Below are 281,150 nucleotides of genomic sequence, written 5' to 3'. Positions count from 1 at the left end.
TCAGTTTATTTATATATAGTAGCGCCAATTTACAACACATATCATCTAAAGGCACTTTCCGCCAGATCATACAGTCAAATTGATTCAAAGTTCTCAATCCCTCACACTAAGCATGCTTTTAGCGACAGTGGAAAGGAAAACCTCCCTTTTAAGCCGGGCATACACTGCGATTTTTTTCAATCGCTCCAAAGAAGAAGAATCCTTGTTTGCACTACACAATGCACGAACAGGCTGAAAGTCGGGCTGATCAGAAAATTCTCAAAGTCGCCCCGGAAAGGGCAAAATAATCAAAAAAACCTCCAGCAGAACCAGACACACAGTGAGTTGCCATCTGCCGAGGCTGACTGGGATTCAAGGGGGCAGAAGGAGACATAGAAAAATATAATTCTAACGGTCCTATTGACATGATATTTTCACCAAATGTAACAATCCATGCAATCAAAACATAAAAGTAATCAAACTATAGACATCCAGAAATTAGATTCAGGGACAGATTTACCATTAGGCAAAACGGGGCAGTTGCATCAGCTCCAAGTTCCTGGGGGGCCGAATAAAACTCAGTTTATATGTATGGTTAAAACAGATATTACTTATTTGTGCACATTAATTATGTTTTCCATAAAAATCCTTTCGTTGAAATGCTTATGCCTATAATATCAAGTGTGTCTTAGGGCCCCCCTTTCAGAGTCCACGACATGCGCATGTGCAGAAAGGTCCAAACAGACAGCAGCAAACCATTTGAAAACAAACTGTGCAAAGAGCAGTGTTGCCAACCAACTTAGCACTTTTGTGGCTATATTTAGCGGCATTTCAGACCCCTCTAGTGCTTTTATTTAAAAACAAAAAAAAAAATTGTCTAGCACCAAATCTAGCAACTTTTTTTCTGTTACTAGAGACCCACCTCCTGCTCTCCTCTTTCGAAATATACAAATTGGGTGATGACATCATCTGGTGCTTTCTAGCGCCTTTTAGGACGGCCAGTAGCAACGTTTCTTGCTGGGAAGTTGGCAACACTGGCCAACAATTAATTTGAAATGGATGTGCCTCATTTATGTAATATTGTAGAAGGATTTATCATTTGCTTTAGATGGTCATGAGACAATGCATTTATTTATTTTTATTTCTCAAGAGTGCTTGGTTCGGAGAGATTTGTGGATTTGATTTGTTGAGACAGTCCCTAAAAGAACCACTTCTGGTAAGAGAAGGGAGTAACAGAGAGCGGCTGACTGAAGTCCGAGCTCTTGAATCGGGTCGACTGTGAGATAGGTGCCACTAACTCAGTCAAGCTTTAATATCCAGCTTCAAACTAACTTCCCCTCCAAAATTCATAGCAGATTTCAGAAGCAGCCTTTGAGTTCAAAAAGTTATTGTTCTCCGCACATCCCATACTGCTGAGTTTGTTCTATATTATGGCATTTTGAAACAACTTTGTCAACAACAACCAGCGCCATTGCAGCCACCCAAAATCCTGCAGGCAACTGTTGAGACAGCTCAGTGACAGAACTAGGGTGCTATTTATTTGTTCGGATATCAAAAAAATATACTTTGAGATATCTTGATTATAATTCTGAATGTGTTACACTTTAAATGATGAATCGGGTGACGTCATTTGAGATATCTCAAAAGGAATTTTGACTCTCAAAAATTTGATTGAAGATATCTTGAATTATTAATTTCACTAGACAGAATTCAATTTCAGATATCTTTATGTATCATTAAGGATAGTCAATTTTTTTGTTTTGTCTATTCTATTAGAATTTCTATATCTGTATAATGGGTCTGTTTTATGTGTTGTCTTCTCAATTCAGAAGGCCCCATGCCTGTCTTTGCCCAGGCCCCAAATTTCCTAAATCCGCCCCTGATTAGGTCATGTGAAATTAAGGGGAATTAAACGGGAGAAAAGTATTGAACACACTTACTAGAATATATACATTTAATTCTTTGTATAAAAGTCTTTGTTAGCAATGACTGCTCCAAGATTCCTCCTGTATGGAGAAATTAGTCAGATTTATTGCTCTGGTATGATTTTGGCCCATTCTTCCACACAAATCTTGAAGTTTTTGTGGGCTTTTTCTATGAACTTTGATCTTTATTTCTTTCCATAGATTTTCTATTTGATTCAAGTCTGGTGATTAGCTGGGGAATTCTAGCAGCCTTATTAATTTCTCTAAAACCAATTGAGAGTTTCCTTGGCTGTGTGTTTGGGTTTATTGTCTTGCTGAAATGTCCACCCATGTTTCATCTTGTTCATCCTGGTAGATGGCAGCACATGTTTATCAAGCATGTCTCTGTAAATCTTTTCCATTCATCCTCCCTTCAATTATTTGAAATTTGCTAGTACCATATGCTGAAAAACAGCCCCACGCCATGATGTTCCCACCTCCAAACTTCACTGTTGGAATGGTGTTTTTTGGGCGATGTGAAGTGCCATTTGAGCTCCAAATATCATGTGTATTATGGCATCCCAATTCTCCCTGTGTTTAACAGGCTTCTCAGAATGTTGTGCAACAAACTTTAAATGAGCTTCAACATGTTTTTTCTTCAGCAATGGAGTCTTGCGTGTTTGACGTGCATACAGGCCATGGCGGTTGAGTGTATTGACTATTGTTTTCTTTGACACAACTTTACCTGCTAATTCCAGGTCTTTCTGACCACAAGTGGTCTTAGCTGTTTGATAACGCTTCAGATAATTATTTTCACCCCGTGTCAGAAATCTTGTGAGGAGCACCTGGTCAAGGTCGGTTTATGGTGAAATTGTTCTTTCCACTTCCGGATTATGGCCCCAGCAGTACTCACTGTAACATGAATGGGAATGTCTAATCTTTTCAGATCTAATGTATAAGAGAATCATGTCAATAATATTGAAAGATAATTTGCATTTGAGACTTGATAAAAATGAAAACAGAGTTAAAAACAAGTAAGAATTATAAATTTTTCATCTAAAAAGAAACCCCCCAAAATAATGTTGGATGATATGCAGGACTCTGAAAAAAAGAGTGTTGTTGTTTCAAGATGTAAAAAAAGAGGATACTTAGGGAAAATAGGTTACATGAGTCACCAGAGGAAAGCCATTACGAAGCAAATGCCACAAAGTATCCTGCTAAATATCCTAAATAGCAGAGAGATGAGCTTTGCATTTCTGGAACAAAGTCATTTGGAATGATGAGAGCAAAATTTGACCTTTTAGCCACAGCCATAAATGTTACATTTAGAGAGATGAAAGAAAAACCATTCTTACTGTGAAGCACGGAAGAGGATTGCTGATGTTTTGGGAATGTGTGGGCTGCAAAGGCACAGGAAACTTTTTCCAATTGAAGGCATGATGCATGTTATGGGAAAATATGAGGAAAATATGTACTCATCAGCTCAAAAGCTGCGCTAAGGACGTAACTGGATGCTCTGGCATGAAAACAATCCAGAAAAAAAGGGACAAGTCAACATGCCATTAGCTACAGCAGAACAAAATAAAGGTTCTGGAGTGGCAACTATTATCAGCAGTGGTGCTGTCAATATCACTGAGCCACTTTTGGTAAATCTCAAACATCCAGTTCAGGCAAGATAGGCTAGATTTTCACATCTATGTTTTGTTTTTGTTTGGGGTTTTTTTTGTCTTGGGTGGCCTTAGCATTATATACTAGCTTCCATCTCACACTCTACATTGACCAGCTTTAGGTCATTATTCATCACTTTGTTAAAGAACTGTCAGTAACTTAAAATAAATTATTCTTAGTGCAAAAACTACAAATAAGTTCTACATTTTCATGTTTACAGTGTGTGTAAAAATATCATATAAGGAAAATATCTTGGAACGCTGGGGAAAACAGGGCCTGGTCTGCCTGCAGTCAATGTGTCTATCTCCTATTGGAAATGTGTTTTGCATCAGGATGAGGAGAATAAAGTTATGCTACCCAGAGACTACTGAAAGGCTGAAATTATGGATTTAGTGAGAATCGACATACATATTTCTCAAGAAAAACGGCAACTCTCAGTGGCACTATTCTTCAAACGATTAAAAGGAAGAATAAACAGAAGAGAGGATTGAATTAAACAGTGAACATGTCTTTCAGTATATTTCCTAAAAAGAAAGGAGTGAAAGCGGAAATGAATTTAAATGAATATTTAAATCAACCTTTTTTAGAAAAACCTAAACTGCACGGCAGGAAACAGGAATAATAGGGAGAAAACTGCAGAACCGAACAAAAGATATAACCTACTACAGTAGCCCGCTTATTGTTCAATAATGGCATTGGCATTGTTTAAAAAGTTTTTGAATACCTGAAGCTACACTATATAACTTTCAATATATGCAGAAAGTATTACTCAAAAACAGAACTGATTCTCAGATAGCTTTATTTAGTAGAGACCTGCTCAGAGATAAAATGTGTAAAAACCTCAGCTAATTGGAAAATAATGTTTTCTGCAGTCCATAGAAAACATGTTTTTGTTAAGGAAACCCCAGAGAGCAGATAAGTGGGCCAAACCTTAATGAAGAAGATCCACAACCCACAGAAAAGGGAAATATTCTATCCATAAAAAGTCTGCAGTTAATGTTTTTAATATGTGTTCAAGCCAAAACAAATTAGAAAGTATGGGGGAGTGTTGGCCTAGTGGTTAGAGCAGTGCGCTTGTGCTCTGAGAAGGTTGCAAGTACCCGGTTTGATCCCCACAGTCTCCACTCTGGGTCTCTGAGCAAGACCCTTAACCACACTGCTCCCCGGGTGCCGCACAATGGCAGCCCACTGCTCCCCAAATCGATGGGTTAAAGGCAGCTGTACATTTCTCCAGTGTGAAATCAACAAGGTTAAATTATTATTTAGTACAGTAATTATATTATATTATTGTTTGAAATTTCAAAAATGTAAAAAGTCCAGTAACATTTCAATCATATCACTTTCATAAAAGCAAAAAAAAACAAAGTTTATATAAAAAAATAGAAATTCTTAGGTCCTACTACATCTGTTGAAATTATTAAACCTGTAAGTTTGGGGTTGTTTAGGAGTTTGATAACGATTTCTACAGTAAGTCAACAGACTGAAGTTAATCTGTTGTGTAAACACCACCAGTCTCCCCCAGTGCCCCCACTCAGTACTGGATAGGGTTATCCCTGACCATAGTTAGACTGAGAGACGACCACATTCCTGGCAGCCTTTAGCAGATAGGTACTAGGGGTCCAGTAGCTAATGTAAAGTCTTGGTGAGAAATATTTCTAGACCATGTGTTATGCAGTGTTATCCTACTACTGGACAGGTCCAATGTTTGCCACATGAACCACACATACTCACAAAAAATATCAACTACTGCCAGACAAACAATCTTTTATCAATTTCAAAACATTAACACAGCTAAAATTAGGTTTTATCCACATTAATTGTTCCTCGTTCATATTAAAATATAACCTAACTATAACTGTAGTATATGAATAGTGTTTAACATGATCCTTCCAGTCAGCCTGAGCCAGTTGCCTCATTCTCATAATTAATAATTTGATGTTAATCAAAAAACGTTTTAATTAATCACAATGAATTAAAGAAGGTAAATATTGTCTTTTTGTCAAGTTGATAAAATCCTACTCACACTGATGAAAAGACTGCGAGTACAAAAATCTGTTGGTTGTTCTTTTATCCCGATGATCAAATCAGCAGAAACAGACAGAGGGTCAATTTGGCTCTAATTATCATACAGGAGGAAACATCAGGGTAGTAAATCATATCTTTAATCTGTTTTGGCGCATATTCATGCATTATTTTAGGGAGAGAAAGCTTCAAAGTCTGCAGAAAATAAATCCTTCTCTGACTTTTAACTAGGACAAAAGTTTTAATATGTGATTCTTATCTAGTGGCACACCATTTTAATCATTTATCACCTCAAAAAAAAGTTTCATCATTTAGTTGCACTTTTATAGCACATGAGATACTGCATTTGAAACTGAAATCGTTTCTGTTTTTCTTTTCCGGAAGAATAAATCTACACTTTTCATATTATCCAGTAAAAGTTAGCATGGAAGTTGTCAGTCATTACCTTGCCCTGCAGGCCCTACTGTCAAGCGTTTTGCTGAGTAGCAGATGAGCAAAGATTAGAGATTGTGAAATTGGCTTTAGATTGAGTTTGCATGAAGTTTATTCATTGCCTGGAGAGCATGCCTTAACAGGACACCAGAGCAGCTTTCAGGAAAAGGAAAATATAAGATTCCCAAGGGAAGATGCTACAGACGCTTTCATTCTGCCAATAAAATGATTTAGGTGTCACAAAAATATCTAAAAAGTTTTATTTTTCATACACTGTGTCCTAAAGAAATTATCTAAACTAGTAAATTACTTAATCAAGCACCCAAACTGTGCTATTTGGATTATAGAAAAACATATGGTTAAAGGGAGATGGTGAGCCAGAAAGCATCTGAGAAGCATGTATTTTAAAGGAAAAATCCTAAATAAAAAGGTTACATGAGCTAACCTGTGACCACAAGCTTATACTTTATCTTAAGTGATTATAATCTTAAAGCATGGCTGTTGCATTGTAAACAATGAAGACATCAAATTATCAAATGGAACCTAAGGTCATGTGAATTAGGAAAACATGAAAGTACACCACCACTTGATCTAATTTGATTAGTTTTGCAACATGTTCAAGTGGTTACATGAACTTTTTTGCTTTGATTGGAGAGTCCATTATGTGGTGACAAGGGATACTGAAACTGCTTTTAGAAATTAAGTTAAAAATCCAATGTTTTAGGACAGTTGTAGTTAAAAAATTGCATTATCTGTTTTCATCTGTCTTTATATTGGGTTTGTGTCGTTCTTTAATGACAACCCATCTCGGTCAGCTGTTTTTGGCTTGTTTCGGAGCTGACAAAATGGGTCTTTGGAGCACATACCAGGATTTCTCTTCTGATCAAAATATTTTACTAAATTAATACATGAAAGTTTAAAGAATGTGTTTATGAAATTATGAAAATTCAAAGAAAGGTTGTGTTTACTTGTGTGGTACCTTTGTTACAGTGTTGTGTTGCCTATTTTGCAAGATCTGGCTGTCTGTATATCTGAAATTCTCCTTCTGCTATGTGTCTGGTTTTCTTCCAAGCTCTGACCCCCAACTACTCTTTCTTTCTCTTTTTTGTTTCTCCTCTATCCTCATGGAGCTTGCATTCCACACCTTGTCTGCAGACTGCACACAAAAGAGCAAAGAGCGTGGCTCCTGAACTATGGCAAACATTCCAGGTCTCAATAGTGCCTCATCCTTTGAGCGGCATCACCTACTATCTCTCTTTTTCATAAACGCTGCCCAGAGATATTATTACCATACTAAGCGAACAAAGAGTCTGACTAAACAGAGAGTCTGATGCTCAAAGCAAATAATGGTTATAATAAGTATTCAACTTGCTTTGTTTACCCAAAACAACATCTCTAATACCGTAACCCATTTTTAATGTTGCCGGGTAAACCCAGATCTGACTTTCCAACTGGAAAAGCATCCTAATAAGCAGCTCACAGGAAATTGATAATTACACTATTGAATAAAGGAGCTATTTGAGAATCATTGTTGGAGAGTTTGAATTTCCAATAAACTTAGAGAAGATTTGAGCTCAAAGCACTGTTGGAATATATTAAGAAGTTCCAGGGCAAATGTGAAAGGTTCTGGGGAAGTTTAGGGAAACTTGAATACATTATACACATCTTGTTGAGAAAAAGGGGGACATGAACCTTAGAGTGGGCTTACAAATACTAAAAGCAAGCACAGGCATGCATTATTCCTCTTTGTTCTGTCTTTCTAATCTCATTTAGTATCTCAAACATGTTAAAATCCCCCATTAATAGCCTGAAGGCTGATGGACACCCATCCCTTTCTGGCCGTTCTTATCTCCTTTCAAGTTCTCTACTTTAACTAGACGCACCTTGCAAAGCATGAGAGGAATGCCCTGAACGTTGTTCCAGTGGACAACACTGCTCCTGTTGCACCCTATCCAGAGCTAGATGATTTTGGAGAAACCTCAGTTTCCTTTATTGTGCAGAATCATTCATCTTATTTTAGTATGTTAATATTAGGCTACAACTCAAGAAAAAGCTTTTCTTCTCTGAAATGTTTCTATGCATGTGACATTCCCTCGGTTTTTCATTTCCAGTTGAAAATAAACATCTAATATTAATGTAGCTTTGCATAAAATATGTACATTTTCACGTCAGTGAAAATACTGCAGTTAAGATAAACTCTGACTTGATGGTTGGTATTTTCAGCGTGGGGGCTGAGAGGGGATAGTGAGGCTAAGGACAGTTTTAATACATGTTGTATAATAAATAAAAATGTATCTTTTTAAATGAAAGTCTGCTGTTTGGAGAGTTTTAACCATCAAATAAAAATAAACAACATGTTTTATGTTTTATTTCCGACTGAAAAAAACAAAACAATCAATGAAAAACACATACTAGATTTTAACAAAATACTTGATGCAAACTAAATTGTTTTAGGTTTAAAAACCCACACTGCATATTAGACTACAGAACTCAGAAGGCATCATATTCAGTGAAAAATAATATAATTTGAAAGTTAGCTTATTTTAGGAGCACAAGTCACTTTTTTTTTAAAGTATAAACTCAATAGGAAGTACTTTTAGAATACCTTCATTAGTTTTTCCTTTACCGTGTTACTGTCCGGTTTAATTACTGTTTTTTTCCTATAGCAACTTGGTCAAATAAAGTGTGTCTTGTTGAAGGAAACCTCTCTAGCCAGGGGTGGAGCTAGATGGGGGGCCAGAGGTGGCCATGGCCGCCCTTAGCCTCTCATTGGCCACCCCTGTGGCCACCCCTACCATTTTTTTCCGCCATCTAATACAGACAGTGGCAGCAGTAATACTATCAAGAGGAATGTTTAAACTTATTAAACATTTAATTTTTTCATATATTAATAGTTACTTGACAACTAAACGCTGTGGTTAATTATGCACATCAAAATACTAACATTAAAGTTTATATATACAGAATTCATGCTCTTTTAAGACCCTAATTTTGTGTTATATGGGGTAAAGAGAAAATTGTGTCTCTGCTAGTCATCAAGGAGTTTTCAGTGAAATCATAGATAAATAACTACTTTAATAATAACTTAATAGTACATGATAATAGTACATGTCATATTAATGCTATGCAGAACAATTTTTGATAAAAGTGGGTAAGTAATGACAGTGGAAAATATGTTTTCCCCAGACATTTTGTCCATTATACCTTTTAGACAGCATGGACATTTAAATATTTGCGTCTATTTGTAATCAAAAAGCTGTAGGAAAGCATAGTTTGACTTTATTTTGAAAATATGGATGTTGTGCTTGTTCCTGTTGGAACAGTGTAGATGGACCCTGATGTTCTGGCGCCTATCTGCTTTTGGCCACCCCTCAGTTCACATTGGTTTTTGACTGGCCACCCCTATTAAAATTTTCTGGCTACACCTCTGTCTCTAGCAGTTACAGAAAAGGATTAGGGGCACTGGAAAAAGAAAAAAAAGTAACTGATTTTTAAATTTTATTTCAGTTTAATACAGGAAAAAAGTCAGAATTCTAATTTTTTTCTCAGAATTCTGACTTTAATCTCATAATTCTGACTTTTCTCAGAATTCTAACTTTAATCTAGGAATTCTGACTTTAATCTTAGAATTTTGGGTCTTAATTTAGATTGGCACCATGAAGGAGGAGATGTAAGAGCACTCAGCTTTACTGACAAAGATGTGAGTTGTTTGAGAAGGCCAGTGACACATTGGTGGAAAATTACAGAATTAGGCTACTTTTTACATGCCCGAGGGGTCCCCTCATTAATGGAGGAGCAGAAGGTCATTAAAACAAGAGAGTTAGTCTCTAAAACAGACATGGCTATGGCTTGATGCTAACATGTTTGTTAGCTGTCAGAATTCTGAGATTAAAGTCAGAATTCTGAGAAAAAAATCAGAATTCTGACTTTTTTTCCATATTAAACTGAAATAAAATGTAAAAATCAGTTAACTTTCTTTTCAGTGGCCCTAATCTTCTTCAGTAAGCAGTAGCTGCACTTCTTCCCCAGTAAATTAGAAAAAAAAAACTAAGTTAAATCATTTTGAAAAACTAACATATGGTATTATTAGAACTAAAATTGTAAAACATGCATAATATCTGGCACCCTGTTCAAATTCAAACAGCCCAGTTTATTAGTACAATTTGAACTACTTAGCCCTACTTATGTATGCGTGTGCTGCAAAGTTCCCTACTGAAAACTCATCTGTCTGACACCAGAAGCTTTATACTGAAGTTTGCAAGCGATTGCATCACTTTTAGCAGCAGGCCAAGACTAGACAGGCTTTTTCAGGGAGCTGCAGGATTCCACAAGAGAAAAGAAAGAATTGGCTGAGTTCATATCTTGGCAAGTTTGACCTCTTATTGCCTACTGCAATTGGAGAAGTTTACTAATCGACTAAACGTGTAGCCTGACTGTACAATTTGTCTTCTTAACGCAAGATGGCAGTACAGCACAGTGAACGAAGCTTCATTTTTAACACCACTTTGAAAACAGGTCAGAGGAGCTGAGTTACAACTAATCCATATAGAACAAAATCCAAAGATAATAGTATTGCTGCTAATACAATTCTAATCAAGAATATGAAAATTGAATGTAAAATAAACAAGTGGATATTTATGCTTAACGTTTACTTCAACTATTTATCCAAATATTAGCTGGAAAACAACAATATAGTATCTGCACTAATAAAATATTGCAGGAATACTGAGTGAACATTACAGTTATGTGTTGGTGGGGTCAACAGCTCACAAATCTAATAAGCTCTGCCCCCTCACAAAAACACGCACTTGCGCGCGTGCACGTCCGCACTTTTCTGCAGGATTAACAGGGCACCGCTTTTTTCCCCCCTAGTCGATAGAAACCCATTAAGATCTAAACTCCAGAAGGTCTTATGTCACGTCGTTTTGGGTTCCAGATTGCGATCAACATGACCATGTGACTGAGCAATCACATGGCCGCAGAGGTTTCATGATCCGCTTTAGTTTTTTAAAAGTGCGGTGATCGGTGGCTCCCGCAGCAGCAGCAGCAGCAGCAGCGCTGGAAAACACAGCGGAACATGGCGAACAGTGGGCAGAAAGTTGTGCTGATCACCGGCTGCTCCTCTGGCATCGGGTTACGAATCGCTGTCACGCTGGCCAAAGATGAAAAGAAGCGTTACCATGGTAAAAAAAAAAAAAGAAATACGCTTTATTCTTCATTGTTTCTTTGATCAGACCTATCAGTTGCAGGGCTGTAAGAAGGGGTCGTTTGAAAGTCTACTTTGTCCGTGTTTACTTTCCTGCAACACTCTGGTGTCGCGACCCCATACAGTTTGTTTTGACTGAACGCGCTCATACTTGATATTTCGTGGAGCCCATTTTAACAGTGTTCATATAGGCTCATCCATTGTCATCCCAAAGGACTGCTTCCACAAGGTTCTGCAAGGATGCCGCTTGCCAGGCAGGATTCAGAAAAGGAGTCTTGTCAGTTCCTCTTTCAAGTGACTTCTCCTGCACAAAGCCCTCTTTTATTGCTGTGAATTGTAGAGGGCCTGCTCCAGTTTAGTGCCGTGTCTAATGTGCCCATAGTCCCTGCACTGGAGCCAGTGTGAAAAGGGGGGACAAAGTTTGAGACCTGTACAAGCATGAGTTCACTCCAGAGCAGGGGCCTTGTTTGAAGTCTCCATTGGTACACAGGGGAGCTGTGGTGTCCCACTCTGACATTGTCTGTCTGAATGTTTCCTCTCAGCTTCCCAGACATCATTAATCTGAGTTTAGAGATTTAGACTGAATTCAAAATCTTCTTTTTGTTTTTTTGTTTTTCTTGCTTTGTGGAACCTCTCAGTGTGTGAGACACCACTGTGGGAGTTTTCCATGAAAGGATTTTTGCATTGGCTGTGAATCTCCACAAAACTGATATTGTTTGTCGTTTCACAATGAATGTGTCAGAAGATAAACCATCCATCACTTCTGTTATAGCCTGTATCCTACAGTTACAGTCACAGGTCAATGAAGCCGTTACTATCAGTGTTGACATTTTTTTTTTTTTTTGCAGCATTTGGTTTAAGATCCCTCTTTCTGCTTTGAACCACTGGGATCTGAAGATATGTATTGCTGTGAAATAGATGAGCAAAACAAAAACAGTTCACTGCTCCCTTTCCCCCCTCCCACCACAGCCTTAGTGTAAATCTCACTGTGAGCTGCTTTCAGTCAAGCGCAGCTGAACAAGAGAGCTGTTCAACCCTGTTGATTAGAGAACCCATCAGTGACCAGATATCGCATTGTGCATTGAGTAACAATTAGTTGCAGTGGCATGAAGTGAGCTTAAAGACGGCTCTAGTAACAGATTTGTTTTTTTCCCCCTCAAATGCAGCTCTTTCTAGAATGTTTGAGCTTCCCAGAAGTATTTCCTTCAGGAACCAGGAGAACAATGGGTCCCTTGTTTACCTCTCTTTCAACATGTAAATCCTTCTGTTGCTTATGTAGACACCAGCTTTGTAAATAGTAATAATAGCTAACTAACAAGGTGTATGCACAACAGCCAATACAAAGACATTTAAAAGATAAAGGTCCTCCTTCATTTCCAAGCTTGATGAAATATTGCCTTAAAGGGGCTGGTCTCGTTTTTAACTTAATTATCAAGCTCTGTTTATGTTCATAGAGGAATTAAATTAGACCTTGCTTTTATCTATGAAGGACAACAGGTAGACTGAATGTAGGATTAAAGGTTGTTTGCTTCTGCTTATTGTCATCGTGCAATAGTGCTGTCACTCATTCACCTGTTAAGCAACATCTAAATACAGGATGAGGAAGAGGCCAACAAAACCCCAGCAGCACTTTGCTGATAGCTGCTGCATGTGATGGATTTCTGCGTTGTATGTAGGTTAGTGCTGTCCTGTGTTTAAAGTTCAGAGGAAATACGATCTGTGTCCTGTTACAGGTGTGTCCTCCTTTTAAGAACTTTGACCTCCCCTCCCCTGGGTTTCACTCACAAACACTATACAAGTGTTTTTCTGCTGATGCTTCCAGTTTGAAAGTTTCAGTTACTTGTGGAGTCCTTTGGTCTCTCTGACCACATTTCAGTGACTCACATATACTGTTGTTTGCGTCAGAAAGTAATTATCTTCTAGTTCAGTGTGTCCTGCACATCTGTTTAGATTAGTTGGCGGCACATGCTGCTGTAAAGCAGCCCTGTAACTGGAGATGAATGAAAAAAATATATTTTGAATAAAAGAAAAGTGAATAAATATGTTTTTTTCAGGGGACTGTATTGTGAGTTTTCTCTCTCTTTTAATTAAAAAATGTATTTGTTTGATTAATCTAAAATAGCCCCAATATTTTTGGTGCTTTAATCAGAAAAACTATTTACTCTAAAATGCAGTCTGCAAATATTTGCTTGGACTAAGGAAGCAAAAGCGACACATTGTTGATCCCACATTATTTCCAAAATTACAATCATGTTAAAAAACTAGCACAGTATGGAAGGATTTTTAAGTGTTGTTAACTGATTTAGAGGATTTTTAAGTTGTTTTATGCCGTTTTTAATTATTCATTACTTTTTGTCTCTATCAACCAGTTATAGCTACCATGCGAGACTTAAAGAAGAAGGATAAACTTCTGGAAGCAGCTGGAGATGCATATGGGAAGACCCTGATGTTGCTCCAATTAGATGTATGCAGCGATGACTCTGTGAAGGAGTGCATTAACAATGTTAAAGACCGCCACATTGATATTCTAAGTAAGTGTTGCACACAAAGGATCACTATAAACTGCTTAAATATCTATTAATCCCTACTGTATTAACTAAACATCTGCATTTTCTTTTGCCATGTAGTCTAAAACAGTTCATAATTATTTTTAGTCATAACTTTAATTAGCAATAGCTTAGATGCTCTTACTTCCCTGTTGCAATATTCAGTGTTTAATACAGCCTTTTTAATAATTTAACTGTTATTAAAGTATGTAAAGGCTTATTACACCAGCGTCTCAGGCTGAAGCGAGGCTGTAGTTTCACTCGCTGTGGTTTTGCAGTTGAGTGGGTGGAAGGAGGGGACTGGAAGTCTTGAAATTCCAGTGGCCAGTTAAATTTTGCACCCAAAGAAAGAGCAAGATCGTATATCATCAGGCATTTCAATAAAAAAAAAAAACACAGCTTCTAAACTTTGTTATTTACAGCACTTTATTTTTCTTATTGGCTCTCTAAAATGGAAAAATAAGAAGGGGAATAATACCAAAACTGAGATTATCTGTTTGGTCAATAGCACACTTTAATGAATTTTAATCTGCAGTGTGTGGCATGTTTTCAGATTAGTGACCCTTGAGCAAGAACCTCTTTTGAGTACTTGTTAAAACCTTTAGTCTGGATAAAGCATCTATTTATAAACCTGCTTCCATCCCGCATTACACCCCCTTCACATAATTACTCAAAACCCAGAGGCCCCTAAGCAAGGACTCCTGTTACATCACACCTCCCCAAAACTGTCACACACTGACATCTGGTGGCATGAGCGGGTCATAGCTTAGGTGATCAATCTGTGTTTATTCTAACAAGAAGAGACTTAACTGATGAAGATTTTTAAAGGCTGACACTGTTATACAGTACCATAGGAGAGGAGTCATCTCTCTGTCTCTGTGCTTCTTTTCAGTCAACAACGCAGGTGTGGGCTTGCTTGGACCCGTGGAAAGCATCAGCATTGATGAAATGAAACGAGTTTTTGACACCAATTTCTTCGGAGTGGTTCGTATGATCAAAGAAGTGATGCCAGACATGAAGAAGAGGCGTTCGGGACACATTGTGGTCATGAGCAGTGTAATGGGTCTCCAAGGTATGAATTCTCAAAATGTCCTTTTAAAAAACTTTTCAAATACGATCCAAGAAAAAGGTGTTAGTTTAGCCTAACACTTGGTACTGATGAAGAAACAATCGCTAATTGTTGATTCTTCAAAACAAAGTCTTATATTAAAACTAATTAAGCTGGCTTAGTAAGCTTCACCTTGTCATGATGGGTTCTCAAATGGAGACCCAATTATGCAGAACACCACTGACGGACACAAGGATGAAAAGTTTAACAGTTTATTATGCACAACACACAGAATGTACAGATGACTGGTTCGGGCCTGGGTTCTGGTTTCACCGGAGTCTGCGTGAGAGACAGAGCGGTTATAGACTGCTGACAGGATTTGGTTTCCAAGTGAACTCTGATTGTACCTTGAGGGTTCTTGAGATTCTCTTTGGGAGAGTCACTGTTGGTTCTGGAGAAGAGTTTGTCAGCAGAGTCCGCTTGCTGCTTCAGCGTCTCACGTCTAGCTTGAACAGACCTTGGCTTTGGTTTCCCAGCCCTAGTCCAGAGCTGCTTGGAGGTTCTCAGAGAATCTTCAGGGTTTGGCTCAGAGGGTCGGCTCGGCAGGTTAGCTCTACCTGAGCTTTCACAGAGGAGACACGGGTTTCCTGGAAACACAGAGAGGGTGGTTAGAATCCAGCCTGGATTCAAAGTCATAGAGATTACACAAAGATCTAGGCTTTAGCGCTGACCAACTGGAACAACACTGCGGCGTTGAGGCAAGGTCTGAAGACAGCTTATATAGTGGATCCTCTGATGATCTAGATGAGCTGCAGCTGTGCAGGAGGCTCCCTCAGAGGATCCACGGCGGACTCTGCTGGAGAAAGATGGGATTTTCTCCAGCTCCCAACACACCTAAGTGAATTTATATAACACCTGTTGATATGCAGTATTTTAAAATAACTTAACACATTGCCTTATTTTGGGACATTATGCAATATGACAGGAAAGCTTGCTGACACCTAAAAGCAACACCTTTATAAGGTAAATTTAAAAATGAATATAAACCCCAATAGTCAGTTCCATTACATGTAGAAATGGAGCTAGGTCTGTGGCCCAGAGAACAATCAATGCGCTCTGGAAAATCTACCTATTAACCCTTGAACAAAGCTAAAGTCCTTGTGACGGAAGAACAAAACTTGATCACTTAATGGCTGAAAGGTCACTTAAAAATGTAAATTCTATTATTCCAAAAGGCAATAAAAGGCCAGATTTGGGCAATAATAGAGTAAAGGCAGATTTTTGGAGACATGTCTGTTGTTGTTCATGGGACTTTTATTATTTCTGTTCACCTCATATCATTTATTTCTCTGGAACAGTTTGGACTCCCACATACATCAAGCTATTCTTTAGATGTATCTGTTTGAATGTGGACGCCTGGGGCAAACGTTCTGGTTAATACACAAAGCAGCATCACCTAATTTCCCCAGTTCTCCAATTTCCTTATTACCACTTTAATGCCTATCTTAAACCTTAATGCCATCATTGCCTCTCATATTTTCATATCATCTCCCACCTCACTGTACGTTATTCCTGGTTCCACCTTAAGAAAAGGCCTTCCATCCGCTATCAGCCAGGGGAAGCTGGAAAACCGGACAACACAAGCTCAACCCTAGATTATTATGGTAGCAGTGTTATGTTGTGGTGTATTGCTGTGGAGGGGACTTATGCTCTTCACATAATAGATGTCATCATGAGAAAACGCTCTTATGTGGAAATAATGAAGCATCATTTTGAAGACATCAGCCAGGATTTTAAAGCTTGGGCACAAATGATTCTTCCTTGTGGAAATGGAACTACAAATTAGTTATAAAGTGGCTTAAGAACAGAAGAGTCTGGGTACTGGAGAGGCCATCACATAGCCATAATCTTAGCCCCCTTGAAAAAAATTGTTGCAGACCTGAAAAGGCATTTGAAAAAAGTTATACCAGTTCTGTCAAGAAGAGTAGGCCACAATTCTAGCAAAATACTACAAGAAGCTTGTAAAAGTATAAATAAAACATTAGAAACCAGTCCTACATTTTAAAGACGATGCAAGATTAAGTATATAGCACATTTCAATGGTAAAACAATTCAAAACGCTATACTTAAAAAAAAAAAAAAGTAAATTTCAGTGGCATAAAGGCAGCAGAAATAATTTAAGGTAATATAAATTATTAATTAAATGACTAAATTAAAAAGGATAAAATGAATAATAAAAAAAAGAAATTAAAGGAAAGTGGGGCTGGTAACTAAAAATGTTTCACTCTTAACAAGTGTGTTTTTAATATTCATTTAAAGCAATTTAGGTTTTCAGCAATTTTTACAGTTTGAGAGTTTATTCCAGATTAGTGAAGCACAAGAACTAAATGCTGCCTCTCTATGTTAGTTTCTGGCTATTTAGAGCTGATTTAAGGCAGATGACCTGAAAGGTCTGGGCGGTTGGTACAGTGACAACAACTAAGCTATATGTTTTGTTACCCGGGATTTACAGATGAACAGAAGCCTTTTAAAGTCTATTGTATTAGATATGGTGAGTCAGTGTAAGGACTCCAGAACTGGAATAATGTTCTCCACTTTCTTAGTTTTAGTGAGGATGTGGGCAGCAGGATTCTGGGTCAACTGTCATGAACCGAGGACAGATGGACCCAGTATTCAAGGAGAGACAGTCAGTAGGAAAGTTCAAACGTTTATTAAATAAAAGAAAACAAAAGCGGAGCTGTGGCTCGCGGAAGCTGCAGGCGGGGGGCGGGGCACCGCCCAATCTCACACACTCTAGGGAGGAAACACAGGTAAGTGACCACGATAAACTGATATAAGATTAACTGTGTTGGTCACTTACCTGGTTTAACAGTCCAGACCACGAATGTCCCCAGTGCGGCAGTCCCAGAGGTGAGGCTGGAAGCCGATCCTGGTGAGGGATCCAGAACAGACAGGAACAGACCGAACAGGCAGAATCCAGATCAGGCAGGAACAGAAACAGGTGGCAGGATCCAGACTTCCAGACATGCACAGGCTTCCAGGAGGGTTCAGAGTCTGACTGGGACCAGAAGCATGACCAGGTGGTCAGGCACAGGAGCAGACAGGATCAGGTGCAGACAGGCAGGCACAGTGGAAGAGGGTAGCCGAGACAGGACGTAGGAACCGGAACTTGAAGCAGGACTTTAAACTGGTCTCCTCCCTGGAGCCAGGCTTACTGGATAAAAGCTGAACCTCCCCCCATAATGAGCCAAAACCCAGAGGACTCCGCAGGGGAGGAACAGTGGACAATCAGGAGACGAGACAAACATTAAAATCCTCTTTGCACTGGCCGCTAGGATCCAGGACATGAACCATAAAATAAAACTGAACAGAAAGACTGACAGAAAGACAAGCAATGATCTGGCCCTGAATGCTCAGGCTGAACTGCATATAAACCAGAGGGAAACAGGTGAGAGGAATAAATTATAATTGAGGCAGGGAGGGAAAACGGCAGGTGAGAGGAATTACTAATTAGGTATAGCAAACAGGCCAGATCATGACATCAACTGCCTGTAAAACAGATATGAATGTCAATTTAAGAATTTAAAGAACAAAGTAAAACATAAAAAGGTTTATCTTTTACTAATTTAACATTTAGTAAATAAAAATAATTTTGCTTATTGCAAATTACCTAAAACATAAATATTTAGTCTGATTTAATGTCAGATTGAAAGGAAATACAAAGGCTGCATTGTTTCATACAGTATACATATCTGGGTTCAGCTATATGTTAACTACCTCTCATATGGTTGCTCAGTGTTCCCCTCTAGATGCGGATTGTCTAGGTACTTCTTATGAAATTGAATATCTGGAAAAAGTTCAGCATTCTTAGTCACTCACTACAAAATGTTTTGGAGATTCATAACACATAGTGAAATATTTCAAGGCCTTTTTTCTTTTCATTTTTTATGATTATAGCTTACAAATAGTGAAATCACTATCTGTCTTATAAAATTAGAATATAAAATCAATAAAAACTAAGCATCTGTGTGAGATTTTATGGAGACAAACAGCCCATGGCTCTGCTGACGTAAAACCAGCAGAGCCATGGGCGGTTGTTTTTTTAATGTTGTTGGTTCTTGCGTACCATGTCTTCCTCTTGACAGTACTCTGAAGATTCTCTATGTGGTTCAGTCAAGCACAGTAACGATCAGCCAGACTGACTTGCAAAGTGTATAAGTCAGTCTTGTAAGGCTTAATACTTTACAGTTTAGAACATACTAGATCAGTATAGTGTGGGAAGAGGGTCCATAATGCAGCAGCCCTTTTCTGGAACCATAACAGTCAAGATCGCAGCTGCAAAGGAGTAATATTTTATTGATACCCTTTGTTATGTCCCAAAAGAGCTCTTTATATTGTTAAATATTAAGCATCTGGCTGCTCTAAGAGCTTTTCTTTTAAAAAAAGATGTTTTTGCTTCACATCAGTGGTTATCTGATTAGTTCTATTTTTTTCCGCTGGCTGTGTTAGTCCCACCTTTGATATCAGGCTCTGCCCGTTCCTTTCCAGACTATAATGCTGTGTACACAGCATAAATTAGTTTGGCTGGCCAGGCTTCATATAACCAGCTTCTGGTAAAGTTAATTAGCACAGGGAAACATGAGGTGTTTTAAAATTTCCTGGTAAAGGGCTCTATTTACTACAGATTTTATAATATGTATTAGACAAATACCAGCAGGTGACATTACAACCCAAATCAGGACTGACTGTGGAAACCTCATATTGAACTTTAATAAAAAAATATTTGGTGTCTGTCCACTCATGATTTCCAAATGAAATGCAAGCATTAAAAAAGACTCTGGACCACTGAGCTTCAGTTCATTTCTGTTTCTTCTTAACTTAAAGGAGACACTTGATTTGTCTTTGCATAGTGACTCTCGATGTACTAATTCCACCCTGAGTTGTAAAATTATTACATTCATGTAAATTGACAATCCTCCCAAGTCTGTGGTCATCCCTGTTTCTGATGCATCATCATTTAGGTAATTTGCAGATGTTTTGAGCAGATTAGACTGTGACCATAGATTTCCAAGATTTCACCTTTTCTCAGTATTCAGATTTTCTAAGGCAATTTATTATCTATAGCTATAATGATTTAAAATAAAAGAAAATTATATACTTCACTCTTTTTAATGCATCTATAGAATAAGTTTGGCTTTCTGTAATGAGAAACAAAAGTATTGATCCTTTTCTGTATTCTATTTTTTTCCAGGCGTTCCTGTAATTTACTGATTTAGTGTTATTGATTCATATCCTTTATTCGGCTGTGTTTTGTTCTTAAACCAGGGGTGGTGTTCAATGATGTTTATACAGCCTCTAAGTTTGCAATGGAAGGCTTCTGTGAAAGTATGGCTGTGCAGCTGATGAAGTTCAATATCCGGTAAACTGACCTCACTCCTTTGGTCAATCTTCTCTTGATCTACTTATATATTTAATCTTTCTTTTCATCAATACCTTTCTGTGTCCACTTGCATTAGGTTGTCGATGATAGAGCCTGGCCCTGTGCACACTGAGTTTGAGACGAAAATGATGGAAGACGTGGCTAAGATGGATTTTCCAGGAGTTGATGCAGACACAGTTCGATATTTTAAAGATGTTTACCTTCCATCGTCCATAGATATATTTGAAGCCATGGGCCAGACTCCAGAGGACATAGCTAAAGTAAGGCAATGGGAGTCTGTTTGACCAACTTGTTCAGGTTTTAAAGTTTGAGTTGTTAAATGATCACAATCCTCATCTCTAATTTACTGTTTTCTTTCTCCAGTGCACTAAAAAGATTATTGAGTCAGAAAGGCCTCGCTTTAGGAATCTGACCAACAGCCTCTACACGCCCATCGTGGCCTTAAAATACGCAGATGAGACCGGCGGCCTCTCTGTGAACACCTTCTACAACTTGCTCTTTAATTTTGGTCCTCTCATGCACATCACCATGAGCATCCTGAAATGCCTGACATGTAGCTGCCTGCGCAGACGCACCATCTCTCCATAAATACAGTGTTTAGTATTACGCTGCCACAAAACCTTAGAGTCTTTATGCAAGGTTCTGGGCTGAGCAGGTAATGTACGACATAAAGCTCAAAGTGAGAGAGCTACTTGTAGTTCTAAGATATTACTGTGATAAGCTTTGACAGACGATAACGCGCAATTGCACATTTTTTCTTCTGAGGAGATGGTATATCCAGGGTTCCCTAATTAGAGAAAAATTTGTCACATGATAGGGATACAAAAATGCTAATATTGTCCTGTTGCATAATGTTATGAAAAAAAACCCCACCATATATCACTCTCTTTTTTTTAAGAGAAGCACAGAGGAATAAACATGATATATAAATCTTATGGACTAGTACAAAAGCACAAACTGAACTCAGTTAACATGTGAAACAAGGAAATTGTAAGAAACGTTGGGTTAGTAACACTTTGTAGCCAAGATAACTTTTTGCTCAGACGTTTATTACAGAGTCAGAATATACAATTCTGCTTTTTATGTGTCTTGATAATTTTATGTCAACTTTTTGTAGTTTACTTGTGGTCATAACTGCTGTTTAATCATATTTTTAATCTTTTGGTTAATGAAATGTTTGTTTGTTTTTTCTTTATTTTAAAAAGTTCAAACAGGTCCAAGCTTGATTTTTGTTTTCATTTTGAAGATTGATTTTAAAATAAAGTTTTTTTGACTTACCACAAGAAAGGTCATCTTTGTCAAAAATGCAAACTAAAAGATAAAGTATCTGCATGACAGATTTTGTACCAATAGGGGGCAGTGTTTTACTGTTTTTGGCTTTGCAACGACTGAAAAACTGTCCATTTTCACGCTTTAATACAAAAATAATGCTTGTTTTTATAATCAATGCTCATCTGTCCTATTGCATTCATCTGTATGTATATGTTTGAGAGTTTTGATATTCCAGCCCATTAGTGTCTCTCCCTGATATTGTCCTTGCAACATTGCCATAGATTTTTTTTATTTAGCTTTTACATGTGATGCTATATATATATATATATATATATATATATATATATATATATATATATATATATTAATGCATATTACCAAATTAATCAGTCTTAAAAAGGTTATGTATGACTGTTGATGTTGCATTATTGCAAGATGAACTGTTAAAAGATGAGTAAATTAATGCAGCCTGACTTTCAGTTCAGCAGTTGCAAACAAAAAGACAGCACCAGTCTATTTTAGAAAACTAAACAGAAGAAAGCATCACATGTAAAAGCTAAAAAAAAAAAAAATATATATATATATATATATTAATGCGTATTCCCAAATTAATCAGTCTTAAAGGTTATGTATGACTGTTGATGTTGCATTATTGCAAGATGAACTGTTAAAAACATATATATATATATATATATATATATATATATATATATATATATATATATATATATATATATATATATATATATATATATATATATATATATTAGCAGGCAAAGACTTTTGGAACATATTTTCATACAACACACATATAAGGCCACCTGCAGAGCCCATTCTAGACCTTGCATATGCATTTTGTGAGTGTGCCTGGGTGTGCACATGCACACATATTAGCATACATTTGCATGCATGATAATATGTGTGTGTGTTTGGGAATGTGTTGCATGAGCATGCCTATGGGCCAACTTGGTGATCAGTTGATGGATATAAAGAGGTCATGGCCTCCCCCACCCCATGGCCTCCCCCACCACCCCATCAGAATCCCTCCCCTGAACCCCCCAACCCTCACACACACATATGTACTGCTTTGTGCCGTGTGAGAGAATGTGACCTGGTTCCCATCCCTGAGGAGGGGTTAAAACTAATGACAACCTCAGACACATTGCACACCCTTGAGACTCCCTCTCCAGCTGGCCCCCATAGCCCATCATACCCGCCTGGTCTTGGGCCGAACTTCTTTGGGCCTACCATAGCGTTGTCTGTTCACCGTAGCATACACTGACTTAACACAAGATACTTCAGTTCATGCCATAGTATTAAACCCTAGCAAGTTGTATTAACTGAGAGTTACTTTACTCATTCTGAGAGGACGGTGCAACTGGTGCTAAACCTGTAGAGTCTGAGTAGAGCACAATAAAATCTACCCCTTAGTTCTGAGTATGTGTCTTCATCAGAGGCGACAGCTCCACACAATGGAACAAAGACACTGTCAATCACAATCAAACGGGTATGTGTGTGTGTGCGGGTTGGTAAGGAAGGAGGATGGGAATTTGAGGCGGGTGGGGGAGGAGTCCTGATATCCAAAATGTTCAGAGGGGTGCCAGGACCCAAAGTGGGACACGGACAGCTATTGGCAGGGGGTGGGCAGAGAATTTTGGTCGGCAAGGGATGGAACGTTTTGGGGGGGGAAAAAAAGGGGATGCTTGGAAATGAATGGGAGACCTATTTCCTAAGGAATTCATACAAAAGTTACAGAAAAGTCTCATTAAACGGGAGGTCTCATCAAGCCATTGTTGTGTACTTTTGTCTTACTATCAGTAATGACATTGGAACAGAATGAGAGTAAAATATAGCTGCATTGTGTAACCTTTTTAATTTTTTAAGCCAATTATCATATATTAGGTCTGTTTACATCCTAATTACTAATGAGCTATTTGCATTTTCAATGTTTTAGAATAATGCATATTCCAAGAAAATATGAGAAAAAAACATGTCTCCATCCTGTTGTTACAACTAATTAGAGACATGTCTGTATTTGTCTGTGTCAGAATATTGTAAAAGCTGAATATTAAAAAGACAGGGGGGGGGGGGGGGGGGGGGGGGGGGGTCATAGTGGATGGTTCCTTAGTGATGAGGGTTTCTAGATAAAAGTGTTAGGCTGATCCCAGGTCAGAAACTGCTACGCAAGGCCCAGCTCATCTGTTCCCATTTTATTTTTGCAGTTTATATAAATCATAATATTAATCAGTAACAGAAATTATGTCAAATAAAAGACAGACAAGACCTGAAAAAAAACTAATTGATCATTAATCATTTAGCATGGCTGCATGTGACTACAAATGTAGCCACATGGGACTTTTTTTTTTACTATCAACAGAGTTGAACCCAGACCTAAGGGGAGCTATTAATCTTTGCACAGTCAAAGTGAGAGAATACCAGGTTGCCCTGTCACAGCAGTCTCCACAGGGATAAACTAAAACAACTTCTTATTTACCCGGTCCTTATAGTCCATTTTCCTTTTTACTCCTCTCTCTTAGGGCCATTTGTCGCCTTCTCATCCATAACTCCACATGCAATAACCTCCCATAGACAGAGCCTGAGTTACTTCTTGTTACTCCACATTTTTGTTTTGTTTTTAAAGCCATTCAGGGGCCAACTTGAACCCAAATAAATCAAAAGTGTCTTGGATCACTCTAGCCAACTAGACACATAATTTTTTTGGACACAGAGGTTGTTTTGTAACAGTCATTAAAACATCATTGCTCTTTCTTTCCACATTGCTATTCCTAAACATTTAAACTCCAACAGGAATTTCCAGACTGGGACTTGGGTTAACCCTCTACCATGTTGTTTCCGCTGATTTCACTCTCTCAAAACTACCTGTTCAATTCAGAGTGAAACTCTGTGATTAAAGGTTTTAGTTTGCATTTTAGATGTTTAAGAAGAGCTTTAGTGGTTCATTGTCCAAGGGTTTAAAGATGATGTAATCTGAGTTGGGGGTAACTTGATGATCTTTTTTTATTCTTGAAAAAAAGAGGCCACCAATGAGGTCAGACGGGTGTAATATTCCACTGAATGAACACTAAAGACGATATCACTTAAAACTTGAAATTCCTGTTTCTTTGCAAGACAAGGCAAGATGTCTGAGTCAACCAATGAATATACAAATATATATTATAAAATAGAAAAAATAAATAAGAAAAAGACTCAGTAGAAGATGCATACAACATTCTCTCTTTGCATGCACCCTAACATTCTTTCTTAAACATATCATTTCTCTCTGGTTTATAATCTCTGCCACCAAGGTTCCGTTGTTTGTCTCTTTCAGTGTTGTAATTAGATGTCTGGGAATATGATGTTTTTTTAATTTAGAGACAAATTACAACATGCTTCCCTTTTGGTTTAACCAACGCCAATGAAGGAGTTCCTTCAACCAGCGGAACATTATCCTTTTTAATTTGCTTCCCCATGATGGCACAGTTTTTTGATCATGCCATTTACTGAGTGAGAGTGATCTATAGGTGCTTGTGTGCATGTGTGTATGGATCATAGGGGACTCAAGGAAAAGACATCAGTATTGTTCTGGGAAATAGCCAGGGTTGCCAGGCAAAGGACCCCTGTCTGTATCACAGCCTCATTTCACTGCCAAGGAGAAAACTTTACTCCTCACAACCTCTGATTTGATCTATTCACTGTTGTCAACTGTAAAGATGAGAAACCAAATGGAGTGCAGGCACACCCATGCCAGGAAGCCTGCCTTAGCCCAAAGAGCCCACATCATTGTTTATTCAGCTTGAGTGCATCCCATCTTGGCAGCCTGGGTGAGAATGGATAGATATGCAGTGTGGAAGTCCATCAGAACAAAATGATAACATAGCTTTTCAGCCAGGTTCAACATATGGAATGAGGTAAATGGTTCTTATGAAAAAAAAACAGAATATTAAATAAAGTCACAAAAAGCAAGATTTCCCTTTTTTTTTTTTTTTTTTTACATTAAAATAGAAATCTAACCGCTTCTAGTGACTGAAAAGATGTTCACAGATTTGTCCCATGTGAAGAGATGCCTTTGTTGGTTGTCTATTGGTGTGCCGCCATTATTTGGCAAAGCCTAATCAGAACACAAACACGCCTCTGTCATTTGGCTGCTCTCCCTATCACCCCCCACATTTCCCCCTCTTTCTCTCTCTGTATTAATCAACACTGCAAACTTAAAGAACCCCCCCCCCCCCCCCACACACACACACACACGCACACACTTCATTTAATTTTTATTTTATTTTTGCCTGTAAAGATGACGTGTTTATGGGCATCTGGGAATGTACAAGTACATTTTCACAATCTAAGTTTATTTTTTCCAACCTTTTCTCACACCCAGGGCTGTAATTAGTTTTTCTCTTGTCACTTATTTTTACTTCCATCTGATGTTCTCAGACATCAACCCCTGAGGTACAAACTGTTGTAAGGCATGACATACATTAACCCTGCTTGTGTGTGTACTGCCTTGTATCTATCGCTCGAGGTAAGAGTTGCTCCTGTATTCTAGGTACAAGCAGTATCGATTCTCCATAAGTCTGTGTGATTTTTGTTTTTGGCAAAAAGAAAATAATCAAATCTGTCTTCATGATTTAATATGAAATTCATGTAAATGTAGTAAATATAGACAAACAAATAGGAAATCGACAGTTCTTAATACAGCAAGAAATTAAAAGAACACTGAATCCATCCATTGTCTCCACCTGCTTTTCCATGCAGAATCAAGATGGGACACTGGTGTCCGTCTTCAGCCATCATCGGGTGAGAAGAAGGGTATACATTGGATTGGCCAACATTTTATCAAAGGTCATGAAAGAGACACACAGAACAAACAATCATGTATGCGCACCCTTATACCTAGAGTGACCATAGAGTCATGGTTTAAGATTGTGGAAGGAAGCCAGACTGCTATGAGAAAACTAATACATTGGAAGAAAATAAATGTTAATTCCATCCAGGAAGATTCTTGTTCAGAATTGAAGTCCAGGACCTTCTTGTTGCAAAGCACCAGTTGGCCGACCAACGCTGATTTTGGTTATTTATATGTGATTAAACAAGAAATTAATCTAAAACAGCATTCCACCTTGAAGTTAAAAGTTTAAGAGTATTCTAACCAAAATCTGAACTTTTTCCCCAAAATAAGATCCCTGATATGAATTTAATGTTGCTCAACTAACTCAAAAATAAACACTAAGAGGTCTGAAATGAAAGTAGTTGACTGGCAAGTGCGGGTCGAAACCGTTTGAAAAAAACAAACAGACATTGATCTACTTGTGCATGTGGTAACATGTGGTTTGGTTTGGCATGACAGAAAAGGTGACTGTGCAGAAAAACACCATGCTTTTTAAATATGGACAAGAACCTATGATGGCAAAGGGCTTCTTCTCTGGAAAAGACCACTGAAGCCTTCCAGTTGTGGCTTTGTAAATAAAAGACATTCTGCAGTATTCTCTTATATATATATATATATATATATTATAACTATAATATATTTATATATATATATATATATATATATATATATATATATATATATATATATATATATATTTTAGCATAATAATGTTCCAAAATATATAGCCCAGTTAACATTGATTGTCTTACAACTCAGCACTTAGATTTAATAACCTGCTAATAAGAATGAACTTAGGACTCATTCTAGAAAGATCAGTGATCGTTTTATCTGTAATATCAAACTGTGTCAAGGTCAGCTGAATACTGTCATGCCAAAAGTAGATTGTACCACGTATTAGCAGCACCGGTACCACTAATAGGGTTCCCAGTAGACTGATTGCATAATACAACAAAATCCAAATGAAAATAAAACAATAATTTCTTGTAATGTTTTCTAGTTTATTGGTTTCATTATCATTTTGTGTTATTTTATTTATTTTACATTTTATTTGAGTACTTTCTTGTTTGCCCTCTTGTGTCAGTCTCTTTTTCCCTATTTTTTTTAAAACCTCCACTAAACCTGACACCTAATCCATTAATACAATTCAAAATTAAATTAACTTAAATTAACTTTTCAATAGACATTTTAAAGAAATTATATCATAAAATGAAACCGACCTGTGACATAGACATTTAGTCAATGATCAATTATATGAGTATGCCTATGCTCAAAGTATAGCTTTGAAACGATTGTTTTTTTTTCTACCAGTATGTATGTATGTATGTATATGTGTGTGGGTTCTTTATATGGTAAAACTCATCATACAGCCCAAATGTTGATATCTCAGGACTTGAAACTGGGTCATAATAACATTTGAAAATGAAAAACTTTAAAATGAAGTAAATACTAAATGTTTTTGTCTCTTTAGCAGCACTTGACCTTTCCTTCTTTCCATATTTCCCCTGACCCATAGAGAATGCCCTTACTGTGTTACTTGCTGAAGGTCAGATCTGCCATGAGTACTGGGCAGGACCCCACTCATGAGCTCGCCCACTCCCTTGGCCATAAACTGGGAAAGAACAGAGTTATGTGTTTGGTTCATGGTGGGAAAACCGTCCCCTGGTATGTGACTTTGAGAAGACTGTGTGGGACCAGGAAGAGGTTCTTCTCTTTCTCAGTAAAAAGCCTCTCCTCCTGAGGCTGTGGGAAGGTCAAGGGTCAGAAGTCCTCTGTGCCCACTCTGTGCAAAACCCACAGATGATGGTGCAATTCCATCCATAGACCCCAAGGGCAGGAGTGGGAATAAGTGAAAGGAAAGCCATACAATTCATTTTGTATTCTACCCAAAAATACTAGCCAAATGTATGTTTGAGAATGTTTCAGCAAAGGTTACCGTAAGTTTATTGCCCCTCATATTGACTGCAATAGTTAGACCGCAGCCATGACTCAAAAAACATTTAAACGGACATTGAAATAGTCAAGGTGGTCAAGGCTCGAATAAAACAGGATCAGTTACGCTCTTGCATGCATATTGTTCTCGGTTTACTCTTGTCGTGGGTTTCTAGCCATTGTCTTTTTACCTAGTTAATTCCAAATGTTCTTGTGTGTAAGGGTTTGATGGTGATCTCTCTCCTTGTAAGTATTGCAAATGTCCAATCACTGGCCACTTCATAAAAACCCTCTTCTCAATATCCAAACCTCTTAGAACAAAAGCCTAACTGTGATAAGAGTTTGACATGTTTCACGGTAGTTTTGTGTTTATTTCTGTAACTCTTTCCAGAGGGATGTGAGGGAATCATGGGGAAATGTTCTCTACATCCTGGTCTCCTCCACCCATGCCCCACTCTCTTTCTCTTCTTACAACACAAGTCCTCACAGGAAAATAATAAACAGATGAGTAGGATGGGAACAGCTCCCAGTGAGAGCATCCATGCAATTAGGCAAGCAAGAATCAGTGCTCTGGTTCCCATGCTCGAAGCAAGGAGGACAGGCCTCAGCTTGACTTCTTATTCACTACCCAGAACCAGAAAAACTTGTCAGAAATCACCGTTACCTGTCACTTTTAAGCCAAGACTTACTATATACCTCCACACCTCTTTACAAGTCTGGACACATAAATGTAGAAATAAGGATTTAAAAAAATCTGAGTTTATGTGGTAAATATTCGCGATTTCTTGGTCAACAGCTGCAAATTAAAGACAAACGTCGTCCAGCTTGTGATGGGTTGTGCTTCACGTCCAGAATAATTTTCAAACAAATACTTGCAGCAACTATGTCTTTCCCCTATACTCCAAAACACCCACAAACCTTTGCACAAAACGTACACAACTCTTTCAAGTACAATACATTCAAAGAGGTGCTAAAAGACTCTAAACACCTCAGCCGCATACCCCTTAGTTGTAGAGCCATGGCCTAATCAGCATTCAGAGGCGCATTCAGATACACAGAAATGTTCTCTCAAACACAAAGGAAAAAGTACTGGCTTCAACCCCTACCCCCTCCACTCTTTCCCTCTTTTTTTATTCTCCCTCAGTATTCTGGCAAAGTCGGCTTTCACAAATTAAACACAGATCTCCCATAGATGGTGGGCTGACAGCTCCAACTACGTGCCAACACTACGAAACGACTGGAGGTCAGAGGGTCTAGGAGCACAGGGTACCCCTTTTGACTCTCTTGGGGATCCTGATATGTTTCTCTGTTGGCTATAACTGTATACACATCTGTAGTCCTTGGATCCATCTGTAGGTCATCAGCTGATAAACATAGCAATCACAGTTGGTTGATTATGTTTGTAAGAAGTTTTGACAGAAATATTAGATGATTGATTGACAAAACTTTATAAAGGTGAATATACACATTAAATGACAAAAGAGAAATAGCACTAAAGGAGGATTTGAATGACTCAAAAAAAGGAAGTCTAAACTTGATATTAGTAAGTTGTTCTCTTTCATTTGCTGTGAAAAAGGTCACCACTGTGGGAGTTTTTGGCTACAGATCTGCTTGAGCAAAATCAAATGACTTCTCAGCTTGCTATTTAAACCCAGACTCCTGTTTTCAAGATATCTGTGGCGTGTCTAACTTGTTGCCATTTGTCTTTCTGACTCACATCTCTTGGTTTCTGTGTTATAAGTTTGCTCCACGGCATGTGCGTGTAGAAACAGGAACGTCTTTCAGCACATCCAGTCTACAAGGAGCCACTTCAGTCAATAGAAACCAGGAACGTACTACAAAACAAAAAAAACGGACGCCCCATCAAATATGGCTTCGTGTGCGCACACAAAGGACAGCGCTCCGAGAACAAAAGCACAAAGAAATTGTGCACAAGCCGCAGCGGTCTGTGGCAGCAGCCTGGTCACTGTGGTGAGGGTGGTGGAGGGTTTCTTCAGGGAAGTGGGTATAGAAAACAGGCCCATGTATGGTGAAAATTTGCAGACCCTCATTCCTCTTGTCTTAGGAAAAGCTATTTTAGGGCATTATGAAGTCTGCCATGCAAACACAACAATTTTGGACTTTTAGTTCATTTATTTATCTTTTTTTTTTTTTCTGTCTAATGAAGCCCAAGGGAGGCTTATAGTTGTTTTTGGCCTTTCAGTCAGAGAAAAAGGGGAGGAGAAGGGGTGTGAGGGTGGATGTACGTCTGGTCTCTGACTACTGCCAAAAAAATGTTACATTTGGAATATTGAAGCATTAACCAAACAAGTTGTGAATCAACTTTGATAACTGTAACCTACTGCCAAGCCTGTCTACACTGAGACAAAACATGGCAGTATGACATGTTTGTCAGAATGGAATTCTAATAAAGCTCTTATTTATGGTTTTTTTATACCTAGAAGAGGAAGAGGGATGGTTTCAGGGGTTTTTACTAGGAAATACTCTCAGGAATAAATCTATTCTCACAACCTCGACAGAGAGGACCAAGGATGACATTATAACATAGTCCTTTTTTAAATTCTACTTTGTCTGGATCTAGGTGTGACAAATAATGCCAGACCCCAAAAAGCACATAAATAAAATGAATAATTCTGTAAAGCTCATTTACTTTCTCTGTAACAAAGCTGTTGAGCTGTCAATACTGGTCTGTACATAAGCGCTATGCTATCATTTTCTAAAACAGGAATATTTGTCTTTTTTAGAATGTTTATGTTCTTCAACTATTTATCTTTTGTTTTGGGAGGAAATCTATAATCTATATCATTTAAAGTTGTCTGCTTTAAGCCCCATCAACATTTGTTTTGTTTTTATGTACCTGATGATGTTTTTGTGGCAGTACTTTATATAATTGGAGTTACAAAGTAGACAAGGTCACCAAGGGTCATTTGGATTGCCAGTAATGGACCCTAACAGACTTTATTGAATATTTCTGTTTGACTAATAGAGTTGCGTGTTTTTAAAGCATTCCCCAGGACGACACAGGGGGCTTTCAACATCAGTGATGTGTGACACACAGCTTTGGGAACTGTTGACAGTAGTACCATGGCTGTAAACTCTCAGCTCTAACAGTATTTAAAATAGGACAAGTTAACTCACATGGCCCATTAATATGCTCAGTTTCCACCTTCAGACATAATTTATGACTCCCAGGAGCTACAGTTTTGCAATATACTTCTACAATTTTCTCAAGGGAAAATATGATGAAACCAACTTTTCTAAAAGGTAATTTGTTGATGATGTTTGTGAGTATTTAAAGTGTGAAAAGTCAAAAGTCAATATTTCATTTTAGACTGTTTAAACTATCATCAGGAATGAACCATATTAAAAGCAACATTTAATGATGTAAATGAGTATTTTTAAGCAACTTTTGGAAATGAAAGTATTTTAGAAGTATGAAGGGATAAATGCTCCACAACTCTTTGGTGGCAGCAAGAAGGTCCTGGGTTCAAATCGTGCCTGGGGACCTTCACCGGGGAATGTACATATTTTCTCGTGCTTGGGTGGCTGTTCCTTTGACCCTCTGGCTTTCTCCCACAGTCAAATCATACAAAATAAAACCATAGCATAGAACACTGAGGAGTTGTTCCAGGAACATTTTGCATTTTACCAAGCTGGGATTATGTCAAATTTTAAGATATTATTTAAAGAAATAATTAACATGGTATGTTTTCCTATATTTTATACATATAAAAATATATATTTTATATTTTTTGTATTTATATCTCTCTGCTTAGACTGATGGATGGATGGATGGATGGATGGATGGATGGATGGATGGATGGATGGATGGATGGATGGATGGATGGATGGATGGATGGATGGATGGATGGATGGATGGATTACTAAATTTTTATGAATTTTCAAATAAGCATACTTTTTATTAGCAGCACCATGGAAAGAGTAAATTAGATGCCTCAGCTCAATTATTATTTTTTTTTTTCAAAAATGGCTTTTATCTGTTTTTGCAAATGAACTCTTCATTTGGTTTCAACAGTAGACACTTGGTCAACAGCTGTTTGAAGATGTAAGCTGAGTATTACTCCATTACAAATATCCAGGTGTTCACTATTCCATCTGACCATGAACACCTCCACCTCCTGTGCTGTGTGGTGTCTACCACTGATGCATTTTCACCCTTCTCTCCTGTCAGAACGATTTTTTGCATGAAAGCCTTTTTAAAAACTCTTCATGAACCCTGATGTGGGTCTACACCATGGTAAAAGTGATGAGTTGGGATGTGGAACATTGCATCTGCTGCAACCTTATTCTGAGGGGACCTTTTATGAATGGGCCTGCATAGTTCTGCTGAAAGTGCAACAATAACATACCTAGCACTCTTGATTCCCCTATTTTCTGTTCTGAAATGAGTGTCAAGGATAAACTGTCAAACTATCTCACAGAGATCAAGTTCCATACTGCACAGTCAGACCTAAAAAAAAATAGGTATTGGAGCAGGATGAAGCTTGCAGTGTAGATACATTTACAAAAAGTCAGAAACTAGATGCACAATTTAGGAGGAAAATAATTTATAACTGCCAGTTAACTCACCTACAAAATAACCCTCTATAATTTTTTATTTATTCACCTCATATGATAAAAGGAACCAAGCTGAAGTTATTGGTCTGAAAAATTGAGACCTCTACCTCTTTTGTGAGTAACCCTACAGCTTCATCCTTTGTTTTAGTGAGTATGCATCTCACAGAACAACACTCCTGGTTTTTCTCAAAGTCTTTCTGTGCTGGGAATGGCTGGTGAAATGGGAAATCCAAGTAATTTACTCACTTGAGATTTGAATTTCCCAAGTGTTTGGACCCCCATCAGGATAGCAAGCATATGTGTGTGGGGGAGGAGGAAAATAGGGGCAACTTATGGTTGCAATTTGGGGATGCTTTTTTTAGTTACTCTTAAATGTGGGAAGTCCAAGTCATTGAGCCTGAGGCGTCTGTGAAAAAGCCAGCTTGAGATCTGGGAAGGAGGGAAATTTAGATGTCCTGATGGAATTCTCCCACTTTCAACCATGAGGGGCTTTGGGGGTTTGGGGTCCATAAGTTTGTTGAAAGTTGGGAATGCTTATTTACATTAGCCTGATGCAGTCTGTCACAGTAAAGAGAGACTCACAAAGTTAATCTACAGGAAACGGAACATGGATCCCACACCACATGCAGCTCTCTGTAATGTGGGAATCTTCAACCACATGACGCTCTAAAATCTGGAAGAAGGCTTGGACCAGAACCACAGATTGCAGTATAACCAGGGGGTAAAAGTAGAAGAAGAAATGGTGTGATCTTGATGTGTGGGGATGTGGGGGGTTTGTATATGTGTGAGTATGATTACAAGAAGAGAGGAGCTGAAGAAAAGACAAAAAAAAAGGAAAGAAATCAGTCGGAAGACAGAGGCCATGCATCTCTGTAATGGCATAAAGTGCATCTTAGCCTTTCTTGCTGGTTCCCAGAGTCTGAGCCAGCTGGATGGTTGCTGTCAGAGTCTTTGCTGCACAGCTGCCCTCCGAACTGATTAGAGCTAGCTGGCTCACCATTGTGCTCTTTTATCCATTCTCTTCTACAGCAGAGACAAAAAAAACAACAAACCTGGTGATGTTTTTCACAATAGTATATTAGTTTAAAGGTTCATGTTAAATCCAGACTAACTCATATCTTCATGATAAAATAAGAAAAAAAAAAAATTTCATACAATTGTACATGTTTCTAAATATTAATTTAGAAACATGTATAATTATACAAATATACAATTATACATGTTTCTAATTTAGAAACATGTATAATTGTATATTTGTCACTTGCGTTTTTATGTAAACAGCAATCTGCCCATCTGTAAAGGCTCAAACACAAATTGGAACACAGCACAGTGAAGAAGAGCTCCAAATCGGCGTGCTAATTCAAAGTAAATCCTCTTAAAAGACCCCGTTCCTTCCTGTCACTCACATGCGCAGAGAGGTCACAACCTCCCCAGTGTATAGCTACAGAAGTTTTAAAAAGCATAACACAATTTTCAAAGACGAGCCACAGACCTCAAGCTGCAGCATTTGAAATCAGATACCCGCAAAAAAAAAAAGACTTTAAAAGAAGAACAAAAAAGAACAGAAGGGCTTCAAATATAGAGGCATGCAGATGAGGGGTCATGTTGAGAGGAGAACTGAGGATCTGCTAATGTAGAGGTCACACTGGCTTTGTCTTAAAGACCAAAACAGAAATCAAGTGGGTGGTAGCAGGTGGTTGTCAGATTCTGTTACCTGGACTGGAGTGGACTTCTGATTTCAAAGTGTAGCTAGAGGAAGCTGTCTCTTGAAAAATAGCACATGATTAAACTTACCACACATTTCCTGTTATCCTGTACTTTTAAATGCACTCAAATATCGGGGTTCTAGAGGTAGTAAAATAAATAAATAAGTAAAATAAATAAAAAACTAAAAATACTGAGATCCCATACAAATGTTTATTACAAATAAGAACTAAAAAGGGAGCAATTCAGAAGGTAGGTGCAGAGAATAGTATTGTATTAATTAATCATTGTGAGCAACGAGTATTCTCGACTTTGTTTTTTTTTGTTAATCAGATTCAGTGTTTCAGTCAAGTTATCTGTGCTGCTACGCTCCACCAGTCGGCCCATTCTGTGAGCTCTTAGTGGGAGTGCAGTTTCCATGCAGTCATGAACTCAAAAGGCAAAGTCGTGTTGTGCCTCTGCAGTACTGTGGGAAAGTGCAGCACTTCCTCTGCTTATTTGGACCAATCTGGTTATAAATGGACATTCACAAGGAGGCAGCCCTTAAAGGACAACCCAGTCACATTAGCCTCTTTAATATTCTCCATCTCAAGAGACCCAAGTTCTGAGAGAGAGGTGCTGGGGGCCACACATTTTTCCATTCAAGAGAGCAGGGGGAGAAAAAAGCATGTGAATGTTTGAGATGTGCACAATGCTGATTTAGGTCTTCGAATAATCATGTAAACTTTAGCTGCCTTCTTTTTCAGTTGTTTAGTAACAACATTTTTAAAAATGTTACATTTCTCACTAATATTTACACTGTACTCAATGAAGGAAAAAAGAACAGAAAAAACAGCTTGAAAAGAACAAGTTGGAATGTTCTGATAAATATTTAGCCTGTTGTTCACTTACAGTCTGAAACTGAAGCTTCATTGGCCTTTTGGAAACCAATTCCTGTTGCGCAAGTACTGAACATTCCAGGGACTACTAGATCAACACGGCCATATTCCATATCATGAGATTACAGGCTTATGAAGTTAAAGCACCCAAAGAAACTCTTCATTGTTGTGCATGCTCAGATCACAGGCCAAAGGGAGGAGAGAAGGCTGGTCCAAAACGATGTTCCTTACTGAGGTTCGAGATTTTGCCAACAGCTGCACGGTTCTGTCGAGGCAAAATCCTGGGTCTGAACTGAGCCCTAACAGGTGCTTCAAAATTTTCTGAAACCCAGGTCTTAAAGTTGATCTTTGCAGAGTCTGGTCTAATGGCACTGTTGCATGCTTTCAGTTAGAATCCAATAACCATCTGTGTCCAGAGTAATGGCTGATCAGGCTTCAACAAGGTCACCAGAGGAAACGGACTGTAAGCTGGGCAAACTAATGCCAGAGCATGCTCTGAGGATGAACTCAGAACTTATTTTGATTTAATCATCGTTTAGATCATCATATAACCATTTCCCTTTGTTTTATCTTTGAATCAGTCCCATACACTTCTTATTACACTTTGTTTCCTTCATGGAAACAAAAAACACAAAGTCCCAAATGCTTTATCTTCCAGGGAGGTGGTTTCTCTGCAAAGTTGAATGTGGCAGCAACAGCTGCCAGTTTCACTCTTTCCAGCCTGGCAGGACCAGCATTAAAGTTTTAATGGGTGATTAGTGTCAAATATCTAGCTGTTGCATTCTGTGTCTCGACTGTGGGAAATAGGCATGCTGTTACGCCGGACCCACAGCTCTCTTTAGAATTTTGTGCTGTTGCACAAAAACAGGACAGCTTTACAAATCAAACTCAGTTCTGAGAGTAATGTAACCCACTAAAGTAAAGTGTCTCACACATGCATAGTACTGTATGCTTTACATCTACATTTTATTCAACTGTCTGTGTAACCGCATCATTTTTTTCTTACATTGGCAGCGGGGAAAAAAATATGTTTTTTAAGTGTACTGTCCAGGAGAACAATGATCAAAGTATCCTGGTTTTAATTATGTCAAATACTGTATCAGATTTACTCAGTCTGGCTTTGTATCTCTATGTATTTTGCAAGACAAACTCATTCCCCCCTTCAGTGTCTCCCACACAGCAAAGGTCTGGTTCAATAGCATGCTCCACTCAGACCAAGTGCAATAGTTCTGGAAAACCATGACAATGTAATCACCTGCATGTTGCACAACAGTTTTTGTGTAAGACCACAGAGAACATCCAGCAGAAACAGAATAACATTTGGCCACATAATGATGCAATACACATGCTGATAGTTTTCTTTTCTTCCAAACTACTCTGTGCTTTTTTTCTCGGCCTTCCCTCTCCAGCTGCCTTTGGCACGGCAGCATGTGAAAGATGCCCTTCACCGCAGCAGAGAGCAATGGGTAGACAGCAGTCTGCGGTGTGCTCTCTAAGACAAAGGCAACTTGGCAGCCTGCTTGGCTGTGGCCGGATCAAACAGGCCCTGCTTATTGGACCTCTTCTTCCTCTTTGAGCTCATCAGTGGCTGTGTGAGACTGCAGTCTGAAGTGTCTGAGGGATCGGCTAACTCCCTGAAGACGGTGCAGCTCAGACCACACACAGGCCCTCTTCAACCACCACAAAGGAGGACCAGAACAGTGGCTAACGAACTTTGCATATGCTATCATTGTGACTTTTATGTTGCTTAGCATGGGCATAACTTAGTATAAAAGAAATGTTATTCCTCTTACTGTTGACATCTTAACTGTTATTGTCTTTCTAAGACAGATGCTCCTTCTCTCTGTTGTGCTCACTCAAAAAACAATGTCCTGATTCTGAAAGGTGCCTCTCAATGTAATACTGGAGTCTGTGCTTGTTTTAGTTGATCTTCAGATATTTTTCCCTTTTGAAAGAAAAAACACAAGGCTGGAAACCAGCATCAATATTCAACTGCTCCTTCTTCATGTTCTCAGATAACATAGTTTCAGACAGTTGAATCCCAGTGGGAGTTTTTAAAAACAACATGACAGCAGCAAAGCACCCAAGGTGAATGATAGTGTCTTTTAAGAACTCAAGTGTAGAAAGTGAGAGATAGTAATCTGTCTGATAGGACTGTGTGGAAAATCACGTATGGACATGTTACCAACTTATCAGTATCATCAACTGTTGAGATCCCAAAGACTTATTAGCCCTGCCGTTGACATACAAGATTTACTGTTTGTTATGATGGTTGGGGAGCGAAAAAAGTTTAGGGTGCCTTCCCCATCTGTGCCCCCTTTTTTAATAAATGTTAGTGTGTTTAAAGAGCAGAGAGTTCTGTTTCTCCCACATTCTCCTATCTGTGCCCTTCATTCCCACGCTGAGCACCAGCGGTGATGGGAAAGTTCCAAAAATACAGGGACACTCAAATTCCAGGACTCTTGTGGTGTTTACGAATTAGTTGTGGCTCTGTGAAGGAAAAAAAAAAAAAAAACACACATACGCACAATTACAAACTGCGAATACAAATTTTCTCTTTCTGAATCTATTTTAATTCATACAGAGAAAGAAAATTGAATGTGGTGCCACTGAATCTTGCAACTACATTAATTTGTTTCATGTACTAGTGCCAGCAACTCTTTAATTTAAAAAGGATTTGCATGTAAAAAGATGAAGAATGGATTTGAACTGCTGTTTAACAACCAATGTACCATACAATTGAAAGATGCTTTTTTATTGTATAATAATAAGGTTTTCGGCCACAGCGTGGTTTAAGTTCCTTCGGGAATATCTTAAATACAGACAGCAAGTGGAATGGTGACGCTGATATAACGAACTGGAAAAGAACAAACTACGTAAAATCTTTAAAATATGTTCTTCTGAATTGTTACCCTTCAGGCAGTGTTAATGGAGGCTTATTACGAGGACTTTACTGAATTATACCATCAGAAAAAATAAAGCAGAATGAGGAAAACTTTTCTCATGCAATACAAGAATTTTTCTCCATGTTGACCCAAGGGCAATGAGGACTCTTATCTCCTCGCCATCGATCCATTTGCAGAAAGCATTTCTTTCCCACATGAAGTCCCTGCACCCAACAGCCTAAACAAACACACACATCCCACCATCTGGATTGTGAGTAGCAAATTCAAAATAAGACACACTGAGAGGTCACCCCCTGAAACAGCTACCAAGACCTCGGTGAAGAAAAGATAGAGGAGCATATAGAAGGGAGGGGAGAGATGGATGATGCTGGTGACTGTATGTTGGAAAATGTTGGAATGTACAGAGTGGCGGACTGAGTCACTTTGCCATGAAGCAAGTATCAGTCCAAACAGGACATGTGTTTCTGTCATCAGCAGGATTGTATGTCCAGTGTTACTGTCAGTTTTTTGTTTTTTGTTGCTTTGAACAAAGCAGTGTTTTGCCACAGCCCTCATCAGTAAAGAAAGATGAAACAGGTTTCAGCCTTGTTAATGTGGGGTTAGAGATCCTGCTTGAGCAACAGATGTGTGCAGACAAGCCCTAATGTCCAAATCCAGTGTGTCTTGCAATGAAAATGCCACCTGTCCAGAGTTTTCACTCATCTAACTCAAGGTCAAACTTCTTTTCTTTTCTCCACACAAACAGTTACTCTCCTTCTTCTGTGTGGGCAAACACTATCACCCAGAAGATTCAACAATCCACTCAGCCCTGCTGGGATAAGACATGACATGATGGAAAATGTACTCTGTGTGGCTTTTGCTACAGAGGAAATCTAGGCATTAGTCACCCAGGCCTCTTCAGTGGTGTCACAGGAAAGACTTTCTGGGTTTTTTTTTTTGTTTTTTTTTGAGGAAATGAAAGGATTCCTGCAGACTTGCTGCATTTTGCTCTTCATTGATGTCTCTGTACAGAGAATCATATGTGATCCTTTTTTAAACTGTGCTTTGCATTCATTCATGCTGCCTTGATTTCAGTAACCACAGGGGTGGCGGTGCCTGATTGTGGTCTGTGAGAAGTGGTTTGTTTTTTTAAGAAATTGGCGCAAACCCAGAAGTCGACTTTTGAGATAGATGTTTTTTTCTTGTGCTTCTGCTTTAGATGGTTAACCCCCCCTGCTTTATCAAGGATACTCTGACTGATTGGATCTGAGATCAAAATAAACCTAAGGAAATCTGAGGTTAAGACCAGTGCACTTAGTAGTGTCAAGGGTTTCATTTCACAAGAGCTTAAAATTGTCTTACAGTGACTGGGGGCCAGTGTGTTAAAGGAGAAAAGAGACCAGACTCTGTGTTAAAGCCTACATGAGGTTGTGAGCTAACAGCTTTTCGTTTTTGCTACTCATTCACTCCTGTGCCTCTAGCACCACTGTGATTCCATTGACACGTTCCGTCCTTGTGCCCCTGAGGCTACTTTCATTGTTGCAATGTTGGCCTTCGGTGTTTCCGCCTCCCTTTTTTTTTCCTAGAGGAGAAATGGGAATTAGAACAAGCTGTTGAAACAGCAGTTTCATGGGAGTGCAAGTCAAAAAGACCCCCTAGGTGGCACTTGTAATATATGTGTGGGAAATCAAACCCCGAAGTCTAGTGCTAGAGAGCACTATGTTTGTATCCCTTACATACGGAAAGATTCTTGAAATAATTATGATACCAGGGAAATGAAACTAAAACAGATAATGTTTAAAGTCACCAAATAAAACTGAATTGTGAATAATTAGAGAGTGTGAACATTAAAATTAAATCATTTGATTAATTTGGAGAAAAAAAAAATTGTTGTAAGCCAAACCTTTTTTGGTATTCAAATATTTTTCAAAACAGTGGAATATAAAGAGTTAAGTTATTATACCATAGCTATCAAAAGCATTCTCTTGGCTTGTTGAAATGTTGTGCGTATTTATAGAATTTAATACCAACGTAGATTTTTAATTTTGGTGAAAAAATGATGACAAACATACATCCTTGTCTTTTAACAACATATTTTGGAAAGAGTCAGTTACATGAATCCCACTAAAATATTCTATAAATTGCTCAGTCTGACATATGTAATTGTGTGGAAAATTAGATTAATGCTTTTCAAGAAACTTCAATTGCCAAGAGAAGTGCTGGGTTCAATGCTAGGCTAGCACTGGAATTTTATTAGGATTGCTAATCTTCAGTAGGAATCACTGAAGTATCAAAAAGTTTGTTGTTGTTCAATCAAAAAAAGAAATCTAAAAAAACAACAACACAAAAATATTTCAAATGGTCAGTTATGTTATTATGCAAAACATTTAGACACAATTCAACGTTTTATCCTGTAGTATTTCAGTCTTGGAAGTAATATATCTAAATGTATGGGTTTGTGGGAAGGTACATCTCTGCATTGGTAGTGAAGATGAAGGAAATAAATCAGTTGGAAGCCACAAGTTTGAATCATAGGCATATTCCTAACAATTATGTCCCATAATGCGCCCAATATTGTAATTAGGGGTTAGTACAAAGCAGAGAGTAGCCCAAAACTGGGATCCCCCGGGCACTTCGTGTCTCTGCATGTTTCCCACAGTGTGAGAACTTAGACTATAAGCACACCTAAACATGATGTTGCTCCAAACACAGGACCTCTTCATGATGGTACATGGCAAGTTTAACTACACATGCTGAAGTTTAATGTGGAAAAACATTACATTTGACTCCAGTTATATTTTCACTTTCAGTACTAAAGTCAGAATTAGATATAAAAGCCTGTCTGTTGACTATTATCTCTTTTTGTTTCTTTTTTTTTTTTTTTTTTACAAAGAAGCACAATACACAGCACAACAATCACATTTATTACCAAAAATGTTTAACCAGGAATGTATCAATGAAAGTAATGTTTGCTTTCATACAATATTCTAGCTAAACCTTTATTAGAAAACAAATTCAACATAATATGATTCAAATGATATAATACACAAGAACTGATATTTCAAATTTTTATCTGCTTCCCTTTCAGTACTGCAGGAATACGATTTAAAACAAAAGTAAAAAGAAATAGAAAACTGCTTTTCTTAGTTATGTGTCTCCTAATCATTGACCTTTAAAGTCTATTGGCAAAGATTTTTATCACTGATAGTCAAAGTTCGAAACAATACAGAAAGTTAATAACATGAAAAGCAAAGATATGGGAAAAAAATGGAAAGCAAAGAAATAATAAGTTACTTTTTATTGCAGAATGCAAAAATACCATTTTGCTACTTTAACCTGTGTTTGGTTTTTATTTTTTATACCAGCAGTCATGCTTCAAATTAAGGACAATGCAAACAATACCTGAATTGATCATTCTTAGCAGTGGGGAGAGGTCATTTGGAACATACAACTTAAGGGTTTTCTTGTTCCACAAAATATCATTTCTTTTTTTCATATTGCCTACTGATCTGCATTTTGATATATAAATATGATCACAAACATCCACTAGTTGTGTTTGAATGTGCCATGAGGTGAATTTGGCTTCAGTGTAAATGATTTTGACTGATTAAATAACTAGAAGTATTTTACATTAATTCAGCCAACTTACCAGTGGTACTCATACTATTAATACTGTTTAATACCAGGTCAGTTTCAGCTATAGTTTGAAGGTGTTACTTAATTGTATGTCTCTTACCATGTCTGTAGGCTGTGCTGTTCTTTTTACATCTCGTTGCAGGTGATGAAGCAGACTGAAAATGTCTTATCATTATCTCCTTTCTATCTTCTCTTTCTTTCATCTTTTATCTTTTTTTTCTTTTTCTGTTTTTTCTCTTCTATTCTATTTACATTGCAGTGTCCATATAATCAGTAAAACTCTCTGTATAATTATAACAAAGCAATTTATATGCATGAAACAAGCGGAACACTATGGCAATAGCCCTACTGCTCCACTTGTGAAAGTAAAATCTGTTGGGCTCTTTTTGGCATCAAGACAATTATTCTTATTGCCACATTGCCAGACTGGACACTGTTAAAAAAAAAAAAAAAATACCAGGTCATCCGTGTGTCTGTTGCAGTGAACGCAATGTGCCTCCGCCCCCGCCGCAGACACTCTGGGGCACCTCTCCAAAATTGTAGGTGACCGCAGACAGTGCCGCAGACAGGAGGCCTCTGATTGGTCAAATCTTCATCCGCTCTACACTATGCTTATTTCCTGTTTGGTACCATAGTGGCTGGTTTTGTTTGTATGACCGCCACTGTGGAAAACGACTCGTGAAGTTGGACCAGCTAGAAGAACGAAGTGCGCAAGAATGCCGGGACCCTTTTTCCACCTGGATCCCCACTCTTTTTCAGCCTCATGTCCCTCCATTGTCACGCAAGCGCCTCGTCGTATCTTGAACCACAGTTAGTTCGTGATTGTCCCTCTTGCGTTGTGGCGTTGAATAACATAGTGCAGACCACACTTCAATATTGGGCATAAATCAAAAATATCTGCGGCAAGCTCACTGTGACACACTGCTGCGGGTTCCCTGACTTCCCTAGCTCATACCCCTCCTTAAGCTCTGCTGGGGAAATCCCAAGGCCCTCCCAGGCCAGCTGAGAGACTTGGTCCCTCTAGTTTTTCCTGGGTTGTCCCCTGGGCTTCCTCCCGACGGGACATGCCTGTAAAGCTCCTGAGGGAGACTTCCAGTGGGCATCTGAAAAAGGTGTCCAACCCGCCTCAGCTGACTCCTTTTGATGTGGAGGAAAAGTGGCTTAACACAGCACCACTCCCAAATAAGTGACCTCCTCACCCTATCTTTAAGGGAGAGCCTAGCCACCCTGCAGAAAAAGCTTATTTCAGGAGTTTGTATCTAGGATCTTGTTCTTTTGGCCACAATCCATATTCTATCACCAAAAGTGAGGGTAGGAACGTAAATTAAGAGCTTTACCGTTTCACTGAGCTCTATCTTCACCAAAACAGATCATTGCAGGGTCTGCAATATAGCAGCAGCCACACTGATCCACCAAGTTATCTCCTTCTCCATTCTACTATAACTCTTACACTTGAGGCAGACACTCTCCTCCCACCTAAAGGAGGCTAGTCACTTTTTTCTGCTGGACAACAATTGTCTCGGACTTGGAAGGACAGGGATGAGATCCTCTGGCCTTTATTTAACAATAAAATCAAAGTCAAAAACCTACACTGCAGGTGGGATCAGGATCTGGACCAGGAAACAGGGAGCAAACAGCATAGAAATAATAGGAGCCAGGGACAAGAAATGAAAACCAGGCAGCTTATATAAAGTACAAGGAATGAGGAGAAAATGCAAACAGAGCAGGTGAGAGTAATCAGGTGCAAATTAGCAACAGCTGAGATCAATGAAGGGAAAAAGAGAGCAGATGGAGAAAAGTGACTGAGCATTATCTGAAAGAAGCAAAGGGAAGAAACATAGATAAAAAAAAATAAACTGAGAAACAAGTAAACAATGAATAAACTAAAACTCCTAGAAATCCAAATAAGAGACACGAAATACATTCAAAACTGGATCACAATCAGACCGATACTTTCATAGTTTAAGAAAAATATGCAAAAATGTGTTCATTCAGAGTGTTTGTTATTGAAGGGTTGATTAAATCCTTTAATATCTAAATGAAAAAAAGCTCCGACTTGAACATGAGGGATTACATATTTATTTAACTATATTGACGTCTCTTTTTAAAGACGTAAATGCAGTGTGCTCTAGTTTAAATTTTAAAAACTATTTTGATGTGATGGAAATAAGGCCGATCAGCAGATTTGTCAAAATTTTGTTTATCCTTATGTTGTGGCAGTAAATAGTGAAAGAACAAGAATTCTTTGAAGTAGTATTATTGCTTTTAGGCAATGTTTTTTGAGAAAATCAATGAAAACCAATAATGCCTATATTATACTGTATTTTCTCTGTAGAATATACGAGTATATTTACTGAACCAGACTTTCCAGCACTTCTTCCTGGTCTAGATATGAGGTAGACCTGGTACCGCTTTACAAAGTGTCAAAATGTTTACAGGGAAAATTTGAAAAAAAATGATCTTGAAGGCTTTATTGTTTGTCGTTGTCAATCATTCTAAATGCCTGAGGGAAAATGTGCTTTAAGAAGAAATGGAAACAATAAACTTTAACATTTGCTACTGACAAGAAGACTGGTAGAAGAATCTACTTAACATAAGAAACTGTTTTTCTTTTTTACTAGCATATTCCACTTGTTATTCTCTCCCAATGCATTTGGCAGATTTTTTCTTGCAAAAATCTCAACAATCTCTACAACTCTATCAAGTTAAAAACAAAGAGTAAGCAAGAATAAAAATGCTAAAAAGTTGTAAATATTCTGGACCTGAGCTTTGTCTTTATTGCTGAAAATACAAAATAAAAAAACTTGAAGTTGGGTTCTGTTATAACCATTATCAGCTATATGACTTCTGTTTTCACTCCTCAGACCTGCAGTGACTGTTTTCTGTCCTGTAATCTACTGTGCATGCTTCTCACTATAGTTGTTCAGTTGGGTGTAAGTGTCACAAGCCAGAGGAGTGTGAAGGGGCATCCACTATGCTTAAAACTCAACCTCCCCACCCAGCTTTGATGGTGTAGGGTCTGCAGGGCCTGACAGCTGCTCTCAAATTAGAGGCTACGAGGGAAGACTACAAGACCGAGGAATGTCTGGATTGTCTGGACTGCCTTTCTCTTCTGCCAAGTCTTGGGAAAATGGCTATACCTAAGTCATACTTTTAACAGGAACCTGAGTAATCCGGTGTATCATATCTCTACATTCCTGAACTCATTGCTTTTATTTAGAGTCTTTAGCTTAGTTGATAGCATCAGTGGCTCATATCCAGGCAATACATAGTACAAAAAAAAAGAACTGAAATGAACAGCAAAAACAGTGATCTGAACAATTCAGTTATTTTGGGGGGGGGGGGGGGGGGGGGGGGGGATACAAAAAATAATCAGGTTATCTAGAAATGTTTTATTTTACGTTATCAGGCTTCCTTCATAAGCTGTCACGGAGAAAGCAGGCCAAGGGTTAATTTTTAATTTAGGTATTGTTATAATATAACCTACTCACTAAGACCAGCCTCAGTAGACCATTTAGGAGAGCCTGACACCCTCTTATGAACGTAACCCTTACCTAAACCTTCAGAAATAATATTTGTGGAGGAGGTTGTACACTGGAAAAAATCTACATCTAGATAAGTCATTTTTTCTTAAAATAAGTGCATTTGTCCTTATATCTTATTTTAAGAGTAAAATACTTATTCCATTGGCAAACTATCTAATTTACCTACTCAAATTAAGGGTAAATAAACTTAATTTAAGGCATTTTTACTTATTTCTAGATCGTGTTTCCAGTGTAGGTGGCAAATGTATATCATGTTGATCATAATTACTTTGTCTGTAAAAGATCAAGAGGCAAGGAAGCAGCATGAATGTTAAGGGGTGGGAGGACGGATGGGATACCTTACTGCTGTATATACTAAGTAAGATTGATTCAATTCATTGGCTCATTAGTGTTTGCTGGACTGCTGTTGGAGCAGTTGTTGACCAATGTTCTATGGGAAGATAGGAATTAAAAATAAGAGCTCTAAAATATACTCTACCCCTCACTGAGCCTTGGTGGTGGCGTGTGGAATTTGTGCAAATGCCACCTTTTACTTTTTCCACAAAGAAAAACGTGCTAATATTGTTTATTTTACCTAAATGAATAATTTCATCAGTTTTCTAAAACCGCTAAGTATGACTTAAAATTCCTGCATCTTATGAAAAAAAAATATATATATATATATTATTTAATCTTGAACAGAAAATATTTCTCTTTATGTAGTATAAGAAGCAAGGTTTCAACAGAATCATGGTTAGAAGAAAGTTTCTGACTTAGTTTGCATGAATGTTTGAACTAAGTTACAAATAGCATGCAATAAAAAAGCTCTTCTAAAGTCGCCCAAGGCAAACAAAGCTAAAGCAGTTCTGACCCCCAGTAGTAACCCTGCCCTGTCGAATTTCAGTAGTGCCTTCCTTATCATTGAAGCATGCCCCAAGGCCATACAGAGAATGAGAAAGGAATGTGCATGCACCTTTCAATCTGTGTCCAGTGAGCCTGCCATTTCCCACATTCACCCTTTTATCTGGACATGATCCCTGCTTTCACTCCCTAAAATGACCACAGAGCTCCATCAGCCACTTTTAATGAAGTCCAGCACTCTCTGTGGCATTTCTGTGTACAATAGCATCTTTCAGTAGATCTGGTCCTGTTTCACAGCCACTCTAATGTGATGAAGATGAGGATACCACACATGTAATCACAGGCTGCTTTACTGGCCTTTGATGAAGGGTGCGGGGAGCTCCGTAGGGGATTGAGAGAATGTTTAGCCAAAAACACACAGTAAAACTAATTACTCAGCACCGACTCTTCAGAAATGTGTAAAATATTATTTTGTTTGGTTTAACATAACTCCTGTGCAGAAAGGTGTGGAAATTTAAAATGTTCACTGCTTAATTCACTTTTAGCACTTTGCTTTGTGAAGGTCAGAAATCCTCAGCACAATATCTATTGTTCCCTTTAACACATTTTATATTCTGCTGCTCCAGTTGCCAACGTATCTGCACTGTTTAGTCAACATGAAAGTATCAAGTGATTGCTTTGTGGGTTTAATCTTTGAAAACCATTTAAAGAGAAAAGGCTCAGTCAGTCAGTTTGAAATATCTGGGTTGTCTTAAGTCTTCTTTTTTTATTTTGTATACTTTACTTTTTGCGCTAATGGGAGCCATATTGGAAAGAGACATTTCAATCCTGGACATCAGTTCTTACTGAGGCAAGAGCATACATTTGTTTACAGTGTCTTGGTTTGCTGAGGCACTGTGCTTTTTTACTTGAATAAAGAGGCTGAGCCATATTCCTTTAAGAGAACCCAACACAATGATTCCCTCAATACCAAATTTCAGACTTGATAAAGTGCTCTCAGCAGGGTTACGTTCTCACTGTAACTACTAAATCCTGACTGGTCCATTGGCTTATAAGTGAGAAGAGAGGCATGATTAATCACACCGTCTCCTGGACCTTTGAGTCCAGTAGGGGCATATGTTGCTCTAGTATGCTTTACAAGCAATCTAATGTAATTAAAATAAGGATACACCTTTAATCTCTGGCCAAACAGCCTGGAACTGATGGGTTTGAAGGTTTCTATGGTGTATTAAGAGCTGCTTGGTGAACAAAGTAAATGTGGTCTGTTAAATTTGAAGGATACTTAATTTTCAGTATCAGCACATACAGTAACTGATGGTTCTCTATACAGTCAAAGTGTCATAAAAGTAAATATTTAAACATGCATGAAAAATGTGATCACATCACCAATTTAAATTGGGTGAAAAATAATATAAGTTAGGAGAAAAATTTGTTAAAAGTATTTTAGATTATCTGAGATTCAGGTGCTTTAGCAGGTACCTGTTAATTACCCGACCTTGGCTGCTTGAGAATTATTTACATCTTAGTGGCGAACCTACATTGTTACGCAGTGCTCTGTTTTGATTGAAGGCCGACCACATTTAGTGTCTTTTTCCCCCCTAGCTCTTTACCTAATGACGATCCTGGATCAGGAGGGCTCTGCTGGAACATGAACCGGGACAGGTGGGGCTGTAGGTGCAGCCTCACTCACCTTAGTGTATAAGTGTGGGAACCTCTGAGCCGCCAGTAGTGCATGAATAACAAGGATCCTGAGGGAGTGTGGCGTAATCTCCTCTAACGCTCTTGTCTCTTGTGTTTCTCTCCCACTGGAACTTTTGCATTTAAGCAGAAGATTGAGTACACTCGTGCATTTATCTCACTCAACAGGCATTACAAACAGTAATCATCAAATGAAAGCTCTTTCTGAACCTATACACACAGAGACACACACACGTAAAGACATATTTGTATTGTAAATGTAGTCTCAGCCAGGTACGCATTACCTTGCAGTGATTTCATTATTAAAAAAACAGACCTTTGCTGGGGAAGTTTGCAAAGTAAATCACACTTAATTAGCAGTGACGTAAAGTCAATCAAGAATGAACTTCATGCAGAGGGAAAATGGATTCAGTGAAGTGCATTTGGTAACATTACAGGTTTTCATTAAATTCTTTGTATTTTGTTTTCCTTTTGACCTTGAACAGGTCCTAACCTGACCTTTGTTGGTGAACAGTTTACTGAAAACTACAGAGCAGGTGATCAGCTTTTAATTGTTGTTTGTTTAACCTGCCATACAGCAAGATTTCTTTTCCACAATTTAAACTGCTCTGTTAAAAACCAAGCAGAGACATGACAAAAAAACACTGAGGTTAAAAAAAAATTTTAAAACAGCTGCCCACTGAAAGAGACACTCGCTAAAGTTGTTAATTAGGGGTGTGGATAAATAATATGTAACAACATTGTAGACAAAAAGGTTTCACCAACTCTCTGGTTTATAGGTTGAAGTGAAAAGAAAAGGCTATGAAATGTGATATTTGTGCAGAAATGTGAAAAATAAAATGTGTATCCTAATACACATTTTATAGAGCAGGATTGGGGGGTTTGTGGGGTGCAGCAGGCTGGCAGCTGTTGCTGCTGTGCGGGGGCCCTCAGGTCTTGGCCTACCCCTAATGGCCAGACCAGCTGTCGGAGTTCTGTCTGTAGGGGCGGAGGGCTTCAGGAGGCGGGGAGGGCATGAGAACTTCCACCCCCCTGTCCTGGGGGGCGGGTCCCAGCCTTGTCTGCCCTCCACTGAAAAGGGGTGATTGATGGCGCAGGGTTGACACCATGCTTCACCAACAATTGACTCAGGAGGAATAGAGGATGAACAGAGAGCAGGGGACCCCTCCATGTCTTTCTCCTCTGGTTTTCAGAGGCAAATGTGGGATCAGACTCAGTTATAATTCACTCATTTTTCTCAACGTGTCTTTTATTTGACATTTTTAGTGCAGCATATGCCACCCGGAAGACTATTAAAGGCTGTTAGTGTCATAAACCTGCAAATAAACTCAATTCATAATCTAACAGCAAGATCACATAGATTTGAACATGAATTTCTGAAATAAATCACGTGACCTTCTGCATATCATTAAGATAAGCCTTCTTGTTGCAAATAGGATTCTAGTGCCCTCCTTTTTTGCAAAACTTCAATCAATCTTTACAACAGAGGCTAGTATACACGGCTCAGCTAGGATGGACAGCGTCATGGCCTGAAGTGTGTGTGTCAGGTCATCGGTAGGTAGAAACCCTAAGTCTCGGCACCGGGGCTTGCTAACACAGACCTGACCTTTTGCTCTGAACTCCAGGGTTCTCTATGGATCCCTTTCAGCAAGTCGACAACACCTCTGTTCTTCTTTAAGATTTACAGCTTCATAGAGGGTAAGAGGACCTGGAATATTGTATAGGGCTGGAAGTGGGGGTGCGCTGTCCAGCAGCTGTTTATACTGGTCTTAAGCAGCTATTTCACACGGAAGCAGAGAAATAATGCTTCAAATTCTCCCAGCTGCTAATTCTCCAGCTCGTTCTGAATTACATTCCTTTACACTGATATTGATTGCAGCCTCCTACATGAGTGTAAACACACGCATGCATCACTTCTCTGAGTACTAATCTACTGTCAACCAAATAATCATTTTATTTTTAAGGGATTTAGAGCTCAGTTTAGTTTGCAGATATATCAACATAAACTCTCAAAGAACTTTACCGCCTCCAAGTTGCGTGGTGAGACATCAATTTAGCATGAAACAGAAAGTTGTAAAAACAAAGGACTCCTATAAACAACCCCTTTTTTTTCTACTGTCTGTCCGGGTTTTCAGAACCAAGACCTGTGCACACATCCACAATTTAATAGCCATTTAGAGACCTTGTGTGAAAGTCAAACACTACTTCCCACAATCCAAAGAAAGATCCATCATTCCTGTATGTTTACTTAAAGAAAAAAAAAAAAGGCTAGTTTCTAAGTTACCCTGTGTGTATATCAGAGTGGGTGGAAGGAAAAGAGGAAAGTAAAGAATCACAGCAAAGCAGAATACACAACGTATGAATACAAACAAAGCAGCAGATTTTTTTCCCCTAGTGTCTCATGACAAATTATTCGGTTGAGGGAAAGATTATATTTTGAGCAAGAAAAATGTCATGTGTATTGCAACAAAGCCACAGATATAAAATAAAACTGGCAAAAATAAACTACATTAAGAAAGAAAAGACATTTTTTTAATGGTTAAGATGTCAAAATATATAAATACACCACTGCCATGTACAATGATCTTCTGCGGTGTGGCTCTTTCTCTATGGAAAAAGCTACACCAGTGGGAAAGTCACTGCACAAAGAGCTCTGTCAAATCTTTGGAAAAGCAGAGGTGTTTCTTTCCACTGTAAAAATGCTTGCTTGTCTTTAACGGAGCAGAACCAAAGAGCCCTAATCTAATCACTTTGAGATGCAGTTGGGTGTGTGCTTCAATGGGGGCTGTTCTCAAACATGCAAACACAGAGTCTGCCCTGATTCCTTCACAACTTAGATGGTGACCGAGCTGGAGACATAACAGCCAACATGCCCTGATGATAATGTTTTTAAATCAAGTTAATCTTATAAATGTTTAAATAAAAGGTGATTTCCTCTTAATGTGTTAATAGAAGAGTGCAACTCGGAAGTATAAACCTATATATTCCTATTTTTTTTCCAGTTGATAAACTTATAGTTGAAAACAATATTTGGGTTTCTTATTGCAATATACCTTAATAAAATGGAGTTTGATTTAATGTAACATAATACTGTATTTCAACTGCAATATCCGTTCATTTCCTTTTTTAAGTTTCCTAGCATGTGTTGTTTGTGTATTATCTAAACTGATTTGTTTTATTTTCTTAGCATTAAACCCATCAGACGGTGCCTTGATTTTGTTCCTTAAAGGTAAGTCCATGCTTATTTAATGACTGCATATTGAGCCCTTTGGAGAGCAAAATTAGCCCTGGCACATGTCTACAACCAATTTCACTTTATGGTAGACCTGAAATGCCAAGACAGGTGAAAAAAATCAAAAACAAAAAAAAAAAACAACAACACAGGCTGATCCTTTTTTTTTATTCTGGGTAATTTATGTATGGCTTTGAATAATATTTGTGCTGTAAATAGAAAAAGGAAAATATGTAATTAATGAAAAAAATGAATAAATGAAAGAAAAGACAAACAGTTAAAAAGAAATGAAAAAATATATATATCTTTTAAAATATCCTAGAAATTGCCACATATACAACATGCCTTTTAACAGGCTCCATCCTCGTCTGCAATTGGGCCCCAACGTCTTTTTTGCAGGGGGTCTTGGCTGCTGATTGGCCGTGACCTGTTTTGCAGAGGGTCTTCTAATCCTCTCCACACGCTCTGTGGGTGCTTCTCGGGCTTTTCCCACATAAATCAGTCTGGTCTGGGTGGTAAAGTCATCAGGTCCACTGTGTCCACACACACTGCCCGTTACTGCCCACATCACTTAGAAGACTTTAGGTCTGAAAGACCAACAAGCCTAAAGAGAGGGCAATGGCCACTTCCTCTCGATTTGGTTTTAAAATGCTATATTTTCTATGCATTATATGTACCCAGTGATTAATGACATAAAAAGAATTGCTGAACCCTTCAGTTAAACACTTGGTCATTTGGACAAATACCCTTAAATAGGCACTATGGGTAGATATAAAGAAAGATGATAGACAAATAGATACTTTATTGTCCCCATGGGGAAATTTGGACATTAAACTCTAAGCAAAGCTGCTTCAATAATTAAATACATAACAAACAATTAAAAATAAGATATTTTAAAGCTACTAAACGTTTTTATAGCAATAAGTATGATATGAGTATCAGCCCTCTAAATGCCCCCGACCAAAACTGTAAAGTTGATGGCTTAAACGAATGTACTCGTTTTCATGAAAAATAACTTACAAACTTAAATAAACACTTAAGGCAAAGAGGGAAAAGACGACCCCAAGTGTGGCTGACTATTTTGTCAAAATGTGCTTTTTGAAAGCCTCTTCAACTTGCAGAATAATTTCAGCATAATAAATATTAAATAAAAAAATCTGATGCTAACTTACATCATAGGTCTTTCTGTGCATACCCAGCATGCCAGTTTGGCTACTATTAATACATTTTGTTTTCTGTGATAACACTCTATATTTGCATTACTTAATATAAAAAGGAAAATAGAAAAACTGCTTTAAGAGATAGCGTCAAATGTAAATGTTTGTGACTTCAATGAGGAATTGAACATGTGATCTCAAATGAGTTCATTTAAGAACATAATGCATCTAAAAGCACATACCTGCTGCCAAAAAAGCCAAGCTGGGTTAAGAAATGAGGTGTCAGTATAAATGTATTTATACCATTTCCCACAATGGGTGGTCCTCCTTTGACAGGCTTTAGTCATATTTATTCTTAACACCAAACACCAACCTTTAAGAGCAGCCTTTTCATTTCCCTTTCCCTTACATTAATGTCTGATACAGCTGGATCTAGAAATCTAAGGTGCTACAAAAGAAAAAAACTGGTTCTACATTAAAAGCCTTCAAGAATATATATCCCAGTTAAAATTCAGAATAGCTGTTTCCTCTTTGTGTTTATGATCTAAGGACAGTGCTAACACCGATCAAAGGAAGGTACAGATCTGCTTTCAGGAAAGAAGAGAGTTGTAAATTCTGGCCTGTCTCTTCTTTGTTTTTGCGACCAGAGATTTCCCCTGAGTCCTGCGTGAGAACTTTGTCACCCAGACTTTCTCTCTCAGGTTCTTTCCAGCAAAAACAAATAGCCTTATTTGTTCATTTAATGTGTGTTTGTCTTAAGGTGTGACACATAGGAGATAACAAAACTAATTCTAATAACTCATATGGTCAAAAAATATTGCATCTAATTAAATGAAATACTGTATGAATGTGTAATAGGTTAAAATTTATAAAATTATAGGTATACAAACAATGGAACCAATAAGAAAACAAACTAAAGACCAAAAATAATTACTGGGTGTCCTGGAATACCAACAAGATCAGGTTTAAGCTTTTCTTTCATTCCCTAAACAATGACAGTGATCATATTTCTTGAAGAGAAGTTTCGAATATCAAATTGCGAGGATGAAATCAGAGAATGCCAAGGCAGAGTTTCATTATTATTTTTGCTTTGTTTTTAATAATCTCCTGCTTCTTTATTTTGTGAACATTTAAGCAATCCTTTAGCTGTGTTAGTCGTTTTTTTTTATTTATTTTTTTATTCCTACACCAAGGCATTAAGGATTGCAGGGACTACACACATGAAATCGTTGAATTGTTTGTGTACAAACAGTAAAGTTTGTATAAATGTGACTGGCTTGTTTTGAGTGTGATTCAAAACAAGTGTGATTCACTGACTCTTGGATTTCCTCCAACTGGAAGCCTGTCAAAATACTGCAGACACCTGCGAGAGTTTAGAATGAGTAACTTTCATCCTTAGGGTGAAACATATCTTCACACCCAGATTAAAACAAGAAAGCACCTGTTGCACACTAAAACAATATTACATCTTTCTCAATGCAACTTGTTTGCACTTGCTGCTACGTTGTTACTTACTTTATGTGGATAATTATTGCATGATCTGGAGACAGTGTAAAAATATTTTCTCAATTTCAGTATTGTTAAAGAATTAGAAAATAGACAGGACAAAATGATTTGCACAAGTTAAATGCAGCTATTAAAATCATACTAAGTTAAACATTTATCACACAGTGAGTGCATAATGAAGCAGGTGTCTTTGATGCCTAACAAGCCCTTCTAGATGAGGTCACAGGCACTAACGAAGCTGTCTCCAAACAGGCCTACTGCATTCATCGCCCAACTCCTCCCTGTAATTTATGCAAGGCCAGGTCCAGGAACAGGGTACCAGAGGGGGAGGCAGTGGCATAGAGGCAGTGCACTTGAATATTAGCGTGCAACCCTCCCCTGCAGAGCAAAACTGTGTCATAATGCCGCATTGCTTTTATGATTCAAATCAAGGCTATTGTCTCTGGAAGTGAACGGCTCTGCACTGTGCAGCAGAACAACTGAGGCACTATGTGCCGGCTGCAGAAAATGAGTTCATTGGAGGCTTCTGGCTGAATTGAGATTGAGATGAAGTAATAATATAGGACTCAGATTCAGCACACTGGCTAAGGGGGCAACAGAGCTGCCCACAGACTGTGTGTCTGCAACCATGTAAACACAATTCACTCCCTTATCAGCAATTATTCAGCTCTAAACACACAAACAAACAAGCTTACATGGTATTGGACACAGTCCAGTATGCTGCAGTGCTATAGAAACAGCTCAGCATGGATTTTATTTTTCATTTTCAGCATTGAAATTTGATTTCATATGATTAAAATTCAGGTGATAGGCTTAGTTAAAAACGCTTCAGTCAAATTTTTTAACTATGAAGAACAAATTGACATTTTCTAGGGGATTAAAAGTGCTTGTTTAGTTTCCAGATTTTTTTCTTTTTGTGTTTTTATTTTTTTCCTTTTGTGTATTGTGTGCCAAGGCATTGCGACTGCACGCATGAATGTTTACGTGCGCGTGCGCGTGTTGATGCACTAGAGAGAGAGAGAGAGAGAGAGAGAGAGAGAGAGAGAGAGAGAGAGAGAGAGAGAGAGAGAGAGAGAGAGGAGGGGGAAGATGAGGAGGAGGCGGAGTAAGACCAGACGCTGGAAATCAGAAAAGAAGCAAAAGTTTTTCAAAGTTTCAGGAGGTGAGAGGAGAATCACAGCACCCGTGGCCGTGCTACGGAGGATATTACGGGATTGGGACGACGCTTCGCTTCCCGGCTGACTTACCGAAACATTTTGGAGGCTTACTTTTTTTTCTTGTAAATCAAACAGAGGATGTATTTCTAATAAAAGCGCTCTTCGAAACTTTGGAAAGTTTTCCACAGAAATGGAAGGGAATATGCAATGGATTATTTTGTTCTTTTTATTGTGCATGCATATTGGTGAAGGTGAGTAAAACTCTTTAATTAGCAGCACTCATTGTCTAAATCCACAGGTACCCTGGGCATGTTAGGGCAGCTGCCCGGTGGCCCCCATTATAGGATACATCCATTATTCTTTATCTAACTGATTTAAAAAAATATATTAATTATTATTAATTAATATAGTTTAGGGACTATTTATAAAATCTGTGCGTTTCATTAACATTTAATTTACTTAATTATGCTTTTCCTTTAATCACTTGAAATAAACAGAATTGCAAAAGGGAATAGCATGGGGATTGTTCATGCCAAAATCTTTTTAATTGCACTCTAACGGATCTTAAAGCCTTAAAGAAAAGTACTTTTTTTTCTGTAGTAAATCAAGGCATTAGTCTATTATCCATGCTGCGCCTCTAAACCCTAATTGTACAGGAGGTGGGTTTAACAGGCCATTTAAATAGATTTTATAGCTCTAAGTAATGCCTGTTAAACATGAATAATTATATGTTTAAAGAACTCAAACTTTTATTGTTAGTCTGTAGTGCTGTCAAGTAACAGTAAAGTTTTATGTGTTTTGAAGAAATGTCTCAATTTGAAATCATATGTGATCTGAATCTTTGGCTCCATCATTTTTTTCTTTGATGAAAGAAAAAAAACATCTGTGTTTTTCTTTTTATTAGATTTAGCTTGGAAAGAGGTTTTATTGAAAGCTGAGCTGGATGGAATGAAGTTTTATTAGTTTGGTGTCTTTTTTTTTTATAACAAATTTCCTGAAATTCCACAGGGTTCCGCTGTGTGGATAAATACAAGCCCTGTGAAAATGGAGGAACATGCATAGATTCCCCATCTCGATGCATGTAAGTAACATATAACACAGACACCATCACATAATAGATGATAAGCCCCCAAAATTACAGGTTGTGATTGTGTGAGAATGGAGTCAGTTTTTGTCAGGCAGTTTAAAAAACCTACTAATTTTGTTTTATTCTGGGTTTTTTTTTCTGTCTTTATGGTCCAAATAATCTATTAGGATTTACTAATTAGCATCAAGATTCATCTTTTGCACCTGTTAAAAGGGCTTAGGGGAAAAAACAAATTACAAGTTCTTTTTTTCTCCTCCCTCCCAGTTTTTCTTGGATGATGGTGTTTTTATTGTCTGCTATTATAATGAGTTTGCTTGAAAGCTTTTTGAACTTTTTGTTGAATTGTCTTCGTTTCCCGCTCCATGCTCTGGTGAGCTCTTGGATCTCCTGACAATGATAAGGCTTTTGTTTTTTCAGATGGGGAGGGTGGGGGTGTTTGTGAGCCTCTTACAATAGTTAAGTGAAATAGCCTACAGTGTTTTGCCAGGGGGTCATTGGCCCTTCTTTTTTGCTCCTTAGTTTAGGAAGTATTGAATGTTTCAGATGGAGATACAGTGGTAGAAAATAATTCCTGGGTCTCCCTGCTGCTTCCCTCCATCAATGAATGTATTTTTTGGTTAGTATTTACTTGTTTATCCAGTAAGAGGGGTCATAGTTGCTCAAAGCCATGTATTTTATTGCAGTCTATAGTTTTGACAAGTTTTTATCTTGCCTATAGTAGTCATTCAATACTGGCCAATGTATAACCTGGCTGCATGTGAACAACTAACCACTACCCTCATTTTATCAATCATTACCCATAGCTGAGAGAATTTAGTATAATTTAGTTGCTGTGCAATTTTATCTTAACAGATTTTTTTCTTGAGTACATTCACAAATGTCAACTCATTGAATGATTAACACTCAAAGTGATTGTGCTGTGTTAAAGAGTGAAATTTAGGGCAAAGAATTTCTAATGGAGCGAGACATTAAATATCGGACTCTAGAAAACTCCCTTAGCTGTGCAGAGCAGTGGAGCAGAGCATGGACACATGAGATTGGTCAGACCAGTCCTATGAGTGGGGGAGACACCCCACCCCTTCCCATGGGAGCCTACTGTAAGGGGAGATGCAGATCAACAGAAAAGATCCTTTCTTCCCCCAGATACCTGACTGTAACCTGGCACTGCAGCACAGGGTGAAGGGATAGAAGAAGAAAGGCCACAGCAAAAACTAGAGCAATCTGAAGTTAAATGAAAACATAAAGCAGATTCAGCCTTCAGCTTTTTGCAAACAATAGAATATCAACAGATACAAGTATACAACTACAACAGAACTTCACACATTACTGCAGGTGCCATTGTTGTTGTCTCAGACACATCCACCGTTTAGATGCCAACAAATACTTTAATAAGATAATTATCTTTGTGTAAAATGATTTTCTTTCAGTTACCCTGTTTTTTGTTGTTGTTGTTTTGTTTTTTTTGTTTGTTTTTTTTTGTCCTTTCCAATCCCATGTTATAGTGTTTGGCAGTGAAAGCCAATGTGGATATAATATGATGACCCTTTATACTGATCTAAACTACAGAAAGGTCTGCAGGTCAAAACAGACTGATAGTTTGGAGTGTCCACCTAAGGTCAAATTAGCTGAGAAATAATCTTAAACCAATGTTCTTCTGTTTGTATGTAAGTATGTATGTAAGTAAACTTCATAGCTCAACTTACAAACACTGAAATAAAAGATAGTAAGACTTACTTTGCTTACAAATGCATAACCCCCCACCCCGACCCCACGTTTCCTCATTATTCGATCCTTCAGTATCTTATATTGTTGAACTTGACAGTGAAAGGCTAGTGGTGTCATGTGTGGCCTTCAAGGTGAGCGGTCAGAAAGTCGGACTGAAGAGCCATTGGCCCTCAACTCTACTGGGAAGGCTGTTTAAAGAGGGCCACTGTGGCATTGCAGAAGGAGTAATAATTAGGCAGATCGAGAGGGTGTCATTCAGAGAGGATCCAGCTGGAGGGATTGAACTGGGGGGGTGGCTAGAGGAAGGCTGAGTGGGATGGAGGAGGTAGTGGGCGGGTGGGGCTGCATATAGGACAGCTGGTGGATGTTGTGATGGTAATCCAGTGGAGTCAGATCTTGACAAAGGGAAAGCACAGGGCCAGGTGCTACCATTGAGCAGTCAGTCGCCCCCATACTGTGAGAGACAAGCTTGTGGAGGAATGATGCTGGTAGTCTACAGACCCTGTAGCACATGTTGCCTCTCCCACAATTTCTTTCTAACTGCACGTTGGACCACAAAGTACTTCTCATCTCCTGGCTTTGGGCGCAGACTCAGATCACAGCTTTCCTCACAAATCTACAAAACTGACTTAAAATCCATTTCTTCCAGCTCTGCCCCATAGATACCACTGACCTCTTGATTTTACAAATTTTTTTACCCTTGGCGTCAGAAGCAGAGACAGCAAATAATTAGTCAGTGCTTTGTCATGGCCCCATAGCAACTCCCACCCACTTAAAGCATGATACAAGAGGACTTTTGATTTTGATAAGGAACAGACTGGCTAGACAATTTTAAGTGCTGTTTCTCTTTTAAAACATCTAAAACTTTTTTTTGTTCTGTATTTATCTTCCTTGAAAATAAGCATCAGAATGTAAACTTAAAGTTTACATTGAAGAGTATAAATGTAACAATAAAAAGCCTTATTTTTTCTAACAATACAGTTAAAAGGCATTTTTCATCAATCAATAGAATTAAACTAACATGCCAGGGCTTGTATTTAGAAAAAGACTATAGCAACGAGACAGATTATATTGTTAGCTTAGTTCACGGCACCTCAGGGCTAGTGTTTTCTTTGCCATCTTTATGGTGGATTAGAAAGGAATGCTTAGTGAGGAAGATTCCTCCTCTCCCTCTGGTGCTTTCAGGTTATTGTCTCTATCTCCCCCTCCTTTTACCCTGTTTGCCCCTTCAGGAATGCCTTTAACAATACCGGTAGCCTGGGCTCTTTGAAAATTAGATGTTTTGGTATAAGTTGTTTGATTTGCAATTAGTTACTTGGCAATTTTGTAAAGCAATTCAATGTTCCCACCGCTAATAGAGCCCTGGTAGGCAGATGGATCCATTGTAATGCCATTACCCAAGAAAAATGATTTATTGCAGACTGAAAAGATTGAAATGGCATCATCCTTCAGATGAGTTCTGTCCCAGCCTCTTAACATGTCTTCTCTCTGAGTTGTGTTTGAAGATGGGGAGCTTTGGTTCCCAGGCCCTGTCAAGGAAGTGGTGACTTCTGACCTCCCTGCGACACACATCCTGTCTTATCTCAGAAGCCTAAGCAGCTTACTCAGTGAACTAAGTTCTTTTTTATTTAATTTTGCTCGGTTTCATCTCTTTCTTTTTCTTATGTTGTAGCAAGACACTGTAGGTCTGTCCGCATCCTCTTTTATGATAGAGGTAATAAGAAAACATGATTAATCCTACATCTGCTGAAACTAATACTTGTTACGCTAATTCTATTTTCCATTACGTTGTACTTGTTTGAGAAGACCCAGTGACGATCTATGTAATATTCCCAATTGTGTCAATATGTGGGACTTCTTGCCTATATATGAATAAGCCTACATAGGAAGTCTGATCCACTAGGTCTTTGTTCTTTTCTGAAATAAAAACAATTCTTTAAAGAAACTCAGACAGCTTTGATTAGAATTAGTCTATCTATCCAGTCTTCCCCTCCCTTAAGGGAGAGGTCCACCTCTTTATGTTTCAGGAAAAAGGCATTCAGTGTTAAACAAGCAGAGGTTCTACTAACAGTTCTAATTTTTGGAGCTGCACAGTGAAGAAAACCCTTACTATTCTGCTCTAATCTGTTCCATTTTTATAAAACTTGTCTCCCTTTATTGACACGCACATACACACATCACCAGAACTTCTTTGGGTGACAGCTCTTGAGATAGTAAACATTCTCTGGCTGATTTCTTTAGCTTATCATTAAGAACCTTTGCCAGTGCCCCATAACCCAACTTCATGTCTTTCAAGACTATAAGCATGTGAGAGGCTGTGCTGGCCTCAGTCAATCAGCAGGACCGTTTCTGTCAACAGGTTTAAGACTGGAGTGTGGCTTATCAGATGTTGTTGTGTCTCTATTTATTCCTCTTTGAATGTGTAGAAGGTTTTCTTGTAAAGTGAGAAAAAAATAAGAGCTTTAATACATCTACATTTGTATTTCAGTTGTTATGGTAAAACTAATATAATTTCAAAAGGCTTTAATGCAGGCATGGGGTCCTCCAAGTTTCAAAGTAGAACAAAAATCTGTTTTGGTTTAGGTGGGTGGGGTTGTGTAGATGATTCCAGTGGAGAACGCTTGAAAGGACCTCAACTCTAGGATTCATGCAATGTGGTTATGGGCAAATACATTGCTATTTGAAAAATGTGATGATGGACTCTTCCAAATTGACTTTGGCTTCACATTTTTAAAGATGGTGCAGTAAGGTAATGAAATTGCAACCATGTGTTGGATCTTTACATAGCAGTTGTGTTGAGCACTCAACAGTACAGTGTTTTACTTTACTTTGATGGATAAATCCTTAGTGTTCGCCAAACTTTCTGGCATCTGCTTAGAATTTTTTAACCCTCATACATGTTGAGTGGTCTATAAGGATACAAAAAGAAGGAAAAGTTCTTGTAGCCACATGTGCTACACTCGTATTCTTTGGATTAATTAGAGTCTCTCTAGGGATCACTTCAGTGTGCATGTAAACACAAGTGTTTAAACAAATATAGTTATCTTTTCTGTAAAACACAAACAGACGGGCTTTTGGATATGACTGCTTTATTATAATACAAAACTGTCTCAGATATTCTGCAGAGGGGCTACCTGCATATAGCCATGGACCACTCCTCTTAACAGCTCCAACTGTCCTTATAAAACCCTGCCTCTCATCACCCCCTTTTTTTAATTCTGGCCCTGTCTCACCATGGGTTACTGTTGCCAGGCTACGGCTGAGGCCTTTAAAGACTAGCTGTTTGGGTCACTGCACCCCCCTTGCACAGCGACGGCCCCCAACACTTTTATACAAAGGGTTTCTGACTACTTTGGGTCTTTTATTTGGGCCACAAAACATTCCCAACCCCCAATCTGGATCTATGCTGAAGAAGAGAGAGTTAAGCTGAGAGGAGGCAAGCAGAGGAGACTGCTGGAGGGAGGGGGTAGCCATGGGTTCTTGTTGGCAGTGTGGTGTCAGTATGGACTCTTATAAAGGAGAGCAGCCAGTTCCTGCTTGCTTGTGGAAAGAATGGTGGGAAAGAAGGCTGCTTTGGGAAAATGAGACAGACTGCCGCTTCTTTCTAGCACTTGTAGAATGATTTACAAAACATTCATCACTTCCACTCATCCAGTGGACAACTTGAAACATTGCTCTAAGTCAAAACATAGTTTTGTTGCTTCTTTTTCACCTTTATACATTTTACCTTGTGGAGCATGACTGTGTGTATGAAGCATGTAGAAGATTACTGCCTCTTTGTTCACAGGTGAGCCACCCTCTGACCTCTTGGAGAACAGCTACTATTGTTTGAAAGAGGATGAGCTCAGGTTGCTCTGCTCAAGTGAACCAGAAAGCAGGAAAATTAGCATTGTATTACACATACAGAGGTGATAGAAGTCATTCACATAAACCAAAGCCTTATGGATGGATGGTGTCTATGTTTGAAAAACAAAAAACAAATTGAAGAATTGCTGCAAACATGTTGCCAGACTAGATAACATTGTCTCATCCTTTTTTAAAATCTTTCTTCTTCCATAATTTTCTCAGAGGGTCATCTCTTTTAAGCATTCGTGTTCCTCAGGGGCCGAGCCTTGTAAGTTTCCTCCTCTTTGTGTTTGAGTGTGTATTGCGTGTTGCATGTTTTTACCGTGTTGCAGTGCAATTTTATTTGTGAGTCTTAAAAATGTCAAAATTCTAGAACAGCCATTGCATGTAAATGTGAAGAAAGACCATATTTCCTGCGTTTGCAGCTATGTGTATGAGTTAATGCTCTAGTCCCATGGGCAAAATAGCCCAGTTGTTTTGGCTTAACGTTAGGCCAGAGATGTAAATATCAGACACCCAGAGGTGCTCTGACAGATGTGGACAGATGGCAGGATTGCAGCTGGCAAGAGCAATCATATTCCTTGACACGGAGAGATTACCCATCCTGGCCATCACCACACTGCACTTAGTGACCCCCATCTGCTGTATTTGCTTCCTCAAAGGTCAGATGTTGGCAAGTCGAAAGTATGACTAAATGGCCTGTTGCACAATAGCAGTCCTGCACCTGTTGCAAAGATCTGGTTCAAAAATGTAGAAAGACAAAAGCTTCGATCCAGGGCTGCTGTTTTCATTACCATGGAATCCACAAGGTTAAGGGGGCTTGAATGGCGTATTTGTTATAGCGGTATAAACATAAATGAGAGGGAAGTAGCATGTCTTACATTCTGGGCTCTGATAACACTGTTGTGTTATGGGAGTACCGTGTTGGCATTGAATCAGGTCTAGACAAAAGAATGTGTGTTTTGGCTGCATCTTTAAGGGAGGACAAATAATTTATCGGGCGTGACTGCTGTCTTTATTTTTGTAGACCCACACGCACAAATTCATGCAATCATGTCACCTAGAGTAGACACAAATACATACCGATGCACTTCATTCTCACAGTACAGAGATTTTCCTTTAACCCACCTAACCTAATATTTTCAAGTTTATCAGTGTGCATTGACATTCTGAGTTCTTCTGGGGTCAGTTGTTGAGTTTTTGTGCCCAGAGGTCCTTCATGGTTACTTAAGACTGGGAACAACAAATTGATCATTTTTAAGCTGCATTGTTTTAATTTTATGTACATCCAACTAGAGGCCATCCAATTAAGTTTTTTTTAAAGACTGATGCTAATTCCAATAATTTTGACATTAGTCTAACCAATCCTCAAAAAAGGCTGCCACTTTTTGAGGCCAGTTCTTGGAGCCGATATTGTTTTTTTTTTCCCCCTTGTAAAAATGATGCAATGATGATAAATATTATGCAAGTACAGTTAAAACATTTAACTATAAATAACACAAAACATTAACTATGGACAGAAAAAGGATGAGCCTTAATATTGACCCAAAGTATCAGCTGGCTGATGTATTGTCTATGTCTTTATCTAACAATCTATACCGCATAAAGATTTTAGAGGAACATCACAGTCTTTATTGTTTTGGATCTTTAAGTAGCTTTCCTGTTTGGTACTTCCGAGGCTCTCTTTATGATACATTTATGCTTCATTTTTGTAAAATTCCAGATTCCAGACATAGTTAATTTGCCTTCAAATAAACCCAGCCAAGCCATGACAAATAGCCATGGGGACGAAGGGTGGGGAGAAAGAGATTGGTTGCGTATCAGGCTCACTTGTTCGTCTGTGTGGTTGCTAGGGCAACAGCAATTGTGCACTCAGAGTGAGTGCCATGTTTTCCGAACAAGGAACCAGGGATTACAGGAAATATGACATGACATTCCTGCTGGACCAGACCACTCTCTTTTCCTCTAAGTCTTTCTTACCACCAATTGCATCTTATAAAAGGCAATTTCTCCTGCCTAACAGAACCACGCCACACTCTGCAGCTTGAGTGACATTATCATCACAATGAGACAGAGGCCCTCTGACATTTGACCTCTCAGCGCGTGAGAGGAGGGAGTTGTGGAAAGGAAAGTCAAGCTGGTGTTCAGAGGGAATTCACAGGAGGGAAGAGACGCTGTGGTGTCTGTGCAGACCCTTTTTCTAAGCCAGAATACTTGTGTGCAGCTTCATTTTAACTGCCCAACTAAATATCAACGCTTTACTGCTTGCCTGGGAAGATCCTTGTTGAATGCTTTTAATTTCCAAGGCATTTGTTTATCTTAGAATAAATTCACACTCAAATTTTCACTGCTGATTTCTTGCATAATTGATTGATTGTCGACAGTTATTTCCATTAAAGGCCATGTGCTCTTCAGAACAACTTTAAAGAATTTCAGTCTACCCACGTTAGATAACAGCATTTTACTTATTTAGTACTTACAAATTTATAGCAACATACAGAAATTAAAGGTTACTAGTTTAGTAATGCAGGTAATATGGCTGTACAATTTAAAAAATGGAGCTGTCATCACATTTGTCAGAGTGAGCAATATCACAATCCTTTATTCTGTAATATTTTGTACAATTTTGTATCTCAGGCAGAGTGCATTTGACTGCCATTAATGTTTCAATGTATTTCAGTGGAGGATTTGCTGAAACACGGAAGGTGAAAAAATAAGTTATTGTAATGGTAATTGTTAACATTGAAGCTGTTTTAAGCAATATTATGGCATTTACATCATTTTTCGATTCAATTCAACCGTAGCTCACCCTATAAAAGAGTAAGAAAAATGTTTGTTCGACAAACCGCGTCCAGTCAGAATATTATAGATGACGATAGAGTTGGGATGCAAAATATTTGCCAGATGATAGTACTGCTAAATAATGTTTTGAAGATATTGTTTAAAGCAAATAACTTTTGTTTTGCTGATCGTTTATGTCTTTACTATGATACAATGTCCACTCTAGTGTACATTGATATCAGAAACTCAGCCAATAAAAAAATAACAATAGGTGTTGTCATCAAGTGAAGTTGGAGTGCTTTCAACTGGTCAAATATGGTATAGATATGCAGAGTGTGAGTGCATGGCACTCACTATTTAGAGTCCCACAGAATAATCAATGCTTGTAGTTCCTAGCAATTTAAATATTTTACTGATATTGTGATGACTGAGATTGAGTATTCATGCAGCTCTCCCATAAGATAAAGAAAATCATGCCTCCCAAATATAATGTTCCTGTTTCAGTTTTACTAAATTTACCTACTCAAGGAGCAGCTTTTCCAATTTGTCCATGCAGAGTTTGTGCAGAATAAGAATTGCCTAGCCATGTTTGGCGTGATCAAATCCTTTTTTAGGCAATAGCACGGCTATCAAAACCAATAAAATGTTTATACAAAACCTCTTTAGATGTTTGCCATTAATTAAAAGCATTTGGTCAAGTAGATGCAGATGTAATGAGGAAATTTGACAGATATAGCTCACTTACCTACAGTGTTTCAAATGGGCATCACTTGGTACTGGATATGATTCATCAATATTTATGTAGACTTTATTTAGCTTTCTAGGCTGCTGTTTCAGCGTGTGTGTGTCAGTTTATGGGTGTTTGTTCTTTCCGTCTGGGAAAATGTAAAAGCTATAATCTGGAAAACATGACACAGTGGAGGAACACTGGATGTTGTAGAGAAAATGAATCCCTCTCTTTTGGAGTAACAGATTTATCCTAAAAAACTCACTAATACCGCCAGAAATTCTCCTTTCCATTTAAGTGTTTTATTTTGATTTAGGTGGTCATTTAGGGGTAATGTATGGCATGTTGTGTATTTGTGTAGTAAATGGAAAATTATTCCTGCACTGTGGGTCATTGCTGAGTGTGTGAAAAAAGTATTAAACCTCTCCAAGGCTTCAAAGAGGCAGAATTACCTGATCTTCAGCATATTTTAAATCAAGATTATATTTGTTTAAATTTATTTGTACAGCTGTCGCCCTGGATTCATCGGTCCTTTCTGTAAGCAACTGGATCCCTGTCATCGATCACCATGTCTGAACGGGGCAGCTTGCAAGAGTGATGTGGTTAATGGTATCCCGCAGTACAAATGTGTGTGCCAAAGAGGGTTTAGAGGTAAGAGTCATCGTTAGAACAATTTAATATAAGAAATGTATGTTTGTTTGACTGAATCCTTTTCTATGACCCTCAGGTCAAGACTGCTCCCTAATCGATGCTTGTGCCACAAGTCCATGTGCAAATGGAGCCCGTTGTGTCAATTGGAATAACCATTACAACTGTTCCTGCCCCCCTGGTTTCCAGGGAAAGAACTGTCGCAATGACATTGACGAGTGTCGCAAACCTGGTGTTTGTCTCAATGGGGGTCTCTGTCACAACACGGTTGGGTCCTTCCGATGCCAGTGTCCGCCAGGGTACAGCGGCCGTACGTGTGAGGTGTCCACCCTGCCCTGTGCCCCGTCTCAGTGTCTCAATGGTGGCACATGTCGCCAGATAGGCGATCATTCCTATGAATGTGCTTGCCTTCCAGGTACAACATACAAAATCACTCAGGTTATATCTGTTTTGCTTTGTTTGTTTGTTTTTTCACTTTTGCAGGGTGCTAGACTTAAAAAATTCTATATACTTGTAATCTTGTTAGTAGAACTGTTGCACAGTACTTTATACCATGTCTCATGCATGCTTCCCTTCAGCAAATAATAACTTCTGAAGGTAGATGGGGTAATGGGGAGTGGAAGAGGCAACATGTCTGCACTCTTCTCCACTCAACCCTTTTCAAAACAGAAGGAATTTACTTTATGAGCTTTCTGGTTTCCCACTGGGGACTTGACAGGAAATGTCTCCTGCCAGAGAGGAAGTCATTGAAACTGTGAGAGATTACAAAACAAGCAAACATGGAGGGGAGGGCAGACCTCTGAAGGAGCAAGGCATTACTCCTGTAGCTGCCATTGTGTGGGAAAAATCCAATTTTAATGTAAACATTCATTCACCTTCTGAACTCTTTTATTACCAACAATTTCTTTTACCTTCTCTTCTGTGGGAAATTTAACTTTCGGCCAATAGTAGAATTGCTCAGTATATTTATAACCTGACACACAATACTAGATAAACTCTTAGCTGCAGTGTTTCGCCGTGTCTGTGCCCTAATTTGGTTCTGTGCATTCTGTTTTAGGCTTTGAGGGACACAACTGTGAGAATAATGTGGACGACTGTCCAGGTCACAAGTGTATGAACGGAGGGAAATGTGTGGACGGCGTGAATACATACAACTGCCAGTGCCCACCAGAATGGACAGGTACATCTTTATGAGATAATACACTTAAAAAGTATTGCTTACAAACTATGAAGATATTGGAACTAATGTGTTACTTTTCCTCTGTAGGACAATATTGTGCTGAAGATGTCAATGAGTGTCTCATGCAACCCAATGCATGCCACAATGGAGGCACTTGCTTCAACACTATAGGTGGTCATACCTGTGTCTGTGTCAATGGTTGGACTGGAGATGACTGTAGTGAGAACATTGATGACTGTGCAATAGCTGTTTGTTTCAATGGTGCCACATGCCATGACCGTGTGGCATCCTTTTTCTGCGAGTGTCCAGTTGGGAAGACAGGTATGCTGCGCTACAGAATGTTGTACCTGCTTTTGTTGTAATAGTGGGAGCCGAATAAATCAACAACTTGTCTAATTTTGCTGTTTGCAAAGGACTGCTTTGTCATCTGGATGATGCATGTGTGAGTAACCCTTGCAACGAGGGGGCCGTGTGTGACACCAACCCCCTTAATGGCCGTGCCATTTGCACCTGTCCTGCTGGCTTTGTCGGCGGTGCCTGCAACCAGGACATGGATGAATGTTCTATTGGTAAGTGCTGCTAAATCTTTTTTATTGTTTGTTCGTTTTTCAAGCTTTAGCTTTGTGGTTGCACAAAATGTGTTTAAGTTACTGATCCTCAGCCTTCTGATAACAGGTGCAAACCCATGTGAGCATTTTGGAAAATGTGTAAACACTGAGGGATCTTTCCAGTGTCAGTGTGGTCGCGGCTATGCTGGCCCACGTTGTGAAATCGACATCAATGAATGCCTTTCCATGCCCTGTCAGAATGATGCCACCTGTTTGGACCGCATTGGAGAGTTCACATGCATTTGCATGCCAGGTAGAATAATAAACTTTATGTTTATTGAGATGTTATTTGTATACTGCCCTTTATTGATATACTAACTTTTTCTTTGTTTACCCACAGCCGTCATTTTTGCTAACTCTTTTATTTTGTCATTATTTATTTGATAAAACTTACCAGTTTTAGAAATCTGACCAAAAATATTTTTGATTGACAATTAGTATATGTCAATTTAGTGGAACAATGTTGTTAAACTTGACCTTAAACATCATCTGTAGTTCTGCCATATAAGGTTCAACCATAGACTGCTATGTAACACAGTTCCTTGGAAAGACATCAAGGTTTCAGTTGCTTCTCTGCTCTATGTACCATACTCTAATCCCATTGGGAATGAGTTTGTATGAAGTTTTCATTTGTACCCCAAAACACAGTCAAGATTACACTCACAGTCCTACATGTATGTCCTGGGGTCTTTGGTGCTATACAAATTAGAGTTGGGAGTTTGGTCTATAGGACTGGATGTGAGAGAGGGCAAACAGTTAGGGGGAGGAGTGTGCTGTGAATACTAATGAGAGGTAGAGTGGTGGGAATGGAGTGGAACAATAGGGCCCCTCTGTGCTCCACTTTGCGCCCCTCATAGACACGGTGAGGGAAAGAGGCTTTTTCCCAGAGCCCACCCCCTACCCCCACCTTCATTTCCAGAGACAGGACCTTCCTCATCACCGTTCTCATCGTCAGCCTGGCAAAGCTCATGTGGAGCTTCTGATTATTTCTGATTCCACGCTAGCCTCTCCCCAGGGGCAACACTTTCACTGGCATTCTGTTTCATCTCAAAGGAGTTGCCCTCCATAGTTAGCCAACATAAAATCTATAACATGTATCTGACATTGAACCACAGAGGGGGCTTTTTTATAGCTAGCAGGGTGTGATGATTCATGGTTAGTGAAGTGGCACCAAACAGAATGGTTGCGAGATATTTTGCTTTATCTTATGATTCAAGAGACGTGTAATAAAGATTCCCCAAAAAGGTTTCTCTGAGATCGTACCTCAAGTTCAAATCAGGAAGCATCCGTTACTTTCTTACTAAGACCTACTTTTACGTTTGTGCGGAATTTGTGGCAATAATAAGTAATACAGTTGAACTTTCTTTCAGGCTACATGGGGACTTTCTGTGAAATTGATATTGATGACTGTGAGAGCAACCCATGTGTAAATGATGGCATCTGTCGGGACATGGTCAATGGCTTCACATGCACCTGCCAGCCAGGTAGGATTTGCTCAATTGCTTTGAGTTGCTTCTCTTTAGGTTTGTGTAGGTTTTTTTTTTTTTTTTCTAATTCAGATTAAAGCAAATAGTGAAACTGGAATATATGTAAAAACAAATTACCAATCGGCTATACACTACTGTCTGCTGGTATACACAGCCACGACTCATATAAAAAGGCTGGTTCTAAAGACTGCCGATCCTCCTGCCTGAACAAAGGGACTATTGTGACCCCTGCTTCCCTCCTCTGTGGAATTTGGAAGGGACAGCTCTCCCTCATCCTGCCCTGGTAGTGCTGCTAAGGGGGGACAGCAGTTCTGCTAATGAGATTCTTTTCCAGGTCCGCAATTTACATCTGGGACAGACGTCCCCCCCCCTTTCACCCCCTATCTAGCTATTGAGACAGTGGAGCTGAAGCAAGAAGTAAAGGAGGAGGTTTTGGGGTCCCAAAACGAAAAAAAAAAACAACAATCCCACTGTCTCCTCTAAACACCCCTTTAGTAACTCATGCACCAAAACACAGAAACCATTTTGACACTGTTAATCTATGGGACAACGGTGTTACCAATGCACCAATTCACTTATTAATTGCCAATGTGCTCAAAGATTTCAAGCTTGTCCAGTTCTCTAAAAGAAGACCCTTTAATTGTTACATGTTGTATTCTTGTTATTGTTCTTCTTATTATTCTTGTTGTTCTTCTTCTTCTGATTATTACATTATTTCAATAGTGTCATTGTTGTTATCATTATATTTATATTATCTTTATCATTATTATTAAATGTGTATTGTTCCTGTAATCATATTAAAATGATAGCTCAATGGATAGATCATTGAAACTATATTGATTTGACTGTTATTTTAGAACTGTCCTTAACCAAAAATAAGCATTTAAACCTCCCTTAGCCAGACATGACCAATTTAACTACAGGCCTCTATCAACTGCCCTCTAACCTATGCATGGACCCTTTCACTGGACCGTCTGTCTGACCCTTAACCTTTGTGTTTGCATGTCCCAGGGTTTACTGGCACCATGTGTCAAATTGACATAGATGAGTGTGCTAGCACTCCCTGCCAGAATGGAGCAAAATGCTATGACCGGCCTAATGGGTTTGAGTGCCGATGCGCTGAAGGTAAGCACTTTTATACCTAATATTTGTCAGTAGATTGGTGTTAGCGCTACACAAACCACTGTCTTGGCAGACGGTGGAGCAGATGATCCTTAACCAGTTATTTGGTGTTTAATAAGCATTCATTGTTTGCGGGGTGAATTATCTCTTTGGGTGTCTGCTGGCCAAGTGGCCCCTAATCCCCATTTTTCCCTCATTGGCTGTCAGCATCATGGGGTCACAGTGGACTAGCAGTTTCTAAGAAAAGAGACTTGGTCATCACCCCGACATCTGTTCATTCCTTAGAATCCCTTACACCTTATGTTGCATTTTAACATTAAACCCTTTGCAATTGGTCATATCTATGGTTTAAGACACAAAACTATAACGCAGTACAGTAACAAATATATTTAGTCAGAAAATTTGTCTGTGTAAGCTGACTGACTATGTCTGGATATTAAATATGTTTGTTTGTACCTATGCCAATGAAGGAGCCTGCTTCATTGTTTCAGTGGCCAGCTGCTTGGTATTCTCTGTGTTTGTGGGCCCCTTCTGTTGAGTGAAGTGGCTCTGTTTGACATGGTGCTGTCTATTGTTCTCTGGACCACCGAGAACAAAGCCAGAGGGACTGAGAGGCCCTTTTTTTATTGCTTTGGTCAACTTAACATTTTACTCCATACACATTTACAAACCAACAGTTGGGTGGTGTGAAAACAAAAAACATGGTAAATTGTACACCATAGCAGTGAGATAACAAGATTCAGGCTTTAAAAAGTAAAAAGAAAGAGAAATAAATAAATAAATATGAAAAATTTCTACGAACTGGTTGATAAATGTTAAAGGAGGAGGGAAAAAAAGACAACAATGGTAATTATTGACATTCAGAACTAATGATTTTTTGTGTATGCATCTTTCCCGTTTAGGTTATGAAGGGAGACTCTGTGAGAGTAATATCAACAACTGTCAACCTGACCCCTGCCACCATGGTACCTGCATTGATGGCATTGCTAGCTACACGTGTAATTGTGATCCTGGATACACAGGCTATCGCTGTGAGAACCAGCTTAATGAGTGCCACAGCAATCCTTGTCAGAATGGGGGCAAGTGTGTGGACAGGGTCAATAAGTACATCTGTCAGTGCCAGCATGGAACTTCAGGTAGAGCAAACGACTTTATAAACAAACAATCTATTCGACAAGTTCTACAAATGATCATGGAATGTTCTAATACATACATTATTGCTTTGTTTAAATATTGATTTCTCTCATAGAATAATGTAAAACCCCTTTGTACTTCCAGGTCCCAACTGCGAGATTAACTTTGATGATTGTGCCAGCAACCCATGTGATTATGGGATCTGCAAAGATGGAATCAACCGTTATGACTGTGTTTGCAAACCTGGCTTTACAGGTAAGTCTGTCGCGACCTAAAGCCACACATTTCATTTAAAAAAAAAAAAGCTTGAAAAATTATTTTATACTGGAGATACTAACTGCGTCTGATGTCTCTAAATCCAGGTCCTAAATGTGATGTGGAGATTGATGAGTGTGCATCTAGCCCCTGTAGAAATGGGGGAACGTGTGTTGATGAAGAAAATGGATTTCACTGCCAGTGTCCTGAAGGCTTTAAGCCCCCTTACTGTTACTCCCAGGTGGATGAGTGTGGCAGCAGCCCATGTGTCCACGGCTCCTGTAGAGAGGACATAAATGGGTATGAACAGTTTGTCACACTTTACTTTTTAAGCGCGTACAACAGAGTTGTTTTGGGACGTCTGGGGGTGTGTTTAGGTAATCTGAATGGTCTGAACGTGAAAATGCTTATGAAGTCAGCAAGAAAAGCCACCTTTAAAAAAAACAAAAACCAATAGGCATTTATTTTGAAAAATCTGATTACCAGTCACAGTTATGGTACTAGAGCTACAAATTTACAATCAAATGTGTGAATCATTAGACCTAAAAAATATAATAATGTTAATATTTAAAGCTGAATAAACAAGATTCATGGAAAAGACAAAAAACAGGCTCGCAAAATTTTTATATAAATTTGGTATTTGAAAAATGTATTGTTTCACTTGGCTTTTTATATATGTTAATCCTTTTATTATGAAAAGTAATTTATCAGTAAGTTCCCCATTCTCTTAGCTCTCTTTTTATAAACTTGTATCATAGCCTTTCTGATTGTATGACTGTGCTTTCAGATACCGTTGTGACTGTGAACCTGGTTGGGTTGGAAAGAACTGTGACTTAGACAGAAATGACTGTTTACCAAGTCCTTGTCAAAATGCTGGAACATGCATTGATCAGCTCAATGGATTTACCTGCAAGTGTCGTCAAGGGTTCAAAGGTGAGAGCCAAGCAAGCCTAAAGGCCTATACATACCTCACGTTTGGCCTGCACGTCCGTATTTCTGTCCGTACGTTCTATCCGTTGACTCCTTCATACCTCCGTCCGTTGAGGTGCGCAATAACCCGTATTTCCTCTAGGTGGCAGTGCTGGGCGCCAATGATTCGTCATTGATCAAAACATGGCGATGGTCCAAGACCTGATTCTGTTGCATTCTAACCTTCTTTGTGATTTTGTTGACATTTTGTACTAAAAACTCAATAGCGCCCCCACCGTTTCCGGTAGTATTGCTCCGCATTGATCCATTTCGTCCGTAAGCGTAAGCTCCCAATTTTCGTGTCAAAGTACGGGCGAAATCGACGGTTAGAACGTATGAAACACTCCACACGTATCCGTATCCGTCTTTTACGTGAGGTATGAATGGGCCTTTAAACAAACTATCCAGTTGTGGTTGACTGGCTCCCCCTAGTGGTTAAAAAAATATGCAGATACATCTAGCACAAGAAGTTCTATACCCTGTTACTATTTTGTCGATTCTGTTTACAGGTAATCTCTGCCAGGTTAACATCAATGAATGTGCTTCCAGTCCATGCCTGAATAAGGGAACTTGTGTGGATGGTGTCGCAAGTTTCACATGTCTGTGTGAGCTTCCCTATAGCGGACCTACTTGTGCTGAGGTCCTCACACCTTGCTTCCCTAACCCCTGTGCCAATCATGCAGTGTGCACCCACACCCCAGACTACCTGGGTTATCAGTGCAACTGTCAACCAGGCTGGCAAGGTAAGAAAACCCATTTCAATGACATCGCTTCTTACAATTTACCAAGATATAATCTGTGTGTAGTATTTGAGGAAAATCTAATTGCATTGATTCTTTGCATCTACAGGCCAGTTGTGTAACATAGATGTCAATGAATGCATGTCAAACCCCTGCAAAAACCGTGGGACCTGCACTAACACGCTTGGAGGCTTTGTGTGTTCCTGTAGAGCAGGATTTACTGGGCTCACTTGTGAGACAGATATCAATGACTGTATTCCCAGTAAGTGACATTATAAACATACAGTGTAGATCTAATATCATTCGGCAACTGTCTGTCACATTACTGGTGCATTTACTCCATTTAACTAAATAAAATTTCTTCTGTTCCCCTTTTAGACCCATGTTTAAATGGAGGTTCCTGTACAGATGATGTGAACTCCTTCCATTGTAGTTGCTTGCCAGGCTTCACAGGGCCCCGATGTGCTGTAGAGATCAATGAATGTCAAAGTTCCCCCTGTAAAAATGGAGGAACTTGTACAGACTATGTTAACTCTTACACATGCACCTGCCCACCTGGCTTCACTGGCATCTACTGTGAAACCAACATCCCTGATTGTACTGAAAGGTAAGTGTGTGCTTAAAATAACAATGTTATATTTCTTTCTAATAAAAGCAATACACTGAACTCATAATTTTTTTTATCTCTATAGCTCTTGCTTCAATGGAGGGACCTGCACAGACAAAATCAATGGTTATACATGCACTTGTCGCTCTGGCTTCACTGGCTCCCACTGCCAGTATGAAGTGAATGAGTGTGACTCTCAGCCCTGCCTAAATGGAGGCATCTGTCAAGATGCCTTAGAGTCTTTTCGCTGCTCCTGCCCTAAGGGATTTACAGGCAACAGGTGTCAGGTACAAGAACTTAAATACAGTTGAAATGTAGTGTTAGAACCTTGAGTTGTAAGATGCATTTGCTTGGCTCAATATTCAGATTTTTAAAAGTCCCTGTTTTCTGTCTCTTGGCTTACCAGACACCAGTTGACAGGTGCCGACGCTCGTCTCTGTGCCAGAATGGAGGACGCTGTCGTCAAAAAGATTCGTCTTTTATCTGTGATTGTCCTAGTGGTTGGTCTGGGCGATACTGCGATGTTCCAAGAGTCTCCTGTGAAAGAGCAGCTCGCCAGCGGGGTATTTTACCTTTCTATATTTCTGATGTCCCAGAGTTTGCGTGATGCAGTCAACTAATATTTTTACCTTTATAATTTTCAATAGGAATCCAAACAGATGAGCTCTGCCACCACGGTGGTCACTGTGTTAACACTGGGAACACACACTTTTGTAAATGCCCTGCTGACTACACTGGGAGCTATTGTGAAATTCAAGTCGACCAATGTGAAGACAAACCTTGTCTCAATGGTGCCACCTGCAGGTCATATGTCGGCGGGTACCAGTGCGATGTAAGTCAGATTCTTCTTCAACTCTTCCACTAATACATTTTTCTACGTTAGGATTTAACTAAGATAATTTTTGTTGAGAATTTAGATTTGATTTCTGCTTTGTATTTCCTCACATTTAAAGATCACGTGCTTGTCATGTCATTACAGTGCATGCCGGGCTATACTGGACAGAACTGTGAGATAGAAATCAATGAGTGCCAGTCCCATCCTTGCCAGAATGGAGGCACTTGCATTGATCTAGTAGGACATTATATCTGCTCCTGTCCCCCCGGCACACTGGGTATGCAAGCACAAATGCCACAGAAACCTTTGCTTAATACAAAAAAAAATATTTTTAATGTTGAATAGAAAACACTTTTATTGAATAATGAATGTGTGACACTCTTCTGTTTTAAAGGTGTTCTGTGTGAAATTAATGAGGACGACTGTGCTCCACCGCTGAGGTTGCGTGGTGCTCCCCCAAAGTGCCTCAACAACGGAACCTGTGTGGACAGAGTTGGTGGTTATCGCTGTAATTGTCCTCCTGGTTTCACAGGAGACAGATGTGAAGGAGACATAAATGAGTGTCTCTCAAACCCCTGTAGTCCCAGCAACAGTCTTGACTGCATCCAGTTACCCAATGACTACCTGTGCGTCTGCAAGCCTGGATTCACAGGTTAGATAACCGTCCCTTCCAATGCATTCTATTTGTGTAGGATAAAACCTAACCAATAATGGACCGTTTTTAGGTCGCAGGTGTCAAAACAGGTTCGGTGTGTGTGAATCTCAGCCTTGTCACAACGGGGGTGCCTGTTCTGTAACCAGCAGCTCTCCTCTGGGATACACCTGTACATGTCAACTTGTAAGTTTCTTTTTCTTTTAAATTTTCAGATCTCATTTTCTTCTAATGATATTTGCTAATACCAGGATAAAATGTAAAGGTTGTAATCATATTTTACTTGAATTTTTTTTCTGTCTAGGGTTATACTGGCCCAAATTGTGAGAGGAGCATGTCCTGTCGTGAGCTGTCCTGCTACAACGGCGGAAGCTGTGCTCTTACCACAAGGGGGGCGCGCTGCACATGCTTACCAGGCTTTGGTGGGCCACAGTGTCAGCATCACAGTAATGATGGGTGTTCCTCTAAGCCATGTCGGAATGGAGGCCTCTGTACTGAAGAGACCAGTTTCCCATTTTTCCACTGCCAGTGTCCAAGTGGATTTATGGGGAAACGTTGTGAGCAAAGCACTAAATCTGAGCTTCCTGCTCTCTCCTGTCCAAGAGCAGACTGCCAAGGCAAAGCCAATGATGGTGTTTGTGACAAGGAATGTAACACACTCCCTTGTCGTTGGGATGGTGGCGACTGTTCCCTGGCAATGAATCCCTGGGCTCATTGCACAGATCCTCGCTGTTGGCGTGCCTTTAACAATAGCCAATGTGATGAATTCTGTAACAACGCTGAATGTCTGTATGACAACTTCGACTGCAGAAGCAAAGAGAAAGTCTGCAAGTGAGTTTTAACTGATTGAGTTGATCACTTTCACTTTTACCTAATATGGAATACTTAAGCTGAGTCATGTGTTTGTTTTTTCTCCAGTCCAATATATGCCAACTACTGCTATGACCATTATGCTGACGGTCGGTGCGATCAGGGTTGCAACACAGAGGAGTGTGGTTGGGATGGCTTAGACTGTGCACAGAAGGTTCCAGAAGATCTTGCCGATGGTGTTTTGGTTTTGGTTGTCCTGCTTCCTCCGGACAAGCTTCTCCGCACCGGGAAAACATTTTTGCAGAAATTGAGTGCCATCCTGCACACTTCAGTACGCTTCAGGTTGGACCAAAACGGAGATGCAATGATCCGTCCCTACACCCGTCGAGAGGCACGCCTTAAGAGAGAACTCGAACATCAACATGAAGTTGTTGGGTTAGTAAAACATAGTGTTAATATCAGAGCTAAATCTTGAGAATTTTCTATACACAAGACACCTTATTTTATGTCTCTTTGCAGGTCCATAGTCTATCTGGAGATAGACAACCGTTTGTGTTCTCAGGATGTAGAGGACTGTTTCCCTTCAGCAGACAGCGCAGCAGAGTATTTGGGTGCCCTATCAGTGACAGATATGCTGGATTTCCCTTATCCCCTTCGAGAAGTTCGAGGTAAATGGGAACTTTAAGTCAGTATAAAAATAAGGGGTTACCCTCATGAGAAGTATATATGAAAATCCAAGCTTTCCTGTTCCACAACAGGGGAAAAGATTCCTGTACCACCAACTTGGGACAAGTTGATGCCTGCATGGGCAGGACTAGCGGCTATTATCGTTTTGGTCATCATTATTATCGGCATGTTAATAACTCGTCGAAAGCGTGAACACAGCACCCTCTGGTTCCCTGAAGGCTTCTTTCTCAAGAAGGAACCAAGCAGTAACAAAAACCGCAGGGAACCTGTGGGTCAGGATGCTCTTGGATTAAAGTAAGTTATTTTTTACTAGAGCTTACACTATTTTTGAGTTTGCTTTTAATGCAATAAGCTTTGCTTGATCCCAGAGGAATTATTTTTAAATATTTGTGGTTTGCCTTTGATTTATACTTCAAATATTTTTGATTTTTATTCAGACACATGCCAAAAACTGTTGAGGAATCTCTCCTTGGAGATCACAGTGATCCATGGATGGACTCAGATTGCCCAGAGGCAAAACGGCTTAAGGTGTGTAACACAGGTTCCCAACAGTATCAAGATCTTTTACATCACTTCAAGTTGACACTAAAATTTATACTACCAAATGTCTCTATGAATCCAGGTTGAGGAGCCAAGTGTGCTCTCAGACAGTGAAGATGCAGTTGACTGTAGACAGTGGACACAGCACCATCTTGCAGCTGCAGACATTCGTGTACCGCCCACTATGGCCCTCACACCACCTCAAGGAGAATTTGAAAGTGACTGCATGGATGTTAATGTTCGAGGCCCAGGTTGGAATAGAACTTGCTTTTTAGAGCACATGCTGTATTTTTTTAAATACACAGTACAGTTTCCTCACACATTGTGTCTTGAACTAAACTAATTAGGTCTCATTTTGACTTGTTCACATCCCAGATGGTTTCACACCTCTGATGCTGGCATCGTTTTGTGGAGGCGGCCTAGAACCTGAGGTGACAGAAGAGGAGGAAAGTGAAGAGTGTTCTGCCAACATTATCTCAGACTTAATCTACCAGGGTGCATCACTGGCTGCACAAACAGACCGCACCGGTGAGACAGCACTCCACTTGGCTGCTCGCTATGCACGCGCCGATGCTGCTAAGCGTCTGCTGGATGCCGGGGCAGACGCTAATGCTCAAGACAACACAGGGCGCACACCACTTCATGCTGCTGTGGCTGCAGATGCGCAGGGCGTCTTTCAGGTAAGCAGTTGAAAACATTGTATTCAGCTGTAGTAAGGTCTAAAACTTTTTCTCAAACTGAATGCACCAGTATAAACAATGGTTCTTTCCACTTATCTAGATTCTGATCAGAAATCGAGCCACTGATCTGGACTCCCGTATGTACGATGGCTCTACTGCACTGATCCTGGCTGCACGGTTGGCAGTGGAGGGGATGGTTGAGGAGCTTATTACTTGTCATGCAGATGTAAATGCAGTTGATGAACTGGGTAAGTGCACAATCTTCAAAATTTTTGCATAAAATGTATTTTATCACAAAAATATTTGGCCTAATGGTTTATGTCTCTCTAGGTAAATCTGCTCTGCACTGGGCTGCAGCTGTCAACAATGTTGATGCAACTATTGCTCTGCTGAAAAATGGAGCCAACAAAGATATGCAAGATCTTAAGGTAGTTTTTGACAAAACATGCTGCAAATGTTTGTATTTGACAACATTATTAATTCAAAGTGCTTGTTGTCTGTTTCTGCAGGAGGAGACCCCTCTGTTCCTTGCCGCCCGCGAAGGCAGCTGTGAGGCTGTCAAGGTGTTGCTCGCTCACTTTGCCAACAGGGAAATCACAGATCACATGGACAGATTGCCCAGAGACATTGCTCTTGAGCGTATGCATCACGACATTGTACAGCTTCTTGATGAATACAACACAGTAAGGAGTCCACAGAGCCATGGAGCAGCTGGTCACCAACTCACAGGGGGACACACTCTGTCCCCACTCATGTGTCCTCCAAGCGCCTTCCTCCCCAGTCTGAAGAACACCCCGCAGGGAAAGAAGAATCGCCGACCTGGGGCCAAAGGTTCTGGCCTGGGAGGCCAGCATGCTGCAAGTCTGAAGGAGTCTGTAAAGGCTCGCAACAAGAAGCTGACCCTGGACATGCAGAGTGCTTTATTAGATAGCTCCGTTACTCTGTCCCCGGTGGACTCTCTGGACTCACCCCACGGGGGAGCTAGCAATGCTGGCTACATTACCAATCCGACGTCACCTGTGGCCATGCAGTCACCAGCTCTTTTCCATTCCTCAATGTCTGTCCCAAACACTCCAATGGTACACAGTAGCATGTTGGAAGGAGGGGGCCCGTTTGCAGTATCGCTTGCCCAAATTAATGACATTGGAGCTGGAGGAATGTCATTGCAGGGTCGTGTCTCTATGGCTTCAGATGTCAACCATAGCTATGTGCTGAGCTCTGGCCAGCTTGGGGTCAATATGGGTATGGTCAGTCCTGTCAGTGTGCCATTCGATTGGCACAGCCATATGCCTCCATCCTCTCAGTGCAGTCAGCAGGTTGTGAATATCGTGCAGAGTAGCCAAGCAGGTATGCATGTCCAGAGCCCTGCCATGCAGCAGCAGAACATGCTGATGCACCAACAGCAGCTCTACCGCAGTCCAATGCTGCAGCCCACACCTGTTACCTCCACACCCACCATCAGCCCAGTAAAGCTGCCTTCCATTGCAGAACAACAGCAGCTTATTAATCACAACATCACCAACCAGCCAAGCATGGCTCCCATGGGCACCTCCACTCCACCAACACCACAGACCTCGCAGCCTCCACCATCATTCTTCCAGCAGCAACAGCAGCAGCTGCCCCAGCAGTCCTCTCAGCCTCCTCCTCAGCCCACCCAAGGAGCAGCGCCACCAGCCCAGCCAGCTCAGGCCCTTTCCTCCCAGCCAAGTGGCAGCGCTGCAGGAAATGAGGATTATCCAACCCCTCCTTCCCAACACAGCTATTCATCCACGTTAGATGCAACACCCAAGCATTTCCACAATTTGCCCAGTGAACACCCTTATCTCACCCCTTCTCCAGAGTCTCCAGAGCACTGGTCCAGTCCTTCTCCCCACTGTGTCTCTGATTGGTCCGATTCCACACCAAGTCCAGCCGTTGCTGTCCCTAACCAGACCCAAATTACTCAAATCCCAGAGGCCAATGGCAAGATGCAGGTGTTTGCATGAAGATCATTTGGACATGACCTGAAAAGGGACCTGGGTTACAAAGAGTTTTTAGACTGACTTTTGGGTCTGTCTGTGTTTTATCTGTCAGCATGTTTCCAAGATTTTCTTTGGATTTGTGCAGACAATGTGTATAAGAGGACCGTCTGCTGCTGAACACGGCAGAGAAAAAATAAGTAAAGGGAAATGTGTGTTGTCTGAAAAAACTGCAGACAATTTAATGAAGTAATTCTGTCACAGATGGACTATTTTTTATTATAAAAAAAAATATATGAAGAAAACCAAGCCTTTAATTATAAAGACTTGGGAAAACTCTCCGGAAAACTAACAAACATTTAAAAAGTAGAACAGAGAAAAGTGAAATGTTGAAGGGAATTTGTTTATTTTTATTTATTGTTTTTATCTATCTGAACTGCCCTTTAGTTTTAATTCTGTTCTAGCCTCTTATATAAACTGCCATCATAATGGTTCTAGCAACTACTTTCCATAAATTGCTCTGCAGTAGTTATGTTCAAGTTATGGTAAATATTTACTTTCTATATGAGTGTTGTGAACAAGAATGTAGATAAGTGTCTTTAAAGCACTTCAACTGACCAGCCTTAAAGGGCAAGTCTTTGTCAAATACAACATTTGGCATCATTGGATATTTATAATATAAAGGGCATTTAATCGCTGTGAATTTTACATATAATCTTTAAAAAGAAAATCTGAGAAAATATTAAGTGTGATGCATCTATTTTATATAACTATTCACTGATGCTAGAGTATTTGCTGACAGTTTTACTGCCGAATTTATTACTTTTAGTTTTTAAGTGTTTGTTTTTATTTATGTTTCACAAAAAAAAAAAGTTTGGCCTTTAAAAATCAGCTTTTCACTGCCCTTACATTATATTTTTTTATTGTTTTATACTCTTGTTTGTGGAAAAGCATAATTACCTTTTTCTTTGTTAAACATCACTTCAGATGTATTAAGCTATGCTTATATCCGCTGCTATTTTTTTATCACTCTTCCCTGCAAACATTCCTCCATTGTTCTTGTCTTGTCTTTTTAGAATGGCTGCCTTAAAATGACACCGAACTAGACAAAACACCCGTTGAAATGGCTGACCCGGTAACCTAAATTGGACTGTTGCAGCTGAGATCTGAGAAATTGGGAGTGGTGATTTGTGTGAGGGTGGGGCTGCTGGACTGTGACTGCTGATGCCTTGTCACTCCTCAGGGAGGCATTATTATGGCATGCAGAGGAATGATCCCCTTGCATCTACAGTAGATACCACATCCAGGGCCCATGAAGTTGTGTGGTAGTACAATATGAATGACAGTGGGAATAAAACACTACTATGTAGTGTTTTTGTCTTTGCATAGTTCTAAGAGGAAACTCAGAGTCACTTAGTTAACACTTGTATTATGTCTGAATGAGTATTTTGTTTTTATGTAACCTGGGCATGTAGAATGTGGGGGGGCACCTTCCTATAACATACTATGTTCATTTCAGACTTCTTTAATGATAGCATTCTCAAACAAACATGTTTTCCTTTTCATTTCATGCTTATGAGCAGAGAAGAATTAGCCCACCACTTCTAGTTATCAGTTTACAGTAACATTGCCTAAAAACTGCCTTTAGTTGAATTATCCACCGAGTTTATCTGGGTTTTCTTTTGTTGCCTTGTTCATTATGGGACCGGGTTCTGTTCCCTCAGACCTGGGAAAGAGTGGCCCAGTTTGAATCGCATTTGGAGGTGAAAAGGTTTATTTTTCTTTGCTCTAATTTGTTTTTACCACTGGTCTTAAACTTTCTCTGCCAGGTCGCACTAAGTGTTTTGTACATTCACCATTTCAGTCACAGAATTTCATTTACAAACTGTAAATATGTTTTGGGTAGATCGTTGCTTAAGAAGTCTTATTTTCCTAAAGTGATTGTTATGTACTAAAAAGAGAAATAAAGTGTATTTCATTTAGCATTATTTGAATGTGAGACTAATTCATATTTTTTTTTTTTTGCAAACTTGTTACATCAGCACATGTATGGTTTCCTTTTGACAAACTTAAACCTGTAGTAGTTTGTAGATATAAAGGCTGTCCTTACAAAACAATGTTAAGGTGTGGTGAGCAGAATTTATAAGCAGTCCGTTATCAGCTGGTTTAATCTTCAGAGGTAATTGTCCAACCTTTCTTTGTGCCTCAGATAGCTTCAGATAAGCGGCTTAAACCTGTTTTCTTTCAATTTTATAATAGATGTAACAGATAAAGATTTGCCTCCTTCAACAGACTGTGAAATACAGTGAATTTATTTTTTGTGAGAAAAACGGCAGGTAGCGAAAACAAGAAATTATAGAAACTGGTCTATATTTAAGCTCAGATTGAAAATAGTCCAAATGAAAATAAAAATCATGTTTTAACACATTTAGGACTGACTGTGTGGATCCAACATTGCAAACGAAAATGTTCTTTCTGTACAAGAAGAATAAATGTTTGGTAATGAAAAGAATTTGTTTTTTTAGAAACAGATGGGGTTATCAATAGTGCATTTAATCATATTTATTTATCTTTATTTTAATAATTTGAAATAACATCTGATTTTAATTTACAAGATTTCCCCCTGGGAATTTGATCATATGGTATAACAGTTGTTCCTTATGACGGAGTAATAGAGCCAGGCTAGTATTTAAAAAAAATAAAAATAGATAAAGTCATTATGAGACATTATGAGAGTAATGTAACATTATAAAGTCATACTCTTATTAGAATAAAGTGATAATAATAATAAAGTCACAATATCAGAATAAAGTAATAAAATGATGAGAATAAAGTTGCAACATATATGACGGTCAACCAGCACCATCAAAAAACAGCAACCTAAATCCACTTTGCCTTCATATTTCCTTATTTGTGAAACCGATGCCAAAGTATAACTTCACAAGATGCTTGACATTCCTCATTTTAGGGAGGACTGACTTCTTGTAAGAGTTGTCATAAAATATAACTTTATTCTCATAATTGTATGACTTTGTTCTCGTAATTTTATGACTTTATTGTCGGAATTTTATGACTTTCTTGTAATGTTACCATTTTATTCTTGTAATATTATGACTTTATTCTCATAATATTTTGACTTTATGATAATTTTGCAACTTAATTCTCCTAATATTATGAATTTAATCTCATAATATTACGACTTTATAATGTTACATTATTCTCATAATGTTATGACTACTCTCGTGTATATATATAAAAAAAAGAAAATCTCTAGCCTGTATTTAGATGTTAAATACTCAAGTACATAGCAAACATTTATACTTCCATAAATGATAAGCTGATGTTAATATATAATTAATTAATATAAAAACAAAGCCTCTAACAGTTCAGGTTTTTAAAAGGATAGAAGTTCTTGCATTTTATGCATCAGGCCCTTAAGAAAAAAATGAGCTATGTCTGTCACAACTAAAGTCAAAATAATTTACTAAGGGGGAAAAAACGAGCACAAAAAATGCCTTTTATAAAAGATAAATAAATCCTTATTTAAGAAGCAGTAGTGCTATTAATGCTTTTCATGGTTTATGAGAGACAAAGTTTTAAATTTGCAAAAAGATGTCGAACGAAAAAAAAAATCTGAGTAACCACAGTTGAAATAAATAGCTTTTTGATCCCTCCCCTCCTATGCAACATTTGCCAGCTGGGTCTGCACGCTTCACTGCAGTCATGGGCATCTAAAGCCGGTTGGTCTGGTGGAGCAGAGGAGGCTCCTTGGCTGTATTTGCTTTATGCATTTGCTAAACAGAGCAAAAAGAATATTTGATATCAGTAGGTCTTTTCTTAATACATTTAAGCTAAAAAGTATGTTTGTCATTTCTAAAACTAACGATTTAAACAAAACGTTGCCTCAGTCACTTCCCTGAGGCATCTGGCCTAATGCTGTGAAGACCTTTTAAGAGTACAGCAGATAGATGTCATGGAAGATCTCAGCAGTCCCACATATCTATGTTCTTGTCTTTCATTTTTCTTTCATATTTAGTCATCACAGGACCAGGTTCCACCAGCGTAGTGCTTGGGAAAAAAAATATGTAAATCCACTACCAGGAATTATGTTAAACTGAAAAAAGACTATTTGATAACTGAAGGTTTACTTGTGCCTGGCTGCAGTGTTTTAAGATGCTTTATTGTTCACTTGATGTTACATTTCAATGCTCTTGCAACCAGACTTTCACAAAATCCTTCCACAGCAAAGTTGGACGCAGAGTAGACATCACTGAACAGAGGTCCTTTGTGGAAACATTAGGCGAGTTAATAACAGCAGAAGAAGTGTTTTTTTAACTACTATGTCTGAAATTCTATTCAGTCAAACAAAACAAACCTTGTATTCCCACGACACTGCTCATCACCACAGTATGGCCGTCCTGCCTTTGCTTCATGTCTGGCAGCACCTCTTTCACCAACCGCATTAGGCTAAAAAGGTTGACGTCAAAGAGCTCCTTCATTGCAGCAACTTTGGCACTTGAAGGGTCCAAACCTGCCGATGCCAGCTTTGCTCACTACAGCTGCACAATGGTCTCTTTCAATCATCTGTTCTTGTGAATTCAAATGTACTTTGAACATGGTGCAAAGAAAACAGATCAGGGATATCCACTTGGCTGTTGGGGAGACAGTTGATGCACTCTTTGATGAATTCCTCACAGTAGACATCAAACTTTTGGATCACTGGGATTTTAGTAAATGCAGAACCTGCAGCCTTTTTAGTGGGTTACGTTTCTCAAGATCCCTCATTGTGGAAACTACTGGCTCAGAGAAAGACAAATAAACAGGATGTCATTAATATCTAATTTTATATTCTTATTACTGTAGTGGATATTTTAGGTGCAGTGAGGACAACTTCAAGTTCTGACCTTTAAAGTGTTTGGTCACATTGTTGGCCAAGCGTACTGCCACAGCCAAGCCAATACCAGAGGAGCAACCTGCCACCAACACTCTGCTGGTCCCCATGGTGCAAGTGTTGAACCTTAATTATCTGATTAAAGTTGGGTGAAATATAAAAGCACTAACATCAGCCCAGTGCAAGACATGCATATTTACAATATGCATTTGTTTAAAGATTTAATGGGAAAAGCACGAGAAAACCATAAGAACCATAAAGTTTAGGTGCTTGTAAAAAGGAGAATCAGTAACACTCTTGGTTCTTAAGTAAAAAAAGTCCAAATAATAATAAAAGTGAAAACTGCTTATATCTGAATACTGCTCTTCCACACTGATCCAAGCATTCTGGGTCATGATAGTTTCAGATTAGTGGGGCAATTCCAAATGACCTACCAAAACCTCGTTATTAAAGCTAACCATTTTATAAATAAATCAGACTTTCAATATTCTGTATTATTTTCAAACTGATCTTAATTTGGAGAAGGCATGTACGTTTATTTATATAGCACATTTCAGTGGCAAGACAATACTAAGGGCTCCTCATGAGGAAAAAGAAAAATAATTTTCTGTGGCAGTGATCAAATACAAATAATTGAAGAGCATAAGAATAAATAACTTAAATAAGATGATTATAATATATGAGGATCTGTAAAGGTGGAGTATGCTTCCCCTTGACCTTGGCAGCAGAATACGGACAATAAAAGTAAATGTTCTCCCTAGATTATTATATGTCTTTGCAGCACTCCCAGTAGAGGTCCCAGCAAAACAATTTAGGGAGTGGGATAAGCATATATCCAGATTTATATGGCGTAATAAAAAACCAAGAGAATAATATTCAACCCTTCAGCTGCCAATGGAGCAGGGGGTATAGCCCTGCCTTGCTTAGTGGACTATTGCATGTCATCCCAGATTAGACCCTTAGTGCTGCTGGTGTAATCCAAACTACTATTCTAAATGGAAGAACATCGATCTTTTTCTATATTGCACTTGCCTATATAATCTGTGCTTGGTTGCTTAAACAGGCTTCCTCAAGTATACCAATTCTCTTCATGCTTTCTCTTGGTTTGTCTTGACCATGGATACAGGCTGTGGGCAAAACAGGGAATCACTTCCTTCTGTAAAATAATAAAAAAGGGCATTTAATAAATTACTGGGATTTATGCCAAATTTATGAGATTGGAAGAGGTGATCATTTTCGCTGTCTGCAGGTGCAATTTTTTGAGGGGAAGGGAAATCATGACCCCTGAATTAGTGTTAAATCCAGGGATAAAGCAGCTGTTACTAATACAAAAGGCATCATTGGCAAGCTTTACCGAAATTTCACAACTATGAATAAGAGGTTGACAGATTACATCAGACAGAGGTGGGAAAAGGAAGCCAACATTACAAACTCAGAGGAAGCTTGGTCTCAACTGTGGAAAAACATCTTTTCAACTACTATCTCTTCAGAATGGCAGGATTTTGGCTGGAAGAACCTTTGTTTTTTTACTACACCAAAGCAGAAATCAAGGTTAAGTGGTGCACAGTTGCCCTGCTGGAGAGGGTGACGGATGGTTTCTGCAGATTATGTTCATATTTATTGGTCCTGTCCTAAATTGAAGATCTTTTGGCTCAAAGTTAAGCAAATAAGCTCTGAAACTCTGGATAAAGTATTGGACTTTTCTTTCATCTCCTTGTACCTTGGAAAAATCCCTGAAGGACTCAGTTCAAGTGACACATATTTACTCTGGATTTTCTTTATTGCAAGCAAGAAGGGAATCACCAAATGCTGGCTCCAGTCAGGCCCACCTAACTTGAGGGTCTTCATAAGTATTATAAACTGAATCCACAAAATAGAAACATTGACTGTTTCCATACATATCAAGAAGGAGAAAGGAGAGATACTCTGGGAAAAATTACTTAAAAATTCATAACAATTTATTTTTGTGAATTGGAAAAAACATCTGCCTCCCTGACTGTTGGGTGTATACCCTGCTTCTATGTGGGTTTATATAAAGTTTAAAAATATAGTTTAAAAAAAATGATTATGTTAAAAATGATGATTATGTTAAAAATATTTCTAAATAGCACAATCAAAGGTCACTCTAAACAAATGTAATTATAATCTTGATTTCGGAGCTAAGAACAATAAGCTGTTTTTCCCATGTTTAATTCTGAGTACTCAGAAGTAGGCTTCACCCAGAAGACCTGGGAGATTTGGATCATTGATACACTAGCAACAAGTCTGTAATGTATTTTGGGTGATAAGCTATTCAGTGACACAGATTAAAAGAAGTTTATTAAAGTCTTTTTTGCTGAGAAATGGGTAATGAACAGTGTAAGGATGTTAGAATAGGGGGTGTGCTTGGTTTTGGTGAGGATGCAGGCAGCAGCATTCTGGACCAACTGCAGCTTTCTGACCTCTGAAGGCAACATTGCAGTGATTATATTAGATGAAAGCATTAATTATTTTACCAAGGTCTCAACCAGACATTAGTCTTTTAATCCTGTATATGTTTTTTAGATAGCCTAACGTATTACTGTCTTTCTGCACATAGGTCTGAGTCAATCATTATGCCTCGATTTCAGGTCTGATCGGTGCAATGGTGCAAGAATAAAGAGCTTTTTCTGAATGAGATGCTTATTCGCCACATGTCACTGTATCTGCAACTAGTCACACATCACTAGTATCTGCAAAAATCCTTACACAGCACAGGATGGATATGTAGTAGGTTGTTTGGTTTACTGTAGCCACTTACCTGCAGAGCCTACTGAGCAAACAAAACTGAGTCCAAAATGTTGGGACAGGAAGCTCTGGGATTACACAATCTGGTCATGTCAAGTCCCTTTGGAATTGTAGTTTTTTAGTAGAAAACTACACAAACAAACATTAAGAAACTTAATTCTTTTGTGTTTGTTTTTGTGGCTTTTTTTTATGCAGGAGCTATTTATCTTATTTCTATTATTTTCACCTTATTCAAAATATAAAATTGAGGCTCTGAACCCAACATTAAAACAATAAATACGAATCTATGCCCTCAAAACAATTCTAACTATTTAAGACCATTCCAAATGGGCCTATCTAAATGTATTTAGGAAAATGTATTCAGTGTTGCAACTTTCTGTTTCGCCACTGGGGGGCAGACTTATCTAACTACTTAGCTCTGCAATCACCATGATTGACAGAGTTTAATTAGAGCAGAACGTTTTTATCTGTAACAATTTCCAAATGTTCCAAAGTTTTTCTTACTATCTTAAAAATGCAGATGTTTTATTTTAAGAGCTGCATACAGCTTGAATACAAATGATTTATTGCAGGTATAAAACATTTGGAGTTGCTTGCTTACTACAGAAATTCAATAAAAGTCTTTAAAAACAGCGTACAAATACTGCTATTCATACCGATATATATTTAAATACTTGTTAAATGCTTTAGTAGTTAAGCAACATTTTTATATCAAGTGTAAAGTTTGAAAAATACAAAAACAGCAAAAATCATTGCTCAGTTTAATAGTTAAGCGAATTGTAATTTTTATTGTTGATATCAAAATTAAACCAGGAAAGAAACTAAACTGACTATGCTGCCATATCTAGATGTTTCAAGGTTAATAATAATTAGTTTAAAAATGTGACACCCTCCTCTGTAACCTGATTAAATGATAACAGCCTACTGATTCTTCATGAAGAATTAATATTTACGCCAAATAATAGAATGTGTCAATATATAACAATTTTGAAATGAACAGTGGCTGGCTCCTATCATCATCAATAATTTGAACATACATTATGCTAATCATATCCAAGCATGCTAAAAACATGGTGACTGTTTAGTTTAGTTCATTGTAGCTGACATTATGGACAGTTGTGTAGAAACCAAAATTATATAATTAGATTAGATTAGATTCAACTTTATTGTCATTACACATGTACAGGTACAAGGCAACAAAATGCAGTTTAGGTCTAACCAGAAGTGCAATAGCAACAAGTGCAGGATAAATAATGGTTCCATAAATACAGGACATGGGTATTTCTACTGAATGAGTATAGAGATGAATACTATTATATGGCAACGATTATTGGAGCTTCCTCTTTATCTTGAATAAAAATTGTTCATCATTTGTGTTTAAAAATGTTCTTTTTTGTAATTTTAGGTTTGAATTGTTTTCATATCATATTTGAAAAAAAATGAATAGGTTAACTGTCAGAAATTTCTAAAGAAAACTCTTTTGCATGATCCTACCACCACCTTGTTTGATTGCTGTGCTGTTGAGCTATGAATGCCTTACTTTGAATCCTCAGAACATGCTCCTTTTTGCGTTGGTGTGAGGGATTGCTTTCGAGTCAATAAGTCGATGCAATCAGCAGGTTTTCCTTGGATAGAGAACTTTGAACAGATCTGACTGTTTGATCTGGCTGAATTGTCCCAGTAGAGTGCCTTGAGATGACATGTGTTGCAAGTTGGAGCTATATAAATAAACTAAATTGAATTGAATTGTGGCCAAATAGTACTGCAGAGTAACACAGTGGGTAGAACTGCTGCCTTGCAGCAAGAAGTTACTGGTTTTAATTCCCAGCCTGGGGTCTTTCTGTATAGAGTTTGCATGTTCCCCCTGAGCATGAGTGGGTTCTCTCTGGCTACTCCGGCTTCTTTGCACAGTCCAAAAACATGACAGTTAGATTGATTGGCTTCTCTAAATTCTTCTTAGGTGTGAGTGTGTGTTTGTCTTTGTGTTGCCCTGTGATAGACTGGCGACCTGTCCAGGGTGTACCCCGACACTCACCCATTGACAGCTAGAGATAGGCACCAGCACCCCTCATTGTCCCCCACCAAGGATAAGCATGACAGAAAATGAATGGATGGCCAAAAAGCTTTTTTTTTCTTTTTTTCTTTTTTTTTTTTTACATGGTTTTGGTTTTTAGGTGAGGCTTCTTGGGTTTTGAAAATGTTAAGAATGTTTTTACTGACAGTACCTGTGATGTTTTGTCATTTTCATGATCATGGCAGGCTTCAGTCTTGGTAGTTCCTGAAATGATTCTGAATATTGTAACCAGTTTCCTTTCATCATGAGTTGGTACACTCACGATGATTGTATTTTTTTGTCACACCAATGGGTGACCATGAATAACTAGTAATTCCATTCAATTGTTTGAACTGATCCTTTTATAACCTGTTTTTATTAATGAAAGTGCTCCACAGACCTTCTAGTTTCAATATCAAGTATCTATGCATATTTCTCAAATGATACAAAAATACATACTTTACATGATAATTTTAATCAAAGCAAATTTTTAAGGCTAAATGATTGTTTTGCATTTCATACAAATTAAAAACAAGTGAATTGAGTAATGACTCAGATCTACTGCTCCCTGAAGGCCAGAACAATGTAGTAACTTGCACAACCACTGGACCTTGATGAAACATGTTATGTGACATGATTTATTCTTCTTTGTTTTTGCACTATGAAGATTTCAGCTGTTTCTTGTTTTGAAACACTGGGAGTGTTTCCACTTCTACCCTTTTTCCCAGAGACTGAAGAAAAATCAAACGCGCCTTTGGGGAGGATTATACAACCAATACATATTTAAACCTTAATGCAAATTAAACAGTTTTAAAGACAAATACATCTGTCAGTATAATATTTAGCTTTTTTACTAGAGTCCCACTGAATGCAACGCACTGGTTTGTGCGTCAAAGATTTTAGGTAAGAGTAGTAAAAGTAGCACTCCTTTATTTCTACTCATGTAAAATTAGAAAGTATTCAGCAGTGATGCTCACAAGAAAAAAGATAACGTACAACTACTTTTTTCGAAAATGTTACTCCAGCAAATGTAAGAGTAAATGTATCTAGTTAACACCCAGCTTTGCTTCAAAGTAACAGCAGCAGCTGCTGGTCAATGAATATTGCAGCTTTCTTTGTAGATTCTTTATTCATGATAATTATAAACCTTTTTGTCATTATGTACTTTCTATTATTCTGTTTGTTGCATTATAGTTTTTGTCCACTATACACATGGGCGTAAAAGAACATTCTGTCCGATAGTTAAGATCAGGTGTCCTGCAAAGAATAACAGAGGTATTGAGAGGGTTTTGATGAAAGGTCCTATCAATGTCACTAACTCCCTTGCCTGTTCTATTATTTCTCTTCCAGAACAACGTTTTATTTTCCTTTTGCAAATGAGATTCAAGGAGCTTTTACAACACTTTCAATATAATTAATCACGATGTTAAATGAGAATATCAGAGAACACAAAATGTTCTGTGTTGTTCAGCCAACAGAATTTATTTTTGCCATGGAATAAGGTGTCAAATCCAGCCAGCTATGTCTGCACATTGATGTTTTGACAAAAGGAACAAGAAACAATTTGGTAATAAATAAATTAAGTTGACCATGTACAAAAAAAGAAAACAAAGATCAAATTCAAATATTTTTTTATTGTCTCTCTTTTAAAATTGCCATCCCTATTTCTGAGAAAAAAAAACACAATATATCCGGGAGAATGTAATGTTTTTTTTCCCATTAATCCAAAAAGGCAAGACTTTGCTGCTGAACTGTAACTGGTTTAACTACCTATATCATCCCATGACTGCATAAATGCATATGAAGCAAAGGTCAAAGTTACTGTTGACCTTTATGTCATGTTGCCTGAAGTGAACAAAACACTTTTTTCAATATTAAGAGTTCTTTTGTAATTCACAAACTCTAATAGTAAACTCACATCTGTAAGTTTTTATACCTTTTTTATAGCAATATATATAACATAAAAAACAAGGTTATCTAACATATTAATGAGAAAACAAGTATTCCAACATTCTCCTGTTTCTGGGGAGGTTTCTCATTTGTTTTGCCTCTCTGTTGTCTGGTTTGAACTAAGGGCTTAGGGAGTGGCCTGTTTTCTTTTCATAACCAGAGGAATAAATACTGCCTTTGGGTTACTCTGAGGAGATTCCTGTTTGGGACAGTGATAACTCAACATTGACCCGTCATGTGAGTATACTTTTACCATAGCTTTGTGCATGATGAACTGAAATGTATAAAAGTGGAATTTAGTGAAGAAACAACTCAGCCTTGTGTGTCTCAGGATTTGTCTTACAGGTTTTGTTACTCTAATGTTGATCTTCACAGCTGAGGCTAGAGTTGGGTATGAATATTTCATCCAAATTCTAACTAGTAGATTTATTTCTTTAACTTACCTTATATGTGTATTGGAGTAAAAAAATATAATTTTCGGACTTTACAGAGACTCTTCCCAGCTGAACTTCTGCAGTGAGACAGAACAGTGTCTGCTCTTTGACTCGATTTGCAACTCCACCACATATGAGGTTAGAGGTTTTTTATATATATTTATATAATATTTTTTTATTATTTTTTTATTATTAATTTAGAATTATCCATCCAATACCTATGCAGGTTTATCATTCTACTTGGATTTTAACCACAAATACATTGTTAAATGTATTTAACTGTGTTGTATTGTTTTTTGTTGCTGCTTAAACTAGTTTTTATGTAAAATTTTTACCATTGTTTTCCATATTATAAAGCTTAATTTATCTCTTATGATTGCTGTTGGTACATGGGTACACATGGGGTACACTGGTAACTGCCTCCATTAGTTACTGGAACGGGAACGAAGTGTTTGTGGACTTGACACCAAATAATTGTATTTAATGTTTATATTTTTCAGGTGCGTCATTATGAATCCGTGAAATGGGTTTCAACTGATTACAAAACATTCTCTATGGAGCTCATGATGTTTCCATCCTTCTGGCGACTGTATGGGTACATCACGGGTGAAAACGAGGAAGGTTCGTATGAATATATGAATCTTATTGTTAATTTCTTATGGATACTTTTTTTAAATTAAACTCAGACCAAAACAAAATCATTCTAACAATAAAGGTCCTCACATGACTCATAAACAACAATAAATGGGATAAGATAAATGTAATGTAAAGTGCCCACTTTGATTTCAGTGTCTTTCTCTTAAAAGTTGATTTCCATCTAAAAAAAAAACTATTTGGTAAAGGTTTTTTTTTTTAAACTGAAGAATGATTATAGCTCAATCTAAATCTGTATTTTTGTCAACCCAAATGTCTTTTAGCTATCAGTGATTTCGTACATTTTTTGGTACATCAATTCTGTTTAAGAGTTTGTTTGTCATTTATGCAGGCAAAAAAATCGACATGACTGCACCTGTTCTGATAAAAATCCCTGAAAAGAAAATGTATAAGCAAGGTGTCTTCACGATGAGTTTCTTGCTGCCGGCCGAATATCAGAATAACCCCCCACAACCTACCAACAAAGATGTAAACTTTGTTATGAAATTTGAATATTTTATTTCAGATCTACTTTTAGGACTAATAAATAATGATTAAAAAAAAAAAAAAACTTCTGACTTGCAGGTTTATATCCAAGAGATGCCGGCTATGAATGTATATGTGCGCAGCCATGGAGACATGATGCATACCTTTGCTGATAATAAGCACTGTGAGGAACTCTCCTCTGCTCTTCGCCCAGTGAATGCAAAATATGAAAAGGGGTTCCATTATGGGGCTGGATATAACAGGTAATGAAATAACAAAAAAATAGAAGCCATGTTAGTGTATAACAACTCATAATCGAATATGTCTGTATGGGTTTCCTTGTTTTCTTGCAGACCAAGTTGGAATAAAAAGTGCCACAGTGAAGTCTGGTACGTTGTTGAGGGGGATCCAGTCTGCAACAACAGTGAGGCAGATGATCAAAACCCTGAACCCTAGGAGACATCCTTTGCATAGGCTACTGCAGACAATGCCTCTGTTATAGCTGAGCTTTGCCAAATGTTTAATGTAACCCAAATGTTAAAAAAACAACAAATGCATGTTTTTTGATGATTTTTAATTTAGTGTTTGCCTTTATTTTGGTTGGCAAATAAAGTAGTGTTGTGCAGAAGCTATTCTGTTTATTTATGGGTTTTTGAGTAATTAATCTTTTTAGACATACTACAAAAGAAAACGGGGAAGGTAAAGTGAAGTAGAGCTTTGCACATTCAAACCAGGAGATGGCACTAATTAGGTTAAATGAGTGAACTGAATACCATGAAACAGTTGAAACAGTTTTTTATATAAGCAGGCTATTTCATGCTAAATATTTAGTTTAAGAAATACAAACTGAAAACTTAGTTTGCAATGTTATATAATATTTAAAAGTTGGCCAACTATCAAGACATCAAGAAGGATTTGGCAAGATGAATGGCCATTGGTCGGCAGCTTAACACAAGAGTAGAGACAATTAAAATAAATATTTTACCACAGTTGTTATACTTGTTCCAATCATGGCCAGTGATGGTGTCACAAAAACAATTCATAGAATGGGATAGAGGCATATCAAGGTTTATGGTATATGGAAAGGAAAGAAAATTAAGGTGAGATATTAAACACTTCAGCTCCCAAAGGACAGAGGGGGTTTGGGTTTAGCAGGCCTAAAATAATATTTTTATGCTGCACGGATAAGACCTCTGATCTGCTGGTTAAATGATGAACATGTTTCTAAATGATGGAAACATCTGGAAATGGGCAGAAAAGATATAAGAATAAGAAATTTGATACGACCATTGAAAGAACTAAGTAATCAGTTAGATTAAATAAGTAGAACTAGAATTGAAATATGGAATACAGTAATTGAAAATGAAAAACTAGACAAAGATATAAGAAGCCTGAGTTGGTTTGCTTGGGACTCTGTGTTTAGACCAGGTGTTTATGATGAAGGGTTCAAGCAGTAGGGCAGTAAAGGTATTGCAGCAATGTGTAAAATGGAAGAAAAATGTAAGTTGCTAAGTTTCAATAAGTTAAAGACAAAATTTGGATTAGATTATCAGTATCAGTATCGGTATCTACAAATAAAAGATTAATATGACAAGAGATAAAAATTAACACCAGTAAAATAAATTAGATTTTTTTTAAATCCTACGAGGGGAAAAAAAAAGTTTAATAATCTCAGTGTAGTACCAGGGACTGATGGCAGGCAAAAAAAAAAAAAAAAAAAACATCTACAAAACATATTAAAGATAAATGGGAAAAGGAACTGAAGGACCATATAAGCGAGGAAGAGTGGTTTAGAATATGTAATACATATATTCTGATCCTGTCAACAGATAAATGGTTATTGGAAATAATATCTGCTGGAATTTGAAAACAATATATAGGATGTGGAATACCTAGATCATGTAAGACACTCTATCTGGAAGATAATTTTCAAGTAAATGTATTACTTTCATCAAATAAAAAGCCATTACAATTTTGTGGTATAAAAAAGAACCACCAACTGTGCAGCAGTGGCTGAACATTGTGGAGGAGATATCTGTGATGGATAAACACATATATATTTTGAGATGGGAAGCCAGGCAGTTTGTGGAAAATTGGGAAAAATTGAATGAATACAGAAAGAAAAAATGCACCACTCCCATAATATGGACATTGATAATGGACAATTGTATATGGATTTAAACATGCTGGAATCTCCCTACTGTTACAATTCAGAGAAAAGTTCAATAAAAAATAAGTTAAAAAAAAGTTGGGCAGGTAACCATTCACATTAAGCTGGTCCACTGCTTTGACGTCACTGGACCAGTTTGTGTTAATCCTGCTTCAGCACTATCTTATCACCACTAGCACTGTCTGGAAGGTTAAGATAACATATTCAAATTTTGTTACATAACCTGTTTTAATTTGCAGCTTTAATAAAACTCACCCAATAAAAAATATTTCTTGCTTAAATCAGGAAACATAATTTTTTTTATTTACTTCAATACTAGAAGGAAGCATAACTTCCTTGCCACCATGTCACCACTTAAGGTAAAGGATATCCTGTTGTTTCATTCACAGCTGCAAATACTTGCAATCCTAAAGTGTTACGTGAATGCTTACTATTAAGGCACATTACAGTAGATTTCAACAGCTGCCACAATGCACTTTTAACCGGCATCTCTCCTGGAAAATAAATGTTTAATTAAAGAAAAAAATATTTACAGCTGGTAGTGTAATAAAACAGTTAATACCAGATATTGCTACAGGAATAATTTGTTGTGCATGAGATAAAATTAAAGGCTATATAACACATAACTGATAATGGGGCAAAATGTTTTCACTTGAGTCTCTTTTGCAGAATATCACACTCCCTCTCACACTTAAACACACTCATCATTAGTGTTGGTTACATTTAGAAATCAACACAAGCAGTAAACCTAAATGTGCTTTAATGTAAATTTAGAGCTTCTTCACATTTCCATAATAAGGATAGCTGACATAAAATCACAATTTCTGTAGCTTTGCATCAGTCTCATGTTCTTTTTAATGGACTCTTATCTTATTTCCTGGGTTTATGAATGGCTCGGTGATCCAGAAGTGATTTCACTTCAGTAAGATTCCAGCAGGTGGCTATCTGTCTTCCCTACAGGGGCTGGCGGTTAGCTTGCTTGCTGACATACTGACTGGTTAGGAGTGCCAATCAGGAGAGGTTTTATGACACTCACTATGGAACAAAGTCCAAATGTAGGCCTTCAACACTTGTCAGTCCATCAGAGCTGTTGGGCCTGACCACCGCCTGGCTTTTCTCTGGCTCTCCTGCTGTCACTGTCTTGTCTCCTGGTCTTTGCAAAAATGAAGATTAAACTGAGCTGACTGTGAAGTTCATGTCCCCAGAGGATGGACATACCTGGTTATTTCATACAACAGCTTCAGTCTCCTGCCCATTACTCTGGTAACCATCCAGAGGATTTGGTCATGCAGGAGGGCTCAGCAACATGTGAGTACAAGATGGACTTCACCAGCTGCTCTTTATTAGAAATGTGAAAACATATTTTGTTTTATACAGATATTTTCATCAAATCTGCATCTGTTGCTGACAAATCAATTGGTTCTTCTAGAACACCCTATTTGGTGTTGCAAACAAGAAAATAAGAACTTGTAAATATTCTGTTTTAGGGATTTAAATTCATGTTCAGTCCATTTCATTTAGCAAACAGGGTCTGGAAATTATGTAAGGGTCGTGTATGTTATCAAAGGGAAGCAAATCTAGATGACTGATAAGGTACTTTCTGCAGCGAAGGGATGGCCCTGTACTGTTCCATGTTCTCACGACAACTGAGCAATAAACCTTATTTCATGTCGGCGACATTGATCTTGCCACAATTCTTAATTGGTAAATGTGTGTCAAAAATGGATCAAACATTTACTGTTTCTGTTGGATTTTGGCAGCTGAGGAAGAAAAGACTGAGGCAGGCAGCAGGCCAGAGCCAGAGGAGAGCTGTCCGGTTTGTGGTGACAAAGTATCTGGATACCACTATGGACTGCTCACCTGTGAGAGTTGCAAGGTATGACATAACCTGTTGATATGTTGTCCTGCTGTGATGATGAGGACCTGGATTTTTTTTTTTTCACTTGCACAGTAGTTACATTTTAGCAATGCTTCTTCCTCATACAGGGCTTCTTTAAACGCTCGGTGCAGAATAACAAACATTATACGTGTTCAGAGCAACAAAGCTGCCCAATGAACCTTTCCCAAAGGAAACGCTGCCCTTTCTGCCGCTTCCAGAAGTGTTTGGCTGTGGGCATGAGGAGAGAAGGTATTTAAGCTTTCATCGCTTTTTAAGTGAATTTTGCCTCTTTTTGATATGCAGTGCATTGAAAAGGTTACAGATGTTACCTGCTGTGGGTTTCTTGTTAAATTCAAATGCTTCAGAACATCAGTCCATGTAAAAGCATATAAATTTAACCTAAGTATGCAAAAAAAAAACAGCCGAAAGAAAAATATGACTTTTCAGAAACCGATTAGGCAAAATGGAACTTATGTTGGAAAGATCACATCTTCTCTTATTTGACTAAACAAAATATGTACTTATATTAATATTAATTTCAAAATAGTATTATTAGATGTTGCTTCTGACAAAAACATGGTTGTTGTTTAAAGGTCTAATGTAGTAGAAGCACAAGTTCTTCTCCCAAAAAGTCCTGAAAGTGGATTTCCAGCTTTTAGTGTTCACTGTGGACTTAAAAGGATAATTAGAAAAAAAAAAAAAACTTTGTCCAAATACTGCATTTTGAGGACAATAACGTTAACATGGAAACGGGTTGTTCTTGTTACCTTAAAACCAGATTGTGACTCAAAAGCAGTTTTTTGCATTTAACTAATGCTGTATGTGATGTAAAGTTTTAATAATCTGAATCATGCTGTGTCTAAAAAAGAAGGAAAAACATTTTTTTTATACGGTCTACAGCAATGTAGTTGTTCATCTTGCTTAAAATCAGTCATTCTGGGTATGGATAAATGTACATACAGGAAATGTATTTTTGGGGTCTATTATGAACCCTTTTCTTTATTTGCATTTCCACTTTTAGGCAAAACTAATCATTTCAGTCTTTTGCCAAATATGCTTTAAGTCTTTTGGTCAAACATGTTTGAATATGACTTTTTTTTGTGTGCCTCCAGCTGTAAGATCAGATCGTATGAGAGGTGGAAGGAATAAATTTGGGCCCCTGTACAGACGAGACAGGCAGATGAAACAGCAAAAGGCAAACACTGAGCCCTACAGGATTGAGATGGAAACTAGGCAAACATCTGTTCCCCAGTCTCCGAGTGACATTCACCAAATAAGTGGCCCAATAAACAACTCACCCTCTGCTGCTTTTCATCTCCCCCACTTCATGTATCCATCCGAAATGGAACAAAGTTGTCACCCCATGCCTCTGGACTGTACAATGAACAATCATGGAGCGCAAACATCTCCATCCATGCCTTTTCATGGACTCTATTGCACACTCCCTGAGTACTTGCAGGATAAAGGGGAGCCCAGCTTTAGCTACAGCCCAGTTCCTACACACTATCCAGTCCATTCAACCCCAGAGGATTCATTCGGACCAACATCGCCTCCCTGCTCAATACCAAGCTCAGCCCCTGCCATTTCCCAGAATAGGAATCAGGCTTTAAGAACAACTCCATCGACCATTCCTTCTCCTAACTTCCTTCACCAGCTTCTTGAAGGTGAACAAGATGAAGGTCAGCTACGGACCAAGGTCCTCACAAGTCTACAGAAAGAACAGGCCAATCGAGGGAAGCATGACTGTCTAAATACGTTCAGTATCATGTGCAAAATGGCTGACCAGACTCTGTTTGGACTTGTGGAGTGGGCCAGAAACAGCAATCTATTCAAAGAGCTCAAGGTGAGAAAACTTTGCTATATCAGAAAAGTCAAAGCAGCAGGTTAAGAGCTGACAGTTTTTTGGATTCAGAATTTTTCCTGTGCACCAGAATTTAGGGGATGTGGCTCTTTATTTTAAAATACTAAATGATGCCTCTGATAGGTGGACGACCAGATGGTGCTGCTGCAAAGCTGTTGGAGTGAGCTGCTGGTCCTAGATCATCTCTGCAGACAAGTCACCTACGGCAAAGAAGGATGTATTTATCTGGTCACAGGTCAACAGGTAAAGACATTCTGAAATTCCCATGAACTATTTTGAAGTAATGCAACAGAATTTCATCCCAAACTTCAACTACTAACTATAATTTATTCTCATGCAGATTGAAGTGTCAACCATTATTTCTCAGGCCGGAATGACATTAAGTAGCTTAGTAACAAGGACCCAAGACCTCGTGTCCAAACTTAAGGCACTCCAGTTTGACAGACAAGAGTTTGTCTGTCTTAAATACCTCGTCCTATTCAACCCAGGTTTGTGTTTTATTTAAACATCAGTGACTACGGTTAATTTTTTCAAATGTCTATATCATAAATGCAGCAGCTGTTGGCATTCAACCCACTCTCTGTGTTTTTAATGTATCAGATGTGAAGTCAGTGCAAAACCGCAGGCAAGTAGAGCAGACTCAGGAGAGGGTGAACAGGGCTCTCATGGAACATACCCAACAAAGTCACCGGGGACACTCAGACAAGTTTGGGCAGTTGCTTCTCCGGCTCCCTGAAGTACGCAGCATTAGCTTGCAAGTTGAGGACTATTTGGAGCAGCGCCACCTTCTTGGAGATTTACCCTGCAACTCTCTCCTTGCAGAGATGCTGCATGGGAAGCATAGCTAGGACTGTGCAGCAGTTTTGGTACATTACCAACACCTTCAACCATGTTGGACCATGCTATGAAAAAGTTTCTATCAGTGTTACCACAGCCAAACCTTGTAATTTTTTAGCAGAATTTTATAAATTAGGCAAGAATGCTGTTATTTGATGTAAAATGGAAAAACAAAATTGTTTAACAAAAGCAATAAAATACACCGTTAATAAAGCAAAGTAATCTTGTGTATACTTTTTAAGTTTGTTTTCTATTAAATACATAAAAATATTTCAATCTCACAAAAGGTTAAAGATGTATACGAAGATTATAAAAAAAATGTGGGGAATATATATATATAAATATAAAAAAATGGGAGTGATTTAAAAAAGGATTTTATTTTTCTGGTCCAGTTGCCAAGGAATCAGTTAATAAAATAAACATACAAAATGTGCTGGGCACAGAAAAGAAAACAGGAGAAACCAAACAAACATAACTTCTTCTCTGAAATGGCAATTTGACACATAACCTTAACTCAAGAAAGAAAAGATTAGAAAAGAAATGGAGAGAAAAGAACAAAGTGAAACCTTAAACTAAAAAATAAAACTTGTCAACTAAATCAAATGGAAATAAATATACCTCTAGGTGAGGTGGGGAGTTTAAGGGGGAATTGCACAGAATCAATACATGGTATTCACTACCACATATGAAGCATTACAATTACATAAACACAGTCAACCATTTCATTTACATGCAACCCCCCACAAACACTTATTCAATCAACAGTTTATTTCAAATTCATAGTTTTAGCAGTTCATCCACAGGAATCCCAATCAAACACTACATTACATGGAGGCAAACTGTGATTTTAAAAGAATATAGCCGCTCTGTGGCAACTGTAGTAGTGCTGCAAGACTGCAAAAAAAAAAAAGCAAATTTTCAGGATTCGGTGTCAACAATAAATTAATCAAACAATTCTGGTGTCATTTTCTTCTTAACATTGAGAAAAAAAAACTTGGCATTTTACATTCCCCAGTTGTACGTGAAGGAGTCTCAAGAGACTGTGGGGTAGAAGAGGGCTGTTACAGTCCAGAATGATCCTTCATTAATAAACCTACTGTTTATATGTCTGGACATACAAACAGGGAACAATGCATGAGGAAACAAGCTCAGTGACCTGAAGTATTTAACCATCCTAAAACAGTATCTGCAATTTTAGCTGTTGAACAATGCAAACGTCCTTCTCATTCACTCATTATCATCTCAAACATACCATGTCACTAATGCTTAAGCAGCAGGCTAGCTTATTCTTAGCTTACAAAGGTCAACATTTTTATTTTTTTTACAAATCATCAGCAGCAAAAAAGGAATTATTCAGCATATATTAAATCAACATTGATTATCATTCTCTTAAATAGCTTTATCCAGCTATTGATAAACAAGATGAAGCCCTCCTTCATGTTCCCCTCCCCCCAAAACAAAGTACTATTTCCATGATAAAGCAACAAAAGAGGAAACAATCCTGGGAAATTTTTTTTTCCTTCTTTCAGCTCCCAAAGCCCCAATCTGTCGCTAGCAAAAACATGTCAAAAAGTATTAAAAAAAAACATCCAGATGTCAACACCTGAAAAGAGCTGGAGTGGAGTGCAGAAAGTATGGGGCACAAGCAGTTTTAAATGTGAAAAGCAAAATGCAGTAAACCTTGAACATCTGTGGCGTTTTCTGGTCCTGGCTAGGAAAGGTTAAAGTGTGTCCTACATTCATATGGGAGCAGCGTTAACTGCCTACACACTTCAGCCCTGGTTTCCACTCAGAAGTGAGCCATGTGTCTCAGTAGACCGAAGTGAAACCCTGTCTCAGTAAACCCGAAGTGAGCCCTGGAAGAAGAAAAGGCAGCAAAAGGAAAAAAATCAAGCAGAGCCTAGAAGGGTGGGAGCCACATGTGCCCAAAATACTGTTGCGTAGGCAAAGGCAGTGTCATTTTCCCTGTCCCTTTATGAGTAAAAACAACAACAAAAAATAACAAAGAACATGACTCAGACATGATGGGTAAGGCAAGGCATGATGAGGAGATAGGAAACAGTTGTCTATCCAATTGAAAATTTGTCCCATTACACTTTACAATCTGACTGAACATTATTGTTAGATTGGCTGATTCAAGGAGTGGACATATCGTCTAGGCAAATATTGCAGCCTGGACAGATCTCTGGGTCCAACTTTATAATAGGCCAAATACCTGAGCGCTCAAGCCATTTTTCTCCCTACAACAAAACAATCCAACACTCCACAATTGCAATTTGGATTTATTTCCTGAATTACAACATCCTTCCCAACCTTAGGCAGATGTCTATTTTGGGGTGCTAAGCTTCTTAGGAGTTCCCGGCCGCTTCTGCCAGAACTGGTTAGGGATGGTGAAAGCGTCCACACTCATGGACATGGTTTTGGACGGGATGGCGGTGAACTGTTTACGGTCAGAGCTGTACTTATAAATGGACTCGACCATCTCAGGCGTAATGATCCGCGGGCCAATCCCAGTGAGCCGTACCATCTCCTCGGTTTCAGGGTTCATAGTGTATACTGCTCTGAACTGGCAACTGGCATCTCGGAAGAGGATTAGGAAGTGGTTAGCTGTGCTTTTTTCCATTTCCTGAAAAGAAAACACCAACAGAAAGAAAAAAAATCTAAGTAAGAGCCTTGTTAGTATGGCACTCTTAATAGGACTGCTTCATAAAAGTGATGTTTACCTCAACAATCTTGTTTTTTTGTGGTTCATTGACCTTTCCAGCCAGGCAGCAGCGCGTGATAGCATTATGGATGATAAATTTGTTTGACTTAAAGCTAGGTTCCTTGTAAAGCTTTGGTCCTGAAAGACAAATTTCACATATGGCCAGCTGCTTAAAACAGTGTTTTCATATTACACCTCTGACTTATTACTGACCTGTGTATTCTGGGATGGACGCTGGGGAGGAAATGGTGGAACCATTTTCCCAGTCCCCATTCTGGGCACTTCTTCGCCCTGGTGACATTAGCCGTGAGCGGGAGGGAGAGTGTGATCGGCTGGAAACAAGGTTTAGTTTGTTACAGACATTAATTGTCACAATCACCTTTGCACCTGATAATGATAACGACTAGCACAGCAACTGTAGCTAGAGACGGATAAACACAAACAAATAATGAAACCATTTGTGCGTTGTAAAAATCCATTATCCAGGTCCTCTTTCACTGACAGTTAATGCAATGTTCTTTGAACTGTCAATGGCAAATATCCAACGCTCCAAGTTTTAAAGCCCTACATAAATAATTCTAAACCATCATCTCTGTTCAGGTTACCTTGGAGATTTCCTGACAGTCAGACCTCCAGAGTCATTAGCCATAGATGACAGGTTCATCGTTGAGTGGGAGTACACTTTGTTCAGCCTATTTCCTACAGAGAGAACAGCAGCATGTTATGATAAAAACATGCAAAGGGAGAGATAATGTTACTTTATCTGAAAAGCTGTGGTGAGAATGTAAGATGTATGTACCTTTGACAGGACTGCTGGACAAAACTGAGTCATCTCTGAAAACGGTCTTGGGTCTTTGCTTCTTTACGCCGCGTACAGTGGTAGGTTTCTGCTTCAGCACTTTGTCCAGATCTTCCATAATCTTAAGTTGCTGTCGCCTCTCATACTCCTGCCTAGTAAACTCGTCTCTGCGCTTGGGAGTCCCTTCTGCTGGGGTGCTTGATGCTGGAGGGGTGGCCGGGCTCTGGGGTGTTTCTTCATTCTTATTGCCCCAGCCCTCAATGATCATCCACTGAGGCTTGCTAAAAGCAGAGAGAGATATTAAGAACAATATCAAAATGTAATATATATCAGCAAAACGAGAAAGAAATATACATGGATACATGAATTAAAAAAGATATTATCTACAAAATATATGATTAGTCTCTACGGAAATCACTTTGGAATTCTGATTTCCTAAGATGATCATTACTAAGGGTCTAAACCATTCTCAAACCTGTAACTTGTTGATGCCTAATCTGACCCCTTTTCTGTTACAATGAAAGCATAATTACAATGACTCAGCTAAAGAAAATACAAGAGAAAAAGATCAGAGAGGCAATCTGGACACCAATAACAAGTCTTGTACTTAAGTTGTCACCAAATAGAACTAATTTTGTCACAATTTGCAGATTTCACCAAATTAACTACAAACAGAGCTTGCTTCAAGAAAGCTTTGGGTAAAACATTGAGACAGCTGGAAGAAGGGCTTAGCTGCTGTATTATTTTTTTCTGTCTGTCATAACATCTGATTCAAGAGCCAATTGGACAAGCTGCTACCAAAGAACTACAGGCCTATCTCAGATTTCCTCTTCAACAGTAGGGTTTGAATACACTGCTTCTTATAGCTCCTTTCCCATTGGTCTGAAAAACCAGTTTAAACCCAGGACCAATCTGCTTTTAGTGGCAGTGGGAAAAAATGACACGTGTCTATCCAGATCAAACAACTCGTCAAACAACCTGCGTTAAAGTCACCTCGGCTCTGATCGGCATGCAGTGTGAACATCAGACCCAGGTTTACCCGCTAAATTATGTGACACCATTGAGCGCAAAGAATAGACGAGCTAAAAGCCGAATGTTAGCAGGTTAGCCCGGTTTTGAAAAACCCGGGTTTTCAGTGGGAAAGCGGCTTTACAGTTCAACACTTTCCTAAAAAAGACCAGTCTCTTCTAAATCTTCCAGTCAGGGTTCCATGCACACTACTCATTTATTTTTTTCCTGTCATATTAATCACAAAGTGCAAACTTGTAAATCGGACCGTTTAAACTTGAGATGTGAACAAAACTGTCTCAAAAGGGCAAACCTCTTTGTGAAAAGTGAAGCCTCACTCGAGCAAGCAGACGTGACACAGTGGGGACACAGCAGACATGCAGCTGCATTATCTTCCCTGCACAAACCATATTTGCAGCGTTGTCTGCATCAAATACAGGGTGTTTGCTGGTCAGCCCCCATTTGTTAATGTCTTCAATCAACCTATTGGCTATATTTGCAGCTGTGTGGCTTGAAGTAATCTTGAGTGCTGGTTTCCTGCTCATTTGAATGTGAACGTCATGCACGTCACTATAAAACTAATTGATCTCATTCCCTAGACATCGATTTTACAAATATGTAAAGGAATCGCTTCAAAATCAATTAAATCGATTTTTTACCCAGCCCTTACAAAGACAGTAACAAAGTTGGCCTATCACCTAAATAACATCTCCATGATTAAAGTAATGTCTCTGTTACCTGCGTCCTCACCAAAATAAAGTGGAGAGCATCACAACCATTCTAAAGTCCTTCCACTGGCTCCCTGTATTTGAGAGAAAAGCCTTTAAAATACTTGTGTTAGTGGATAAATCACTAAAAGGCTTAGCTCCAAAATACATTACAGACTTATTGTCAGTGCATTTACGGCACAGACCTCCAAGGTCATCTAGGCGACGTGTATTCTGCATAAGGCCTGGGCAATAAACTGAATATATACCGTTACCAACATTCACTACGAATAAAAAAGCGTAATTTTGCAGTTTTGCCTGTGTGACTGGTATTTCCTTCCCTTTTAAGACACTGTAGCATGTATGGAAACACATGAATCCACCAATCCAGTCAGAAGCGTAAACAAAGAATGGCATATAAGCTCAGTGAAGAAGCGTCTAACACAGAGGTAAACAAATTACATCAGTTAATCCTGTGGAGTGAGAGTAGAGATGAAACGGAGCATGCAGAGACGCCAAAAGCTCGTTATCAGTCTGCGTTTTTTAGCGAGGGTGTGTGGGTTTTAACGATGCACATTGTTCTCACTGCACGCTCAGTTTGGTGGCACAAAAATTATGCCATAGACATTGAGGAAAAGAACACGAAATGCAAAGTGTGCCTGAAAACTGTTGGTACTACCGAGCAACACATCCACCACCTACAGCACGGTCACTCCGAGTTTAAAGACGTGCAAAAGGCTCCATTACCTTTGTGCAAAAATATTTACAAGGTAACATTATTCTCCTGTTCAGTGAGACATTGTTGAATTTTTAAACCTGAATGTGATTTATTCAATAAATTTTAAACAGATCCATTGCATTTCCTGCACATGCCTTTGTTTCTGTTAGAGGAGCTGGAGCATTTATCGTACATTTATCGTTAGTGAGGTAAAGCTGCCCAATTCATTGTGATATTGATTTGAAGTCATATCGTCCAGCCCTGCATAACAGAATCAGACCCAAACAAGGAGAAGCAGCTTTTAGTTCCTACGCTCCACTAATCTGGGTAAAGAAAAAAAAAAAAGAATTATAAAAGAGCTGAAAACCATAAATTGCTTTAAATCCAGATTACATTTGTTTAAATTTGTAATCCTGCTTTCTTCTTCATATCAACAATTTAATTATTAAATTTTTATAATGATCCTTTTTTAATTATCCATTGCAATTAAATTTTGCTCTGTGCATTTTCCTACTTTTTTTTTTTTAAATGTAGAGCACTTCAAACTATCCTACTACTAAATACACTATATTAATAAGCTTGCCTTGTCATTTATGCACTGCAAATACTCTCCAAATCTAGTTCGTCATCCAGGTATACAAGAGGAAAAGAAATAATATCATACTTTGATTCTTTTTCCTTCTCTTGCTCAAGTTTGCGTCTCTTCATCTCTTCCGTCCTCTTCTGTTGCTTCTCAAGCAAAGCGGCTCTTCGCTGTGCCATTTCATCCTCTGGTCGATCCTTTTCATCCTACAGATGGCAACAACCAATGGATATGAGTGAACCCGAGTGCGTTTCACTGAAAGCAATGATATGACGTAGTACCGACCCTGAAAAAGAAGCCAACTCCCCCCGTTGTTTCTGTCTCTGTTCGGTCACTCTCCGAATCGAATACAGGCATCTGGTCATCCTCCTCTCTTTCTGCTCCCAATGGGATCTCTATTAGACTGCTGCGTTTGCCATTTGACATTCCAGCAGGGGCTTCACTGTCAAAGGAGCACTCTGAAGGGGCACCAGAGCTGCAGCCTGCACTAGCAAGACCTTCCTTCCTTAACAGAGGACTAGGGGAGTGCCCTGCCTCCATGTCCATGCTAAAAATACTCTGTCCATCATTGGAGCCTGCCTCTGATGGTATAGGAGTCGGTGAAGGAGAGGGGACAGGAGTAGGCCCGATTGAGCGCAGTTCATCCATGCTTTCAGAGTTACCTAAAGAGATGGAGGATGAAGTCTGAACTTGGGACTGCCAAGGATTTACTCGACGCCGATGGGGAATGTTGTCCACATTCTGAGGTGGTGTCAGAACCCTTGACGATGTGGGACACTTAGTGTCCATTTGGCGACTGTGTTTTGGACTTTTTGGGGGTACAGAGTGAGCTCTCCGGTGAACATTAGGAGATTTTGGAGGAGCGGTATTATTAGTCATTCTGCGCGATGGTGAGGGAGAGGAGGATGTCAAGTTTAAACTTCTGGTGGATTCGCGCGAGAGACGAGGACCTGAGCTGGAAGGTTTAGGGTTGGCTGGAATAACCCAGGATTTGTTTGCAGATGCTGCAGGTTTTTTCTTGATGAGTTGATCCTGCTGCTCACTCAGCCTCTGCATGTCAGTTTGCAGGGAGGATAGTGCTGCAGTCAACTTGGAAACAGCATTGTTATAATCCCCTAAAGGAGCTACTGTCTTTTCTCCAGGTGTCCCTAAGCTCTTCTCTCCTGCCATAGCTGCCTTTTCTTTAAGCTGCGTGGAGTCTTTGATGAGCAGGGGTCCTCCTCCAACACTTATGTCACCCTCCACAGAGAGGCGCTGTTGATCTTGTACCTTTTCTTCCTCCTCCTCCATTCGAGCAAGAGTTTCCTCAAATGTCAAATGTTTGGAAGGGGCATTCACTTGACCACTTCCTCCTTTCCCCTCAAAATCAGCCTCATTCTGCTCCTTTTTAAGCTGTTGAAAGGCACTCTTCCCCAGTTTTTGGCGATGCTTTGCAAAAATGGCCTCAATGCGTTTCTTCTGGGCTTCAATGGCTTTTCGTTTTTCTTCAAGTCGAGCTCCCAGTTCAGACATTTCATTATTTAGTTGCGGACTTTTGCTCGGGCTTTCTTCAGACTTCTGCGCCCATGTGGTCATCTGAGGAGATGATGGATCATTAGCTTTAGGAGAATCCAGGTTCTGTCTCTTTTTGCGCTCAGCAAAGCTCGTCATCTTCACTCCGCTGTCAGGTGCCTCCTTATTATAGCCAGCAGAAGTTTTTGCATTGGCAGCTGGTGTGTTTGGAGTCGACTGGGCCTTTGGCAGGTCTTCAAAGGTATCTGAATCCAAACTCCCATCTCTCATTACTGAATCATCATCCTGTGAACATCCTGAGGTGTTTCTGGTGCGAGCTGGCTCTTTAGACTGGTACATCATTCCAGATCGTGATGGGGCAGAGCAACTTATGGGTGCCAGGCTGCCATCATATCTAGAACTAGCAGGATCATCAGGAGAGTGGAGGAAGAAGCCATCTGGAGCACCATCAGGGTGTAACCGAGGTTCCATCTTTCCTTCATTGTGAATTATTTGAAGAGCCTCTTCAATTGTAGGAAGCTCACCAGTTTCATTTGTCTCCAGTCCATTCTCCTCAGCAACCCTTGGGATAACTGGAGTCTGTGTGGCCCATGATGCCCTCTGTGGACCGTTTGGTCCAGGGGATTTACCAACCAAATGGCTGATGTCTTCGGGAGGAGTGTAGGGTTCTTTCATGCTGTGACCTGGTGGGTTTAGCTGATCTGAGCTCATGGAGCGGGTTATTACAGGGTTGCCCATCACTATATCTACATCACTGTCAAGGCCAAAAGGAATGCTGAAGGATACTGCTGACAGGGGACGGCTGAGAGAAAGAATAGAAAGTTTAGTTCAAATTAAACTGGTTGACTTATTAGCTTATTTAATGTTTTGGCACTACCTGAGAGGTTTCTTGCTCCAAGTCTTTCCAACTCCTTCTATATGAGACATGGAGGTAGACTGAGTCAAAGGTCCTGAGTACAGTGGGACACAGACAACCATGTAAAGGCATGCATACACCACAGGGATGCATACAGAAATACTGATGGAATAACATGTATAAAAAAAGGAAATAACACATAAAAATACAAAAACAAACAACACAATGACTGGGGGGGATAGGGAATAAACTGGCTAAATTAATGGCAATCGGTGCCACCTTTGTACCTGATGCAGAAGACGAAATGGGGAGAAAAGGCTTCCTGAAGATGGAGGGAGACGAACTGTCAGGTGAAAAAATACACCTTTAGCTTAAAGATTTAAAAAAAAAAATGCTTAAAAATAGACATTGTATAAAAGAAATGTATACCTGTTACCATCGACGCTACATGTCCTAGATGTGGATCCATCTGGAGAAATAGAGAATTATTTCAGATCTATGTAACATTCATTTAAATTTATACTGCAGGGTAATGCTAGAGACCATTCCCAAAGGAAAACAAACTGGTGCCACTTACCTGAAGCGTGGATCGGCTGAACAAATTCTGGCTTTTCAACTTCAAACCAGTGAAGAAGCTCAGACAGGAAACTCAGAAAATTGAGCTTGAGGAAAAAACACACATTAAGTCAGGCATCAGAGTAAAACGATTTATATTTTGGTGCACAGGTCAAATCATGAAAGATGGTACCTGTAGCTCCTGTGGGGTGTAGAGCATGTCTTCGAGTGTCAAGTGACAGCAGCCCTTCAAACAGCTGTCACAAAATTCATGGATGAACTGCAGGTTGTACAGGCTGTCTGCTGCTGACATGGAGTCCTTCATACAAACATCTAACAGACAGACAGACAAAGCATTAAGAGATATATATATATATATATATATATATATATATATATATATATATATATATATATATATATATATATATATATATATATATATATATATATATATATATAGTCCTCACAAATAAAACCTTGTGAGGACCAGCAAAATGTCTTCACTTGACAAAAAACAGTCCTCAATGTGATGGGGAAATTGGAAAAATGGTCTTTACCACTGGTTCCTATACAGCTACACACACCCATACACATATATAAAGAACACAGCTAGTCTATAAAACAGAATGCATGTACCTGACTTCTTAATGCTGAGTGGACTGATTTCGCATTTACACTTTTATATGTTATACAACATTTGTAGTATAACATATGTGTTTATTTTCCTGATTGTTGTTTAGATTAGATGAAAAAAAAAAACTAATGGTTTGTTTGTACCCATTAAAACCATTAAACATGAAAAATCCTTTTTCAATAAATCCCTGGACTGTTTCTTTATTACAAATTAGGATGATAGTTGGTCTTAATTCAATGCAAATTCAAAAATTCTTCATCAATTCATTTGGAAAATAAAATAATTGTTCTTTGGTGGTACCATCTCCATCTTATTCTGGGTTGTGATTTTAAAATGTAGCATAGCATGCTCTTGTAGAGTTCTCTTTATTTTACTAAATGCTGGACTGGATATGATTGGTTTCAAAAATTGTTAACAGGAGACAAAGTCAAAAAAGAAAACTCTAGAGTGTAATAACACTAAAGTTCTTGGCTGTATTGTACATGTCTGCTTTCGCATGTAGGAAAAAAAAGTGCTCCTTGTTCCAACTGTTAAGTTATCATCTGCATCCTGCTGGAAAACCCTATTCGTTAACCTCTTACACCCTAAGGGGGTATAAATAAATTTCTGCCTGACAAAAACACACCAAAGTAAATAACTTATAGCCTCAAAGCTATTAGATTTAAGAAGAAACTTTTGGTACGTCTGTAAAGGTAAGATGTCATAGAATGGTTTTCTGGTGTCAGCACCATTGTAGCTTTGACCCTGCCTGAAATATAAGGGACAAAATACAAAATATTTTGCATTTTTTGAACCTCGCAAAACACTACCAATATATTATTTATAGCACAAAAAAGTAGTACAGACTTTCAAATCTAAATGTTGTGTAAAAATATACCAAATTTGGACTCAATCAGATAAATCATATTTATTTTACAATGGTATTAGTGAGAAATTTCTTAGGCGGAGAGGCCATTTTGGTCGCATTTATCCATAAATGTCACCAAACTGTGCCAAATATGTTTTTTACATCAATACTGGGGGTTTGGTAAAACTACGAGGTCATGTAGCAGCTGGACCCGCCGGTGGGTCCGTAGGGTTCAAGGGGTTAAACACAGATTCTAAAGTTTGGGAATACCTTCAAGCCTCAATAACCCAGGGCAATAGTAATGTATGACAGCTGCAACAGCACAACCGCTGGAGAGGTCTTTAACTTCATTCACTTCCGGAAATATCGGCTTCACTTTGGACTGTATTTTATCCTTCCTGTAGCGGAGCTACAAAAACACACAAACAAGAAACTCATAAAAAACTGCAAGTTTCTAAATGACCTAATCAGTTTTATGCATTAGCTAAAAGCTTTCATTGTGGACACAAGTCAAAATCTAAGCAGGCAGCAGGTCTTTCTTATACGACAAAGGACAAACAGAAAGTCATGCTAAAGACATGCAACATGAGTTGAGCATATCAACGTTGGTGACAGAGGTATGGACAAAAACCCAACCAATAAAGAGGTCAGAAGGTCAAGATGGTCTCAAGAGGGAGAGAAAGAAAAAATCAAAAGTATAACTGCAGGTTATAAAAACAAAGGCAGGAGCAGCTGGCTAAACTCATCTCTGATAAAATCCATGCAAAGACACAGCACCTAATAAACATTGCAGTTTCAAAATGCAGCTTTTTAAAATCTGATTCATGCACCACTCATGATGCCTTTTGGCCCTGTTCAGCAGTGCTTATTTTATAAATTGAAACTTTTTAATTCAGTTCTGTTAAGTGCAAACAAAGATTGGATGCAAAATGCAAACTCAAACCGGCCCATGGGGATAAAAATAACAGACCTGATGAGAATTTTCAGAAATTTGATGAGAACACTGGATGGATGGGCGGATAGGGAGGATGCAGAGAAAAGGATGGAACTTACAGGAACAAGTTTCCAATACCAGCGTGTAGGACACTGTCAGAGCAAATAACAGAAATAGAAAAGAGAGGAGAATGGAGAACAGGAGCACAGGGACAGCTATTAAGTATGCAGGAGAGGAACGAGACAAACCGGACAGGATTGAGATGAACAAAGTGTCTTGGAATTGCAAAAGAAATTATTATCAAGTGTTTTATATTTAAAGTTGTTTAACTCGATGGGAAGCCTAGCATAGGTTTAATTTGACCATATGAATGAGACCTTTCCCTTGTTGCTTTTTTGGTCTGAAGTATAAAGTATATTAGTGATTCTGCATTGAATCACTTTTTTTTAACACTGGATAAATAAATAAAAATATATTGTGACAAACTTGAATATTTAAATCTTTAAAGGGCTTAAAGGGGCCTTAGTGACATAACAGTGAATGTTGGCTCTATCACTTTAACCTCTTAAGAGTAACAAAGGTGCCAGCACCTCCCATAGAACCAATGACAGATTTGGAGGTGCATGTGCTCAGCAATACTCACAGAGGGCTCAACAGGTTGGGGCTCTGTTGCTGCCTCAGAGTCATTCTGAGCTCCTTCACTTCGTTCTCTGAGCTTCTGGTTTAACTAAGGACAGAATATCAGAACTGTCAGATTGTTCTATAATGGTTCTATAATAAATTATACATTACAAGTCAGTGTTAAATAGGGACGATCAATTTAAAACCTACAACATACCATAAAAATGTACATTTAAAAAAATATTTTTGTTGCCCGATCACTACTTACCACATTAACCCAGTTAAGTAGAGCATCTTCCCAGCTAGCAGCTCCATCCACTAATTCAGCAGATCCATATGTCTTCACTGCAGTTACAGTCTCTATGGCTCCCACTGCCATCAAAGCATCCATCACTGCCAGATGGGCGCTCTGCACAAATTATGAAAGAAAAAGGAAATTAAATAATGATCCTTTCTGTGACAAGATCAACCAGTTTGAAACTATATTATTGTTGGACAATCATTTTTATTGATTTTTAAAATACATGGTTTGCAGTACAGCAGATATCTCAGGACCTGTCACTGTTTACTAGAACTGTCCTCTAGAGGTCACTATAACCAAGCAGTTGACCAGGAAAAACTTCAGAGAAACTTTTTTTCCACCATGCAAACTGACAACAGTAGATGTGGGTGAACTTTGGACCCATGTTTGTGCATTCATTAAATCATTAAATAGGCAGCCAACCTGTAATATAATAACACACAGGACCTGGACCAGTCATTCTTAAGCTACTTTCTCTTTATTTGATTTACCTTCAGCACAGTGAAATATTTCCATATGACTCATGTAAAAAAAAAAAAAACATACAGGAAGTGTCAGATGAAAAAAAGAGGCTGTTACTCGACGGCGACAAAACATAATTGGAAAAGAAGAACATCCATGAGAGCAAAGGTGTCCATATCTGATTGCATTATTTTCAAAATTACAAATACCTAGAAACTGATTTCAGGACATATTTAAAACCCATACCTTTCAAGTATTTCTTCAAGCACAGGAGATCATTACAGAGCCAGTTCAAATGCTCTGAGCTCATTAAAATGTAGAACCAACGTTATCAGCTCAGTCAAAGTGAGAATGTTAATTCTTTAAACCTGTTAACTTCTTAGACCTTGTATGCCTGTTTGCATCACAGCATTGATACTTAAACTTTGCATGTCTAAACCTATTTTTGAAGCATTTAATTTAGGGTTGGACAGCAGACCAAACAGAAAGAAGGATTAAAATGATTTTTATGCAAGCACATTCCTTTAACAATTTTTTTCGTTTGGAAATGATTTGCACAGTTTTGTTTTGTTACTATTATTATATTAATCAGTAACAGTGTCTCCCTCCTAAATGGTTTACCGAGAAACCCATGAGTAATTTTAAATTGGTAGAGAAAAGACTGGTAAAAAAAATAATAAAAATAGCATATTTTCACCGAAATGATTCTCTGTTAATCTAAACATTTGATCTTAATCTGTGAAAAATCAATAACTAGATATTTAACTTTAAAGCAAACCTAATTTTCCAGGGATTCTTAACTAGCCTGTAAAACTTGTCCAAACAAGAGGTAACAGTGGTTTAGCTGTGTGAATGAGCCCCTAAACCCAGCAGTAAAGTGCTGACCAGGGCAGAGCAGGCTTGTCAGATGGTACCGGGGCAAGCTCTGCAGATGCGTCCGTCCAACAGGATTGTAACCCTCGTCAGTAAATACAAACACAGACTCTATGGATGCCCTCCATACATCAGCTAACAATAATGTAAAACAAAAACTATAAAACAAAGGCTTCTAGCTCCCAGCTGGATTTTTTTTAAATCCAGTTGTTAATCCACATTATTATTACATTAGGGCTGAAACAATTAATCTGATCAATTTTGATTAATCAATTATTGAAATAATCGTCAACTAATTTGGTAATCGATTAATCGTTAACTGGAATATAGACTTTAAAACATGCCTTTAGCTGAAAGAGTGACACATTTAAAGCTGTATTTATATCAAAATTGTAAATGTATATACATTTTGCATTTAAGAATAAAAAAAAATGTTTTCATCAGTTAATATGCTCTATCCAGAAGTCCTCAAGTGGAAAAGTTTTAGTTTCACCTGGTTTGATTTCGTAAAAAATCTATAAGGAACCTTTTGTTATCCCATTATTAATTGATTAATTGAAAACATAATCGACTGATTAATTGATTTGCAAAATAATCTTACCTATATTAGATACACACTTATAACACAGTCAATTGTAATCCATGTAACTTTGATAGTGCATGAATAAAAGGAGATCAGGAAAGAAAAGAAACCATGAGTACTGAAGAAGTACAGTTAAACTTCAGTTTTGATTTAGCAGCGTCTACATCAGTTTAACAAACATAAGTAAAAAAAAGTTATAAAAACAAAACAAAACAAAAAATCTACATCTGAGTGGCCAAATCCATCTTTGGCGTGAAGTTCTGTCACATTTAAAGGTCAGTGGAAGGTAATTTATGATAATAAAAGAAACTAAATCAAAACAGGAGGAACGAGTTGTAGCCACTTGCAGATTTGCCACTTATATCAAAATTGTAAATGTATATACATTTTGCATTTAAGAATAAAAAAAATGTTTTCAACAGTTAATATGCTCTATCCAGAAGTCCTCAAGTGGAAAAGTTTTAGTTTCACCTGGTTTGATTTCGTAAAAAATCTATAAGGAACCTTTTGTTATCCCATTATTAATTGATTAATTGAAAACATAATCGACTGATTAATTGATTTGCAAAATAATCTTACCTATATTAGATACACACTTATAACACAGTCAATTGTAATCCATGTAACTTTGATAGTGCATGAATAAAAGGAGATCAGGAAAGAAAAGAAACCATGAGTACTGAAGAAGTACAGTTAAACTTCAGTTTTGATTTAGCAGCGTCTACATCAGTTTAACAAACATAAGTAAAAAAAGTTATAAAAACAAAACAAAACAAAAAATCTACATCTGAGTGGCCAAATCCATCTTTGGCGTGAAGTTCTGTCACATTTAAAGGTCAGTGGAAGGTAATTTATGATAATAAAAGAAAGCTAAATCAAAACAGGAGGAACGAGTTGTAGCCACTTGCAGATTTGCCACTGTAGACCCAGGGGAGCTCGCTAAGCTAAATCACAAGGTTCCCTAATGAGTAGAGAGAGAAACCACTCCAGCACACAGCTCTGAGCCTGCCAGATCACCATAACAACCAACCAGCTGACCCATAATGCATCTGAGTACAGGCCTAACTGCTGTACTGATCTGTGCTCTGGGCTTAGCCCTCGATCTCAGCCCTGAAAACATCCCTCACCTCTGTAATATCCTGTAGAGAGGAAAAATAAATATGAAGCAATCCCCTTAAGATTGAAACATAACAAAACAAGAAAACTACTAAATGATCTTTGTTTAATAAAGTGGGAAAAGGACATTATGTTGATCGCTAGACAAAGTCATGTTGAAGGGATTATGTCTGAAATATGACTTAACCCCATCCCCGCCTTGCTCCTGTTTGACGGGGCGACAAACATGGGGATCAAGCAGGCCGGGGGCCCAGAAAGGGATTTTGGAAATGAGGTTAATACCCGTATGTATGTAATTTATATGACATGAAACGGCTCAAGATGAATTTACACCAATTTTTTTAAGAGGCTCATTTCAAAATTGGAAAATTTATTATATTCTAAGCAACAACTAACTGAAGCAGAAAACACTAATAAAAAAGGTACAGAGATGATGCTCATCGTTTCTCAACGTCAGACTGTTCCTTTATGTTTTGCTGATCAAAAACCTGCAAACACACTAAAATAGCCTTTTAACAACACATCAATTCTTACTAACTTTTTTTTTTTTTACATCTTCTCCATTAATAGCAGTTTGTTAAACTTATTCCAGGTGAGACTCCTGGATTTTTGTTGAAACCTCCTAACCTGGCAAACACACTCTGAATCTGAAGATGAGAAGGAAGAGCTGGCATGGCGGGAGAAGCCAGCTAGACAACAAGGCGGTTGAGTAAGAGGTCACACCTCTCATTTCACAATCCTAGCAAGGCTAACTCCTATTTTACCGCATAGCGCTGCTCAGCTGAGAGTTATTGACGTGAAGGAATCACAGCCAGCATTTAGACAAATCTGTTTGAAAAGCAACTGCAATCATCCACTACATGAGACAAACTGGGGAATGGAAGGGTCTATTGAGCATCTCTAAGATGTCAACCAATCATAAACGAGGACCTTCGGTAGATTATGTCTAATCTTTAAGGATCCTTATCCTCAAATTGAGGAGAAATGGGGGCTGGGCAGATACAACCAGAACAACCCAATTACTATATAAATATAATACTTTAATCAAAACTTTAGAAACAGTCTTTACTTTTAAAGAAACATTTTTCCTATAAAAAAAAAAAAAACGTTCAAACACCCAAATCAAAATAAAACAAAGAATGGCTCCCTAGGATTATTATTCATTCGCACTTCGTTAGAGAAGATCTTTCACCCTTTGTAAAACTACAGTTTATAACATTAATATAAGAATATATATTAGAAAAAAGATGAATAAACATGATCAGATGACCCTAAATAAGTCTTTTTTTTTTTTGCCCTATTGCGACTGAATTTCATAAGAACCTGTTAACAATAATGCAACAACCTTTAGCAACCCAAAACAAATCTACAGTGAGAACGCAGATTACTTGGCAGTAGCACTGGTTGAAAGCATAACCATGCCTCTCATCTGGAAAAATGTGAGGCTTCACAAACGGATAACTAGCCGCAGATTTCCACGGCTGCAAAGCTTTTTTACTGGCCTGGATCCACACTGATGCTCCATCCTTGATACACTGCAGCATGACCCACTTTCTTTGCTTGCCACACAAGCTGCACCGCCAGTCACTGGCAGACAAACTCACATCATTCGCAAATAGCAAGCGCAGCACTGACAGACACACCCAAAGAAGAGCTTCACACCTAGTTTTGAAAACAGAGACCAGCCATTGTTTTAACGGGAAAGTTCTAACCCACAAAAAATTATTATTTTATGCACTAAAGGCAACAGAGATGGCATAAAATACAGATACCTGTGCAGATACATTCAGCTTATTTTGCTTTCCTACTTTGACCATTAATTTTTTTTTTTTTTTTTTAATCACCATATGAATTAAAGATCCAACTGTGCAAACTTGTACAATGCCTAAACTGCTAATCAATGGTATTAACAAAGAGAAAGGTCCTGGAGGATGACGTGGATGTGAAAATATGAGAGTAAATTATTCTGGGCCTTCAAAAATGTTATTCAACTCCCTCCCTCCCTCCAAAAAAAACAACCTACTAAAATAGCATACAAAGCCTTTTACACTTGTTGTGAACAAAATATACAAAGCAACATCTCAGAGAGATCTGCCGTTAGTCTGGTGTCCATACGACAAGTACTAGATGGAATTACTCCTTTTCAGGGAGGTTAGTTGAGTGGTCAACAAGGAAGTTATGTAAATGAGTTTGAATTGGATGGATTCTGTGTGTTGTGTTGCCTTTAATTAGCAATGCATCTCTCAACGAACCCAGGCCCACAGAAACAGAAACTTGGTCATACGTTTTTCTTGGGCCTTCTCCTGCCTTCTTTGCATAGTGTTTGTGCTGTGGCCAGTGGATATAGGGATTAAGTAGAAACTTGTTGAGGACTCTCAGATGAAGATCTGGATCTATAACAGGTGTGTGTCAGTCTCAGAGTTAGTCAGCCATCTGTGTGTTATTGTTTCTCAAAAGGGCAAGTCTCCTTTGTAAAGGGACTTTGGGACTTAAGAAAACCTTTGATGCTCCAACACGTCATAACTCTGCTGTTAAATGCGAAGAACACAACAAAAAAACAACAGAACAGAAAAGAAAGGGCCTACAGGTAAAAAATAAATGAGGATATGACAGTGGCAAAGAAGTAGGAATAGGAAAGCTTAGAACAGAGTAAATAAAATAAGAAAAATCTTTAAAAGGTAGGCAGTATATCAGAAGAGAGAAAACGCATTTAAGAAAGAAAACTGCATTCTTAACAAAAAGAGGTATATCCAGGTAGAAAATGAGAAAAAAGTAAAAGATAAAAAAATAAAAAATCACCAATAAGCACCTTGAATAAGAAAACCATGACTGGGCTGATACTAATAACCTGAATGTGGTAAATGTTTGGATGATACGTTTCTTTGGTCCAATCTATTTCCTAAAACTCTAGACAAATTACCATTTCCCTCAAAACAAAAGAGGATTCAACTTTACAAACCAAAATGGTGAAGAAAAAAAATGGTAAAGAAAAAGAAAAGAAGAAATTAAGACTACCAAGATTTCTCCAAGAGCTGTTTCTGCTGAGAAACAGACTTATTGATCCAATCTCATGATTTAGCTCACAATCAGAACACCAGGTCCTTCCAAACATCGACTCGTATGTCTAACAGCTATTCTTCTCTACAGCAGAAAAAAACCCAAGGTGCTGCATGTGTAAGTAGAGATAGCAGGACTGCACGGTACGCCATCACACTGTCAGTACACAGATTTTTCCATCAGGCCCTTTGTCTTTGGTAAGCACATATAAGCCCCATTTACACTACCCTCTGAAAACCAAACCCTGCTGAGCTCGGATCAGTTAACAGTACCGAGCTTGGTTCCTTACACAGGCTAGCATGCAGCTTTTGGTGAATTTATTTGACAGAGTCAGAGAGTCAGAGTTGGAAAATGGATACGACAAACAATAGTCTAACCAGGGCTTACAGACGCCGGAAATGACAGGACTTGAGTTTTATCAAACTGCTAATCAGAATCATCACTGGAAAACATGTGGCACAGTAGGGAAGCTTGTATTTTTATAAATGTCTGAAATTTCATGATTACAGAGGCTGATTGTTAGGAGATGACGCGGTCTGCTCATGCGCTCTTTGTTTTCCGAGAACCGAGCCAGAACTGAACCGCCCAGAGCCCCACCGATGAACTAATACCGGTTTGGCGCGTTTCGGTTGCGTCTTGCACGGTCTGGTTCAGTTGTGCGTGCCATTTACACTCAACAGTTATCTCGGTTACCGTGCTCGGGCCGATCTCGGTACGGTTTCCAATGGGTAGTGTAAATAGGGCAATAGACACGGCTTTAAGTGATCTGTTAGGATCATTTAAATAAACAGAACTGAACAGATCTACCCTGAACATGATTTAATTGTTGCCATCATGTTGCAACCAATGACAATCAGCTACTTTTTAAGGTGCCTAAACTAAACAGAAGCTTTGAGGGATCATGCTTTCTCTGTGGCAGCCCCAAAAATGAGGAAAGGCCTTCCAATACAGATTAAAAAGTCTCTGAATGATTTTAAATCGATTCTAATAACTCATCTTTTTGCCTTGTCTTTATAGGTCTTTGATGCTTTTATGTATTGTAAGGGCTTTATGTTGTTTCACCATAGAGCACTTTGGTCCCTCAAGAAATATTAAAGTGCTTTATAAATAAAGCTATAAAATCAAAAAAGGTGAATAATACAAACTGCAGTACCAAGCACTCAGCTGCTGTGGAACAAACACTATTCCCCATACAATGTTCCAACAAATCCCAGGAGGCCATCATTAAAAAATTTAGTCTGCAGTTATTCTGTGGGAAGAGGAAAATGTGTGGTTCGAGCAGAAACTTGACTAAATACAAAATATACAGAAATAATGCTTTTTTTTAAGGCTATAATGATTTGATTGGTAATCCTTTCCAGGCTTAAGAGTTCAGAGCAATATAATGTTACAAGAAGGCTGAAAGACATACAGAGCTCTTTTGTCAGTGGCTAAGAGGACAAACCTGTTTCTCTCGATTTAAACTCACCCAGCCAGCTCTGTGTATTTTCTCAACACAGCAGCTAAAGTTTCACTAGAACTCTTTACCTATTGTAATGATCTGGACCATCAATTGTACAAAGTCTACCCCTCACACCCTGAAAGTAAAGTAGCCATGCCTTGTCCTCGCAGCTGGAACCACTCATCTTTTGAGATCTGATGGGGAAGTGAACAGCATGGGGGGAAGGGCTGAATGAGTAAGGGTCTATTTGATGTCCTTTAATCCTCAGAATCAAAGCATAAACATGGCCCAATAACAGCAACCAAGTGAGCCTGACCTCTTGTCCTTTTTCTGCTGGTTTTTATAATAACAGAATTGGTTTCAGTAGATAAAGCTAAGGCACATACAAAAAAAGGAGGAAAATAAACTTACAGTTTACTTATTACCATTCTCTATTTAAACAAATATTATCCCAGTGATGCAGCTGAAGCATCACTTGGGATTTTTAGGGGCAGTAGGGCGAGTTGACTCAAGTTAATCAGAAACTTATATTAAAAAAGGGCACAAACGAGTATTATTTATAATGCATGCCCTGCTTTAAAATAGCATCTTTTTTGTGCACAAAAACTTTTGCGGTTAAATCTAAAACTTTACCATCTTAATTGGTTTATGTCGAAGGTCTGCCTCCGTCACTGTTGCTCCGTGATCTTTGGCGACTACTCCTCGTTGAGAGAGTTGGTGCAGCAGGGTGACGTTGTCTTTGGGCTGCGCCTCAGATCCAGCACTTCCAACTATAATGCTGTAGATGCGACAATATAACTCTGAGGACTGGAGCAGGCGTGTGACTGGTGGTTTTAAATGCTCCTGTTCATATTGATCACAGTAGAAGGGGTCACGCAGTTCTGCAGGGACATTTTCTGTAAACGAAGGAAAACAGATTATGATTAGACTATTAGCATAGTAAAACCATTACTTAGTAACAGTCATTGTTGGTAAAGGTCATGCAAAAATCAAAAAAACAATGATGACACATCACTAGTAAAACAAAAACATTTGGATAACCCAAGTAGTCATTTAACAATTTGCGAAAAATAATTTAAAAAAGCTCAAACCAATGCGACTGCAATGTTAACAGGAAATTGTATAATCTGTGGAGGTGAAGTTATGGAGGAACTGTTGAAAATATAAAACGAAAAAGAGAAAACTGAAGATCCTGTTTGACTGGGAAACACCTTAAGGAAGATTCAACCACACCTGCACACAACGCAGATCCTGAACTCAAAAAAAAAAAAAAAAAAAAAAAAAAAAACACAAGCCAGAGGAATTTTGAAAAAAGCAATTACATTAAAACAGCAAAACTACAATTTGACAAGTGGCAGAAAGAACATTCATTTCAATCAGAAACATACAAAAAAATGCATCAAAAGATATAGGAAAAAATGTAATAAGTGATAAAATATTTATAAAACGGTGTGATCCTGCACACCAAATCATATTGGGAGGCTTTAGCCATGACAATCAAACATCTGAATCAAAAAGCAGCTCACAGATACTCCAAAAATAAAGCAACTTTAGAGAAATACGGGTGGAAAAATGTACCTTCAACCGAAATTAATAACTCTTAATAAAAGCATATCCTAAATATCCAGTAAAATTTTATTGGTTATAACCACTTAGAGAAAAAAAATCCTTCTAAATATAACAGCATCAAAAAGTTAAATTAATTGTGTTAATAATTTTATTTTACTATGATTAGAAACTAAGGAAGAAAATCTAATTATTCCAAAAGATTTTAATCTGAACAGTTAAAAAAAATCTAAAATAAACGCATGCTTGGCATCGTTTTTTTGTTTTTGTTTGTTTGTTTTGTTTTTTTCAGTTTCACTCAATAACAAAACAAAACTTCTAGAAATCTTTTCTTAAAATGAGTCATCAATTGGAAATCTGACGTTTTCAAGAAAAAGAAAATGTGTTGTATCCACTTAAAGTTAAAAAACAGACATTAGCCTGCCGTGCATTCATCTCATCTCTAGTCCACCAAGATGGGCATTACTAAGAGTCTGGCGGTTGTTAAGTGTTTCTCCTTCTGTAACGTTTTACTTATTGGGAGAGAGACCAGGAATCAATGGTAATGGTTAATGTTGCTACTGCTATATTCACATGTGCTCTCATACACAGAAGCAAAATGTTAATGGGTACCCTGGCAAGGTGGCAGGTTTACATTTTTATTTTCTCCTTAGGATGATTAAAAAAATAATTTAATCACAATTTCAGAAGGATTGCATATAGAAAATAAAAGGTTAGGACTCCTTTAAAACACTACTGATATTGTGCCTAATTCTTAATGCCAAGAAGAACACAAAGATGGTAGCTACTTCAGTTTTAAAAGTTGCCTTCTAGCTGGTTAATCCTGTCGTTTATACCCTAGTGGCAGAATGATCTCTAGAATCAGTTCACTTTTTGTTGCAAAAAAAAATTTTAAAATTAAGATACTACTATTCCCAGCAGCTAAGATAATTTAAATTTCTGTTATTTCTAGTGCTAAACATTAAGAGTTATTGTGCGTTTCTGAGATATCTCTTGTCTGCAGGTCAATCCCAGGCAGCTATTGGGATCCATCTTCCAGGCACAATCCTGTCAGACGTACAAAACCTCCCACTGAAATAACATAGAAGAATAGAAAAAAGTAACAATTTATTTCAGTCTCATTCCTGTTTCTGAATATTATTTCAATGCAAAACTGAAATTTTAAATTTCTGATTCACTTGCAAGATACATGTAATGTACCAAGAGTTGGTTTAGTTTTCCCTTCTTAATCTAAAAAAGGTAATATTTTTCTTGATTTTGTGTGGTGAAAGTTTTTTTTTTATTTTTTTATAATCAATGAGTATTATTAAAAAACAACCAACAGAATACTGCAAATAATGCTTTTGAACTGTATGCGGCACACCCACAAAGAAAACCAGTTTTCAAGTGAAACCATCAATGTGTGTCTACATAAATGTCTTGCACTTTAAAAGGGTATTCAGAAAGTAAAACTAAAGCACAAATTAATTTTTAACCTTTAAGCCTAAAACTGATCATCACTTAATATAATCAATAATGCTAAAGCTAAACTTCCATAAGCACTTACATTAAAGCTGTAAATAACAGTAAAATATTAATGAGTTTATACTAAAAAACAAAAACAAAAAAAGTCCCAAAATAATGTGCTAAAAATCTCCCCTGGAAGGCAAAGCAGTTGCAAATGGCACAACTCAGAGATGAGAAAGACTGATATGAGAGTAATTTCCTTATGTGACTTACCATGAACAAAGACTTAGTTCACACATTAAACATAAACCCATGTAGAGCTTTCAAGTAACAGGTCCATACAGAACTGCTCATAAATATATATCTATAAACCAGAAGTAATAGTAACAAAACAAGTGGAAAGTTATGAAAAACTGTTTTGTGTGTCTTATTTTAATGAAAAAGACATGAAACAAAAACATAAAAATTGAATATTACTCCTAATTTATTTGCTGAAATTAAGGCAAGAACCTCTTTTTTTTTTTCTTTTTTTTTTACAGGTCATGGAGTCAGTGCTTTATCAGTTGGTTAGACTGAGGAGTCAAAAGTCAAAACGTGTGCAAAGTTTATTGACTCAGTACCACAGGCGTATCACTCCTAACAAAAATAGATGAGCAACTTTTCATCCGTGAAAGAAACCTCTTATTATCCAGAACAGGAGCTAAAATAAAGCAGCTGAGCAGATATGCAGAACTTTTTTAAAATGCAAAACTGGATAAAGTTATAGGAAATGTAGAGGAACTGACAGTTTACAAGCTACAGTCTTTGCAGTGTTAGTTGGTATTTAACCTGACATGCAGTTAGATAACAGGAGACGTGTCCCCTTTCATTGACTGAGCTACTATAAAGACTGGGTCATAGAACATCAACGCATACCTCAAAGTGGACACAGCACACAGCTAATTGTGCTTTTATAAAATATTGGCACTCAGGAAATGCTTAAAGTAATGTTCCTCAGAATTTAAGTTTTTATAGAACGACCAGCTTTGGCATTTTACCCTAAAAAACTAAAAAATAAAGTTGAGCCTACTGCAAGATAATATCTCTATAAGCGCCAGGAAATCTGCTATTTAGTAAATAATTTAGTGCCATTCAATATATTCCTGCTTGTTGTTTTAAAACGTCTTCATCATGTGGATGAAAAGATCAAACAAATATGATTATCCATTTTCTAGAACAAAGCAGGTACTGTTCTGCTGTCCCAAAAACCTAGCTTTAGGCAAAAGAGTAATGTTAGGAGTCCACACTCCAAGTAACCGATTAAACACCAAAGATAACTTCATTTATTTAATTTCAGAGGGCTTTAGATTATAGTACACACAGGTTTGCACTTCACTATCAATGTGCAACAACTGGGTCTGTCAGTTTTATTTTACCTGTTCTTGGTAAAAGGGTAAAGCAGAGCAGACAGAGATCAAATATTGATCACAATCTGATTGAAAGATAAATCACACGGAATAAAAAAAACAAACATGAGAAGCATGTTGTCTTCACATGCCCACAAAGATCCACTTACCATAAACATGCTATCCCTGAAAGCCCTTTGTATCCTGTAACATTAACACAGGCACTGCTGCACACAAGGCTTAATTGCATTAAAGGGCCGGTGTACACTGAACAACGTCCTATAGAGTGAAAGTGATTACATTACGACTCCTTCTGAAGCAAACAGGACAACACTAGAGAAGTACGTAATTTGAAGAGATGTATGGAGCAAACTAAATGTCTGGACTCACTTATTTAAAGCATACACAGACCTTTAATAAATAGAGCGTTTTTCAGATATAAACAAACCAAAAATACATTTTTACATAAGATCTTTGCAACATTTTTAACACATGTGTCTAGGAGTTAAGAAAATGATTAACAGGAAAAATAAGAGTCTAAAAAGGGTTTAAGTACAAAAGGATTTGCTTTCTATAGTTGATATAATGGTTTTAAAATGGGATTACATCAGAAAAAAATGGCTTTATGAATTGGAAAAGGACGAAAACGACCTGGTGCCACGGAAAAATAAATTACAGTTTAGCAATTGTGTCCAAGGATTTGTCCTAAAAGATATCACCTTGTACACAATTTAAACTGACCGAACACCAACAACAAACTACCCGCATTGTATTTCAACTGGACCATAACAACAACACGGGCTGTTTCTTTGCAGGATTACAAGCAAACTTATGTCCCGTTTTCTCTTTTTAGTAAACCCTGGTTTTATCTAACAGCAGTAAAGGAAAGACATAACACAGACACTGTTTAAAAAAGAAAAATCACAAAACTGAAAACCAAGGATTTCTTTTAAAAACAAGCCTCCTCCTAGCCTAAGCAGGTATATCGTGAGCTTCATTCTGCTTAATGGAATACGGTAGCTTGAGTCACCCTCAGATGACTCAATCTTTTTTTTTTTTTTTTTTTTCATTCCAACTTCCAAGGTGAATCCAGTGTCCTGTTAACCATTTTAAATATAATTGATATACGTTACAATCTTCTATGGAGACAAACCACAACTCTGCTTCTCCCTTTATAAAGTTGGGCTAAGGCAACAATTGGAACTTAAGTTCATTATTTTAGCTTTAGAGTGATTTCCTTCAATGCTATAGACATAAATTATTATTAATGCTGCTTGCTGTCCTATTTCATAAATCTTTATCCTTTTTTTTTCATGCCAATGATAAATACTTTAATTTAGCCCCTTAAGCAGATTATTGTGACTAAACAAGATATTTTTGGGAGCTTATAGATGACATACATTTGATTATATCATGCATAACCTTTCCTATTTTAGGTCTGTGAACACTTTGCTCAATTAAAACTACATAATAATCCTAACCTATTGTTTTAGGTTTTGATTAATTTAACTACCCTTGAAAAGTCAATGCGGCCTAGCCTGGCTCCTCCTGGGCTATCTGTCCTTACCAGCTGAATTCCTGGGAAAGGACTTGATGATGTCATCCTGCATTTGCATGACTCTATCAGCAAGGCCATTGAGTTGATTAAGACAGAAACTAAGCCTGATCAGTGTTTGTTGTCATATCCCTGTGGCTTGGCATTAGTTTAACCATAGGGTGAGGCTGAGGTGCTAAACTGAGTACACAAAGGTGGCAACAGCCTGGAGTCCTAAACCTATGACCTGTGAGGGATTTTGTAACACAAAAGTTCAATTGCTGAAGAAGGAAAACAGAATACTGGCAGAATAAGCAAGATTTGTTATCTGGACAAGCATTTTGTGATTAAATCACCTTGACTAGTGAGAGTTCCTCTTGTAATATTCAGTCAACTAGAACAAACAGGGCACAGAAGACTAGTTTGCATCATAGCAGTACAACATTTCAACATGTCAGTAGAGCTGATCGTATAAATTGTCTAGTTTTACACTGATATAATCCAAGTTATGTGAACCAAATAAGGAAAAAAAAGTATTTTGTATAAACTACTTTAAACTGGACAATTTTTTGCTGTGGTTAGATTGTCAATCATGAATTTATGTTACTAAACAAACTGGAAGGAGGTGTCAAAGTACCATAGAGGAGAGAAGAACATTATTACTAAATGTATTTATCCCATTTCTATCTACTGGTAAAATTTACAGGAGAATTACAGTTAAGTCTGTCTGCTGTTAACCGTTATTGTTGCAGATTAAATAATAATAAAGCTATATATAAGACTATTTTAAGAAATAAATGTTTAGGGTTTATGTGCAGCCTGTCATTTCAGACCTCAGGCTGGTGTTAGGACAGAGGGGTTAGCTTGATAAGGGAGGCCTAAAAGAGGAGGCCCGTTTCTCTGACATACATACCCATAGAGACAGAACAAATTACATGTGTCACTGTCCAGAAATGCACACAGTGCTAGGGTCCTCCTTTCTCATGCGCCTCTTTGTGCTAAAATCTCAGAACAATACAAACACTGCAGCTGCTTTCCGTGCGTGAGGTTTTCAGTAATATAATGTAAACACATTACCAGACGACAAAAGAACAAGGGTCCCGATTCAAGCACGGTTTTAATCCTAACGGTTGGAACAAAAACCCACCTGAGCTCCCGTAGGACTTCGCCAGCAGCCATCCTACACTTGCGCATATTTTGGATCTGCTGCAGTCATACAGATCCAGCGGCTTTATGTCTGGGACCACAAAAGTCTTCCTCTTAGTGGGGGAGTCCACCATAGCGGCACTGTTAAAATAACCCAAAAAATCCCAAGCGATGCTGGCGAAAGGTGAAGGAGACTGGATAAAAATGCTCAGGCAACCATTCTTTTAGTTGAGTTGTATTCCACACGACCGCAGGGCTGGGAATACGGATGTGGTTTCAGGTTTTCCTCGGGAAATATCCGCCCAGGTTTTGCTTCCAAGCGAGCTAACGTCCTCTTCAACGTCCTCTCGAGGACGAAATATCCGCTTCTTTATACTTTACAAGCTATTAAAGCTTAGATACGTTGATATGTTACAGAAAGCCGGACTATTCCCCCCTTGTATCAGCCTCTCTTCGTCCGCATTGCTGTGTTTGTCAGTCCACTGTACACAGCTCCACTTTAGTCCAGTCGATGAGTGACTACCAGGTGCTCCATACTGGTGTCACTCGCGGATACCACAGACCAATAGAAATTGAGCATTCGCAATGAGGGCGGGGCCTGCGCGTGAGAGCAGACAGCAGGTAGAGGTGTGGTAGCAGGTTTGCTACAGGTGCATCTGGCATGTGGATGAATCCCTGAGGGGACAGCATTCAGTTGCTTTAAACTGAAAGCGATTTCTAAACTCAACTTGAGCTATCCGTCTACAACAATATTAATAAAAACTGAATATAAATTTATCATAACATTAAAGTGCAAAAAACATGCTATTAGTAATCAACTTGCAAACACCTTCTTGGGCAAAACTAAATATGGTTGCTGGTTGCACCATGAATGTGATCAGTTTTTTTTTTTTTTTTTGGCAATGTGTTACTCAATGATAGACTTATTCTAGATCTGCAAAATAAATATAGTGATTTAGGTTCAAATTGACTCAACAAAACCTAGGCATACTGCAGTTTATTTTATTTTTAACCAATACTTAAAAATGTATTAAAATTGTAACAGAGATAAAGACTAAAGTAAGTTATATCATCAGCTGTTACCTTCTTTTAGACAAAATATTTAAAAGGCATCCAATTCATATAGAATATCAGAGTAATCTAAGCCTTACAAGAGAAAATTGCACTACTGAAGTCATGAAAACCGGCTCAGAACTTGTTTATCTACAACATTAAGCCCCTTCTCTAAAGCAGCTCCCACTGCCCTATTTGTTTATTTTTCATTCACCTAAAAAAGTACTCCTGGATCAGTTATGTGCTTTTCCTTTTAAATATATGCCTCATCTATTCAAATCCCATTCAATCACTGTCCATACAAAACCTGGTTTCTTCTGACTAAACAACTGTTTTCCTTTTAACTGTCACTACATGCATGGTCAGTGTGAGGGATTGCTGGTAAGTCAATAATGCAATGCAAGGGACTGTTTTCTGTCACTACATTCTACCCAGGAGAAAATTCTGCAAGATAATGATTCATTGCAGTCTGCTAGGTTGCCCTTTTTATAAAGAAAAAAAAACTATCCAATTTGAATAAAAACTAATTGCATAAGGTTTCATCAAAATATGTATACTGAGAATTAGTATGTTGTGTCAATTGAAACATAGATTCCAATTGACAGGTAGTGATAATCGGTGCTGCAAAAATAAAATGAAAATGAAACCTTATGTACTTCTATGTCAGGCAATGCAGGCAAACCTATTCTCTGCTTCTGATTAATTTGATTCTGAAGTGAGGACTAGCGGTTTTCCACAGAAGTGATTTCCTGCATCAACTACAACCTTGGTGAGCAGCACAGTAACTTTGAAAAGGGATCATCTTTGAACTAATTAATTAAAGAAACAATTATTTCAAATAAGTTATCTTTTTGCTGGTTAGTTTTAGCCTGACAATGTATATTACAACCAATATATAAAGCAATTCTGCTTACAAAATATTCACAAGATCATTCTATAGCATTATTACTCTACATCTACATGAAAATGAAAGAAATGACTTAATATATGACACAAGAGAATGTATCTCCATTCCTGAATATACTTACTGTTTGCAATTTTATGCAATTCAAGTACAAATGATTTAATGCACAAAAGAAACTCCGGCTTAAGCTGCACATTTGAGAAGGTAAAACTAATCAAGTTTTTTACTTTTTGGAAATGCTTTAAATTACCAGTTGTACCATTCTAGACAATACAGGTATAGTGAAAGATGTTCTTTTTCTGGGTGGCTCATTAAAATAAGCAGTCCTAACTGTCAATCATTCTTGTGATATGTATTCTTGTGATACGTTTACGCACGACCGTTCTACATGCTCATCCTCATTTTTACATACAGGCGATGAGTCTGACATAGCGGAAAAATTGCAAATTTTCTTTTGCAAAGTAAGCTTGTATGAGCGATGCAAACAGCAACTTTTAAAAAGAGCATGCATGGGGAGAAATGGGTTTGTGCATGCTCTCGCACCCGTTTAATAGGCGTTACTTCTCAGGAGCGGGTACAGGGTTGTGCATGTGCATTCCTTCTAAAAGTGGAGAGGTCTTTTAAAAAAAAATCTGAAAAAAAATCCTCCACTATACCTTTAATTAAAACCTTTAATGATTCACCCAGAAATGTTTCTGTCTGATGAAACAATCCCCCTTCCCTCTTTTGTGACATTACTTCCAGTCATAAAAAGCCAAAATTTTGTTTTGAATATTTATTTTCAAGAATCTTTTTTTACAGAATACAGACTCCATGGATAATATTTAAGTGTAAGCAAACATCCAACCGTAAAAAAGGGTATTTTATGTAAAATGTATCCTAAATGAGTGAATTACTGACATCATGTGATCAAAATAGATCCATCTCTTTAACAAAAAAAACAAAAAACTAAGCTGTAATAGGAAAATACTTATACTAATTCTTAAGGCCGACTGTATCACTCTATAAAACAGTTGACACATCTAAACATTTATCCTAATTAAAATGATGTCACCACTGAAGTGTTACAGAAGTCTGGATCTTTGCAAAATGTAACAAGTTATTTTTCAGTCCTCTTTAAGACCTCCAAAAACTGCGGTTGGAACACTCTTCTGCTCAAGCTGCACTTCTGTAAAGGCAAAAAAAAAAAACAATTGCAATTAAATTATGCAAAACTGTCCTGGAAATGCCTATATATGCAAATGTTTTTCCCTAATTATAACCTATATCACACTAACCGTCCGGTCCTTGGTCTTCATCATCTTCATCATCATCCTCATCGATGTTAATCTCATCAGGATTGGCTTGTTTGGAAAGCTCAGCCAACTCACTTCGTGACGTGTCACTCCTAAGCAAACAGATAAGCAAAACAATGATCTATTGAAAGTAATAGGCTTCATGAAAGTCATAAATAGAATCTGTTCAAGATTTCTAAGTATTCATCAGCAAGAATAGGAACCACAAACCTGACGAAAAGAATTTTCTCTTTTGGTTTGGGTTTGTCCTGCTCAGCCTCTGCAGCAAGTTGCTGAGCTTTTTGCTCCAACATTTTCATATCATCAATTCCCATCTGACCAGGAGCAAGATCTGAAACTGATATGAAATACGAAAAACACAAATGTATCAATTAAAACATTTCCTCTAATTTCCCTAATATGGACGACATAGAATGTAGGCACTAAATTTGAGTTCTATTTCATCCCTACTGACCGCCAGAGGGCGGTGCTGAAAGCACTGAATGTTCCCTTCGGGCATGCGCAGTTCGAGTAATTATACCAACAGAGTCACACCTGTGACACCGGATGACCACTCAGAAGCTATATAGCCTGGTGTCATCCTTTGCTCTGCTCCTTTTTTCTTCTCGCAAGCGGTTCGCTAACTTCCCCGTTGTCTGAAGCCCCTGTCTCTTGACCGGAGTTGCGGTTATTCTCCGCCCTCCTAGGGCTGCAACGGGTCGATTCTGAAGATTACGGAAGGTAAGTGAGTTGTTTGCTGGTGATGGTAGCGTCCGCGCCCCCTCTCCCGGCTCACGACTTTAGCTTTTTACCTACAGCTTCGTGCTGTTTTGTTCCGAACTGGTGACGGCAGCGTTTTCGCCCCTACTCCCAGTGTGAATAACTTCACTGCCGAAGTTATATACGGCTAACGTAGTTAGCTTCTTTAGTTTGTTGGTGTTATACCTGGTGACGGCAGCGGTTTTCGCCCCCTCTCCCAGTATATTCCCTACTTTTGCATCCTTTTTTTCACCGGTCTGCGCTGCTATAATTACTGACGGCCGCGGTTTTCGCCCCCTCTCCCAACCAAGTGTGGTCTACTTCGTTGCCGAAGTTGGAGACGGCTAACGTTGTTAGCCTTTTTTGGTTTGTTTGCAGCCTTCTTCATCGGTCTGCTTAATTATAAATGGTGACGGCAGCGTTTTCGCCCCCTCTCCCAATATCAACCTTTTTTTGCAGCCTTTTCGTTGGTCTGCTCTCTTAATTGGTGACGGCAGCGTTTATCGCTCCTACTCCCTACTTAAGTTGCCATACAGCTAACGTTGTTAGCTTTTTTTGTTTATTGCTTTTATACCTGGTGACGGTAGCGGTTCTCGCCCCCTCTCCCGGTATCGGCCGCCTTGTGTCCGCAGCCTCTCTTGTTTTATCCGCTATAATTGGTGACGGCAGCGTTGTTCGCTCCTACTTCCAACTTAAGTTTCCATACAGCTAACGTTGTTAGCTTTTTTGGTTTATTGGTTTTATAACTGGTGATGGTAGCGGTTCTCGCCCCCTCTCCCAGTATCGGCTGCCTTGTGCTCGCAGCCTCTTTCGTTTCTCTGCTGTAATTGTGACGGCTGCGTTTGCGCCCCCTCTCCCGATTTTCGATAACTTTCTGTTCTTTAAGCCTTGTTGGCCTTCGACATGGATGGCTCTCACAGCTGCATAGATTGTGGGGCTGCCCTGCAGGCAGAGGATGGCCACGACCTGTGCCCTACCTGCCTTGGACATGAGCACCTTTTGGAGGCGCTGTCTGAGAACCCCTGTATGAACTGCAGCTTTATGCCCATGCAGTGAGGGTGGCCCGGTTGGCCCAGTTGTGCCCCCAGGAGGGCTCGGACCTTCCGCCCTCTGGGCAGGTGGTTCCCCCCAAGCGTTCTAAGCGCCGTGGTGGGACCACAGCATCTGTGCCCCTCCCCCGGAGGAAGCGGGCCAAACCTGACCAGGGCCTGTCCACAAGGGTGGAGCAGTTGTCAGCAGAGCTGGCAGAGATGAAGTCCTTGTTGCAGACACGGCAATCTGATCCCTCGCTCCCAGTGGTTGGGCTCTCTTCCCCACCAATGCCCGAGCTGGTTGTAGAGGATGACGTTATCTCTCTGGCTGCCTCCGCTTCTCATTTTAGAGATGAGGAGGAGGCAGGGTCCTCTCAAGCCTCTGAGGCTGGTTCATTTTCATCTCAGAGTGCGGTTGGAGAGGCCGGTGACGGTTCCATGCGGGAGGTCATGTCTATGGCCCTGAAGCAGCTGCAGCTGGAACTCCCACAAGGAGAGGCATCCAGCTCTGGCAGTGCTTTTTTCAGACGTGGAAGGGCTCCTACTCCTTTTTCTGTACCTCCATCAGAGGAGTACCTGAAGGAGTTACACGCCTGTTGGCGGGAACCGAGAGCGCTGTCGCGTCTCTCCTCGGATGGTCGTGTATTAGCTGCCATGCATGAGTCAGTGAAGGCCGGCCTGGACCGTATGCCAGCAATTGAACCAGCTGTTGCTTCACTGATTGTGTCACCAGATGAAGCCCTGCGTCCTGATGTCCGGTGCCCGCGGACTCAATGTCGGGTTACAGATGACCTCCTCTGTAAGGCGTACAATGCAGGAGCGCGTGCTGGCCGCCTTGGCAATTCCCTGGCGCACCTCATGTTTGCCCTGTCTGCATCTGTTCAGGACACTGGTGGTGCAAGTGCGACGATTGGTTATAGTGACGCAGCGCTGCAGGCCTTCGCGCTGATGACCAGAGAGCTTGGACGGGTCATGTCTTTCCTTGTCCAAGCTCGTAGACAGGTCTGGTTGGCACAGTCTCCTCTGACTGAAGCATGCCGTAGGACCCTCAGGGGTGTCCCGGTTGTACCAGGGGAGCTGTTTGGATCAGCTGCCTTGGAGGCGCTGGAACGGACTGCTCAGGCACGTCAGACTAGCCAGCAGCTTTCCGGCCTTCGCAGGAGCATACCTGCCTTTCCCCAGCGTTCGGGCCGCCCTGCCACTACCCCCAGCGTTCAGCCACGACCTCAGACCGGTGGCAGACCTGTTGGTTCCTATCCCCATGATGTGCGGCAGAGACCGAGAAGGGACTTTCGGGAGCCAGTCTGCCGCCCTGTTAGACAGACCCGGGCCTCAAATCCTGGACGCCCTCCCCCCAGAGCCCCCAGGGGCCGTGGGGATAGAAGATGATGCCACCGGGCCAGCCGTCGGACATTTTTCCCATCAGCAGCTGAATTTCTGGGCTGCTCATGCCGTAGATCCATGGGTGGTTGCCACCTTAACCAATGGCTACAGGCTCCAGTTCCGACGGCGGCCCCCCCTCTCACACCGGGTCAAGATGACTGTCATCACAGACCCGGTGAAATCTCAGGCACTAGACCAGGAGCTTTCCGCCCTCCTGGGCAAGGGGGCAATCGAGTCTGTAGATCCTCTGCAGCAACCCAGAGGCTACTACTCCACATACTTCCTTGTGGCCAAGAAGACCGGCGGTTTTCGCCCCATTTTAGATCTAAGGGGACTGAATCGGTACCTGAAGGTCCTTCCCTTCCACGTGCTCACCATAACAGAGGTCCTTCAGACCATTGTGGCGGGAGATTGGTTTACGTCAGTAGATCTGACAGACGCCTACTTTCACGTGCCTATTGCGGCAGAACATCGCCGTTTTCTCAGGTTCGCCTATCGGGGGCGCCATTGGCAATTCCGGGTGCTCCCATTCGGGCTCTCCCTTTCCCCGAGGGTGTTTACTCGATGCGTGAAAGCAGCCCTCTCTCCTCTACAGGCCTCCGGAGTCAGGATTCTGCCATACCTGGACGATTGGCTTCTTTGTGCTCCCTCTCAGGTAGCTGCCTCTCGGGATACGTCCCAGCTTCTACTTCATGTGTCAATGTTAGGCCTCAAAGTCAACTTGGCAAAGAGTTGTCTGGTTCCATCTCAGACAACCACCTTTCTTGGGATGCATCTGGACTCTGCTACCATGATGGCCCGTCCATCTGTTCACAGGGTGGACGACATACTCCAGCTTGTCCGTCGATTCAGACTGGGCAGGGAGTTTCCCTACATCACCTTCCTGCGAATGCTGGGCAAACTGACATCAGTCACTCGTGTCGTGCCCTTAGGGCTGCTCCTTCTGCGTCCTTTGCAGCGATGGCTCAACAGCTTTCGCCTAGACGCCAGGCTGCACAGGCATCGCAGGCTAATGGTGACCAGGAGCTGCCTCCATGCCCTAGCTCCTTGGCGAGACGGGACCCTTTTGTCCAGTGGTGTTCCAATGGGGCTAGTATTGTGTCGAAGGGAGGTGGTCACCACGGATGCCAGCCTCATGTGCTGGGGTGCCGTGTGGCAACACAGAGCTGTTCGGGGTCTCTGGGACCCAAGGGAGCGCACCGAACACATAAATGTGCTGGAGCTGCGGGCTGTGCACATGGCCCTCAGGTGCCTTCTGCCCCACCTAGAGGGAAGGAACGTGCTGATTCGGACAGACAACACCTCTGTTGTTTATCATATAAACCACCAAGGTGGCACCAGGTCAGCACGTCTCTTGAAGGTGTCGAGGGATCTCCTGGAATGGGCGTATCCCCGTCTGTGTACCCTGCGCGCAGCGTATCTGCCAGGACGGCAGAACCAGGTTGCGGACTCTCTATCCCACCAGGCACCTGCTCCGGGAGAGTGGTCTCTTCACCCCGACGTAGTGCGCATAATCTGGAACCTCTTTGGGCAGGCAGAGGTAGATCTGTTCGCCACAGAGGAGTCGACCCATTGCCCCCTATGGTATTCCCTAACCGGGATGGCGGGCGCATTGGGCCAGGATGCACTGGCTCATCCATGGCCGCAGGTTCTCCTGTATGCCTTTCCACCCCTCTCACTGGTTTGGCCGACTCTACGGAGGGTTCTCGAGCAGGGCCACAGAGTGTTGCTGGTAGCTCCGTTCTGGCCAGCGCGGCCGTGGTTCCCGCTGCTTTGGAGTCTGTGTCACGGTACTCCATGGCGTCTTCCAGCAAGGAGGGATCTGCTGTCTCAGTTGGGGGGACAGATATGGCACCCCAACCCTCAACGTCTCCAGCTGTGGGCATGGCCCCTGGGAGGCTGACTGGGTGTTCAGACACCGTGAAACACACCGTATTGAGTGCTAGGGCTTCCTCCACTCGGCTGCAGTATGCTAACAGATGGCGCCTCTTTTCTCAGTGGTGCTCTGCCCACAATGAGAACCCGCTTTCCTGCTCGGTGCCCACTATTTTGGAGTTCCTCCAGTCTCTCCTTGATAAGGGCCGCTCTCCTTCGACCCTTAAAGTGTATGTTGCAGCAATTTCATGTCTTCACCGAACTGTTGACAACCGTACAGTGGGGCGCCATGAACTGGTTTCACTTTTTCTGCGTGGTGCTCGTAGGTTGTGCCAGCGGCCAGCCCCACGAGCCCCAGATTGGGATCTGCCATTGGTTCTCACAGCTCTGTGCCACCCTCCATTCGAGCCTTTGGCACAAGCAGAACTCAAGTGGCTTTCCTGCAAGGCTGCTTTCCTGATGGCTATCGTCTCAGCTAAGAGGGTCAGCGAGCTACATGCTCTTTCTGTCAGCCCTAGGTGTATCAGGTGGAATCCAGATGGCTCTGGTGTTACCCTGTGGCCTAATACTGCGTTTGTGCCTAAGGTGTTGTCTCCTTTTCACCGTAACCAGCCATTGCGGCTCGCTCGGTTTCAGCCTCAATCTGGTACAACTGAGAATGAGTCGGAGTTGTTGTGCCCAGTAAGAGCGTTGGAGGCATACATTGCAGCCACCGCCAATCTGAGACGCTCGGACCAGCTTTTCCTATGCTATGGGGGTCCAAGGTTAGGCTGTCCTCTTTCTAAACAGCGTCTGTCCCATTGGATTGTGAGTGTCATCTGCCACGCCTACGCTGCAGGTCACTGCTCCCTGTCAGTCGGTGTGAGAGCACATTCCACCAGGAGCGTCACCGCTTCCTGGGCTGCTTTGAGAGGGGTTCCGCTGGAAGCTATATGTGCTGCTGCTTCATGGGCTACCCCAACCACCTTCACCAGGTTCTACAGTGTCAATGTGGCTGCCCCTCATCCCCTGGGTCAGGTCCTTTTACAAGGTTCTGCTGGGCCTCCTCTGTGAGGTATGTGCTCAGGATTCCTTGTGACATCGTTGGCATTAGTCATTCAGTGCTTTCAGCACCGCCCTCTGGCGGTCAGTAGGGATGAAATAGAACGAAAGTTACGTATGTAACTACGGTTCTATGAATCCCGGATGACCGCCAGAGCTTCTCTGTCACTCAGAATCCTTGCTTTTGCGAGAAGATTCTGTAGGAGCAGAGCAAAGGATGACACCAGGCTATATAGCTTCTGAGTGGTCATCCGGTGTCACAGGTGTGACTCTGTTGGTATAATTACTCGAACTGCGCATGCCCGAAGGGAACATTCAGTGCTTTCAGCACCGCCCTCTGGCGGTCATCCGGGATTCATAGAACCGTAGTTACATACGTAACTTTCGATTTTCCTTGTAGTTTGCACAGTTCATCAATAGCACTTAAGAAGCAAAGAAAGGAAAACCATCTGCTGCTCCAATGTGCTGCCTGTCTGACCAGATTCCAAACTTGAATCTGATAGAAAATCCATTAAAGAAACTAAACACTAAGGCAATGATATTAAAGCCTTCCACTTAGAGCTCATCACCACAGATATAAAGTCAAAATAAAGGAGAAACATTATTTAATCATTAGCAAATAATATAATCACAACAATAAGTTGATTGGTATATTATCAATAAAGGGGATTCCTGTAAATATGTGTAGGGGCTAAATAATTTCTGCACCAGAGTCTTTTAAAATCAAAATGCAAAAAAAGATAAATCAGCTGTTTAAGATTTTTTTCCTTCCAAAATTAATATTACTTGAAAATTGTTTTGCTTAAGTGTAAATAAATAAGGGGTTTAATACTCCTAGAAGCACTTTTTTTTATATAGTTATTTAATTTCTCCTGAGGTGTGTGTATATCAAATGTATGGGGGAAATCAAAGTGTTAATCCTGCTTTAATTGAAAATAAATAAATGTGTCAAGATTAAACCTTGAGGAACACCTCTATGTTGCTGCTTGTTACTACCCGCTCCGTCCTGGAAGAATGATCCGTACCATCAGCTCATTTGCGCATGTGGAAGCAGATATACATCCGGGTTTCCATAAATAATGTTATTATTGTACTAAAAGTAATTATTTCTATCCTCAACTCACTAAAGAATGCTAATACACAGATTTATAAAATGTTTTATGACTTTTCTGAGACTATTTTGATGCTTTTAAGATTTTTTCTGTTAAAATGCTTGTCTGAGGTCATCATCGGACATGGTCAGAGTAGTCCAGCAAAATATGATTAAACCATGTTTATTTGCATTGTAGTTGTTTCCTTCTTTTGGTTACGCACTATATGCCATAATGTTAACCCGAAAGGAAAACATTAAACTCAAAAAGTGTAGATTTATGTCTAAATTCAAACCCGAAAAAGTTAGCTCCCGGAAGTAGCATAGGATTCCATTTCCAGTTTAGATCGAGTGATAAAACAGAAAGCATTTTAAGGCCTGTATTTTCACAGGATATAAATTATTAACCTTTAACATATTATAGTTTAGTACGATTACTATTTTTGGGGAGGTAAAAAGGTAATTTAGGTCTTTTTTTTAACAAATTAAATTCTCGGTCGGCCGGGATGTATATCTTGTTGTGCACGGGAAAATGAGTTCATGGTACGGATCGCGCTTCCGGGAAGGATCGGGGACAGACCATATTTGAAGCAGAAAGACTGCAGTATTTCAACAATAAAAGCATTACACACCTCCATGAGCTACCCATCTAGAGACTAACAATAGAAACCAAGGGAACACACAAGTCAAAACCAAACAATCAAATGTGCTATTCCTTACCAGTGCCTGTGGAACTTGTTGAAGCCTTCAACATTTGAGAGGACATAAAGTTGACCTGAGTGTTGTATGTAGCCTGGACACTGCGTTTAATTCTTAACATCTCCCTAATTGTATCCTCATTTCCATGTCGGATCTCAAATTCCTTCCAGGTCTGCCAGAAATTCGCAGTCACCTAAAAGGTAATCAATACGCAGCATTAGATTAGGAATATTCTAATACTTTGCAAGAAAAATATTTAAAAAGTTGGCATCTCTCACCCTTGGGTCGCAGATCTGAGAGCAGTAAGAGTAGATCGCTCTGGCACGGTCAATCTCACCTAGTTTACACTCCATGTCCGCAAATCTCATACACATGTCCCTGGCATGCTCATCAGGAAGAACCTGAGAAAACAGAAAAGGGTGTCATCAGCTTACCGGTAAGTTAAAAAAAAGTATATGTAAATTAAATAAAATGTTACTGCTTTAAATTCATTTTATCACTCTAGACAAACTCAGCACAGTAGTTGTGTATCAATAAATACAAAAACTACATAATGAATATGAGATTGGGAAAGTATCAGTTTTAAAAATTCAAAACTCAGATGATCAACATGGATGTAACTAAAATAAATAGGATTAAACTAAAGTAAGTGCACCTACTGTGATGTTAGTTTAAATATTCTTAAAATTGCTTAGTATAATTTATTATTAGACTATTAAATCATTTTTATGTCATTGCACATACAACTTTCTTTGTAAACCTGCCACTTTGATAAAGAACAAGAAAAGAATGAATTGTTTTATATCAATCAAAATGTGCTCCACCTCAATAGCCTTCTGGTAGATAGCTCTGGTGTAAGTCACTCCATAAATTTCCGCCGCTCTCTTGATGTAGATATTAAACATATGGTGTCTCTCATCAGTTTCCACTGCCTGTGTTGCTCTTTCATAGACCGCCATGGCATGTCGCGCCAGTCCATATTCCTCTTCCAGTTTGGCATACAGCAGATAAATAGCTAAAAAAAGAATTTTTTTTTTAGTATTTTACATTTAGTCAAAGAAACATCTTTTGTGCATGCTACAAAAAGTATTTACTCTTTGCAAACTTTGCAGGGCAGCCATCCAAAGCTTGCTCAAATAAATCTCTGGCTCGCTCCAGTTTTTTGCCACCATAACGATCAATGAACTTGGTGAGGTAAGTGTTCCAGATGTCATAAACGTTTGGCCACTTGAAGAGGGCAATCCCTCGCTCATATGCCTTTTAAAAGGAAAGTAACAACAAAAAAGTGTTTAAATCAATAATACAAAAATGCTTATTGATATACATTTATACAATAGTGTGGTCAAATGTATTTACTTTAAAGCTTTCCTCAAAGTAGTTGTGTTCTTCTAGGAACATGGCATAATTGATGACAATTTGAGGAGTGGCAATGCGTAGATCTATAATCCGGTCATACACCGCTTTTGTAGACTGATGATTAAAAGCAGAAAAAAAAAAAAAAAAGAGGTTAACATATCTGTAGCAAACAATGTGGATCTGACTTTGAGTTATGTTTTTATAAACATATTTCTATACATACCTGGAAAGTACCAAGACTCTCCTCAAGGTCTGCCAGCATCGACCACACCTTCAGGGACTTGTAGACTCTGTTTTGGACTGGCTCAGACGAATCAAAGTACTCCGCTTTCTTTGATGGGATTGCTGTAGCTTTCTAATTCAAAATGCAAAAATAGCAAGTTAGTATTTTAGCAGTAGTACGTCTGCTATTTAAATAAAAAAATATTAAATTACATACTTTGGACATTTTTCCTAAGTTTCTGTATACTCTGATGCTTAATGCAAAGATATTCTTTAAAAAGAACATTTGCAAAGAAATTTATTTATATTTTTGCAGTTCCCGAATTTTCCAATAGATGTCACTAGGCATCCACTTAATAGAGCATCAATGAGCTTCTCAAATGTGTTCCATCATGCTGTATTGCATCCCTTTTATGAGTTTGAATATATTTTCTAACAGGAGCAGAACAGGTCACATAATAGAATAAATATATAAGGATTGTTATAAGGGCTGAAACAACTAATCGGATTAATCGATTACTGAAACTGCCCGTTATTTCAATTGTTAACCGGAGTTTAGACTGTAAAATATGTCTTTAGCTGACAGAGCAACCCATTTAGATCAGTAATTATTGGAAATTTGTAACAAAAAAAATGGAAACATTTTGCATTTACAATAAAAAATTCAGAATTCCTCAAGAGGAAAAGTTTTAGTTTCATCTTCTTTATGAAACCCTTTAGCTATCCAATTATTAATCGATTAATCTAAAAAAAATCAATCGACTTGCAAAAGTAATCGTTAGTTGCAGCCCTAATATATATATATATATATATATATATATATATATATATATATATATATATATATATATATATATATAAACACACAATTTTACAACAACTGTAATCATGCTACACACAGCATTTGTAGAACCAAAACATCAAATAGCAGCTGGTTACCCTCAATATTCGCAGTGCCTGATCATAATTCTCATGGCGAAGCTCCATCTCTCCAAATTCACACCAAACTGCAGCAAGGTCATCCACCTGTTTGTAGTTCACTTTAGTTGCCTTCTCAAAGATTGTCCTGGCCTAAGGTAGAAATAAGAGAAATATAAATGAGAAGAAAAAAATAATCTATAGTGTCCATGCAAGCCCTAAGGAAAGACATTAGCTTACATCATCCAGCTGTTCATTCTCCTCATAGAATTTGGCAAAAGAAACCCAGAGAGAATGAGGCTTGCCTGTGGCCTTCATTGGATCCACAGTCTGAACTGCTTCAGTGTACGTGTTGATGATCTGGAGTGAAAAAATTGTTTTTATGAGTACTGCATGAGTCACACATAATGCTAAATGAATGTTTTTGTTGAAAGGGCATGGTGTTATTTGTCTTTTTAAATTTATACACCAGTAGCTCAGTCTGGATGCACAAGGACTCCTGCTAGTGGGCTGTTTATCACCACCACACAGCATAACTAGAGGTAAAATATTTCACATAATTGCAATCGGTAAAATTGTATTGTATTACTTTATTGTATCTTGTTCAAATGGTTTTTGGTCTGATTTATCGCATATAACATGACTATGCCCCTTTAAAATACGGATAAGCTCTTAAACCTACCTGTCGCGGATTTCCTTCATAGAGTTTTACCCGTTTGTGCCACTCATGAACATTATGGGGGTTCTGCCTCAGTAGTACACTGTTAAGTAGAAGTGGCCGCCGTGCAATCAGCTGCTCAAAGCGAGCCAGGCGAAGCTCCAGATCTATGTCATCTGGCAGAAGAAGGGAAAGAATTAAGCCATTTATAACTAAAACTGTAAAGAAAGATGTGTTATCGGTGTTAATGTAAACAAACCTTCTTCCTCTTTTCCCATCTCAGCAGTGGTCTCCATCTTTGCCGCAATCATGCTCTCTTCAAACTGAGCATAGCTATCAAATACTTGTGTGAAATCCCTCACTGTTACCACTGTAAGGATAGCTTCCTCATAAACGTCCCTTGCCTAAAGAAACAAATAAATTGAGACATCAGGCAATGCCTTTTAAACAACCTAATTAAATCAAATACAGGAAAGAATGGAAGGAAAAGAAACAGATTAATTAAAAACTGACTGCATAAAAATAAAAGCTATTAAGCAAAAACCCACTTTTTCAAAGTGGCCACTCCTGATGTAATAGTCAGCCAAAGAACACCAAAGTTTTCCAAGTTGGTCTGTAAAGCGTGTGAGGCCTCCTCGTATGATGGCCCCGACATTCAAAGATGTCACTTTATCGGGGTTCTGAGAGATCAGATCACATAGTTCGTGCCACAGCTGAAAAAAGAAAATGAAAATACATGTCATATGGTATTATGGTCAGCTCATTACAAACAAAAGTGCAAATGAAATCGACATCTTACCTGATAGTTAGATTTGCCCTCTTTGGACACAAAGCTTTCATCATTTACAATTGCTGCTAATCGCATAGCTGCTTCGTCCAAACGACCAACAGACCGCAAGTAGTCTATGTACTCTTCTGCATTCTCTGGAGATAGCTACAATGGATAAAGAGACAACAGTGAACTTTGAATTATGTAGAGGAATATTGCACTTAAATCTCTAGAGCTTTTTATCTACCAAAAATACTGTTTCTATATACAACTTTAACATCAAAGTAAGGCTGAAACAATTAATCAGATTAATCTATTATTTTAAATTATCATAAACTAATTTAGTAATAGATTGATTGTTAAGTGGAGTGTAGAAACTCTAAAATTTGGTATTATTGGATGTGAGTGTTATGTGTGAATGTGTGTCCGCGTTGTTATTTTCTTTATTTATTATTATTATTATTTTATTCAAATTTTTTTTTTTTTTTTTTTCTTCCCTGTGGTATGAGTGGGGGCACTAGGGAGGGAAGGCATGATTGAGATGGTGTGTTTTTTTTTTTTTTTTCTCCCAGGTTGGGGTCTCAACCGCACCCTCTCCCAAATACATCTCAAGTCTCCGCTAAGTGCGGAGCCCATTCCCCCCGTCCTGCTCTCCCTCCGCTGGCTGGCGTCGGGGCTCACCGGTGCACTGGTGGAGCTGGGGGTGGATGCCCGGGGGACTGCTGGCTCATTCCTGGCGGCCTCTCCGCTGGCCCCGGCCGGCCGGGGCTTTGCTGGGGCTCCTGTCTGGGGATCGGGTGCCCTTGGGGCCTCGGATCCCTGGGGCCTGGGACTGGATCCGCTTCGGGGTGGGGCTGGGTGTTGTTCGGGGATTTTCGGGGTCGGTGCCGGTGCCTTCGCTACGATGCCGGTTCCTGGGCGGTGTTTCTTTCCTATGCCGGTTCTGTGGTACCGGTTCGGGGGGGGGGGGAGCTGCACGGCATGGTGGGGTGCGGGTCTTGGGTCCTGTTTTGGGCTCCGGTTTTTCCGCTCGCACTTCTCCTCTTGCCTATTTATTTTAATTGTAATTATTAATTAATTAATTAATTTACCTATTTATTTATGTTTTTTTTTCTCTTCCTCGGTGGGGGGGAGCGGTTGCGGGCGGGTCGGTGTCTGGTGTCCGCTGTCGCATTGTGGGGGCATTGTTTTTTTTTTTTTTTTCCTTCTTCCTTTGGGGGGTTTGGCATGTCTGTTTTCTCGGGGGGCGGGCGGGCCTGCTGGGTGGGGGGCCTGCTGGCGGCGCGCCGCTGGTGTGTGGGGGGCCGGGCGGCTCCGGCGGGGGTAGTGTTGGGGGGCCGGTCTGGGCGGGCTGGCTGCGCTGGCTAGGTATTCGGGTGGGTTTTCCCTCCTGGAGGCATGGCGGGGCTGCTCTGTTCCCGCTGATCGCGGCGGGTGGGGCTGCGGGGCGGGTGGGGGCCTGGAGTGGCTATGGCCGGCGCGTGGTGGGGGGCCGGGGCGGCGGAGCTGCTCTGGCCGCGTGTCAGGGCCTGGTGCGGGCGGCGGGGGGGGACGGCGGGCGTGGGGGGTTGCGCCGGCTGCGGTCTGCTCTTCTTGCGGTTTTGCGCCGGGCGGCTTTTCTGCTCTCGGGCTGATTCTGTGCGCGGTGTGTTTCGTTGCGCGCTGTTGGCATCGGTCTTGGTGGGGTGGGGCTGCGCTTTTGGCCGGGGGGGCGTTTTGGGGGGGTCCCGCGGCGCTCGTGGCGGATGCGCATGGGCCCCGGCCGGGGGCGGGGCCGCCTGAGTGTTTTCCTGGGTGGTGCGGTCGCGGTGGGTGTTGCGGCCGGTCGCCGGGGCTTGGTGCTGGGGGCGGGGCGTGTTTCGGTGCTCTGTGGGGCTGGGGCGTTTCGGTCGGCGCCGTGGGGGGGCTGGTGTTCGGTGCCCGGCTCTACTTCGGGGTGGCCGGCTGCCGGCGGGGCCCGCGGACTCGTCCCCGCGGCTCCGGCATGGCGGTGGCTGGGGGGCTTCTTCGTGGCTGTCTCTCCTCCTGCCTTGGTGGGGTCTGGTTTCCGGGGCTGGCCCCGCCTTGGTGCCTTCGCTTCTGGGGTCCCCTTGGGCGCCTGGGGCTTTGGGTCTCCCGGCGCTGGACTCAGTGCTCTGGGGGGTGTGCCTCTCCGGCTCTCCACAACCACTATTGAGCATTTTTCTATGGTTAAAACTTTACATGCACAAGTTCACCCTCACAAACAACTACAGGTGCTAGGCTTCAGGTACTTAGAGATTCACTTCCAAACAGAAACCCCACATTCATATCTTCAGGTAACACAGAGTACATGTCAGACTTAATAATATTACGTTAGCGATAGTTTCAAGGTGTTTGCTTTATTGTATATCTCGTACCATGTTTTTTGGTTGTGCTGTTCTTTTTTTTTTTTTTTTTTTTTTTTTCCATCTCATTACAGGTGTTGAAGCAGACTGAAAATGTTTTGTCATTGTCTCCTTCCTATCTCCTCTTTCTTTCATCTTTTGTCCTGTTTTTTTCTTTTTCTTTTCCCTTCTTCTTCTTCTGTTTTTCTGCTCTACTTACATTGCAGTGTCCATATGAACTGTAAAACTCCCTGCATAATTATAATAAAGCAATTTATATACATGAAACAAGTGGAGCAGTATGGCAATTGCCATACCGCTACACTTGTGAAAGTAAAATCTGTTGGGCTCCTTTTGGCATCAAGACAATTATTCTTATTGCCACCTTGCCAGACAGGACACTGTAAAAAATAAAATAAAAATAAAAATAAAATTTGTCTTTAGCTGACAAAGCAACCCATCTTGAACAGAAATACCAAAATTGTAAAAAAAAAAAAAATGCTCTATCCAGAACTTCTCAAGTGGAAAAGTTTTATTTTCACTTGGTATAATTTCGTAAAGTGTTTTTTAAGGAACCTTTTGCTCTCTGTGTAAATTCCTTTATTGTCCCACTTTGGGGATATTCGTTCTCTGCATTTGACCCATCCCCTTGGGGAGCAGTGGGCTGCCATTGTGTGGCGCCCGGGGAGAGATCAGGGGTTAAGGGCCTTGCTCGGGGACCCAGAGTGCTGGCTGTGGGGATAAACCTTCTCAGAGCACAAGCACACTGCTCTAACCACTAGGCCAGCACTGTCTATCTGATTATTAATCCCAAAAAAAAGAGATTAATCGACTAGCAAAATAATCATCAGTTGCATCAAAGTAGCTATGCAGTTACTTTTGACATAAAAAATAATAATTCAAAAGCCTTTCACTATACAAATATATATCTCCACAAATCTCTCCAAAACAAATATAAAACCTTAGGCCACACAGAGAAATAACTGAAGTCGATAATTTGATCTTAAATGACAGGTGATGTATGGAAATGGATTGAACACTAAAATCTCACCTTGAGATACCTTCGATACACCCGCAGGGCTGTCTCAGGCAGGGGAAGGTTACGAGCAAAGCGTAGATACAAAGGCCAGATTCGTGGATGCTGGGTTACAGGTAAAGCTCTCAGAGCCCGGTCAAATGTCCTCCGACTTCTTGTGATCTTACATTGCGACACAACAAACTGACAGTAGTCAATCCAAATCCTGGGCATCTAATTCATTAAAAGAAACCTTGGTTAGTTCCAAAAAGCAATACCCAAACTCACTATTGGTACAATATTAATTATTTTTATTTAATGCAGGAATGCTTCATTTTAAGTCAACATTACCTTGTGCATAAACACGAGTGCTCTTTCGTGACAGTTATTAATCTCCTCATAAACTGGATCTGTGATGCATTTCCCTTTCACTTGTTTCCTCCTTTCTCTCAGATAATTGTACCACAATTTATAACTGTAAAAATGAAGGAAAATGTTAAAAAAGAAAGAGAAAGTCACCTTTCTCAAATTCAAAGACTGTAAATATATTTATATCTCAATAATACACAATAGACCTAACCACAGTCTTGCAGTTACCTTCCAGGCAATTCTTTCAGAGCCCGCTCATATATCATGTTCAGGGTGGATTTGGGTCCATTCTGTTTGAATTCAATGTAGCGCATCCAACATTTGACAGAGTATGGATTCCTGATAATCTCCTCTTCATATGGAAGATCATCATCCTCCTAGTATTGCAGCGTAAAAGTAACAATAAAACAGATTACGCTATAAGCGAGCATAAACGAACTAGTGACGTTTGTTATCACTACAATTAAGGAAGATAAGAGAATGTTGCAATAATTAACTTGGTTTTACATTTTTAGACCGCTTATGTCTTAATAAAGAAGCATTAATATTTAGGAAGACGAACGAGTCAACAGACTCTAAATTATTTTCACCAAGCGAGGCTAGATTAGCGGTAACCGGCTAAAACTAATGGTATAAGTCGTTAAACTATAATATAAAATATTATTTTTTTATGTTACTTACAAATATAACGTCAGCTTTTCCATTTAAGGAAGGCATTTCTTCAGAGAGAAAATAACTTATTCAGTTAGACGTAATGCTAACGTTCGAATAGCTAACCTAGCTTGCAAACTCAATGCGTGTAGTCTCCCGTAGTGACTTCCGGCGGGGACGATACCCAATGCGCAAGCGCATTCAAAAGAACTACAAACCTGTTGAAAATATGTAGTTTTTCATTCGTATGGGCGATGTCGAAATGCTCGTTCTTACTCTTCTTTTTGGGAAGTTTTAATATCGCCCTCTACCGGTAACTTCCAGGACCGGGAAGGCCTCTTAATAGACAGCTCTCCTCAAACTAAATACGCGACTAAAAATCATTGAAATAAAATATTTTGTAATGTAATTTAAAAAAAAAAAAGTTTTTTTTTTTATTAATTTCAGGGCCGCCTTATATACTCCTCTATCTTTAAATTCATACAGTTGACATTAAAAGGTATTTTTTTTATCTCAACCCGGTAACATTGCTCATTACTGCCATCAGCTGGTGTTGAGGGAAAATGAGGAAAGGAAGTTGCAAGATAATGGACACACAATCACACATCTATTTCCTCTGTGACTGTGTCGTTTAAATGTTTGTCTTTTTTGCAAACATTTAAACTACATTCTTCTGGACTTTTTCTGTTTTTTTTTTCTGATAAATGTGATTATGTTTTTCCAAATCCATTGAGTTAGTTTCCAGACAGCTGAAGTATTACATTTTTTCATAAACCCATATTTTATTTTGGATTTCCTGCGAAACCAACATTTTAAAATCTATTTTTCATGAACAATTTTCTTTCTGGGCTAACTTTAACTACCTTAATTAGCTTTATTTATTTATTGGGCATCTACAGTAGGTCTTGAGGACTAGACATCCCTTTTTCCAGCACAAAGCACTTTATTCACTTTGAGAGATTTCAAAGTCATGGAGGAAAATAAACTCAGTGGACAGTTTTGCCACCACCATAATTTACAGCATGTACAATATTCTTTCTATTGGTAATATTTGGAGTTGGTAATATACCCTTATAAATACACAGAATATAAAGTTTCATCAAACACTTTCTCATACAGGATTGTGATAAATTGTAGTTCAGTATAGATTTTTATAAAAAACAAAAAAAGAAAAGAAAACTGTCTTGCCACCCTTCCCTTTCCTCTAGACGTAGGGAGAGTAGAAGAGATTGTTGCCACTTGCAGAACAGAAATGGAGACTAGGAATAAAAAAACAAGAGGGGATGTTTGCAAAAAGTATTTTTTTCTCTGATAAGAAACAGCTTTTTTAATTACATTGGTAGTGCACATGCTTAGTTGGGACCTCCTTCCTTCTAATGTAAGTACAAAAATTAAGATCATCTACATTTCTACATGCCTGGTGTATCTTTGCCATCTTGTTCTGACCATTTATATTAGTTAATTACAATTTAGTTTGAATCAACTCACCTCATTTGGATGGGATTAAACTGATCTCAGATAATAAAGTAAAAAATCTTGGTGTTATTTTTGATCAGGATCTTTAATTTAAATCCGATATCATAGAGGTTTTTAGAATGTCCTTCTTTCATCTGCGCAATAATGCAAAAATTTGAAATTTCCTGTCCAGGGGTAATGCTGAGACTGGACTATCGTAAATCTTTACTATCAGGAAGTCCACAAACTCTAGTTAAAAGCCTTCAGCTAATCCAAAATTCTGCAGCCAGAGTTCTGATGAAATTAAAGAGAGAGATCATATCTCTCCTATCCTGGCTTCTCTTGATTGGTTTCCTGTTAAATCCAGAATATAATTTAACATCCTTCTTCTCACATATAAAGCCTTAAATTACCAGGCTCCATATAACAGAGATATGATTGTTCCTTATGTCCCTAACAGAGCACTTTGCTCTCAATCTGCAGGTTTACTAGTGGTTCCTAGAATTTCTAAAAGTAGAATGGGAGGCAGATCTTTTAGTTATAAGGCTCCTCTCCTGTGGAACCAACTACCAGTTTTACTCCATAAGGTAGACACCCTGTCTACATTTAAGCGTAGGCTTAAAACTTTCCTTTTTGATAACACTTATAGTTAGAGTGGCTCAGGTTATCCTGAACTATCTCTATAGTTTTGTTGCTATAGGCTTATACACCTGGAGGACATAGGGACCCCTATTTGATCATTCGGTTTCATTCTTCCTCTTTCCTCTTAGTTCAATCTCTAAGGTCTCTCTGCTTTTTCTCATAGTAGTTTCGCCTCATCTGTTCCTGTTTGGCTATGACACCACCCTGGAGAGAAATATCAGCTGTGCTACTGCCATCAACTCCTTTGTTTATAGATGTTGGAGATCTGCCAGTTTTTCAGTGTAGTCCTGTTTCTCTGACTGTGACTGGCTGGACATGGGAGCTGGCTCGGAGGTCTTCTGTCTGGCTGTGTGTTTCTTGGACGGGGCCACCTTTTACAGTTGCCTTTTGTATCTCTGCTTCTGTCTCCTTGAACCCCAGTCGGCCTCTGCAGATGGCCGCTCACACAGAGCCTGGTTCTGCTGGAGGTTTCTTCCTGTGGAAAGGGAGTTTTTCCTCTCCACTGTCGCTACAAGCATGCTTAGTGTGACGATTGCATCGAGTCAGTGAGTCGATGCAATCAACTGTTTTCCTTAGATAGAAAGCTTTTTAATCAATTTGACTGTATAATCTGGTGAACTGTAAAGTGACTTGAGATGACAAGTTGTGAGTTGACGTTATATAAATAAACTGATCTGAATTGAATTGAATTGAAAACAAAAAGAAAAGAGTAACCTTATTAAAGCTCCTTGCCTGCACATTGACAATATTAGTCTCATCTAAACCATTAAGAATACATTTAACACATGTGATTATATCTTTTCATGATTACTTCATTTAGCATGATTTATCTTCTAAGAGCATGAGGGAGCTGCTGTTCTAACAGAAAGGTACACTTAAACCAAGCAGATCACTCCGGCGATAGCGGTACTGCTCCACTTGTGAAAGTAAAATCTGTTGGGCTCTTTTTGGCATCAAGACAATTACTCTTATTGCCACATAGCTAGACAGGACACTGTAAAAAAAAGAAAAAAAAAGAAAAAGAAATGGGCACTAGATGTAATATACTTGTCAGAATATCTTTCATAGATCTTAACATTTTTGAACACATTAACCTTTTTATATATTCCAGAAACAATGCAATCAAAGACAGCTGTACCTGTTCAGACAACGACAAACCTTATGGTTTTATGGCAGTAATATTTATGTCTGTAGGAAAAAAATAAATCTGATAAGTCATCATATGAAACAGAGTGGTTGTTGCAAAATTGTACTTTTCTATCTAAAGGAAATCTCTAAAGTTAGTAGTTTATCAAAATTGTCAAACAAGAATAAACAAAGAAAACTAATTTGTTGCTCTCTCATATAAAATAATTATAGTAGACTACAGTCTAAAACCGGATGAATGAAAAGTGTAATTGACTGTTAACTGAGATAAATGAAACCTAACAGATTCTGTTCTTACGGCCTAAAAATAGAAACCTCTCCAAGGTCTACTGAATATCAAGGATGCATTGTGTTGAGTACATTGTGGCAGTTGTTTTCATTAACATTTCCTAAGCTTCGGCTAGACAAGATTTAAAATCGGTGTCACATAGTTTTCAAGGACATCAACTGTCCCCACAACAGCAACTACATTAGAATCAAATGTAGCAAGAGGATAAAGATCTTTGATATACGAGTGGTACTTATAATAGATCTTCTCTCCCCTGGGTTGGCAAATGTTCCTTATCTCCTTTTAAGGCAAGGTGTAACACCGCTTGAACTTATGGAAAGAGGGTTAACATTCAGTTTTATTAGAGGAATATGACCTGTGCCAGTGTCCTGCAACCGTATACCAGCACCACTTGGGAGCTTCCCCAAATGAATTTCTGTTCTTGGCCAAAGGCTTGTTTGTTTGCAAGGATAAGAAGGCATGGCTTCGCACTACAGTTAACTAAAGTTTGTCATATTTAAGTTAGTAGAATCTTTGTGATTATTTAGAGATATAAAGCTGAATTATTCAACTAAAGCTACATCTTATAGACTATGTTTATTTCAAAAATCTTAAATGTGGGCAAGCCTGGAAACTTGAGACACATGACATTTACTGAGATTAACTAAGAACCAAAAATGTATGTGTTCAAGAAGGAAGGTCACAATCCTGTCACTTTAAAAGAGCAAATTATTCTTTTTTTGTTCATTACATTAATCAGCCCTGTACATCATACAATTCAGAGAACAATGTTTTGAATGTACAATGTTCACATTCTGACTGTTATATATAAAAAAAATTTTTTCAATTTATGGATTTCATCTGTTCTTTTTTACACATCATCTTAATTATTTTACCAAACCAAAAAAGTTATTCAGTTTTCTTATTTAAAAATCCTTTAGTTTAAAGTCTTGTAAATGTGAAATCAAAAAATAGCAGACTGACCCTGAAATGTCACACGATGGGTCTTAAGATGACAAGGATGCTTGACCAAATTGAGAGGCAGACTGGTGCTGACCAAGCATTTAAGCCTGTATAAAAGCAGCAGCCCCAGACTCCGCTGAGAACTGATAGGCATCCCTCACAGGTCAGTCCTTTATTGTTCACTTTAACATATAGTTGTAAAGCTATAAGTTATCAATTCTGACTGTCTCTTTTTGTTACCTTTATCATTCAATGACAAAAGTAACAGAATGGATGAATTGATTTAAGTTATTTTAAATGAACAACGATGTAATTAGACTAGGATATGTTCATTACAAAGATTTAAACACAAAATATTTGAGTTAATTGAGGAAAGATTTTTAAAAGATCATCATTGGGTTTATTTGTAACAAGATTTAAAACAACAAATGATGTGTGATGCAATGGATTTAAAAATAGGTTAATTCTTTGATAGTTTATATTGTAAGAATGTGATGAAGTTGGGTGTTTGGTTGTATATCAGATTAACTATATACATTTTTCTTTGATAGTATCTTCATAGATCACCATATCTGGTTAACTCAGTCGGGTCGGAGGTAGGAGAAAGAATGAAAATATGATAAATACTTTGAAATAATATTTTAAATATTAAGATTTTTTAACATATATTTTAGCAATTTGTTTGGAATATTACAAGAATTCAATAACTATAAACAACATTTAGCTGATCTAAAAGTTATTTTTGTTGCAGGACTAACAACGTGCCAAAATGAGCACAGATGCTGAAATGGAGCAGTATGGCCCTGCGGCCATATACCTCCGCAAGCCAGAAAGAGAGAGGATTGAGGCTCAGAATACTCCCTTTGATGCAAAAACAGCTTTCTTTGTGGTTGATACTGATGACATGTATTTGAAGTGTAAGCTTGTAAAGAAGGAGGGTGGCAAAGCCACAGTTGAGACAGAGGGAGGAAAGGTAGGTCAAGCTTTGTGCAACTTTGCAATTCTTTTTGTCAATTGTTTATTCTTCTGTATATTATAGGTTAAACTCATTTGGGAAAACTAATTTTCCTTTTAGACTGTAACAGTCAAAGAGGATGACATTCATCCCAGGAACCCCCCAAAGTTTGACAAAATTGAGGACATGGCCATGATGACCCACCTCAATGAGCCCTGTGTGCTGTATAACCTCAAAGATCGTTTTGCATCTTGGATGATCTATGTGAGAATTTAAAATGAATAGTTTATCAAAAAACATAAAAAAGACAAACCTAAATGTTAGCTATTGTATCAAGAAGGAACATCCCTGTTTTTCAGACATACTCTGGGTTGTTCTGCGTGGTGGTGAATCCCTACAAGTGGCTTCCTGTGTATGATGCTGTTGTTGTATCAGGATACAGAGGCAAGAAGAGGATTGAGGCTCCACCTCACATCTTCTCCATCTCTGACAATGCCTATCAGTTCATGCTCACAGGTAAGATAGTAAATAGTCATAGATGTCAGTCAATTTATTTGCATAAGGTATATATTCAAGAATTTTTCTTTCAGATCGTGAGAACCAGTCCATCCTTATCACGTGAGTAATGAAAAAAATTATGTCTCTCTTCATTTGTAGAGCTGTATCAACAAGCAAAATATGAAAAAATTAATGTATCCTCTTTCCCCAGTGGAGAATCCGGTGCTGGAAAGACTGTGAACACCAAGCGTGTCATCCAGTACTTTGCAACAATTGCAGTGACTGGAGGAAAGAAGGCAGAAGCAACGGCTGGAAAAATACAGGTAACCTTTCTTTTAACAGTCAATAGGCCAGAGATTTACCTGTTTATTTAGTATTTTCTACAAATTAAAATGTTTATGTAAACTGTGCAGGGTTCACTGGAGGATCAAATCATTGCAGCAAACCCTCTGCTAGAAGCCTATGGTAATGCCAAAACTGTTAGGAATGACAACTCCTCTCGTTTTGTAAGTATAAGGAGTCCATAAAATATACATATATATAAAATCAATGATTCTGAGTTAAAAATAAGAAATTCTAATAAGCAGTATGTGATGCTTTATAGGGTAAATTCATCAGAATCCATTTTGGGACCAGTGGCAAATTGGCCTCTGCAGATATTGAAACATGTAAGTAATTTTTTAACCCGATATTCTGTCTTATGTGAATAGATTAGGATTTGAATGCTGCTCTGAAAATATTTATAGACAGGTTTTTCTCATGCGTGATAAAAAATATTGCAGAGTATATCATATTCTCACACTGATCTGTATTATTTAGATCTGCTTGAGAAGTCCCGTGTCACCTTCCAGCTGTCTGCTGAGAGGAGCTACCATATCTTCTATCAGCTGATGACAGGCCACAAGCCTGAGCTGCTAGGTATGACAATACATCACTTGTTCAAAGTGTTTGGATGTAAAACACACCATTCATGTTGTGGCTATTTTCTCAAATACTTTTCAGAGGCTTTACTGATCACCACCAATCCCTATGACTATCATATGATCAGTCAAGGTGAGGTTACAGTCAAAAGCATAAATGACGTGGAGGAGTTCATTGCAACAGATGTAAGTTGACAGGTCTAACCAATAAAGATCTAGATTTTTTAATGGATGTTTTTTTGAGTTAAACAACATGCTTTAAATCTATTGTAGACTGCAATTGACATCTTGGGCTTTACTGCTGATGAGAAGTTTAACATCTACAAGCTCACTGGAGCTGTGATGCATCACGGCAACATGAAGTTCAAGCAGAAGCAGAGAGAGGAGCAGGCTGAACCTGATGGCACTGAGGGTAAGAACAAACATTGGACAAATTTAAACTTTGCTTCATGGTGTACTGTCGGCTTTGTGTATAATTGTACAATAACTGTCTTCGTCCAACAGTGGCTGATAAAATCGCCTACCTAATGGGTCTGAACTCAGCTGATATGCTGAAGGCTTTGTGCTACCCAAGAGTCAAGGTCGGAAATGAGATGGTCACCAAAGGTCAGACCGTCCCACAGGTAATGTAAACCAATCTGGAAGGATATGGTTTCATTGTCCAACTATTTAAAAAAGGTTAAATTTAGAACACAAGACTTACTACCATGTCTCCTTCTAGGTCAACAATGCTGTCAGCGCTCTGTGCAAGTCTGTCTATGAGAAAATGTTCTTGTGGATGGTCATCCGTATCAATGAGATGCTGGACACAAAGCAGTCAAGAGCCTTCTTCATTGGAGTCTTGGACATTGCTGGATTTGAGATCTTCGATGTAAGCTAAAAAAAAATAAAAAATAAATCTCCTGGGAAAGTCTTGTAAAAAACTGTTGCATTTGCTGTTAAGTTTAAAATGTATATATAACATATATATATATATATATATATATATACAGGTGCTGGTCATAAAATTAGAATATCATGAAAAAGTAGATTGATTTCAGTAATTCCATTAAAAAAGTGAAACTTGTATATTATATTCATACATTACATACAAACTCATATATTTCAGATGTTTATTTTGTTTAATTTTGATGATTACAAATGACAACAAATGAAAATCTCAAATTCATCATATCAGAAAATTAGAATATTGTGAAAAGGTTCAAAATTGATGGCCCCTGGTGCCACACTCTAATCAGCTAATTAACTCAAACCACCTGCAAAAGCCTTTAAATGGTCTTTCAGTCTAGTTCTATAGGCTACACAATCATGGGGAAGACTGCTGACTTGACAGTTGTCCAAAAGACGACCATCGACACCTTGCACAAGGAGGGCAAGACACAAAAGGTCATCGCTAAAGAGGCTGGCTGTTCACAGAGCTCAGTGTCCAAGCACATTAATAGAGAGGCGAAGGGAAGGAAAAGATGTGGTCGAAAAAAGTGTACAAGCAAGAGAGATAACCACACCCTGGAGAGGATTGTGAAACAAAACCCATTCAAAAATGTGGGGGAGATTCACAAAGAGTGGACTGCAGCTGGAGTGAGTGCTTCAAGAACCACCACACACAGACGTATGAAAGACATGGGTTTCTGCTGTCGCATTCCTTGTGTCAAGCCACTCTTGAACCACAGACAGCGTCAGAAGCGTCTTGCCTGGGCTAAAGAGAAACAGGACTGGACTGCTGGTGAGTGGTCCAAAGTCATGTTCTCTGATGAAAGTAAATTTTGCATTTCCTTTGGAAATCAAGGTCCCAGAGTCTGGAGGAAAAGAAGAGAGGCACTTCATCCACGTTGCTTGAAGTCCAGTGTAAAGTTTCCACAGTCAGTGATGGTTTGGGGTGCCATGTCATCTGCTGGTGTTGGTCCATTGTGTTTTCTGAGGTCCAGGGTCAACGCAGCCACATACCAAGAAGTTTTAGAGCACTTCATGCTTCCTGCAGCTGACCAACTTTTTGGAGATGCAGATTTCATTTTCCAACAGGACTTGGCACCTGCACACAGTGCCAAAGCTACCAGTACCTGGTTGAAGGACCATGGTATCCCTGTTCTTAATTGGCCAGCAAACTCTCCTGACCTTCACCCCATAGAAAATCTATGGGGTATTGTGAAGAAGAAGATGCAATACACCAGACCCAACAATTCAGAAGAGCTAAAAGCCACTATTAGAGCAACCTGGGCTATCATAACACCTGAGCAGTGCCACAGACTGATCGACTCCATGCCACGCCGCATTGCTGCAGTAATACAGGCCAAAGGAGGCCCAACTAAATACTGAGTGCTGTACATGCTCATACTTTTCATGTTCATACTTTTCAGTTGGCCAACATTTCTATAAATCCTTTGTTTTTATTGGTCTTCAGTAAAATTCTAATTTTCTGATATGATGAATTTGAGATTTTCATTTGTTGTCATTTGTAATCATCAAAATTAAACAAAATAAACATCTGAAATATATGAGTTTGTATGTAATGTATGAATATAATATACAAGTTTCACTTTTTAAATGGAATTACTGAAATCAATCTACTTTTTCATGATATTCTAATTTTATGACCAGCACCTGTATATATATATATATATATATATATATATATATATATATATATTAAATATATTTCTATAATTACAGTACAACAGCTTGGAGCAGCTCTGCATCAACTTCACCAATGAGAAACTGCAGCAGTTCTTCAACCACCACATGTTTGTCCTGGAGCAAGAGGAGTACAAGAAGGAAGGCATTGAGTGGGAGTTCATTGACTTTGGTATGGACTTGGCTGCCTGCATTGAGCTTATTGAGAAGGTGTGGAGCTTCATTGATTATTTACCTTTTTAGTAATCAGCTACAAACATTAAAATGAGTGTGATTGAATTTTCATTTTACATTCAGATTCTAACTTGAACTGTCAACTGTTCTTAGCCATTGGGCATCTTCTCCATCCTTGAGGAGGAATGCATGTTCCCCAAAGCCTCTGATACAACTTTCAAGAACAAGCTGATTGATCAGCATCTTGGCAAGAACAGGGCCTTTGAGAAGCCAAAGCCTGGAAAGGGCAAAGCTGAGGCTCACTTCTCCCTGGTTCACTATGCTGGTACAGTGGACTACAACATCACTGGCTGGCTGGACAAGAACAAGGACCCACTGAATGATTCTGTGATTCAGCTCTACCAGAAGTCTGCAAACAAGCTGCTGAGCTCACTTTATGCAACTCATGCTGCAACTGAGGGTAAGATCGCATGCACATAAAGCATACATCAACAAATGAAACACCTTCAGATCTAAATATACATATTTGCAGCTGTATAAGATGAGATATATTCTTTATTGTTCCCTGCAAGGTGGTGAGGTGGGAAGTTTGGTTTGAGAATTACATTGATTATTGCACAAAACAACAATAACTACAATAAAATATGAATAGCAATAACCAATATAAAGATATAATGTAGTTAAAAGTTCTCTTTAATACATAAATACATCTGATACAAAAGGACAACAAATTATTACAAATCAGCTACAAAGAAGCATCAAAATTTTTGTATAAGGTTGGATGTGATGTGGGAGAAGTTTTGATTTAGTCTCTGTCTATCCAGAAGGTTACAGCTTCTTTGTAAAAACCATGAACTGTTTAAATCGTGTTTTTGAATCACTTGGCTTCATTAAATCGAGCTGCATTGCTTTTTATTTCTTCATCCAAACAGATGCCGGTGGTGCAAAGAAGGGTGGCAAGAAGAAGGGTGGTTCCTTCCAGACTGTGTCTGCTCTTTTCAGGGTATGTAGACTTTTTTGTTAAACACTGATAACCAAATAATTCAGCTAAACAAAAATTAATTTAGCCGATCTACAGGAGAACTTGGGCAAGCTGATGACCAACTTGAGGAGCACTCATCCTCACTTTGTGCGTTGCCTGATTCCCAATGAATCAAAGACCCCAGGTAAGAACCCCCCGTTTTTACATTAAAATAATTAGGGACACCGTGGAGTTCAAGTTTCACTGTATACATCTTCAGGTCTTATGGAAAACTTCTTGGTCATCCACCAGCTGAGGTGTAACGGTGTGCTGGAGGGCATCAGAATCTGCAGAAAGGGCTTCCCCAGCAGAATCCTCTATGGTGACTTCAAGCAGAGGTGGCCACTGTAGTCTTTTTGATTATAAACTGATACATTTGTTATCAAAATGGGAAAAAAAGAGCATTAAAATTTTCTCACACAGATACAAAGTATTGAATGCCAGCGTCATCCCTGAGGGACAGTTTATTGACAACAAGAAAGCTTCAGAGAAGCTTCTGGGCTCCATTGATGTGGACCACACCCAGTACAAGTTTGGACACACTAAGGTATGTTTGATAAAGACAATACTGTTTATATTTAGAGTCCATGTGTTCTAAACATTTAGCTGTCTGCTTTCATGTGATAACAGGTGTTCTTCAAAGCTGGCCTTCTGGGTACTCTTGAGGAGATGAGAGATGAGAAACTGGCTGAGCTGGTTACCATGACTCAGGCTCTCTGCAGAGGATATCTCATGAGAAAGGAGTTTGTTAAGATGATGGAGAGGAGGTGGGATTGTTGTTACATGCAAAATACTAGTGGGAATATCTTATACCCAGCTGTCTCTCATGCATTTGCAGCGTTGCATTACCTTTTTAACACAATCTCAGTTCCTAGTAAAGGTAACTTTTTGCTTTAATCCCTATCAGAGAGGCTATCTACTCCATCCAGTACAACATCCGATCATTCATGAATGTGAAGAACTGGCCATGGATGAACCTGTATTTCAAGATCAAGCCTCTGCTGAAGAGCGCTGAGACTGAGAAGGAGTTGATGCAGATGAAGGAGAACTATGAGAAGATGCAATCAGACCTGGCTGCTGCTTTGGCCAAGAAGAAGGAACTAGAGGAGAAAATGGTGTCCTTGCTCCAGGAGAAGAATGACTTGCAGCTCCAAGTGGCTGCGGTACATAAAAAACAAATATGTAATTATGTATGTATATCAGTATTAAAAAGGAATTAGAAAATATATATTTTCCAATCATTGCAACTAAAGGAAATGGAAGGCCTGTCAGATGCTGAGGAAAGGTGTGAAGGGCTGATTAAGAGCAAGATCCAGCTTGAGGCCAAACTCAAAGAGACAACTGAGAGACTGGAGGATGAAGAGGAAATCAATGCTGAGCTGACTGCCAAGAAGAGGAAGCTGGAGGATGAATGCTCTGAGCTGAAGAAGGACATTGATGATCTAGAGCTCACCTTGGCTAAAGTGGAGAAGGAGAAACATGCCACTGAAAACAAGGTTCATATCAAATAGACACTTATACAAATTTAAACACCATTGAAAAACTAATGTGGCATTTTATAGCATTATCTCTATGTAAAACTGTTAATCTACATTTCCACAAACTTTAGGTGAAAAACCTGACAGAAGAGATGGCTACTCAGGATGAGGCCATTGCCAAGCTGACCAAGGAGAAGAAAGCCCTCCAAGAGGCCCATCAGCAAACACTGGATGACCTCCAGGCAGAGGAAGACAAAGTCAACACTCTGACCAAGGCCAAGACAAAGCTGGAACAGCAAGTGGACGATGTAAGAAAACTGTTTATTTGACTTTGTATTTTGGTGAAAGGCATTTATGAATATTTATATCAGTTGTTAAAATTGAATCTAATTTATATTCTATAGCTTGAGGGATCTCTGGAGCAAGAGAAGAAGCTCCGTATGGACCTTGAGAGAGCCAAGAGAAAGCTTGAAGGAGATCTGAAATTGGCTCAGGAATCCATCATGGATCTGGAGAATGACAAGCAGCAGTCTGAGGAGAAGATCAAGAAGTAAATGTTGACTTTCTTTTGTTAGGAAAACTCTTGAAAATGAGCACCCGCTTAAACTTGACATTATTTCATGAATTACAGGAAGGACTTTGAAATCAGTCAACTCCTTAGCAAGATTGAGGATGAACAGTCCCTTGGAGCTCAGCTGCAGAAGAAGATCAAGGAACTTCAGGTGAGAAATATTCTCTTTAATTGCACTTGGCTGAATGGTTTTTCATCTTTTTTATCTAATGATCTTGCTATTACCTCCATTCCCCTTGAATTCTAGGCCCGCATTGAGGAGCTGGAAGAGGAGATTGAGGCTGAGAGAGCTGCTAGGGCTAAAGTAGAGAAGCAGAGAGCTGACCTCTCCAGGGAGCTTGAGGAGATCAGTGAGAGGCTTGAGGAGGCTGGTGGAGCCACAGCTGCTCAGATTGAGATGAACAAGAAGCGTGAGGCTGAGTTCCAGAAGCTGCGCCGTGATCTTGAGGAAGCCACCCTGCAGCATGAAGCTACTGCAGCAGCTCTTCGCAAGAAGCAGGCAGACAGCGTTGCTGAGCTTGGAGAGCAGATCGACAATCTGCAGCGTGTCAAGCAGAAGCTGGAGAAGGAAAAGAGCGAGTACAAGATGGAGATTGATGATCTGTCCAGCAACATGGAGGCTGTTGCCAAGGCAAAGGTCAGAGGCTATTTCCTATTTTGCTATGCTCATACATTCAATTGTTGACTCCTGAGTACATTTAAACCAGTCTCTGATCATTTCAGGGCAACTTGGAGAAAATGTGCAGGACTCTTGAGGACCAGCTGAGTGAAATCAAAGCTAAGAATGATGAGAATGTCCGCCAGCTGAATGACATTAATGCACAGAAAGCAAGACTCCAGACAGAGAATGGTAATGCTCCAAATGTTAAAATTACTGATTTAATCTCTTACTTGTGTTAAGATGTATACAATAAATACATTCTTACATTTCATAGGTGAATTTGGTCGCCAGCTTGAGGAGAAAGAAGCTCTTGTTTCTCAGCTGACAAGAGGCAAGCAGGCTTTCACACAGCAGATTGAGGAGCTCAAGAGACAAATTGAGGAGGAAGTCAAGGTGTGAAAATATTTATCAATTGTTTTCCTTTGAGGATATCAGTTGTTGGCTTAAAATTAATTGTTTTGCTCTTAAGAAATACTTCATTTAGATCTATATTATAAGGAAGTTAACTGAAATACCTTGTGTTTTACAGGCCAAAAACGCCCTGGCCCATGCTGTTCAGTCAGCCCGCCATGACTGTGATCTGCTCAGAGAGCAGTTTGAGGAGGAGCAGGAGGCCAAGGCTGAGCTGCAGAGAGGTATGTCTAAGGCCAACAGTGAGGTGGCTCAGTGGAGATCCAAATATGAGACTGATGCCATCCAGCGCACTGAGGAGCTGGAGGAGGCCAAGTGAGTCAAAATACAGTTTTATTGATGAAGCAACATGTCATCGTTATTTTCTATCTCTACCAATTAACACATTTTCACTACAGGAAAAAGCTTGCCCAGCGCTTGCAAGATGCTGAGGAGTCCATCGAGGCTGTGAACTCCAAATGTGCCTCTTTGGAGAAGACCAAGCAGAGGCTCCAGGGTGAAGTGGAGGACCTGATGATTGATGTGGAGAGAGCCAATTCTGTGGCTGCCAACCTTGACAAGAAGCAGAGGAACTTTGACAAGGTACAGCCGTTCTCTGGTATAAGCATATTTTTGCAAATCAATGTACATGTTTAATACATTTTTATATTTCCAGGTCCTGGCAGAGTGGAAGCAGAAGTATGAGGAGAGTCAGGCTGAGCTGGAAGGAGCCCAGAAGGAGGCTCGCTCTCTGAGCACTGAGCTGTTCAAGATGAAGAACTCCTATGAAGAGGCTCTGGATCAGCTGGAGACCATGAAGAGAGAGAACAAGAATCTGCAGCGTATGCAGTTATACCTTCCTAGAAAATATTAGATTTTAACGTACAAAACTTTGGGTTGCATAACCAACATACCTTTATTTTTATTGATTATTTTAGAGGAGATCTCAGATCTGACTGAACAGATCGGAGAGACTGGAAAGAGCATCCATGAGCTCGAGAAAGCCAAGAAGGCTGTGGAAACAGAAAAAGCAGAAATCCAGACAGCTTTGGAGGAAGCTGAGGTAAACTCATACAAAAACATTTACATATGTATGTAGAATTTTCCACGAACTTCACTTTAACAGCATTTTAATCTATTTAAAGGGCACTCTGGAACATGAAGAGTCCAAGATTCTGCGCGTCCAGCTGGAGCTCAACCAGGTTAAGGGTGAGATTGACAGGAAGCTGGCAGAGAAGGATGAGGAAATGGAGCAGATCAAGAGAAACAGCCAGAGAGTCATTGATTCCATGCAGAGCACTCTGGATGCTGAGGTCAGAAGCAGGAATGATGCCCTGAGAGTCAAGAAGAAGATGGAGGGAGATCTGAACGAGATGGAGATTCAGCTGAGCCATGCCAACAGGCAGGCTGCTGAGGCCCAGAAACAACTGAGGAACGTCCAGGGACAACTCAAGGTGAGTTTGGTGGTAAAGCACAATTTAAACATGAGGAGAAAGACAACCATATTTCTGAAATTAATATTTTTGTTGTTAGGACGCACAACTGCACCTTGATGATGCCCTCAGGGGACAGGAGGACATGAAGGAGCAGGTAGCCATGGTGGAGCGCAGGAACGGTCTGATGATTGCTGAGATTGAGGAGCTGAGAGCTGCTCTGGAGCAGACAGAGAGGGCACGCAAAGTGGCTGAGCAGGAGTTGGTTGATGCCAGTGAGCGTGTCGGATTGCTTCACTCTCAGGTTCAGCTTTTATTAATTTGCAAAACCTTAAGGGTCTAAAGAAACAGAATAAAACAGGTTAACTTACACTTTCTGATTTCTAAAATATACAGAACACCAGCCTTCTGAACACCAAGAAGAAGCTTGAGACTGATCTGGTCCAGGTCCAGGGTGAGGTGGACGATGCTGTTCAGGAAGCCAGAAATGCAGAGGAGAAGGCCAAGAAGGCCATCACTGATGTCAGTTTAAATATAAGAAAACATACAATTTTAATCTGTTTTTTTGTATATATTTTTATTTTTTAGATTTCAACATTTTACCTGAAACTCATGACAAAAATCATTTTAGGCTGCCATGATGGCTGAGGAGCTGAAGAAAGAGCAAGACACCAGTGCTCACCTGGAGAGGATGAAGAAGAACCTGGAGGTCACAGTCAAGGACCTGCAACATCGCCTGGATGAGGCTGAGAACCTCGCCATGAAGGGTGGCAAGAAGCAGCTCCAGAAACTGGAACAGAGGGTATGAACTGACTATTATTTCAATTGAAGAACAAAACATAAATACATTTATGTCTTATCATATCTAACATTGAACCCTTTGTTAAAAGACAATCCTAAATTATCTCACAATAGGTTCGTGAACTTGAGTCTGAAGTTGAGAATGAGCAGAAACGCGGAGCTGATGCTGTTAAGGGAGTCCGCAAATATGAGAGGAGAGTTAAGGAGCTGACCTACCAGGTGTGTAATTTTATTTGTCTTTCCAATTTATATATAAAACAAGTTCTTTTTTATTTTAAAACAACCAATAAGAAAAAAAATCTGTAATATACACAGACTGAAGAGGACAAGAAAAACATTACCAGACTTCAGGATCTGGTGGACAAGCTGCAGCTCAAGGTCAAGGCTTACAAGAGACAGGCTGAGGAAGCTGTAAGTGAAATCCTTGTACAGCCAATGTTATTTGTTGTAAGCCACACAATGTTTCAATATTTTTTTGTGAATTACCTTTATAATTTTAGGAGGAGCAGGCCAACACTCACATGTCCAGGCTCAGGAAGGTCCAGCATGAGATGGAGGAAGCTCAGGAGCGCGCTGACATTGCTGAGTCACAGGTCAACAAGCTCAGAGCCAAGAGCCGTGATGTTGGAAAGGTACATATTTAAACAATTATCTCAACTAATTACATAAAAGAAATGCCTGAATCATTTATCAACCATCATTCTTTTTTTTTAACAGAACAATATAGAATATATCATGACAACTGAACTAATATTCAGCGTACCCATTTGCATTACTGTATGAAGAAATATTCTTTATTGTCTCACTAAGGGGAAATTAAGGTGTAACAGCAATTAAGTAAAAGGCATACACATACACCACGGATGTATACTGTACATACATGCTAGTACATACAGAGGTAAAAATATGAAAACAAGTATAGAAAATCAGATCCTAGATTGAGGAAAATCCTTACATCCAATTAAGTAGAGTAATTTAAAAAATGAAAATGCACATGTACATTTGTATATTAAAACCACAACAAACATTCCCTTAGGGATAGAAATGAATGGACCTAGACATAGTGTCATCTTAATGTGGGAACTTGTGTTATGGCTTTTTGCGAGCCAGTGGATGCCTGGAAAAGTGAGACACTGATCTGGAATGACAATTGGCTTATTGTAATCCAGCAGTCATCACTGGACTTTGGCTACTGCACTTGTAGCTGCTTGTTGGCTCAAGCCCTCTCAGAGTTAAGTACTATGGTGGCTGCAATAACTCAGCGGGAATCTAAACTGTGCTCTAAATTTATGGTAGCCTAAGGTCTTGTTGCAGACAGAGCCCATTTAAACAGTGTTGACTGGTTTATTTGAAAAGTAGCATAGCACAAATCAAAGTTCATGTAAGTCTTGCATACAAGTCATGACCTAAGTTTTCTAAAGTAATATGATTTTTGTCAATTAATTAAAACATTTTTCCTCCCTCTTTTTCAGTCTGATGCTGCTGAGTAAGAAAAAACTCCTGAAAGACCACTCAACAGACTTCATAAAATATGAAAATTCTGTTGTAACCTTTGCTAAATAAATTATTTTATTCAATTTACTCTGGTTTTTGTCTTTTTCTTTTATAAAACCTAATTTATATTTAAAGCCAAATTTGAGAACTGCAATAAAGAATTGTATGCTTAGATAGGAAACAAGTTCTCTTGTATTAATAAACATTCTTTCTACAAATGAAGCATATTTGAATTATGCATAAAAAGATGTTTGGTCATTTATTAATGCCGTAGGGCACAGTTAGAACTACAGTGAAACTTAGATTTAACTTCTTGCAATACATGAATGAAAGTGAAGAATATTCACAATATAAATGAAAAGCATCTAAAATGAGCTTGTGAGTGCTGCAGGATGTAAAAGGAGGCTTGATGCAAATTCCAAAACATGTTCCTTAAACTAAAAACAAAGCAGTCAACGACGGGGCTGGTTTGTATGAGGAATTTCTAACTAGATGTCAAACATCAGGTTTAAAGATATATTAGGTATTGCTTAAGAGGCCTGAAAAAGTGTTGAAGGAACCATCAAGGGTGTCTTATTAAAAACAGCTCCTGCTAAGACACTATCATGTAACTGACTAAAGCAACTACCCTTTCTTCTAGCACCACCTTCTCTGTGCACTCAGTGAAACACTAATTCAATTACCTTGCTAAGGTTGATATTTTTACATGACTGCAAAGGTCATGAGAAATGCCCATAGTGTCCTTTTGCCTAATTAAGTTGGGGTAAATAAACCCTTTCTGTGATCACAAAATCACTTCCTATCCCACAGCATGTATCAACTCATTTTATAAAACATATAAAAGAGAATTTTGTAAAAATGAAACATATTTTTAAATCAACATAAGCAACCTTGGATAAGGAATTTGTCGGGTTTATAAAGAGGCTCCCTCAGGTCCTCATGTTCCTGTCAAAGGGAAATTTAACACCGTTTCTTAGCATCCTCCTCTTTACAAGACACATTACTCATATTTTATCACAGCTTAACAGCTTGAGGCACAGGTTCATCTTCAACTATATATCCTCTGACGAAGGTTACTCAGAACCGCCTGTTCTCATTTATTCCCAGGTCTACTTTAAAAATGAATGCCTGATATTTTGCCACTGTAACCGCTAAAATCCTTCCATTAGTGTTAACTATTAACATTTAGTGGGATTATGGCTCAAACAATAAAACAATAAAAGTATTTAATGAAATACCTTGCTGAACTTAATATTCATTTTTTAGTATGACAGATTTACTGTTTACTTTTACTTACTTCATGACACAAGTGTTTATATAGACAACATTAGTGATATTTGAGATATTTAGGTAAAAATACAAAATCACAAAAGATAAATTTACTATTTTCAAAGCCTTTTCTAAATTCACATCAAATAAAAAATTTTAAGTTTGCTTTTTTAGTTTTTCAAGTTTTTTTTTTTTTTCCTACCCTTACCCTCAATTTGGTCATCATTCCCAACACTGTTACAAATGTAGCTCTTAAAATATTGTGTTTACTGGCACAGGTCTTATTTTGGTAGTCAGTCCAACCTATAAGGCAGCTGCTCTTCCTCTACATTCCAAGATGATACACCATCCTACTTCAACTTGCTTGGAATGGTTAGCAGGTCTATTTTATTTCAGACAGCTGAGAGATTTGAATCCAGTGCAACTGGATAGCTGTGGCATTTGTATGGTCCTTGAAACATTAGCCTGGATAATGGTATATTAAATTAACCTATTACTGCACTGAAGAGGATCACAGTCAAACAACATTTTTTGACTCTGCTTTAATGAAACAACAAAAGCCCATTCATCCGCTTTCTAAACCTGCTTTGTCCTGTCACAGTCACACAGTGGGTGAGCTCGTAACAGCTGTCATTGTGTGAGAGGTCAAAAGTGCATGACAGAAGACATAAAGCCATCCATACTAACTTTCACTCTTAAGGTTAAATAACCACCTACTTAACTTTATAAAGATGTTTGCCCATGTATACACAACACAGAAGTTTTGTTCAAGGTGTTCACGGATACACACTAATCCTAAATACTAAGCTGCAGGAACAGATATATACTGTACCACCCTGAATAATGGAGCCTAAGCGGAAGTTCAACTGAAGAAACTCATTTATTTTCTTCATCCACCCGCGACACAGCCAATCAGCTTTGAACCATACCTCCACTAAAGCCAATCGGCATCCAAAGTTCATCTTAAAAAGCCTCCGATACGCACCTGTCTGGTCCTGTGTGCGGGCGGCGGATGTGCTGTGTGACTTCATTCAGATGACACTGTTTTAACAAGTACCAAGTGGAATGTTATGGCAACAGTCATAGTGATCTGCTATCATCTACCTCTGGGACATCTATTCCGAGATCTATATTGGCAAAACGGGACACAAACCAAGTAAAAATAATTTCAGTAATACGAAAAATATATGAGAGATCAATTTAATTATGATACATACCTAGGACACTAAGAAAAAAGGCTTTTCTGTAAAAACAGTGTCCCTTAATAGCCATATGCAACTTCTTTGGAGTAGATGTGAGTAAAATATACAATAAATTTAGAAAAGAAAATCATAAACAAATGCCAAGTGACAGAAGATACACTATATAAAAAAATGTAAAAGAACACTTTGTAATCAGAGTATAGCATCAAGTTAATTAAACTTATGGGATATTGATTTGGTCAGGTAAGTAGCAGAGGGGGTTGTTAATCAGTTTCAGCTGCTTTGGTGTTATTGAAATTAACAACAGATGCACTAGAGGGGCAATAACGACACGACCATCAAAACAGGAATGGTTTTGCATGTGGCGGCCACTAACATTTTTCCCCCTCCTCATCTTTTCTGACTCTTTTTCACCAGTTTTGCATTTGGCTAGGGTCGGTCACAGTCACTACTGTTAGCATGAGGTGCTACCTGGACCCTACAGAGGTTGCACACGCAGTCCAACTCCTCCAGGATGGCACATCAATACGTGTCATTGCCAGAAGGTTTGCTGTGTCTCCCAGCACAATCTCAAGAGCATGGAGGAGATTCCAGGAGACAGGCAGTTACTCCAGGAGAGCTGGACAGGGCCATAGAAGGTCTACAACCAATCAGCAGGACCGGTATCTGCTCCTTTGTGGAAGAAGGAACAGGAGGAGCACTGCCAGAGCCCTACAAAATGACCTCCAGCAGGCCACTGGTGTGAATCTTTCTGACCAAACAATCAGAAACAAACTTTACGAGGGTGGTCCGATGTCCTCTAGTGGGCCCAGTGCTCACTGCCCGGCACCATGGAGCTCAATTGGCATTTGCCACAGAACACCGGAATTGGCAAGTAAGCCACTGGCACCCTGTGCTTTTCACAGGTGAGAGCAGGTTAACCCTGAGCACATGTGACAGACGTAAAAGGGTCTGGAGAAGCCGTGGAGAACGTTATGCTGCCTGTAACATTATTCAACATGACCGGTTTGCTGGTGGGTCAGTGATGGTCTGGGGGGCATATCCATGGAGGGATGCACAGACCTAAACAGGCTAGACAACGGCACCCTGACTACCATTAGGTATTGGTATGAAATCCTTGCACCCATTGTCAGACCCTTTGCTGGTGCAGTGGGTCCTGGGTTCCTCCTGCTGCACGACAATGCCCGGCCTCATGTGACAAGAGTATGCAGGCAGGTCCTGGAGGATGTAGGAATTGATACCATTGATTACCCCCCTCGCTTGCCTGACCTAAATCCAATAGAACACCCCTGGGACTTTATGTTTCGATCCATCCGACGCCGCCAGGTTGCACCTCAGACTGTCCAAGAGCTCAGTGATGCCCTGGTCCAGATCTGTGAGGATATACCCCAGGAGGCCATCCGTCGTCTCATTAGGAGCATGCCCCGACGTTGTCAGGCATGCATACACGCACGTGGGGGGCATACAAATTACTGAATACCATTTTGAGTTACTACAATGAAATTTCAGCAAAACGGACTAGCCTGCCACATCATTTTTTCACTGTAATTTTTGGGGTGTCTTTGAATTCAGCCCTCTGTGGGTTGATAATTTTCATTTCCATCAAACGATGTGGCATCCGTTTGTTCCTAACACATCACCCAGTCCATATCAGTATAAATAAACATACGTTTTTTTCCCCATTGAGATCCGATGTGTTTTCAAAGTGTTTATTTTTTTTTGAGCAGTGTATTAGATATAGAAATAAACATCCAGGTTTGCAATCAAATATGTAATTTTTTTGCAGACTGAATTTTTTTTCAGTCTGCAAAAGATTAACTCTAATTATGATTTATTCACCTAATAACTGACTACATAACTGACTACCCTATACAACCTTATCACAGGTCATCACATAAAATACTCATCCTATTTAAGGGAGAGGGAAAAAGAGCAGAGCCGACATATGTTACAAACATATACATGATAATTTACAAAGACCACAGCTAAAGAAGTCAAACTTAAACAATATACTTTATACCAATTTTTAATGACATACAACTTGTATTACACCGGAACTTCAGCAGAGTCTATTACACTATTTCAAAACTACAATACATTTTCATTGTCTATCATTTCTCTGACATTTCAAGCTGAACTACAGCTATTTATATAGATAGATAATATACAGACTTATTTATTATCCTTTCTTCCAGCTCCCTTTCCCTTTCCTTGCTCTACTTTATTTTTCCCTTTTTTATGTACACCTTTATATTTTTCTTCCTCCACATCTGTTCCCTTGTGCATCTGGGCTTTTTTGCCTGGGGTAACAGGGCAAGCTAAAGGTTTCTCCATATCATTTAGGCCTGTAGTTAAAGGATCTTCATTCCAGGAGGGGGACGATGGTTGTATTTCGGTTTTCCTGGGACTTGCTTTTCTTGGAGAGTTATGCTCAGATTTAGCGTCTTTTTTGGGCACAAGATTTAAGTCCAAGGAGAGCTGTCTTCCAAATATTGGACTTAGAGGAATCACAACATTGTCCCCTGGAGCTCCAAGTGTGAGAAAGACTTCTGGTATTTGATGGTCATTCTTAAAACCCTACAACAAATGAATAGATAATTGTTCTATGAGCTTGTTTTAACAATACAAATTTCCTCATTTTAAACAGTCACAATCCATGGTATAGCTTACCTGTTGTGGTGTTATGTTGAGTGTTACTTTTAATGTCATCTATTGTGGAAGTAAAAAATAAAAAATGTAAAATCATCAGAGACACATTAGTTTCATTCGCCTGGTCTGTTGTAGACCAGGTCCAGGATTTTACCAAAATCAGAAAACATGTTTAAAAATTATTTCAACAAAGTGGCATATTTCCTCCTTTTTAGAAATAAATAGCTGATAATTATTCTTCAGTACATTCAATGTACTGTATACAATTTACCGTATGTGCAATACTGCGTTAACAATTCATTTTGTATTTAACCCAACGTAAAGGTATAGTGAGGATGTTCTTTTTCCTCATGGATCATCAAAATAAGTGGTCCTCCTAATGTGAATCATTTTGGTGAGATGTTTATGTAAGGCCGTCCTACTTGCTCATCGCCAAATTTCAATGACCGGTGGGGAGTCTGACATTGTGAAAAAATTGCAAATCTTTTAGAAGTTTGTACGAGCGATGCAAACAGGAACTTTTCAACAGAGCGTGCATGAAGAGAAATGGGATAATGCATGCTCCCTCATGTATTTAATAAGCATTCTTTCTGAGGAGCTAGTACAGGATTGTGCATGTGCTTTTTTTAAGTGGATAGGGCGGGTCTTTTCAAAAATTTGCGAAAATCCCCCACTATATTTTTAAGTGACTTTAAAGATGGGTTTTGTCAAGCTAAACTTTAAGATCATTCAAAATGAAGTTGTGTATTTTTTTTACCTGCGTTTTGGGGTTTTGAGTCATCTCGGTTTCAGCCTCAGGGATAGCTGAAGCAGAATTCGATAGGGCCATGGTAGTGCTGGAATATGCATCTGCCATTTGTGGCTGAGAGACACTTCTGCCATAGGACTGTCTTGATGTAATGCGTGTTCCTTCACTCAGAGTAATATATGGGGGTGAGACCTAAGAAAAAGTTGTTATACACTTTACGTAAAAGCATTGGTTGATAAATATCAGTCAAAAATATAAGCACAGCAATTTTCTTTGAATAAAATCTCATAAATAAGTTTCTTTTTTTACATGAATTACATTAATAATTGATTATATAAAAAATCTGAATCCATTCTTAACTTCAAGCCATAAAATGTTGTGAAACAGGGAAATGACAAATTAATCAAGGAACATTTGCTTGTTTCAAAAGGTACCCTTCCAATAATTTATACCAAATATGTAACTTACTGTGAAACCAGAGTTTTTTGCATTTTTCAAAGCTTTTGATTCTCCACTAATCCCTTGCATTGGACTATTTTGAACTTCTTGCCTTGGACCCTGTCCGCGGTTCTCATTATTCGCAAATGTCATAAGTTGAGACCCTGTTGAAAATATTCAGATTATTTCTAATATCTCAACATAAGTAATTTTGCAACATCTTGTCTGGTGTGTTTTTCTAACCCAGTAACCCATTGTTTAAAGGACCTCCATTGTGCACTGGAGTGGAAGCCAGGCTTTGTTGAGGTTGTAAATAGCACCGCTGCTCTTCCATACGTGCACTTTGAGCATGTCTTATCGTCTCAAAAAACTGATCCTGTTCAGCTGATGATAAATCCTACATTTGGAAAAGATTTTGAAAAATATACATATTTTATTTGATCCCTGATATACATCAAGAGGCAAAATACAGAATATAAATTTTTTTCAGCTGCAGAAACTTATCCAACCTGCCAATGTTTATGTGTTCCAAAAGGTAGAGAACTCTGTTCAGGTTTATCCGATGCATCAATTTTAAGATTTTTGTGCTGAGTCGAAGGGGTGCTTAAATTTTTCAGGATTTGGGGTGCACAGCATCTTTGTTCATCCATTCTTGAGCCCTGTAATGGGGGAAAAATATATGGAAATGAATTACATTAATTCAGATTTGACTCCGTATAAGCAAAATGTAAATATATCTGAAAACTATGACTTTATTAGAGCACACTTATGGAGCCAACCTGGACTCTTGAAACCAAATAACATAAATGTCTTGCATCCATTTCAGCTTGAGTTAATGTTGATGTTGAGCCTCCAGTCTGTATTCCTGGTAATGAGGGAAGAAACATACGCTGGTCATCCAGTCGTCTGCCTTGAAAGTTTGTCAGCAAACTGTAGAGCTTTTCGGCATCTAGTAAAGGAAGAAAAATATACCAGATTTTCCAATCAAATTCGAACAGTTAAGTCAAAATATCCGTCTAACAGTGGTTAATAAAATTCCACCAGAGTGCTGCTTCTAACCTTGGGTGTTTAGACTAAGCAAGGGACTGGATGTTCCTTGAGTTAATGCACATTGCTGTTTTTCGGTATCCTTTGCTCGACTTAAATTGTAATTTGTGCTGAAGGAGGCTGAGCGGGCTAGACGTAAAGCAGGCCCCAAATTTCCCTGGTTTGAAGAAATATGTGCATTGGGATCATGAGGCTTAGGCAGAAAGCACCTTTGGTCATCCATCCTTGAGCCCTATGATACAGGAAAAATTCAAAATAAAAGTTTAGTTATTTAGATTAGAGTTCATGCAAATAAGAAAAAAAAGTAAATTGTTCTTATTAATTGTAAAATGATCTTATTAAGCCAACCTGGGCTCTTGAAACCAAATAACATAAATATTTTGCATCCATGTCAACAGGAGTTAATGTCGAGCCTCCGTTCTCTATTCCTGGTAATGAGGGTAGAAACATACGCTGGTCATCCAGTCGTCTGCCTTGAAAGTTTGTCAGCATATTGTAGAGCTTTTCAGCATCTGATAACGAAAAAAAAAGACTTCATGATCAAACCTGTGACACTAAAATATCTGACTTAAAGCAATTTAATCAAGCTAGAACCATGCCTCTAACCTTGGGTATTTAGACTGAATAAGGTATTGGGTGTTCCTTGTGGATTAAGAGTTAATGTAGATCGTTGTTTTTCTTTATTCTTTTCTCGACTTAAATCAGAGTTTGTGCCAAATGAGGCTGAGCGGGTTAGACGCAAAGCAGGCACAGATTTTTCATTGTTTGCAGATATCTGTGCCCCAGGTCCTTGAAGCTGAGGTAGGAAGCACCGTTGGTCCTCCATTCTGGACCCCTGAAATGCATGCGGTGAACAATTGTCTTTTGATGGACATGTAAAACAAGGTCAAAAATTCCTATAGTAAAAAATAAAGTGACAACACTAAATGTTGAATATGTTGGCTGACATTCTGTCCAAACCCTATGAGAATGTGTTGTTTGTTGATCTTAAAAGAGAGAGATTTTTTCCACAAAAATAGCTAACCTGCACTTTTGAGACCAAATGAAAGAAATAGCTTGAATCTTCATTATAGACACCATCTTCATTCTGCAATACTGGTAATGATGAATGAGAAACTTGCTGGTCATCCAGCCGTCCACTTTGGGTCAAAAGGTTAAAAAACAACGCAGGATCTGGAGATAAGATTTAACAAGTTATTGGACATCAGTTTTTACAAATAATTACTACATAAAACAAAAAATAATTGACAGGTTGTGCCCTTGTTTTATTTATTTTAGATATAATTGCAAAACAAATGTGCATTTGAGTGAAAAGAAGCACCTCTGCTGGTATCCAAGGCACAGCGCTGGTCCTCTATACGTCCACGCTGGCCATGGGTGATCATACTGAAAAACCTTTGTTGTTCCTCAGGCGATTCTTCCTTATATTACATGAAAAAGATTGAAACAAGCTCTAGATAAGCATTTTAACATGCAACCATGGAATACATAATGGGGATTTTGAAATATTTAAAGCAACAATTTAATAGAACAGACCCTTAAAGAATTGGAGCGGTGACGCTGAGAAGGAACTTGTAATTGATTGACTGGTGCCAACACAATCTTCCTCTCCATATCTGGTGTACTCTGTGTTATAGTGATCAAAGGCTCTGAGCCAGGGCCATCATTATTGCCCGACACCTACCAAAAAAAAAAAAAAGAGCTGAAATTGATTCAAACAACAAAGGAGATGCATGAATTTACCCCTTGATAACATTTAGACCTAAAACCCAACAAGGGCAAGTGTGCACAAATATTATCATTTGCAATGGGGGTATGCCAGTCGTTAATAATCTGGAGATGCAATTTAATTACAAATTAACACTCATAAATAAGGTATTTTTCTCCCAGCTCCTGAAGTCAATCCAGATCAGAAATGAAGGTTTTGAGTTCAAAGATAAACATTGACAAGCTGCATAAACCGAACATAAAACTATTTCCATTTGTAATTTTATCCTCGTCATAGGAATTTATTTCATTGAAAAGCAGAAATGCAATCCTTTAAGATTACACTTTTGAAAACACTTAATGAAACATTAATCAGATGTATACGTACAGTATTGCTTTAAATGTCTTACCTCCATATCAGTGTCTTCCGATTTTAAATCCACCCCAGACGTCATCTTTTAAAAAACAAAAACGTCCAGAGAACTATGTATAACTTGCACAAAAGCACCTCTGACTGCAAAAATACACTTAAATATGAACTGCTTTTTGAAAATGAGGTTTCAATTGATGCTGCTCCAAGTGCTTGTTGGATGTGACACGGTAAAGTGGTTTTTAATAGTTTAAGTCCTGAGTATTAACCCATCCTTATTAAGACCAAAGCTAGCCCTGCCTTCCTAATATCAATGTTTATAATCCTGGATAAAAACATAATCCTCAAAGAGGGATAATCTCTACATGTGAGATTTACACATTCTTCATTTTGACCCATGACTTTAATTGAACTTTGTGTTTTCTCCTTCAAACTGAGTAAATTCATCATTATGGCCTATGAGATCAAGTAAACTGATGACTTTTTGACATTTGTCTCCCTGTTCATTAAGAAAATAAAAATCACTTAGGAGGACAATGTTAGGAAAAATATAAATTAATGAAAATGCTATAAAATACAAATTAGTTGAAGTGTTTTTATTCACAGAAGTAAAAAGAAGGAAATGACAAATTTAGATCAGGTGAAGGTCCAAAAAAGCTCAAACATTAATTTTATGTATCTTTATTTAATTTAGGAAAAAAGGAAGAAAAAAAAAACACCAACCCCACAAGTTTCCAGCGATATATATTAAGTTGTTCAATATTTCATTACAGCAGTTGAGACTCTCCAAGTTAGTTTCCTACACATAAAAAAAAAAAAAATCCTTTGAGAAAATATTTACTAAGTCTTCATCCATGCTTCAAACCAATATATTCTTTTAATTTAATTGCAATGCCATTAAGTTACATTTCCTCTAAATACACCATTTAATATAGGAGTACATTTCTTGACAAATCAAACCGATTTTGGCTGATAAAAGGTTGATCAAAATACCTCAAATATCTATATAAATATATCATATTTTTAATCAAAGAACATAGAAATCTAATGAATGGGAAAAAATCCCATCAAAAATAAAATAAGCGTTATAGAACAGGTTGTTTCCTTCCATGGTGAAATCTAAAAGGTACCTTCATATTCAAATTAAGTTATTGAAGAATTACAGACAGATTACCAGCAACCAGTCAAATGAAAAACCCTGCTCAAGGACTAACATCTGAAATAGGAAACTTAGTTCAGACCCTTTAAGTCATCAAGGAAGGTGTTTGGAGTCAGGATGTGAGAGGACCCTGTCAAAAGAATAATTGATGATTAGGAAAAGCTTGGAACTTTGTTGCAGAAACAAACTTAAGAATAACTAGATAGCAAAAAAAAACAAAAACAAAAAAAAAACAACAACAAAAAAAGCTCACCAATAAGCACTTCCCATTTTCCTTCAGTGCTTCGAGTGACTTCATAAGCAGAGCGCATCTCTGAGTGAGACACTCCTCCAATCATAAAAACAATCAAGCGAGGGCCGGAGCGATATTCTGTTGGAGACTTATTTTTGTGCCAGTTTCCAAAACGGGCACTACTGTAGATTTAAAAATAAAAAAAGAAGGAAAATTATTTAGCAACAAGTAACATTTCGCATAATGCATGAATTGTTTGTTAGAGGTTAATAAACATGTTTTATAATAAATATTTCCGCATCATACTAAATCTGTTTCATAATGGTCCACATGTCAAATTTAACATAGTTGACCTATCTTGTCTAGTTTTGTGCAACAATACTTTAATGTAGATTTATTCACATTTAATGCTTCAATTTACTTCAAGCTAAACAACGAAAATATTGTGCATTAGGCAGATTATCCATTAAATATGGACCGTAGTTTGTAGAGAAAGCATAATCATGATGAGAATTCCCTAATGGATTGCAGTGCATTTAGAGTAAACCGTCCTTTTTTGGGCTTTCTAACTTAATCCATCAAAAGCTTGACTTAAATTTAGTTACAGGGATAAAAAGCTTTTATTGGGCATTACTGGATACATAGTTTAATTCAAACATAATGACACTTCTCTTTAAAGGAGTTCGCTGGAAAACATGTCAGTTTTTGTCATGCTGTTCTAAACTCTGCTACTCTTATGCCATGTTCACACCGCATGCGCTTTGGGCAGCAAAAAAAAAAATCACCTGTTGCTTAATTTTTGAAGATTGTACATATTAAGACAGACAATTTGTATCGTCATATTGTATACACAGAGTGTATACAAAATGAAATTCCGTTCTGTACAGCTTTCATGACATTTCCATTCCACATAGGGTCAGACGCGTGTCTAGAGCATCCTTGATGCTCTTGATGCGTGTCCAGTAAATTGTGTCCAGATGCGTCTGATACTTCTGCTGTCCCTGTATTCAATGGTAGAGTGCGGCTTTGCTATACTTGCTGTGATAAGCTGGTAAAAAATTGTTTTATTATATTCAGGGTTCGTACACCTTTTCCAAAGTCAAATCAAGCACTTTTCAAGCACTTTCAAGATCCATTTTAAAACTTTTTCCAGCACCCTATGGAACCAGTTTTGTGCGGATGACAGCCGGGGTGGGGGTGGGGGGGGGTGGGGGGGTCAAAATGAATACACAAAACTAAAAACAAGGCGCATCTTTATTTTCTAATACCAGTTTTAATTAACTACATACCTTTCCACACAGGGGCGGATTTACCATTAGGCAAAACTAGGCAGTTGCCTAGGGCCCCGAGTTCCTGTGGGGCCCCCTAAAACTCCTTTTACATGTATGGTTAAAACAGCTATTACTTATTTGTGCACATTAATTATGTTTTTGATAAAAATCCTTTGACTAAAATGCCGTTAGAATGCTTATGTTAAGTGTGTCTCGGGCCCTCCCTACAGTGTCCACTACATTGGTTCAGTTAATTTGCTGCGCATGGGCAGAAAGGTCCAAACACACGGCAGCAAACTATTTGAAAACAAACGGCGCGAAGAGACGATACGAGCAGAGGGGGGGAGAAGAGAAAAGAAAGGAACGAAAGATGAAAAGAAGTTACCCTAGCGGTGCTGAAAAGAGGAAAAAGAAGAATGAAAGTAGGAAGCTGCTTTCAAAGTTACCAAAAATGACTGACTTCCCCCCAGATTCCACATACTCCGTCAGCGCTCCACTCTGCCCCGCTGACGTACGTCATGCGGAGCGCTTGTCTTTCATGTAAATCAATGAGATCTGTTCCACATCCACGATAAACATATTTAATTAATTTTAGAGCCAATTAAGGCCTTGATTTAAAAAAGAAATTATGAATTGTAATTATTTTTAATGATCCGCGGAAACCCTGGTTCATCTCGCGCATGCCCTCTACGATCTCCAAGGAACTCAGAGCGGAGCGGACGGGAGCCACAGCGGCATGTAGGCTTTGCTTTGTGCAGGCGGTCTGGAGCGCAGCGTAGCGGAGTGTGTGTGTTATTGTGTACAGCTGGGGATGTTAAGGGTCACATTAATTATAGATTAAATAATTTACTGTTTTGTAGTTTAAGAAATTGTCATATTTGTAACAACACTAGTCTTTCCTGTGACATGCACCTTTTATTTATTCATATACACACACACATACATTATATATATACACACACACATACATTATATATATACATACACACACATACATTATATATATACACACACACATACATTATATATATACACACACACATACATTATATATATATATATATATATATATATATATACATACATACATACACATATATATTAGTGCTGTTAATCGATTAAATTTTTTTAATCGCATCAATGCCTGAGTTAACTCGCGATTAATCGCATTTTAATCGCAAATTTTTTTTCTGATTGAAAATCATTTAAATACTCTCGATGACATACAAAAAATACATACAGGCTAGGTTTGTGCCAATGTTCTTTTTTTAAAATGAAAACAGGTCACAGACACTGATTTATGCCATAGAAACATATGGCAAGAAGATGGGGAGGCATGTAGCAAAAAATAACAAATATGTAGCCAAAAAAAAAGGCCCTGAAAACAGGCTGATGTAAAAGACAGTCTTTACAGTTAATACAGTCTTTTGAACAAAGACAAGAATTTTACCCTACTGCTATAAAATGTAGTACAGTTAACATTAGATGTTAATTAACCAAGATAATAATGAACAATTTTCAATCAATACATCAAAATCAATAGACGACATCACTAGATGGAGGTAGTCTATGCTCTAGAAAGTTACTTTTCAGCCTCTTAACAAAAATGAGAACACACTAGGGCTGCAACAACGAATCGATAAAATCGATAAAAATCGACTTTTAAAAGCGTTGGCAACGAATTTAATCATCGATTAGTTGTGTCGCGCGATTAATGCGTCATCCGCCGCCGCCGTCATCCGGGGGAAGAAAAAAAAATATGGCGGAGCGAGTCAGCGCCGCAGTTGCAGTGTTGCCAACTCAGCGACTTTTCAGACCCCTCCAGCGACTATTTTTCAAAAAAGCAACTAGCGACAAATCTGGCGACTTTTTACGGTGTCACTGGCGGCTTTTGCCTGCCGTGGGGCGCCTCCCCCATCCCAACGCCTTTCTCCCTCTCCCACAGGAATCCCTCTCAGCGCGGCAGTCAGAGCCGCAGGATTTTAGTGAGGAGTTTACCCTCAGCGTCCAGACTGCAAATGAAGCGCGCATGCGCCGGGATTGACGGCGCAAATTGATCACAATAATTAAAATAGCCTGCGCTTTGTAAAGTGAAAAAAGTGATAACATGCAACTTTTTTCAAAAGAAATTAACATGGCACGGAAGCACCACTGTTATGACGCAGCACCTGAAAAGAAAACACTTTGGAGCCTTCGATGGCAGTGAAGAGAGCTGATCAGCAGGATGAGTAACCATGTTTGTTTGGTTTTAAAGTGGGGAAACGTAACGTTAGTTTCTCAGGTAGCTCATCTGATGCTTTCCTTACCTTGTTAGTAGGTTACAGACAGGGATATGGTTGGCTACTTATTTTACTTTTAATCTCATTTACATTTGTTTAAGCAGCGTTTATATTTTCTTTATAAATAAATTAACTTGCAAATTATGAGGGCAAGGCTTTTAAAGTTTAAATCTTCTGGCAAAGATAAAGAAAAGAAGATCCTGCAATTTATGGAAGTAAAGCAGAACAAAATCCAGCAAGATCAGTAATATGTCAATTAATTATCTGCCACATTCCCATGTAAATATCTGTCTTTGGAGGATGTGTTTTTTTACCACCCCTAGTTCTCTCATTTTTATTCCAAATACAATTTATAATTTGAATCACAGGGCTATTTTTATCTCTATGGTTCAGTATTTTCTCAAGCAGCAACTTTAACTGCTATACTTTCCTGTCTTAAAAGGCAGAACTCTTCTAGTCTAAAAAAAACTCATTTCTTGAAATGGGGGGACCTATTGTTGAACCCCTTAGGGGCTTTAAAAAACAAAAATGCCTGTCTCTTTTTGCGCTTTATGAACCAAAGTAGCCTATATTTTGTGGATGTACAGCTACATTTCTCATGTAAGTTTGCGTAGTGTTTACACAAACATTTATTTTTCATATTGCACCAGTACAGTTAATGAGCAACCTGTACTTGTGTGCTTGTTTGTTCTGTCTAAAATGTTTATTTTGGAATAAAGAGGTTAATATAAAAAATTTTTTTTTGTCCGATTCATCGATTAATCGAAAAAATAATCGGCCGATTCATCGATTTTTAAAATAATCGTTAGTTGCAGCCCTAGAACACACACACACCCACACACAGACACACCCACCCACCCACAGACACACACACACACACGATACCGACCTGTGGCGTACACAGACAGCAATAGTGCCGTAGCAGATTCCATTTCACCTCAGTAATCTGTTTTCTCAGCGTATTCCAGGTTGCTACTAGTTACCAGACACTCAACTTGTTTGTTGGTGGTGGGGCTTAAAGAAAAGGCACTAGCGTCACCCAGTGTATGAGCGTCTTTTTCCCTTGAGGAGCTCTCCGCTCTCGAAGCCTATGAGAAATGCATAGACTGGGGGGAAATAGCCACGCCTTCCAGCAGGCTGCAGCGGGATGTACTTGGAAAATTGTACCACAAAACCACATAGCGTTAATCTCACGTTAAAAAAATTATCGCCGTTAAAATGGCCTCGCGTTAACGCGATAATAACGCGCAAATTTTAACAGCACTAATATATATATATATATATATATATATATATATATATATATATATATATATATATGTGAGAGAGAGATTCTTTCCTCCAAGTTACAGTGACATAGACAAACTTAGATACATGACATCCTCAAATTTCTATTCTATTAAAATTTCTGTATCTGTATAATGGGTCTGTTCTATATGTTGTCTTCTCAATTCAGAGGGCCCCATGCCTGTCTTTGCCTAGGGCCCCAAATTTCCTAAATCCGCCCCTGTTTCCACATATAGTTCACCGATGATGAAGACGACGAACACGTTTTTTTCCCCCCACACGTCTCCTCGGATGATCAAAGAAAATTACTCCTCTGCCTTGGCGTAGTAATATAAGCCGTAGAGTTATCAATGCTGTTTTAAGGTCTGGGCCTGGCAATGAATTAAAACTTCGGGGGTTTTTTTTGTTTGTTTTTTTGGAACGTTGGCGAGGCGGTAGCGTGAGTTTGGCGAGGCGGCCGCCTCGCCAAGATAGTGCTGCGGGAAACACTGTAATACTAACATTACATTATCACACCGTACTCTCAGTCACTATGACTTACCCTTCATGTGACTCGAGAGCGCAGACTCGCCCATTGTGAAAAGCTGCACATCTTTTTTGCAGACTTTACAAGAGGCAACTGGTGGGGTTTGTCCCCGTTTAATCCATAATTTGTATTTTTCATCTTCCAGCCAACGTTCATTGAAACGACAACCTCCCGGCATGGTGCCGTAGTGATTTCATGGGGGCGGAGTCACACATGGAAATAGACTGGCAGTTCGCAGTCACACATAAGCGAGCAGGTTTCATTTTCGGGCTCTGCAACATTTCTCCATTTAATAAACACACGATTCAGTTAGATAGATATTTGTTGCGAAAGAAATAGTCACAATTTCAAGCATTTCATCCAAAATGTAAGTACTTTTCAAACCTTGAAAACACAACGTCAAAATTCAAGCATTTTCAAGGATTGCCAGCACCCGTACGAACCCTGTATATTTTTAGCCGAGAAAGTCCAGCTCAAAAGTTCAAGACTACGATCCTGCCTTCAAATTTTATTCAGATCCCCACATATAAGCGGCGCCGTCATTGAGAATTCCTAAGCCAGGGGGTTTCTGCTACTGTTCGTCGCAGCTGGAAGTAGATGTTAGCATTTTTCAGGTATGTGGTACAAACTGCAGGCACCAGACTAATACAAGCGAACATAATTTCCTGGCAGCTTTTGGCATTCGATGTTAATTTAGGCATTAAACTGTTTCAGGGGAGTGATGATGGCGCTCTGAATCAGCCGTGCTGTGTCTGTCTCCCTGCCAGCTCCCAGATCAGCTGCTTTGATTGGTTGATGTGGTGCATCGAGCAGCAAGTTTCATTTTTTTCAACTCCATCAGCTGCTAATTGTGAAGCACGTCATGCCCGTCACATGTGCATAATGTCATGAGGCGCTGGTTTGGCTGCTCACATGCGTCAAGATGCGCCGCTCTTACTGCTTGAGACGCACGGCAGGACTTTTTGATGCTTCTTAATGTGCGTAAACCATTAACTTTGCATGTACACCAGCTTCTTCAATCGCATATGGTGTGAATGTAGCATTAAACTGGTTTTAAGAGACTCACCTGACTGCAGTCTGGGTTGTGTTGATTGGTGCTGGATTAGCGATGAATGGCCACTGCTTCCTGTCCAGCTTGTCTTCTATAGCATTCTGCAAAACAGAACACCAAAATAAGATAAATATATATATAAAAAAAATAAAAAAATAAAAACTTCAGCACTAATACCTCCATGATGTCCTTAATGATGGGTGTCCATCTAGAGAGTTGGTATGTACTCTCCAGACGCTCCTTGCGTTCTGGCAGCACGTTGGCAGCATTGCGGCCCTAATAGAAAATAATTTGTGTTCAAAAATGAGAGAGAGGTACAATATTATTAACAGCAGAGTGAAAACCTGAAGGTAAAACTTTGGTTGTATTTGGAAATTTACCCCAGCGATAATGTTACAGCCAAGGTTTTGCATGTTGTAGATAATTTTGCTGTCCTCTGCTATATTTGCATGCTGGATGAGCTTGGTAAGGTTCTCCTCCCCAATGCCTAAATACAGTGAGTCAGATGTAAATATGGTTAAAGCCTTCAAAAAAAAAAAAAAAAAATGCAAAGCCCTGGATAAACAAAAACACATGACTTAGCTCATGGAGTTAATTAAAAGGTCATGCCTACTATGTTTTCATCAAAACAATAAGTTTTCCAAAAATAATACATCGATAGAAAGTTTAGAGTGGTGCAGAATAAAATTATTAATTTCACAGAAAAAAAATTAAGTGTTTTAAACATTTTGACAAGTCCAAAATTTATAAATATTTACTTTTGGTTATGATGCCAATCTTAACATAATAGGAATAGACCAATAGGAATACAGGTTGAAGCCACGATACATACAGCTCAGGCTTTGACAGATCCAAATGGATAGAGCTAAGAAATGTCGTAATATTACATTTCACAGATTCAAGCAAAAGAAAAATAGAAATACATAAATAACTGAAAAGAGCCAAAAATGTGGGTGAACATCGGTGAAGCTTTTGAGTATTACTGCCAACTTAAGGCAATGAGGCTTAGAAGCCATGCAGAGATTGCTGCTCTCTGAACAGGCATGTCAAATATTTGCTAATGCTAGCCGTTAGCATTTGCAGGGCTGGCGAACAGTAAAGAACAAGAACAGGCCAGAAGGGGTTAAACTTGTAGCTATCAAACTTTTTTATGAATTAGAATATGCCATGGCATACCTTTTTTCTTGTGGAAAATATACAGCAGTATGATGCGGATTTTGTCATAGGCTCCAATGTCACTGTTGAGCAGAACAGGAACGATGCTCTTCATAGCATCTTTTAGAGGTTCCCCCTCTGCATCTGCTCCCATTGCCAAGTCCTGTAGAATATATTCAGTTAAACACTGCCTACAACTGAAAAAATAAATAAATAAAATCCATCAACTCAATGGTCAACAAAACCACTGATCCCTTTTCTTTAGCTGTCCTAACTAAATAAAGGCTCATTCTAGCATTAAATAATATGAACTTAAAAGAGAATATTATATTTCCATTAAATTGTGTGGCTTTGTAAAAAGAAGGTTGGGACAGACTAGAAATCTCCCTCTAGTAAATATTAGTCTGCAGCAATGCATCAAGGGTTTGTTGGTTTGCCAAACGCTTTAAACAAATGACAGCTGAGAGAACTGTTGGTGTTTGGACCAGGCTGTTCATCTTAAAGCCAAAAACATGCCTGCTGGATTAAATAATCAGCTTTAAGAGATGCTGAAAATCCATTAGCACAGTTGAGCGATGTGGTCATAGGAAAAGCAGCCATTAACACTTGCATCCCATAATACTAAAACTATGCCATGAACTTTGTTTCCTCTGTGCTTGATATTCATCTGGCAAACTAAATCTGGCATGGCACATCCCCTGTGGGTGTATGTCTGGCACATACAAAACACTGTGGTCCAGTATTGGATTGTGGCTTCACTCCCAGCTCCAACAGACAGATAAATTAATAGAGCAGTATGTAGTATGTGAGCACTAAATTCATATCAACTCATTGCTATTATGTAACAGCTTCTTGCATTTCTATAAACATGTGAATGGCTTCTGCTGCTCCCAAGCTTATTATGCAACACACTGATGGTTCTCCATTCATCATAGTACCAGAGTATACCCAGCAACAAAAACAAAGTATGCCGACAAGACAAGCTGAGGTCCAAGAGTTCATGGAATGCTTAAATTCTCTAGCCAATCATTGCCTTTTAGATAAAAAAAAAAACTGCAAAGAAGATTTGGCTCCAATTTTATTTATACATTTGTAAAAAAAAACAACAGGGCTATTGAAATAATACAACAGTGTTAAAGATGTATATAAATGCTCAGTGCCAATTAAACATTCCGTACTAACCTGCTCCACTTCACAGAGTTTATCAAGAGAGGCTTTGAATTTCTGCATACAGGCTTCAGCAAGGTGCAGATGAGTAGAGTACTGTGAAGAAAATAGTGTAAAAATTAGATTCCATGAAGAAAACATCAAAACATAGGGATGCCTTAATATAAAAAACAGATATTATTGCAGTGATGGTCTATGATTTTTCCCTTCCCTTTGGACACAGTGAAAGTTCGAACACAGTGCTGACAATGTCTACATCTGAATCAGTAAGGACACTGAAGTCACGGAAGAACTACTACAGGTGCTGGTCATAAAATTAGAATATCATGAAAAAGTAGATTAATTTCAGTAATTCCATTTAAAAAGTGAAACTTGTATATTATATTCATACATTACATACAAACTCATATATTTCAGATGTTTATTTTGTTTAATTTTGATGATTACAAATGACAACAAATGAAAATCTCAAATTCATCATATCAGAAAATTAGAATATTACTGAAGACCAATAAAAACAAAGGATTTATAGAAATGTTGGCCAACTGAAAAGTATGAACATGAAAAGTATGAGCATGTACAGCACTCAGTATTTAGTTGGGCCTCCTTTGGCCTGTATTACTGCAGCAATGCGGCGTGGCATGGAGTCGATCAGTCTGTGGCACTGCTCAGGTGTTATGATAGCCCAGGTTGCTCTAATAGTGGCTTTTAGCTCTTCTGAATTGTTGGGTCTGGTGTATTGCATCTTCTTCTTCACAATACCCCATAGATTTTCTATGGGGTTAAGGTCAGGAGAGTTTGCTGGCCAATTAAGAACAGGGATACCATGGTCCTTCAACCAGGTACTGGTAGCTTTGGCACTGTGTGCAGGTGCCAAGTCCTGTTGGAAAATGAAATCTGCATCTCCAAAAAGTTGGTCAGCTGCAGGAAGCATGAAGTGCTCTAAAACTTCCTGGTATGTGGCTGCGTTGACCCTGGACCTCAGAAAACACAATGGACCAACACCAGCAGATGACATGGCACCCCAAACCATCACTGACTGTGGAAACTTTACACTGGACTTCAAGCAACGTGGATGAAGTGCCTCTCTTCTTTTCCTCCAGACTCTGGGACCTTGATTTCCAAAGGAAATGCAAAATTTACTTTCATCAGAGAACATGACTTTGGACCACTCACCAGCAGTCCAGTCCTGTTTCTCTTTAGCCCAGGCAAGACGCTTCTGACGCTGTCTGTGGTTCAAGAGTGGCTTGACACAAGGAATGCGACAGCAGAAACCCATGTCTTTCATACGTCTGTGTGTGGTGGTTCTTGAAGCACTCACTCCAGCTGCAGTCCACTCTTTGTGAATCTCCCCCACATTTTTGAATGGGTTTTGTTTCACAATCCTCTCCAGGGTGCGGTTATCTCTCTTGCTTGTACACTTTTTTTGACCACATCTTTTCCTTCCCTTCGCCTCTCTATTAATGTGCTTGGACACTGAGCTCTGTGAACAGCCAGCCTCTTTAGCGATGACCTTTTGTGTCTTGCCCTCCTTGTGCAAGGTGTCGATGGTCGTCTTTTGGACAACTGTCAAGTCAGCAGTCTTCCCCATGATTGTGTAGCCTATAGAACTAGACTGAAAGACCATTTTAAGGCTTTTGCAGGTGGTTTGAGTTAATTAGCTGATTAGAGTGTGGCACCAGGGGCCATCAATTTTGAACCTTTTCACAATATTCTAATTTTCTGATATGATGAATTTGAGATTTTCATTTGTTGTCATTTGTAATCATCAAAATTAAACAAAATAAACATCTGAAATATATGAGTTTGTATGTAATGTATGAATATAATATACAAGTTTCACTTTTTAAATGGAATTACTGAAATCAATCTACTTTTTCATGATATTCTAATTTTATGACCAGCACCTGTATTAGAACAGTGCTGGAAATAAGGAGCAAGAAAGGAAAAAAAATGTGCTGTAAATGCAGTTAGCATAAAAACCTCCTGATGTTCCAAACATATAGATTTCCCACCGTCTATTCCATGGAAGGATGTGTAGGCACATCCCACCTCACAATGTTTAGCAAACACATTGTACCTTGTTTTTTGTGACACATGAATTTATATACACACCTTCAGGTGTTTTGGGGTTTATAACGAATAAGCTCGCTACATTTCTGTAATTTTCATTTTCGTGTAGTAATTTTCCAGAAGGCCAAAATTTTGATATAATGGCTGTCAAGTAACAATGAGTATAATTAATATTTATGGTTGAGGGCTGTGCAGAGCCACCTACATCCCCTGGAATTTGATCTGTTAAAATTGACATGTGAGGGAATAGGAGCCAGGTAGAAGAGGTAGAAGCTACAAAAGTAGCTTCTAGTAAAAAGAAAGTAGAAAGATTCTCACCATGCTGAGCTCCTTTTGGTACTGTGGCATCTTCTTTAGCATCTGAGAAAGATCTTTTATATTGGCCTGAATACAAGAAAAGTAGTAAATATTAAAAACATGTACTACAAAAAAATAATTTTCCCTGAAACCATCAACAAAGTTAGGTATTCACTTACATTATCAGTACTCATTCGCTTGCTTTCACAAAATGTTCGGAGCAGTTCTGTCACTTTCCTGCAATAACGGGTTAGAAGTTAGTCACAAGATTAATAACATGAAATAATATTTCTTGTACTCAAAATTTCCAAGCCATAAATCTATAAATGTATTGTTTAGATTCCTGTCAATTTTTTGGTAATTCTGATATTTTATATGATTTATAATATTGTAGTGGTAGTTTAACACAATAAGGTTTTAAAATTTACCATTTTTATTTCATCAAATGTCAAAATTACAATGGCCTGGAGGTGGAAACACAATTTGCAGAACATACAATGAGTAACAAAGAAAGAGATAGACTAATTTTTCTGTATGCCCAACACACAAACCGCATGCAAAGGAAAAAAAACTAAAAACAAAATTCAACAGAAAGAGTGAAATGCTGCAATCCCAGAAAACAGATCAGCAAACTTAAAACACACCAAATACAAAACCTGCTGCAAAAATAAAACACATGCAAAGTAAAAAACAACTACAAGTGAAGAAAGCAGTGAACTAGCTCTGGATGGCTCTAGTGTGCTCTAAATAACAAGGGGGAAGACAACCTTATTTGGGACTACATTTTTAGTAAATACATAAACTGAATGCACAGAGAAATTAAGTTTTTGAAAATATTCAAAGGAAAACATGCCTTTTATTTCTTAACAACAAATATCCTCTGGGCAATCACTATGTTAATGATTTTGCTATGGTTTGGTCCAGAAACAATTAGTAGTGTCTGTGGTCTGGTCCCATATGTTTAGGTGAATGTCCCCCCCTAGTGGTCTGGAGCACCTCTGGTATGTGGAGCTAATTTGCAGCTTCTGTTGACTTTTAAATATTTTTTGCTACCTACAGCATTTTTCCTCGGCATGTGTTGTGTGTTTTTGCAAACCTTATTAAAATATTATTATTATTATTTTTTTTTTTGCTATTGCAAGATTCATTTTTGTCTTTGCAGCAAATGTGTATCCCTCTACTATATTTTTTTAATAACAAAATCAAGTGGAAGCAAATAATCAGAAGTGTGTGAAAATGTTTCACAGTGGGATCTACATCTAGCTACTACACAAAACAATACTCACTTTGTTACATCTGCAATGTGCATATGTCGAAGCTGAACCCAGAGCTCATCATCTTCATCCAGTAAAACTTCTTTCGGTTTGGAATTCCCAATTCCGGTAGACTGATAACTTGATGACGGTTAAAAACAAACAAATAATGTTAAAATATTTCGGAAATATTCAACTAATGTGAAAAGCAACTTTAGAAAACAAATCTTCAGGGGAAAGACTACAACAGATTTATCAACAAAAAATAAATTGTGGCAAATAGCAGTCAAATGTTGACATACGTATAGATGTCTTGTTTGATATCTAGCGAGTCGTAAGCCATTGCTTGGAAGGTCAGCTCATGCAGAACAGGTGAGATGGGATCAAACCCACGATCAACAATCAGCAATTGAGATCGAGCCTTATCTGGACCCTTTTATATATATAAAAAAAAAAAAAAAAGTAAAAGAAATGTGTCATGCTTTCAAATTCTATAAATCTCAACAACAAGCGGCATTTAAGAAAACATGCAGTTATGATACATGTAAAGAAACCAAATGCTTGGATTGCATGCTTATGAAATTCAGTTTTCATTGTAGAAGCAAATAGAGAAAAGTGCAGAGATACATGCCTGTTAAGATTCATCCTGAAAGAAAGGAAATTTTGAACTAAGAAAGACAGAAAATAGGAGGAAAAAAAGGGAAAGGTTCAGCAAAGCTTGTGAAAAAAATTATATAATGTAAAAATTAAACCCAAAAACCAAAGAAATGTCAAAAAAATAATAAAGGCAAAAATCTACTGAACTTAATATTCACTAACCTCTCCCATTTTCGGGTTATCTGCTTTGTGAGCATCAAGGCGTGCATATATCTCATTAGCCAATTTAGCATTTTCTTCTGGTCCCCTTGGGAGGGAAATGATAAAAAATAATTAACACAATTATCACAAAATCAGCAAGAAAACAGAATAGCGAACCAATTTTAAAATGTATGTACAGTATGGTTTTCATACTTGCGGTATCTGACTGCAGGGTACTCATTAAGTGTGTCACACAATGTTGCAATTTGTTCTGCAACAGTTTCCATCATTTTGTTTCTATCATTGCTTTTTTCTGAGCTGTAGAATGAGGACAAAGATTCTGGATCATCCAGGGAGAAAACCTAAAGGGGTGAAAAAGAAAAATCTTTTTTGTCAAATGTGCATAATTAATACACAGCTGTAGCACAACATGCATTGTATTGTAAACCACCAAATACGCAAGACTATTTATCATCTCTGCTTGAAAAAATGGTTTGCTATCTAATCTCTAATAATAACCCAATAACAGTTAATTTAAGACTTGATCATCCAAAGCCCTGGAAACGTCTACTGTGGGCTTCCTCTCCAACACCAACAGTACAGTTTAAGAGGAACTGAAAAGTATTTAAGAAATAGAATATATGGGTGGAAAAAAAACAAAACAAAAAACTAAATGTTGGAAACTATAAATAATATACAGTCATATGTTAACATTTTATCAATGCTGCTTACTTTTTATCACTGCTGTATTTTAACAATGTAAATGTCTTGAAAGCTGTACTGAACAAAATTTATTTTTGTATACAGTCTGTGAGTACAAAATGACAAAGTCTGTCTAAGAAGAATATTTTTTCTAGGAAATGGAGGAGAAACAAAACAAATAACGATTAATTCAAGAAGAATTTACTAACCTGAGACTCATAGGGCAGGAATGCAACGTTAATCTCTTTTAAAGTCTTAGCAACCTTAGCTACTCTGGATTTCCCAATCTCAGCAAAGAGACCATCAGGACAGGCTATGAAAAACAGGAAACAAACCATCACACCAGATAAAGACAACTTTGTTAAAAGTTAATTTCTTATTTTAATATATTAGCTGTTACTCTAATGCATCTTGAAATAAGAATAAGACTACAGGGCTTCCAGTATTTAGAAATGATTGCTGCTTACTGTCAGTGAAAAAGATGTGAGCTGCTCTGTAAGTAAATGCTGCATCTTTAAAGTCGTTGATTAGAGCACGAACTGACTGTAATTAGGGAGAAAAAAAAAATAGCTTTTTTATTCAAATCAACTTTGAGCAAGAAAAAAATTACTTAAAGGATGGTATCAAATAGAATCCATGATGTCAAAAAGTTTACCTTCTCCACTGGTGTAATCAAATAAATGGCCTCCAAACTTGAGATTGGTTCCCTGCGTTTGTTGATGTCCTCCACAACTAAAAGGAAGACAGAAAACTTCAGTTAATCTAAATGCCAACAACTCAATAACACCCCATACATTTTTTTTTAAAAGAAAATGGTGCATAATCATTCTGCTTGTTTAGTCATCTAGGAAAATGACAGGGAATTTTGTTAAAAAGAATATTATGAGCTCCTTTTATCTAAAAAAGGGTCATTAAATTTTCTTTTTTATAATAAAGTTTAGTAGGATTAATTTATTATAAACAAAGATCTTCAACGTCTGAATTATAAATCAAAGGCAGGCATTAACATAGCATCGCAGGACAAGTCTGCACACTCACTGGTCACACCCTCGGCCAAAATGTCTGACATCTTGCAACATGAGGACAGAATTCTCATGGTCATGTGGTCCACAATTAAAACCTGTAGGAGGACATAGCAAAGGTCAGTGTCACTAAAGTGCTGTGTGGGGAGAAAAAAAATAAATAAAACAGCTATTTTATGGTTACCTTCCATTCTCCGTCTTTCTTTACACTCTTTATGACCCCATTCAAGATTTCTGTAGGACAAAATACATATATTTTATGTATGTGAAAGTGACAAAGTAATGCATCTTTGATAAAGCTTTTTTTCTTTTCACGAGTTTGTTGGTTAATTAAAGGATTTGCTTCGATGCTTACTATTTAAGAAACAGTAAAACATTTCATGTTGATTAAAGTCAATAATACAACAGTGACTGTTTGGACAAATCATGAAAATTAAGTAAAATTGCCTATTAGGAGTTAAAAAATTTGTCATGGGTCCTTGACCATGCTATTAGGTTTAAGGATGTGTTACTATAGAATAACCATCAGTTTTCATAAATAATGATTACAGAAATAGCTTAATAATAGATTTTTTCCACTGGTTACCATTATTACCACCAGATACTAAAATAGTTCTAAAATAGTAGTTCATTGCCTAAGAGTATCAGGAAGTGTAGCCATCTGCTTTTCTGAAATAAAATACAAAATAAAAAAGAAAAATGCAAATTTCATGCCACCTTCATAAACAAAATGATATTTAGAGCAAGGTTTGGCTTCTAATAATCAACATTTTTGAGAATAAAAGAAAACAAAAATAATCCTTACTTGTAAAGTGTAATCGTATGAAGACAAACACCTGATTGAAAATGAAACCCAAGTTTCCTATTGTGCTAAATTGTAAATAATGAACCATAAAATATTTCCACATACTAAAAACCTGACTGTTTTGCCCCGTAACTCAAGACAGACATGACGAAAAAACAGGTGAGAAAATGATGACATTGTGAATGAGTTTTATTAATACAACTATATGTATTTTTTAATGAACTCATTTTAAACAAACTCGACGAACTTCCTATAACCAAAGCTAGCAAGTGTTAGCCTACAACGTCTGCTGTCGCACTTAATTCCCCCCCACACACACAGTACACCTATGTCACAAGAAACAGCCATAAACCTCTCATAAAAATACGAAAAATATATCTCAATATGTACAGCGAGGCCTTTTAAAGTTGTTTTAATACCGCTCCCATGGTTTGTAGAAGGGTTTAATTGAGATTAAAACAGGAAGAGGCATTTGAAATACACGGTTTTATTATGACGTTAAGCTCCTGGGATTTATCTGACACGGGCAAACAATCTAAATCACCTAGTCAATTTAAATTACGCTTTAAAACCTTATAACTTAAAACTAATGTTTTACTTACTGTCGCCAACTACCGCTTTCAAACCACTCGGTGCCATCTTGACAGGAGTGTACTTTTACAAGACCATTCACTTCCTCATGGTTCAAGAGCACAGCTTTGGAAAGCACAATATTGCCACCTAGCGGCAATATTGAGCATTGCGTGAATTAGTCTCCTGGTCTCCACCCCTTCTAAAATTACACGTACCAAATACCTATTTCTCTTCTATCTATCTATCTATCTATCTATCTATCTATCTATCTATCTATCTATCTATAAATAAATATATCGAAAAAAAAAAAAAAATAAGTGCAGTCATTCTAAAAGAAAGTCAGCTGGGCACTTCCCACTGCCAAAATATGTCAAAGGCAGCCATCTACTGAGCTTCAGGAAACACTTGTCAACAGCTATTCATCATCAAATAATCTCAGCTCTTCATAGCTGTAGAGGAACATCCAAAATATTAGGTGGTTTTTACAAGGAATCACAATTCTCTCTATTTTATTTATACTGATCAATGGGTTACTGTAAGTTGGTGCATGATGTAATCTTATTTCTGACAATAGAAAAACTTTAAAGCACCTCATAAGAAAAATAATAAGCAGCCAATATACAGCACATCAATCAAGTATAAATGTTACTGGAAGAAGACTTTAGTTGTAACGTATACAACTATTACAAGTAGTTTTCCTGATCGTAAGAAAACTGATTTTTTTTTAAAAACTTACTCAGCTTCAATCATTTTGATAATAGGTAGAATTTCTCACTCCCAAGACTACTTTAAATTGCAGTTTTAATCAATGAAATAAACTAATTTCTCCCTCAGTGTATGGAATATGTTAATTTAAACCTGTTTTAATTTATATATTTATAATCCCCAAAGTTCCAATGTTTTTTTTACCAAACCTATAATATACCTTTGAATTGTATTTCTAGAAAAATCCTTCAAGCTTTAAACAAATTGCATTAAGCCCATCCATAATGGAACCAATAATCTTTCCAACTGCACACACTGAAGCAAATGCAATAAAATATGAATGAATTACACAAGTTTTTTATGGAATTTTGTTGGTGAATTGCAAGTTCAAAGAAATCAGTCTTAATACTTCTTGTGACAAACCTAACAGAACTATATCACTTCAAATAAATTAATCTTTTAAAGTTAATACCATGCCAAAAATTCTGCCAATTAACTGCTCTTGTGGGTCAGTATACAATTCAGAAAAATAAATAAAGCACATTTTTTCTATTTCTTTCTATTTCCCAGTTTTTATATTTTAACAGCATTACACTTTACAAAATAAACTGCAGTCACAGAAAATAAACCCTAAAGTAATACAGATATTACAAGGGAAAACAATTCAAACATATAAGAAATATTTTATAAAAAAGTATGTCATTAATAAATTTAAGAACATCTGGCATTATGGGTAAGATTAATCCTCAAAAATTGTCAAGTATGCATTCAATCATGTTAGCCTTGCCAATCTTTCGGTTGCACTGTGGTCTGGTTCTGAACTGTAGTGATCCATCTGCCCCCATTATAATAACATACATTTTCCCAAAACACAAAATCTTCAATTTTCATTCATTTTTTTTAATAACTGTTGCTCCTTTCGAACACGCATCCTCTCTTTAAAGTCTTCCAACTCCTTCCTCTGAAAACAAAAGAAAAACAAAACGCATTCAATTATTGTGGTATTCAGTAGTGAATTGAGACAAAATGCAAATAAGCTCCTTATAATCTTGGGGAAACAAAGATGATCAAAAGATTTAAAAAAATAAATACAAATGTTGTGCCTTTAAGAGAGGTATTTGAATTACCTCATTAAAAATATTTACTTCTGATATTAAACATTGTCTTATGTAAAAACTAATCGGTGCATTTTTTTGGTAAAATCGAGTCTTAAACTACAATTTTTTACCATTAAAACAAAAAACTGACAAGAAATGGTTGTATTTTTATTAACTTTATGAAGTGATGGCTTTTCAAACATGATCTACGCATTTCACTCACCTGTGACTCTTCATCAGGCGGGAAGATTTCCCTCTGGAAATTATAAAAGACCAAAATATATGAATATATATATTTTTAATCTTAGAAATACAGCATGATTGGACAGGGTCAAATGCGGTTTCAGACAGAATGGTATATGAACTAAAAACAACACACGGAAAATGGCTTACCTTTCTCTTTACGATATACTCCTCGAAGTACTCTGCCTGGTTTGAGATCCAAAACATGGTCACGGGAAAAGACAAATAGAGCATCATCTGCAAAGGGGTTCAACGTAATGAAAAGTTACACAAAGTGGATATTGTAACTAAGACACGAATAAACACCATCTAACAATATTGAATATCAATTAAGAAAAACATTAAAATATTCTTTATTTGCTTACTCGGAATATCTCTATTTTAACACCCATTTCCACGTCAAATTCTTATCCACAGCCTTTAAGAGTTACCCAAAAACATTACAGAAGACCTTCAGACTATTTTCCGGGTAAAAGCTCCAGATTCTTCTTCTTCTTTCTGTAAATTTAAGTGACATCCGTTTTCTGCTGTATTACCGCCACCAAACGGCCCGGCGGGTTCACGATGTATTAGTGGACAATTCCATTTACCTAGCTTTATTATATATCTTTATTACTGCCATCTTTTGTATAGGTAAATTACTGAATTTTAAAAAGAATTACCAAAATGACAAAAAAATTCCATTTTGCTCTGTTTTTTTTTTTTTTTTTTTTTTTTTTTTTTTTTTTTTTTTTTTGGGGGGGGGGGATTCTTTTACTTCAGAAAACACATAAACCTAAAAACAAACATCTTTATTTTGGGTAGTCGGATCTGAGCAAACGAAGATTTTTGTCTGGACACATATCGTACCAGAACATACATACATATACATATATATATATATATATATATATATATATATATATATATATATATATATATATATATACATATATACATATATACATATATATATATACATACATATATATACATATATATATATATATACATACATATAAATACATATATATATATATATATACATATATATATACATACATATATATACATACATATATATATACATACATATATATACATACATATATATATACATACATATATATATATACATACATACATATATACATACATACATATATACATATATATATATATATATATATATATATATATATATATATATATATATATATATATATATATATATATATATATATATACACGGTGTCAAGAAATCCAACAAAAAAAGATCCTAATTTGTTTTATATATTTACAGTTTTAGCAGCGTTTATATTCCCAGAGGAAGCAATGAGCCAGTTCAATTCTATGAAGGAAATGAAAGCTTTTTATTTCCAGTTTGTGGCACGTTCTTTACGTCCTCGAGTAAGGATTTACGCGTTACGTCATCAATATCGAGAGGTGTTCAGGATCCTCGGAGAGAAAGATCCCGCGCGCCCTGGCAACCTGAGAAACACAGGTAAATGCCGTTGTTTCCAACACTGTTTTGACAGCCATGACACTCCAGAATAACGAGAAACTAATAGACAAGAGACGCAGTAATCGTGATGTCAATGCCTCTGCGGTAATAAAGATGCCCGGCGCCCACAGATATCGCTCTCTTGCATAGCGGCCTGTTGTGAGTAGCTAGCTTGCTAGCTTAAGCTAGTTTGCAGTTGTCTGTCAAAAGACACAATAACCGCACCTAAAACGCGAGTCTACCTGACAACCATTGCCTGTTTCAACCACTGATTGTGACAACTACCCTTCAATTTGTCTAGCGAATGACCGTGTGCGTACATCTTAGAGCAACCTAACGTTTGTTTGCTCATCGACTGTCTTGTGTTATGGGAGACGGTGACGCCGTCACGGTGATGATGGCGCACACTCAGACGAGCCCGTTGGCTAAGGATACGGCCAATTGTTCAGTTAGCTAAGGGGCTATATCTATTTTTCTTAATTGTTTAACGTCAGGCGATTGAACACGGATGCTACTGTTGCTTTCTGTTCTGCCATAGATAACATTGTTTTCTATTACGAAACCTGAGCTGTGGCCAATGCCCTATGGCCTAACATTTGGGACTGGGCTTCTTGACGGTGGTCGCTTGGTACTGTAGCTGTTATTATCTGGTAATTTATCGCGTCGACTCATTTTAATGATTCGCCGTATCCACCGGGACTGGGTTTTGGTCATACCGTAAAAACGACTGGAACAAACACAATGGAATATGTTTTTTTCATCATTTCCAATCATCTAGTCTTGTTGTGGCCAGTTGAAGCAACCTTTCTCCTCCTCTTCATGAATGACTAAAATGTGTATCTGATTTTGCAAAGCCTATGTAAATGGTACAGTTGTAGAGATGCCAAAATATGTAAGCATAGGATTTTAGTGTAGCCAGTAGCTCACCTACAATCACATGTCTGCAATCCTCTTCTTTGTCCGTAGGTACAAGCGACTAATATGTCTGAAGATTAAAATTAAGTGTACACTTTAACTCTCTTGTATGTTACTCATACTTGCATGGCCCTTTGAATGTTAAGTTATATGCTACAACGTTATTACATGGGTATAAATTGTATTAATATGTCTACATATGTTTAATGTATAAAAAAGTTATCATTTGCGTCAACAAATAGCACCATGTTTTTTGCTTAGTTCTATGCATTCAAGACATCTCTTAACTTTATGTCCTGGGAGAAATACATTTAACAACTGTATACACAAACTGAGTATATTACTTAATTGCTTTCTGCTTGCGTTCTTGTTATGTAAGCATTAGTTTTTTCTTTTATATAAAGCAGCAATTTTTACATTTCTGTTCTTTTATCTATCACAACTTGCTGAATATTGTTATTTACATGCCATGTTATTTGGTTTCTCTATTGAACTTTATGTTAGTTGGATTTATTTTTTCTCTCACAAATACTACTCGAGCACGTTTATCATTTTTAGAATCCCACATATTCTGCTCCTGATGATAGCATGTTCAAGGCTAATGCTGACCTTTATTGTCAATGGAATAAATTGGTTTATCTAATCGGGAAAAAAGGAATTTGTTAGTGTTTATGCCTCTCCAGAGGTCGGTTCTTTTCTCATGTGAATGAAATAAGAAAAATAATATAAAAACAGTTTTGGAGACAGCTGTAGGTTCACTACTAGTGTGATCTAGTTTTTTCCTTTATGTTCACTCATTCTTCCCAATGTTTGAGTTTAGGCTTCATTTTCCAAAGGGTTGGCTGAGTTCGCTGTCAAAACATTTTAAGATGTTAATTGTATCCCCTTTGATTAAGCTGTGGAATAGCCTTTTATTTTGTAAAAGGATTCAGTTGGAGCATTAACCATTTATTTTAGACATTTAAATGAAATTACGAGTTTGTTTTTTGGTAAAACCAGCGCATTCAGCTCGGCAAAGAACTCATGCTCTTCCTCAACACTGAAGTCCTCAGACATTTTTCTTTCGTTGTTTCTTTCTTTGCACAGGTAAACAGCACATTTCTTCTTCTACGCTTGCATTATCGGCAGAGCAGACGCTGAATGCGCATTTTCTTCCGGTTTGGTCTGCCGGCTTCCGTAGAATCGTGAGCGCGCATGGGGGCGCTATTAGGAAATCCTATACACTACTGTTTAGGCTCTAAAACGTTCTAAATGACTTCGTTTCGAGTAAATTCTGGATGCTACCCACTCAGGACACTTGGATTACATTGGACGAGCAGTATGGAGGAACATTGACACGTTTTTGTGGACTTTTATGGACCTTTCTGTCTCGGTCACCATAGACCTCCATTATTTGAATGTCAGCAGACAGCAAGAAGCCTCCCAGATCTCCAGATGCATTTGAGATATCAAAAAAGTACTCCAGAGTTTTGTTCAGCATGGGGGTGAGTAGAAAATGAAGGCTAATCATGTTTTGGGTGTACTATTCCTTTAATGCCAACACTTGACGTAATTTTTTTGCGGCTGAGATGCTAAAGCCCATTAAAAGTGATAAGGTACAATAAAGATATATCTCTCCTCAGACTGTATACTACTCCAAATGTTCAAAATCCGTGTCTGTCTTGCATGGCTTTTGACCTTGTTATTGCCAAATTAATAGATATAAATCTGATATACTGTACAGTAAAATGGAGGAAAAAAATCTCTTTTAATCATGTTCAATTTATTTTAACATCAAACATTTCCAGCCATTTTTAGAGGAAGGGTTTGATTACTTATTTCTGGGTTGCTGACATGCTCATGTGGCTGACGGGCATTTCAAATGCATCTTGATTACGGAGTCATTGCTGGGTAAGAATGTAAAACATTTAAATCAGTTGTGGCAAATCAGCAGCTCATAGTTTCTAATTTGATAGTATGTACAAAATTAAATGCATCACAAGTGAGAAAATGTCCAGCATTTTGTTGTTTATAGAATAAAATCATTTACTAAGATAGCAGACAACCCAATATTCCTTATTCGTTACGTGGCCTACTGAGTAATGCCATGACGTCAGTTTATTCAGGAAGTAGTCATTTTACATAGCAAGTCAATATTTATTCACCTTTGTGATGGACTTTTTATCCTTTAACGAGGATAAATATAAAGCAGAGTTTGGTGGTTGAAGAGGGGATCAAGGGATTTGGATTGGTTCCGTAGTGGCTCGGTTTGGTTGGCAGCGTGCTGCTGCAGCGGGGTGTGAAGGCTGGCGGTCAGTGTTGGAGCCCTGTGTGCGGTGTTTGCAGTTCTGCATAGCAGGCTGTGCAGCGCTGCTGTGCCTGGCCCGGGAAGGCGGTCCAAGGATCAGGTTCTTGGACCGCTCGATGCGATTGGGTTACCGATCACAGCGAGCGGTCCTAGAACCTAATCCTTTCTCCTGTCCGAGTTGGAAACATTGCCCTTTGGATTTGATTTTTACCCGGTTCGGGTCATTGCTCCAGGCCAGTGGGGATCGAGCTGTGGGTCTCCGCTTGCGGTAACTGACTGTTATCAATCGCGGTTCTTGTTCTGGAGCCCGGACCATAATGATATGGAAATCCGTCTGGAGCTGCGGCCATACTAAATTGTGCAGCTAGCTAGGGTTGGCTGTTTTATGAGATAAAATATTTCATAAAAAAGTAAACAAAGCTTTGAATCAGCTTTATTGCCATCAGGCACTTTATTAAAGCTATACAACAGAGAGAAAACAAGCCATTGCAACTTTGGTATATTGAATCCAACTGATGCTGTGATAGGACGTATGACTACAATGACGTCACAGCTGGGGATCGCTAGAGGCACCCTGCATACTTTAAAATTCTCTTGATTTTTATTACTTGGAGCATTTATAGCGCAATTTAGACCAGCCACATAGAGAAAAGAAAGGATAATCTACCATCACACATGATAAATCTTAAAAAAAAAAGCCTACCCCACAGGTTCAACATTTTCTGAACTGAAAACTAATTTGTTTTGGATACACTTCTACAGTTAATGTGACATTTTTTATTAATACTTTGTTTGAACCCTTTTAGCTAATGGAACACAACTAGGATAACCAAAATACATTTTGCAAGACTCATAATAGGGACTATTTTTCTATTCTGTTTAAGATTCCTGTTTCCTCTTATAAGCATTCTCTTTTGTTCAACCCCCAGGCTTTGAATATTTTTTTACTTCCTTTCACATTTTGCTCTGGTTTGCTAGGGAAAGTGAGCCTGGGTCCTTGTTTATCTTCTTTGTCACAGGTTTTGCTTTAAACTTTGAAATAATTTCCTTGACTGGGAGACAACAGTGTTCTTTTAGAGCTGGGCAAGTTGGCCAAATAAATATATTTAATTGGCAAAACACCTCGTAACTAGCTCTGAAAATACAAAAAGGTGTCTCCAGATCCTAAAACACTTTATTTTGGATAAACCTTTGTTTATGCTTAAGTCAGCATTTTAGATGGATTTTTTTTCATCCTTTTTTCAAAAGTCTGTATTGGGTCATTTTAATAAAGTTTAGGAAGAAGCCCCTTTTACGTAACCCTTCAGTCATATTACGTCCATAGATAACCAATCAAGGTTTCGTGTTTTTGTTTTGTTTTTGTTCAGTTCAGAGCTTTCATAAATGTTACTGCAGGCTTCCCGCGGGTCCTAAAAAGTCTTAAAAGGCATTGAATTCTTCAAAATAAAACTAAGGCCTTAATTGGTATTAAAATGTCTTAAATCAGTCTTTCGTAGGTCTTAATTTTTAAGACATCATAAATAGGATTATTTTTTATTATGATTTATTTTTGTAATCTAAATAAAAAATTAAAGTTGACCTTTTTTTTTATTTAAAAAAAAAAAATTGCTCGCCATGATTGGTTCCGTCCCGATAGCAGAACCAATAAAAGCATTGTTGCGGCCGTGACATTTGGGAGATGCGCCATTTACTTTTTGTCTGGAAAATATGAGCAAGTGTAAATGTAACCAAAATTGGCCAGCTAGCCAAGCGTTTTCTACATGGCTAAAACCAGTACCAGGGAACATACATGAGGCACAGTGTATTTTGTGTAAGAAGCGATTCAAGCTCGGAACAGTGGGAATTAAGACAGTGGAGTCACAAGCGAAGCGCGAAACACAAAGCATCAAAATGGAGTTACCGAGAAACAGCCGGTATTTCTCGGTTTTGTTCCACCCTTGTCTCTGCAACGCCTCCACTTATCACCAACTCAAACAAGAAAACGATACAAAGAAAAATAGCTGCAAAAAAGACTTAGAACTGGTTATGTTGTGGCTTTAAAACTGATTTGTTTTGTTCCCTGCTAAAACAAAGTTTGTGAATTCAGTTAAATAATTGTTAAAATATATATGTCATTTGTGTGTTTTTAGCTTTCTTCCTGTATGGGAAGCTTTTCAAAATTTGAAACATTAGTGCAGTGGTTTATGTTATATTAAACCTTTGGGTTAAGTTGTCGCAAGCAGGTTTTTCTTGTGAATTTGGTGTTAAATTTTTATTTCAAGTGGCATTAAAAAGTCTTGAATTTAACTTGCCTTATGCTGTAGGAACCCTGTACTGGCAATGTCGATTTACAGAATGTTTGGCCTGGAATTAAAGCAGACTAAATATAGAGCACATGAATTATGTGGTAAATATCTGCTGTAGACCAATCTGTGACATGTAAGATTAGCCTTACTTGCTTATATTATTTTGGATTAAAGGTAGCTACACCAACTTCATCTGGTCCGATCTCTAACTGCTCCTCTGTGATATGGTCTTTGTAGTTTCTTTCAGCACATCCAATGTCTGGTACTGGTAGAAGATAATAAACATCCAATGTGTCCCAGAGTGTTTTGAACTGAAATCATGTGGCTGTCTCATTAACCAGACTTATTTTTTTCATTGTACATTAAACACTCTAGCCACAACGCTCAATAATTAGTATATAAGTTGATCCTACTCAGGTAAAAGTCTTGCCAGGTTTACCTAATCCTACTTTTGGAAAGTAAAAGTAGGGCTTGAGGTGTTTGTGAAAAGGGCTTCTACCTTTTTTTTTTGGTGAACATTCCAGAATTTTTGCTAACATTTTCACCATCTAGCGACAAGTTGAAATAGTATCAGTGTTGTGCACACTTGACAGTAAAGAAAAAGCAACGCAGTGTGCCGCTGCAACACACAGGTTCTTAGTTCAGAGGCTTAATGGCATCTGGGGTAAAAAGGTTATATATTTTGAAGTTATTTTATATTTTATTTTATTGAAGTTTTTCTTTACTTACTTTTGACTTTTACTCTTGTGGATTCTCTGATGGGGATTGTAGTGCATTTTTTACTGGGCCATTGTGATACTTCTTCAAAAAATGCAGTATTGATGTCTCTCTGCTAAATAAATTTACAAATCATCATCATAAGCCATGTTTTGTTCATATGTGGAACGATGACTAGGGATAAGTTATTACATGATAGAGATGTCCCGATCCAGGTTTTTGCACTTCCGATCCGATACCGATATTGTTTTTGGACTTCCGATCCGATACCGATACTGGCCAATACCAGCCTATCCGAGCATGTATTTAAGTTTAAGTTAAAGTATTTAGCCTTAGTTGTAAGACTCATGTTGAAAAGGGTTTTAGTACTCTTGATAACATCTAGCCAGCTAAATTAGGTGAGATTGAATAAAACACAATGCTTGGTAACAACAAACTTACCTGTTTATTAAGAGATAAACACAAACTGGACAAAATTATGAATAGCAATGTGAAATTGCACAGTGAACAGTAAAACCGTAAACAGTTAAAGGTGCAAGTATTACTGTAAGTTTTAATAAAAATGCAAAACAGGGAAACACTGGCGCAAAATAGTGGAATGGATCGTTTCAATCGGCGAAACTGGAAAATACCGGATTTTTTTTTAAAAACTGGATCAGCAGTCTGGATCGGCATTTTACATGCTTTGCCGATACGCATTTTTTTTGCCAATATCGGCGTCCGATCCGATACGTGGATCGGATCGGGACAAGCCTATTACATGATGGGATGTGGCATTTCCTGTCCATTTTGTTTATCAGAATGATGACACCCTCTCAGCTCACTATATTTCTAGGCATAGTGTCCTTAACAAAGAGCAACAGCTACTGTTATTTATTTGATCCTTTTATATTTTGTCACTTGCAACACTGATTCCCACACAAATATTGGACTGCTGTGTTAAACCATAAACTACTAGATGGTAAGAAGTCTTTGCATTGTACTTTTTTATATGTTTACCGAGTTGATGCACCTGGATGCTCTGAGCAGACAGACAGGAGGACACAGCATTATAGCCACTGTCTGCATCACTGACAAATGTGCTTTGGGTGCCTTGTGGAGAAGAATGGATGATGGACACTCTTCTAGCTCATCAAACTTGCTACCATCCATTACTCTTTTTCGTCCTATTTAGAGAAAGTGTGGGAAATGTAGATGATATATGTCACAAGTACAGTTGGAAATTGGTATTATCAATTATTGAGGCAAAAACCTCAGCATACAGTGCGCACAGAGTCCACTTTGCTCGCAGAATTTAGTTCTACAATGTGGGAGTATTCAAGTATCGGTTTTTGCTAAAGCTTGTCGTTTGATCACTACAAACTGATTTTTGTGTTTGCATTTAAAGGAGAAGTTCGGTTTTTTACACTTTAAGCCCATTTTCTGTAGTGTCCAGGATGAAATCGAATGATCGACACCAAAAGTTTGACAATTGCTCCTGTCTCTGCTTTTTGGCTCATTTAGAATCACCCCCTGGCTGCTTTAGAATGGCTAGCATAGAGCATGTCCGATAATGTCCTTAAAACAACCTTAAACGTTCTTTTTTTTAAATATGCTACTCACCAGGTCGTCAGCGCAGTTCAATGACGTTCCAAAAAAAGTTTCGTAAAGAAAAAACGTTCCTGTAGTGTTTTATTTAGCATTTTGTAAATCCCATTGAGTTCTGTAGGAATCGTCAATATTCCGCTGCCACCGGAACCGGAAATGGGGCCTGTTTACACAGTTGTAGTCTTTTCGCTTCACTCTGTGTACTCCGACGTCGAGGTGCTAACGTCTCTGTTAAACACTTTAAAAAACTCTGAAAATGGAATACGAAAGGTGGATTCTTGATTCTCGACGTCGGAGTACACAGAGTGAAGCGAAAAGACTACAACTGTGTAAACAGGCTCCATTTCCGTTTCCGGTGGCAGCGGAATATTGACTATTCCTACAGAACTCAATGGGATTTACAAAATGCTAAATAAAACACTACAGGAACGTTTTTTCTTCACGAAACTTTTTTTTGGAACGTCATCGAACAGCGCTGACGACACGGTGAGTAGCATATTTTAAAAAAAGAACGTTTAAGGTTGTTTTAAGGACATTATCGGACATGCTCTATGCTAGCCATTCTAAAGCAGCCAGGGGTGGATTCTAAATGAGCCAAAAAGCAGAGACAGGACCAATTGTCAAACTTTTGGTGTCGATCATTCGATTTCATCCTGGACACTACAGAAAATGGGCTTAAAGTGTAAAAAACCGAACTTCTCCTTTAAGGAACAATGGAGATCAGTTTGTTTTTGCTACAAGTGCTTGCTATGTTTCGCAGAGTACCTTTGTTTTTTGAACATTGTCTCTGTTGAAACCAAAATGTATCCAAAAGAACAGGTGGGCTGTGTTGTTGTTTTTTTTTTTTAACCATGAATTCTTCATCATCTATATTTTCCTCATTTGTCCACTGTTGGCTCGGTCTTTGAGACTCTCACTAAACTTTCATCTCAGCATCTATGAAGGGAGCTATCTAATGAAAAGTAATCTATCCAATCAGTCCAATACGTGAAAGGTTTCAAATGATTTTGCTGGCGGTTTCTTTCTGTGAAAAAATAAATTCTTCCCCTCCACTGTTGCTACATGCATGCTAAGTGTGTGGGATTGCTGTCAAGTCAATGAGCCGATGCAATCACCTGGTTTCCCTAAGATAGAAACTGAACCAATGTGATTGTATGAACTGTTTGAACTTCCTCTGTAAAGTGCCTTGAGATGATGTGTAATGAATTTGCTATATAAATAAACTCTATTGAACTGAATTAAAATTGAATTGACTGGTCAAATACTTCAATCTTCTGTGTGATTGATAAAACACCGATATACAGCATAGTAGGGCTAAGCAATATTACCTCAAGTCATTATCACTATGAATTGCGCAGTTTTACCTCGATAATAAATGCACAATAAATGCCCTGGCTCCTCTATCAGAAATAAAGGCATGTGCAAGAAATGCAACTGATCTATTTATTATTTATTTATTTAATAAATCACATTACATATTGCTTTCAATTAAATATTAAAGTCTTTTACCCATTCAGGTTAAAACATTCAGCAATGTCTTATTGAACAGGGGTAAAGTGTTACCTCTCTTGCAAAAGCTTTTCTGCAAAGGTATCTGAGCCTTTTGCACATCTTTGAACTCAGCAGAGCGATTGTGCTCTAGGTGATGGAGGTTGGATTTGTTACTTAGGGTAGTCCCGACATTTTTCAGGCAAACTTTGCATTTTGTGTTCTTTTGCTCAATATCTGTGGCGTAATTTTAGTGCCAATGAAATGAGCATGCATTGAGAACAATGTGCATGGTTTAAACTCGCACATCCTCGCTCAAAGCTGGTCTGTCACACGCATGACCGCGCTCTCGACTTTTTCTATGCACACTTAGCTTCATCTCTGCTCTTGCTCGTCTCCACAGGATTAACTGATGTTATTTCGTTTACAGCTGTGTTAGGGGCTCATATGCCATTCTCTTCGTTTATGGTTCTGACTGGTTCCGTGGAGTTACGTGAAGGAAATACCAGCCACTAGAGCACACTGGAAAAATGGCATAATTATTTACCAACATGGGAAATTTGTGCCAGTTATCGTATTGAATGATGGTAACGGTAAAAATCGCCCAGCCCTACAACATATACATTTGTGGTAGCCATTTATAGCAGCTAACCCAGTTTTGTGAGCTGTGCTTATTGCACAGGGTGTTATGAAGATGAAAATACATTTTGGATATATTATGCAGCTATAGCCTTACTAACGCCAAGAGAATATAGACCAAATCGTTCTCTCATAAACTGATTTATGGAGTCTTATGAGGCAGCTGCGGTAAATAAAGGAAAGCTCATTTTACATGTCATATTACTGTAAAGGCATATATAGCCCCATTTACACTACCCTTGAAAAACCGATCCAGGCCGAGACCGGTCCGAGCTTGGATCGGTAACCAGGCCAAGCTCAGTTTTGACGACCGTTCACACGTCACACTCATCTCGGTTATCTCGACGCCTCGACTCCTCGCCTCCTAGTGACGATGTGCGGTATTACTGCTAGGATTGAAGGAGGGACTCAAGCAGCTGTTGGCGGTAATGCACCAAACACTGTTTGTCAACCGCCGTAAAACCCAAGAAGAAGAAGACGAAGGAGGAGGGAATCAAGCAAATCAAAATGGCGGCGCCCGTCACATTCAGAAAGTTATGCTTGATTATTATTGCTGTACTTCCGTGTTTGCGGTGGGTCAGGCGAAGACGGCAACCTTGCGCGGATGTACTTGAGAAAGTCGGCTTTTGGGAAGCCGACTTTCTGGAATGGAGTGTGAATCGGCATGTTCAGCCAGTCGGCGATGACGCGTTCTGCTCATGCGCTCTTGTTATCAGAGAACCGAGCCAGGAAAAAAACCGAGCCGAACCCACCTCAGGAACTGGTCTGCAGTTAGCGCGGTCCGGTTATGTTTATCTCGGTTCAGTTCAGGTTGTTTCCGTTCACACACGACAAGTTATCTCAGTTACTGAGCTCGGACCGGTCTCGGCTCAGTTTTTTAAGGGTAGTGTAAACGGGGTATATGTGAAAGACAGAAAAGTCTTTAGCTTTTAAATTTGTTATCTACCTTTAATGGTGATCATTGAAAATGCCCTGAACTGGAATTAATACATTACTATAGCTGTTTGACTTGCAGTATTTTTTCTCTATTTTCCGCTTTAGCATAGCAGATATAGCTTTATTTCAACTTTGTTGACTAAAATAACTGATATATGTTTTACTTTTTATGGTTTTGTAGTGGAAGTATTAGCATTGCACATAACAGTACAGAGTTAAGAAAGGAAGAAAAAGCAATTTACAGACTGGAAAAATTAGATGCAATGTACAGATGACATAAGAGCATGATAAAATAGCCCTTTACAGATTATAACTTTATTAAACCTCATGAACTGAAAGGAAAACATTTGTTCTTTTGTTTAACATGTCAGTTGCTGATGAGAGTCTATCAGACATATTGGCTGATTTCAATCTTTGGCCAACTGATTTGTGAAATTTAACATACATAGTGTAACATACATAATTTTCTTCTAAAACTACATTGCTATTGAAAGTAAAAAGTGCCAGGGGATATTTTCTTTCATCAGGAGCCATAGAAGGTGAGATAGACAAGAGCTACAATAAATGAAATAATAATACTTGTGTAAAGGACTAGAACTTGAATTTATTAAAATCTATAAAGTACTTTCTTAAAAGGTGTAAAAGGCCTTAGATGAGCTGCTCAAACTGGAAAAAAAATGTAACTTTTACTATACAGAAATTCAGTTTTTGAATGTAGATTAATACTTGCACACCACCTCATTTCAAGAAATAGTTACAGATGTAAGTCAAGTCATGTCTTCTTATTGACAACATGTGTTTTTATAATTATTATTATTTGCATATTCTCAGTAATTGTATGAATATCTCTATTATAATAACTCAGCCGTAGAGGTAGATGTTGGAATGCTGGAGTACAAGGTGGAAGTTATAAACAAAACTTCCAAAGTGTGTTTGGGGGTGGGGCATAATGAAATGGACAGAGAAGACAAGAAGGGGGAGGGGTGTTGAAGGTGTAACTCACAGAAGGAGGGAGAGGAAGAAACTCGAGCTATTGATGGGGAGAGGGGAGGGGTGGAATGAGCGTAGGAGAGAGGGAGGGTGTGTGGGCAGAGGCTGGCTGAATGAGGAAGCGGTAGAGCCATTTTTACTGTTGAGTAACTGCATGCTGGTCTAGCAGTGAGAGAGAGAGCCTGAACATGAGGTAGTGGAATAAAATACGACCTCAGGATCTTTCTGGAGTACTCTTTCGGATCTTATTTTCTGCTTTTCTTCTTTATACACATCTTGCTTTTTGGATGTGTCCACTCTTTTGGGGGAGGCCCCAGAGAGGACACACAATGGAGCGAAGAGCCTGTAGCAACTGGGCTGTTGTACTGCCGAGAGGGGGATGGGGTAGAGAGAGGACCGGTTCACACAGCTAACAGAGCCTGCTGGCTGTAGGTTTCCAACAGCCTCTCCTTCCTGCCTGGCCATACTGTTTCCAGTCTGTGCTTCTTTCCTGGAGCAACCATTTTTACCTCTTACACACTTCCTGGTCTACATAAAGGATTACACACCATGTTTTTTGGGACTTGAGAACAAATCCCTTAGCTTGAGGAATGAATGGGTTTGGAATAACCGAGAAGAAAAAGTAACTTCTCACTAGTTCGTCTGTGGTGTTTTTTTTTTTTTTGGTTTCTGTTTCTGTTTGGTGGAACTGATATCTGACAAGATGCATTCCAAGTCAAATGATTTACTGGATTTTCAAAAACTGGACGCCCTGCTGGAAAAAATTGCACATTCAGTCTCTGTGAAAAGGTAATGTTATGTGGCTGAGGACTCACCAGAAAACATTTCAGATATGTTAAAAACTGATCATAACTGAGCCAAAATATTCTAACTAGGGCTGCAACTAACGATTATTTAAAAAATCGATGAATCGGCCGATTATTTTTTCGATTAATCGATGAATCGGACAAAAAAAAAATTTTTATATTAACCTCTTTATTCCAAAATAAACATTTTAGACAGAACAAACAAGCACACAAGTACAGGTTGCTCATTAACTGTACTGGTGCAATATGAAAAATAAATGTTTGTGTAAAAACTACGCAAACTTACATGAGAAATGTAGCTGTACATCCACAAAATATAGGCTACTTTGGTTCATAAAGCGCAAAAAGAGACAGGCATTTTTGTTTTTTAAAGCCCCTAAGGGGTTCAACAATAGGCCCCCCCATTTCAAGAAATGAGTTTTTTTTAGACTAGAAGAGTTCTGCCTTTTAAGACAGGAAAGTATAGCAGTTAAAGTTGCTGCTTGAGAAAATACTGAACCATAGAGATAAAAATAGCCCTGTGATTCAAATTATAAATTGTATTTGGAATAAAAATGAGAGAACTAGGGGTGGTAAAAAAACACATCCTCCAAAGACAGATATTTACATGGGAATGTGGCAGATAATTAATTGACATATTACTGATCTTGCTGGATTTTGTTCTGCTTTACTTCCATAAATTGCAGGATCTTCTTTTCTTTATCTTTGCCAGAAGATTTAAACTTTAAAAGCCTTGCCCTCATAATTTGCAAGTTAATTTATTTATAAAGAAAATATAAACGCTGCTTAAACAAATGTAAATGAGATTAAAAGTAAAATAAGTAGCCAACCATATCCCTGTCTGTAACCTACTAACAAGGTAAGGAAAGCATCAGATGAGCTACCTGAGAAACTAACGTTACGTTTTCCCACTTTAAAACCAAACAAACATGGTTACTCATCCTGCTGATCAGCTCTCTTCACTGCCATCGAAGGCTCCAAAGTGTTTTCTTTTCAGGTGCTGCGTCATAACAGTGGTGCTTCCGTGCCATGTTAATTTCTTTTGAAAAAAGTTGCATGTTATCACTTTTTTCACTTTACAAAGCGCAGGCTATTTTAATTATTGTGATCAATTTGCGCCGTCAATCCCGGCGCATGCGCGCTTCATTTGCAGTCTGGACGCTGAGGGTAAACTCCTCACTAAAATCCTGCGGCTCTGACTGCCGCGCTGAGAGGGATTCCTGTGGGAGAGGGAGAAAGGCGTTGGGATGGGGGAGGCGCCCCACGGCAGGCAAAAGCCACCAGTGACACCGTAAAAAGTCGCCAGATTTGTCGCTAGTCGCTTTTTTGAAAAATAGTCGCTGGAGGGGTCTGAAAAGTCGCTGAGTTGGCAACACTGCAACTGCGGCGCTGACTCGCTCCGCCATATTTTTTTTTCTTCCCCCGGATGACGGCGGCGGCGGATGACGCATTAATCGCGCGACACAACTAATCGATGATTAAATTCGTTGCCAACGCTTTTAAAAGTCGATTTTTATCGATTTTATCGATTCGTTGTTGCAGCCCTAATTCTAACTGATGATACTTAAAATACTTAAAATAGGGGATACGCTATTCTTTGGAATAATGGGTAGAGGACGGTATTTTGTAATGTATTATATGAACGTGGATCTTAAGCTGAAAGTGGCTTAATCAAAACTTAAAGCCAAAAGCCTACCTCCTGCTTAAGGTTGTTGGTGGTAGTGGTGGGTGAATGGGTTCAGAAGGAGTTGAATTGTGTATGGAAATAGTAGAAATATATTTCTGCTTCATTAAAGGGTTTGGCTTTCTTATCCTAACCTGCTGGGAATTGAATTATAAAGAGGGAACATGAGTCTTGCCTTTTCCTGTTCGTTCTATGACTCATGTTTTGCTTATTTGAGTTGCTGTGACCTCATGGAGTAACACATAAGTGCTTGTAGGCAACACAAGGGGAATTTCTTTCATGTTCACAACAAATACCTTATTTCTTTTTAGATAAAATTATGTTAATATAAAAACACCCAAAGGCATGATACAGGAGATAATACTTGTATTCTTCTGCAGGATGGTTAAAAACTGTAATCACTATTAAGATTTTTTTTAAGTGGAATCATAAAATTAGACATACAATTATCAGAGATTTTGTGGCCAATATTCAGTCACTGTTTTATTTAAGCTCCAAACAGACGATAAATATATTGGGTTATTGTGGTATACTTTTTAAAAGTGAGTTACAAAAAATTTAATTTTTATTTCTTAATGGGTGGAAATTTAATGGTTATAAGTGGTGTGTGGTAAAACAAAACAATCCAAAACAACAATGAGATCCCCAGGGTAATGAAACTTTGTAATAATACAGATCAAATCCAGCTAAAACGAGTTCTGTCGTGTATTCTTCATTCAATTGCAAGACAGATTAAAGCTCATAGTTTCATTATTTTTGTATGAAATTCCTAAGCACCCTCTGGTGTGCCCCGCTGTTTAGTATTATAATTAAAATCCGATACAGTGCCACACTGTTTTATAAGAGATTAATGTATGATACAGATTTTAACTATCGTTAAAGAAATCACATAATTACATAATTTACGTTTATGTCTGAGAGACATAATTTAACATATTATTATGCATTTATCTGAATCAGAATCACAAACATCAGTATCTGTGTATTAAATGTGGAGTTGGGCCTAAACTTCAGTGCGAGTATTCTGAATAACTTCCTAAGCCAAATCAAGTGTCATTAAAATTTTGAGTGTAAGAAAGAAATGTGTTGGTCAAATATTGGAATATTTCTTCTAAATATAGTATAACTCTTGGACCTCCAGCCAATAGTTGGCAGCACACTGCCCTAGACCCTATTACTCAGCTCATCAGCACAAGCTGTGGGAGATAAACATCTAGATCTCATGAAGTTTTTCAGAGCCTAATATTATACAAATTGCAACGTATCATCTTTGTAATGACTTGGGATAAATCGTATCATTACACGTATCATGATCTGTATCACTATTCTTGCCCATTCACAACCCTATAATTAATAGGCAAAATAAAAATGGAGCATCTTTACCTCAATACTTGTGTTTTCCTCTGTTTTACAGTTGGGCTTGTGATATTAAAAATCATAAGGGTTTAGGACGAGTCTCGGTTACAGTTTGATGCTGTAGATGGGGAGAAGAGGATACTGAAAGGAGACGGTAGCAAAACCACTCATGTCTTGCCTATTAAGCATAAATGTCAGACATTGGTCACAGTAGCAATCATACTGCCCATTTTTTTTCTATCTAACATTATATGCTTTTAGTCATGGGTCATATGGAATCCAACTTATGAACAGAATTTTTCTTTTGTTCTTAAAATATTTCTTTCAAAAAGGTCAATAATCTTATGAAACATGCCTCGAATTCCCTTCAAAAGTAGTGGTTGACATACAACTGTAGTAAATGTTTCTTTTCCACAATCCTCTTTTACCTTTAGTGCTGCCCTAAGGTCAATTTTAAATACTTAAGTGATGCTTTACTCCCATACTTTAGTGATTTATTTTTCCCATAGTAACACACACTGTTCCTGTCAGGGTGACCTGATAGTGAATAAAGTGTGCTGCTTTCACTGATGTAAATAGGCTTGTATTTTTTATTTTTGACTGAGCAGACACCAATGTCCATCACTAGTAGATTTCATGTTTCATCTCCACTTTGGATATAAAGTTACCGTACCATATACTGACAATCGGTTAGGTTTTACATAAAACTTGAAAAGCACACTTTTTGTTTTGTTTTTTTCAGTTTTGGCCCCCTTATGAAAATATGTAATAATTGATAATTAAAAAAATAAAATAAAAAATATCTAAAAGTATTGTTTTTTATACATATATATATATATATATATATATATATATATATAGATATAGATATATAGATATATATATATCTATATATATATAGATATATATATATACATATACATACATACATATACAACTGTGTGTTTTACTAAACATAACTTTAGTTAATTAGACATGTTGTGGAACACCTAAGTGATAGTTGCATCAGTAAAGGCGAAATGAATCTAAATTTGTTAACAAATCATTACAAACCCATCAGGTTTAAATTGGGGCGGAAAAAAATCTTGCTGGATAAAGATTGCATGCCCGCCTCCCACATCGTGACCAGGACATAACTAAGGTCCTGGACAGTAAGCCGCAATCTGGTGGCTTGTCATTGACCTAATATTTCTGAGATGTCCTGTTGGAGATATACATACCGTATTTTCACGACCATAAGTCGCACCATACTAAAATGCGCAGTCTCAGTTATGTGTGCCATTTCTGTATTTAACACACACATAAGGCGCACCAGACTATAGGGCGCGTTTTTTATATAGAGGTACATGTCCTCTACTACCTTTAAATACCTCTACTGCGTATTTAAAAATAGAGCGGGAGCAAAACTGAGTATGATTGTTCTTTATTCATGTATTTATTACAAAGTATTCATCAAACCTGGGAGCTGGCCGTGAGACAGACACATCACTGATGACACAGAGCGCTGTGATCACTCCTCTGAAACAGTTTATTGACGCATAAATTAACTTAAAATCCTGAAACCTGCCGACAGAAAATGTTCGCTTTTATTATCCTGGTGCCTGCAGTTTAGATTATTTAGATGAAAAACACCTACCAGCCGCCGCGTGAACCGCGAGGAGGCGACCCGGCCAGAGGCTGCTGTTGAATTAAGTTTTCAGGTGGAAAAATAGAGCGGGAGCAAAACTGAGTAACATTGGGCTTTATTCATGTATTTATTACAAAGTATTAATCAAACCCATCAAAGTCATCATCCTCTGTTTCTGAATTAAACAGCTGCGCTAAATCAGACATGCCAATTTCCCCCTCTTCGCTATCAGAGTCACTTTTCCGTGCCGGGCGGCTCCTTGGAAATGATGCCGGCTTTTGCGAAAGCTCAAACAACAGTGCCAGCAGACACGTAGTCCAAGCATCAACAATCCATCCGCAAACGGTGGCGTAAGTTGCCCGGCGCTGCCTTCCACTTTTCGTGAAACTGGGGTCTCCGTCTGTCATCCATCCCTCCCACGCCAGTTTTCAGCTAAAACTGTACTTAGGGGTGGTGAATAACTTGTTTCAATGCATAGAGCTGTGGTTCGATTAAGCTAGAATGGATGTCTTATTTTCCCAGAAGGGACGGCTTGCTCAGTGATTAAATGCATGACAATTACCACTTCCACTGACTTAATAACAAAGAAACTTTGCTACATCAAACATAAAGACAAAACAAACAAACAGCCGTAGTAGCCCATAGCTTAGGGTGACCAAACGTCCGTATTTCCCGGGACATATCCGTATTTCAAGTCCTGTCCCGGGCGTCCCGGGTTTTTTTTTTAGAAAGTGAGGAAATGTCCTGATTTCACTGCGCACGACGCTCCGTGTGACGTAATCCCTGAGCCGCGTCAGTGCAGGCAGCCCTGTTCTTAATCAGAGGCTCTGTTCGAAAACCTGGGCTGCATCCTCCAAGGACGCGGTCTACCTAGACTGGATCCTTCGAAGTCCTTGAAAATAAGGAGGCCGGAAGAGTTTTGGCTGTCAATTCGACCAGGTCTACCCTTCGGCGGGTTTTACCGCGTATGCTCTGTTGCTTAGCAACCGTGAAAGTTGACACACAAAGCAGAAAAAGAATGAAAACCGAAGTTTTCAAAACTGTTTGTTTATTTAATTTTTTTTTTTTTTTAAGTTAAAGTGAACAAAGACTACACTCACAAGAATCCAGAGTGGAATAAAGGTTCCAACCACCGGGAGCAGGAACAAATCAAATCAAATGTAATGATAGAAACCTTAGTCAGTTAAATAACCTGCTGCTGTCATTCTGCACATCTCTGATGTTGCTGCTATTTTCTAATTACTGTAAAAATGTCCAAAGCTGCATATTGGTTATCAATTCTCCAGTTTTATATTGTTAAAACACTTTACAGAATTTTATTTTTTATATTTTAACTCTTCCCTATTATGTTATTCTTATACATTTTTTCTAAGGTCCACATTTGTGTGACCATTTCAATAATCTTTCTGTTGCTGTAAATCTGCCCATTGTGGGACAATGAAGGGATTTTCTATTCTATTCTATAAAAGGGTTAGAAATATGTAAGTAAATCTAAACAATGTATCTACAAAATATATCTGCCAAATCTCTAATATTCAACAACAAAAAATACTTAGTTAAGCATATTGTGCAAAACAACAATAAAAAAATGAAACTCCTATCAGATTTATTGTTCCCACTCTGCAGATATATTAGAATCTGTCCTTAAATTACAGCCAAACTCATTTACACAGTAACAGATAAAAACCTTTGGATAAACCAAACATTACCGCCACATATCTGACTCTATAACCATTAAAACAACTATTTTCATTCATTTCAGACGGAACTATTCACAGACTGGATTATATTAAACTGAACTTCCAATTTTCACCACTGTTCTGCGCCAAGTAACATTTCCTCTGATCACGGAGCAAATCCCGATGATGAGACATTAGTTCTTTCAATCAAGTTTCCACTGAGATATAAAGGAAAAGCAGCCATTCCCACCCAACCAGAGACAAAAACAAGCAAATTATATCAAAACTCAGAATGGGTAAATTTAAACATCAAAAGCAAATTCTGCTCTGAATCATTTATAATCTCTGAGAGCCATGACCCAAAGAATCAAGTTCTCAGCATTCAGCAATCACCAGATCACAACCACAGTAAAGCAAAGTCAATAAAGTATGTTGTTTAGCTCTAAAATTTGATTTGTTAACCGGCATTGGCATGGAATATTCCTCATGTATTTTTGATTGGTGACACCTAGCATCACATGTATGCTATCATGGAGCAGTGACGTCACATGAGTGCAATTATGAATGAACTGTAAAATAATGTAGCAGAGAAATTACAGATCATCTAAAAGATATATACTTTGTTTGTTTTTGTTACTGATTAGGCAGATCTTGAACTGGGTGCTTACTTTCAAGTAGGTTACCAAATAGTCCATCAGTTCACAAGCCTTTTTGTTTTCAGAACTGTTTTTTCAGATTTTAATTGATCTATCGGTTTAATCTTGTTAAACTTTATTTCCCTGTTACTTGTTGATTTCATTATCTGACTATTGTTAGGAGAATGCTTTCGTGTTGAGTCAGCTTGTAATGTGTTTTTTGGAGGCTGGTAAGGATTGCACCGTGTGGAGTTGGTCGTTGACTTATGATCACATGGTAGCATTCTGTTATATAATTAAAACATGAAATGGAAAAATATCCTTACCACTTTATCTGTATTTTTTCATCATGACATTTTTTGATCTCTCTCTTGATATATACATATATATAAACAGTATTTTTTTTTCGTGCACAATTTTAAGTATCGTATTGGAATATGTTGAAATGACAAATTCCAATCAACTTGCTAAATTTTGCAAAACAATGTTTTCATCTAGGCTTGAAGTAATTATTAACTTTTTTGAAAATAAAACATTGATTAGGAGAACAGATCTGTCTGACATACTGAGCATTTACCTTAAATGACCTATCAGCTGTTTCTATAGCCAGTCTCCTACCCTAAATACAAGCATTAGAATTACTTTTCTCTGATAGTATGTATTATTGCCAATAATAGCTGGCATGATAAAGTAAAGTAAGTAAAACTTGCAAAGTAGGTAGAACTTGCCTGATTGCAACACATTCATTAGAACCTCACTCCGTTGCTGATTTGTGGTCGACACTAGTTTGCTAGATCTACTTCCTGTTTATTACAGCCAGGCATAACATCAAAGTATGACATTACATTTTGCGTCGCCTGGTTAATTTACTCCAAACCAGATGCAAGCATACAGATTCATGTGCTTGAATGAATAATTGTTTGCTTTTAATCCCAATATCCTAACAGAATGGCAGCTCCAACAACCAACTTAGCCATTCCAAAGCTTTGATTTGCTCCTTTCTTATCATGTGTCACCGTGTCAGACACATTTTGCAACCCCATCCGCTCCCAAATCCATGTTTGGATGATAATATGATCAAAACACTTGAAGATCTACTACTGATCATTTATTGAAAGTATGACATGTAAGAGCTTATAGCCTATTGAATTGAGAGGTTTTTGTCTAGCCTCTGCAAACTGGCTGTAATCAGATTCACCTGTCTGAAATAATTATTTGGTATCTTTATTTTTTATTTATCATTTTTATCATCAATTTTTAGCTGTCAACACATTTTTCTTTCACTTCTTCACACTAGACTAAATGGTTTACGTGTTCAAACCCTGACTAGTGAATGTAATATTCTAACTATTTTTGACATCTGCTCAAATTTAATATAGACGTTTTTAAGACCTTATGAGGTACAAATTCCTACTTTCTTCTGTACTGCTTTCTTAAATTGGAGCCTGCAGGAGTACAGTTGAGATTTGAAGTTATTTAAAGCAAACATTATCAATAGCATTTGTTGTGGGTTATTTTTTTTTTGCATATTGGCTTGATATAATTTAAAATTTTGTTCTTTATGCTTACAATAATTGGAAAAAAGTCAAACCTACAAGTTGTAAGCTTACATATTACCACTGGACATGAATCTTCCTGATCTTGTTAGCCTAAATGTATTATAAAGTTCTTACCGTCTACTGCAAACTACATGTCAGGACTTTTAATTTGCAACTGATTGTGAGCTTCAGATTCTTTTACCATATTCAAAAAATCTAGATCTTTCAAAATGGAAGTTTACTCCCAAAATTAAATCTAAATTTCACAGGTTTTACACTTGTGACAGTGTTGTAATGTGACTCAGAATGAGTCTTGTTCTTTACCTGTTACAGTTGAGCCTTGGTTTATCATTTTCTTTTCTGACCCTTTCTTTTGAAAAGATTGGTGACAATCATTTATATATAGTCCATAGGTGGGCTAAAATTGCATGGCCATTTTGGATTCGATTCAAGAACAAGTTCCTAATTTTGTTGTAAAAATATTCATTTAATTTTAGATCATGCAGCTTGTGTCCAAGTTTTCAGTAGGAAAAATAGCTATAAGAGAAGTATAGGATCTCTTACATTCCCGAACGTTTCCTGATGATTTCAAAACTTTCATCAAATGAAAATTGGGTGTCCAGATAATGAAGTGACCTCTCATGTAAATCGCCACAAACATGATTGAGCTCCTTCTCAATGTTGAACACTTCTTTTCTTTTTCTTGAAATCGGAAATAAACAAACACAGCTCTTTTAACCGGAAACACATTTGGAATACAGGATATGTTGGAATAAGTTTCTAATTACAGCATAGCTTTTCTAATTACAGCATAGCTTTTCAAAATACAGCTTTTCTATACATTAAACATTTTACAACCTATGTTGAATCTGTTCTCGTTTCGAGTTACCATTCCTCTACAAAGCTAAATTGGCTTTGTAGAGTTTAATTAGACGCACCTTAAAGTAAATATGTGAGTAATGGTCTCTGATAATTGTTTCTGCTTGTGCATCTGTGTTTATCTAGATATCAGATTTATGCTGTGTTGTTAATTGAGTATTTTGATGGCTAAGACATGTGAATGACAGTCCAATGCCTTATTATTTTTATTTTTTTTCCAGAGATTCCAGTGAGGAGTGCAATGGGATCAGTAATGCTCTGTCAGTGGAATCTGTGCCGGGGCCAAGACTAAATTGGTGTTCAGCCAACACCACCACCCTTGCCCCTACTTTTGCTCCAGTTCCCGCTCCGGGACCTGAGCCTACGCCTAACCCCGTCAGAATGGGAGACGGTCTGGAAACTGCACAGATGTCAGGCAGCAGCCAGGGGCAGACTCAGCAAATGGGCAATCCCCCGCCCCCGGAGTACTTCAATCCCAACAGGCCAAAGCGCCAGACCAATCAGCTGCAGTACCTACTTAAAGCGGTGGTAAAAACCCTGTGGAAGCACCAGTATGCCTGGCCTTTTCATTCACCGGTGGATGCCGTTAAACTCAACCTGCCTGTGAGTACGACCTGCTCTTTTATGTGTGCATTTTATCTCACTGACCCAAAATTTTTCCAATGCAGGCTCCCATGAGACTCTTAGTATGTTCTTACTTCTGCACTGTAACTGCAAATTATTTTACTGTTTTGTTTCATTTGCTGATGAATGCAGATCATGGTCAGTATTCTTGTTAATATTTAAAAATGTTTTAGTGTTTGTTGAATTAAACAGTTTGTACCATTGGACGCATGTTACAAACGTCAATATTGCCAGCTGTAGAGATGTCCTGATTACAGTTTATCCCCGTTCTAATGTAAAATTTAGGAACACATTTTTCTTTAAAAACACCACATAGTACAAAAAAATACATTTCAGAAACCTTTGCTTTTATCATGCAAAAGTACTATTTTGTTTGTCATGTTTAACACAATAAATATAAAATATGTTGCTCATATTTTTCTGCAGATTAGGTATTAGTAATTATTTTTAGCACTTTTAAAAGTTGAACTTAGATTGTTGTTAACTTAAGGGTCCAATTCTATTTTTTTAAGCATAAGGCATTTATCATTATGTAATTGAAATTATATACTTACTGATATTAAAAAGTATTTTTCCTTGAAACATTTGATTTAATTTACATAGTCGCATGTCACAGGTCATCTCTGTATTAAAAGCAGGACAATATGTCATTTGTTAATTGCAGCGCGTACCATGTCCTTTCAGGTGTTGTGCGACTCTTTACATGGTTTGATCATTTTCACTTATAGATGTAGAAAATGTAAGACAGGTTAAAGGTATGGCTTTCAATCATTTAAAGCCTGGTCTTTGGATAATATAGATGATTCTTATTTTCCCAATCCCTATTTTATTGTAGCTCGGATTGAGCCTTTAAACATTAGCAAGTATTGTAATGTAAAACTATTGCTAATTACTTACTTTAAAACTTCCTATAATACATGTTTAAAAAATGTAAATCATAAAGAAATATTCTAAACATCAGTTTCATTGTGCAAATGGGTCATCATCTAAAAAGTATACACGGTGTGTTTTGTAAACTTATAAAAATGTGAAAAATGTGAACTTTTGGCATTTAATGACTTATACTTAAATGTAATGAATAAATAAATCCATTAGTTAAGTCCTACAATTCTTAAGTTCAATTTTAGTTTAAAACCCAATAATACCAGCTTTGTTGTATCAAGTGCAGAACGTTGCCCTTTAGAGCTTCTTGTTGACACACTGATTTTTTGTTTTGTTTGTTTTTTTAGGATTACTACACTATAATTAAAACACCTATGGACATGGGAACAATCAAAAAAAGACTTGAGAACAGCTACTACTGGAATGCCCAAGAATGTGTTCAGGACTTCAACACGATGTTTACCAACTGCTATATATACAACAAGGTAACTTAGTTTCACACAAGAGCAATTGTTGCTATAACTTTAAAAACCATTATTTTGATGTCACTGCAATTTGATGAGAATGTTTTATTTTTTTCTGTTCAACAGCCTGGAGATGATATTGTTTTAATGGCTGAGGCTCTAGAAAAGGCTTTCCTTCAAAAGGTGGCAGAAATGCCTCAGGAAGAAATAGAGATTCCGGTCATGACAGGAAAGGGACGTGGCCGAGGCCGGAGAGACGGTGGTATGTGGTTAGCTTGTTTATACTGAACTGCTAGTATGCAATATTCTATGAAACAAGATAACAAAGCAAGCCCCTTGTTTTCTCACCAAGGTATAAACTTGAAACCAGGCGCCATCATTGATTCTTCATCCCCGACCCCACAAACACGTGGCCTGTCAAGCCTCCCAGCTACTCCGCAGGCCAGAGGACCAATGCAGGCACCACCTTTGCTACCTCCCCATCCTTCAATGCAGGCTCTGCCTTCCCTTGTGCCCCAGACGTTACCCAGCCTTGCACCACAGCTCCAACCACCGTACACGATGGTTCAGTCAGACTGTGTTCCTCAAGTTCCCATCATGACTTCTGTGCCTCTCCCTACTCAGACCTCTCTTCCTCCGGTATCGATTCAGAACACTGCCCCTATTCTGCAGAGCCCTATAACTATGACCAAAGTGAGTTTTCAGACTATTTGTTTTGAATAGTATTTTCTATTATTGCCCAAACCTTGATTTTCTTTCTTTATTTTCACCACTGCAGCCAAAAAAGAGCCAAAAACGGAAAGCGGACACTACAACACCCACAGCTAATGACCAGCTAAGTGAGTCTTCACCTGCAGAATCGAAGTCTGGGAAGACGTTACCCAGGCGAGAGAGTAACCGACCACCGAAACTGTTAAAGAAAGAGGCTCCAGACTCCCAGCATCACATAGGCTTGGTAACAGGACTGGGTGGTCCGAGTGGAGGTCTTAGCCCCAAACCACAGGATCAGCTAGGTTATTGTTCTGGTCTAGTTAGAGAGATGTTATCCAAGAAACACGCTGCTTATGCTTGGCCATTTTATAAACCTGTTGACGTGGATGCACTGGGATTACACGATTATCATGATATCATCAAGCATCCAATGGACCTAAGTACCATCAAGGTTTGTTTAATGCAGGGTTATAAAGAATCTCAGAACTACGAATGATTTCATTATGTAAAATACTAAGTGAAATACTTGCTGTGTTGTGGTAGGCCAAATTGGAGGCAAAGCAATACCGAGATCCCCAGGAGTTTGCTGCTGATGTAAGGTTAATGTTTTCCAACTGCTACAAATACAACCCACCGGACCACGAAGTAGTATCCATGGCACGAAAGCTGCAGGTATACAAACATTATTAGACTGAAATAAAAAGATGGCTTGAGTCCGCTCTTACAGAATGTTGCCATAAACTAGTTTTATAGTTCTAATGCGTTTTTTTCCCCTGTCTTTTGTTGTTTTTAATTTTTAAATTTCATGTTTAACTGCCAATATTACTCTTTTCCTTTTTTATAGGATGTGTTTGAGATGCGCTTTGCGAAAATGCCAGATGAACCTGAACCCAAGCCAGTGGTTTCTGCCCCAACTCCTACACTTCACCACCCTGCCCCTGTGAAGCCCCAGCCCCCTGTGGCACACATCCCCTCGTCTTCAGACAGCTCCAGTGACTCATCCTCTGAGTCTGAGTCTTCCACTGATGACTCTGAAGAGGAAAGAGCCCAGCGGTTAGCAGAACTCCAGGAGCAGGTCAGGGATCAAAGAACATTTTAGATGAAGTCACAGTTGTTCTTCAGGTCTTGTAAAACTTTGTTTAAAAATGGTTCAATTTTTCCACAAACAGCTGAAGGCTGTCCACGAGCAGCTGGCTGCCCTGTCCCAACCTCAAGCCAGCAAACCAAAGAGAAAAGAAAAGGAAAAGAAGGAGAAGAAAAAAGATAAGCATAAGAAGAAGGGCAGCATTCCAAGCCTTGTAGATGAGATCCACGATGCCACACCAGTTTCACAGCTGCCCAAGAAAACAAAGAACATGAACAGCAACAAAGATGTTACTAAGAAGAAATCCAGGTTGGTTTAAAAATACCCTTAGTATCAGTCTATCTGGGGACTGACCAAGATGTTTTACTTCTCCTACCATAAAGCATATTATATATAGTTTTTTTTATTATTCTTTAGTTTATATTTTCCAAAGGTAAGCCTTATGAAAAAGTCTTATTATATTGATCTTGAGCTGTATGTTAGTGAACCTGATTACTTCTGTTTTTGATTTAACCAAGATTTAAGCACCTTCAAGCAGCTTAGATCACGTTATATCCTCATATTTATATAAAAGCTTAGTTTCACCATTAGTCTCCCTTTTTATACATCTTTTTGAATTCCTTCTAAACATGGTATAAACATTCTGATAGAAACACAATTTATATATGCACTTTTAGATCATTAAAACTTCTGTTTAAGTTAATATTGCCTTTTGTTTCTCCCACAAAGTAAAAAAGACGGATTGAAAAATAATCACCCACCAAGTCTGCAGCTTGTGCCCAGCATGGAGGACGATCTCGGGACAACTGGGCCGTCTGTTCCGGGGGAGAAATGCAAGCCTATGACTTACGAAGAGAAGAGGCAGCTAAGCCTGGACATTAACAAGCTTCCTGGTGACAAGCTTGGCCGTGTAGTACATATTATTCAGTCCAGAGAGCCTTCGCTCAAAAACTCAAACCCTGATGAGATTGAGATCGACTTTGAGACCCTGAAGCCTTCAACTCTGCGTGAACTAGAAAGATATGTGTCATCCTGCCTCAAGAAAAAAAAGAAGGTTCCAGGTGAGACACTGCATGAAAATCATTTAGCAGAGCAATGTCTTAATACATACTCAATAAACTGTGAGTGTACTTTCTTATGCAAAATCTATTAACATTAAGTTGCTTCTATAGCTGAGAAAACCATTGAGTCGGTGGCTTCTTCCAAAAAGACGGTATCTTCTTCTGAAAGCAGTGGCTCGAGCTCAGACAGTGATGCTGATGGATCAGGTAGATTTAAGCTCAGTCTTCTTTTTAAGTACCCACAATACATACCACTGTCTTCTGTGGAAAAAGACAACCTACTTGTTTTTCTTTCTAGGAATGATCAAACAGCCAAAGAAGAAGAGCCAATCTGTGAAAGAGGCAAAGAAGACGCATCTTGTGGTTCAGACAGGCTCTGCACAGGTTGCGTTTCAGTCCCAACCTGTCATCTCTCAGGCCACCAGTCAGATGAAGCAACAGCAGCATCAACCGTCTCCTGCAGGCTTTATGGCTCCTCAACCTGTAGCTGCTCTGGAGTCGTCCCACTTACTGGAAAGCTACGATTCCTTGCCTCCTTTCAGCCAGTCAATCATGCATATGCCTCACCACACAGGCAACACTTCCCCTGCACCTCAAAATACGAATGCTCATTCTGCCGAATCAGTGTCTCCTGAAACGCACCCCTTCCTCAACCAGCATCCAGTCCTCCCTTCTCCAGGTAATGTTGTGTGTTGGTGCTGTGGTTTGTTTTCTTTGCTATCATAAAGGCCTTTTAATAGTGGTGGTGCATTGCAACCGAATGTGTTTTGAGGGCCAGGGGCGTCCGGGTTACATGCAAAGTCTATGGTGGACGTCCATTAAGGGACGTTCAGAGGTCTTTGACACAATTCCACTGCATTTTCAAGCAATTCTGTCAAGCGTGTCCAGGGCGTCAGACGCCTGAGGTGGAAAACTTGACGCAATGTGTCAACCAATCAGAGAAGCTGATCTGGGAGCTAGCTGGGAGAAAGTCACCTCATCCATCTTGGAAAATGAACAAGAATATTTTTAAAGCAGTTATACTGAACCAATATTTATATAAAAAGTCATTTACAAGGAGAAGAGTGTGTGCTCCGAACACTCCACTAAAATGTTTGAACTCGGAGAAAATAATATCTATATTGACTTAAAATGTCGAAACCTTCCAGGACAAATAAAATCTATTTTAAATACTGTCTTGGAGAAAAGTGATACTCTTCTAGGAAGGTTTGCCACTGCTGTATGTTTTTTTCAAGTTGTGGACAATGGCTCTCTCCTTTGTTTGCTGCCACCCAAACTCTTAGAAATGGCCCTTTCCAGACCTTCAGAGAGGATCTATTTAAATGTATTATTTTTTGCAGGTCAGCCTAAAATTATTCCTGGGTTTGATTTGTGGAATTAAGCAAAATTTTCAATAACACATAATTTGTGTTTTAGAAGTTGTGGTATTTCGTATTTCCCATATGGGGCCTAGTTAGTTTGGTTTTTCCCCTAATGCTTAAAACAATCATCTGAAAACAGCTTTTTGTTTTAGATGATGGGTCATCTTTAACTGATACTGAATAGTTAAAGGGTTTAAAACATAAAACTTTGACATAAAGCATAATAATTAAATCTGTAAATAGGCAACACTTTTTCACAGCACCAATGGGGGAAAAATACTAATTAATAGTTACATGAATGTTTTGTGTTTTGCAAACTTGGATCATTCTCGATGATTGCATTACATAAATAAATAAAAATTCAAGCATTAGAAGAAAACTGGATGAGGACAGTTATAACTTATGCATTAAATTAATTCAAAAATGCAAATTTTTATGGTTAAAATGTATTTTTTTTTTTCTTTTAAGTAACATGAATCTGTTATCTCCATGCCAGCTCTACACAGTTCTATGCCTCAGCAGCCGTCTCGGCCGAGTCACAAGGCAGCGCCTCTTCATCCAAAACCCCCTCAGCAACAACCAGCCCCACCTCAGCAGCAGCCCGCTCTTCAGCAGCAGCTCCAGCCTCAGGCAGCTCCCCCACCACAGCACCAACTTCCCTCTCAGATTCTTCACACTCATCAACCGCTGCACCAAAGGCCATTGTCACCACCCACCCTCACCCCTCAAGGTTTGATATCTTCCCAGCCACCCCAGATGCTGTTGGAAGATGACGAAGAGCCTGGGTCAACAACACCTATGAACCAAGTGCAGTTATTCCTAGAGCAGTTCCAGCCGGCTCGTCAGCCCCAGCAGTCCATTCCGCCTCACCAGGCACCGGTTCGGCAGCAGCAGCTGGGACAGACTTCTCTATTGCAGTCTGGGACGATCCAGGGACAACCCCAGCTCTCCACACAGACTTTGCTCCCTCCTCCACAGCTTTCTGTTCCATCTCAAGCCCAGCCCGCTCCGTCACATCAACCCCCACCTCCACAGATACCCATTCACCAGGCCCGCCACTTGCAAAACACTCAACATCTACAGCAGCTGAACTATCAGCAGGGTTCTGGACTCACTGCTCAGTCCCAGGCTTCACAACACAATATTGCAATCCCCACCAACAAAGCGCCACAGATTATTCAGCGGCAGCAAGAGCAGCCCTCCCCTCGTCCATCCAAACCCGACCCCTACAACACTGGTAGGTGTCAGAAACGATACAAATAGTGATTGTTCAACTGTTCTTAGATGCAAACTTAGATGTGTGAACTTTTTTTTTTCTGGACAGGACAAATCAGAGATAACCCATCTCCTCTCATGATGCATTCCCCACATATGTCCCAGTTTCCAAGCGTTCCTCACTCATCCCCACCTCAAAACATCCAACCCAAGAAGGTAAGAAGTTCAAAAGAAAACATTAGCCCCATTTACACTACCCTTGAAAAACCGATCCAGGCCCAGACCGGTCCGAGCTTGGATCGGTAACCAGGCCAAGCTCAGTTTTGACGACCGTTCACACGTCACACTTATCTCGGTTCTCGACTCCTCGCCTCCTAGTGACGATGTGCGGTATTACTGCTAGGATTGAAGGAGGGACTCAAGCAGCTGGTGGCGGTAATGCACCAAACGCTGTTTGTCAACCGCCGTAAAACCCAAGAAGAAGAAGACGAAGGAGGAGGGAATCAAGCAAATCAATGCGCGGATGTACTTGAGAAAGTCGGCTTTTGTGAATCGGCATGTTCAGCCAGTCGGCGATGACGCGTTCTGCTCATGCGCTCTTGTTATCAGAGAACCGAGCCAGGAAAAAACCGAGCCGAACCCACCTCGGGAACTGGTCTGCAGTTAGCGCGGTCCGGTTATGTCTATCTCGGTTCAGTTCAGGTTGTTTCCGTTCACACACGACAAGTTATCTCAGTTACTGAGCTCGGACCGGTCTCGGCTCAGTTTTTTAAGGGTAGTGTAAACGGGGTAATAGTTTCTTAGGATGGTTAATTTGCAAAGCAAATGTGTTGACTGTGAATCAATGGCTTGTCATGCAGCAGAGAGCATCTGGAAGCAAAGGTGCCATTAAGGAGGAAAAGCTTCCTTCATCACCAGTCATGAGAGGAGAGCAGTTTAATCCTGCCATGAGAACAGACCATCACAAACATCCTGATATCAAACCCAGTCAGACCGGTCAAGGTCAACAGAGTGAGAACATCAAAGCTTTATTTTCCTCTGTATTTAAAACACTTGAAAGGATGCACTACCAAAGTTACTGACTGAGTTCATGTCCATGTTTTGGGCAGATGTGAAGTCCGTGGATATTTCACGGCCGGTCAGTCGCTCGTCTGAGCCCTCTGGGCCGCCCCCCACACTGCAGGAAAAGGAGAAATTCAAGCAGGAGCCTAAGACCCCTATTGCTCCAAAAAAGGTACAGGTGGGTAAAGGCATCCAGTTTTAGACTTGCTACTTGCTCTCTTTGCATGAATAAAGCGTTGAGTATTATTCCTATGAATTCTTCTCATTGTTTTTTTTTTTGTGTGTTTGTGTTAGGATGTGAAACTCAAAAATATGGGCTCATGGGCAAGTCTGGCGCATAAGTCAACCTCTACAACCCAGTCTGCGGTAAAGTCATCGAGTGACAGTTTTGAGCAGTTCCGCCGTGCGGCCCGGGAGAAAGAGGAGCGGGAGAAAGCCCTGAAAGCCCAGGCAGAGGCAGAAAAGGACCGGCTGCGCAGAGAGCAGGATAAGCATCGGTAAGGCTCCGACAAGAAAACACTGAAGGCATTTACATTAGAAGAAAAGAAATATACTAAGCTGTGAATCGGGATAACAGGAAAGTGAAAAAATCACAAAGATCAATAAGTTTGATGGGAGACATGAAAGACATTCTCTTTCATGTGGACTGATTACTTCACCTGCTCTTAAATTTGAAATATAGATCTCAGTCATCATTCTGAGTTATTTAAATGTTGATGTGACATACCGTTTATTTCTTCCTGGTAACAAATTTCTTTCTGCTTGAATCGCATCATGTAGTAGTATAGAGATACACCTGATTCTCTAATAATGCTTATTTCAATCAGTTGTTTTTCGAAAAATCTTAGAATCCTTTTAAAAGCTGCATAACTCTTGTTTTATGTCATGCAAGATATTCGGTTTCAAAGATGTTTATGTAAGAGCATCTTTCATTGTCGTGGTAAACTTCCAGCAGAGATCTATAAAGAGGGCTAAATGTTATATCTGAATCCCTTCCAGGGGGCGGGATGAAGAGGATGTCATTGAGGCTCCACCCAGAAGAGTGCATGAGGAGTCTCGTGGTCGCCTTGAGCAGCAGCACGTTCCAGCCCCTCCTCAACAACAGCCGCAGGTGCAGCAGGAATCCCAGCCAGCTGCCATTCAGCAACCTCCTCAACCACCTACACCGCCTCAGCCCAGCTCACAGAACTCACTAGATCAGCAGAGGGAAATAGCACGCCGTAGGGAACAGGAGAGGAGGAGGAGGGAGGTGGTAAGTTGGATATACCTAACCTGCAACAAGTACCGATTTCATTTATTCTGTTACATAGGCTACGTTCACACTGCAACCTGAAGTGACCCAAATCTGTTCTTTTTTTGCCCATATGCAACCTATATCTGATCTTTTCATGGCAGTCTGAACAACACAATGCGACCCAGGCCACTTTGCTATGTGGTCTTAAATCCGATACGAGTCTGATCTTTTCAAACCTGTGTCTGAATGATCCGGTCGCATTCATCTGATCTGAACGTCATTAAAACTCAACAAAGGTCACTAGTCTGCATCTTGCTACGCAAAAACGGGAAGAAAAACAACAACCATGATAGGCGATAATGCGGAGAGCAGTTTTTTATTTATTTATTTGTTTTTATCATGTTGAAAAGATTGAGTTTACTTCCGTAAAACACAAAGCACTCTTGCTTGTGACGTCATTGCGTCCTCTACTGCGCATGCGGGACTTTAATGTTGTATGAATGCAGTTCACACAGGAGATCACATACAAGTCGGATATATTTGGAAATATGAGCGGCAACACAAAAAAAACCAAACAGATTTCACAAGAATATCAGAATTGAGCATCAGGGCCTGCAGTGTGATCGATCCTAAGTCATTTGTGCAAACTTAAGTAATCCCTGTTTTTCTTTTCTTTCAACAGCAGGCCGCAGTTATTGACATGAATTTTCAAAGTGACATAATGGCCATCTTTGAGGAGAACTTGTTTTGAGGAGAGAAGGACTAGAGATGAACTGCAAGGAAGAGGGAAGGGGGAGTGAATGATGAAAGCATCCTCATGAATTTAAAAACCCTGGCATCCATGCAGCGCAGACTTTATGCATACATAACCATCCCTGCTGAGACTGAAAACAAACGCTGGCTGGAGAAGTGGTTACGGCTCACTTTGGCCTCATCGGGTGAACTCATGGAGGGGTCTCCCATTGTGTTGGATGTCATTTTGTTGGAATCCAGCACTGCTTTGCCTGATCTCTAGTTGAGGAAGAAAAAGGACCCTTTTTTTGGCACAGTAGCCTTTATCAGACTCGATTCTCTCACTGTGTGTTGGCACAACAATACCACAGGAGTAAAGACATCCCGGTTCTGGAGATTCTAAAATGCTCTGAAATACTGACAGACTGCGCAGAAGTATTTTAAAACTGCCAGATGTCTAAAATAGTGAAGAAATTGTCTTTTATGTTGTTAATTTTGTTGTTAGTGAACACTTTTTTTTTTTCTTTTTATATATGGTGGGGAGGGGTGGGGGCAACTTCCATACTGTAAATCATGTATATTTCTCAGCAGAGAAGGTACAGTTTGCCTTACATCTTTTTCCTAAATAGACAATTATGTTGTATGGCCTGCACACATGGACGAACCAATAACATTTACATACAGAACCACAAGCCGTGCAGATGTGGTTTTTTTTTTTTCTTTGTTCACCATCTAGGATCTACTGTAAAAAGAATATTTTCTTATGCTTCAATAACTTTTTATTTTGGATCTTGTCTGCTTTTCCACATCGGTTCTTTTTATCTTTGCACCAACACACTCCCACCACCTATGCCAAACAACTCGTATGCTAAATTACTTCTTCTAGAGCATCATAGATAGAGGGCAAGAACAGAATATATGCATTATCATAGCTCCATGGCGTATTTATCACAGATAAGATCAGTTTTCATCTTGTATTTGTCTTTTAAAAAACTACAAACAACAATATATCAGAGGAGTTAAAGAGCCAGTTGTTTCTGAGCTTTAGTTGGATTTCACTACAAGTGTCGTTATAATTGTTTTACTATCAGGTTTGACATTCAGCTGTTCACAGCAGTGACTTCTGGATTGGATAAGCCCCTTTTGCCTTTTATGATTCTGTTGTGGCAAAAACCTCTGCTTAAAGTAACAAAAATGCAATTAATTAAAGACATTTACATCTTTGTAGCTGATATGTGAAACACATAATGAGTTGAGAACAGAGTTCACACTTTGAATCCTATCTGGATTCACAACAGGAACTCTAGACATAAAAGAAACAACCACAACTCAAAACAAAAAATGCAAAAAAAGGTTTGAATTTCTATCTGTTCTTGTTTTATAATAGTGGATGTAAGTTCTAATACTGTTCCTGGAGATATTGTTGGAGCTGGGCTAGAATCTGAACACATGTTGTTCTCTCTATTTGTCTCCTAAAAAATTTTTTTTTTTTTTTTTTTTTTTTTCTCCAGTGCCTGTATTGTATTGCAATTCTTGTTGGCTTCTATTACACTTCGAGGGGACTTAGAAAGTGGCACATTATGACTGGGAGGTGTAATATTTAAAAAGGGGAGGGAGATTTTTGACAGAGTTTGTGTTTAAAAAAAAAAAAAAAAAAGGTAAAGACAGCATTTTATATTTTACCCGTTGTCAATATTCTGGTTTTAAATTTAGTTTTTAGCTGGGCTTCTTTAAGTGTAAACATCTGAAAAACTACTTTCTCATTTTGTTCTCTCAGCAGAGTTTAGCTAGATGTGTTTCAACGTTTTTCCACATTAGCGTTTTCACTCTGGTCTCCAAGTTTGATTGTGTACATTTGGGCGGCAGTGTGAATGTGTGAGTGTTTTCTTTGTTCTTTTTCACTGTGTGGTGCAGAGAGGCATGTTCCCAGATGTAGATAAACGTTCTGTTGACAAAGACTAAAAAGATGAGCAGGAGAGGTTTAGTGCTTAATTCACTTTTATAAATTTCTTTGAAGTCCACCATGTATGAATATATAATGTTATTATTAGACCTGTTTCAAAAGTGTTAAGAAAACTTTTCATTCCTTTCTATCTTTTCCTTCCCTCATTAACTGTTGGACATGATGTGCCATGGGTTCTACAGAGAATGTGCTGACAAGCAGCTCAGCCCACATTTTGCTTTATTCAGGTATTTTATTTTTGTGTTGCATTTGTTCTGTTTTTTGGGGGGGTTATTATAACATTTCCTCAGTTTTGGTATGTGAGTGGTCTCTTGAGGTCTCTGAATCGTATGTTATGATCATTGAATAAACTCATCTGTTTTATAGAAAATAAAAACATTGACTGCTTTTTTGTGTTGGTTTGAAACTTTCTTGTATGAACGTTGATCTGCAGGTGTAGAAATTTTCCTTTTTGTCACTTTAAAAACACAAACTTTTTGTAATACACTAACACAAAGTAGTACAGAAATTGGAGGAAAATAAATTTTATATTTCATTTACAAATAAAGCTCAAGCTGTATCTGTTTACAAGATAATTATCAGATAATCTATCTTTATTAAGTATAATTTTCTCTCCAGTTCAGTTATTTGCTACTTTTTGTTGGTTTCCCTTATACAATAACTGATACTAGTGCATCATACACCCAAAACAACTTTTAGATTTTAGCTCAAGGGGTAAGAATTAGGACTGAACAATATTCCAATATTAGTATATCGCAATATAATTTTATTTGGTATTGGTGATATGACTCTTTAACATATTTCGGTAATTCAATATTTATTTGTCTATTATTGCACCTTTTGTCACTGACTGATGCTCCAGGTTTATGTAGTTTTATGTGTTAATATCTGAAGACAAATATTTCTTAAATTGGATTTTGGAGTTTTATAGATATGGCAAGACATTTGTCATACATTTGCACAGGCATCTGTTGTTGGCAGTCTTCAGTCTTTCAAGGCTTTTATTGTTTTTAATATACCAAAAATATATAGTTATCAGCAGAAATCAGCCCTAGTATGTATACTTCTGTATATCTACAATCTAGAGCTCAGATTTAACCTTCCTATTTGAAATACAAATCACATAAGTTATTGAGAATAAAGGTCACTGTCTGAATACAAAACATGATTTTTGTAAGTGGTTGGTTGTCTTTCCTAACAGTTTCATCACAGATATACCTTTGTTATTATTTAGCTGTTTTGACTACGATAAAGGGCTGTGATTAAAACAGCATTTTAAACCGCTTAAACAAAACAAGGACCAAATTATTTTTGGAAAATAAAGCTAGGTGTTTCAGTTACTCTTCAAATGTCCAAACAAGAACAATATAGTATAACCTTCATATTTGGCTGTACAGTACATGCAATTTAAATTTAAAATAGTAAAATTATTTCCTTAATAATAGTTGAGCAAGTTCCAGTAGTTTTATTATGATAGCCTACCAACCGGAAAACGCACCCTACTTATTCTCATGCACTTTACAGTTTAATATATTGTTGACACGTCGCCCTCTGGTGGTCATTGTTAAGAACTACAAATGTAACAAACGCTGTTTTTTTCTCAAGTTTCTTAGTTTAACTTGATCTGCATACGTTTTTGTGTCTCTGATTCAGTTCTCTAACCATGATTCTTAAATTGTTGATTCAAACGTTCGAGCAACTTTAATGTTCGTAGGGAAACACTCAACCATTTCTATAGCACCAAAAAGGAGGACATTGTGCGGCATATCAATAAATTACTACGGTGTACATAAGAATCGGGTAAAGTCACATTTATAGTACAATTCTTAGTAGTTTAAAGATGATGCTGGTGTAGTTGAATAGAACAAAATATTAAAGAGATGTAAAAAAAGAATTGGTTCCCAGCATTTGTATTTATTTAATACATTGTGGTGTTTAAAAAGTGACTATTTTTTGACACGATTAATTTGAGCAGAACTGCTGCAATTGATCATAAAGCAGTTGTTTGGAAAATAAGCTTGAGGCGGAGAGAGAGCTAGAGAATAGGACAATAAAAATGTCAAAAAGTGGCTGGAAAAGAGGAATTCGTGACATGGCTGCAGCCTGTCGAGAGTAAAGATGATTTCACCATGTTATCTATCTATATATATATCTATATATATATATAGATATATATACACAAACTTGAGTCATGGAACTGTGATTACAGCTCCTTATTTCATGTATACTAATAACTTGTGTACATGATACTTGTTGATGAAATTAAAATTATTTCTAATAGCATTAAAAGAGCATTAAATTAGAGTTCCTCATTATAAACCCTGTGAACGTTTAATTTAATATGACATATTAAAAAAAATCCCCATCATCATCCAGCAGATGTTCCGTTTCTGCCCAAATATTTTCTTTCTGTTGTGGATTTTTGTAACAGGAATAAACAGAATCATCCATAGTTTGTATGAACTATGTTTGTTCTCCGCTTCCAAACTCATCATCTCTTCATCCATTCCTGCAATAAGAATTTTTTGGTCTGTTGAAGCACCAATAGTCTGCATCCAGTTATTTAATTAATTGCTCTTAATTTTGGGAATATATACGAACTATGATCTAATTTCTAGTAACCGACCTGTTTTTACTATAATTTAATTTGACAAACCGGATCTTCTCTACATTCTTTATCCTGTTTGGTGCGATTGCAATTGCGGGTCTTGATCTGGACTGACGGGAGCGGAGCCAAAAAGAGCTCAGTTCCGTATTTTAACGGTGAAGGACGGAGAAGACGTACGTGGACAGAGACGTGCGGAGGAGTAGTGGAGGATGTGGAACAGCTCTAATTGATTTACATGACAGACAAGTACTCCGCACGACGTACTTGAGCGGAGCGGAGCACTGACGGAGTATGTGGAATCTGTGGGTAAAGGAGGGCAAATACACGTCCGGCTGGATGCGGCGCCGGACGCCGGACAGTGCAATGAAAATCCGGACTGTCCGCCCTAAAGCCGGACATCTGGCCACCCTAACCTACTCAGTTGCATTGGTAGCCGGGAGGGGGGCTTTTTTCTAGCGTTTACGGAAGAGGGAGACGGACAGCCGCCTCAATAGGCCCTCATGTGGTCAATCTGTGTAATTACGAGTCTTTTAACATCATGAACTTTTTTCTGATATTAACCCTTTTGATTGAGAAAACCACACATGAGATGAAATATTCTACAAAAGGAAAATATATAGATACAGACGTCAACTTTATGCCTACCGAACAAGACTGAAAATATATTGCAACAGAAATACAAGTAGGTATAAAATCACAAATTGTGTAGTTCCACAGACTGTGTAAAAATAAGATAAAAAAAAAATTAGATAACAGAGTTACTAGGGGGTTGTAATAATCAATGTTAACGAGAAACGTTCGGTTGCAGTAGCTGTATTAACATTTATATTATTTTATATTTTAGATATTTTAGAGATTATTAAAGTTTTATGAAACGTTTGTGTTTCCTCCACTGTTTCGCACTCAACCAAGGGTTCAATTTGACAACTGCCCTCTTGTGGCCAACGGGGTGTACTGCAGCGTATTGATACTGTTAAGTCTGCCGTTAAAAACTTCAAAATAAAGATTCAAAACACGTTAGAAAACATTTCATCAGCTGCCTGAATGTTTTCACTCACTGAAATTCTTATGATAAACATTAAGAAAAAAAAATAGTACTGTACGTCATTTAAATACCATTCTAAATTTCTAAGCCTGCTTGTGCGGTTCCCTCCAAAATAAAGCTCTGTTTAGACTGGCATGGAGAAACGTCCTTTATTTGTATTGTCTATGCATCTGTTCTAAATGAAAACAGATCCTGTGCATATATAACTACAGCGTGTAACTACACTGTTTACTGGGAATAAATATATCTATTGAATGTGAGAGAGATTTATCAGAGACGTGAAAAACCTGACAAGGCTGATGAGTGACTTTTCTGTCAATTATGCATATAGCTGTAAAACTAGCCAAGATAAACCTATGCAGTTAGAGGTGACAGAACAAATCCCTGCATTTCCATCCACTGGCCTAAACATTTTGAACCCATTTGAACACATGACATTAGATAATACTCTTATGTGACTATGTACTGATAGGAAATTATGCAAACTCAATGCTGCTCAATACAGACTGAACCTCCCGGGGCTGAGTGTGTTGTTTCTGCTCTGGATGGAGGTCAGCTGTTTGTTGTCCATGAGTGTTTGGGAGGGGAACTGGGGTCAAGCAGTGGGTCAATCGAACCGATTGCTTGGTCTGCTGTTGTATGTTTTTTGTGACTATTTTTATTTATTGTTTTATTCCTCTGTACAGCTAACCCTGTTTGTTGTAAATGTGGCTTATAGCCAGCTCATGTAATGAAAGGTGTTTCTCAGTTAGCAGAATAACTCAGCTACTGAACAGATTTAGATATAATTTTTGGGGAATGATGGTAAATATAAGGGTTACTTAAATTTTTTTTTTGTTGATCTGGATTACTGTTTGGATACAGGAAATATTTCAAGGATTCCGTGACATTAAAATTTATATTTTATGTGTGTCTCCAGTGGATTTAACTTATTACCATTTAAATTTATATTAGAATCAGAATTACATTTATTCTCATTATACGATTCCAATACAAGTCCAATGTTTGGGAGCCTTTGTGGTTCTCCTGTCTTCTGTTCTTGCTGCTCCTGTTGTTACCTCTGAGCCAACAGGAACTGGAACTTTAAATTCTTACTGTTATCATGATCAGGATGAAGTTACACAGCTCTTTATATACTCTATCCTTATTGAATCCTGTTTTACTGTTATCTATTCAGACTATATGATATCTACTTTAGTGAATAACATTAAAACTTTAATGGCACATTACTTAATTAGGCAAAAAAAAAAAAAAAAACTGGCTGAAAATTCTGTCAGCTGCAGAAATACATTTAATAGGCCTACAGTAAAAATAGATAATAATAAAACACCAAAGCACTCAGTTAAAAACGTAAACACAACAAATATATTCATCAGAAACTGGTTTATTAATTAAAAAAAATACATCAGTTTATGTTTGTTATTTTTCCAGATATATGCTTAAATATCAGTAGTATATTATTTCATGTCATTCAGGTTCAAACTTTTTAGGCCACTGGATGGAAAGGTAGGGATTTGTTTTGTCACATCACCGCTAACTGTGTATGTTTATCTTTTGTCCAGATATATGCCTAAATAATTGACAGAAAGAGCATTTCCCCATAGAAATAAAGTTCCACACACAACCCTCTGTCATAAATGTCCCATTTATTGAAGAACAAGGTTGTATAATATTTTGGCCTGATGGGGCGATTTAAAGTCACATTAACGCACGGCGACACCTGCTGGTCATTTCAGGTACCTGTCCTCAGTGTGACTCATCAGACTTGTCATGTTTGTCTTGTCTCTGACAAATTTCTCTCATACTCAGTAGATTGATTTATTCCCAGTAAAATCTGTCTATTTAAAGATGCATAGGCGACGATTAGGGCAGGAAATACAATGAAAGGAAGTTTCTCCATGGCATCCTGAGCAGGGGCTTATTTTGGAGGGAATCGCAAGGTGGGCTTGGTCCTTACCAGTTGGTGGCGGTGATGCTCATCCCTAAGGTTTTTGCCAACCGCCATAAAAGTATCAAGAAGAAGAGGTGGAGGAGGAAGAGGAGGAGAAGAAGAAGTTGCATAAAAAGAAGAAAAAAAAACGTTTCTCCATTTTTTCGTTGTTTTTTTTTTTTTTTTTTTTTGCACAAAACTGAAAACAACTATTTTTTGTCTCCTGCTTGTGTATTATACCCAGGAAATGGACTGATAAAAAGCAAACTGTTCATTACATCCCGTAAGCACTGGTTGTGCAATAAGCCTTAACCAGCAGACATACCAAAGATACCGATGACTATGTCTACGGGTACGACACTGCCCTCTTCTGGTCAATATTTGAAATTACTGCTTAAAAAATCTCTTAAACTCTCAAAACAAAAATAAAGTTATTCCTTTTCTATTAAAGGCGGGTGCATTTTTGTTCCATGGGTTTATTCATTTGTCATACATATTTTGTTAGAAGAAAAATATCGTTTTCCAATGATAACTATGTGAGGTAGGATATTTTGTTCTTTCCGATTTTCCAGGCCGTGCATGAAGGCAGCAGCGCCTACCTGTAGTTCAGGTCCAGCTGATCTGAGTGACAATGATTCAGAGAGGCGTCGACTTGAAACGTGTTCCCACACTTCTACGAACAGCATTAAAATTAAATAAAAATTTCTCCATCTTTTGATTAGAGATTGTCTCTGTTCTCATAAAGGAAATGTCCGGATGGAGGAGACCCTGAAATGAGAGGTAGGTTTATATTGTTTTTAGATTTTTTTTTTTTAGAAATTATCAGTTTCACTATCAACACAAGTGAATCTGTTTGAGAAAGTTTGGAAAATATAAGGAAAATATTGTTAATTTTCCTATTTATAAATGTTAGAATAAGATGCAAGCATACACTGAAGAACAAGGCAGTTTCCGGCCAGAATTTTATTAAACCGGATAATCTAGAGTCGTTTTATGGGACTAATCACACTATAAAGCTTGTAACGAAGTGGATTCACACGCGTACACTTTTAATTGATAGTTGGTTTCAAATATGACACACATGGCTGATTAACTAAAGAAGCAGTCACCTTTATGCTTAATGTCAAAATTCTACAACTATTAGACTTTAACTGGAAGTTGATCCTAAACTCATGCAAATTTCAATAACGCTTTACATGCTCAATAAGGGGGGGCTGTTTATAAATACTAAGCATTTGAAAGTAAAACTTAGTGGTGAGTGGAATGAGGACATTATGGTTGCAAGTTTCTTTTCTCTCTTTTTTACCACAATGTCCACAGGCATGTTATTTGAGTAGAGAATATTACAGCTTCTATTCTACACCATACCACTATTAAATGAGAGTAGTATGATTAATAATAAACTGTGTCTATAGTTCTTCAAATGAATGAATTGTATAAACTACAAATAATCTTGAAGTCTTTCCTTAAATGCTTTATTTATTGTTTCTGATTTATTTTATTTTTTTCTTATTTGGGACCTGTAAAAAATGATTCCAGGCTAGAATTGAAATGTTTTTCATTTACCAGTATTTCTTAGCTCATAAACCAGATATTTGCTACAAATTTTTAATGCTTTTTTTAAACTTCTATTTTGCTTACCTTGAGGTATTGAACCACTGTCCTTTTTTTCTATTCTGGTGTCATTTTCTGTTTTGACACAACCTTAAGTTTCCTCTTTTATAGAGGAAATAAAAAAAAGAACCGGCAGTCTGGTGCTGGTTCTTTTTTTTTCTCCCCTGCACATAATACTACTTTTCTTCTTAATTCCTTCTTTCTAATAATAAATTAGATGCATAGAAACATCAGCACCCCTCATTAAGGTTTATGTTAAAAATATGTCTATTAGTAAATTATATGCTGGGAGAAATAACATTTCTACCGAATGAGTACAAATAATATAAACAAGCTTTTTGAACAGAACTGAGTCTTCAGTAGAGATGGGCAACTATTGATATTTAAAGTTTAGAAATAAAGTAACTTTTCATACTGGCTATACAGGACATAATTACAACTGAAACAGCATGAGTGTCATGCTTAATATAATCAACAAGGATTTATTTTGTAATTCTAAGAGATTATTTTGAACCGAAACTGCGATTGCGAATTTCATTTTGATTTTCTTTAGCACTAACCACCAGCTTGTAGATATTTCACCCCAGAGTCCTTTTTTTTTTTTTTGCAGGACTTAACTGTAAACTTTGTTTGAAAAAAAAAAATGCTTAACTCTACTTGCATGTGCGGATTTTAGCTGCAGCTCTCTCAATCTTTCAGTGTGGCAACATGCCCTCTTCAAACATTTTACCCCCACATAGAGAGCTGGAGTGAGAAATTTAGAGTGTTTTGTCACCTTAAATATAGTGCGATAAAAACTGAGTTCCACTGCTATTCTAGATTGCAAATATATTGCAAACGCAAGTAATTGAAAGGCCTAATTTAAAAGTATTAATAATTTTTCTGTGTTGTTTTAGATTGATCTCTAGAAAACATCTTAACATCTTTTTCTTCAAGTAAGTCTTGTTAAGTATTAAACACATTTTTATGGAGATATATAACACTTTACAGAAGTTATATATCACTTTAGGAAAAGATGGTACAGCAAATTTTTAAAGATGCCGATTAATGCATGGGGGCCTAATACTGATCTAGACATCACCACATTGTGAAATCTATAGAATCTAACCTTAAATCAACAAAACCATACACAGTGTCCCAAAAGTTTATATATTAAATAAAAGTAAAGCCAAAATAAAAGCATGGAATTTACACCCTGCCATTAAACTACTTGTAAAATGACATATATTGCAGAAATGTTGGTCTTCACAACTTTTTTTTTTAACTTATTGGAGTTTTGCAGTTCTGGCCTCAGTCATTATACCGCCCCCAATATGCCTGACAGTTTACGGAGGTGCGAGTGCTGCATTTAGTTATTACCAAATATGACCCTGTGCAATAGGACCAAAATTGCTGCTCTAAAAGACATTTCTTCAGAAGGCGTGTGGTTTGTTGAAATGTAACTGAGCAGTGTCAAAGGAAGCAAAAGCCATGTTATAATTTTAGCGGGAAGACTATTTTGTCTGCATTTGAAATACAGCATCAAGGTTCAGCTTTATCTAACCGCATTAAGACTTAAACCTGGAGAGTCGCTGTTGGGCATTTTGTCCATTTTTCTAAGCTTTTACAATCAGATGGTGGGATAAACTGAAAAAAATCAGCATTGTTAAATGTTTTCTACTTTTGAATAATTTCACTGCTGATTAGGAGACTTGAAATAGTTTAGAAATGGCTTCTTCCTTCCCAGACAATAATTATCATTTAAGGGGATTTTATTTGCAGCATTTGCCTTTCTTAAACGACGAAGTTGCGTGTTTTTAGACACACTCCTCTTTTATAGCCTTATCTTTCTGATAATGAGGTGAACCTGCTGTGTGGTCTGCTACTTGTCAGTATAGATCTAAAATGATAGAATCTGGTACAGAGCAGATCACTTTTGATCCCTGATGTTTAAATTCTTATATAAAGAATATACTTTTCTCACTCAGCATATATTTTTTTAAATTTCCCTTTGTCTACTGTTTTTTTTTTTTTTTTTTTTGTCCTTCACAGTTTTGTTCATAGAGAACAACATGTCATCTCAATGCAATTCCAGCCATAATGTGACCTTCTTCTACAAACTAGTAGAAAAGGAGATCAGAGAAAACTGGACTACACGGGACTCCTTATTACTCGGACTAGGTTTGCCATTTTCTTTGATAGTGGTGCTGGCCAACCTGTTGGTGATGGTGGCCATCGTCTTAAACCACCGCTTCCACCTCCCCATATATTACTTGCTGGGCAACATGGCAGCAGCGGACCTGTTTGCAGGTTTGGCCTACGCTAACCTCATTCTGAACACTGGCCCCTGGACTCGGAGGCTTTCTAAGACCCAGTGGTACATCCGTTCCGCTTTGGTTGACATCAGCTTGACATCCTCTGTAGCCAACCTTCTGGCTGTAGCCTTTGAACGCCACCAGACCATCATCACCATGCAGCTGCACAGCACCATGTCTAAGAGACGTGTGCTGCTGCTCATCGTCTCCATCTGGGTTGCTGGAATCATCATGGGTCTGGTGCCATCGCTGTTCTGGAACTGTGAATGCGATCACGACGACTGCTCTACCATCGCCCCACTCTACAGCAGACGCTTCTTGATTTTCTGGGCAGGTCTCAACCTACTGACTTTTTTCATTATGGTGATCATGTACTCCCGCATATTCTTCTATGTGAAGTGTCAGAGTAGGAATGTGTCCCCTCACACCATGGAGGAACGACAGCAGACCGTCATCAACCTGATGAAAACCATTTCTATGGTTCTGGGTAAGAACAGATACTACTTTTAGGAATGTTTCATGTTGACCATTTTAAGCACAAACACTTTTTTTTTCAAACTATATGCATACCTTGTTATTTAATCACAAATCTCAGTGCCTTTATCTCCATCTGTCTTTTTTTCTATCTTTGTTTGTTGGTTTAAAGTTGGAAATGTATCCGGATTTTTCCAGTGAATTTATCTTATGAGTTCAGCTACTCGGGTGACTCAGGTGGCTGCTATTGAGCAACCATTACATAGCTGAGACATGACTATAATCCGGGCTCATTCTGCAATAAAAGTTCACTGGAAAAACCACAAGAATGAATTCATGTTTCAGCAAACAATCCATATCTCTGCAGGTGCTTTTGTGATCTGCTGGACACCTGGCCTCATTACTCTCCTCGTGGATGGGCTGATGGGTAAAAATAGCAACGCTAAGAAGTATGAGAAGTACTGTTTGGTGATAGCAGAGTGCAATTCTTTGGTCAACCCAATCATTTATTCCTTGCGGGACGTTGAGATGAGAAAAACTTTTAAATGGATCCTTTCCTGCTTGTGTCGGAAAGGAGACTGTCAGCAGAGGGAGTCTTTGCCAACAGATACTGGATCTCAATTGACAGAGGTAAATATTACTTGTTTTGCCTTTTTTTTTAAAGCAACCTATAGAGCAGCGATCCCCAAAGTCAGTCCTGGGGGGGGGGGGGGGGGGGGGGGCACTGTCCTGCAGGTTTTAGAGGTTTCTCTGCTTTAGCAGAGCTGATTCTGATGACTGCAGTTCAGCAAAAGCCTGTTAATCAACCATCAATGTAGATCAGCTGTGCTTGAGCAGAGAAACCTCTAAAACCTGCAGGACAGCAGCCCTCAAGGTCCTATAAAGTCTAAACGCCTCTGGGTTAGAACTTTTGCTTCAATAGCTGCTGTTCAGTTTTTTCATTTCTTCGTCATGCATCTGATTACTGAGCCGTAAGGTTTCATTTCCTACTAAGAACAGATTTCCAAAAATAAGCGTGTTCATACCTGTCGGCTTATGCAAGGGCCGTTAACAGGAAAACTAACTCCATTTTAAGTATTTGTTTTCCACCTTATTGTTTTGAAAAATCTCATGGCTTTCTTGCAAAGGAAATGACTCAAACAACTTTGTTTTGTTCACAGAAAACTCTTACAACTCTTCATACGTACATGTTAGAAGATCAAGTGTTGTTGGAACCAGAGGATACAAAGAGATAACATGTGGACGGCGCCTGGGGTATAATGGAGGAAAAAGCCAGCAGTTGTAACTCGAATGTATATTTTTGAAATTAAACAGAAAAATACATATTTTTGCAATAGACAAGTTTTCCTGTCTGAATGTTTCTTGGTGGAGCTAAGAAATTCCCCTTAATCAACAGATGGTGCAATCTCTCCTTTTATTACATTAGACTATCACAAGAGCATTTGTGACAACTTAGAAAATTAAACACTTCTAAAATGAAATACTGAAGAAAAAAAAAAAGCACACTAAATTGTTTTATTAATTTTTCTAATAAGAATACTACAATTTTGTCATATTCTTCCGTTTTTGTTTTTACTCTTTCTAGATCAATTCTAAAGTTGAGGTATAAAAGGAGTTCATACAGACTCACAGGTCTGAAAACAGTGGGGTTATATACAAGAGAAATGGAAAGACAGGTAGAGAGAGGGGTAAATACAACGGAAAGAGGGAGATACAAATATACTAATAAAAACAAATGAAGGTTTACAAAGACATTTGGTGCTGTGGAACTAAACCAAATGTTTTAAAATGTTAGTTTACCACAATATAATTTTTAGAGGTTAAATCTCTGCTGCAAAATGCATGAGTGCACAACGTTTATATATTGACATCAAGTATTTAGGCATTGATGTTCCTGCTGTAATAACGGTCCACAGTGACAAATCATCACTGAGGCAACAAAGGGGAAAATTATAATCCGATTAATTAAAAAGGGATGTTTAAGGTCCAAACAGGAGAAAAAAACAATAGTCCCACAGCACCACATTACATTTGTTCATCCTACACTGCAACTTGGTTATGTAACAAAAAAAACTAAAGATTATTCAAAGTCAATACAGAGTTATCATGAAGCCTGTGAAACGGTAGATATCAACCGAACAAAGTTTATAAAAGAAAAAAAGAAAATGTAGTGAAACATTACACAAACTGTACAGTGACATCCATTACAACAAGTAGAAAACAAAAAGGAGGGGTGTGTGATAATTTGGTGCGGCGGCGCCTTTACTCAGGACGCAGCCACAACAAGCTGCTGTGAGTAACAGGAAAAACAGGAAATATGGGATCAAACCTGAGCGCTTTTAAAGCTCAGGTTTTGTTCTGTAACATGTTTCAACACTCTTAAGGCTTTCCCTTACTATCAAAATGCTTCATTATTCACAGAGGTTTTATTGTATAAAACGGTTTTGAGAATGGAAAATCACCAAAATGATGCAGGCTTGTCCTAGATAAAGAGTTTCACTACACCCAGTGCTGCCTCTTTTTTTGGTAACAGAGGAGAGAGAAAAGCCCTTGCCCAATTGGCCATGAGACAAAGAGACAGGGCAGAGCACTTGCTTTCATGCTCATAACAAAAATACAGGTGTTATTACGGAGTTCGCTCCATCCATCGTTTATGAAGCCCCATTGAAAAAACAAAAAAGCGTCCAAAAGAGAAACCAACTTGAGGCACAACGACACCAAGAAGACACACGTACAAACAGAATTCCCTCCTCAGGTGTAAAAGGCGACTGCGCACAAATATAAAAAAAAAAAAACAACAAAAAAAACATTATTACATTTCTGAACTTTGTATATTTGGTTTTGGTACAACAATAGGTTGTTAAACATGTTGCCTCAGGCTCACAAGCTTAAATGTTTCAAGACGGGGATGAAAATCTAAGTTGAACCCCCGTCTTGTGTGTCATTAGCAGGTGGAAGCACCCAGTCTACATAATGCTAAAGTTCAAAGGAGCAGCAGCCCATTGGCTGGGATATCCCAGGAACCTTTTACGTCCACACAGACATCAACATGTGATGCACTTTTTTTTTTTTTTTGGTTTTGGTCTGACTGTAATAGTTTTTTTACCTCTTATTTAACTTTTTTTGTTAATACAAATGAAACTAAAAAAGGAAAAGAAAACAGTATAACACATAGAAGTCCTACATGCATGGAAGACAGTCACATTTCTAAAGTTCATGTCACATTTGTTCCAGTAATACATCGATGCCTCACGATCTTTCCACCCTTTTTGTCATAAAGATGTCATATTGAGCTCGTTTTTGGTGGCGGCTGGTGCATTCTTGGTGAAACAGCATTAGATAATAAAACTACAATCAAACTAGTGGACAGAAAGAAAGAAGAAAAGTCTACAAGCCTTCTACCAACACCCCCTATTGATTAGCAATGGAAAGAGCTATCGGTTACATACGCTCAACCAAAGAGATTTTCCCTTCTCTGACCTTTTCTCTTCACACCAGCCCTACCGTCTTTTATCCTGCCTGTTTTTGAGCAGTGATCCCCTTTGCCATCTTCCTCGAAAGATAGAAATCCATAACAAGGATGCTAACATTTGTGCTTGACACATCTTTTTTCGTCAGCTCACAATGAAAAATAGCTGTTACTTTTGGGGATAACTGCTCGCACATTTGTGCGAACATCGGTTGCTCTTTTTAAAATCCTAACGGAAGGACACACTGATGCAACAGTGTATTGTGTTAATTAGGCAGAGGGTAATCTCAGAGGAACACTGGGGCAGCACTTTGGTACAAGCAAGGTGAGCAGAGCTCCCTGGTGGTCCGTAACCACAGTTTGGCTGTCAAATGCCAAGGCTTCAGCAGATACGGGCAATTACACACAGTTTCCCAAAGCAAAGAGTTGAGTGTAAAGGTTAAAACAGCACATGAACAAGCTGTGGGAGTACTGTGTAAAGTTAACGTGCATATACACATAATGTACAGACATCATGATAATCTACACAGCTGGATGTGTTTCTCAAAGTCCTTGACAATAAGGATGTTTTCTTAATGTCTCTGAGCTCCATTCCTCTTTTAACTTTTAAAGAGTAGAGAATTGGAATGAAGGTGAAAGGAGAATTTCCTCCCAACTGCTGTACAGCTGTCCTGTGGTCCAGAACAACGTGTGTGAATGAAATGTGTATACAAATTTATGTGGCCCGTGAACAGGAGGTAATGGTTTTTTTTTTTAAAATTCAGACCACAGTAGGAATGAGAAGGCAGCAGAGAAAGCCGCCACATCAGTTGGAGGTGTCGGAGTGGACGCTGCCAGGTGGACCAGGAGGGGAGGTTACCAAGGGCGGGTTGGTGGTGTCCTGCCAGCTGTTAGCCTGCAATCCGACAGGGAGAGAGGCAGAACAGAAAGGAAGAGTGATGATTATTATTTCAGCATCTAATTGCTATTATTTTCTTTTTCTGTTTTCACCGACATGCACTTAGGGCAGCAACTAACAATCATTTTGAAAATCGATTATCTTTTCGCTTAATCGATTAATAAGTTAGCCAAAGGTTTCTTTAAGAAGATTTTTTTACAGAATTAAACCAGGTGAAACTGAAACTTTTTCCACTTGAGCAGTTCTGGATAGAGCATATGAACAGACAAAAAAGTTTTTTTTTAACTTAAATGCAAAATGCTTTTTTCAATTACAATTTTAGTATAATTGCTGCTATGTCAGCTAAATGCATTTTTAGAGTCTCTATACTCCAGTTAATGATAAATTGATCGCTACATTAGTTGATTATTTCAATAATTGATTTCTCCGATTAATTGTTTCAGCTCTAAATGCAGCTATAATATTTATGCAGGGTTGGCATCAGAAATAAAAATGTAAGACTATCATAGAAATTTAGGACCTAAATTAATATTGCAACGCCTACAAGAGGATGACTTTAAGCTATTTGTTTCCAATGTCAACAAAAACAACTGTAAGAAAACATAAATCTTGTCAAAATCTTATTAAAATAAATTTCAGCTGCATAACAGCAGCTATAAGACTAATTAGACCAGGACAGAAACTTTAAGTACTAACATCCAGGCGATGAGGGGTAAAGAGGCCACTACTTGACAACTCCTCATAGCCGCCCGTCAGGTGTGTAGCACGGTGCAGGGTATCCACCTGTCAAACACAAACAATTTATAAATAAACTAACATTTTAATGACTGACATTTTATTCTGTAATTTCAACAAAATGCAGACGTCATCCACAAACTTCTGCAGAATGCAGAAATAGCAGTCTACATTACCCACGCCCCCTTTGGATCATACTTTCAACCAGCAATTTTCTACCGTTCCTTTATGGAAGGTCCTATTAAGGGTTTGTTTAAGTTGACCCATCAAAATTACCCCTCTGATCAGCCTCGAGACATGATCACAGACCTATAGTGAACTACTACAAACTAGTAGTCTTTGATTCTCCAGCCTGTATAAAAGCATTACAGCAGAAATCTGTGGATTTTCAACACAGCAAAAAACACTCCAACTTGCAATAAATAATCACCAATTACAGAAACATTTTAACCCTTACTACACAGATAAGGGGGTAATACACAATGTTTGGATCTGCACAGGAACACGAGGACTCGCATGGACAGAAATGTTTGATACCGTTGGAAATAGAGGACAACCAAAAGGCAAAGAAACTGACCATTGATCAAAGAGATTATTGGTTTGAGCTCCATGTCTGACGCGGTTAAGAACTCTGATAGCCTTTGATAGCTTTTGACATAAATTCAAATCAAATGCAAGATAAAAAAAAATAAAAAAATCCAACTGTCCAATATTCCAATGCTCTCAACAGAAAGAATGGTCAGTTTGCACTATGGGGGGGGCAGGAACAGGTGGTAATAAAGTCAGGACAGGATCTGACAAAATGTCCAAAAGGGGAGTTACGCTACAAGGAAAAATTACAAGGATGCTCTATGGACGGTTTACACCACGGGGATCAATTCTATTCACTCTGCAGTCGTCCACTTTTCATACCTGCAGATGTAGAGAGGGGGTAAAGTTGAGACCCTCACCATTGAGGGAGCGTTGGCCAAGGTAGGTATCACCTGCACGAGAAAAGCTTTTTGACCCTGGTGACCCTTAAGGAAATATATGCGCATGTGTAGCTGGCTTGACCTGCACTATTCATCCATGCACACTTGAAACCGGATTGATTAACACACCATATGCATGTTTCCTGTTTTTGGTCAACTTGGACTACAAAAAGAAAAAAATTATTTATTTATTTATTTTAAATGTCCTAACTGCCAGAGATTTTCATTGAAAGATAAAAACAGATAAGACAAGATATCATGAAGAAAAGGAAATCAGCATATCTGGTTCATGCTTGGCTGTAATTTTCAGATTCCTGACTGTGTCCTGACTGGCTGTTTGACAATCATATGCAGGTATAGATTGTATGGGCATGCCCTGCTAAGGTAGCATAGAGGAAGTTTCGGATTTTTGCTGACCTAATAATAGAGTAGAATAAGTCCTGAATGGTCAGTCTGAAGAAACTCATTACTAAAAGCGATATAATAAACCAGATTTCCATTTCAAAATAGTACATGAACAAAGTGCTTACTTTTTAGGGACATGCTATGTAGTTTGAATAAACTAAATATTTATGTGCTTGGTTTTAAGGACCATTTCTATGCAGGCAGAGGGGAGGGGATTACTGGTTGTGCAGCTCTTTTTTCTCTGCGTGAGTTGTTGGTGCAATCCAAAAACCAGATGCCATCATGAGGAAGGGACCATGTGGAAATGTTCAGGCAACACCTTAAGACATAACCACTAAGTTGAAGCTTAGGTGACTAATAATGCTGCCAAGTTAGTGAAAAGACAACACAGTATACATTTTGGAGAAGCCCGGATCCATCTATGAAATAAATAGTCAGCACAGCTTAAAAGGTGGTGTACAAATACCATTACTGTAAATTTAGCAAAGTCCTATGAGACTGCTTGTGGAAAAATACCAAATGCATTTGACCATAGCGGTGTAGTTGTAAAGATGTTGTAAACATTTTGAATTGGAGGAGCTTATCTGGTTCATTGGTCAGATAAGGTCAGTAAACCACCACCTTACCACAATGGTTTGTTTACTGGATGTTGCAAGAGGAGATATTGTGAGACTTTTCACATTGAGAGGGTTTGAGGGTTAAAGCATGCCGCCAAAACATTCCTGTTCAGTTTGCAGCAAGTGCTGTAATCAGATTTTACTAGATTTTAATCAGTTCCATCAGAAAGGAAGTCTTGTTGTGACTCATGTTGGAAAAACTATTACCAAAACATCTGTGATAAATACCCTGATCCTCCATGGAAACCATGTCCATCTTTACAACTCAACCTGAACAGAAGTATGCTGAACATAAAAAAACAGCTAGAACATTAAATTACATTAATCCCTGTAAAGATCCACCAACTGAGCGAGATACATTACTAGTTGGAAATGGTGTAAACAGAAATTGAAGCAAAATGTCAGGACTTGGGTATTTCATCAGAGACACAAAACGGTTGAAAACGAAAGCAAACTTCAGGTCAGCTTTAAACAAAAGTTAAAAAGCTAGAAAAGTCTCAATGGGTCATTTATAAGCACATCTAGAAATTAGTAGAGATTAGGTCAATACCTGAGTTGGGTGTTGCTGGAGAGTTGGCCTGACTGGCTTGCGCTGACACATTTGCAGCATCCACCGCCGTTTTAACTGCGTACAGGTTCGCTTCTTCTTGGAACTTACCGATGTTCTTCTTATAGCGTATTCTCTTGTTGCCAAACCAATTAGACACCTGAAGAAAAGATGGATTTAATACTGAATAAACATTTATTAAGCCTCAGCATCCCTCTGAGGTTGAGGACAAATAGCATATTTAACTGAATATGGCAATAATGAAGCTAATAGTTTTAGCTTCTTAAGAACTATTTTCTTTCCCTTTAACATTTTGAACATTAGCTAACCAAGCCATTCACCTGAGATACAGTGATCCCACACTTTTTGGCCAGTTCCTCCTTTGCTTCCTCACTAGGGTAGGGGTTAGACAAGTGGGAGTAGAAATACTCGTTCAGCACTTCTGTTGCTTGCTTGTTGAAGTTGCGCCTCTTACGTCTGAAACGCACAAAAGATGTAATGAACAGGCTGGAGTAGGTATTTGCAGTGCATTGATTCATTGACAAAGTATCTTTGCATATGAATACAGTAAAAGTATTGCCAACACACAAAGACAGACCTGGCATCGAGGAAGCGTGAGCGTAAAATCATAACCGCCTCACAGGTGCTCTGTTTGAGCTGCATCTGAATGGAGCTAAATTTACGGTGGATTATGGCCACCATGCGTTCAATCTCCTTGGGAGAGATGGGCCGTGTGCGAGACTGCTCCCTCAGCAGGTTCATTACATGGTTGGTGAACTCGCTGCAGGCCTGGGGAAAAAAAAGACAGGAGTTAAGTGCTGCTGTTAAAAGATGGGATATATGTGGTACCATGTGTTGCTAAACAGTGCTGATTTGCTGATTAGAGTTGCACTCATCAGATGGCTTCATTTCATTAGTAAGTTTCTAGTAACATTTCGGCAGCAATAATATTGGGTGCTGCTATGGCATGGAGGTAGAACGCATGACCATCGTAGTTTCGGGTCCCGGTCCTGCTGATCTTTGCTGAATGTGACCTTCTAACCCACTTACCTGTCTCCATACTTTCCTAAATGACAAAATAAAGGCCACCAAGGGCTTAAAAAAAAAAAGAAGTAACAATAATATCTGTTGTTTTAAATCTTTAACTGGGCTTAGAAAGGGAATTTATTTTTTCTATCTTGAGGAAAACACTGAAGATTGATTTGTATATAAAACAGAGACAATATGGATGCTATTAATGCAAAGGAAGCAGTTATTTTTCTCTTTTTTACTAAAGCAGCGATCTGAGCCAATCAAACCACAGTGGCCAACTCCTGCTTCTGATTATTTCAACGATGCCTCTAGTTAGGGCTGGGCAATAAGATGATACATATCGTACAGAAAAGTCTCTATAGTGCTAAATCTATTCTATCCTTTCTAACACCATTTTATTTTGTATTCAAGCAAATATACTTTTTTTTGTCCACAAAGAAGTGCTGGCTTGCGTTTTTGTAACAGGCCGAAGCTTTATGGCTTCTGACTAAGCTACAGGTTTGTAACATCCTTTACATTACTTAACTCATGAGAGATGATAGATGCAGACGCAGGAGGCTGAAGTTTTAAACCAATGGATGCAACAAACAGAAACAGCTATGCAGGCAGACCAAGATGAAGGACTTTTACCAAAAAGAGGGGTACGTCTGATTTGGTTACATTTAGGAGTCAAGAAGTCGGACACAGAGCAGAAAAAGGTAATTTGCAAACTATGCTACAAGACTGTTCCCTCACCTAAAGAAGAACCACGAGGTTCAAAAGTGCGAGGTTGAGCAAGTTGTGAAATAGTGGGAGGAAGTTGCAAAAATAAAATCTATAGCCTGTCGAGGATAATGGAGTCGTTAGCCCGATGCACCACGTATGAGAAAACTTCTCAGCGCCGTAAAAAAATTACAGTTGCCATCGCACATTACATGTGTAAAGACGAGCTTCCAAGAACTTATTAAAGTCCTTGACCCGAGGTACTGTATACCCAGTCATAAGCACTTCAGTCTCACTTTAATTTATTCATTTTGGTAATTCCATTTAAATACATATAGTATTTTGAAAAAGAATGTGAAGGCTACGGTAGCGCCACCACCGCCTCATCTTTTGGCATCTGATGCATAGATATCGCAGCAATACACTTTATTTTGCTCATTTGTGAGAGTTCTTTAAATGTCATTTCAAAATAAAGTAAAAAAAAAAAGTAAGCAATTATATTGTTGTGTCATATTTTTCAGAGATCAGCTGAAAAAGTACTTAATTGGGGCATATCTCAATATATAAAGTTATTGTGATATAAAATAGTCCATATCATGGACATGTCATGTCATTAGGGCTGGGTATTGTTCAAAAATTTTCGGTTCCGGTACCAATACTGATACCTTCACTTCGATACCGGTTCCTGAACGATAGTTTTTTCGATACCAGTTTTATAATATCAATTCGAGAAAAAAAAAGAAAATTACACAACATAAAAAAGTACAAATCTTGAGTTTTATTTTAAGCTCTGTTTTTCCATTTACATTTTTCCTCTTACATAAAAAAAAAAATTCAGTGTCTAATATTCACTGTTACATTGTGAGGACCTTTTTACTTTGCAGTTTTCCTTTAGAAAAATTACCATGTCTGACAAACAAGCCCATTGAATGGGATCCTACTGACAGCGCACCGCTGGTATGTGGGGGTCCGAGCGGCTCCCACAGAAATATTGGAAGGCAGGATGAACTGACTGCACTGATTAAGTTTTCAGGTGGACTTTCCCACTTAAAAACATATTAAAACTACTTTATTCCCACTGATCACAGCAAATATAGCTGCAAGGTAAATAAAGGATAGAGTAGCTCCGCCCAACGCGCGTCAAAGCCACTTTTGCACCGCGCAGCCAGAGCAGCAAAGCTTCTTCAGCCGCGCGTCAGAAGCTGGTACAAGCAGCAAAAAAGAAGCAGCAGACGTGATTTTGCTGCTCTTGCTGCGTCCAGTTTGAAAGCAGCATTCTCCAAGAGTGTCTCGCATTATTCACTCCGCTCTGGCTTTGCTCTGCCCACGGGCTGCTGAGAGGAGGATGGTCGCGCCGGCTGCGGTCCGCTCTTCTTGCAGTCAAACACAGAGCAACTTTCTGCTCTTAAATTATTTCCGTGCACGATGTATTGCATTGCGCACTATTGGCATCAGTCTTAATAAAGTGAAGCCGCACTTTTGACCTGGGGGGCATTTTAAAGGGGTTCCGCGACGCTCACAACCAGTTCACATGAACCCTGGCTGTAGGCGTGACCACCTGTGTATTTTTCCTGGATGACGCAATCACGTTAAGTGTTAGAGCCAATCACCGAAACTTGGTACCGAAAGACGAGGCATGTTTCGATACTCTGTAGAACCGAAGCATTTCGGTCGGTACCATAAAAGTACAGAAGTTCGGTACCCAGCCCTACATGTCATATATGATTTTTTTTCCATATCACCAAGCAATACCTCTAGTAATAGCTATAAACAACAGAAATTGCAGTAGTTAAGATTCCTGAAAAATAATAACCATCCATGTGATAGAAAAGTATCTAAGATTTTTTTTGTTTCCCATTATAAAACTTATTTCTTTCCTATTAATATCTTTATTTTGTTCAGTATTTACCAAATGAGGATTAAGATAAGTCCAATGTCAACATTTAATTTTGATCAGAACAAACCTGTTCATATTTCTCCAGCTCTGAATGATATATCTGACGGATTTGGGCAAGTTTGGCTCTGTAGTCGGAGTGTTCAATGCTGCTGTCGGTAGGTGAGCCCCCTGCTGCGGCTGCAGCTGCGGCTGCTGCAGCCGATCCTCCGCCTTTCTCTGGGCCTGATACTCCCTCTGCAAGCAACATGTTGTCCAACCTCATAATTTGGGGGTCTGGAGGGTCTTCTTCCTGCACACCTCGTATACTCAGGACTGGTGGAAAAAAAGAAGAAAGGACAAACAAGTCAGCTATAAATCTAAGGAAATACTCTTAACAGTGTATCTACTAAAGCTTCATCATTAAGAAAAAACAGCAAAACTCATCATCCAAGTCCATTTTCTGTTTAAGGTGAATTTCTTCTAAATGAACAGCAGAGGGCAGTATGGTCTCTCCGTGGCAGGCTGCCAGAGATAAGGGCATGAGGCATGAGGCCAGTAATAGAGGTGCATGTGCTGTCACTATGAGCCCCAGTGGCCATAAGTATAGTTATCAGTTGCTGCTCTCCACCACTGTATTATACCAGGACCTCTGTCAGCATACAGCCTCGCTCTCATCTCTCTCTCTCACACACATACATTTACAGACACATACACACTCACCCTTCTAGACACCACTCTGTTACTCAGGTTTTAACTTCAGACAACCCTTTCTCAGGACCTGCAGCCTTTTACACTTCACTAAATTTCCCTTCGCCTCTATTGCTTTTCTATCATTCAACTTCAGAAAGTAAAAGAAGCTTCTAACACAGCTCAAGTCCCTCACCTTAAAACAAAAGTTTAGAGAATTAGAACATGGAAAATTATAAAGGATCCTTGATTATATGTTTGGATCCCTTTTAAAAAATTGTACGTTGGCTGTTTAAAGTATTCACGAGTTTAGTAATTTTTCTTTTTCAATATTTTGGTCCAACTGGCATAAATACAAAATAATGTTTGTAACATATTTTGTTTTATAGGATAAATACAGGTTCAACATGTGTTCACAGACTTTATTTCCTTTAACAGGACACTAGATTCAGGAGACTAAGCGAGAACCAGAGCAAGACAGATCCAAACAGTATGGATTAAAATAACGGCCATGAATAATCCAGCTACAATGGTTGTTGTATAAGGCAAACTTCCCCTTTAAGGTTATTCACATTTGTCACTTCTCAGTGATTTCTAAACTTATGAGTTCACTTTAGAGTGAAATTAGTATCTCTTTCAAAATGTCTGCTGCATTGTAGAGTTTAATGGTTGCATTTCTTCAAAGTTATTTAAAATCATATGTCACGTGAAGCGATCAAGGAGGGCCCATAGGAACAGTGGGTTTTAGTGCAACATTTTCTTTTTTCTCCAAGTTATTTTAGTAAGTCTTTTCCAGCATGGTACCAGGCTCACCTTAGCCTCTTTCCTCCTGTTTTTTTATTGTTTCTGCTTGCCTTTCTCTCTACCTTATGTTTCTTCTCCACCAAAGGCACATTCCTGCTGTGCTGTGTTGCTCCCCCATCTCAGGGCTTAGGAATGCAGCAGACCAAGTTGCCTGAACTAATGACCCTGATTCGCCCATCTCTTTCCCTCCTTTTTGCTCTCTCTCCCCCTTTTTAAAAAAAACACAAATGATCTCTGCACTCTTTAGATAGAAAACCAACAGCCTTTTAAATTTGACTGTCAAAGACCAATAATACTCGTCTACTTAAAACTTTGTTGTGGTTGAAGTTTGAAGAAAACTGACGAGGTTTGTCAAGTAGTTTATATTTTTAATTTTACTGCCAATCCACTGAGAAATACAATGACCCACCGACAAGAGGGCAACTGCTGCTCTTGGAGCTTCTCACCTCAACCCCCCCCACCTCCTTTTTACTGTGACTCATTATGGCCCCCAGCTGTAGCCTAATGCCCCAACATTCCCCTAATTACTCCAATTAAGCCGTGATTACCCAGAATTGCACTCATGAACAATCTAGTGGCCTAGTGATATCACAGCAGCTGTTGAGATGAGTAAAAATAGAGCCCAAATCAAACCCATGAGATTTACGTAAAAAACTCCACTGTCACCAAAAAGCAAAATGACTATTTCCACAAGCTGAAAATATCATTAGAACTAAATATTTCTAATAATGTTTTTGTCCCTAAAACCGAAGAGCTGAAAGCACCAACATGTTAATATTTTCTGATACAACAGGACAGGCAACAGCCAACATCCATAGCTTTTAGAAATAACCATTATGCATATGTTACAAGCCTAGCTGGGCGGTGTGGCATTGGAAGACTAAGCGAGCAACACATACTATGAAATATTCAGGGTATCCAGCTGGGCTCTCTCTGCATACATAATCATTCTCATTTCTGCACAGCCAAAGTAGAAATATTGTGCCATGCAGATACAACACACAAAATAATAATACAAAAAAAGTGGTGCAGGTAAAGGTGAACAACTCTGCCAACAGTGGTAGTGCTGTACATTAACTGCAATGCTTTCCCTACATAGGCATAGATAAGGCTTAAACGCTGTCAGTATATCATTGCTCAGCTCAGAGCACAAGCTTTATCCTTGTCTGTCTTTTACCTCGCTAGCATCCCCTTTTTCACTCCGTCTCCCCCAACACACATCCCCTCCCCCTTCTCCCTTTCAACGCAGCCCTACTACACAAGCACACACACACACACCTCCCCCTGTGCCCCCCACCCCCACCCCCTGTTCTCCATTTCAGTCGAGTTCTCCATGTGAGCCGCAATCCCTCATGCTGTCAGCCCCCCCTTTCCCTCTCTCTGTAGACAGACAGGATTAGCATTTTAATTGCATCAGCTCCCTTGGGTATTCTCAGCCTTTCACTGGGAGAGAGCAAGGGATCTAGAGAGAGAGAAGTAAAAAAAAAAAAAGGGGGAAAAAGGTAAGGAGAGGGAGGGTAGAAGGAGAACCAAGGAGAATTGAAAAAGGAGTCACAGAAGAAGATATGTGTTCAGGGAAGAAAGGGACTGAGAAAGAGGGGCAACAGAACTACGCTAAATCTGGAGTACAGATGCACCAGAGAGCAGAACTGGTGAAAAAGAAACCATAGTGAACACCTCGGGTTGTCCCATGCACTACAAACAACTTGGATACAAGAAAACGTATAATTACTGTTAAACTATTAAATATATGCAACTCAAATAAGCAAATAAATTCTTAGAAACTGAAGAAATTACAACATATGAATATATTTTCAAGGAATAAATAGCGCTTCATAAAAAAAAAAACAGGGTTAGATTCGAAAACAAGTTCCAGAGTGGAAGTATTCAAAAACCTTCCTGGCTCATTTTTACACAGTAAAAACAATCTGCCGTAGGGGGGGAGCACCTGCACATGTATGTGCAGTATGACTCATTAATGAGGCATTTTTAAGCAGGGAGTGTTGGTAAATATGGGGATGTTGAAGAGTTTCAAAAATATACTGCCAACTAGTGGTGTGGTTTACTAGTTGAGTAAATTCAGTTTGCAAGTAAAATGATCTAATGTTAATGCACTAACAAAAATAATCCTATTTCAAATGTATTGTTGCTTTGTGCATTGGTACTAAAATACCCTTTTAACCATCTCCATGCTTTTTGTTAAGAGAGGTGATGCAATGAGGGGGGTTGAAGTCTGCCTGCCCTGCAGGCTCAGTTAAAGCCACATTTCCGGATATCTTGCAGGACTCTGATTTGGTGCAAGCCTGAACTAGAGCTGTACGTGTTTATATTTGAAGCTGCTACAGTACTTTTTCAAAAGCACAGGAAAAATGTACCAAAAAGATAAACGCATTACACAAAACCCGGCTTTAGAAACATATATTTTATTTATTCTGCAAAGACAATTTGTAAAAAGCACCATGATCTAAAATGTCTTCTTTATCTGGAGTATTTAGCGGCATTTTAAGTGTAAACAAAGCTTAGCAATACCATATACAGCGCAACAGAATTGGTACAAGTTTGTCTGGAATTATTTTTAAAAAATAAATGGTATGCAACTTTGGACCAGATGCTGCATCCCACCGACTATCGTTTTGAGCTGTGGATTTTATTTCTTAAAGCCCAGAGATGTTAAGAATACGGCCATCACCACTTAGAATTCACGCATAGCCGAAAACAGCATAAAGTTGGCGAATTTGTTTAATACTTTGGAAGGAAAGCTTGTTTTTGAAACAGGCTTAACTGAGTCAAACTTTTATTCATATCATTTTTGTGCAGATGTTTATATATCTTATGCTAATATCTGAATGTAAGCAAACATACAAACATGTTAAAATAGTAAAGAATCTCTGACTGTTAACACATAAAAATGGTACAAGAGTAGCCTTCTTATCCGAATTTCCTGCTACTTTGTTTCCTCTCCAAAAAGGCAGTATTTTTGTTAAGTACTGTCAACTTAATGAGCCCAATCCATATGCTCGTTCCTGCTTTAAGCAGCTCACACTAATCAGCATCTGTTTGGGTAGTTCACCAGAGTCCTGTTGCACACAGCCCCCCACTATGACATACACACACCCACACAAACACAGAGAGAGGTACGGATTGAGAGTAAACACTGTGTGGTCTGACTGAAGTGTAAATGGGAGAAGTCACACCTTAGGCAAACACAACACTTCAATCCAGCACATCATTAGTAAGCCATTAATTAACCAAAGTGAGCGTGGGACACTTAGGCATTATTAAAAAACACAAACAAACACAAGGTGGGAAAAACAACAACTATTTAAATGAAACAGAAAAAAAAAAAACTATCAAACTTTCCGGTTACCTTCTCCTTGCAAACAACATTTTCTCATAGAATTACGAAGCATATTTGTTTAGGATTCACAAACATTCTTTAAAAAACACAAATAATAAGCCGGTAGGATCTAATATCATTTCTTTTGCATACAATTAAAATCATGACATAACCCTACGTGTTCAAGTGAAAGGAAGAAGAGAAGTTCAAACTGTTTAAATGTCAATATCATTAATTGCCAGAACTCTTACTGTGGTTTGCCATGATTTTTTGCTTTATTTCTAGAGAATTTTGAGAAGTTTGTAACCAGACAGTAATTGTATGTATTGTATGAAAATTAAAGAATAACTCATTAACAAAACTTCTCAAAGAAAATCAGCAAATTTTTATCCACTGTTATGCAGCTACTAACATGACATTATCAGTAAAGTACATTTCAGAGCACAGAGAGAAGAAAAGACACGAAGAAAGAATTGAAAATGTCACATGAGGATGAGGAGGATGATGAAGAGCACCAAAGCAGGAGGCTTGTTACAGCCCTGCTAGGATCTTCCTCCAGTCAACTCTCATCAGGCCAGCTGCCTCCTGTGCTCATTAGCACAGACTCTTAAGGAGCTCCTAAAGACTTTGTGAAAAATGAACGCTCATTTGAGAGGTCGTTAATTTGCACTGTTATGCAAATTTGGTGGCAATTAAGCCATAGATCAGAGGAGCGGTGCCCATTTATAACAAGTGAACAAGCATTATGACACAGTCAGATGGTGCCAGAGAGAACTGGGGCGACATGGTTAGTCTGCTCGGTTCAAATGTAGCACCTCGGTTCTGAATAAAACCAATTTGCTATCAGCATGAATCACTGAGCAAAAGAAAAAAAAATGTACACGACCACTGAATCTGTTAACAAAAATACATCACAAGCACAAACTTGTTTAAATGTAACAACACAATGAAACAAACTGACACCGCTTCTCAAAATATGTCTATAATCTAAAAAAAAAAAAATAAATAAATCTGTGACTTAACATTAATCTGCACATACAGTACTAGCCATCCAGATATTCACAGTAATGTAGCAAACTAAGTAACAATGCGTATCGTCTTCGCGTTAATGTTTCCCCCCCTCCCTCTTCCATCCTGATGTTTCTATTTCTTCTTAACATTAATGACATGGTGTGAAATAGACGAACATATTGTCTGGGACAGCTATGTGCACAACAGCTAAGGGGTGGAAGGCACCCATCAATTGTAATTAATCCTTAATTAGTCAGGATTAGGAGTTGGGCTCAGAGACTCTCCCATCCCACTACCACCAAACAAGTACAACCCAGCTGAGACTTAATTTACATATCTTTAATTAGAGATATACCGACTTTCTTTAAGAACACAACCTAAGTAGTTTGAATAGTGCAGACATATTAAAAATGGAAGATAGCAGGACCATATTTATTTGTGATGAACAATACAGACAGCGCAGAAAATAGCCGTGTGAACCAAACATGTGCATAAAATGCCTTGGTCTTTAATTTTATTTTACCTGGTTGTTTTTTTTTTATTGAGTAATTGTAACAACTAGAAAAATAAAATTAATGCATAGAAAATTTTGATTAATTTCTAAACAATTTCATGAGCCTACAACAAAAAGCTATTGTAGTAAACTATGATAAAAATGTATGCATACATGTATTCATTTAGAAATCTTGATACTTTTCAATTGCAGAGCTATAAGAAATAAAAATTTTGTGAAAAGATTCCCCTTAATAGTCAAAAGCCTAGTTCCTTCAGGAATAATACCACACGGGGAAGTCAACTGGCCCACACGCCATTAGGTTTATGCAAAAGTCTGAGGTGTTCTTGATCCCTGGTTAGAGTTGGGTTGTGTGTCTGAGTGTGTGTGGGGGCGTCTGTCAGGGCCAGGGGTCTGTGTGATATTAGCCGTCTGCCAATCTGGCTTGGGGAATGGACACCAAGTAATTACTCTTGCTCTTACTGCCTCATCAATCTCTGTATCACTCTTGCACCCCCTTTAACACATTGTCTTTTTTCATCCTCTTCCTGAACGAAGTAGTTGGGGGGGGAGGGGGGGGGGGGGGGGGGGGAATGAATGGCAGGATATCACAATACATACAAATCCAAATCTTATCAAAAAATAAAAAAATATTGTCAAAAACTCATCTTGAGAACTTGAGAGAAATGTTAACTGTACAACAAGCATCTTTAAGGATATAAAATAAAAAAAAATGTGACAGGTACTATAATATAGATCTTAAGGGAACTATCTCTATCCTGTAGACATGAAAGCCTAAAATAGATTCAACCTTTCTTTCATATAAAATATAATAAAATACCTCCCTCAGGTTCTGAAGTACTCATAAAAGTTTATGGCTCCGTTCCAGATTAAACGGCTAGAAAACTAATAATAATTAGGTTGTTTTAACGAGGCAAGTGATTCACATCACTTTATTTAGTGAGCTCAGCCAAAAGCTGTGGAACAAAAATATCTAAACTGGTGCATGTGGTGCCATTTTATTTCTGATAAGAAAAAGGAAGCATCACTAACTAGTGTGTCTTTTCATTTGTATTCAAAAGAGGCTAATAATAAAAGGAAATGGGAATTATGTCCCATATTTGACATAATGCCCTAAATATCCATCTTTCTGTTCAATACAGAAATTAAGGACCAAAACAGATAAAACTGGTAAAAAGCTTCTCTACTGATGAGTTATTAACTTCTGGATGGAACCGGAATTATAGATACCTGGTTTTAGTGAAATGTGCTAAACATTTCTTACTGGCTAATTATCCCTGTTTATTTTCAGTTATCTCCTAGTTGCTCTATAGTTCATATAAACCATTACTTTTCAATAACGCAACATATTTTTTGCTCCTGTTTGCAAGCCTCTAAAAGCAAAGACTTGTGTTAAATTCAGTTTTTCACTTAATTCAGTGTTTTATAGGTGCTTACATTCAACAAAAAAAGTCAGCAAGCTTCAATTCAGATATTAATTAACCAAATCAAATAAAGCTACAGACTGCCACCTCCAGCAGATATTAAGCTCTGTGGGTTGATTCTTTAGTCAAAGCCATCCGTTAGGGTTTTAAACCAGTAACATTACAACATTTTACAGCATGCATGTTTAAAGACACTAAACAACATAAAGGATTAACAGATTTTAAGTTTGAATGAAGGGGGTGCACACAGAAATGCTGTTTCTGTTCCTCTGGGAAGTAATCACATCATTTAATTATTAAAAAGTGGGTAGATTATTTCATTTATTCGAGCTAGAAATTGTTTTAATAAAAACTACTATAATTGGTAAAGTCCAAGGACCCTAAAGGGCTTTAATCTACATTTGGCCATTCACCCATTCACACACTGATGGTGGCAAGCCAAATTGTAGAGACAGTTGCCCTGAGGCTCACAGACAGAAGCCAGAAGGTGAATGTTTTGCCCAAGGGCACAACGACTTGGGTGGACTATGCTGGGATTTGAGCCAGCAACTTCAATTGCAAGACAAACTCCTGCACCCAAGCCCTAAATAGAGCTCTTTTGCAGGTTGTGATCTAGAGTGGAGGTCACTGATCTCAGAAAAAAAGTTTCCAAAGAGGTACAGCGTGACTAAACATACATTTTAAAGTGTAATCCCTTTAATATAATTGTTGCCTTTTTGGTGGTACGCATTATATTTTCAAAGATGGAAATGTTTTTTTTTTTAGACTTAAGACTTACAGAGTGTATACAAAACGAAATTTCATTTTTTACAGCACACAGAACATTTCCATTCCATAGAGTGCAACATTGAAGACATGGTGCAAAAACACATTGATATGGAAGTTTAGAACATTAAATATGCATGGTGAAAATATGCGGAATTTTGGTTTGGTGTTATCAGTTTGATGCAGAGTCTGTGTCTTGAGTTTTCTTAACATTTCCATTTCTCTCCCATGAACATCCAGGAGTCTGGATCAGTGCAGACAAAAAAATATATAGATATAGATCCAGAATAGGGATGCAAACAATCAACAGGTAATAGACCTATTAATTTGTCAAATAATGCTTTATTAGATTTAAACTTTATTACCTCCCACTGCCTTTCAGTATTGTGGTGTAGAGTGTCCTGCAGTTTGGCATTAGGTGGAGCCAGACAATGGTATTTATAATCATGCATGGATGGCATGCCGGAACAGAAATGTGAAACTATCCAAACTTAGTGTAGCTCAGGATTACTTATGATTTAATAAAGACAAGTAAGAAGAATGCACAAGAGGGGGGCAGCAGCCCTCAGATGGTGGTTTGCAAAAATTCCCCAACAAACCGGTCCAGCTGAGCTTCCTGAGGCATCGAACCATAGAACGGAGACTGATCCTAATGAGTAAGATGGTTTTTAGCATTTTAGATTATGGTTTTATGCAGATTGTACGGCAAAAAGTGATAGAATCAGATGTAATTAAACATGAGAAGGAAACCCAACAGATTTAAGTCTTCAAACCAGGGTTGCAACAAACATGCAGTAAGTTTCAATATAATGCAAGGACAGCACTGTAATACACTTTATGACTTTTGTATAGTAAAAAAACTGATTTGGGGACAAGTTTCCCTTTTAGTTATGACCTGAATCGAGGTAATTGAGCCATGCTGCATGCAGGAACAATGTCAAAATTACAGATACAATGACAAAAATACAGAGGACATTATGCAAAACATTTGTAACATAGTATCAATGTTGACTGTGAGGGGCTATCCTAAGTTAATGGGGCAGAGTTTTAACATTCCATTGACAGCAACCATAACCAACATGGTAGAAGCAGGACTAACAGTACAAAGTGCTTCTCCAACCCTCTGATTGGTGGATTACACTCCAAACAGCTATATTACTATACAGAAGCGGTTAGTAAATCTGACAGATAGGTAAGGGTGTAACTCAGCAGCTTTCTTAGAAGTTCAGTGTTATACCGATTTGCTTAGGGAATGATACTTCTTTAAGAATACCATCAAATCCATCTGAATATAAAATCCATTACTATGACTGTTACCAATATGAAGCAATAATATCTGCCCTTCTAACAAGTATATTCCTATGTGTTTTCCTCAAATATGGTTTGAGGTTTTTTCCATGCTCCTTAAGTCGAAGGGAAATCATTTTAAATGTCAAATCATTCTGGCTTAAACATGAATATAAATGTACTCTTTAGCAGACCATATTGTCCCAGTCTTAAAATCTGTGTTTTTTTCCTTGTTATCTCATGCAGGCCAGCTAGTTATACGTCAGCCAGTACACTCACATTTGGCCAATCATACATAAACGGTAATCTGTAAATCATGTTTTCCCCCATCATAGCATCTTGATTCATATGTCGCAGCTAATACACGCAACAGTTGAAATAAGCAATAAAAATCGTTTACTTTACCATTGAGTTACATCCCAGTGTTCACTGGGATGGACTTCTGCGTCTTTGGCAGGCTTAGAGCTAACAGAACTGGCAGCGATTCGAGAGAAGGGCTCAAACATGTACGGCTTTAAGCCTTCTACACCAAACGAAGCTTCTGCCGCCCTGGCGTCTTCTTCCACAACATCGCCATCCCCACTTTCCTCCTCTAATTGAAAAATGTATGATGGAGGAGACTCATCCACGACCTCCGAACACAAAACTCTCCTCCTCTTGCATGTTTCCACTGTCCATAGCGTTCCTTGACAGTGTTGTTTCTAAGTCACCAATTTAGTGCTACTAGGTACCAATAAAATTTCCGATTGGTAACCTACTAGCACTAAGTTGCTAACTGGTTAGCAAGATGCTTCAGAGAAACTGGCCACAACCAAACTTGCTTGCGAACCTTCCACAACAACCATCCCGCCCCCTTGATAAATGACCAATCACATTCACTTCATTCATTCGTGTAACGCCATGGACCACTCGGCAAAATTCCGAAATGCAACTGTTGGTACAGCCGTTACCCTACGACTTTAAGACATCAAGCAGGATTCTTCTAAATATATATAAAAAATAACAATTCTATATCATCTGTTCACTATACAAGATTCTTGCCAGCAAAACTCGCCATTACAGTGAAACTATGCTGAATTTTAATGTGCGCAATGGCCAAGGAGCTTTTTTCTTCTTAAAAACATAGTTCTTTGAAAATAAACATGGGTTGTTTTCTGGTGTGTTTTGTTAAAGAAGGACATGCTTTTATTGTTTTATTATAAAAAAAATATGAGCATCATTTCTTTAAATGTGTGACTGCAAACTGGTGGGTCTGTTCAGAAAGTTTGCCTCTTGATGCTGATTCATATTTTGAACTAAATAAATGACTGAAGTGAGTTCGCAATTTATGTCTGATTATGTAAATGCGAAGTATGAGTATACGGATAGGCCTAGTTAGCATTTAGTACCAATGGGTGCATATTATATATATATATATATATATATATATATATATATATATATATATATATATATATATATATATATATATATATATATATATATATATATATATATATATATATATATATATTTTACAGGGAACTAAATCTTGGTAACTGACAAGAGACATCAACCCATTTGCTGCCACATTTTATTGAGGCCTGTGTAACTGATGCAATACCAACTGTTTTTGAGGAGTTATATAATGCACATTTATCTACATTTTTCAATGCATGAAACTAAACACACCAGATGCAGTCGAAGTCCGAACTTCTAAAAAAAAAAAAAAAAAACAGCTGTAAAATTTTTTGTCATGAAAAGAGACTTGGTTAGGATGGCAGAGGAGAGTGAGTGAATTGTTCTCATGTTAACAGCAAAAGGAAATAAAAGCAAAAGCATGCATAAAACTAAAGACAAACTGGTTTCAATGAACTGCAGTGGCTTATTTGAGGTTCTGGTATTAGTTGTCCCATTGCACCATGAGCTATTATTACAACAACTACCCATGAGACCAAGAGAGTAAAGATCCAAGTTAAAGCAAAAATCTCTGATCATTTGCAGAGGCGCTTCAAGTAATCTTATTTTTTTCTTGTAATGCATCTTCAATAAAACATTGAGAAAACTTGTAGTTCACGGAGACAGAGGTCATGTTTCATGTGGGATCTTAGAACAGCGCTGGAACTGTTGTAAAATGGGGGTGTTTTGGGGTGGTGGCAGAGGGGGAGGGTGGGTAGTGACATTTGCGAAGAACATTTCCTTTACAATGAAAACAATCTAACCAACTGCAGTACTCAAAGGAATTCACCTCCCCTCCCCCATCTCCCCTCCTCCAACCCCAACCATTACATTACCATATCAAAGCCCCGAGTTCAGAGTAAGTCTTCTCTTTCAAGAATGGGAGTGCGGCAGGGAGAGGGAGGAGGAGAGGACAAGACTGAAGCAGTAGGAGTAGACCCAAGACAGAGTTTGCTTTTATCCCTGTTTGGTGTGTATGTGTCAGTGTGTGCAAGACATATTGTGTACATCGTTGTGGCAACACATCTTTGTCTGTTAGTAAGAAAAAAATGCAAATATAAAAAAATAGCTTAAGGATACCAGAATGACTTCAGATAGGTTTCTCTGTGGGTTCCAATGAAGAGAAGTCATTTCACATTTCTCAAATAGACACTGGGGCCGGAGAGATGGTGGGGGTGTCTTGAAATACTAAAGCAGGTACACAGTGCAGTTAGGCTGCTACATAGCAGATGGGCAACAGAGTACAAGCAAAGCCAAAGTCTTTGCATTTCATGACTGGAATACTTTAAATAGGGATCCACCATTTACCAAACTGTATTCTTGGTTAGCTATTCTCTTACAAGTACTCACAGGTCTACAGTCTACTTTGCTGGGAGACTAAATGTGAAAATCAAAGTGAATGGCATTAGGGTAAATAAGACCACTGGTTGCCTGGGAAACAGTGTACCCAGCCCCAATCTCTCAAGCCTAGCCTTTACTTTCCTCCAATCACTAGAGAGCAATAATACATTATTGACAGAGGGCCGCAACAGACAGCAATGCAGTATTTTCAAATTGTGTTTGAACGAGAGAGACTTGTAGTTAGCCTAGACGCAAGGACAGTGAGAGAAGAGGGCACACTGAGGGGTAGACAAGGTGGGAGAGGGTTTTACGAAACCCAAACAGAACCATAAATCTGCCATTCATGTCCAGCCTCACCAAAACAATCCCTAAAAAACTCACAAATAGCAACACAATGACAATACCCTATTGTCATGATTAGCTATTATTTAAAAACTACCATTAGCTAGGTTGTTAGCAAAGTTTGAAAATGCTGTAAAGAAACTTACTTTTACTTTGCTCTAATTGGCTTAGATAGGCAGTTCAATAACATTTCTCAAAGTACATCTGCACCATCAGTGAACATCACTATATAGATTTGGATGATATTTGACTATTTATATATTTGTAGTAGTTTAACTGCTAATAGAGATACACGTTGCACAATATAAACTGCTTTCACAGGCAACCAGTTTAACATTTATACTGCCTAATTATACTTTTAATGCAATATTTGTTACCATTAAATTGCAAAAGTCAATGAATAATTCTGAAATATCGTAGGACAGTACATATCCACACATTACATAGTTGGAAGTTTCTAATATATTTCAGCTCAAAAAGAGAGAACTGAAACCATTCTAAGGAGCAAAAGACGGAAAGAAATATGCACGCATGACAACTGATATCGTCATGATATTGTTTTTAAATCTAACCGTTACAAGTATTGTAGTGATGCTTGTGCAGCCCTAGCCAATATTCACGAATGACCAAATATGAAAATGTTTTTTTAAGATTTAAAAGTAAAAACCTAAACACTAGTATAAGCCAGTGAACACGTACTGACTAAGATTAGTTTCAGCTGTAGTCTGGATAAAGTCAGAAAAAGGGAACGGTTCCACAAATGTAGGATTAAAAATGTTAACATGGTTCAGGTTATCCTTGACAGTACAGAAAATGTACACATAGAGCTAAATGAGCTCCATATCAAATACAGAGGAATTAAATAAACAAAAACGCACTGTAGAGCCACTGGGAGAATGCACACAACTAGAGTCAGCTGGAAGAAAGAGAGTAAAGTAGAGACTCACCTGTCTTTTCTTTGATCTCACAAAGAACGCTGAAGAGTGCTGGTTTCATTCTGTGACAGTTCAGGGCATGCTTCCTGTGGGACGAAGGAGGGAATAAGACAAAGAAAAACTGGGATTAGGATAATGAAAATGACATTTTATGTCATTCCAAGCTTGAAAAATATCTATATGTGATTTTAATAGTATCATCACTGCAATTGTAAACTCCAATGAAAGCTGTCTGCATTTAACCCACCACTCTTAGGGAGCAGTGACCAGCTCATAGCACCCAGGGATCGGATCCACAGTGGTTTTCTGTGGGAACCTAACTGGGTACTTGAGGCTTTCTTGAGAAACCAAGCACTCTGCTCTAACCACTATGCAGGCTTTCCCTCTGCATTTCACGTAAAACACAGCCGAGACTTAAGTGTAAAATTAAACCAGCCACAACATATAATTCTGAAGTATTTTTATGAAGTGTCACGGGAGTGTCTCGCTAAATGGACAATGTGTTGTTCAGTACAGTACCATTTAGTACATGCAGTGTGCAGAGGTCCCACTGTTTGTCTTATAATAAACATAACATTTTGTTTATGCTGCTGTAACTCTTGCCACATCCTTGGAGCATCAGTCTGAAGTAGCAAGAGTAACACTGTCATTAAAACGCTTTGCACTGTAGAACAGGTAATGATGCCAAACCTCAAGGTCATCATTACCGAGAACCTGATTTCGGGGTTAATACACAGTAATATAATTTCTCCCTGCTGAAGAATATTCAACGCATGAAACTAGATGGTGAGTAGACACAGCCCATTTGGATTCGACTTTGATAATATCATTAATAGTTATCTGTGTTGCAAAAAATATAGGATAAAGAAAATATAGAGAGAATCTCCAGATACCAGATCATCTCAGCTGCCCAGCTGAAAAAATAAAATACACTCCTTTGACACTATATAGAATTTTTTTTATTTTATAAAATGTATAATCATTTATAATAAAATTTAAATTTTATTAGTAAAAATAAAAAAAATCCATCCATATCAAGCATTCATAAACCAAATGTGCTCCGACTTTGACAAGGGTTCTTTAAAAAAAAAAGAGAGAGGAAAAAAAGGGAAAAAACTGCTGAGCCATGTAGTTTAGATCCAATCTGCTGCTCTACAGGTGAGACAGCACTGAATATAAAAAGCCAGAGCACATCAGGCATCTCTGAAGTACTTATGGAAAAAGGAAAATAAAGTTGTTGAAATTATTGAAGCCATGTAGGAGACAATCAGAAACTGAAAAATGTTGAATTTTAAATATATGAAAATTTTCAAAAGGAAAAAAAAAATCACGACTATATCTCAAGCTCCGACATAAAATCACATTTTTCAATCTTTTTTTTTTAACCAACAAAAGATGTGCATCACAAACCTCTTTCCTTGAGTTGCCGTATTTCAGTACTCTTAAACACCCATTACTGAAACATTTATAGCACACTTATATGCCCCCGGCTTTAAGGAGTATATCTGAAGCCAAATCAATAGAATCAACCAATCTATAAAACAGTGTTATGTAATGTGCACCAAGCATGTTAGGCTATTGTTGAATACCAACAGGCACAAACAGTTTTTCTATTTGAAAAGACTTTATTATAGTGGTCCTGCTAAGAAAAAATACAAATTCTACTCATTGTCAACTAGACCTATACAAAACATCCAACCCTATAATCATTTAAATATTTCACTGCTTGCATGCAAGATTTGGTAAGATGCTACATTTCATGTAGGCCAGCATGATACTAGGGAATCTTGAAAAGGGGTTAATACAGATAATTTGTTGACATGACAATATCAGCTGCGATAAGTTGTTTTTTTCTTGTCTCCCTCTCATCTGTATTTTTATCACTTTCTAACCTAAGACCTTTTAAGTATTATTTGTTTCTGGAGTGAGGATCTGCTGCTGTAAATCCGCCTGGCTTTAAAAGTTCAAGTTCATCTTGCTTGGAATATTTCAGACAACGACTCTTACGCTGCAGACAGTCCTTTGCGATATGAATATTGCACTCACTAATATGGCGATGTTAATATATTTGTAATTAATGTTTTTCCACCAATCCACTCCTTGGACTTCCAAAGCTTAAAGTGACCTAAGTTTGTCACTGTTCTTCGTTGTGCACTAATATCTGATAAAGCAGCTCACTATGCAACACTACTAGCAGCAAATGTTTAGTGTTTTATTATTTTTTGTGAAACATAACTATTTAACAAACATGTTTAACAGCTTGATTTTTTTTTGCCATTTAAAGTTTAAGTTCACCTCCCTGACTGAATTTAAAACTAGTTTTTGTATTAAACTACTAAACAATTCTATTAATCAGATTTGGTAGGGGAAAAAAATAAAATAAAATCAGAGATTATACATTTTGTAAGCCATTTTGCCTAGCCCTTTAGGTCTTAATTTCAAAGGCCATGCATTCAAACTCTGTATATCAATAATATAGTTTAGATTTAGATCTCTGACTCTTCTGATGCAAACACCTAATGTTTGTTTTTATTGGCTGACACATTGAGGCTCATTTAGAGTGGTGGGAACCCTTTATAAAAGCAAAGAAAGTAAAGAAGTCAGGAAACATTGGTCACACATAATTGATATCATCACACTAAACAGCATTATTATTGTATTAACACGTCTTATTGATATCAAGCAGCCCTAATTACCACCTAAAGCATCACAGGCTCCAATCCCATTTCTCTGGAGATAAATGTGGTTCTGTATTTTACATTCAACACAGAAAAAATACACAAAATTAAATGCATTTTTCTGAGATGTCACATAAATGGTTAAATATGAAACAAAAAAAGTTGTAAGAAAAAAAAATGTGTGTCTTTTTTTTTCCAACTCTAATATTAAAACATTGGGAACATCAGTATAAAGAAGAACCACCTAAAATAAATTAGTGCTTTTGTTAATAGTTTGGTGTCAAGTTCATGAATGATCACTGGTAACCAGATTCATCTGGATCCTTCAGTCTGTCCAGTAACTAAAGATAGGAAACAAAGGAGCTGGCTGAAGTTCGGGAATTAGTACAGTTGGGCATATAGTCCCTTTGTAAAATATACAGATTAGAATTAGGATCTTGGCATTTGTAATCACTCTCAATACAATTAATTTTGCACAAGCATTAACATGAGGAGTTTTATGCTGGATAATCAAAATTATCTTTCCCCTATAATCTGGAGCCACAACATGGCTTTTCGTACCACGGCTAAGATGGTAATTAATACGACAAATTGCATACAGGTCTTGACTTTATTAACAACTGATGTTTTGTTTTCCTTCATCTATCAAATTTTTCACAACCCTAATGATGACGATTTAGTCTCTACATTGTTTGGTCGACTTGTACAGATATGTCTAACGTTTTAAAAATAGACTAAACAAATGTACATACTGGTACTTTTACCCTTACTTCTGACGTTTACATTGACTTCTGCAAACCGTGAGTGATTGAAGCCGACGTCAAACTCTAATGTGCTGAGGTAATCTGAAAATCTTACTTCCCAAACTTTCTCCTGAAGATAATCAAAACGTTTATCCAGACTGTAACCTCTGGAGAAGGATCCAGGATTATTTTAACGCTATGCATAGTTTAGCTAATGAAAGTGGGGTTTAAAAAACAAAACATACAAAAAAAAAAAAAAAAAGCTTACTGTTAGAAACCTGCAACAAAGTGGAATCAGAGCTCATTATATTCACCACAGAAGTTTATTTAAAGTGTTTTGGCAAATGATGCTATACTTCAATTTTAATTCATAGTGATTATAAAAGGAATAACATTTTTGCTGTGGCTTTCAAAAACAGTCCTGTTGATGTACTTTTATGCTAGAGCAGCTCTACGACACTAGTGTATCCATATGTGATGTATAGAATTAATTCTTAATTGTAAGACAAAAAAATCTAATCCTATGAAATATTGCTCTCATCAAACTGTATTAAATTAGATTTATACATTTTCAATTTAAACTGGTTTAAAGAGCAGAGATCTGAATAGGGTGGTCGAGTGCAGGGCCTGAAAAATGAGGTGACAGATAGGTCCAGGGTGGCCTAATCCTTTGGGATTTCTTTAAAAAATATATAGCTCATGTCCGTTTTTGTATTGCTCAGCCTTTCTGCTTTTAAATATGAGGAATTAATATTTCTAGAAAAAAAAAAAACAGTAATTGCACTTTAGGTAAAAAACACAAAGTGAACATAGTAGGTTATGCACGTACCGTATTAAACATCAACCATGCAAAAGAAAAAAAAAAGGAAATGCTGCAAAAAAAAAAAAATGAAATGAAATCCATTTGAAATAGCATGAGTCACAAAGAGCTAACTCAAAACAACATATGATGAATGGAATGTGGCAATACCTGGACTAACCACAACAGCAATTTCTGTTGTGAATGTCCACTTTGATGTTAAATCGAGGAGAGGTAAATAATACGGCCAAAAGACCCAGTCCAAAGGAATCACTTTCTGCAAGCGGTTTGAGGAAAAAATATATAACAATTTGACTAGAACTAAATGTCATCTTCCTCCACTAAATAAGTCACTGCTCAATTTGAGATGGGGGGGGAGGGCTGTCTTCGCCATGGAGGGTATGAGCAGGAGGGGGGGATAAAAAGGTGTGCATGCGGTCCAGTACTGACCTGTGCTGGAAGTTGAGTGGCAGTCCACCCCCTGCCATGCCCCCCCCTGCTCTCCCTCCCTCTGTGGGGTCGTCTGATCCACCCCAATGCGCTGGCGATTCCTCTGGCCAGGATCTGAGCATATGGTGACACGGTGAGAGGATGAGGGTGGATGGTGCGCAGGAAGGCTACTCTGCAACACCAACTTCTTGTTCTACCCTGACCACTCCCTATGCCAACAGAAAGCCACACTACATGACAGGGATGTCATGCAGCCATAAGAAAAAGTGCAGATTATTGTGACCGAGAAAATAATTGGCATACAGTGGCGATAAAGACTTCAAAATGTAAGTGGTACCACTTAGTCTATTGAGACTTCCATCTGTGAAAGTTTGTTTTGGAATTTTTTTCAGAAAAACATGACATGTAAATAGTACAAGTCAAACCAATGCACAACATGACAAGAGCCCTTTTAAGTTTTTATTTAATCATCAAGTACACTGTTAGAATATATATAAAGTAGATCCAGATTTACTTAAGTTGTTGCCAATAGTTTTTTTATAACTTACAAACATGTTCAAAATACCCAAAATTATTTCACAGTGGTTCAAATACTTTCTACTGGCTGAAATATAACAAATGAAACATAAGCAAAACACATTTTCAAGCCAAATTAATTGTGACATGAGGTGTGATGAAGACTCCAAAGTATTAAGTCAAGAAAATGTAATATCTCAACATTCATAGGCTGCCAGTATAGCATCATTCCTCCCCCTCACCACCATCTCATTAATAGAAACTCGATTTGCGGACAGCTGCACTCGCGTACACATTATAGGAGAATTGATTGCACCCAGCACACAATGAAAAGGATGAACACCAGCGAGGGAGGGAGTGAAAGGAGTGAATTAATTAAGAGAACCAGGTGGTCAAATGTTGGGTGGAAAATCACTAGCTAATTACACATCACACTGTGGCCACAGTCTTGCAGTGGACGGTTGTCTATTGTTGAAATACTGACGCTTCATTTGAAACTGACCTTATGCTCATTGAGCCACATGGCAAGTGAGTGAGTCTAGTCACTCAGTGGAGGCTTGCTGTCAGTAAGGAGAGAAACAATACTTCTAATATAAACATTAATTGAAGAGTCATACATGCTGACACATCAGACACTACTTGGATGAGTGATCCTCAACCTTAACTTTGTTTTCTCAATTTACACTTTCACTCCTAGAGTAATAAACACAATTTTAGACCTTAAAGTCCATTTCTTGCGTATTAACTATTTTTAAATTGACCATCTGGACTCTTACTATAAACATTATTTATTATAGGACTTATTTTTCCATAACAGTATCTAAACATCTTGAGTTTCTAAGTAGTTTGGATTTGGTCCAAAGCAAAGCACAGTATGAAAAAATGTTTTTAGAACTTTTAAATTCACTTTTTCTTTCTACGGTGGTAAATGAGCACTACATAAAAGTATGAGATTTAAGTTTCGTGGTGCATCTTTCTCCCACACCCTCTAAACGCATTATAAAAAGGCTTTTCTTTTTTTTTTATCTTAAACTTCGCTGGTAAACCAATTAGGATGGAGCAGTAATCAAGAGGGTATTATTATATATGGAGGTATTTAAAGTGCAGTTTGTTTGTTTTTTTGCAAGATTTTTTTAGATTATTATTTTTTATTAATGCCCATAATCTATAGTGGACTCGGGATATTCTTCATGCAGGCACAAAATGTACATTCATTTGGTTATTCTTGGTGTAAATGTAAATTTTCATTACTCCAACAATAAAACGACAAGTTATTTTTGAATCAGACAAAAAAATAATAAGACTTTAGCTTAGCCATCGTGTTTGGGAAATGGCTCTTCTCTAGTCTTACCTGGCCTGTGCTTCGTCCAGGCTTTCGTCGGTGATGGCCATTATTTGCTGTAGAATATCCCCAATGTCTTGCTGCGGCTGACCGAGGGACTGTTGTTTCCGGACCGAGTCCGGATCACCGACATCGGGCTGCGGTAGTCCACCGAGTCCGGTGAGACCCGTCAGCATCCTGGTCTGATCATCCATACTCTCAAAGAAAACTCGCCGTTTTCCTCGGTCGACGAACACAATCAAACAGCTAGCCTATTAGCTAGCCAGCAAAGTGTCTTCCACGACAAATCATACAACACTTATTTCCTTACCCGAGAGCGACAACGGGCGATTAGTTTGGTGCTGTTTTTAGTCAACCAAACAGCGCGAACAAGCTTTACATTCGTCTGTATCTTTAGTTTCTTTTACCAGTTAGTAAACGCGGCCGGGGCTAACGGAGGCTAACCACCGTGTAAAAAAAAAGAAGCAGCTAGGTTAGCAGCAGTAGCCCAGCAGAAAAGCAGCAGGGACACACATGCACAGCCCGTGTGAGCGCCTTGCACATTTTCGGTATGGAAAAAAAAAAAAAAATACAGCGAAAATGTAGTCACAAACGAACACACAGGTACTTAGAATTAGCGCGGCAATTTAGGGAGGTATATCAGGAATGAACACAGCTTCAAACCCTTGGTGCTCCTATAGGAAATGTGTTACCAAAACAGGCAACGGATTGCCATTGTTGTTGGTGAGTGTGTGGGATGTTCTTCAGAGTGCTGTGCGTCGCTTTGACCATTAAAACTCACAGCACAGAGCGCGATCCTGTGGGTGGGTAAATGAAAAACTACTAAATGAGAGCATGAAATATTTGCAACCGCATATGCATATATTAGGCATTTATTTAAGATTGGGGGACACTGCAAAATATACTTGTTAAGCAAAACTGCTACTTTAATGTAAATGTGCAATAGCAAACATTTTGACTATTTTGTAGATCTCCTATTAGGATGCCCATTAACATTCGTTTGTTACATATAATCATTTCCAGGCAAATATTTATCATTGAGCAAGCAAATAAATACACAAGTATGTTTTTTACAGCTCTCAAACTAAGAAATGTTTATGATAAAAGTGTATAAACACCATATAAACTTAGGTGCAAAAAAAAAACTGCATATTTTGCAAAGTCACTGGCATTCATGAGTGCAAACTGTGCCAATTTCCTCAAGTGTTTGGTCCCCCAAGCAAAAACAGTTCCGGATACTCTCCCATACCCCTGATGAATGAAACATCCCATCAGTTTTCAGGATGAAAACGTTGACAGCGGATTGAAAACAAGTGTCCTTGCTTTTTGCAAACTGGGCAATTCTGATGTTGTTTATCACTCAGATCACAGAGACAGCTTTCTGAGACGAATGGCGGACTGAATGGATGTGGAGGAGAGAAGCAGCAAGCCCTGCTAAAGTGAAAGGAGATGATGGGTGTGCATGGGGGAGTAGGACTAAACTGGCAATGGTTTATGCTGACTCTCCTGCTATCCATCTACTACAATCTGTAACAAATCAATCTAAAGTTAGAGACAACAAAATAGCAAACAGTTGGTCTTTGCATGTGCTTCTAAGAAATCAGGCCCTCTGTTGTTTAAAGTCATGTTTTAGTTTAAAATGAATATACTCTGGACAATTTAAACAAGACGCTTAATGTCCAAACTACATGACATTTCTCCCATTTTATCTTTTTTTTTCCATCTGAACCTCTAAAAAAAAATCATAGATTAACTGTAATATATTTTTTATGCTGAGAATCAGCTTAAAGGTATGTTTTGTCAACCCTTTATTAACTCAAAAGCAACTTAGTCAACTTTCTTTTCTTGTAGGTGATTCACTTAAAGAGAAATTCTGTGAAACCTTTACTCATTTGGATGCTAAAGCTGCCCTCTTCTCACCCCACAAGCATCAAGCCTCATTTTCATCTAAATAAGAATCGATCTATCCTGCTGTGCACCATCTTCCCTTACTAGCAACTCATGGTCACAGCACCACATTTTCTTTGCTTGTCTGTATGGTCTGCAATCACTCCCCTGGATAAAGCCACAAAGAAAATCCACCACAAACCGCCCTAGGGACTGTAACTCCAGTGTAAAGTTATAGACTTATATGGTGTGTGGAGAGAAAAAAAAAAAAAAAGGATTTCCTATTGCACAGTCAAGAGTCACAAATTGAGCAGATGTGTTAATTGATGAATGGGTCCAAGAGATTTTGGAGATGGCAAATGAAGCCTTGACTGACTGGTACAATGTCAAAGCTTCGTTCTGCATCAGTGACCAAGCCAAGCAGGAGATGGGGGTGAGTCACCGTGGGGGAGGGGCCTTCTTCTGTATGGTCAGGGGACACTGGTGAAGTGCAATAGATGCGGCACCACACAGGAGTAAACGTGACAGCGGCTGATTCTCAAGGGCTGGTGTAAACTAAATGCTGTGAACAAAGTAAAAGCTTTGTTTTTGTTTAAACTTCAAACAATTTGACCAAGATATAGTCAAAAGATTTCCCTAAATAAGAAACGTCTTTGCATTTCAACTAACCCCCTCCATGTTCACTTTCAGGGGTTTACCTTTCAGTTTATTTTGTTTTGATATTTATTTTACATGGGCTACAGTGTCAAATATATTTAATGCCTCACATTGTCTAAAAAATACAATATATACAGCAAACATGCAATTGATCATATCTATTACCTTAGTCTGGTAATCACTTTTATTTAAGGTGACTGCTTTTCACTCAAGTTTAATACATACACTGAAATGACTTCACTTTCCAGAATGTCAAAATTTGGGCTCAATTTGTTAATCATTAGCTATTGGTCCAAGCCCTACTAGGATTTGAAGACGCTAATAGAATTAATTAAGGGCCAAATAATAATCCACTCAGGCCATTTGCCACCTTTTAACATAATTTTGAGAATAGTCAGCTACTGCCACCTGCTGGTCAAATACATGTATAATTTGAACTGTCTGGCAGTCCAGTATGAGGAAGAATAACATTTGCAGCTTTCTTTCCTTAAAAACATTACAAGAAAAAAGATGTAAAGGTCTAAACATTTTCTTTTTTGTTTTAATTCAGTTGCTTAGAAGCATCGTCTCTTGAGGAGTTGGAATATGTAGTTGCCTTTTGTGAAGGTGTCGTCATCAGATTTATAAGAAGGTTTGATGAAAGGTCATGGATTCCCGCCTCCTCAGCTAGAGGGAGCATAGAAACAAAGGTAATCAGTATACATTTTTTTTCTCATTATGTCGTCACAAAAAGTTTTACATAGAAAAGAACAATGGAAAAGCTTTACCCAATTGGCCACTGGTATGTTTTACCAACAGCTGGGATTGCTCCTTGATGGCAAGTAGCTGCCTTATCATTTTACACTGAGTGTCCATCTAGAGACAAGGAGGAAAAAAATGTCAAAGAAGAAAAAAAAAATCTTTTAATCCTTACAGAAGATGAAAAATTACAGTTGTTGTAAGAGCATTTAAATATTTGTAAAAGCATTTATAAGTGGAGCTCTTATCCCTAGACTTCCAAAAAATCCCCCTGAATAATTGCCATTTCCCTTTACCATCCATGTACTTTGACTTTAAAAAAATACAATGAATGGTTCTACCTAAAAAATAAATGAAAAACTAAATAAAAAAGAAAAATCTTTTGATAAGTTATTGTTTGACAATAAATTTAGTCACACAGAAACATCTATTGAGGACAGAATGTTTATGTGGTTTTCAAATATATGTGATGTAACCCTTAGTCAGAACAAACATTTGGTTATGCATCTTCTTTATTGGTTTGGTAGCTTATAGGTCAGTGGCACTATACATTTTTTTTCTTTTCAGAGTCACCAGTGTTCAGCTCCCAAATAGATGCATAGTTCTGCTTTTGATACATTTTCTTATATTAACATTTATATTAACATAAAGATCAATTTAATCATCACACTTCAATGCTCGGATTGTAATTACGACCTTAAAGCTTGCAACACATTTTTCCTCGTAAAGGATACACTCACACTAATACTAATCAAAGTTAATTTGCTGCAGTTCCCACTTAGCATCAGCAGGGAGAGAGAAATGGGATTTTGTTGACTGGAATAGTATGTTTTTTTGTGCCAGACGGACCAGTCTCTGTATTTCTTATCTTGCTAGTTTGCTGGGAATTTCCCAGTGAACCATTTCAGCAGTGAACTGTGCAAAAAGAAAATACATCCAGTGAGTAGCAGCAGTGTAGAAGGAAATTCCTTGTTGATGTCAGAAGAATGGTCTGACTTATAAGCCTTCCTCAAATACCAGAGGTGTCAAAAGTAGTAAAGTTTATTACTCCAGTAGAAGTATAAATCCTACTGTTTGAAAACACTATTGTAGAATTTAGAGTATTAACTTAAGCTTTTAACTCAAGTAAAAGTACAATTTTTAAAACTACTAGTATAAAAGTAAAAGTAATGCAGGAAAACTTTTAAGGACAGATGCTTTAAATCTTATACTGGTTATTGCACTAGCCTATTAAAGGAACATTTTCTGGATGACACCTTCCTTATACAAAATGTTCTTAGTTTTATACTTAATGATAACAGTGTCAACGTTAACTTTGCATCATCTTGAAAAAATTTTGGTATGTGGTGAACAATTTAGTGCAGTACCAAGTCCAACCACACAACAACAAAAAATGTCTGAATAAAACAAATTATTTTTATGTTTTTTTTATTTTTTTAAATACTAACAGACCATAACCATAATGAGCTTAAATGAAACAGAACACACAAGTCTATTTTTAAAATGTAAGGAGTAGAAAGTAGAGATAATAAAAATAAAAAAAAATGTAAGGAGTAGAAGTAAAAAGTTGTCTATAAAATAAATACTCCAGTATAGACAGCCAAGATTTCTACTTAAGTAACAAAGTTACTTGACAACTCTGTCAAATACCCACTTGCCGTGACAGAGACATGGATAAGAATTCATCTGATTGCAATCTAACCTTAAGGAGTACAGGCTACAGCAACAGAGGACCACATGTGCTACTGGTGTCAGCCAAGAACAGTTAAACAGGGCAACAATAAGCACAGAATCATTAAAGGCAACAATGTCCAATGAGCTGTTGTTTCTTGTAAAGAATCACTTGCTGTGGTCAGAATATGGCCCTGAGAACACAAAACTATTGATCCATCCTTCATTGTACTAACAGAACGAGGTTCTAGTCACTTTGTAATGGTGCAGGACATATTTCCTTGGCATATCTTTGAAATGCCACAGCCTACCCAAGTATCGTCTGGTGAGTCTATATGCTTTTGTTCTGTCCGGGGAGCAAACAGTTCAAATACACTATTGAATGCCTTTTTAGGATGCCACTGAATTCAAAGCTTAGGGCAAAAAAACCTGCTATCACAGTAACTTTTTTAAGATTTCTGTAATAAACAAATAAAAAAGTGCAACCTACAATCATGGCTGTTGAATGCATCATGCGTTGTTGCCTACATAGGACACTGCGGTAGTTGGGTTTACTCTGTATGACATGGTACTGCAACGACTGGACAATAGATGTTGGGTTTAGTGATATTCCCGCCTCTTGTCCCATCTTCACCTTCCTGTAATGGATGTCATCATATGATTGGCACATAATGGAGATCGTTTTAATGGGACAGCTTAGTAAGAATAAAAATGTTTACTTTTCCAGTTCCTCTGCTTTACTCCTGTGTTTGTTGAGAAGATCCTCCCAAGAGTCACTTTCAGCCTTGAGCCTAAGAAAAAGCAAAAGGCCGTTAACCAATCCATAATACCATGTGACTCAAAAATAAATATTATAGTGTATAAGGGCAGAGACAAAATAACCTGCCTGCTGATTGCTTTCTGGATATTTTCCATGGTTTTTTGCATGGCTGGTTGACTACAAAATAAAAAAAAAATAAATAAAAACAGACTAAATCATCAGAATTCATATCAAAATTAAAATACATTGAAAAAATTTTGCACACCTGGATTGACTTGAAGGGGGTTGATGCGTTTCCTTGTTCATATTTTTAGTCAAGCAGCTCCACTCATTTTTGATTTTTTCAACTACATAAAGAGAAAAAAAGCCAGATTAAGACAAAGGATTATGTAAACGAGTGATTAAAAATGTAAAGCTTTAACGTACTCAAAAAAAAAAGCTCACCTTGTTTTTTAAAGGACTCGAGTGAAGCATTTGGCATAGACTCGAGTGAAGTCTTGGTCCTTTCAAGTGCCATCTAAACAACAAATATTTGTGAATTAATAAAAAAAAACATTGAATCTAACACTTTATGCACAATGAGATATGCAATGTTGAGAAAAAAAAAAACAAAAAACAAAAAAAAACACACAGCTTTGTTTGCATGACATATAGCCTAAACCAGACCCTTACCCTAACCATTACCAATATATACCTAACCTAAACTAAACTGAATTCACACCTTAGTCCTAAATATAAGCCAAACTCAAAGAAAAGATGAGAACTTTACCATAAGGGGACCGCATTAATGTCCCCATAGGTACCTTTAAGTCCTCATAATATAGGATAATCTACCAAACACTCCCCCACATTCTAGATTAAACAAGACCACACACACAATAATGTTTCCCTATCCTTCCTGGGACTTTACATTGCCTCCATTCATTTCTAAGTCATTTCTACAGCCTAACCATGACCCTTACCCAAAACCTAACCATTACAGGGTTCCTACTTAGTCCTAACCACGACCTAAACTCAATTCACACCTTAGTTTTCAATCTAACACCTACCGTAAGTTTAAAACAGCTTTGTACCAATGGAGACCAGACATCGGTCCCACAAGAGTACCTGGTGCCCACGATGTGCTATGATTTAAGGAAAATGGTCCCCAAGGTGTAAGAAACACACATACCCATACACACGAAATCATCTTTTAACCTATTTTCAGAAATGTCAGAATTACAACTGTTAACCTCCATTTTGTTAATCTAATACTGTGGCAGGTCTTCATTAATGTGGATAACATTTTTTATTTATGAAAGGACTATATCCAATTATTTTGACAAAATACTAACACTACATTGTTATCCCTATATATGTCACAATGTTTCCAAATTTTCACTTAATCTTTTAATAGTTGATAGGACTAAATAAATAACATCCATCAATTCATCTTCAAATGAATGTCTGTCAGGGTCTAACAGGCTGTATCCGAGCATCCGCCCTAACCCATCGCTCTCTACATAGAGCGGGGACTGTATAGTGGACTTTATAGTAAATTCAGTTAAATGACTGTTCGGACAGATGCCACTACTTTTTGCTTCCCGTTGGTGATGTAACCTTTCACATGGTTGCTTGCACCATCTTTGTCCTCTCTTGTACCCATAACACATTCCAGGATGCTTTTCGAGGGGAGCCCTTGCAAACCATTCTTTGATGCATCTGCCTGTCAAGTGAACATTGATGTTCACTATTTTTCAAGGTGCATTTTGGGAAATTTTGAGTCCACTACTTTTCCATCCACTAGTCATTCAGACACTCATATAAAATGGCATAACTCCTATGTAGTGCTCTCTAATGGGATTACAGTGCACATTTGGACACAGCCATAGACTTCCAGACTGTGGGAGGAAGTAGGAGTACCAGAGAGAACACAAACACGTATGCACTAAAGTTCATGCAGAAATACTGAACCCAGGACCTTCTTGCCGCACAAATGCTACAGACTGCGCAACTTTTAAAATAACAGAGTGCTTTTGGTTTCCTTAGCTTCATTGAACATACCTCCATTGATGCCTCCAACAGCTTTTCCAGTCTCTCTTCTTGTGATAATGATGGACTAATGCTTCTGCACAAAGCTAGGACAGATTCATGAAGGTTATTATAAGCCCTATAAAAATACTAAACATAAATATTCCAAAATTGCGAAAACAAATGGTTTAGGATAAAGGTCTCTCACCTTCATATGGGTTAGGAAGGGCAGGGAGTGAGCGTCGGGTTATAGTGGCTCTCCTAAATGATTTGTTTGGTTGAGATGGTCTCTCTGTGATGTCCGTCTCCATTTCTTGCTTATTCAGCTCTGACTGTTCCTCTCTCGGATCTGCCATCTGTGTTGTTTTTGATGGAGACTCGATCCGGGGTGATTTGAGTAAAGGGACTGAGTCTGGGACTGAGGAGGAACATCTTTTCGATGCCTTGGAGGGGCATCGAAAAGATGGCAGTTAATTTCCAATCAACAAATTAGCAGCTATAAAATACAGCAGTTCAACGTGTTTCTATTTCTTACCTGAACTGAAGTCTCGTCTACACAAATACGGCTAAGGCTAAATAAGTAAACAGGAAAAAAAAACATATCGATTACATTTTTACTGAAACAAAACTTCCGAAAATTCTCATCAAAACATGACAACAACACAGTTCGCTTAGAATTATCCACAACATTAACAATTCGTGGGACCTTAAAGTTAATAAGTATAGTAGAGAATCTAAAACAAAACATAAACAGACCCGTTTTCAACTCCAGTCTCATTTTCCGCCATTTTAATTTCAAATAGGTATCTTCACCGCGCGCCCAACAGACCAAACCCCTTTTACTAAGAATTATGGGAAATGTAGTTAAGAAAGAAAGGACGATCCCAAAACGTCAATCTGTTAAATCTTGAATTGATCCAGTATATTAACATAGTGAGAGGATTGTTTTATGACCATAATATTGATTTTATTTACATTTAGATTTTGGCCACTAGGGACGCTAGACCTGTACCGTAGTGGTCACAAGGGCCTCAGCTGCATTAATACCTGTCAGTATGTTAGTGTTTTCATTGTAAAACACTTTGTGACTTTTTATTTACTGTAAAAGATGCTATAGAAATAAACTTTCATTATTTACTATATAAACAAAGATAATCTAGAGACCATTTATGGATATTTAAGAATAATTTGTATTAACTGTAAACTCATTTGTGTTGTCAAAAATTTAAATTCTTCATAACAATTATAAAGCATTTTCCACGTTCACTTTTGGTACAAAAGTTTATTTGATACCAAGCTAATATTTTGGAAGCTACTATGGATTCTCTCTGAGCATTCAGCTTGATTTGTCAGAAAGGCTGTTGCCCCATTAAGGCGATTATGCCTCAGAGCTTATTCACAGTTCTTTTACATTCAAAATAAATACTTTACCTTCAATAAAACTTTATCTTATACTAAATGAGTCACTAAAAGGACTTTAACATGATTAACCATAAGTTTAACAGAAATAGTTACAGCACTGGCCTTGTTGTCTGAAAGTCGCCACTTGTGTCAGAATGAAAAATGAGCTGTAAAAATACAATCCTGGGGATTTCTTATCCCTCAGTGGTATAAGTACATAAGTAAAGCATATGTGATACATAGTCCTGGTCTATCTGATACGGTGGTGTCCAACCCTACTTTGTAAGTTGTCTGCTTACTCTTGAATATCATGGTAAACAGGTTTAATGATTTCTGCCCTTTAGAATAATAACTGATATCTATATAGCTTATAATTATATAGGCTTCCCCATAGCTTCTCATTCTTTGCTCCTAACCTTTTGACATTATTTTTATCTTGCCAAAAGGGTTCTCTGCTGCAGCTAAGAGGATGGAGATTAAATAGAAATAAAACATTAGAATTTATAAATGATACTAGGGTAGAGAAAACTCATAATGGATAAGTATGCATGTATTTTAGTTGTTTTTTTTAACAAAAGATTATTCCCAACATTAGCATACCACACCTTCTCTTTCCAATATTATATTTTATCTTTAAAAAATTTCGGCATCCGATTGTTAGAATTTCCCTGTTCTACAGTGAATAAGGTTCCATTGTTTTGCATCTAGCAAGGCCATTCTTCTTGATATGCATACAGGTAAATTCATAGTAATGCTAAAAAATGACACCTGCATTTATCTTTCAAGCACACCCCAGTTTTAAATCTGAACTGATATTTAAAACTGTTCATAGTGTAATTCAGCTTATATAAAACACACA

General features: G+C 38.4%; 15 protein-coding genes across 26 annotated transcripts; 7 read left to right on the top strand and 8 right to left on the bottom strand.

Annotated features, from left to right (window-relative positions):
- The first annotated feature begins 10,832 nt into the window (after nucleotides 1–10,832).
- Nucleotides 10,833–21,266, top strand: rdh8a (retinol dehydrogenase 8a). The gene is made up of 6 exons (XM_038287972.1): nucleotides 10,833–11,188; nucleotides 13,581–13,742; nucleotides 14,650–14,829; nucleotides 20,131–20,224; nucleotides 20,322–20,505; nucleotides 20,609–21,266. Exons 1-6 carry the CDS (start codon nucleotides 11,083–11,085, stop codon nucleotides 20,831–20,833), a joined length of 951 nt encoding a protein of 316 aa, XP_038143900.1. The 5' UTR covers nucleotides 10,833–11,082; the 3' UTR covers nucleotides 20,834–21,266.
- Nucleotides 21,267–55,120: 33,854 nt separating this feature from the next.
- Nucleotides 55,121–82,216, top strand: notch3 (notch receptor 3). Its single transcript, XM_038287879.1, has 33 exons — nucleotides 55,121–55,401; nucleotides 56,159–56,231; nucleotides 65,825–65,967; nucleotides 66,044–66,379; nucleotides 67,022–67,144; nucleotides 67,232–67,465; nucleotides 67,558–67,713; nucleotides 67,820–68,005; nucleotides 69,123–69,236; nucleotides 70,251–70,364; nucleotides 71,264–71,497; nucleotides 71,640–71,750; nucleotides 71,858–72,050; nucleotides 72,538–72,683; nucleotides 73,229–73,462; nucleotides 73,569–73,721; nucleotides 73,838–74,066; nucleotides 74,152–74,353; nucleotides 74,473–74,629; nucleotides 74,714–74,898; nucleotides 75,046–75,178; nucleotides 75,296–75,553; nucleotides 75,627–75,739; nucleotides 75,858–76,384; nucleotides 76,472–76,798; nucleotides 76,883–77,031; nucleotides 77,122–77,344; nucleotides 77,488–77,578; nucleotides 77,673–77,841; nucleotides 77,966–78,270; nucleotides 78,371–78,518; nucleotides 78,601–78,698; nucleotides 78,780–82,216. Exons 1-33 carry the CDS (start codon nucleotides 55,341–55,343, stop codon nucleotides 80,253–80,255), a joined length of 7,401 nt encoding a protein of 2,466 aa, XP_038143807.1. The 5' UTR covers nucleotides 55,121–55,340; the 3' UTR covers nucleotides 80,256–82,216.
- A 1,916-nt stretch (nucleotides 82,217–84,132) lies between these two features.
- Nucleotides 84,133–85,229, bottom strand: LOC119785371 (retinol dehydrogenase 8). The gene is given in 8 exon segments (XM_038287998.1): nucleotides 84,133–84,223; nucleotides 84,225–84,296; nucleotides 84,418–84,511; nucleotides 84,604–84,734; nucleotides 84,736–84,777; nucleotides 84,860–84,983; nucleotides 84,986–85,024; nucleotides 85,133–85,229. Coding segments are annotated over 8 exon segments (690 nt in total).
- Nucleotides 85,230–92,000: 6,771 nt separating this feature from the next.
- soul5 (heme-binding protein soul5) lies at nucleotides 92,001–93,998 on the top strand. The gene is made up of 7 exons (XM_038287965.1): nucleotides 92,001–92,125; nucleotides 92,220–92,279; nucleotides 92,379–92,460; nucleotides 92,823–92,943; nucleotides 93,308–93,444; nucleotides 93,541–93,704; nucleotides 93,795–93,998. Coding segments are annotated over exons 1-7 (669 nt in total). The 5' UTR covers nucleotides 92,001–92,123; the 3' UTR covers nucleotides 93,898–93,998.
- A 2,673-nt stretch (nucleotides 93,999–96,671) lies between these two features.
- Nucleotides 96,672–100,406, top strand: nr5a5 (nuclear receptor subfamily 5, group A, member 5). Its single transcript, XM_038287986.1, has 7 exons — nucleotides 96,672–96,919; nucleotides 97,372–97,487; nucleotides 97,598–97,739; nucleotides 98,603–99,333; nucleotides 99,475–99,594; nucleotides 99,692–99,839; nucleotides 99,952–100,406. The coding sequence occupies exons 1-7, from the start codon at nucleotides 96,820–96,822 to the stop codon at nucleotides 100,197–100,199; spliced, it is 1,605 nt and encodes a 534-aa protein (XP_038143914.1). The 5' UTR covers nucleotides 96,672–96,819; the 3' UTR covers nucleotides 100,200–100,406.
- Nucleotides 100,407–100,546: 140 nt separating this feature from the next.
- Nucleotides 100,547–128,117, bottom strand: camsap3 (calmodulin regulated spectrin-associated protein family, member 3). Of its 4 annotated transcripts, none has more exons than XM_038287982.1 (18): nucleotides 127,581–128,117; nucleotides 121,136–121,398; nucleotides 112,938–113,078; nucleotides 112,692–112,775; nucleotides 112,168–112,200; nucleotides 111,385–111,523; nucleotides 109,824–109,963; nucleotides 109,653–109,737; nucleotides 109,505–109,544; nucleotides 109,363–109,418; nucleotides 109,097–109,169; nucleotides 106,993–109,021; nucleotides 106,789–106,913; nucleotides 103,692–103,972; nucleotides 103,498–103,591; nucleotides 103,106–103,224; nucleotides 102,912–103,030; nucleotides 100,547–102,814 (listed from the first exon to the last, which is right to left on the bottom strand). In XM_038287982.1, the coding sequence occupies exons 1-18, from the start codon at nucleotides 127,711–127,713 to the stop codon at nucleotides 102,515–102,517; spliced, it is 4,254 nt and encodes a 1,417-aa protein (XP_038143910.1). In that variant the 5' UTR covers nucleotides 127,714–128,117; the 3' UTR covers nucleotides 100,547–102,514. The 4 variants fall into 4 exon arrangements, with proteins under 4 accessions (XP_038143910.1, XP_038143912.1, XP_038143913.1 ...); XM_038287984.1 differs by having other exon boundaries at nucleotides 109,097–109,133; XM_038287985.1 differs by having other exon boundaries at nucleotides 109,097–109,130.
- A 2,179-nt stretch (nucleotides 128,118–130,296) lies between these two features.
- xab2 (XPA binding protein 2) lies at nucleotides 130,297–147,181 on the bottom strand. Its single transcript, XM_038287975.1, has 19 exons — nucleotides 147,022–147,181; nucleotides 146,569–146,717; nucleotides 146,323–146,446; nucleotides 146,008–146,205; nucleotides 142,642–142,776; nucleotides 142,391–142,555; nucleotides 142,102–142,246; nucleotides 141,867–142,018; nucleotides 141,425–141,544; nucleotides 141,206–141,337; nucleotides 140,268–140,399; nucleotides 140,045–140,158; nucleotides 139,783–139,945; nucleotides 139,513–139,703; nucleotides 138,967–139,089; nucleotides 138,710–138,881; nucleotides 131,042–131,168; nucleotides 130,814–130,923; nucleotides 130,297–130,704 (listed from the first exon to the last, which is right to left on the bottom strand). The coding sequence occupies exons 1-19, from the start codon at nucleotides 147,055–147,057 to the stop codon at nucleotides 130,643–130,645; spliced, it is 2,550 nt and encodes an 849-aa protein (XP_038143903.1). The 5' UTR covers nucleotides 147,058–147,181; the 3' UTR covers nucleotides 130,297–130,642.
- A 5,053-nt stretch (nucleotides 147,182–152,234) lies between these two features.
- Nucleotides 152,235–164,576, top strand: LOC119785281 (myosin heavy chain, fast skeletal muscle). Its single transcript, XM_038287830.1, has 39 exons — nucleotides 152,235–152,438; nucleotides 152,541–152,684; nucleotides 152,780–152,936; nucleotides 153,011–153,038; nucleotides 153,130–153,241; nucleotides 153,332–153,424; nucleotides 153,523–153,586; nucleotides 153,738–153,836; nucleotides 153,921–154,024; nucleotides 154,112–154,250; nucleotides 154,343–154,461; nucleotides 154,560–154,709; nucleotides 156,506–156,676; nucleotides 156,794–157,100; nucleotides 157,573–157,643; nucleotides 157,719–157,806; nucleotides 157,882–157,999; nucleotides 158,085–158,208; nucleotides 158,292–158,428; nucleotides 158,569–158,824; nucleotides 158,915–159,157; nucleotides 159,271–159,447; nucleotides 159,544–159,689; nucleotides 159,771–159,861; nucleotides 159,958–160,347; nucleotides 160,434–160,560; nucleotides 160,646–160,764; nucleotides 160,901–161,097; nucleotides 161,181–161,364; nucleotides 161,438–161,603; nucleotides 161,700–161,824; nucleotides 161,907–162,215; nucleotides 162,295–162,498; nucleotides 162,591–162,716; nucleotides 162,826–162,996; nucleotides 163,110–163,214; nucleotides 163,311–163,406; nucleotides 163,496–163,627; nucleotides 164,468–164,576. The coding sequence occupies exons 1-39, from the start codon at nucleotides 152,235–152,237 to the stop codon at nucleotides 164,483–164,485; spliced, it is 5,811 nt and encodes a 1,936-aa protein (XP_038143758.1). The 3' UTR covers nucleotides 164,486–164,576.
- Nucleotides 164,577–167,759: 3,183 nt separating this feature from the next.
- LOC119785370 lies at nucleotides 167,760–174,251 on the bottom strand. The gene is made up of 15 exons (XM_038287997.1): nucleotides 173,960–174,251; nucleotides 173,379–173,522; nucleotides 173,164–173,263; nucleotides 172,867–173,015; nucleotides 172,449–172,677; nucleotides 172,191–172,354; nucleotides 171,855–172,074; nucleotides 171,575–171,744; nucleotides 171,305–171,454; nucleotides 171,039–171,192; nucleotides 170,826–170,959; nucleotides 170,367–170,549; nucleotides 169,631–169,669; nucleotides 169,205–169,537; nucleotides 167,760–167,855 (listed from the first exon to the last, which is right to left on the bottom strand). The coding sequence occupies exons 1-15, from the start codon at nucleotides 174,002–174,004 to the stop codon at nucleotides 167,760–167,762; spliced, it is 2,310 nt and encodes a 769-aa protein (XP_038143925.1). The 5' UTR covers nucleotides 174,005–174,251.
- A 395-nt stretch (nucleotides 174,252–174,646) lies between these two features.
- Nucleotides 174,647–191,723, bottom strand: stxbp2 (syntaxin binding protein 2). Its single transcript, XM_038287956.1, has 19 exons — nucleotides 191,599–191,723; nucleotides 190,376–190,425; nucleotides 190,208–190,289; nucleotides 189,825–189,901; nucleotides 189,637–189,712; nucleotides 189,379–189,482; nucleotides 188,681–188,829; nucleotides 188,489–188,573; nucleotides 187,972–188,102; nucleotides 187,703–187,810; nucleotides 186,596–186,653; nucleotides 186,438–186,503; nucleotides 184,062–184,142; nucleotides 182,901–183,042; nucleotides 182,105–182,211; nucleotides 181,902–182,000; nucleotides 181,740–181,825; nucleotides 175,332–175,492; nucleotides 174,647–175,208 (listed from the first exon to the last, which is right to left on the bottom strand). The coding sequence occupies exons 1-19, from the start codon at nucleotides 191,633–191,635 to the stop codon at nucleotides 175,150–175,152; spliced, it is 1,758 nt and encodes a 585-aa protein (XP_038143884.1). The 5' UTR covers nucleotides 191,636–191,723; the 3' UTR covers nucleotides 174,647–175,149.
- An 888-nt stretch (nucleotides 191,724–192,611) lies between these two features.
- On the bottom strand, nucleotides 192,612–194,144 carry LOC119785345 (protein PET100 homolog, mitochondrial). Its single transcript, XM_038287957.1, has 4 exons — nucleotides 193,980–194,144; nucleotides 193,765–193,851; nucleotides 193,595–193,627; nucleotides 192,612–193,235 (listed from the first exon to the last, which is right to left on the bottom strand). The coding sequence occupies exons 1-4, from the start codon at nucleotides 194,004–194,006 to the stop codon at nucleotides 193,155–193,157; spliced, it is 228 nt and encodes a 75-aa protein (XP_038143885.1). The 5' UTR covers nucleotides 194,007–194,144; the 3' UTR covers nucleotides 192,612–193,154.
- Nucleotides 194,145–195,014: 870 nt separating this feature from the next.
- On the top strand, nucleotides 195,015–229,914 carry brd4 (bromodomain containing 4). Of its 6 annotated transcripts, none has more exons than XM_038287964.1 (19): nucleotides 195,015–195,097; nucleotides 217,367–217,748; nucleotides 218,999–219,136; nucleotides 219,242–219,377; nucleotides 219,468–219,808; nucleotides 219,894–220,277; nucleotides 220,370–220,498; nucleotides 220,671–220,901; nucleotides 220,996–221,219; nucleotides 221,640–221,971; nucleotides 222,083–222,178; nucleotides 222,270–222,650; nucleotides 223,829–224,569; nucleotides 224,657–224,763; nucleotides 225,408–225,558; nucleotides 225,657–225,787; nucleotides 225,904–226,106; nucleotides 226,609–226,861; nucleotides 227,526–229,914. In XM_038287964.1, exons 2-19 carry the CDS (start codon nucleotides 217,527–217,529, stop codon nucleotides 227,592–227,594), a joined length of 4,269 nt encoding a protein of 1,422 aa, XP_038143892.1. In that variant the 5' UTR covers nucleotides 195,015–195,097; nucleotides 217,367–217,526; the 3' UTR covers nucleotides 227,595–229,914. The 6 variants fall into 6 exon arrangements, with proteins under 6 accessions (XP_038143892.1, XP_038143891.1, XP_038143887.1 ...); XM_038287963.1 differs by having other exon boundaries at nucleotides 222,071–222,178; XM_038287959.1 differs by lacking the exon at nucleotides 195,015–195,097 and adding an exon at nucleotides 207,062–207,730 and having other exon boundaries at nucleotides 222,071–222,178; nucleotides 225,411–225,558.
- A 5,826-nt stretch (nucleotides 229,915–235,740) lies between these two features.
- On the top strand, nucleotides 235,741–240,841 carry lpar2a (lysophosphatidic acid receptor 2a). The gene is made up of 4 exons (XM_038287955.1): nucleotides 235,741–235,901; nucleotides 238,767–239,516; nucleotides 239,871–240,133; nucleotides 240,664–240,841. Exons 1-4 carry the CDS (start codon nucleotides 235,895–235,897, stop codon nucleotides 240,736–240,738), a joined length of 1,095 nt encoding a protein of 364 aa, XP_038143883.1. The 5' UTR covers nucleotides 235,741–235,894; the 3' UTR covers nucleotides 240,739–240,841.
- Nucleotides 240,842–243,727: 2,886 nt separating this feature from the next.
- pbx4 (pre-B-cell leukemia transcription factor 4) lies at nucleotides 243,728–271,929 on the bottom strand. Of its 4 annotated transcripts, XM_038287951.1 has the most exons (10): nucleotides 271,177–271,929; nucleotides 269,310–269,423; nucleotides 264,652–264,725; nucleotides 250,844–251,088; nucleotides 247,744–247,934; nucleotides 247,487–247,622; nucleotides 247,149–247,305; nucleotides 245,518–245,588; nucleotides 244,567–244,653; nucleotides 243,731–243,867 (listed from the first exon to the last, which is right to left on the bottom strand). In XM_038287951.1, the coding sequence occupies exons 1-10, from the start codon at nucleotides 271,359–271,361 to the stop codon at nucleotides 243,778–243,780; spliced, it is 1,350 nt and encodes a 449-aa protein (XP_038143879.1). In that variant the 5' UTR covers nucleotides 271,362–271,929; the 3' UTR covers nucleotides 243,731–243,777. The 4 variants fall into 4 exon arrangements, with proteins under 4 accessions (XP_038143881.1, XP_038143882.1, XP_038143879.1 ...); XM_038287953.1 differs by lacking the exon at nucleotides 245,518–245,588 and having other exon boundaries at nucleotides 243,728–243,867; nucleotides 271,177–271,926; XM_038287952.1 differs by lacking the exon at nucleotides 269,310–269,423 and having other exon boundaries at nucleotides 271,177–271,926.
- A 1,777-nt stretch (nucleotides 271,930–273,706) lies between these two features.
- On the bottom strand, nucleotides 273,707–279,738 carry LOC119785339 (kinetochore-associated protein DSN1 homolog). The gene is made up of 11 exons (XM_038287949.1): nucleotides 279,647–279,738; nucleotides 279,426–279,462; nucleotides 279,099–279,333; nucleotides 278,924–278,997; nucleotides 277,325–277,397; nucleotides 277,146–277,227; nucleotides 277,007–277,057; nucleotides 276,840–276,911; nucleotides 276,611–276,758; nucleotides 274,479–274,566; nucleotides 273,707–274,377 (listed from the first exon to the last, which is right to left on the bottom strand). Exons 1-11 carry the CDS (start codon nucleotides 279,676–279,678, stop codon nucleotides 274,253–274,255), a joined length of 1,017 nt encoding a protein of 338 aa, XP_038143877.1. The 5' UTR covers nucleotides 279,679–279,738; the 3' UTR covers nucleotides 273,707–274,252.
- Nucleotides 279,739–281,150: the final 1,412 nt, after the last annotated feature.

Source organism: Cyprinodon tularosa, unplaced genomic scaffold, assembly GCF_016077235.1.
Source record: "Cyprinodon tularosa strain WSP-4 unplaced genomic scaffold, ASM1607723v1 ctg246, whole genome shotgun sequence".
In the NCBI taxonomy this organism is placed as follows: domain Eukaryota; kingdom Metazoa; phylum Chordata; class Actinopteri; order Cyprinodontiformes; family Cyprinodontidae; genus Cyprinodon; species Cyprinodon tularosa.
Note: the sequence above shows the minus strand (reverse complement) of the source record. Positions and strands in the feature narration are given on the sequence as shown.

Bases quoted from the DNA above. Each gene is read 5' to 3' on its own strand.
- lpar2a (XM_038287955.1), top strand. The intron at 239,517-239,870 runs GTAAGAACAGAT...ATATCTCTGCAG, and splicing joins AACCATTTCTATGGTTCTGG to GTGCTTTTGTGATCTGCTGG. The intron at 240,134-240,663 runs GTAAATATTACT...TTTTGTTCACAG, and splicing joins CTGGATCTCAATTGACAGAG to AAAACTCTTACAACTCTTCA.
- xab2 (XM_038287975.1), bottom strand. From the start codon at position 147,057: ATGCCTTCCTTAAATGGAAAAGCTGACGTTATATTT. The intron at 140,159-140,267 runs GTATGTATAGAA...TTTAATCATCAG, and splicing joins AGAGTCTTGGTACTTTCCAG to TCTACAAAAGCGGTGTATGA. The intron at 139,704-139,782 runs GTAAATACTTTT...TTCTTTTTTTAG, and splicing joins CCCTGCAAAGTTTGCAAAGA to CTATTTATCTGCTGTATGCC.
- pbx4 (XM_038287951.1), bottom strand. From the start codon at position 271,361: ATGGATGATCAGACCAGGATGCTGACGGGTCTCACCGGACTCGGTGGA. The intron at 264,726-269,309 runs GTCAGTACTGGA...TTCGTCCCACAG, and splicing joins CCACTCAACTTCCAGCACAG to GAAGCATGCCCTGAACTGTC. The intron at 245,589-247,148 runs GTATTGACCTAA...TTTCTCGTGCAG, and splicing joins TCCAGCAACACCCAACTCAG to GTGATACCTACCTTGGCCAA.
- notch3 (XM_038287879.1), top strand. From the start codon at position 55,341: ATGGAAGGGAATATGCAATGGATTATTTTGTTCTTTTTATTGTGCATG. The intron at 70,365-71,263 runs GTAAGCACTTTT...TTTCCCGTTTAG, and splicing joins TGAGTGCCGATGCGCTGAAG to GTTATGAAGGGAGACTCTGT. The intron at 78,699-78,779 runs GTAGTTTTTGAC...CTGTTTCTGCAG, and splicing joins AAGATATGCAAGATCTTAAG to GAGGAGACCCCTCTGTTCCT.
- rdh8a (XM_038287972.1), top strand. From the start codon at position 11,083: ATGGCGAACAGTGGGCAGAAAGTTGTGCTGATCACCGGCTGCTCCTCT. The intron at 11,189-13,580 runs GTAAAAAAAAAA...TCTATCAACCAG, and splicing joins TGAAAAGAAGCGTTACCATG to TTATAGCTACCATGCGAGAC. The intron at 20,225-20,321 runs GTAAACTGACCT...CACTTGCATTAG, and splicing joins CTGATGAAGTTCAATATCCG to GTTGTCGATGATAGAGCCTG.
- stxbp2 (XM_038287956.1), bottom strand. From the start codon at position 191,635: ATGGCACCGAGTGGTTTGAAAGCGGTAGTTGGCGACA. The intron at 189,902-190,207 runs GTGAGTGTGCAG...TCTTCCTTTTAG, and splicing joins TTTGGCCGAGGGTGTGACCA to TTGTGGAGGACATCAACAAA. The intron at 182,001-182,104 runs GTAAATTTCCAA...ATTTTCTATTAG, and splicing joins GCTGTAACATTATCGCTGGG to GGCCGCAATGCTGCCAACGT.
- nr5a5 (XM_038287986.1), top strand. From the start codon at position 96,820: ATGGACATACCTGGTTATTTCATACAACAGCTTCAGTCTCCTGCCCAT. The intron at 96,920-97,371 runs GTGAGTACAAGA...GGATTTTGGCAG, and splicing joins GCAGGAGGGCTCAGCAACAT to CTGAGGAAGAAAAGACTGAG. The intron at 99,840-99,951 runs GTTTGTGTTTTA...TTAATGTATCAG, and splicing joins CCTCGTCCTATTCAACCCAG to ATGTGAAGTCAGTGCAAAAC.
- LOC119785339 (XM_038287949.1), bottom strand. From the start codon at position 279,678: ATGGCGGAAAATGAGACTGGAGTTGAAAACGG. The intron at 276,912-277,006 runs GCAGGTTATTTT...GCTTTTTCTTAG, and splicing joins ATCCAGAAAGCAATCAGCAG to GCTCAAGGCTGAAAGTGACT. The intron at 274,378-274,478 runs GTAAAGCTTTTC...TGCTCCCTCTAG, and splicing joins ACATACCAGTGGCCAATTGG to CTGAGGAGGCGGGAATCCAT.
- LOC119785345 (XM_038287957.1), bottom strand. From the start codon at position 194,006: ATGGGTGTTAAAATAGAGATATTCCGA. The intron at 193,852-193,979 runs GTAAGCAAATAA...ACCCCTTTGCAG, and splicing joins TTAAAATAGAGATATTCCGA to ATGATGCTCTATTTGTCTTT. The intron at 193,628-193,764 runs GTAAGCCATTTT...TATAATTTCCAG, and splicing joins AGTATATCGTAAAGAGAAAG to AGGGAAATCTTCCCGCCTGA.
- LOC119785370 (XM_038287997.1), bottom strand. From the start codon at position 174,004: ATGACGTCTGGGGTGGATTTAAAATCGGAAGACACTGATATGGAG. The intron at 173,523-173,959 runs GTAAGACATTTA...TTTTTTTGGTAG, and splicing joins CGGAAGACACTGATATGGAG to GTGTCGGGCAATAATGATGG. The intron at 171,193-171,304 runs GTTGGATAAGTT...TTCCAAATGTAG, and splicing joins GAACACATAAACATTGGCAG to GATTTATCATCAGCTGAACA.
- LOC119785281 (XM_038287830.1), top strand. From the start codon at position 152,235: ATGAGCACAGATGCTGAAATGGAGCAGTATGGCCCTGCGGCCATATAC. The intron at 153,425-153,522 runs GTAAGTATAAGG...GATGCTTTATAG, and splicing joins ATGACAACTCCTCTCGTTTT to GGTAAATTCATCAGAATCCA. The intron at 160,561-160,645 runs GTAATGCTCCAA...TACATTTCATAG, and splicing joins AAGACTCCAGACAGAGAATG to GTGAATTTGGTCGCCAGCTT.
- brd4 (XM_038287958.1), top strand. From the start codon at position 207,645: ATGCATTCCAAGTCAAATGATTTACTGGATTTTCAAAAACTGGACGCC. The intron at 224,570-224,656 runs GTAGGTGTCAGA...TTTTCTGGACAG, and splicing joins ACCCGACCCCTACAACACTG to GACAAATCAGAGATAACCCA. The intron at 225,559-225,656 runs GTGAGAACATCA...TGTTTTGGGCAG, and splicing joins GACCGGTCAAGGTCAACAGA to ATGTGAAGTCCGTGGATATT.
- camsap3 (XM_038287982.1), bottom strand. From the start codon at position 127,713: ATGGTGGACTCCCCCACTAAGAGGAAGACTTTTGTGGTCCCAGACATA. The intron at 112,776-112,937 runs GTAAGTAGTGAT...TTCTGTCCTTAG, and splicing joins TACTTAACTGGGTTAATGTG to TTAAACCAGAAGCTCAGAGA. The intron at 111,524-112,167 runs GTAAGTTCCATC...GTGTTTTTGTAG, and splicing joins GGTATTGGAAACTTGTTCCT to CTCCGCTACAGGAAGGATAA.
- soul5 (XM_038287965.1), top strand. The intron at 93,445-93,540 runs GTAAACTTTGTT...TCTGACTTGCAG, and splicing joins CACAACCTACCAACAAAGAT to GTTTATATCCAAGAGATGCC. The intron at 93,705-93,794 runs GTAATGAAATAA...GTTTTCTTGCAG, and splicing joins TATGGGGCTGGATATAACAG to ACCAAGTTGGAATAAAAAGT.